At 40.4% G+C, this 205,800-nt stretch overlaps 7 protein-coding genes and 1 non-coding gene across 20 annotated transcripts; 4 read left to right on the top strand and 4 right to left on the bottom strand.

Moving 5' to 3' along the window:
- The first annotated feature begins 12,918 nt into the window (after positions 1-12,918).
- On the top strand, positions 12,919-14,741 carry ANKRD9 (ankyrin repeat domain 9). The gene is made up of 2 exons (XM_049828732.1): positions 12,919-13,142; positions 13,527-14,741. Exons 1-2 carry the CDS (start codon positions 12,919-12,921, stop codon positions 14,464-14,466), a joined length of 1,164 nt encoding a protein of 387 aa, XP_049684689.1. The 3' UTR covers positions 14,467-14,741.
- Positions 14,742-30,598: 15,857 nt separating this feature from the next.
- On the bottom strand, positions 30,599-76,112 carry TECPR2 (tectonin beta-propeller repeat containing 2). 4 transcript variants are annotated; one of them, XM_049829044.1, is made up of 20 exons: positions 75,998-76,112; positions 71,102-71,386; positions 70,860-70,988; positions 70,306-70,437; positions 69,206-69,363; positions 67,786-68,098; positions 66,861-66,993; positions 65,067-65,537; positions 63,419-64,407; positions 61,779-61,962; positions 59,646-59,819; positions 57,234-57,414; positions 55,623-55,764; positions 54,059-54,299; positions 53,160-53,249; positions 52,094-52,327; positions 48,445-48,593; positions 34,482-34,623; positions 33,097-33,246; positions 30,599-32,826 (listed from the first exon to the last, which is right to left on the bottom strand). In XM_049829044.1, exons 2-20 carry the CDS (start codon positions 71,333-71,335, stop codon positions 32,669-32,671), a joined length of 4,404 nt encoding a protein of 1,467 aa, XP_049685001.1. In that variant the 5' UTR covers positions 71,336-71,386; positions 75,998-76,112; the 3' UTR covers positions 30,599-32,668. The 4 variants fall into 4 exon arrangements, with proteins under 4 accessions (XP_049685001.1, XP_049684998.1, XP_049684999.1 ...); XM_049829041.1 differs by having other exon boundaries at positions 65,067-65,531; positions 75,998-76,082; XM_049829042.1 differs by having other exon boundaries at positions 65,067-65,366; positions 75,998-76,082.
- CINP (cyclin dependent kinase 2 interacting protein) lies at positions 76,104-82,782 on the top strand. Of its 3 annotated transcripts, XR_007509642.1 has the most exons (6): positions 76,104-76,177; positions 77,270-77,438; positions 78,553-78,679; positions 80,267-80,396; positions 81,898-82,173; positions 82,263-82,781. XR_007509642.1 is itself a non-coding variant. In XM_049829071.1 (5 exons), exons 1-5 carry the CDS (start codon positions 76,171-76,173, stop codon positions 82,098-82,100), a joined length of 636 nt encoding a protein of 211 aa, XP_049685028.1. In that variant the 5' UTR covers positions 76,104-76,170; the 3' UTR covers positions 82,101-82,782. The 3 variants fall into 3 exon arrangements, 2 of the variants coding, with proteins under 2 accessions (XP_049685028.1, XP_049685029.1); XM_049829071.1 differs by having other exon boundaries at positions 81,898-82,782; XM_049829072.1 differs by lacking the exon at positions 76,104-76,177 and adding an exon at positions 76,505-76,588 and having other exon boundaries at positions 81,898-82,782.
- Positions 82,783-84,398: 1,616 nt separating this feature from the next.
- Positions 84,399-98,088, bottom strand: ZNF839 (zinc finger protein 839). Its single transcript, XM_049829045.1, is given in 10 exon segments — positions 84,399-87,010; positions 88,818-88,956; positions 89,982-90,122; positions 91,749-91,901; positions 92,220-92,312; positions 93,106-93,357; positions 95,345-95,794; positions 95,796-96,278; positions 97,231-97,953; positions 97,955-98,088. Coding segments are annotated over 10 exon segments (3,462 nt in total). The 5' UTR covers positions 97,991-98,088; the 3' UTR covers positions 84,399-86,018.
- Positions 98,089-98,715: 627 nt separating this feature from the next.
- Positions 98,716-98,789, bottom strand: TRNAI-AAU (transfer RNA isoleucine (anticodon AAU)). The gene has a single exon. It is a non-coding gene; the product is annotated as a tRNA-Ile (tRNA).
- A 1,074-nt stretch (positions 98,790-99,863) lies between these two features.
- On the top strand, positions 99,864-143,729 carry MOK (MOK protein kinase). Its single transcript, XM_049829069.1, has 12 exons — positions 99,864-101,366; positions 105,988-106,102; positions 107,880-107,969; positions 109,549-109,619; positions 113,311-113,389; positions 113,882-113,930; positions 114,844-115,022; positions 117,416-117,517; positions 117,943-118,116; positions 118,349-118,460; positions 119,728-122,673; positions 143,650-143,729. The coding sequence occupies exons 1-11, from the start codon at positions 101,360-101,362 to the stop codon at positions 119,806-119,808; spliced, it is 1,059 nt and encodes a 352-aa protein (XP_049685026.1). The 5' UTR covers positions 99,864-101,359; the 3' UTR covers positions 119,809-122,673; positions 143,650-143,729.
- Positions 125,185-173,097, bottom strand: WDR20 (WD repeat domain 20). 8 transcript variants are annotated; one of them, XR_007509639.1, is made up of 5 exons: positions 172,748-173,097; positions 143,612-143,794; positions 137,342-138,619; positions 127,062-127,219; positions 125,185-126,074 (listed from the first exon to the last, which is right to left on the bottom strand). XR_007509639.1 is itself a non-coding variant. In XM_049829051.1 (4 exons), the coding sequence occupies exons 1-4, from the start codon at positions 173,009-173,011 to the stop codon at positions 132,551-132,553; spliced, it is 1,812 nt and encodes a 603-aa protein (XP_049685008.1). In that variant the 5' UTR covers positions 173,012-173,097; the 3' UTR covers positions 125,185-132,550. The 8 variants fall into 8 exon arrangements, 5 of the variants coding, with proteins under 5 accessions (XP_049685008.1, XP_049685009.1, XP_049685010.1 ...); XR_007509638.1 differs by lacking the exon at positions 125,185-126,074 and adding an exon at positions 132,256-132,637 and having other exon boundaries at positions 127,171-127,219; XM_049829051.1 differs by having other exon boundaries at positions 125,185-132,637.
- Positions 173,098-193,733: 20,636 nt separating this feature from the next.
- HSP90AA1 (heat shock protein 90 alpha family class A member 1) lies at positions 193,734-202,017 on the top strand. Its single transcript, XM_049829050.1, has 11 exons — positions 193,734-193,824; positions 195,701-195,859; positions 195,955-196,321; positions 196,848-196,981; positions 197,463-197,771; positions 198,429-198,594; positions 198,879-199,069; positions 199,214-199,361; positions 200,122-200,390; positions 200,739-201,072; positions 201,274-202,017. The coding sequence occupies exons 2-11, from the start codon at positions 195,701-195,703 to the stop codon at positions 201,381-201,383; spliced, it is 2,187 nt and encodes a 728-aa protein (XP_049685007.1). The 5' UTR covers positions 193,734-193,824; the 3' UTR covers positions 201,384-202,017.
- Positions 202,018-205,800: the final 3,783 nt, after the last annotated feature.

The following is a 205,800-nucleotide window of genomic DNA, read 5'->3' as shown; positions in this document are numbered from 1 at the left end:
GCCTATGAGAGAACAAGAGCCGTGGGGCTGGACCATTCGAAGGTCTGTCAGTCCCAGGTTTCCCCAGAGGAGGGGGTACTACAAGAACAGAGAATCAACAAAAGTGTTTCCCAAAAAAAAAAGCCCACTACCTCCAACAGTTTGATTTTTAGGCAGTTCAAATGGCTGCGGTGTAGCCTTAGTGTCCCTCAGCGTGTTTCCCCACGAATTTTTTCAGTTGTCCCTTGAACCACATAAACTTTTAGCCCCTTTTTTGTTCATGCCTGGTCAAAACTACATGTGGAGCTGACCTGTGGATATAGTCGTTATACCATGATCCTTGGCCTAACGTATCTCCCAGGGAAACTCCCAGTTGGGTGCCAATAATTGCCAATTCCTTCATGCCATTGACAACCCCATCCACTTTTACTGAGGTCGGTAGAATTGACTCTGGATTTTAGAGGAACAAGCTGCGGTTTTTTCTACTTCCTTTTTTTTTTTTTTCCCCCAACATGAAAATCGACACCAATAAATGAGATCCAGCTTGTGTTATACCTGCAGTAGCTGTAGATGTACTGCAGGGGGTAACCTTTGGCTGCTGATCCACTCGCTGCTGCAGCAAGGCAGGTTGGAAGAAGCACCACAGGTCCGCTTCGGTCAGGTGGCAGGAGCCCTGATCATTTGTTCCGTGGTCCCAATTTAATGACAACAAGCTTCTGGTTTTCCTAGTGTTAAGCAGCTTAGGAAAAAGAGCCCTAAAAATAAAAATAAAATCATTAAAAGAAAATCGAAGACAGAAAGAGTCTGACATTTGAGGTAAGGTAGCTAAAATTATTATTTTGCTTCTCTTGGATCGCATGGTTTTTGTGCCTGACCAATGTCACTGGAGATACCCAAATTGAACACTTGAATCTGCCTCATGGACACAGAGCCAGGCCCTTGCTGCAGAGGGGGAAGTCCAGCAGAAAATGTTATTTTCTAGCTCCTACCGAAGTACAGTAAATCAGAGGGAACCTAAAAGGCTTATGTAGCAGAGCAACACACTCTTCACACCAGCAGTCAAATAGGTGTCCCAGTTGAGAGACCACCTGGCACGCGCTGAGCTTTGAAGGGAACCCCAGCCCCTTCAGTGGGAGTTAAGCTAAATGCCGAGCCAGGTCCCGAGCTGCTGCTCTGGGCAGCCCTCAGAGGTCCCGCATCCCTCAGGGCCGGCCTGAGGATGCAGCACACACCTCCCGGGATGAGGAGCTAAGGCAGGACAGCGTGACACTGAGCATCTATTCACTGATGGAGATCTCAGAGTGAAACTCAGCCCCGCAGCTCTCAGCTCTGCCTGCCTCAGGCTTGCAGCCTCCGCCGCTCATGAGACAGCATTTAGGTCAATAATTAAGTTGGGCTCTTTTTTAATGAGTCAAGAATAAAGCTCTTAACTAAAGTGGCCAATATGCTGTTAAAATTTGATTTAAACATTTCCCACTGCTTTTTGAATACTTGGTGCTCTCTGAGATTGTTTTGGTGAAGCAATTTTCCCCTTTAAGCCCTACAAACTTTTTCTTCCGAGGGGCTCTTTGAGGAAGGGGCTGGCTGATCGTTTGCAAGAGTGCTGTTCCCCGGGGCCACTTCCAGCACTGCTCCGTAATGCTCCAGGAGAGCTGGCAATAACTCACCCCCAAGCCGTGTGTGCCCTCAGTCACATCGGATTTTCGAGAAGCATGTCAGCGTGGAACCGCGCACCAGGCGCCCGATGCCCTGCCCAGGTTAGCAGGAGGAATGCGTGAGCCCACACCTACGGGCAGGTCACACAAGTAGAAAGGAAGGTTAAAAAAGTGCCGAAGCCAGAGAGCAGTTAAACATGGGTGAGAAGATTCCTCCTTTGCAAGGATTGATTTGAATTGTTTGCCTTTAGTTTGCAGGAACAACCATGCCTCAGACCCCCATCGCCCTACCAATGCAAGTGTCCTCAGAGAAACCCAGGGAGACCTCTGGATGTAAGGAAGAAGGAAAGGTCTCAAGACAGCATGGGATCATCAGCAGAAAAGCAGTGAGACAAACCCAGGCCTCACTGCAAAAGAAAGGGGAAGAATAAATTTCTTAAAAAAATATGAAAAGATAAAAAGAAAAGATTTTTTTTTTAATTGTAAAAAAAAAAAATAATTAAAGAACCTCAGAACAAAGCCAACTCATCTACAACACTTTTAAAGTGGAAGTCTAACTGAAGATTGAAAAACCAGCCCACACAAGAAGCACGTTTTCCTGTTCCCGGTAGAATGAGCAGAGGGTGGTTTCAACTCGTCAGTGGCTGAGCTGTTGCACAATAAAACTCACTGATGAATGAGCTACTTTAAAAGCAACAGAGCTTTGTCCTGTTGGTGGCTCAGCTTCTCCAGTGCCTCTGAAATGTTTGTTTAGAAGTGGGAAATGACTAACAGGCCTTTGCAAAAACGAAAGCAGTTGAGGCTCCAGCTTTGGGAAGTTACCCACGGCGTCAGGCAGACGGAGCTGCGGAAGCCCCGTGAGAGCAGGGGCTGGTAGGCAGCAGAGCGGAGTGGATGCAGCTCCATCCTCCCACTGCAGGTGACCTGAGTTCAGCTCCTGGCATCTGGTTCAGCCCAGTGGAGCCCAGACAGCAAGCCTGAATGTCGCATCTCGCTGCTCTGAACTTGCCTCACAACTCCCCACACTACCATCCTTACGCTCCTCCTAAAAAATCCAGTCCTCAGACACACTTAGTCTTTGAGAGCACAAACCAAGCACCAGAGAACCAGTCTCATCTTCCCAAGGTGACAAAAAGCTGGAAGTAGCAGCACCAGGAAGGCTTGCCTTGCCTTTACCTCTCCCTAGGCTGTCAACTCTGAAACCTAGTGATGGTTCTAAACCAGCAGCCATCCCTGGCTTGCTTCCAGGGACCACTGTAGCCAGCTACCAGCTGCAGCAGGCTTGTGCCACCATCCCACTTTCCTTCCATGAAGCCCCAGCCCCTCAGAGGGAGCATCCATCTCACCCAAATGCTTGCCATGGCATAGGCACTGCAGCATGCAGGAGACTGAAAACCTGGAAGCTCATCTCTGATGTAGGACAAATTACAACCCACACAGCACAACCTTGTCTTACTCACCAAGAACAGCCCAGACACCGGGAACAACAAACCAGCACCCTCGGGGAGCTCAGGGATGCCAGCAGCAACTTAAGAAAAGCTGCTTTTATTCTATACGAGCAAGGAAAGACCTTGAACTCTTATCAGGCACTTATCACCAGGACAACAGAGAAAAGTGCCTGAACCCTCGCCAAAATGTTTTTCTTTCTGCTTCACAGAACACATGAATTGCAAGAGCAGCCTGTCTCCAGGAGTACTTGTGGCTCAAAGACAGCAGCAAGGTTTCCAAGGTAAACTGAAATGAAATTTCATGTTTCTTGTGGTCTAAACCCAATCACAGGTATAAGGGATCTCAAATGCTGACACCATTTTAAAAAACCCAACAGCATTACTTCCCCCAAGCACAGCTGTTACTCCAAGATCTACATCCCTTTACCACACTACACTGATGTATTAGTCCAGACCCACTTTCCTCATTAGTTTAAGCTGAAACACCTGGCTGCAAACTGGGACACAGGCAATTCTTATTCTGTCATCCCTGGTTTGGGGGGGGGTAGGGGTAGGGGGTAGAAGAGTGGGGCTAAAGGCTGGCAGCAACAAAGCAGAGATGTGAAGAGAGGAGCCTGAGTATTTTGTCTGTCTCCTGCAATACTTCTTAGCATGAGCTATAAAGCTCTGGAAAGTTTCATTATTCACATTTCCAGCCCCTGGAGCTGTAACTCACTATGCATAGACCGTTCCTCCTGCTTGTGTTACCTGCCTTCCTACTGGATTTAGTAAGAATTCCCATTTTATTGAAGTGAAATTCCCACCCGCATTGTCAGGCGCTCCAGGAGATGCTGCCGTACCCAGCTCCGGGTGAGCAAGAGCCCATCAAACAACCCTCGGCTGTGACGGACCACGTTGGCGTGTGCGGGGTACGCAGACGGGCTGCGTGGCCGGCGTGGGCACCGGCCCTGCCCAGCCTCCGTGGCATGCCATGCTCCGCGGCCCCAGCAGCACTGGGAAAATGTCTGAAGGAGCCCCAGGCCTTGTCCAAGTGTGCTTCACCCCTTTCTGCAATAAAAAAAGTGCGTGTGCTCCAAACATGCTCTTCATGTCAACGGCGGCTGCTGCTCCAGCCCCACTGCCGAGATGGAAGGTGATAGCGAGCCCATCCCTGTGCCAGTATCCGAGCAGGGCTACGGGAGAGGTCCGGGGAGCAGAGCCAAAGGGAAGCAGACTGCCAGAGCCCCTGCACGGCTCAGGGAGCAAGCCGACCTTTCTGCCATGCTTAGCAGCTGGGCTCGGGTGTTTCTCAGGCTCACTATTTATACCAGCCTCACTATTTATACCTGGCTTGTTTTTGTCAAGCATGTCATCTCCCCGTTACTTTACATGACCTTTTTAGCCCTTTATAATTTCTGTTTTCTGGGCTGGAGGCATCACAAAATACCAGCAACACCTTGGAAACATCGGCCCTCCCATTTTCCTAAATTGCATGTGCAGGAGGAGAGGGAAATCCTGGCAAGGGGAGCTGCACCCTAATCCCTCAGCCACTTAATAAGCCTTGAAGAGACATACTAATGGACAAATCTGATCAGGTAGTCACAATAATTTCAATGCAAAAGCAATGCTTCCAAATGGAGAATTGCATAAACTGATGCCAGTGCCAAATCTGGCAGGTAAAAAGCATTGCCACCCTGATTTTAGGCGCCTTTCTATGCACAAAATTATCTTACTGCCTCTACATAAAGGATAGCTACTGTTTTAGAAAAAGAAAAAGCAAACTGAAAAACTCTACTGCGAGCTTGCTATGGTCTAACTTCCTGATTGAACTTGTACTTGAAAATTTCATTAGAAAATAATTACAGAGAAACCAGAAATATTACAGAGGCCTCATCGCCAGACCTGGGAGGTTTTCTTGGCAGCAGAGCAGCTTTAGGCAGCACTGGAAGACTTCTGACTATTTTTTACAAAGCGAAAGAGAAAGACAGCCTCTTTCTAAACACCGCTTTGCAGCAAAAAGGTTTTTGCCTGATAATACAATCTTTTTCAGAAAATAAACCAGGTTTCCTATTGGGATGTATGTGACAGATGAACAGCTGCCTATTGAGGCTGCAGTTGCCGTTGGAGTTAACTGCTGTAACGCAGCCGCTTCCCTCCGAAGGAAGCTCATGACAGAGCTGCCCTCTTTCCTCATCCCTGTTTGTTATTTCAACAGACCCAGCAGCAGCCAAGAGCAGAGAGAACGAACAAATGGGAATAAAAATAAGTCCTCAAAGACATGCAAAGCATTAGCCAATTTTATTTTTTTTTAATCTCACTGCTCGGCCTTATATCTATCGTGTTTGACGATTCAAATGGCAGAGGGATTTATTACAGCAAAACCAGATCAAATACAACCCTTGGGTAAGCATTATACTATATGCACCTCCTTCTAAAGAAAAGTGAGGTGGCTGCTTTGCTTTGTCTTAGCTAGGAGGAGTTTGTCCTGCAATGAGCTATGAGGTCAGAACAGTTCCGCTCTGAACAGCGGGGTGTGAACAGCCACACACGCCACCAAAATTCAATATACGCTAATCACAGGTGAACTCAAATTGTTGAGGCCCGATGGTTGAATAGGTCATTTCTGAGTTGCAAAGTCCAGCTCACATCCCAGCTATAAATGCCTTGAGGGGGAAAACCGGGATGATTAGGGTAACGCTCCCTGCGGCAACCTGAGCATCTCCACGGTGATGCTGCTGCAGCGGGAAGATGTCTCTCTGCCTTGCTCCGAAGAGGTCCTGTCCCCCCAACCTCATTCAGAGAAGGGGATCTACACAGCCCTGACAAGTACAGCCTGCTCCAGAAACCAAGAGCCTGTGAACATACGGCTCACACAAGGTACCTACGCATCCCTCGGCTTTATGCAGAGCATCTCAGCATCCCCAGGAGCATTCCTGGGAATTAGGGTGCTGCTGCACCAGCAGTCCTGGAGCCCTAAAGCCAGAGAGCCACAGGTTTCATTCAAGCCAATTATAGCACATTATAAATAGAGGATCCTGCTTGGTTTGGAACAGGCAAATAGCGAGCGGCAAGTTCTGCTTCCACAAATAGCCGGGGGAGCTGGTAAGGCCAGGCTCATGTCAGCTGGCCTGAGAAGTGCTGGGGTTAAAATGACACCGCTGGGGAGCAAGGAGGTGCCCCCACCCTGGCCAGAAACTGGAGTGGACAAGCCTAGGTGCCAATCATCAGCGCAGTCAGACTCTGCTTTAGCAATGCCTTTATCCTACTTATCTGCAGGAAAATGGGTCTTTCATCCTACATATTCCTCGAGTCTTTTAAGTCCACAAACTTTAATAATCACAGATACACTTTTATAGACAAGCAGGTGCTTTTGTAATGATTTTAGGCACATTCACAATATACAATACAAAAAGCAGACAACTCATTGGCTCATTACCTATTCTTAGAGAGCCAGAGGGCAACCAATTCACACTGAATTAAATCAGGCGCCTGCTCAGAGCAATTCCCAACAGGGAAGGCATCCCATTCTCTAATTGTAAAACACTGCATCATTTTTCTAACCTTTGAATGTTATTGATTTATCTTTTTTCTTTCAGGTGTGGAGACAGAAATGCCAAGCGTGATGTCAGCAGGCAGCAGTACATGGCACAATTGCTCTTTCCAAAAGCGGAGCACTGAATGCCAACCAAAGCACCGGCTAGATATTACATGATAAGAGACAAGCTACGCTGTGCATATCTGGGGCAAGGGAGGCGAGGGTTTGACCCCTCAAGCCCCTGAGGTTTGCTCTGCCAAGGCCAGGTTGCTATATCATCGTGATAAGGGTAATCCTGTTAGGCAAACACATCAAACAAATAGTCATTCCCAATTGCAGATCTTGTCTAGGCAAATCTAACCCCGGGTTAAAAATGTGCTGAGTGCGCAGTCCTGTGGCACAGCACGCTAGGAGCTGAGTGAGGGATACGTGGGGTCTTCTGTGCCCCAGGACACCGGTGCAGGCACTCTCTGAGGCTCAGGCTAATGCCTGGGAGTGCCTAAAAATTGCAGCAAAGTTCCCTCTCTTTCCCCTTCACTTCTTGTGCAGAAGAGGACAGATGACTCTTATGTCAGGCTGTTTTGCTTCTATATTTATGTCCTGCCTTAGGCTCACAATGTTCAGCTCAGATGCAATCCAGTCTGGTTGTATTAATACATCTGGGAAAATATTTTTAACAACCAACATCAAGCTGAAGGCCAAAATCATCCACAGGCGCCAGGATCTCTCTGACCCCTCTCATCCGCTTGCTTATGAAACAGAAAGGCTCACCCAAAGGTACTTTTAAGGGACAAGTACACTTTTTAGCTTCCCCCTTTAATATACTAGATCAAATTTACTCCCTGCTGCAGCTCTGGGAGTTTCCCTAGATTTCCAAAAGGCTGAACGAGGCTCATTTATTACAGGTGCCAAAATCAAGGCTTAATGAGGGGTGGCCCACAAACCTAGCCAGGACACTGATGGTAGCCTGTGATCATCTCTGAGGGCTTGTGAGATGCCTACAGCTGAAGGACCTTATCACCTCACTGCCCACCTCACTTCTGCCAAAACACTTTTCTGCACTTTCTGTCGAGGAACCAGGCTAAAAGAATAAGATTCAAAGCCTAAAAATTGGGTTATCCCACCAGTGGACACTGACAACCTCAACAGATCCATGACACCAGCTGAGCCATTTATTCAGCCTCCCACCAGCCGGCACTGATGTTCGGCAGCAGTCAACCCTCACGTTACGTACTTCCTCCACAGCCAGCAGAGGGATTTCCTTTCTAAAACGAAGCATTTCAGAGCTTCACTTGGGTCCCCAAGCATTATTTGGGATGCAGAGTTTTGGACGGGTGTCACATTGGCTCAGCAGCAGCCAGGAAACAAGAGTAACAAGAGAAGGCTTGTTCGTTTTGCTGTTTCCAAAGCAGCTTTTCTTTCACACTGTGGGTCAGGATGGAGCTGACCCTGTAACGTAGCGGAGGAAGCAAAGCAGCCAGGGTTATGGGCAGCTCAGGCTCCATGTAAAATCATGACTCATGCGAAGTCAGGCAAGTAGAGAGTGACTGTAATACAAAGGAAGACTGAGGAGGAAGAAGAGGTGGGTGCTGAGCGCGGCAGAGCGGGGGTGAGCGGTGAGAACAGGGTGCAAGGCCACAACTCCTCCCCTGGATGGAGTGATGCTGTCCGATGGTCTCAGCAAGGGAGCCAGGAGCAATGCTCCAAGCCAGATCACCGCTGACTCTCTGGGGCATCTTCAGCGGTCTTGTTTCTGAAATGAACATATTTTCCCACTTCCCAGGAAAATTTCTGTGCCTTTTTTCCAAAGCGATTTGAGATTCTGAAATGAAAGGACAGGGTGATTTGTAACAGCCACTTGCCAATATGCCCCCCTGAAAAATGGAGATGGGCAAAACGGGCACACGAAAGGCATGGACGCGATGGACGTTACAGACTCAGAGGCGGGTTTAGGAGGGGGGTGCTGTCCCCTCCGCATCTGATGTGCAACAGGCATCCGCGGTGAGTTGCCCTCACCACGAGGCAGGCAGATGTGTCCTCCTCCTCCTCGGGGAGGGAAAGGACAGTCCCCGGGCAGCCTTCCTCGGCTGCCCTCCCATCCCTGGTCCTGCAGGCAGCCAAGGGCTCTGCTGCCTGCTTCCCGGCTGGGTAGTCCGGAGATAATAGAAATAAAGGGTGACCTCCTCAAGTGAGGAACCAGCACCAGCAGAGGAAAGGAAACAGAAAGGTTTCTGGAGAAAAATGTTTATCTAAGGCTTCCACGAGGTGTCAGCAACAGCTACTATTCATCACAGCTAAACGGAGGTGCCTGGGACCGCCATCCGCCTCTTCGCCTGGCAAGTCCTCGCCAAAGGAGATAAGTCCCATCGAGTGACTGCCAGCAGCTCTGCCTTCTTGTCTCCACACAGCCCAGCACCGCATGACCAGCCTCTGTCCCCTGCCTAGCACCACAGAGCAGAGGGGTCCCCACACAGAGCCAGGACCCCAAGGACCAAACCAATATACTTGCGTATTACCCCTGACCTAAAGCTCACCGGCTAAAACAAGATGGTCGAAGCGGCGTCACTGCACCCCTTCTGCAGATGGGATGCGGGTGGCACAGCGAGATTAAACTGGAGGTCAGTGATGTACCCGCGGTGGGAGGGCGACATGCAGCATCTGTATTCCAGCCCAGCACCCCTACTGCAAACCCCTGACTCTCCTCGCTCATCACTTCTCTCTGAAGACGTTTAATTTTAGCTAAATGGGACATCAGGCATTTCTATCCGACCCACTGACAAGGACCCCAGAGCCAGAGGCTCAAAGCAAAGCGGCAGCTCTGCTGCTCCAGCCCACCACGGGTCTGGGGCTGTTGTCCAAACTCTGCTGACCTTTGGTCCTGAGCCTGCTTTCGAGAGAGGAGACTGGTAAATGTTCAGAGTCAAACCCGCGCCCAAAATCCTTGCAAGGGCTGGAGTAAAACCCCCTATCTTTCAGCCTTTTCAAAAATGAGGGATGCACTCTTTGCCCATCTTCCATCTCATGCTCAAAACCAGCACTAAACATTAACTATGTTCAGTGTGCTCACTGATACTGCCTCCTTTCAGATTGCTTTTAATTACACCCACGATCGTGTCCATTAAGTCAATATGATCCTGCCCTCAATTTAAGGAAAACCTCAGGAAACAAATTATGCCTGCCACAAGAAATGGCAGAGCTTTTCCCTTTGTCCCATTACGTGTCTGGGTTTCGGTAGCGTTAAGCGGGTTTTACGTGGTCACTGGCTGGAGAAACCAAAGGATCAACGTCCTGGAGGAGAGTGAAGAAAAAAATAGCTCTGAGAGGACACGTCACATTACTCAGACATGGTCGCACCAACGGCTTAATCTTCGTCATGTGCCAAGGAACCTGTGATAAGCCCTCTCATAGTCGGATCAGTAATAAGATCAGTTACTTAATTCAAAGTGATTAAAAGCAGTCTGGACTGCAAACAAACAAGTCATGTTGATGGGTCTGCACGTAAAATAGGTGTCACAAAATTAAAACCTTTCTGGGCTGTTGTGTTTTGTCACTAGTGCTGGGCACGCTATAAACAATTTTGGGGGCAAATGCAATACTTTTTCTCCAGTGCAACCCACAAACAGGCTGCCTTTCCTACAGGCAGGCTCCTGCTTTGAATGTATGTGACAGATACATTTTGCAGACAGGGGCCAGCCTCTGGGTTACCCACCGGCTGCGAGGCCGCGAGCACTCAGCACACTCTGGCCTATTTTTAATCCAGTGCTGGGTACCGAAGCACCCTATGGTGGTAGCTGGTCCCCCCACCTCCACAGGAGAGCTTGGCCTCAGAAAAACAGTCCTGCTTCCACGCCAAAGACATGAATTTCCTACACAAAATCCAATTTGGCTTTGTGACTACACTAATCGCCTGCCTTTGGGCTCTGACACCACTTGCCTTGCCCGGGCATGTGTGGAAGATGAGTAGAAAGGGCTGGGCAACCTGGCTCATCACCATGCTGGACATCCAAATTGATGGCAATGTCCTGGCGACGGCAGGGAAAGAATTTGGGATTTGTAGTCAGGCAGGGACATCTCCCGGAGCAGGTGGCACGCAGAGATGCGGCAGGTACCGCTGCCATCAGCGACAGGCACCGAGGCACGGGCGGGTGAGGCTGCGCCGGACACAAAGGAAGGGCTATAGAATTAGCTATTTTTAAACCTTTTCTTTTGATCCTGCGCTTTGGTACAAATTATCCCATGCCTGCAGTAATAGGATGCGGCTGACAGGCGAGTGCCCCAGTGATAGCAGGGAGTGGTGGAAGTGGCTGCCTTTAATGAGTTTTCATCTGGAATCGGACACAAGGGATGAAAGAGGATTTTCCGTGCCGCGGCTGACATCCGAGACGCCAGGAACTGTGGTGGATCCGCGGGGATCCTCAGATGACGAATTGCACTGACAAATGCTGGACGTAATTCTCACCGGCAGTGCAGCTCAGCACATGTTACCCTGATTTCTCTTCCCTCAGATGTGGTCACCAAGAGTTTCTGAGTGTGACAGTGGCGTGCAGCGTCCTGCCCGGCTCACCCACCTGCCCACATACGCTCGCACGGACCCCCGGGTTTTGGTGGGAGCATCGCGTGGCAGGGAAGAAGTTAGAAAGCGAACCGAGCACAGCTTAAGCATTGTTTCCCTGGCTGAATGGCGGTTCAGAAGAGGCGTGACAAAGGCAGCGGTTGTTCCTCGCCAGCTTCGTTCTCATCGGGGTCAAGGGGAGGGCTGGCAGCATGCTGCCGGCTCCCTCCCTGCCGCCCGGGCAGCTTCACAGAGAGGGCTGCAAGGAAGGGGGGCATTTCAGCAGACACCTGGCGAGCCCCCCCGGTGCGTGCTGTCCCCCACGTCGTGCTGGGACGTGGGGAAAGCGTCGCCTGTTCCAGCAGCGGTCAACAGCAGCTGTGCTCCCGCACTGGCGAGGAGAATGCTGGGGAACCGCAAGGACAGAGAAACCAGAGGTGTTCGCCATGAACCTGACAGCGACCGGCATCGCCCGCCTGCGGAGAGTTTGATTGCGCCTTCCTGATTGAGAGAGCGATGGCTGCAAGAGGGGGAGATGCTGGGGGGCAAACACACAGTGTGAAAGAGGGAAAGGCTCTGAACCCGCCTTGGGGGGGGTGGGGGGGGATAAGGATGGAGCAGGTCCCAGGCTTTGCTGTCAGTAAGGAGGCCTTACGAGAGAGCAGATCTCAATAACGACAGCACTTGCTTTACCAGCGCGTGGCCGTTACCTGTACAGGCGCATTTGAGGGCCAAGGGACTGCAGGCACCCCGGCGGTGGAGCCCCTGGTGCAGGGCTGCCCGCAATGCGGGGCTCACCCCACGCCACGACCCTCTCCTTCCTCCTCCGTAGCCGAAACCTGTTTCTTGGGTGACTGTCAGCGGGAAGGGCTGCAGGCAAATGTCACTATCTGGGAGACAAGCGAGAGCCACGAGTTTTGCAGCGAGCACGTGTGCGCACACATGTGGGAGCCCACAGCCGGCGCCGGCTGAAGGCCAGCGCCAGCCTCCGGCCAGAGCCGCCGCCGCCGGCCGCGGGCAGGGGGTGAGCGGAGAACTGGCGTGGGTCCGGCTGGGCCCTGCCAGGGCGGGCAGGGAGGGGTGACACGGCGTGCGCAGGGCACTGCGCGTCTGCCCCCTCCGACGCCCAGGAGCCTGGGTGTCCCAAAGCCCCTGAGCACAGGTCTCCCTGTGGCCCAGCCGCCATGCCCCCATGTGTCCGGGGTCCCTGTGTGCCCTGGACCCCATAGACTCAGGACCCTGTATCCCCACGGACCCCGTGCTGTCTGCACCCCATATCCCCCAGACCCCCATATCCCCAGGGACCCCGTGCTGTCTGCACCCCACACCCCCAGACCCTCATATCCCCACGGACCCCGTGCTGTCTGCACCCCATATCCCCCAGACCTCCATATCCCCACGGACCCCGTGCTGTCTGCACCCCATATCCCCCAGACCTCCATATCCCCACGGACCCCGTGCTGTCTGCACCCCACACCCCCAGAGGCCCATATACCCACGGACCCCGTGCTGCCTGCACCCCACACCCCAGACCCCCATATCTCCAGGGCCCCGTGCCCCCCGGACCCCGTGCCCCTCTAGCCGCTGGATCCCATGCTCCCAGGCCCCCCCTCACCCCCGGGACCCCATACCCCCCCCCTCCCCCCCCCCCCGCCCCGTCAGTCCCCGCCCCGCCCCCGCCGGGACTCCGAGCCGGCAGTCAAGTTTCTTGGAACTTTGCCTCCCGTGACGCACGCGATGGTGCAGGGCCCCGTCCTCCCGGCGCAGCCAATGGGCGCCCGGGGGAGCCGGGGCGGCCGCCAATCGGCGGCGGCTGGACAGTTCCCCGGTCCTGACCGACCTTCACCGCCCGGGGCGGGGGGTGGGGATAAAAGGGCCCCGCGGCGGCGCGCCGCGCTCCCGCTCCCGCCCCCCCGCCCCCCCCCCCCCCCCCCTCCGCTGCGGCTGCGGCGGCCACGGGCAGCGGCCGGCGGCACCGCGGGGACGGCGGAGAGGTGAGCGCCGGGCGGGGGGCGGCGGCGGCGACCCGGGAGCGGGGCAGCCGGGCGGCACGGGAGGCGTTCCCGTGCCCCGGGATACGGACGTCCTGCGCACCGAGCGGAGGCCGTTCCCGGGCACCGGCGATATGGGCGTCCCGGGCACCGGGGTGGGGGCAGAGGGGGTCCCCTGCGCCGGGGACGTGGGCGTCCCGTGCACCAGGGGGAGGCGGTTCCCGCGCACCGGCGTAGGGGTGCCCGCTGCACCGGGGGTGTTGTCCGGTGCGGCGGGGCCGCCGCGGCTCCCCGCCCCGGGCCGGCGGCCGGAGGGTCTGGCAGGCCGGCGGGCGCAGCCCGGGGAGCGCCGGCCGCACGGTACTGACCGCCCTTCCGCTCCCGCAGGTCCGGGCCCGATGCGGCCTCTGTGCACCGAAGTGGGAGGCAGCCCCCGGCGGAGCCCGCCATGCCCTGGAGCGTCCGGTGGGTCGGCGGCCGCGGGGCCCAGTCCCAGAAGCAGTGCAAGAAATCCTCCTTCGCCTTCTACCAGGCGGTGAGGGACCTGCTGCCCGTCTGGTTCCTGGAGGACATGCGGACCATGGAGGTCTTCCACTGGGAGGACGGGGGCAAGGTGAGCGTGTACTCGCCCTCAGAGGCCCTGCTCTACGCCCTGGTGCACGACCACCAGCCCTACGCCCGGCACCTGCTGACTAAGTTCCCCCAGAGCGCCCTGGCCGTGCCCAGCCAAAGCTTCAGCTGCTGCCAGTCCTCGGCCCCGCACCTGGCCATGGCCGTCCGCTACGACCGGGTCCGCATCCTCTTCCGAATCCTCAAGGCCCTCCAAGCCTTCCCGCCGAGCGACAGAGCCGGCCACCTGGACCGCCGGGGCTGCAGCCGCGTGGAGGGCGGCAAGACGGCCTTGCACGTGGCCTGCGAGCTGGTGCGACCCGAGTGCTTGCTCCTGCTGCTCGGGCACGGCGCGTCGCCCTGCTTGCAGGACAGCGCCGGGAATACCCCTCTCGACACCTTGCTGCAGCAGATTTCCCACGCGCCGGCAGCTAACATGCGTGCCAAGCTCCTCTGCCTCGACTGCCTCTTCTTCTTCGTGCCTCAGGACCTCCAGTTCGCAATGAAACAGCAACTGTTGGACAACCGGCAGCGGTGGCAGGACCTCTTGGGGGAGAACAGGTTCCTGTGGCTGGTGGGCTTGGCTCCCCCGTCGCTGTTTGTCAGAGCCATGCGCGTCTTGATCAGGACCATTTCACCTGAGCATTTCGCAGAGGCTCTGGATGATCTGCCTCTGCCTCATTTTCTAAAGCCTTTGGACCTGAAACTGGAGAGCTAGAGGGGTGGTGTGAGAGCCTCCCGCTCACCTGACAGAAATAGACTGTTATGCTAAAAATGTATCAGTATACGAAGCTGCTAAGGCAGCGGCCAAGCATCTGTTTTAATTAGAACTGTGTTTTTTAAAAGAATTGTATCTGGCACTTTACAATGTATTTTATTTAAAGATCCTTGTGGTGAGGTGAGGTCCGCACTGCATTTTATAAAAACATTCTATGGCATGTACAAATGAGGGTATGTGGGAGAACGTATTTGTAAATACATATGAATAAACCAGTGGCAGATGTGATCAAAATACAAATCGAGCGACTGAAAGCCCTGAAGCGGCATGTGCCTTGGAAAAGTGTGCGTGGGATGGGGGTGTATCTTTTTGTTAGGATTTCCCTGTTACATAAGCCCCGTGGTCCTGGAACAGGAGATGACTCCTTTTTTACAGCTCTCCTAATACATCTTGGCAGGGATGTGAGGTTTTTTTAAAGGCACAGATGAAAACTTCCTCATCTTGTACACAAGGGCAAAGAGAAGCCAGATACTATTGAAACTTCCCTAAACAAAGCTGGCAGGGATGTGTAGCTGAACAAAATGTATTTTTTAAATGTGCATAAATAACAGTTGGTTTCCTTGCAAAGTTCTCTCTGTTCTCCTTGGAGAGTCAAGGTGCTTGTTGTCAGGCAGAGAGCAGGAGTACGCACACTGCTCTGACCAAAAACGTTTCTGCCTAGGCAGGAATGCACTCTGCAGCCCTTCTGTGCGATTGCTGAGGTGTGAGGAGGGTAGCGTGGAGCCGGAGGGCTGGCCTCCTTGTGCCGGCCCTCTGCTATGCCCAGAGGGATTTGTGTAGGTATGGTAATAGCCCAGGACCCTAGAATAGCTTTTTTTTGGTGGATTCCGGCCCCTCTACTGCCAGTCCCCAGCAAGATGTGATGGCTTAGGTTCAGCTGAGGCAGTCTTGGTGTCCACTTTGGGTACCAGAGGAGCAGCTTAGATATCCAGCCTTCCCCCACCTATCCCTTCTGAGATGCTCCAAGGTACATAAAACATCCTCACAGCTGCTCCAGATCAAAAAGCCCTTTAGGGGTACTGTCCTGCCTCCAACACTTGCATTTAGACACATCGAAGTCCTGAGCAAAGGATACAGCTTCAGTTCTTTGCTCTGCAACCTTTACAGCATTCTGGGCAGTCATGCTGCTTACTTCCCTGTAAAACTGGCACTGCCCCTGCCTGCTCTGCAGGGAGCACGCTTTGCCAGCTCTACCAGCATTGCAACGATAGAAATCGCCTAGGCCACAGCACTGTAGCTTTCCCTCTGTTCTTGGAAGCCGCCAGTGAAACTGTAGGGGTTTGTTTCAGTGCTTAAATTTGTAGCCAGGGAGTTGTTTGCCACTTGAACTATTCCAGCACTGTTGTTCCCTTTGGGGTCATCAAGGAACTGCTGCGCTCAGAGAGCAGAGGCTGTGTTCACGGCACAAATTTCTTTATTCGTGAATTAATTTTGGTTAGGAAAAAAAAAAAGAAAACCACAGAATGAGGCACTATAAGATGTTCATGCTTCAGCAGAACAGAGTGGTATTTCATCTAAAATAACCTCCATACTGCACACACAATAAAAGATAAGCCATACATCTGAAATTTGAGATGCAACAGAAAGAAGATTGCTATTCTTAGACTGATGGCACGGAAACGTTTCCTAGAAGAGCAAATGTTCCTTTTTCCCAAGAAACCAAGCTGATACATGCTCAAACTAATTACCACGGGAAATTTAGGTCCCTTGCTGGAAAGCATAGAACAACCCTTAACTGTTCTCTTCAGCTACCTTGTTGATAATAAAAATATAGAAATCCAAAGAACTAATCCCTCGCTTAGCCACTTAAAACAACATCTAAAAAAATCTGTGTTGCTAAATTCTTTATTTGGGTACATGTTCCCCATTGCTTCTGTAATAATGGTGTGGAAACATCTTCCAAAACAGACAAGAAGTAAAGCAGTCAGGTCTAACTTGCACGTGGGAAAGTGTCTTGAGGTGGGGGAAGAGACACAGCTGGGGGCGGGAAGAAAGGTTTATCAGCCTTGCTGACAAAGACATAATGAGATTCAGCAGTGGGGAGTTGGTCTGTGGAACTGAGCACTGGAAGACGCTCCAGCTCCCAAGCTGTGAGGGTAATTACACATTGGAACAGCATGACAGGCTGGGCAGGACATCCTACACCTTAAAATGAGCCCGTTAACAAAACAAGAATTCAAGGCCAAAGCTGCCCCTGTGATTCCCTACAGCCCTCCCACCAGCTCACGGGTAATTCACTTTAACAAACAGAAAGGGTCCCCTCAATATGTAGTGATGCGTCCAAAGTCAGCTAACTGCTGTGCCCCTCCTGTTATTCTAGGACAGAAGTCAAGCCGATTGCCGAGCCCATGCTGGGATCGCTCTGCTGAAGGTCACTGACAGACCTCACTACGTGTGGCTTGTTGATGTGTCTGGGATGCTTAATCTGGAGAGGCTGAGAGTAACTGTGGGCAAACTACACTGGTGACTGCACAGATCACTCACCCAACTGGGTCCAGGCTTGTTTTTCAAACAGAGTCACAGCTTGGAAAAAGGCTGGGGCTTCTCAGCTTTGGAAACAGAAGTCCTTTGTTTATAGACCAAGCAACAGTGGCATCAGCTTTCCTCAGACTGACTTGCCTGCATCTCTCTGTCCTCTGCCACCTTTGGAGCACAGTGGAGTGCAGGCTCCGCAGCCCATTCAGTTCTCTGTCTCTTGGCGAAGGCTGCCAGCAAAAATGCCAATTAGTGCCAGTTGCAACACCATTGCCAAGCTTAATAAAGCAAACATGGACAGTCATGATGTCTCTGCAGAAGAGGACTGACAGTGCTGGAATCAGGGAGCTGGCCACAAAGGTGTGGGAAAGAAGATTCACCAAGTCCTAACACCACGAGAGCACAGGGGTAAGGATATATACTTAAAAGCTTCCGTCATACCTGCACAGGTTAATCTAGTCACACGAGGCAAATTACTCATCTGTAGGAAGTGCTTTCAAAAGCATAAAAGGCAGTATATAGAGCCAGCATTCCTGAAAAGCTTAGTTACAGCCAGTTCCTCTAAAAAACTACTTTCTATCATGGAATAGTGATAAATATAATAAATATTTCCTATGTGTTGCTCAAGAACTTTCAAAACAAAATATCATATACTACCCACCTTTTAGTACAAAGGGTTTTATCTGCTGTGACAGGTAAAAAAGGCCTGAAACACTTTCATTCAGAAAGCAAGGGGAGGGAGGAAGTACTGAGTTACTTTTATTTTTGACTCTTTGCAATTGACTCTCTGCAGCTCTCATTTCAGGAGTTAAAAAGTTTAGCCTGTCTAGAGTCTGCTGAAGGAGCTGAAGACTACTGTAATTTTGAGTAACTTGTTTAAAAGATGGATTTGGGATCTTTAACAGTTTTCTTTTACTCAAAATATTAAGTAATTAAAGAATTTAAATTGACATGAACACAAACCAAGGTGGTTTAAACAGTCTAAAAGATCCCTTACTGTACCATTTGTCTCAGTCTTGCTCTCTGACGTATTGTCCTGCCATAAAAGCTACATCCTTATTCTTGCCACAGTCACAGCTTCATATTGAGCTTTACCAGAGGCGAGCACCTTAAATTTGGCAGAAGATGCAGATATTAAGCACATCTGAAAATTACTCGCTTCATGAATATGCATAGATATAGAATATCAAGCCTAACATCAGCTTAACGCTCAGCACCACACAAAGAGTATCTGCTGCAAACAGGTAAGGGTTTCATCCAGTTTCAGCGGCAGAGAAACAGAGCTGTTACTGAACAGGCTCCTCCGTGTGGACAAACCAGTCTTGCAAACCAAGGCAGGCATTAAGTAAAGGAGAAAAGGAAGCAGGAAACCACCGAGAGCACGACCTGCCGGGAGAGGAGGCCTTGGCTATAGGCAGGGCTGCAATTACAGGCTGGTTTGAAAATGAAGTTGAAAATAGCAAGGACAGAGATCCAGCACAGAGGCATGGAAAGACAGAAACTAGAAACAAGCCAGGGTGCCAGGTTTGTTTCCTAATCCCTATTTGTCTTATGTCTGGTGTTGAAGTCGTATGGGCTTCTGCCTTGCAATATAACCAATCTATTGACATCAGCAGATCATTGTGCATTGCATCACCCCATCTTCAGATCAATGCTCCCAACTAGGCAAACAAGGCACCGATGCCACGTGCTTAATATTTAAACAGCACTGTAAATCCTTGCAAACCAACTTTCATAACACCTATGTTAATAACAGTATTTCCATCACTGGTTGGTGTCAGCAGCTGTCTGAGGTTAGATCACCATTAATTCCTAGCCTGGCTTCAGTGGTCTCTCCTCTACCTACCACGTGTGAAAAAGAAATTCTGCCTATTACTTGCTCAGACCACATCAAACTGTCCTCTATTATCACGCACAAGAATCACATCTATGGCATTGCAAGGCTGCTGCTTGCACTGACTTACACCTGCTCTTTCCACCAAGCAGGTACACGTGCACGTGTAGCACAAGAACAGAAGGAGCAGAGCTCTCTTGCAAAACATAACTCGGCAATCAGAGCAGAAACCAGAAATACAGTTTGCAAAAACATCAGAGATCCCTCACTGCAGCTAAAAGAAATGGATCCAAGTTCAGCTGGGATAAAAAAGTTCCACCCGCTTGCCCTGATGACCTCTGCGAGGGCAGTTATCTCTTTGCCCAGTGGTTTAGTTGGTAAGTGGAAGGACCACATAAATCAACAAAGTAAATCTTCAGAAGCCTCAAATGATGAGAAACTCATCACATTTAGGAATTATTGCTAAAATCAGAAGAGTTTAGTCATCTAGTCTAAATTGCATATCGCATAGGCCAGCAATTCCCATGCTCAGCGTATCACATCTGATTGATTTGCAGCATCTGCTTCAAGTCCAACCTTATTTTATAGATTTTTAAACAGTGGAGCATCCAAGGCTCTCTAAAGAACTTGTGGCTGAGCCAGGCAAAAGGTCCCATCCACATCACCTCAATCTCTTGTCTGTCCCTAAACCACAAAGCATCCCCTGCCATCAACCCTGCCTCTTTCTTCTGTAGGAAAAATGAATCGCTTCCTAATGAAAACGCAAGAATTAACCAGAATGGATCTGAGTCAGCAAGGAGGGAGGCAGAGACCCACTTCAGAGAAGCAGGGAAGGCAGAAGGAGACTTTGATCTGTCTCAAGCTTGGGCTTCAGCTCTGTGCGCAAGGTTTCAGCAAGAGTCTGAGCTAGTAAGTCAGGACCCTTGTTCCTTCAGTCACACCAGCCATTGTAAGGTTATGTTCCCTGTGCTAGAAATCTAATGGGAAACACAATGCAAATCAACCCTTCTCCTTCAGGAAAGCATATTAGGCCCCAAAAGTTCAGTTCCCCAACTCAGGCCTGATGCAACTCATTCCAAGACATGGCAAGACACCTGCATGCCTGGGATATGAGGGGAGACCATGCGCCTGTCTCCCCTTCCCTGCACTTCCCACCTAAGGCAAACAGGAGGGCAGGAAGCTCCATGGATCTCAACAGGGAGATGAGCAAGGCGTCAGGGCGAGCCAAGCCCTTCCCTTAGGGCCCTCTGTGGAAAGCAATGGAACCAGGCCAAGGGGAGAGAGAGGCTTCCAGGCAGAAAGCATTTGGCTGTACGCCTCAGCCAAAGGACAGGGAGCAGCTTCCAGCTCCAAGGAGGACGGCATCCTCCCTGCTGCTTGGCTCCCCGATTCCTGCACCATTTGCCACTAGTGCCACGGCTCCTCTCCCACAGCCTCATGGCTTTGAGGGCAAATTGTCTGTCTTCCCACCAGTCCTCCCACCTCACACACCAGTGATCAGGCAGTATCCACAGACCCCGACTCTGTTTGGAATACTGGGCAGCCCCATCTTCTCTCTCAGCCAGCAAAGCTCCCCTGACCAAAATTGTCCCTCTGCTCCTTTGTTCCAGCCCCAGTGGTAATTACTGTTTTGATGTAAGGGTGGTTTTTTGGCATCATGCTCTTAATATTCAGGCTTTATTTTGTAATCATTAGGGTTCTTCTTTTTAATGGTGCAAGTAAATTATAATAAACACATTATACTACATCACATTCATATTTTTAATGCGGTGTCATTTCCCTGACAATGTCTGAGGCAGCGTTTTAAAGCAAAGCCTGAAAGGATAAGTAATTTCTAACTCACAGTAAGAGAGAGAATGAAGTCCCTTGAGGAGCTGTTTTTGAACGTCCTTTCCTCCAAAACCATCTGCTAGTGCTCTCCTGCTCTCTCCCACTCCTGCAATAAGGAAAGCTATTGATGGTTAGTGACTTAAAGTGACAAGACAGAAGGATGCAGACTATCAAGCTGATTTCAGTCCTTCAGGAATGACATGTACAGACAGGGCTATGGCCACGGGCAGGCTGGACAAAAGTCCTGAACTAGTAATGGAGGTGACCCGAGTGACTGCTTGTCCACTGCTTCTGTGAAAAGAGGGGCACATTGCTTCTTTCGCTTTCAACACATTTGCAGGCTTGCCCAGCAGGAGGGATGCTGGGACCTTAGGGACCACAGAGCTTAGGAAAACTACGGAGAGCACTGTAGGGCCACAGCCATCTGACAGAGAGCCATTGCAGAGCTCTCAGTGCCAGCAAAGGGAAACACTCACATGCGAGCAAGAAGAGCGTGGCACTCCCTCAGGTTTGCCTCCTCCTTCAGATGCCCAAGGTTTGACTCAGCTTTGCTGCCACCTCATCTCCCCTGCCAGTAGCAGCACCAGGGCTGTGGCTAGACTGAGAACGCCCAGGCAGAAAAACACCTTCTGAGACAGCCTTGAGGTAAAGCTGCTGGGAGGGCAGACCAGGTGAGTCACTCACCAAGTAGAATATTTTGAAGGATAAAACCAGATCATTTCCTTCAAAGTGAAATGCCAGCTGCACAGCTAAGGTAGCGTACCTATCACTCAGGTTGCCTTCACTATGGAGAACATCGGCTGTGGTATTGGAGCTCTGTACAAGCTGCTGGCCAGAGACAGCCAGTTCACATCCACATCATCCCAACCTTCGTGACAGGTCAGCAAGCTATCACCCCATCAGCCAGGGCCATGGTATCGAGCTCTAGGTGAAAGACTCAAGGTATATCTCCTTATAACCCTTTGCTCCAGTCAGTCTGATCTCCTGGGAGACTACGGCTTCTCCTGAGGGTCGTCACCCCAGACTGACTGTGCAGTGGGAGACACTCCACCCTTCACTCCCTCTCTCACAAATAAAGCATTCTCCCCCAGCACAGCCTGTCCTGAGACTTTTGTCTGCCACTGGCCTCTTCCAGCACTCCTTATACCCCTGCTTTTAGGGTGCAGGGGAAGCACACTACCAGCATGGTGGTGGGTGAAGAGCATGGCCAGCATCCAAGCTATCCTTCACTGTGGAAGAGACTCGGTAAATCCTGGCTCCCCAGTGAGATCAGGCCCCTGGGGAAGCACAGAGTAGGAGGCAGCTGGGGGTTGGGGAGGACAGCATGGCCAGGCACTACAACACTTGTCTCATGAATGCTGTGAGAACTTGAAGTCCTAATTCTTTGGTACCACATGGTATCAGCTACACTTACATACATACTTAGATATGCCTAGCAACGATATGCCTGTGGTACTGATGCATTGCCCACACGATGAACAGCCAACTCACATCAGATCTCCTCCTCTTACCAGTTTAGAGAGACATAAGCCAGTTAAATATTGGCTTCTGAGCTTGAGCTTTTTCTCAAATAATATCAGCAAATATTCTTATCACCAGAGGTCTCTGGCTCAATATTGCCCTGTGGTGGCCACAGCAGTGACCTTTAACTGCTCAAGTCTCAGAGGCACTCACTCAACACAAGCCAGCTAACAGCAGACCTTGTCCTGCAATAGCCCATGCTGCACCTGCAAACAGCATTTTTGCTTGTACAAGCCAGGGAGTTACCAGGCATGTCTCTCTCTACTGTGCAGCTAAGCCCACTGGGGCCAAAAAGAGAACCACAATCCTCTACGCTCTGCTCAAACAGCAGGACTCTGATGCGTTCCCATCCTCTTTCCACTTTTTTTTCTGAACGAGGGGAAGAGAAAAAAAGGGGGAGCGAATTGCCTTGCTGCCCCTGATGGTGAGGGAGTAACTTTCCAAGCTAGAGCCAGGCAGAAGAGGGGAGGAGTAACACAGAGCTTGGCTCTGCCCACCTCCAATTTAAAAAGGAAAAGCTCTGTTTAGCAAATGCTATGCCTTTCAGGGGGTGCTAAGCAGCACTGAGCACTCACTTTGGGAGGTGACAAGTTCCAGCTGGTAGTCTGATCTGCATCTATTCACCTTTTCAGCATTTTCAGTTCATGCATGCAGAAGTGGCACTGTACTGTACCACACCAAGGATACAGAGCTGGGAGGGTATTTGGAAGTCTTTTGTTCCAGAATCAAAAAAGCCTTTCCTGCCTCCTGCTTGGGATTTGATGCTTTAGAACTGGTTGCTCAGATACCAAACAAATCTTGTGTAGACTCCCTGTTAAAACAAAAGCATAGAAATTTATGCAACCAAATCCCTGCTTTGGACTGTGACCTTAGCAGACCCTATTCATTAATTAGGCTACACTGAAGCTTTACTCAGATCCAAACCTGACACTGATGCAGCTGACTCTGTAGGAGACACCCTTCCTGACGGGACACATACCGAACATGCTGTTTTAATGCAATGTTGACCACAAGTGGCCTTGATGACCTAGGCATTAAATATAGTGTGGCAGAAAGATATGTGTCCCACCTCTCTCTGTTAGCTGGTGTCTGTGAAGAAAAAAGCCAGTTTGACTATCTGAGCCGATGACTTTTAGCTCAGCTGGGAAAAGGGCTGCATGCACTGTGACAGCAAGTCTTGAGCTCAGAGCCTACAGAGAACCTGTACTCTTCATGATATCAAAACATGAAACTCTAGCACAACGATCATGGCATTTTAGCCTGCCTTCCTAGTTCTCCAGCCTCTGCAATGGGAAAACACAATTCTTCATTGGTTTGTTTCTCACTTTTCTATTACTGTGGGATGGACTTGCCCTGACCATCACGCTACTCTCAAGTCCACACCCTCACTGTAAACTCCAAGCTTGACACCCCACTGAACTTCTGGTTAGCAAGGGTCACCCCATCCTGCTCACTGCTTAGGTTTACTCCTTTCTGAGCAGTGTTTGGAAACTGCTCCCAAGCACAGTAAGTCTGTCACAGCAGCAAACCTTCAACTCCTGTTTCTTGTTTGCCTGCCCTCCTTCTTCATCTGCCTATAGGTAAAGACAAGTTTACTGCTGATCATCCCTTTGGAAAGTGCTGCTACCACAAGAATACACGGAGAAATACCCGAGATGGCTGGCTTTGGTGCAAATTACTGGGTAATAAATAAAAAGGTTACAGCACACAGTGCAGGCCTGTTGAAGACGAAGGCTGATACTAAATGTGAGCATCTACTTGTGGAGGGATCACCTCTGGGGAGAAAGATTACTGAAACCAGCACCTAACGCTTGACAAAAATGGATTTACTACGTAAGTCTAACCATTTTCCGTTTATAAATTTGCCACATTGTTGTAATGTCAAAACATCAGTGATCAAATGAATCCTTCTCATCTTAGCTCTTGACATACTGATTCTGAACATAAAAACAACCAAACAAAAACCTACTTACGTTACAGCTATTTCAGGTGATGTTACTAGCTGGCTGGTTGCTTTCGTGGCTTCTCTACAATGAAGAGCACTGTTTTCACACAGGCCATCAATAAGCCCTGAATGTGCTCACGTACAAACCAAAATAGCCAGAGGACTGATCTGCAGAAATGCTGAGTGTCCACAGCACCAAATGACATCAATGGAAGATGCACGTTTCACACCTTCAAAAGGCCTGGCTTTCTGCTAATGCCATTCAGATCTACCATTATCTCTGCTCAGTTCATTATTAATACTGGTTTTCTCAGAACCTCTTTTCTGAAATTCAGGTGCTTCCAGCTGTTTGCAGTAATCTAGATACGAACACATCAATATCAGAGGGAAACAAAACTACATTAGCACTATGCAATGCAAAAGACCTTCACCCCAAACTAGGACCAAAACTGCAAATATTACATAAAACCTACTACACAGTTCCCCCTGTGACTTGACTATCTCTTGAAAGACATGCTCCTGTTTTCCAACCAATGGCAGAAAATGACTTCCAAAGATACTCCTTACTTAACTGGACTACAGCAGAGACGCTGGGATAAAGAGAAGAAAAAAAGATGTTTCCTTCCCCAAGCGTCATCCATGTTAGTACTTTATGAGTCACTGCCAAGAAGAAACACACTCAGTACCTGGCTATCACTTCATACAAAGCAGATGCATTTATTTTGCAAAATCACTTGCCTGGGATGGCTTCCAAAAACATCCCTTACTTGGCTGAACAGAAGCAGAGTTGCCTCTAGAGATGTTGTATGGTGAAGCCTTAGATCCTACTAATATTATTCCTGAAGCCATATCCAGATCCATTGCAGTGAAAGCTTTGCCATGGATTTATACAGGACTAAATACGAAAGACAAGCGTTCCAATATTCTCTACTTGCCTGGTTGTGTTTTCACAAAATAATTTTTCAAAATAATAAAAAAATATTTTTTTTTTGTTGCTAGTCACCACAGTGTGGTTAGAATTGTTACCAGTGTTTCTTGAGCTTAACATGACAACCGAATTCAGATACCGTAAATCTGCTATTGGGAAAACAGCTAAATATAAGCCAAGAGATCAATGATACTAATGTTAATAAACAAAAACAAACTAATTTTCAATTGTTGTCAGATTATTTATTCTTTTTGCGAAAGCAAGAATATGTACACATTTCTACTGCAGCGGTGATTCTCAAACGATGCTCCATCAGGCACTGACAAGTGGACCTTATTTGATTTACAGAAGTATACAACTTTTGCAGTGCTTTTTAAAAGCTTGATAGAAAAAGCGCAGGAAAATCTGCAAAGCAGTTTTAGTGGTGACCCAGGTCAACCCACTCAAGAATTTGGGGAATCACTATTTTATATTTACTCACTCTGTACAAGTTGGTATTTGTAAAACTAACAGAGATCAATAATGAATGATGAGAATCTTGAATGCAGAAAGCAAATAGGATAATGATATGCAAATCATCTGGGTACACAGAGATAGGTCTAATTGTTGGATCCATTAGACATTGGATTTCAAAAACACCCAGCTCAAGCTGAAAGTCACTGAGACCCATTAAGGTCCTCAAAAAACTGTAGATACTAGATACAAGAAGAGGTGTGCTACTCCCCACAACACTAACTTTCTAAATGAAAAACTGCATGAAATTTGGTGAAATTCAGTATGAAAGAGCATGAAGTAAGTTTCATTGTAACAATTGATCGAGGATGTGATTTATGTCTGTGTTATGCCAACGTGTTCCACCTTGGCTGACTTTGGGAACCGTAGCAGGGAACCTTAGACCTAAAGCAAGAATCCTTAGAGACAGACCTAAGAAACCAGATGTTTGCCAAGATCTGCAGAGGATTCCTATTATCCACCAGGGAAGCTGGCAAAACTCGCAAGGTAGGGAATAGTATCTAGGCTATGAGCCTGTCCGTGCTGCCCAGAACAAATGTGCTATGGGAGACACTGAAGTCTAGCTCTTAGCAGTACAGTTCTGCAGAGATAATATGCTTCCTTAGGTCTCTGAACTTGACAGTAAGATAGATGCCAACCTGCTCCTAAAACTGGCTTTGAGAAATCACTGGATGTATGATACGCGAAACTTAGGGATTGAATGAAGCATGGCCTTTTAAGTGAAAGCTGAGCCCACCTTGCTCAGTATGCTTTGAAAACTCAGCTGGCAAGATATGGCATCTCTTGCCTATTAAAAAAAACAACCCCAAAACCAAAAACAACCAACCATCTGTCACCTTCCATCTTGAAAGTCTTCTATTAAAATCAGGTTTAAGAAGTTACCATATTGCAAGCAGCCAGCAATGGTGAAAAACATGCTGCAAAGGACTACGGACAAGGTTAAAGGTAAGGCAAAAACATGCTGGCTTTAACTTTAGTTTTAATAAAATACCAAAGCTTAAGTAGAAGGAGCTGCTTCGCTATCCCCCTGGACCTCAACTCCTGTCCTACAGCAATTAGAAGTGGCAAGATGGGGAGGAAGGAAAGAAGGTGACATACAAAACACTCAGAACTGCCTCTACACAGTCCTGTTTTCCTCCCAGGAATGCTCTCTATGGGTGCCATGTAATCATGTAGTCGTGGATGGAAGGACAGGAGAAAGATCTCTCCATGAAGCAAAGAACAGTATGAAAAGAAGTCAGCAGGCCTTACAAGCAACAGGATCCAGCTCTCCAATGTATCTGTTCTCAGTACAAACACGTATCAGATCTTTTTGTTGTTTTAAACACAGACCCCATGCTGATAGTATTTTAAGTAACCAGCTAATTAGACCTGAAGCTCGATAGATCTCCTACACAAGTACCTATGGCATCAATGTTAATATTTAACAAGGTCAGCATTATTATTCCAGTAATTATAAAGTGAATTAACAGTGCCAAACCTGTTATTTTCAAGTGTTACACTGATTATTTACCATGTTCTCCTTAACTTAAAAGGACGGACTTTCACCACAGCACCATGGAACGAAGTGCAGATCCACTGCTTCACATGTTTGTTATTCCCAATTTGGAGCACTGGGTGTGGCTCACGGAGGGAACAGACTATAGCCCATCTGGTGAGGCAGAGAACGGATTTAGCAAGACAAGTGTGGGACCTGAGCAAGTAAAATCTCAGTCATCCTAGCAATTACCCTACTTACTTTGCACTTCCCATGATCAGCTGGCTGCTCTGTCCCCTGTAACAACCAGGGATTGTGGGGTTTCTTGCTGGCAGTTGCATTTCTCCCCCTGCAGCTCAAGTAAATTCATTCTTTTTTTATACATCCCCCTGCTGCGTAGCCAGGCACATGTGCCAGGCAGTCTGCTGGGGGCTTCCCTGGAACTTTCCTCCCAGTCTTTTATTTTTTCTGGGAGAGGTCTAATTAGCTCCATCTTTCACCTGACCCAGGAGAGCTTTGCTAAACTCATTCACCCCATGGTTATGCAAAACATAGCAGTGCAACAACTTCAGCAAGGGGTCATCTACTGAGTATTCTCATTTCATGCTTTAACAGACATAACATCTACACCACTTCTCCTTTCTGAATACAAGATACCTATGCACGCTCATAACAACAGAGAGCTCTGGGCAAAGTCTTGCTATACTGCTTAGACTACAGGTCCCCTGAATATAAATAAAGCATGCAGTCAACTTGTGCAAATTCAAGATGTATTAACATCCTGTACTTACCAATTCTGTACACGTCTTTAGGTATATTTTCTCTGGATATGAGATTCAAAACTCAAGCATAAATTGAAGTCTCCCTCCTTTATCTGCTGTAAGTGAATCTCAGCTGAGGTTATAAGAAAGGTATATTAAAAAGGAAAAATAAGTCTTCTTATTTCTTCTGGTTTCTTCTATATTGGACAGAAATAGTGGATAATGTTTGAAAGATTAATTCATAACTACAGCTCCACTCAGTGCTATTCAGTTGTGTACTATTCAGTGTCTCTATCAGAAAATCACAAGCTATAAAAATCAGTATATTTTAGCCATTTCTGGGGCCAAGATAGAAAGAGCATTTTTCAGTTTGGAGGATTCAGTATTTTTTGGTATTTTGTTGCTACTGTATTAGCTTTTAGAGAACAGAAATCGAAGCTTTTATGTATGTGTATATATATGTATATAAAAAGTCCACATTCCATAAGAACATAAAGTTTCTCAAACAGATCTTTACTTTTTCTACGGCAGGGTTTTTTCCCCACTAGCATCAAGCAGATTTTTAACTTTATGGCTAATATAACAACTTTAATAGGCCTATTCAAATAGATTTCAAGTCAGATAAACTCGAACACCAAAGGAATCATAATGGTAATTTTGCCTAGCTTTCAGTATGATACCAGCTACAGTATTATCTACAATGTTTCCTGCACTGAACCCAAAACCTCACTTCCTATCTTGATTTCAAGTGATGAGAAATCCATAGCTATTTATGTGATAACCCTAGATATCGCCATTCAGCAGACTAGAGAGATAATTTCATTTATCCAGATATTTTAATCTTTATCCATGGAGCTCTGGCTGTAATAACTCACAAAAGATAGTGACTGCAACTCAACTTTCACTTGCCAGTAATTAAAATCTAGTCTTCTATACCACAAGTTCTCTACTGTTCTGCTGATGTGAGAGTGGTTATTTTTAACTGCAGTAACTCATTATCAAACAACAAGAGTGATCTACTTTGGCAAGGGATACATCAGCTTTCTTTGCTGGCCATAATACTATTTCCAACATGCAACTTTCACCTTCAGGAAGGCTACAAGAGGAATAAAGCCTGCATCTCACAGTTTACAGCTAGAAATCCTCAATCCACATCTTATCTCTCTTATCCTGATGGTAGTGATGGGATGTGGACAGGGCTGGTTAATGTAAAAACTGAAGACCAGAGATTTTTCACCATGGTAATGAGGGGATCTCCATATCTTCATATATGATTTATGCTTTTCTAATTGCTAATTAATGGGCAAAGCCATAGAAAAACAGGCACTTGAATTTCAAGCCTTTACACTCATAACAGCATTTACTGAAAAGTTGTCTCAAGGTTGTTGCTTGACATCTATCCAGAACTCTAGCAGAAACAACTAGCAACAGCTTGCTCATTAATGGGAGTTTTAAGAGAAGCAAAAAGATAAGCCAGAATGCCACACTAGTCTGAAATAACCCAGAAGTGCCTTTGAGATACTTGACAGGACTCATCTATTGAGACATAATGTAGAGGAGTTATGGGGTTCAGACCTTCTGATGTTCACATGTGTGTGGGGAAGAAGGGGGGATTCTTGTCCATCACATCAAAGACCCTCTTTGCACAGGTACAGAGAGTTTGGAATAAATGTGATTCTCTGTCCCTGTATACATAAAGCTATGTTTAGACAATGACCCAAGTCTGTAATTAAGTGTTCCTCATTATAATTTTCTTAGTGGTAGCAGTGTTTCCTAACAACATTTCTACTGTCTTACTTAAGCAATTAATGTATTTTCTTTGATACTTGTTTGTGACAGATTTTTGTTGGTACCATTTAACATGATCCTATGCCTTTTTATTGCTGCATGACAAAGAAAACCAAGAGTTATTTACATATCTAAGATGGCTGTTTCACACCAACTCATCACAGTCATCTGAACTTCCTTAAGCTGTGACATAAGGATTACTCCTGCATAATAGCAACGGGGTGCTGTAAGGAGACTACTATTTCCCTGCAGGAGCCAGCAGAAGCAGCTGAACCAGTTTGTCAAGATAAAAGCTATGCTAACTGGCAAGGACATTACCATGTGAATCTGAACAGGATTCCTTTGGCTGGAAGTGGGCTGAAGTGTCAGAAGCATCATTAATCATTGCTGTGCCTTCTTGTGTGAAGTTACCCAGGTCACAACTCTGTCAGGAAACAGTTCTCCCCTCTGGGAAGTGAAGCTCTCCTGAAGCCCCAGCTGTAGTTCCAGTTAAAGGCCAGAAACGCAGAGGTCTTCAGATGAGCTCAGACATTTTAAAATGCAAGGAAGGGTGCAGTTACAGCATGTGGTACAATCACCTATTTTCTGCTTAAACATTTTCTAGCTGTGACTACACATGCTTATTCTTCACTGAAAGCTAAAATCTTTAACATGCAAGTGCAATTTTTGTTTAGCACGGAAAGAAACTTGTTTACTTCTTCTACAGCAAGACCACCTTAATATAGAGGCAATAGGCTTAATATTCAAATATGAGAAGTGTTTAATTGTCTGTGCTTGGAAGATAACCATTTTGCTGGTTTGACACACCTGTCACAATGAAAAAAATATATGAAATAAACTTTATAATATCCAGATCCTTACATTGTCATTATATTGTCTGGGGTAATAGTAAGGGAGGGGTTTCATAAGCATGTCTGTCTTCCACATCAAGACAATTTCCAGACACAGAGAACTCTCTTGTGAATCATACAACAGATGAGTCTTACCACAGTAATTTATTTCTTAAAAATCTAGTTTATTGCACTTGTCTCAAAGCACAAACAAAACCAAAAACCTAAATACAGAAATAAAAGTAAAAACCCATCCTAATTTCATTAAAACTATGCTAAAAAGTAGTCTGATAAGAGCTCTTGACACCAATTTAATATTAACGACCATAGTACAGTATTATACAGTAAACAAACAACTAGCAAGCTCTAGCCATTATTAAGATGACTTTGAAAAATGTAATACAAAAGTGTCACTATTAAAGAATGCCGTTGTACTTGAGCATCTGCTGCTTGGCAGGGCACAGAGAAGTACTTGTGTCCCTTCTCCAAAGGGATTGACTCAGGAGCTGCCACAAGATACTTTTAAGCTGAATTTCAGCTTCTTTGGGGTCCTCAAGATACCAAACTATGCTTGCATAAAACAGACTAGGTTACTTCACAAGCTGATTCCATTACGATCCACTGCCAGACAGGCTAAAAAAACCCACTGGGGTATCTCCATATACGGATGAGATAGCTATGAAGCAAACATATCATCTGTAAAAGGGAAACAAATCTGTCCTCCCTATAACACAGAGATCAGACTGAGAACTGACAGCCAATATCACAAGTGCTACTAAAAAAAGTGACATAACTGGGTTCTCTCTCCACTGATTTACATTCTCACCTTGCACCATGTTTGTTCCAAGTTTAGTGCAGTACACACATGAATTATTCTGAAAGAGAACAGAGGTTAAAAAGAAAACACATCTTTTTTCATATGTATTAAGTTCTCAAAACAGAAACATCCCCACTTTTCAACTCCTGGCCTTTTCTGAAGCTGGCTCTTTTACAGTACTGGTTAGCAGCTGCTTAAAACATTCTGATGATTTATAAGCTTAGAACAAACATAAAATAACTCCTCCACCTACATACCGAACTCAGGTTCTCTCATCTATAGTTCTATTGCTTAAAAAAGATGAGGTATCTTTCAAAGAAGATTTAGTGTAAAGAAAAATAAACTGCAATGATTAACTTAGGTTACTTCCCAGTTCATCACATACCTCTGCTGTAACATCTGTTAAGACACTTCAAAATTTAGCTAACATAGCTAAAAATCAGAATATTGTTAAGTATTTTCTCACAATATCACAATTTTTAACGGGATACATAGGTAATTCTATCAATTACCATTTTTCCTTTTAATACATCTAAGTTTGGTACTCAAAACAATTTGAGTCCAAATATTAAAGCACTGGCTGGAGGCACAAATACAGCACAACAGGAATTATGAAAGCTGCCTTGTACATTCCTGCTTTGTACTACAAACCCAACATGCAACTTCTTCCTACTCCAAAGTGGGACTTACCCCCCAAAATCTGCCAGCTTCCTGATGGCTGTGTGAAATGGGCAGATGTCCCCCTGAATTTTAGGTGTAATCCAAATGTCTCCCTTGTGAATGAAGCCAAATTATGAACCAAATTTCTAGAAATGGAAGGTTAGTATAGCCTTGCAGATATTTACATGGAAATGGATCAAACCAAGTTCATTTCAACACCAATGCTGTATAATTATGATGTTCTGAGATCTTACTAAGAAATACTTTGCTTTATTTTCTTCCATGCTGCAAGGGAAAATAATTATAAATATATGTACAACAGTCGGAGAGCGTTCCCATCAGTTTGAAGTTCCAAGTACAAGAAGAAACTGAGAAATGCTTAATGTTTCTGCTGTAGAGAAATATTTAATGCAACAGAATTCCTTCTCAAAATAAGTATACATGTATTAGTGTGCATGCTGTTGTGAAGTAGTCACTTTCATTGCTAGTAAGATTAACTTAAGAGTTATATTTCCAAAGGAGCTTCTACAGTAGTACGGTATAACAATTGCAGTATGCCACACCTAAAGAGTCTCCCAAGACATAATGGAACAAACATCAGAACTCACAGCTTGGGGGCTATTTAACAGGTCAGTTTTTCAATACAAAAGTGCTAATATTACAGGTCCGATAAGTGGCTTTTAGATCCAACATTCTGTACATACATTACAGAAATTCCGTATGACCTTCTGTTTTTTTCACTGCTTCACAAGCTTGAGAGACTTCATATCACTTCCCATTCATCTTCAAAATCATCAGGGTGAAGCAGAACAGAATTGTCATTATTTTTCTGCAAACTATGGGAATGGCTAAAGGTCTTAGTGAGGCGCTGAAGAAGGGATCCTGAAGCACTGATCGCCCACAGTTCATCTAGAGGGGTCACTGCAAAGCATAAATTATCCATCTTTTAATTAAGGTAGCAGGTTCCAATTATAAACATTAAATAAATAATATTTGGATCCATTTTCCTAATTATACCCGGACAAGGTTTTTACTAATGTGATAAAGGCACCCCTGGTGAAACTCTGTGTCACAGTCAACAAGGCATTTAGAGTATGCAGCTCTCCTTGCGTATGGTCAGCTTTAGCACCATCAGGCAGAAGTCAAAGCAGGTATCCCAATGTTTTGGACTATCATGCTGAACCAACTTGCCTGTTAAACGTGAGACATTTCCAGGAATCTTCTTCCAGTAGTCTCCTGCTGGATTCTTGTCAGTAATGCCATATCGACGAGCTACATCTCCATTTGGACAGCGTGCCCAAACAGTTCTTGTACTTATAGCCAATTGACAAGCCTGCAAACCTAAAGATAATTGGACATGAATAGGGAATAATCACAGGCTTTCTTACACACTAAATACACTTGCAGAAAAGTTTATTAAGAGAAGATGGCAAGACTATAGCAGTTTTTATATTTTTTTATATTAATAGTAGAGAAGAACTCTCCATTATAAAACGCACAAAGAAACACCTAGTTTTCCAGGAGGCTTTCTAAGAAAGGATTAAGAAGACAATTTAGGACTACGTATTTACTTACACTGACTTTAGGGGAGTTAAACAGAGTAGATGGTATTCAAATCTGAGCTTCTGGCCCTGAGTAAGCAGAATATCACAAAGTAGGCCACTTGCAGCACATGAAGCACTGGTGAACAAAAAAGCTTTTTAATTGCTGACTTTGTACTCACTACATCTATTGACCATAAGGATATCACACTGTGGATACATTTTGTTATGTGGCCACAGCCACAAGCAACAACCAATTAGAGGATCTTCAAAACATACTTTTGGAGCCTCTGCTGTATTTTATTACCATATGGGGAATAATCCAACAGTTATAACTTTAGTTTGTCTAAAAATGGTTAACATTATAGACGTTGTGGAATTTTTGTTTCTTCTTCCTCACAAGAAAGCAAGTACTCTGCAACTAAGTGCCATGCGTTTATGCAGTGAAAAAATCGTTAAAAAGCAGACAGCATCAATACGGTTATTTAGAAAGGAACAACTGAAATTTAGTTTTATTTACAGACAATGCAAAAACGTAATTACCTAATCTAGACTGCGTCCAGCACGCAGGATTAATAGAAAGATGTGCAAAATAGCATTAGGTTTTTGTTATCCACATCTAGATAGGAACCCCATGTTGTATCACGTTTAAATACAAAACTTCCCACAGCACAGTAGTCTCCTATTGCTTAGGAACACTGCCTTAGTTCTAACTGAAAGGGAACTATACCATTTATTAATTCAGTGGCAGCAGCCTGAAATAACACACAATGGAAATTCATCAAAATAATCAGATTTCTCTTCAATAACTACTGAAGTGTTTTTAAGTAAAACCAAGGTCCTCTTTAAAAGATAACCCTTATCAAATACTTTACTATGTTCCTATAAATAAGCACACTTGATTGCTGAGAAAAATATTGGATTTAAGCATTGCTATCCAATTTAAAAAGCAACAGGGGAAAAAACCAAACAAACATAAAACCCAACACTGAAAAAACGGCAGAAAGAACACAGAACTGATGTATTAATTTTTACCTGGTACATGTTCCCAGTCAGTGCCTACAGGCATCTCATCTGTAATTCCAACTCGTACATGGACATTCCATTTGCTATCAATTGCCCACAACATCTGATCATTTGGACTTGAATGAATGCTGACCAAGTTGATTCCTACCGGCTATAAAAATTAAGCACAGTATTTAAACTTTGTACTACTGTATCTTTGTACTACTGTATCACTTGTTCTTCACAGAAGTACTCAAGAGAAGTAAAATATTTACAAGATACTAAAGACAGGAAGAAATTTGACTGACATTTTATTTGTAATTGTACAAAATTACCTATTTTGCAAGAAGTCAATCCCTTCCTAAATAGAAAAGGAACATGAATGAATGTCACCCAAAGTTGCTGATAAAGATATACATATTTAATGTTCAGCATCTGAGTCTAATAATACTAGTATTTGTTTAACCACTGTTATTCCACTCAGGTACAGTTTCAATTGCAAGTTGAAGAGAGAACTCTTCCACTGAAATGCACAAAGTACAATATTTTCCTCTTGCCTTCCTGAAAGTTTTCCTAACATAACTAAATCTGCACTTCTAAACATATACAAGCAGTACATTTTTACAGTCTGAATGTCTCCTTTTTGCAATGAAATGGTGATCTGCCTTCTTCCCTGTACTCCATTCTACAGGATTATGACTGTGGAACTCCTTGCAGACCACTGCAGTACCAGTGCAGCCACACCTGCAGGAGAGCATCCACAACACTACCTATTGGCACACCCAAGTGAGATACGCTTCCCATTCTGCTCCCAGGCAAGTCCTTATTCTATCTGCTTCTATGGAGATTTGCCTTAACTACAGTTCCAAATCAGCGTTACTGACCAAGTTTTATGGACATCATAAAGATGATGGTTTTGTAGCAAAATATATCAGCCAACACGTTTAGCAAATACAAATATCCTGCAAAACATGTACTTTAAATAAAACGCAGATAAGAATTAGAAAAAAAGCTTTTCTCCACATCAGCCTAATAAAGCCACTGAAGAAGAAGGTAAGGTGCCCTGAAATACATCACCACCTGACAAAGAAGCACTGCATTTCTTGCTTTAGCTTCATAGGCATAAGCTGACTTCCCAGTGTAATAAATAGAAGACCAAGCAGCTCTTTGCAAATATAAACCTAGGAATACAGAAGCATAATCTGCATGTGTATATAAGCACACAACCCAGTCCCAGATGGGCCTTCTGTGTACATAACAGTTACTTGCTTTGGTTTTGCTTTTAAAATTCTGGTGCTAACATATGTCTGACCCAGCTATAAGCAAGTTTGACTTGCATCACCAAATTAATCCTGTCTCTTCAGGTTGCAATGCCTTTGACAGACTATCTTCTCATGTTTGTGCTCTCATTAGGTACTTGCCCTCTGTTAGAAGCTTGAGGCTGGTAGAGGCTAGATGAAGTGTTTAGCTCTGGTCGCAGTAAATTCACAATGGCTGCTGTTTAAACACTGTAAAGACACTAATTGCCTTGTTGACTACATGGAATATATAGAATCACAGCATCGTTTATGTTGGAAAAGACCTTTAAGATCATCAAGTCCGACCGTCAACCCACCACCACTATATAACTGCCTAGTTACTTTCAAACTGGTATTCTGCTGTATTACAAATAAATTGAAGTACCATATTGAGGAAAAAAACCAAAACAAAACCAAAAACAAACCAAAACAAAAAAAAACCTCACCAACCAACCAAAAAAACCCCAAACCACAACAAAACACACCCTAAACCCCCATACAACTCTCCTCTCTGGTTTTGCTGCCTCTTCACTGAAAGTTATCTTCACTCCTGGCCCTGTTCCTGTTTCTCCCCTCCACTTTGATTCATTTATTTCTATGGCTACTTTGGCTCTGACTCCTTCCTACCTTACCCTGCTCACCTTCCCACAGCACTGTCATGCTGTGTGCCTTGCTACTGTGCTGCTTCCAGCTTCACCACAACCCTCTCCATGTTTCTGCTCTTGTAGTCCATGTTTTCAAGTAAGGGAGCTGTGCAGTTAGTAGCTTGTGCAGACTGACTTACTGCATGTAACAGATCTTTATGGTTTTTCTTTCTTTCTTTTTTTTTTTTTTTTAAATCCACTTATCTCACCCTCCCCGCAATGTTCTTCTACCACAGTTACCTCTTCCTCTGATTTAGGACTTTCTGCCACTCTTCCCCCATCTCCTTCCCACCACAAATTGCCAGTGTGTCTGTCTATGCTCCACCTCTGCAATACACTTCCATGTCCCAACTGTGCCAAACAGCTTGGTGCGACCCTTGTTACTGAACTGTTGGGATTTGTATACCTTGCCCTCCATTCTTCCATGTCAGGATTCCATTCCTCTCTTCCTGTCATTTGTCTAGAAAAGAATTCCCTGAAAATGAACTGGAGGAATATATTTCTATCCAGAAAGATGTACTGAGTGCTTACAGCCAGTATTTAAGCCTGTTCATTACGACAGATTTATAGGTAGTGGAAGCTAATAATAGCAGACAAAACACCCCGCAAGAGGTAGCATGAAAGGAGTTGCATGATGCTCAGCTAGATTGCTTCTGATACCACTGCAGGTTCAAGTATAATCAAAGGAATTACCTCTACCCTATTCTGCAGCACCAACGTATCTAAGAAACAAATGGAAATTATCAAGTTCAAAGTAACAACTCTACAGTCTTGGCCAAAAATTCTTCTCATTCTTTGTTTTTCTAAGTGAGCTCCTGTTTCCTCCTTAAGTTTCCCTACCTCTCTGGGTATTTGACTTCCAGCTTCTCTTCCTCTTTCAGGCTACTTAGCTCTTCCTGATAAACTCGCATCAATAAAACATCCTCCTACTCACTCTCATTATAAAGGATCCAGGCAATACACTGATGGCAGCATCCAATGCTCTTAACAGAAAACACCGCCCACCACTGCATCTTTCTGCTGTGAAACAGACAGCAAAGGACAACTGATGGGACAGATAGCTATATGATTATATACGGCAGCTTTTGGCACAAAACAGTGATGAGATTGGGAAACAAGTACAGGCAATTCTTAGAGCCTGTTGCAGACGTTCTACCTCTGGGGTTTTTTTACTCAGAAAGCAGCTGTCTACAACAAAAAGGTGATCTCATGGCTACCACAGTAGGGTAGATAAAATTAATTTAACATTTTCTTGACATAACGTACTATTTTTTGTAACAATCATACTGACAGCATCTCAGATATCCCTCATTTTCACTAACTTTTAATTACCATAAGCATGCTTTAAGTATTTTATAATCTATATAACAAGAAACAGAACTCTATAGCTGCAGTTAAAGATTAGAGTTCTCTCATGGCAGTAGAGAGAGATATCTGTTCAAATTCATAAATCTGCTGATAACATTTCAGAGACTGATAACCATGAAAATTAATAAATTATTTCAGCAGAGGACTTTTCTCAGTTGTTTTAACTTCCAATAGCATTCATGCGATTTATAAACCTTGACTGCAAAATGTGTCATATTTGTAATTTACTGAAGAGTTTGGAATTCTAAAGAGTTTCTCAGCCCTTCTCTTCAGATGCTGACACACCAAACTGTTTATAGGTTTATCCACAATACTCATCACTGTGAAAGATCGACTTCTTATACAGCATTAATGGATTCAGTGTTATCTGATAACAAATGGTGGAATATTGTTTTCCTTTTACTTGTGGTTGCAAAAATTTCTAAACTCAAAAAATCTCAGGACGCTGACGGTTTTAGCCAAGAACAGAACGCAGATCCTCCTGTCCTCTGGTCTTGTACTTCAGCTACAGAAACCCAAGTCACTCTGTCTTTTGAAGATTTCCCACTACAACCACTGACTGCAACACATGCTAACTATGTACTGTGCAACATTTAAAACTACATACTAAGCTGTGAATACCTTTGTTGTCTGCTACAAATAAAACCAATGAAAAATAGTTTGCTAGCACCCATATGTCTGATGAGAAAACAGTGCTGATAAAATGAAGTAAACTTGAAGGAAGCACTTAACCGACAATTTGTTAAATGGTATCAAGTAGTAGTGTCTGTGCTAAACATATATAAGTTACAAAGTTGTCCGTTAGCTTTATAATTCTGGGGAAGCAATTTCCTTTTTTTCTGCAAACCAGAGAAACACGCTTCAGTGTAAGAATTTCATTTAAACAACAGTATCAAACAAAATCCAAAGTAAAAACTAATGTAGTTCTACCCTCTCCCCCGACCTACTACTCAAAAGTTTTGTCTTATTTTAATTCAGGCATGGCTGAACCCAAAACACAGTGGTTCAACTTCCTTGTCAAGGTGGAAAGGACAAACACACATACGCCCACAAAAAAGGCATCAGAACATCTTCCATGTCACTTTTCAGGAGCACAGATTCCACGTAGCAGCAGACCTCCACTATCTCTGTTCTGCTGCAAATATCCAGGACGAGGAAGACTAAACATAACATTCTCAGCCTGTCCAAGACGAGTCCTTTTAATAACAGGTTGGTGGCTACAGGCAGCACAAATATTCTCCTCACCTTCAAAAGACAAATCAGAAACACCATCAGCAGGTCCAGGCCAGGCTATAAGAAGGTCAGATTACAGATACTTCTCACACTGTTGAGCATTATCTGTATATCAGACTAATCTGACTATTTTCATGGCTAACAGACATCCAGACCCTATTAACTATAATAACAAAGAATGCAACTTAGAGAGACCCTCCTTTAATACAGGCCTAACTATTTGCATATTATTTTCTAAGTTCCATTTGAATGAAGGCTGTAAAGCACTTTCAGCATTACAGATATCAAGAAAGCACGAGCAACGTTAAGAGAGGTATTGACCAGAATGTTTTGCATTCAGACCTTGAGGAGAACAGCTTACTAAATTAAGTGTCCCTTTTTTCTCTGCAGAGAAGTTCAAGGCAATATACACAAACAGAAAGATGAATCTATGTTTAGTCTTCCTGGAAGCCATGTGTTCTTCAGTAATGCTGCCATTGTATTGTCAGAAAAAGATTATTATTTATTGACTGAAAAACTGGAGCGCTATTTTCCTCAGAAGCCTTAGAACAACAACATGACCCTTTCCCCCACTTTCTGCCTTTAGTGAATAAACAGATGAGGGCCTTAGCTGGATATCTCCAGTCTCCAGGAAGAAAAGGCAAAGCCAAGGAGTCAATTCCTTGACTTCTCCTTTGTTGACTCTAAATTTTTTAGTCCAATGCTTTTTCTTGCAGAAACATGGAAAAGACTACAACATATGGCATCAAATGCTAGAAAAGGTCATACCAAACCCATGCAACTATTCAACTGATAAAGCTCAACAGAACCATAAAATACTTTCAAAATATTAAGTACAACTGTTCTTTACATGCAATTAAAAAAAACCACAGAAACTTTAATGCAATCACTAAGACCATACAAACTACAAGCCTACTCAGGTTTGCCCAACTGTCTTCTGGTTATAACTGTCTCATACCCAAGATTATAAACTGTAGTGTAGGAGATGATAAGCTGTCTGTAATTACCACTACAGACATTTTTAATAACATACTGAAAAATTGAACTGTTAAGACAAGAACAACTAAGTTTTTACAGAAATGTATGTTAAGTGCCTTTTTTTTTTTTTTTTTTAAAACACACCTTTAATGGGCATCAGTAAAACATGCTCTCACACTGGTTATGCCAGTAAAGTGCACCTCTCTAGTTTTTGAAACTTAAATACCTTACCAAAGAAAGTAAAGCATTTTTGTAAGGTAAAAACACCCATGCATTTTTACCTTTAGCCTCAGCTCTGCTTTGCTCTGACAAACATAAACAGTTATTAAACTGTTGCTTTTTAATGTTTGTCCATGTTATTTAACACATTTGTGATGAAAACACCACACACCTTTGACAGTAACAGAAATTCACATTTCATTACTGCACTGCTTTATGAACAAATGCATATAACCGTTATGTTACAATTCATTTACATCACCACAGGGGTGAAAAAAATGCCAACACACCCGTAAAAGAAAACCCCATGAACTCAAGGAGGAGGTAAAAAATTAATAATTAAAAAAAAAAATTTAAAAAATCAACATTGACCAATTCTGAAAAAGTTACAATCTGTCAGGATGCAAAATACATCCTGTAAGCCACTGAATGCTAGAAATGCACTCAAGATACAACAATGAATACTCATATCTAGTAGTACTTAGCCATTGAATCAAAGAATAGTTTGGGTTGGAAGGGACCTTAAAGACCATCTAGTTCCAACCCCCTGCCATGGGCAGGGACACCTTCCACTAGACCAGGTTTCTCAAAGCCCCATCCGACCTGGCCTTGAACACTTCCAGGGATGGGGCATCCACAGCTTCTCTGGGCAACCTGTTCCAGTGACTCACCACCCTCACAGTGAAGAATTTCTTCCTTACACCTAATCTAAAGCTCTGGACGAAGTACTGTCCCAGGTAAAGTGTGGAGCCCAAATACAAGGCTATGCAATGTGTTAAACTACTGGATGAAAAGAATAGTACTCCAGGAGTCAGGGATCAAAAATGAAGCCACTGCCTCCCAGATAGATGATCCCTTTACTAGACTATATATAGTCCAATCTCCTCTGCCTTGCTTACTTCTTAGCTTCATTAGATTTGGGTTCAGTGGACAGGATCTTCCTACAGACCAGACTATTTGGCAGTTCTGTAGAAGGGCCTTCCGAGCAGGAGAGAATCCACAACCCAGCCCTCCAGCTCCCTGGGAAGACAACTGATCACCAGGCTGGTCTGCAAAGAGAGGTCTTCAGCCCTTTGTCTACTAACATCAGCATAAAATAGGGAGACAGTAATACACTATGGGGAGAGGCCTCCAAGCTCCTAATTCAAGGTCAAAGGGTCTGATGTGCCCAGCAGTTATCCCAGGGTGTCTCCTTACTCTGTGTGGACTTGTTGGCTGACTGAAGTTCTCTTCACTGACCACATGCTCTGAGCTTAGCACCCACCTTTGCTGCCCCAATTTACTTCACAACAGCTAAGCTCCCAATTACAAACTTGTCAACTGGATCCAGCCCCCCAGAGCTTTTAAAATCAAGCAAGGTGAAGTTTAGTCACACAAAAAGCAATAAAAACTGCTCTAACCAGAATTGAGAAAACGCAGATTTAGCTTTAATGAAGATGAAAGAGAACAAAAAAAAAAATCCCCCAAACTCTTAGTTTATACTAGCACAAGCAATTTTTTATGACTGCCTCTCAAAACCACTGTTCAAGGACTCCTATTTATTAAATAGTTCAGGCTATCACTACCTACAAGCACATGAACAGTTCCACTGAAACCAAGGCACATGCTTACTAAATCAAGACATGTACCTTTTACCCATGAATTTTTACACCATTATGGTTTTATTTTTAAATAAAATAACTCTGAAAAACTCTCAAAACTCAACAATGATAATTGTAGTAAGTTTATTTACCCAACTGAATGTTAAATATATTTCTTAATCTGTCTGAAAAATAATTAAATACATTATTCTGTGTTAGCTAACCAAAATACGGGCACATTGGAAAAGTGCAGATGTGAGGATGTTTCTAGTACTGAATAAGTGAAAGTATGAAAGCAGAAGGTTCTCCTTCCCACAATTTTTGTTTTCAGTGTAAGCTAGTCTTGTCAATAAGCAAGCATGCCACCTTGAGATCGTATTTCAAAAGGATACAGAAGGATCGTCTACTCAGTTTTCTGGGTGTATCATTTTGTGCATTTTTTGTGATCTGAAGCTTCTGGTGCTGATAATAATTGCTATCTAATGTGACAGGCTACATGCACACTTTTCTGAACAGGGTGATAGCAATGCCTTAAAACAAGTATCAGAAAGCTAAAACTCCACAGCAGAAAAATACAGTGAAATATACTGACAGTTTTCTTAACTAGCAACAAAAAGGAAGATAATAAGCACTGAACTGAGCAATGGAAATGGCATGAGGCAACTTTAGTAAAAATGCTGGAATTGCTTTTTTTTCCCACTAGCTAAAGCATCTTTTATGTAACTTACAATTTCTTAAGACAGGCATGCCTGTGACGAATAGTACACAGTTGAACTTATACGTTATGGCATTCTAAATCAGCTAAACAAAATACACTGCTGCAGGAGCCTCGATCTCTTATACTTATTTGCAACCCATGTTGATATAGCTACTCTTACTACTGCCAAACAGTTTTTCTCCATATCATCTTGACAAGTGTGGTCCTCCAGGAAAATCCTTTCCCTGTTAATGTCTTCAGGAAGCTTCACGTAAGTAAAGATATATGGAACAATACACTAGCTAGTCTGGTCTATAGATAACCAGAAGGTTTAATGAGCATTACACCCCTCCAACCTAAGCAGAATTGGTCTAATAAGAGAAAATTCCTCTGCATTTCGTCTTAGGCACTCCAAAGTGGAACTCACAGCAACTCAGAAAGATATCTGTGCAACAGCTAGTTAATCCAAGCTAGTCTGTGCTTTTCTGATTGAAAACAATCAGACTTGAAAAGAACAGTCATATGGATTATGCATTAGAAAGAACCATTTTCCAGGGCAAGTAGAATCATAGAATCATTTAGGTTGGAATAGACCTTTAAGATCATCAAGTCCAACCGTTAACCCCAACACTACCAAGTCCACCACTCAACCATGTTCCTAAGCACCACATCTACACGTCTTTTAAAAGCTCCAGTGACGGTGACTCCACCGCTTCCCTGGGCAGCCTGTTCCAATGCTTGACAACCCTTTCAGTGAAGAAATTTTTCCTGATACCCAATCTAAACCTCCCCTGGCACAACTTGAGGCTGTTTCCTCTCGTCCTATCACTTGTTACTTGGGAGAAGAGACCAACACCCACCTCACTACAACCTCTTTGCAGGCAGTTGTAGAGAGCGATAAGGTCCCCCCCTCAGCCTCCTCTTCTCCAGGCTAAACAACCCCAGTTCCCTCAGCCGCTCCTCATAAGACTTGTGCTCTAGACCCTTCACCAGCATTGCTGCCCTTGAACACACTGTTCAAGGTATGGCGTCACGAATGCCAAGTACAGGGGCTCGATCACTCCCACAGTCCTGCTGGCCACACTATTCCTGATACAAGCCAGGACACTATCGCCCTTCTTGGCCACCTGGGCACACTGCTGGCTCATATTCAGCCGGCTGTCAACCAGCACCCCCAAGTCTTTTTCTGCCGGGCAGCTTTCCAGCAACTCTTCCCCAAGCCTGTAGCGCTGCGTAGGGGTGTTGTGACCCAAGTGCAGGAGAGTACTTTCAAAAGTAGCATGGATTGATTCTGAAGTGAAAATTATGAAGCATTTTCAACAGAAAAATCTCTCTGCCTCCACATATCCAATCCTTGAAGATTATTTCAAACAAACCCTTCCTACATTTCAGCTTTGATTTTGGCACCTACCGAAAAAGATGTAATGGCAAAATCTGATCTTGAGGAGTGCTCACCACTTCCTTCTCTAAGTACCACTTAACACAAAACTTAATAATAACAGAAACCTCACTGAAAAATGCAAAGGCAAGGCAGATGGCAGGGGAAGAAAGTCTCCAGATTTGCATTAAGTGTTCCGTACGGTAAGCAGAACTTTATTTAGAGAGAAAAAAGGAAACAAAGATCATGACAACCATTTCTAACAAGTCACCACACATCCGTAAGGCACAGCTAACCTCCTTATACTAAATGTAAATTAAGAGAAAGGAAGGTATTGAAAAGAAATTAAATCTAGCATGTATTAATTTTGTAGAATTACAGAGAAATTTCCTAAATTTCAAATTATATTTTTAACTACCATTTGCTTTGTAGTTTTAATAATGTTTGAATGACAGTGAAAGTGTGAACAGCCTTAGTATTTTGTGTGTGTGTGTGAGGAAAAAAAAAAGCTCCTCCTAGATCAGTAAGAATTTTGACTCTCTTCTCTTACCTATGATATCAAGCTTAAAATATAAAGAGACAATTACTAGGTTGTTTATGGGAAGAGCAGTAAATCAGAAGTTTCTCTAACTTGAAATGCACACACTGCAAGAGATCATTTTATGCCCAACTAAGTTTAAGTTAAGCAGTACTCTTCTGCTGAGACCCTAGGAACTACAAAGGATCAACAAAAGCTTTATACCAGTAGCCAAATAGCAAACATCTCCTTAAATAAACCCCTTTTACTCCTCAGTTTGGTCAAGCTATACAGATATTTAAATAAACCGCTCAATTTAATAAAATTGCTTATTCAATCCTATTCTCCATGAAATTTGGTTACAAAAGAACAAAGAGTAACAATTAAGGAAACAGCAATTAATAAAATGTTTAATCTATTTTCAGAGTAAGACTGATTGTTTACAAGCAATAAATGATTGGTCACTCATTACGAATACTTGTCCTGATCTTTGTTTCCCTTAATCCTTTTAAAGTTCTGCTTATCTGATAGATCCCTTAATGTAAACCTAAGAAGGTGGTTCTTAAGGCCAGTTTTTACATTAAGTAGTACTTGTACAAGTGAGCATTTCTCAAAATCAGATTGTGTCTCTGCATGATTTTCAGAAAGTGCCAAAAATCAAAGTTGAAAAGTTGAAAAAATTCTTTCCAAACAAGCATTCAACTTCTAGGGACATTTTAAAGCAATCGGATGATTTTTAACTATTGATCAACTTCTACTCCATAATCACCCAAATCAGTCTTATTAACTATATTAATTTTATATTTGATTTTTAATTATTATTTCTTTAGGCCAGAAATCTGCAAAGCATTAAATCTTCATAAATATACATGCCCACACATGTAGAAACATACTCTATAGTATCTAAATACATAATATTTATATTTCCTGTTCATTTTTTTAATTAAATTTAACATATATTGAGGCATGCTACAGCAGATAATAGTTTTATCCTGTATATTAATGGTAGAATGAAAAACATGTTCCACCTCCTGGACTAAAATAATTTCATGAAAGAATTTTGATCAGCTTTGTCAATGTCCTTAAAGCAGCTTCCAAAAAGCTGCTAACTACATAATTATTTGACTTCTAAGACTGCAGAACAGAATGGACGAAGCATAGAAAACAACTACATATAAACTACTACTGCTCAAGATACTGTAACGATGTTACCAACTACTTCTGAAGTGTTGGATAAAATAAAGAAGGAGGGCAGAGAACATAAAATGTTATTTTTCACCTTAATAGATACTGCAGTAGGGACTTACAAAGAGAAGAGTAACAAATAATAATGGTTTTAGTCTAGATTAAAAAACAACCACACAGCATCACAAAGCAAAGACTGAACTTAAGTTATATCCACTGATTTTAGCATGAGTAAAATCTCATCAAAACTACTGTCTCTCTGAATAGTTTGTGAAGTTGTGCAAAGATGGATGCTGTGCAATTGTAGCACTCCTTTAACAAAAAGTGACACCATAAAAGCAGAGTCTGTAGCTGCTCATGAGTCATGAGATCTGGGATATGGCAAGTCATATTGGCTCTGACATTTACTAGGGAATGAAATATCCATAGTTGGTTTTAAATTACGTTATTTGAGAATGCTCCTGTACTTAGAGCAAGCAAAAGGCAATATTGATTTCCTTCTTCAAACAAAAAAATGACGGAATCATTCACAAATACTTCTTACAATATTTCTGTTGTTCTGAAGATAAAGTGATGCAGCATGAACTGCGTTAAAGTCAATTAAGGGACAGATGACGGTAAGGTGCTGCTAATAAGCAAACACTGTTCACTGAATAGTCCACTTTTCAGCCATTGTCCGTTACATTTGTTATCCAAACACTAAGCTAGCATTTGGAAATAATTTTAAAGTTCACATCTTTTCTTATTTTGCATTAAGCCTTTGTAAAAGCATGAATGGTTGCTCCTTCTGTACTTTAACATGCTGGAATTGTCTCAAAACAAGCATGTAACCCACCAATTTTCACCTTCTCTGCAAGCAATGTTTGAATTTTTGCCCTTTCATATGACTCATTAAATTTGCAACGTCAGCTGTTGGCAAGATAACAGAAGAGAGAATGACACTGCTCTGGGTATCAGAAGGTTATCATTTTGGAAGGCAACATCATCCAGCTTCCTCAAAAAGCTAATAGGAAATAATTTGATTTTCAACCTTGTCTACTTAAAGACTTTCTACATAGGGAAGTCACTGCTAAATAATGAGACATGGCAAATTCCCATTTCTTGTAAACACCTTTGTATTTAGTAGTTTAATCTACTTCAGTGGAAGAGTAGAGACTGCACTTAGTACAGACAAAATAGTATCAGTGTAGAGAAACAGCTTTTCGGGCTATTTTCCTGGATAGACAGATCTTTGTTTTGTTAAGAAGATACTACACAAGACTAATTCTCTGTCTCTTGGCAAACTCAGTTTAAGGGGAACACATCCTGGAATGTGTTTTTCCTCCATTTTAAGAATACTACTCTTGTGGAAGACATCATCACTGATATCCTCAGTCTCCTATTCCGGCTGCCCTGCCCTCTGTCAGCAGAAAAAAATTGTCTCTTATAGATTACATCAGAAAGACTCACTTCCAGCACATGAAGAATGAGCAGCGCAATCTAGCCCTTGTTGCAAGTGATATTGGTACTTGCAATATCAGTCTGTTCTGCTATTCTGCAAAATAAGGTGCCATTTCTCCAGGACTGACTGAGCACATTCCCAGTACAGAAGAATAAGCATAACCAGTGCTGTGCTAACTGAACGGATGCAAATCTGCAGTTTCATGTCCCTGTTTCCCTGCCCTTCTTTGCTGTTACACTGTGAGATTCACAAAAAAGAGCTAATAATTGGCTGATGAAAGATAAGCAGAACTAAAAGTGAACGATGTAAAAAGCAAATAAACTATGGCAACTCTACTGCCACAGATTTACTTCTATTTCTTAATATGTCCTTCCAAAAGTACCACACGTTTCCAAATCTTCAAGAGAAATCCTGTAACAGTATAAAATGTAAATCAAGTATGCAAACACATTCAGTGCTACTATGCTAGATCAGTAGCCAGTTCAAGTGATTTCATGCCAAGGAGCAAAGAATGAAATCAGTAGTCAGAGGTCAGCTCCATTACAGCAGTCCCAACCCACGACACAGAAATTACTCCCATTTTATAGCTTAACTTGCAAAGTATTAGAGCAGCAACAAAAGCAAGCACTGAGGTTTAAGGAGAGATTAAAAAAGAAACCAGACACTGGAGAAACATATTTTGTCCATTCTCTATATTCAGAAGAAACGCTCCCAGCGTACTTTATGAGGCTTCTTTCAACTCTGATCCTCCCAGCTGGCAGGTATAAAGGATATAAAATTTGCCCATCCCAGGACTACAGAAGAAGAGCTGCAATTGTACTGCACGCTTACTAACCACTGGATGATAAGCAAAGTCCCTAAATCCAGGCCCAGCACCCTGGCAAGCATCCCAGACTCACAAGGGTGAGGATAAAGGAAGAGGGAGGCAGGCACTTCAGTGCCATGGGACTTGAGCAGAGCCTTCCCACACCCTCTGCTTTGTGCTGTTTGCCAGTCCAGCTTCTTGGCTAACATGCAGCAAGTGTTCAGTGTATGGTTCAAGGCTGCATTCTACTATGTGCCCATGAAGTTGCTGTGTTACAAGAATAGTAAAGTTTCGTTAAGGATAGAAAGGAAAAAAAAAGTCTTCCACAAGTTATTTGTAACAGTTAGATGAATTTGGGATGACTTACAGTAATAAGGCAGCATATTCAGAGTACATTATACAGACTTGGGGGGGGTTGGGGTTTTTTTTTGTTGGTGGGTTTTTTTGTTTGTTTTGTTTTGTGGGTTTTTTTTGAGGGGGTGGGGTGGGTGGGGACAGAAATCCTGTAGAAGTAAAGCATGTGGGACAAAGTTTTAAGCTACACATTTAAAATCTGGCCCTATTGTTTTCCATGAGTGTTAAAAATTACTCTTTTTCAAATGCATAGAGCTAAACCACTGGGTTACAAAGAATTGTAATCAACATTTTACCTGTATAGGTGGCTCGATCATTATCCACGCAGGAAGCATCAAACTGGGGTTAAGAGGTTGAGTTCCTACACGGAAATAAATGCCACCACTGGTGTCACAGGCCCAAACATGCTGATTTCCACAGGTCAAGCTGATCAGCTTTACAGCACCTAATAACAAAGAGACTGTTAGCAACCTGGCATTTTCCTTTCAAATTCAGCTAATAATGAGAACTCTTATTTAGACTTGATTATATTAAACTAGCTTTCAACACAGTCACATAAAAATGATTAAAAGTTAATACAACTTGTGAGAGAAAAAAAAAAATCACTGGATACAATGAATAGAAAAAAACAGTGTATGTGAGGTATTTCTCTTTTAAATCTAAAAGTAAATGTTTTAGTCATAGAATACTGCCATTTCTAAAGCACGCTAAAAATATGCTATTAAAATAACCGAATTCAAGCAGGGAAACATTCTGTGACAAATGTTATCAGTGCCTAGACAAACTTTCACATGACCTAATGTGAACTTTTCTCTGTAGCTGGCTGTGCTTGTAGGCTTTTAAAGGTGTTGATCTTCTAATACATTCAGCAAAGAACATTCCTAATGCTACTAGCACTTTAAAAATATGAGCATATGGATTATGCATTTCAGTGTTAACATACCAGTTTCACATCTGTAAAATAAAGGAGCTGATTTTCAAATGGATTTATATTCAACAGTGTACATATTTATTACACCTATCTCAAAAGTGCAGCAGTATTTTAACCCTATGTAAGTCAGCACAATGAAAAAAAAGCCCCCAAATAAGTATGTTCTAGAATTTTGGGGTGGGGTAGGTTGGGTGTTTTTTTTTTTTGCATACCCAATCACACCTATCAATCTTGCTATTAAAAGTTTGCAAAGATAGTAGAGAAGCATACCTGATATTTTAGACTAAAAAGCACTGCTAGTTAACTGTCAACTGAAACTCTTAACTTTCACATTCATTTGAAAATAGCCATGTGATGTAATACATGTAACATTTGATTTTTTTTTTCTCCCAGTGTTGGGACAACACAATGCTAAGTAATGGAAAACATGTTCTACTGAAAGAGGGACCCAATAAGTACAGATATACAACAGAAGGAATGCTCTGGTCAGACTCCAAACTAAAGACTCTAAAAATAGGCCTTGCTGGTTGGTTGAACATGCCAGTGCTTCTTGGGATATCCCATTCTTGGTAACAGTTCTCTCTTCAGTGATGTGAAATCTGGCAACAAATGCTTGTAAAGTGCATCAAATACAGCACTCCTCAAAGAGGGGGGGGTGCAGTTTCATCCCACAGAGTGCAAGCTGAAAGAATTTATTTCTGCAGCAGGCAATATTCCCTGTCGTTAAGGCTTGCTGGAGGAAAGAACAGTGAACAGGACTACATAGCTTTATCTTTTAATTATCTGTAATAGTAAAGAGATCTTCTCATTAACCAAAAACTATTTTAACTTTCTGAATCATGGGAATTCGAATTAATTCATCTCACCCCAAAATTTCCTTTAACCATACAGCTTCATATTAAAAACAAATGACAAAACTATACACAAAAACTTGCACCGCTTGGGATAAGAACATCTAGAATAACTTTCTTTTGCAGGTAGGGGCTTGACATTCAGCTACACAGTAAAAATCTTACTTAAAACCTCATTATTCCTTCTAACATAAAGTATGACTCAAAGTAATGGCTTTGTCACATGACATATCAGCTGCTGAAATGTTCTGATCCAAACAAGCATCAGAGCACTCAAACATGGAATCACATATCACCTACTCGGCATAGCTGGTATTATTTACGTCTACAGTACAATTTGATATTGAAAAATGCAGCCCTTACGTTAATGTTTTGGGGTTTCTCCTTCCTCTCACTTACTGTTTTTATCTTAGGAGAAGGTCCCACATTCATCTACTGTTTAGAGAAAGTAGCATGATTCAGAGGCATTGTTTATTGTTGAAACCTAAAGGTCATTCTACTGTGTTTAGAAACCTTGATAGCAATAGTGGAACTCTAATCAAAATAATTTACTAGATACTACTCCCAGTACATAGTGTAAAGGCAAGAGGAAGATACTACCAACATACTATGAATATTTCAACATTAATGCTGACAACCACATCACTTCCATACAAAATTCTGAACTGCATTTTACAGCTACTTGCTTCCTCCCCCTCCCCCTAATTACAGTCCTAATGTTTCAGAAGTAAACTTAAACATACACTTGAACAATAACAATAGTTCTCCAATTTCTTCAGCCTCATTATCACAAATAAAGGCTTTTATATTATAACCATGGATATGCACTATCTTGTCAGCAGTGATCTGCCATATGCATTTAATTGAAGGAAAAATGCCTGAAACATTTTCACACTTTAGTATTAACCCAGAGTGACAGGTAAAGTGGAGTGTTTGAAGTATTTCCTGACCCCAGATTTCCGCAATACCACCACCATGTGCTGTGAAGCTAACAGGACAGCTGAATGTAAAGATCAAACTTCTGAACTGCTGAAGTTCACAAGCCAGATATTACAGTCAGCTAGCACCAATTACACCGATTTCCTTTATGAGTGCTTTGAGATTTTCAGAAATAGCAAGAAGTTATTTATTATTTCAGTTAGTTATTATCTAAACTGCTGGAAAGCAATGGTATCATGAAAAAAATTTCAAACTATACTAAGCAACACAAGAAGGAGAGTGTGGACAAATGCATCAGTGAAGGTAAAAGGCATCAAGCAGTGCTTAAACTATGGTACAATTAGTAATTTGGAACCAATTCATCAAGTCTGCAAAACCTGGTGTATAACTGGCAAACAAATCACTTTTGAAAGACACATTTTAAAAAGTTTCCCATGAACTATTACAAATTGTACATGAGGCTTAAAGTCTGCCAGCTGCGTCTGCCTTTCAGCTGTGTCATGAACATTGCCACTAAAAATGGAAAAATTGCAAAACAGTTGAATTATGTTTTAAATGGTGCAAGAATGGTGCATACTCTGTTTCTTTTATCTTCACTTATAACAGGGATGCAGGTTAGCATGAAGATAAGAACGTTCTAACAGTCAGACTACCAAAGGAATAAATCTAACTGGAATATTACTGATGAAGCTGACAAGTAGCCTGATTACCCCAGAGCCAAACTGGAAGGATATTTTAATGATCAAAATATGGTCAACAATCTTGGTCTTATGCCTAACCAAATGAAAAGAGCAGTTAACCAGCAGCACATTCTTAACATTATGCTGAATCACGACATGGGTATAAACCCGAGCATAAGAGTGTTACTAGCTGCATCACTCATGGAACATAATTTTTCCTTCATGGGATCCTAAAGAAGCTTTGATCACTCTGTTAAGAATGTGTTTAACCACAAAATTCAGGGCTTTGTGTATGGAATAGATAAAGTACCCTGCAAACAGTAAACATGCTGTCTCCAGCAAAAGGCTAAATGAAACATTGTTTGAAAGCCATAGTTGTTCCTGATGTTTTACAGTCCTCTGCTGTGAGGCCCATTATTGTAGTACTATTTAATCCAGTAAATGTAATATTCTGTATCAGTAAACCAAAAGATATTTCTGAAGGAGAATACTGACTGTCTGCTAAGTGAGTTAAGAGATAGTCTACTGAATAAAAACGTCATACCTAATTGAGAGAGATCCAGTTTTGTCCAATGCATCCCTGTTGGACAGCTGGATGAAAGTGTTCTGATAAATATCTGCCCAAGACTATCCAAACCCCAAATGGCGTCCTGGCAGGCAGAGTAGTGCACCATTTCAGCCTCCGGTGGCAACTGCACCGTAGAAGGACGAAACTGAGGATTCTGATCACTGACACAAAACAGATCCTTGTTGCTTTGGCACAGCCACAGAAAGCTTCCTATGGAAAGGACATTTCTGTTATTATAATAATTTCTAACCGCACCGAGAAAGCTTACACATCTACTTCCTCTTAAAAATGATCCGTACATTTGAAGACAAAACTAAAGCTTCTGGGCTCTGTTCATAGGCTAAGATTTTGAAGTACAAGTATGCATCCTAAGCCCTTATTTAGGCACCTAAATACTCCCTTCCTCAAATGAAGTTAAGTAGTAAGTGATCTCATTTGAGGAAACTAATAGAGAGAATACATACACAACAGTGCGCTATCACTCCCCTTCATTCTTTTGCTCTTTATCCTTGATAATTGCCTTTGAAAAACAACTTTTTTTTCAGCTCTAAATCACACATTTTTTCCAATAAAGCCAGTGTACTTCGATAACGCAATTGCTAACTATTTAAACTAGCAGTTGAATTTTCTAGCATGGTCGCACTTTTACAATAAAATGTGCAATTTTGCTGCAATAACTGCACTGACAGAAATACTGGGTTAGTATGGGCATTCCAGCAAATCATGCTCCAAGATTCCATAGCACAAATTCCAGCAATTCATGTTACTGTTACAATGGAAGTTACTGCTCCTAAAGGACTACCCATTTCTCTCTTGGACGCCACTCCACACCAAAGGTGGCAGAGGGGGTGATATGCTTTTTTTTTACCTCTGTAGTTTTACAGACATATTTCCACCTTACTTCAAATATTTTAGATCCCTGCATACAGAAAAAAAAGGCACCCAAAATATGAATTAATTCAGGGTATTTAATTACTTACATCATCAATTCCACTCTATTTTAAAATCAAATATTATACGACTGCATTGTTGATTCACTAACCTTCTTTAGATGAAGCTGTGGAAGCTAACACAAAAATCCATTTTGTGGCAGAAGCAGTACCACGAGGCACAATATTATTCCAGTAAGTGCCTAGAAAGAAAGAACAGAGTGGTATTAGTACAAAACTTAATTTTCTATTAAAATTTGTTATTATTTAAAATGTTACCATTTAAAAGAAATTCTGTTGCAATCAATTATTAAATACCATCTAGACAAGATTTTCTACATACATCTTTCAAGAAACTATTGGGGGAGGTGGGGGAGAGAAAACCTCATCCTGACACATATGTATACATACACTCACACACCCACAGAGAAAAAATTGGGAATGCAGAAAAGGAGGATAAGGGAGAAGATTAACGGTTTTCAACAGGAGACCAATTTGGCAATGAGGTTAAACAGACAATGTTCTAGGTCTATTCTTAGTGTTCACCTGATTAAAAAAATGTACTAAATCAAAATTCTATTTTAAGAAATATAGCCAGAAAGATAAATAAAGCAATTCCTCTATTATCATTGTAAAACCTTAACATTACTGTTTTGCATAGTCACACCAATCACGAAGCATAGTCCATTGTGCTAGATATTAACAGGTACAATAGCTTGAGATTGCCTTCTCACCCCAAAGAAGAGACAAGTGCAGGTACTATAAGGAGTAACTTGGGCACAGTTCACTTGTGGACAATGAGTTTTCCATGAAAAATATTTCCCTTTAAATGGGAAAGTATTTAAGACCAAATGATAAGGAATAATTTCATTTAATTTTTAAACATGGAATTGTTTGTTAAAGCTGCCCTGACTCACCATGGATATTTTTTGTTGTGACAGAACAGTAGTTAGTTACTTTCTCCTATTTATTTGTCTTAACTTAGAAATATTAGACATAAAAGCACACCAACCTATTAAGTTTCCCTTTGCCACATGGAATTCATTTTTGCCTGAAGAGATCCAGACTCCGCTGCTGTTAACTCCAAGGAGGCTGGGTTGACACTGAAGCTGCTGTGACCAAAATGCCATTCGAAGTTTATCGGCCACCTTCTCCACAGGTGCCTGAGCTGCTGTTGCCACTGTATGAGTTGCCTGGATTATTGTCTGGAACAGGCTGCACTGGTCAAACACTACATAATCAGTGATGCTTACCTGGAAAAAAAAAGTGTTCTTGATAATTAATTAAGCTTTTGGGTGAACTGCAGAACCTTTCATCAGAAGCTTTTCTTTTTTTGTGCGTGCTTTATGTACAGGAAATCTACCAAGAGTTTAGAAACCTTCTAAGTGTAGGAAGGGAAAAATAGAAATGGTACATTTTGAATGAGTCTTGATAAAAAAGAACCAATATTAAACATCAGCTTACAGCTCCCTCCTACGCAACAATCCAATTTGAATTCTGCATTTTAAGAAAGCCCTTTGTTTTGGGATGACGTCTCTCCTCTCTCCCTAAAAACATGTTGAACTCCACAAACTAAGAGGTGAATTTTCAGTTTCCCAAAGGAAGAGAGAAACTTGCATAGTGTAGCAATTTAAACCACATTGCAAAAACTTGTATATAATACGCCTTGACAACAACCTCATGGGCATTTTAATTCATAAGGCAGGAGGAGGTTTAAATAAGCAATTACGCAAGTTATGTCATGGACAACCAGGATGGCAACACTCTGGGATACTCCTAGAAAGTAAGGAAATGCTTAAGAGCACAAAAAGAAGAGCAGTTTGCTAATAACCTCAAAGCCAAGCTATTCATGATGCCCACATGCAAGAAGAGATTACATATGTCCATAAAATGAAATTCTTTTAACTTAGGTAGACACGTAGACAAACAAATTTTCTCTGTAACTGTTTTTGTACCACCTTCTCCCCCACCCCTATCTCTGGGGAAAGTAAGAAAAGCTGGGGAAAACAAAGAGTTGGGAATTCTAAATCAATACCAGGGAGTACTTGCAGTAACTAAGTTGTTTTTACCCACATGATCTGCGACTGAAGCAAGCAGCCCCACATGGTTCGAAGAAACCTCAACTGAATGGAAAAATGCATAATAAATTTTTGCAAGGTTACTTATTATTTATTTCATCTAGCTAAGGAAAATGATGGGTACTGGAAAACAAGAGAAGAGACTGTATTCAGCAGCCAGACTTGAATGCTTTGCCTAAACATCATGTCCTATTGCCACTGTTGAGATATGAAGCTACATGCACCATTGATATCACCTGGTAGAGCATTTCTTGTGTTCCTGAAAACTTGCGATGCTGCTCCGGATGACCATGAGATGGTTTTTTCCCCCTTTTTTATAGCAGACATGAAGAGGGATTTCAGCCATAGCCACACTGTGGTTTTAATATACTGAATAAAGAGTGCTATAATGTATCAAACAATTCATTGAATTTTATCTTAGAATCTCATGGGAAAACAATACAAATAATAAACCCAAGGTAAAAGACCAAACTGAAAGCAAAATAAAAAAATGCCTACTTGCCACCAATGGTTATCATCTCCTTGCGGTTTCTTTGAAACTACACCAGTTCTGAACCACAGATTTCCATGGATATCCAAAGCCCATAATGTCTGCTGATCTCCAAGGGTTATGCACACTGGTTCCAAAGCTTGCATTTCACTGGAAATGCAAACAAGTAAAAAAATTAAAAACCTTACTTCAAATTTATGCTTACGGTATTTTAAGGAAGCTGTTACAATGCTAACAGCAGGTCAAAATGATCAAACTCAGTGTGGCCAAGCTCAAAAATACATTTGATTGCAAATTTTCACAGTTATTCAGTAATTCAAATTTTATTAGTTTGCATAAGTAAAAACCATTCAAAACCAAAAAACTGAGTCCTTCAAAGATCACCTGAGATTTGAAACTTGGATACATGACAATGAAACTAAACAAAAACTATTTTCTTCAGTAAATAAGAAATAAAGAGCTGTATTCTTTAAGTTTTTGATAAAGCAGCTTCATAACTATCTCCTCCAACTTCCTTGACCTATTCTGAGAACAATACTAGCAGTTCAGGATCCATAAATAGAAAACTCAACCTAACTATATGGCAAAGATAAATGTTGGATTTAGGACGATAAGTTTCCTGTACAAGTAAACAATTTTCAAGCTCAGAAAATCAACAGGATCAGGTGATCATATCAGACATTTAAAAGGTAGCCAACAATGCTATTTCTTTCAGAGAACATTTCTCAACAATTTAAGAATAAATAGGGATTGCTTTCTGCAATTTTAATACAAAGCCCAAGAACGTTAACTGTACCTAAGGTGTAGGTCAAACAGATATTTTCATTAAATAAACTAATTAAAGTACATGCAAATTTCAGATCTGAACAAGACACTGAATATTTCCTTAGACTTTTCAAGAGCCAAATATCAGGCTGGGAGGTAACACAAGTTAAAGCTTCATAATAGGGTATTCAGTAGAAGATAAAATCATATGACAACAAGAACTGGAATTTCTTCCTACACCCGCTTCAGGCTGATGTCACAAGAGAGTATATTCTAGAGTTTCAAAGCCAGCAGTAAAGACTCACTGCTTTTAACTTTATCACAAACTACCTCAAGCACAGGATCAACTACAAAGCTAAATACCAATTACCCAGAATATTTATAAAAATCTGTGACTGGCAAGTGGAAAAGTATTATCCAGTTGCATGGATGACCAAGAAAATACTGAGATTTAATCTCAGAAAAAAGTCACTCGTATCTGGAGAGCTCATTAAAGCCGTTATGGCACAAATTAAATAAACAATATTCAGTCAAAAAAGTCATATTGAAAGACATTATAGACATCTTTTAAAAATTGTTCTTACTTTCTTAAACTCAGTTTAACTGTGTTACCACTTCTGTTTATGGCAATTTCTTTCATTACATAGCAGTCATTCATCAGACAGAAAACCACCAGTTACTCTGAGTATGTCTGGAGAAAGACTAAAGGACATACACACACATACACACACACATATATAAGTACATATACACACAAGTTCAGGTAACGCTTTTTCAAACATCAAGGAGTACCAGCACTGAAAACAATGATTTGTGTCATTCAGGTTATGACGCTGTCCCACCAGTGTCATTACCTGACAATATCACTCTTCCATTGTTCTCCTTCAGGACAAAAGCTGCGTACTCCCTCCCGGTACAGCAGGGCCCGCTGCTCACTCAATGCCCACACAACATTATTTCTGGATGTAACCTGTGACAGTGGATAAGGGCAGTCAACCTTTACTGCTCGGGCACAAGGACGATCCACACTCAGACCTAGAAATCAAAAAATGAGGATTGCTTTACAAACTTTGGCTTTTTGCAACTAAAAGAAAATAGACAAAGCTACCCAACAAATGAAAATGAGGAGGGGCATATCCTTGACACGCTAACATTTTGCATTTGATCACTATTACCTTGATTGACTATTCTTTCTATAAACTATTAGTCATTTCCTCTAATATAGCTGAATTTGTATTTTAAGAAATAAAACACTGTATATCCTTCAACATCCTGCAGAGTGCACAAGTCCTGTCTTGTCATTTCTGTTCTTTTTCTCCCTCTAGCGTCAGTATCAGGAACCTCCGTTTATAAAACCTGTATTAGACTTGGCAGAAGCATCAGAGAAGGTGGCACTAACAGAAGAACTTTTGCCCAAAACATGCCAGGGAGAGAAGCAACCTGATCTGAATAGTGGCAGCAGAGCAATTACAAAAGAGCATGCCACAGCATGTAATACTGAAAGAAGGAGAGAGGTTCTGGTAGATTTACAGGTAGTTTGCACACATTTATACATATAATCTAGAGGAACATGTCTTCTTCACAGTTACACTGAAGCTCGATTTACACAGCTGCATGTGAAACACCTCAAGAGACATAGATTTTGCTGAATTTTCTCATGCTGCCAAAGCAGCAGACTCATCTGTATGATACTGTAAAATAACAAGAAGAATGCTCATTTCCAAACCTCTGAGCACACACTTTTTTTTTTTTTTACAGAAGTTAGGGAGGACAGTGGTGGGAATTAAAAAATCCTAGAGAAACAACTATCCACCGGTTACCTCACATTTACAAGACAGATACGCTAAGAATGTATTTTTGGCATCAAACACAAATTTATAAGCCTAAGAACAGCAGAATGTAAGCTGATATAATCAAACCAATCTCTCACAGGGAAGAAAAAAAAATATTTACAAACTTCCACAGAGCCCTGTGCAATTGGCATCAAAAGTTCACTCTTTATCACCACTATCCATGTTTGTTGGCAATATGCACATGACCTTGAGCAGGCCACTTGATTTCTCTGTAACTACTCCACTTAATGAAAAGAAAGCAATTTAAGAGTAGAGAATCTTTGAAACAATGCTGTGTATTTAAACAATTTTCTTAATCACGAAGAATTTCTATATTGTGCTACAGCAATTAAATCTACAATAGAAATTAGGAAAGTACCAGAATTAAATGGAAGACAAATAACAATTTTGATAGCCACTTGTAATGTTGTTGTGCTTTAATGCGTCTGTTTCCCCCTTATCCACTCCTCCCCTTCTTCTTTCATCATGTTATTTGTAATTTTTCCTTACCAGCTCAGCTCTCTGTGCAAAACCCACATGACCAAAAGCCCTTGATATTCTTCTCCCTTAACTCTAAAACTTGGACCTCTATCCTTCATTCTACCTCTTTGTATTTAGCCTGAATATTTTTTGCATATCATCTTCCAAATGCATCCTCTTCTGTTCACTGAAGCAGATAAAACTAAGGCCATGACTTCAAAGTTGCCACTACACTATCCATTTTTCTGATTCTTGCCTCATTCTTACCCAGTGAGAAGGCAGCTGTAAAGACTGCTGCTCCACAGCCCATTCCATTCATCCACTGGCTTTTGCTTTCTCTATCACATAAAATACATACCACTTGTCTATACTTCTAAAGCACTTTATGATCTTCTCAGAATACCTTCCTTTCATTATCAAGTGGTAACTCTTACCTCCAACCGATCTGTGCTTTTCAAAACACACAGCTTCTACTTTCCCCTACTCTGTCCCCCGTACCTGAATTTCTTCTGAACAGCCACACACTATCTCATCACCTTTCAAAGTCCTTCTTAAAACTTTGTTAAAATCCTTAAAGCAAGAAAAGAAAAACCACTTAAGGCTCAGTAGTTTCAGTGCACCATACCATTTTCAAGGCAAGAATATTATTTCAATATTTTCTGCAATCCTTTTCTATTTATCTGCATCCATCCCATATCCTTCCCATGTCATAAATTCTCTATACTGTATGTAATCCACTTGGCAGAAAAAAATAAGTGGCCATGAACTGGCTTTTCCAGTCTGCTAATTACACAGAATCTCACAACAGTTTCCAACTGTTTCTCAAAATAAAAAGGTTTCCTTATGTCCTGGCTGTGGATAAAAGTTTAAAACAAATTGTGATCATTCCATAGACTTGAACTCTAATAATCTTAGCCCACAAAAATTCAAAGAGCCCACAATTAATTCAGGTACCTGTTTGCAGATACAGATCTCCATTTGTTCTGATAATCCAGGCAGTGTCATCACTTAACGCTACAAATACAGCCTGGGGTAAAGCCTCATACCAGTGGCGTTTTCCTTTTATAGTTACTTTTCCACAAGCAAATGCTTTGTTAGTCTTCTGTTCAATCTTCCAGAGAAGAGCCCCTGTATGAGGAGTTAAGACAGAACTTAATATCACTTAGCAATTACTGTAACAGAAGCAGCTGACTTGTCCTACCTACACCTAAACTAATGTGAGGGGAAAGGCAAACGAGCAGCACTAAACAAAAATGCGAGATTTAAAAACGCTTATAATCTTTTTTAAAAAGAAAGACCAGAACAGTGGCCAACTTCTCCAGGAATTGCTGAAATGCATTTACCATTAGAGTATGTGCGATTTTTAAATGTTCAAATGCAAGTCACTTCTTAGTTGTGCACTGAACACTAACAAATAAAACAAGTTCCGTGTCAGGGCCAAACAAGTCTACTATTAAGAGACTGAAGTTCATCGCTTGCTTCTGTACTAGTTTGGTACATCCTCTGTACATAAAGGAAAAGGGGTTAATTGTAGTACTTCCACCTTTTACAAATACTAGTCCTTTTACAAAAACTAGTAAATCATTACTTTTGCAGACCAGTCATGAGTGACAAAGACCTGAACAGCTGTGCACATCATGAGCAGACAAAACTCAGAACTGCAACTTCACAAATCCATCCTGAGAACTTCTTCCCCTCACTTGAATTAGCAAGGATAACAAAATAGAATTCCAAACCTAACTGCTGATTGGCATCCATGCTGGTTCCTACCAGAGCAGTACACTGTCACATTAACTTGCTTTGAATAATTCCACAAAGTAGCATCTGATTCCATTTTGATGTTTCTGGTTAACATGCTCTTGTGTTAATACATCCATGGGAAACTTTGGATGCTAGAAATTTGTATGGATTCAGTGAAAAACTGGATGAGTTCCTGGAACTGAAGGCTAACAAACACAGAGAAACAACCTTTTGCCCAGGAGATCTCTGAGCTACCAACAATTGCAGTCTGAAACTACCAAGGGCAAATGTCATACATGCCAGCCCATTCCTTTTACTTTTCTGCAAGCATCTGCTTTTGACCACTGTTAAGGGCAAGATACTGAGCTGGATGAGCCTATGACCTCACCTAGTACAGCCACTCATAAATTTTTTTTTGTCCATAACAAAGCTCAGCTACAGATCAAATAGAACACACTTCTTAAAACAGATAGCAAATCTTCCCCTACAGAGAGAAGGAAAGATTGACATGTGCTTTTAGAGATGACGGGGGAAGAAAAGCAGTGGCAAGACAGGAGACTAAGTAAAGAAAATGTCTGAAACTTGTATTTTCACACCAATCCTGAAACAATCTGGAAGGCCAAAAGCGACGCAAGTTTATAATCAAAACCTGTTTAATTTTAATCCAACATAATCCCCATTCCCAACCATCCAGAAAAAAACCTCATATACAAATGCACCAAAAATTAAAAGCTTTTTTCTTCAGTATTAAAAAAAAAAATCCACAAACAAGCCCATACACAAAACCAATCCTACATTTACAACAAAAATAATTTTAAATTTGGGAATCATAAGCAGTTCTGTATCAAAACCCAAGGTTTTGTATAGACAAGGACCTCTTCATTCATCTCTGACTACCACACAACTGCTGCTTCTGAAGTTCACTTTACTCGGGTAGCTGCATGTTGAAAACTTCCCAAAATGCAATGTGAACCTGTTAGAAAGACAGCCACGTAAACTAGAACATGGTATGCAGAGGTAGTGAAGATGCAGTTGTATCACCTGATATGACTTTAAAAAAAAAAAAACAACAAAAAAACCCCAAAAAACAAAATCACAACAAACAGACCCACACTACTTTTACATGAAACAAGTCCCAACCAACCAAGTTTCTAGAAGTACTGTATTAAAAAATAATAATAATAAACTGCCTACGTGGAAATTACATAGTCACAGAACTGGATCTGTAATCTCAGAAAAATGGCAAGTTTCATCTAATTAAATAACTGCTGTTGTTAAAACAATAGGAAAGCAAAGAAAACGCACGAGTCCACACAAGTTTTGCATTTAGGAGAGAAGCCAACCAACCTGAGGGGGAAACTGCCACCTGCTGGACACCGTCTTCAAACTTCTGCCAGCGCAGGCCGGCGGCGGGCAGCGCGCTGCAGTACAGGCTGCCTCTGTAGTCCAGGCACCAGATATACTTCTCTGAGACAACCAGGCTCAGGATGCCATAACCAGGGCCAGAGTATCCCATCCAGCTCTCTGCAAACTAAAAACTGTAGAGTCAGAACACTGTCAGGTGTCTTCAAACTGCACGAGAAAATGGCTATACAAGCACAGCGGTTCCCATTTTTTATTTAAAAAAAGCTAAACTTAAGGTTCTTAAGTACCCTAATCAATGAATACGTTTGCCTTGTGTAAAATAAAACTACATCTGTCAGTGTTCTCCAAGGTAGCATGTACTGCGAAGTATGACTACTGGAACAAAAGTTTTAGCAAAAAACAAAACCCTCCACGGTCATCTACCTCTGAAAAGTGGAAAATCTTCTGTTATTAATTAAAGAACACATACTTAAAGTAAATAGCAGAGGCAAAAAGGAATACATAAAAATGTACAGTCTGTCCCTAGTCCAGGAAATTACTTGTTGTCTGTGAAGTGATGAGCAAAGGGAACAAGATAGCCGGAGCACAGACACAGCTATACATGCAACTCCGATACTCTGTATGGTACAGGAGCCATGTATTGCAGAAATTTGGATTAGAGACTGCTATCTTAAATTTTGATAGCTTGCATGAGGTGAACCCAAGCACTGTCAACATGACCTATAATGTAAGCATCTTTGGAGCTTTTCTAAACTTTCCAGAGTGCAAGACTATCATAACCTGAAACTAGAAGTCTTCTACACTTTGGGCTGCAGTTGTTACCAGATAGGACACCATCAACTTATAACTCAATGTTCATCAACAAATACTTGGTTGATCTCAATACAAGGCTGTTAGATTTACAAAGAAACAAAACCCCCAACCTAGAAAAACTGTATTTCCTTCTTAAGACTTCTGCTAAAACTCCCAGTGATTTTGGCAATTTTGCAGATTTTACAATTAAATTTTAGTACTTGTTTTCTATGGTCCATATGAGAATTGCTATTTCTGGAAATGTTCACCCACAAAATAACAATGAAGGAAAGAGGCTAACAGAACAAGGAAAAATGTCAACAATTTAAATAGTACTAATTGCTGTCTAGGGCACAAAGAAAGACTAATCCTTATTCTGAGTATTTACAGGTAAAATGATCCTTAAGCAGCGGCCAGCCATGTGAGATAATCAGCATTAATTCCCCATAAGGTCAGCTGAGGTTGGGAACAGCATCGTGCAGAATTTGGGCTAATGGAGACCCTAACAAGGAGCAGCCTTTGAGCATGACTTGGTTTTACTGTTCACTCTTTAATGGATGGGTTTACGACAGCATTTTTGTTGAGCTGGGAATAATACTGCCAGTGCAGCTTCTTCACATTGTTAAGTACGCATCAACCATTCTGAACTCGGATACGTCACATTTCATAAGAGTTACAACACATATTGCTGTTTGGCTTTATGCTTTACTTGTTTACTCAAATCAAGTAAGAAAAAAATTGCTTTCCTAAATAAGTAAAGGATAATAATTACATGAATGTTTCTTTTGAAATGCTGCAATTATGTATTTTAACTAAATTGAAACATATACCTGATCAGATTTTAACAGCACCATTTCATCTAGGCTTATCTTGGCCACATCCTGGGAACCAGGCCCAGCACCAGCTTCAGGCATGCTAGTCTCCGAGGATGAATACGGTAAGCTATGTCCATAAATATCCTCTTCATCACTTGAGGCAGATTTCTCAGTCTTACTTTCACGAGCGTCTGCTACCCATTCAGCAGCGCTAGTACTAGATTTAGCTTTGATTGCACTTTCAAAATTCCACCCAGAAATGGAAGTGTTATCTGAATAAACATTGTTAGAGATGTCAAAGTGGAGAACAGAAGGATCAGACAGAGCACTGTGTATCAGAGAGAGTTGCTGTTGGTCTTCCCTACCAGTTTCATCACTTTCCTTTGGCGTCAGTGATGTCTGAACACCAAGTACACTGTCACCTTCCAAAAACTCTTGGTCTGTAAGGTCTGGCTCTTCAAAAGATTTTTCAGTATCCTGCAGCTTCATTTTATCTAAATTTTCATCTATTTCACACAATGTAGGAAAATCTGGCTCCTCCTCTTGGCTCAGCTTTCCAAGACAGCATTCGTTGCTTGCAGAAACCACAGTACCATCATATTCACCATCAACACTGCTTGTCAAGTCTTCTGTGAGGATTAGAGGAGAGACAGATGTCAAAGTATCTATAATAGTTGAAGTACCCATGCCACTGTCACTGTTTGGAAGTTTCTGTAAATCAATCATATCTCCATTTTCTTCATTAATTAGTACAGTCGCAGACTCAGGAGACTGTAGGACACTGAAAGTTTCCGAACCATTATCTTCTTGCAAGACGGTATGGGACTCCACACTGAAGATGCTTTCTGGAGATCCAGTACTCAAATGATCAATGCTGCCACTCATTAGGCTGGAAGTCATGGAAAATGAGTCTGCATTCAATGAATGTGGACTATCACCCGAAAGCTGACGCTCATAAATTGGTGTACCTTCCAGAGAGCTGTGGTTTTTCCTGGTCCCACTTTCTGTTCTCACAAAACAAAAAAAAAAAAAGGGGTGGGGGGGGGGAATAATATTAATAAAGTCTATTAAGTTTTGATGCAAAGTAAGAAATTAAAATATTTTTCTCACTGGAGGAAGAACACAGTTAAACCTAAATTTTAACATACTGATTTATTTCAACTTCAACACTAAATGATACATATAAAGCCAGAAAAGTATTTTAAAATAGCAAAACATTTTAAAGTTGTAACACCAATATAGTAAACAATTAAAGTAATCAAGTACTCGTACTATTTTAACAAACTAAAAACCATGACTAAGAAAGACACTGTCAAATATTCTAAATAGGATGAATAGATATTACACAATTCCAACATAAAACTGGAAGCAGAGTGTTGCTTTGTTTGCTACCATTACCCCATACAATAGAACCTTAAGCGTGTTTACATAAAGCAAAACAAAGTTAAACTAATAAAATAAACAGATCTAAAAAGACTTAATCAATTTATCACTTTCAAAACAGGCTTTCATCTTGAACATAAATGGCCCACCACAAACACTCAAATATCTCAAGAGCATGACAATACAATATAACCTTGTCAAACACACACTCTTGTGTGAAACATCAAAAGTGACATTTTCTAATAATGAGCAGTGGCAGGGAAAGTTCTGCTGGAATTACCTTGTTTCTTCTTTTTTTTCTTTTTCACTTTAATTGGCTTTACAATGAGTTCTTGATCAAAATCTTCAGAGCTGATTGTGCTGAACCGTTGTGAAGAAAGTTGACCTTCTCTCTGAGCTTCCGAAAGTTGGTCTGCACATATCATAAAGCTAGAGCCACTGTCCACAGAATTTACTGAACTGCTCCTGCTTCTTGATTCACTTACTACAGAGCAGCCCCTTTTTCTTGTTTCATTGCTCAAGTCTCTCACTCTATCAGAACTTTTCTCCGATAGCGTTGGAGTTTCCAGATCATCTTTCACTAAAGAATAAGAGTCATTTTTATCACCAACAACTGAAGGGGAAGTAACCATTTTTTTATCTGTTTCCACTGAAGGGCCAGATGATACAGATGCAACTACTGATAATGGGGTCAGCAATTTATGACTCGTATCTGTTAAAGGATTCGGTAATTTTGAACTCATATCTGAAACTGACCAAAAGAAAAACAGAAGTATAAATACTAGTGCATGAAGTGAGTAGGGGCATAGTTCTTAGAAAGTACTGAAAGAAAAGAAGCTTTATGCACTGGAAAAAAATTCTAAGTTTGCAACATTTCAAATATATATATGCACACACACAATGTAAACTTCATGTGAGTAAATCTACATGAAATCATTTTAGTAAAATCAATCCCCCAAAGCCTGTATCAAACTTCTATCAGCAAAATTCTGAATTTATGTTTATGTATGAAGAACGGTACAGGTCTTCAGCTTGGAAGACCCAACCGTATCACACACTGAAGTGCCACCCTGTTATCTTCAAATTCTTCATTCAAACACTCAGGATCTTGAAAGAATCAAGGAAAATTTACCAGATAAACCACTGTGGTAATTAGAAGAAAATATACTTCAAGAAGGCTCCTTTCAAACTGTACTTGGAAGTTAAGATTAAAAAAATAATAAACACTCCCTACAAGTTTGTGAGTAAAGAACTGCTTAAATGACTACAGCTATCACTAATATGCAATGAAAAGAAAGTTAAGTTCTCTAGCATTCAGTGAGACTTCATAGCATATTTACTAGCATTTTGCTAATGCAAAGCTAAGATGAAGTATTTTAAATGCATAAGTAGTCCTGTGAGTGTAATATGCTGGATAATGGTGTTTACCATCTTTATGATTGAGAAATCAGCCAGCACCATCATTAAGGAAGTGTTATTAATCCCTTTTACAGAGTTCTAGTAACATGATGCTGAACTCAGAGGGCAACAAATAAGAAAATAAACTCTCAAATTCTTTTCGGAATTTTAGTGAGTATTCTTTGCCAGTTCTTCCTTTTTTATTGCTGGAAAGGCTGAGATTTTCTCTGGAATGTAGGTGGTGACAGGTGGCATAGAATCAACATGTTCAGGTATCTCCACCCCAGATGATTGAGACTGACCAGTAAAGAGACAACAATGATCAGGAATCCAAATTGCTTCACCATCATGGTTGAGAATAAGGTCTCAGATGCACAGATTAGAGATGTCTGGCTGGGATAATGCTGATCCACTCTCAAAAAAAGGGAATGATAATTAGTTTCTTAATGCCCCCATTCTCACTGCAGCCAAACCAGAAGCTCAGATGAGCAGATAAATCAGATCTCTAAATAATCTGTAGAAACAGATAAGTAACTCTACAGAACTAGTAGGTTTTTGCAATAACTTGGAAGGGGTTTTTCTGGGGTTTGGTTTGGTTTTTTTTTAATATTAAAAAAAGTATGATAGGCACCATGTTCCACAAGGTACACACTAAAGTTTTCTAATCTATACAAACCTATTGATGACAGTCCTTCAGGTCTGCTTGAAATTCTTATTATGTCTCTATCTCCCTTTAAGAGAAAAATCTCATTGTTGGTACAGGATACAGACACAATATCACCATATCCTTCCAAGCCACCAATCAAAGCCTATAAAGAGGCAACACAGAAAGAAATAACTGGTATCAGATTAAGACACTGTTTGTACAAGATGGTGTTCTTAACAAAAGTGTTCACTGGAATTTAATCAACATATATAGTTACAAAATAAAGATTTTACCTTATCACAAAGAAAGAAAATAGAAAAAACAAACAGCGAAGCACCCTTTAATCATGATGTAGCTCATTTTTATACTAAATTTAATTCCACTGATCTATTAATTTCCTCTGTCCAAACTAGCAGCAACAATATAACAACAACTTAAACAATTATAATTTGGTGACAGAAAAGAGCCACAGTACAAATGTTTAAAACAAGCTTGCATTCACTTTCATATGCACTTTTAAGAAGACAAAATAGATAACAGCTCACTCTATACCAAATAAAATGTAATACTCGCTTTTTTGCTGACACCAACAGTACTAGAAGGGAAAGAATAAATAGTTCCAGGCACATTGTATAGGCCTAAAATTTTTTTTTGCAGTAATTACTACATTTTAGATTTAGGTATGCTTTGCTAAGTATCAGAATTAATTATGATGTTAACACCTGGACTGAAAGTTTAAACATATTTAATTTTCATATATATAATATACCAAGCTAGTTTCTGAGTATATCATTGCAATGACAACTTGAAGAGGGAGACAAGAAAGTCATCTTTGTTATGTTTAAATATGGATTTAAACCATGGAAGTGTAATGGATAACCCAAAGAGAGTCTCATGGCATAGCATGAACAAATACAAGTAAGAAACAAAATAGGCACCCACAAGACTTATCTACCTGGTTCACAGTGTCTAGTAAGTAGATGCTGTATTCATTCCAGGTCAGCACCCATCCTTCTCGGAAAAAGCATGAAACAAGCCCAAGGTGTTTCTCTGGAGAGCTGTAACTTCCTCTGTCAGGTGGTTCCAAACGAGGATACAGTTCAAAAGTTTTTATTCCTCCAGCAAATACATCTTTCAATATGAACGTGGCCTGAACAGTTCCATGAACATCAGACTTCCAGAGACGAAGCCCAGGTCTGGCAGCAAATAGTGTCAGGTCACTCTGTTTACATAGGCCAGGTATAAAACATGCTCCAAATTTGCCAGTGCTAAAATGCAAAAGAAAAATTTATTTTAAAAGCTATATACTCAACTTGGAAAGAATTTTTAAAACTGATGGCACAAATTTACGACTGCAAATTATTGAAAATAAAAATCTTTGATTAAGGTACTCAGTCAAATGTCTGAAGTACAAATTTGGTTACAGTAAGACAAGAACAGTGCTTCCAAGTAAGAACAGTTTTCCCTCAGCTTTAGATGTCAGACACTACATCTATTAGGCAACTTAAACGATGACTCCTTAATGGTACTCTCTGTCCATCTCAGAAGGATCCTACTGTGCAGTCATACTTCTCCCAGGATTAATAAAAAACAGGCAAAACACTACAAACTAATGCTAAGAAACTGACAACCTCTACTTGCAAGAAGCACGGAACAGACTTCAACTGTTAAAATCTTCATCTCTCACGCATAAAAACACCATTACTATGACTGAAGAAAACCCCTCACACATAAGCTGGTCCTTGGTATTCCTCTTAGTATTCATATCCCTGAAAGATACATTATAAATCTTCTTTCAAGAGTCAGGTTCCTCTACTTCTAGATATAGTCAGTGATGCTGTTCTAAGACTGGGTTCCCTCCTCCTTCATATCCAAGAGATATTACGCAATAGAAGATGCCATAAAGTTACAGAAGTTCCTAGCCTTCACATCAACTTTAAGTGCTTGCTATACATTTTCCCTTTTAATTCACTTCAGTGTGTAAGAAAATTTGGGATGCTGACTTGCTTTTTGCATCAGATATTATATCAGCCATTAGATGGACCTGATTACAATGCTCACACCAAGTCACAGTAAACCAAGAGGGACTGCAAAGGAAGTTTGGCGGCAATTTCAAGTTAAGCAATGAGAAAAGATCTTAAATATTTTTGCATAATAGTGCCCTGAAAATATGATTGTAACATTTGCAACCATGCATTTTTTAAGTAGGTAGAATTGTCATTTCATGTTTGAGCACACATAGCTACTGTAACTAACTTTTTATGAGTGGACTGCTGTGTTGTGTTAATTTCACTGCTTAGATCACTCTTTCTGTAATCCACTCTGAAAAGCTAGAATTAATAGATGTGCCTGCATCAAGATTTTATGAGGGTTACTTTTTTCTGGGCTGTGTTCCAACTTGCTTGACAGACTTCTCTTCTGTGTAAAAAAGTAGAGTCCGTTGTAAAGTAGAGACAAGCAGCACCTTCTGGTTGTATTCCAACTGGACAATTGAAGATGGCTCTTCCAATACAAGGCTGGAGTTGCAAATACCCTTTTAAAGATACATGCAATTAACAAGAGTCAACCTTTCTAAAAATGTAAGGTAGTAACCAACACTTCAAAAAAATTAATAAGCCCAAGAAAGAGAAAACAAATAAACAAACAAAAGCTTTTGAACTACTGTTGCACAAAGTTCACTTAATGAACGTGGAGCTCCTTTATGCAGACAAGAGGAGAGTTAGATTTTGAGTACCACAGTGGCACACTATGAAATTCAATTTCTCTTAAAATATTAGCCAACACATTTCACTTGAAATCAACAGAAATGCTAGGACAAATTTTCTTCCTTTTCCACTGCCAGGTCATACAATGCTGAGATCATTACTACATTTGGAGATGTTAATCCTTTTTGTCAAATCAAATGAGGGACAGTCATAGGTAAATCAGGATGGCTGTTGTTTTAACTTTTCTCCCATATAGAAATTCAAGTTAGCACTTTGTTGACATCCCAGGTCTGTATTAACTAACAAGATATTAGAAAATTTCCATTTACTGGAAACATGCTGGTCACCCAGTAGAACCCAAATATTACTTTCATTCCAAACTCTAGACCGAGATGATGAACAATTCTGAAAAGAGTACTTGATCAATATAGTGAATCAGCAATGTACCCTTTCCAAACAAAAGAGAAAGTACTGGCTGAAAGCTGAAGGAAGATATGATAGTTATTTTAGACAGAAACATAACAAAATGAGAAGGATCACCACTTTTTTATATATTATTTTTTTAAAAAAGGTAAGACAGCTGCAAAGGACACCCAATGGTAGTCTTGCTGGGTGTGTGCACACTTGGCCAAGTGCACGCACAGCAATAAAGCAGTCAAACTAAATACACAATACTAAGCAATTAACTAATTGCTAAATATTTAAAAACACACAAGCATTCTTTCAGAAAATTGTAAATGGCAATTAAGGTCTCTATAATAAATGCTCACCTGGTCTAGGTCTAGGGCAGAGTAGACAATCTTCCCTTTGTCATCTCCAGAGAATAATTTCATTCCATTGGGACTCCAAGCTAAAGCTGTAATGCTACTTTTGTGGATACCAGCAACATCAAATCTCCGAAGCTATGAAACAATACCAAAGCAATACAAGAATGAGGGGGGAAGAAAATGCAGACAAAGCCTATTCAGTGACTTGGACTGATAAACTGGAGGTTAAGTACAAAACCACAGGTAATTCTAATTTTTATTTAGCACAAAAAACCCTAAACAAACAATCAAAAAACCCACCACCAAATAGCTCAGCCAGTTATTACAAATTGGGAATTTCTCAAAGGCATTTTTGATTAAATATATCTTTTGTAATTAAAAGCATGCTTTACGATTATTGCTTTTATAAGCTTAAAATACGAAGCCTAAAACACATTCACAGATATTTCATCAGGCAAAATTCGCTGGTTTTCACTATTATAAAGAATCATGATAACACTCTACTAGGATACGCCATACTAAACCTCACAGAAGTTTAGCCAAATGCAAAGATTTACCTGTTTGTTTCTTCCAGGTAATGAAGACACAAGCTGAAAAACTGCAACCCGACCTGAGGCTGTACCAAGAGCAACTAGATCATCGAAACAACTCAACAGCTTTACAAAAGTAATAGATTCACACTTTCCCTGTTGAAACAAACCATACATAAAACTTGCAAAGTTAATGAGTAACAAACAGCAGCTCAATTCTGAGCAACTCAGCTTCATTAGAAGAGACAAGAGTAAAAGTTAGTATTTACCTCAAAATTGTATTTTTTCATCTGGTTTAAATGTCTGCAGTAGAGATAAAGCATTCCAATGCTGCTCCCCACAGCAATGTAGTCTCCATTGGTATCGAGTGCTGTGAGGTATACCACAATAGAGCGAAAGCCTTTTTGGATCTTTGTAGGAATGGCATTGAGAAGATAATATAATGGACAAAACTCCTTAAATATAACCGGTGAAGCCACAGATGCCATAGCAAGCATTGGCATCAGCAATTTTAAGGCTGAAATAAACACATCTACTTGACTGTGTAGGAAAATCTGAAAGACAAAAGCAAAACACGTGTCATTAACTTGTTTGAAAAGAGTAAATGGTTAACAGAAAGGCACCATTTAGCAAGTAGGGATGCAGAAATTCTCTGGTTCTTCTGTATAAAGAAAAAGCAAGTTAAACTCTTCTAGTGAATTTAAGTTATTCTTAGAAGAACCCTTTTCTTAAGAATAAGCTTATTTCTTAGGTTCAGCCAATATCTTAAGGATGTATGGTAACCACTAAATACGGGGTAATCACTTTTTCTTGCAGCTGTGAGCTCATCAAAGTTAAGTTCAAACACAGTATTTCTCCTCCAGCTAGTGAAAGAACCGTAAGGGCTCTGATACTGAACAACCAATGTGGTATATATTTCTTCACCTATCTGCAAATTCTACCCTCAATACTTCCAGTGCTCAGAGCATGGGATATTCACTGCATTAGTACTATAAGATCAACGTATCAAACTAGTATTTATGCTCAACTCCTTAATGCCCCGCACCCCAAGAAAAACATGGTTGAGAAACAATTCAGTCAGAGCTACATCTGCTATATAATCAAATAACAACCAAAAACCAAGAGTACTGGGGGAAAAAGAGGGCAATGCAAACATGAAAAAAAATCCCAGTTTGACAGACACAGGAAATATCCATATAGCAACTGAATTTAGAAAGATAAGGAGCAAACAGAAAAAAGTACCATATGCCCATGTTTCCCTTTATGGTTAAGCAAATAATTTCATGCTGATGCATGAAATACACTTAGGGGACAATTCTGGTATCTTTCTAAGAATAACGGAAACAAAGATTCTGTTTGCCTTCTTCAAGAAAAAAAATGTAGTCAGAGCTCATCACAGTAATAACGTACTGGGATCTTCAGAAAAAGTTGGTATGACCATGCCATACCTAAAAATGTTTTAAAAATTTAATTAAACCCAGTAATTTTTCTCATCATGGGGTGACAGCCTTGACAAGAACATTTTGCAGCAGTAGCTATTCTCTTCATGGATGACTCTGGAACACAGAAAAAGAAAGAAACCTTCACTTCTTGAATTTTATTTTGCCACAAGCAAGTCTGATTAATGGTTGTTTAAGCCTGTAAAACTGAAGATTTTCTTAAGCTTCAGCAAAGTTCTAACTTCCTTAGAGAAATGAAAAACAGAAATATGTCAATTCTAGTTAGAAACACTTCTAAATGTTCAAAATTATTCTGTAAAGTATTCCTACTGCAATTTGTGTGATATGCCCTACTATGCCTAGTTTTTATTTCTCTGAGGATGGAAAATGGTATTTGTTTGGCAGCTTCACACATTGCTTACAGTGTATATCAACTAAATTAGGAAAAAATATACCTGCTCTAGTTTAATATCTCCATTACTGTGAAAAGCTCCGAGTCTCAATTTTCAAACTATTTCAGTTATTGTGCAAGAGGATTCAGCACAGTGGCTTTAGGCCCTGCAACACTTGTTGTCAACATACAATTCCACTAAATCCAAAGGGATTACTCGCATGACATTACCCATTTAAGCCCATGTTAGACAAGACCACAGGAATAAAGATTGGTTACTGAACCCATATTTTACCTGTGTTACAAAACCTGCCAGTAAGTGAGCTAGCAGCAGTTATTAGATGTTCTTAATTGTGATAAATTCTACTGCTTGCTAGAGCTTAGAAATTAATTCCACTCTCCTCCAGTATTTACTACCAGTCATGACATCCATTTCATAAAATATCACAAAGGTTAGCTGATTAATGTGTCCAAACTATTTCTGAATGAAGAGTTGCTTTCCAAGTTAACAGATAACCTCAGTGCATCACCACTCTTTTACAATATTTTCACACACCACCTCTTTCCTATCCTGTATTTTAGGTCTTCTGCCCTTTCCTTCAGCATTTACTACTTTCTATCTACTCTCAACTAAATAAAAAGAGAACCCACCGCTAAAGTCTCTTGTTTGCTGTTCTAAACGTGCTGCTTTGCCAGTTTAGTAATTTTACTAGCTGCTGGTCTGGTTTGGGGGTTGTTTGGGTTTTTTTTCTTTCTTTCTTTTTTCTAATAGAATAAAATCCAGTCTTTGTCCTGAGTCTCACACGTACAACTCTTCCTCTGTCTAATCTCAACTTCTACCACTCCCCAGCTACTGCCTCATGAATTTTCACATATTTTGCTTTTTAAGTCCCCTTTGTCACTCCTACAATTCACATCTGTCACCATCCAAAGCTGCTCTTGTAGCTGGAACCATCTCGCACTCCCCAGTTGCCAAAGGACGTTGCAAGTCCTCAAAATTCATTTTCTCTCTTAGTTACCATCACTTATCCTTCCAGCTCAACTAAACTGCTAAAAACATATTAATTCATTACAAACTATGGAATTATGGAAATTTGTATTATCCAGAAAAAGACTATTACTCTTTCCTCTACAACTACCCTATCTGCAACCTGATGTACGTTTTGTAAGTTTACACTTAATTTAAAAAGAGGAAAGAAAAGGGAGAGTTTGATAGGGTTCCCCCCACTCCCCCCCTGCAAAAAGAAACCCAACCACACTGGGAGGAATTATTTCTTGTCATATACTAAGTTAAATTAAAAAAAAACTGCTGTCAGGTTAGGGTTCTCACTCTTCATAAAATTTATATACAATCTTATTTCAATCTTCTCTGATGGCAAAGTTTTAAAAAAATGAAATTAAGTTTTATTCTCTGTAACCCATTCACCCTGTACAATAAAAAAGTATATTAATAAACTACAATTTCTTGCCATCATACACAAATTAGTTTTCATCTGGAATGGTTTACAGACTAACAAAACACTTGCACTGCTTGTGTGGAAACATAACGAAGTTCAAATCATTACTTTACTAAAAATACTGCCAATTAAGTAATTTTATCTACACAAACCAAATGTATAAAGGACTAGAGAATTGCAATGTGGCCTATATATTCAAAAACCGCACAAACACCACAATTTTCTGCTTTTGAGCCTAAAGTCTTCAACATCCCCCTAATCACAGTGGTGTATCACATGTAGTCTCTTTCTCTTTATTAACAGCTTTAGGATTATTTTCTATCTGTTCTTCTTACTTCATTAATCAAAGGCAAACAGTGGATACAATCTATTTTCTCAGACAGATTTTGGAATTGGATGCACATGTTCACACTGCATCAGCCACAGTTACTCTGAAGTACATAACAGCCGTATAGGGCAAATCAGCTTGTGCTAAGCTGCCATCCTGCAGCAGAGATAAAGTAGAGAAAAACACCTTACACCTTATGTTGCACATCAAAAACAATCACCAGATGAAGAGAGTCCTTCCTTCTCAACTCGCAAAGTTCAAAACAAGTTTTTAAATATTGCATTCAAGGCCATGTTTTGAAAAGCAAACTTTTTTCCATTTTCTCTGGTCTCAGAAACAGGAATAAGGCTCAATGCTGCCTAACAGAGGCAACTGAAGCAAGAGATAATCCCATGGTTAAACAAATAGGCAGTGGTTAAAGGTTCAGTGCCAGGGTATGCCACAGATTGACTGCAGAAGGCTAAACTTGTCACTACGTTTCTCTGAGCCCGAGTGTCCTATCTGTACAAGAGGGAAAACAGCTCTGTGTTTTTGATTCTTTGATGCAAAAACTTAAATTTAAGTTCATCAGAGTATGGACAAATTCGTATAGATGACCACAGCTAAACACAACAATCTACTATCTCAGGTAGATCCTGCCAACTAAAAAGAAAAGCGATTTTATTTTCTAACACTTCTTGCATTTTTAGCCTACGGAGCAGGATACTCGACTGCCACATCTCCAGAGCTTTTCCCAGCAAACAGCTGCCAAGCAGAGGGGAGAACACAAATTCACAGCCCACTGAAGGGAACGCTGAGGAACCCAATTAACATGCCTGACGCTCTACACAACTCATGAAACGCTGCATTTTTGCTCAAGAGTTTCTTTTGAAAGAAGAAAAAAACCACAACCAAACAATCCAACGTAGGTGTCAGAGATGGAAAGGACAGAAAAAGGAGGACCTGGGGTCACTGCCCCTGCAGGTACGCTGAGGGGGGCAGCAGAAACCGGGCTTTGCTCACTCTGATGGTCTTGGGACACCCAGTTTCTCTAGGAAACCTTCCTTCCCTAAATGTGTTTCTATATTCTGGCAGTTGTTTCAAACCAGTCCTCCCTAACACGCTGCGTTCTAGCACTTGAGGGGTTTCCAGCTCCTGACAGGGGAGGAAGAACACAGCCCGGGGGGGACTCCCGGACGGACAGCCAGCAGCGCCGCCTCGCTTTCCCGCTGGCTTTACCTCAGCTTATACCGGATTTACCACCCAGACAAGACCCAGAGCCCCAGCCGGGTCGGGGGGGAGGAAAAGGGAGGGGGGGTGCCGGCGAAGCGCCTCCAGCCGCTCCGCGGGCGCGTAACGGCCGCCTCGCCCCCCGCCCTCCCCAAACGCCACAGCGCACTCTCACGCCAGCGCTCTCCCAAGGCGAGCCTCCGGGAGAGGGGCGGGAGAGCCCGGCCGCAACAGGCGGCTGCGGCAGGCCCCGCTTGCGGCGACCGGGGAGGGGGAGCGAGAGCCGGGGCAGACCCTCAGGCGGCTCCCACCCGCCTCCGCGGAGACGCGGCTCCACTCACCTCCTCGGGAGCGCGGGGCGGCCGTAGTCTGCCGGCGGGGACGGGGAGGGGAGCAGAGAGCGCAGCGTCGCCCAGGCCCCGAGGCAGCGGCGGCGGCCCCGGCTGCCTGCGCCGCTCGGCGGGGCCGGGCCTGGGCGGGGCCGGACGTGAGCGCACTTCCGCGGGGCGCCGCCATGGCGGGTGAGTGAGTGAGTGCGGGCGGCTGCGGGGCGGGGGGTAAGGGGGGGGGGGCTGCTCCCCTCACCCCACCGAGCAGCGGTCGCGGCCGGGCTCCAGGGCCGGCTGCTCCCTCTGGGTGGGAGCGAGGGGCCGCGGGGAGCCAGGCCCGGGCCTGGGGCAGCGGGGAGCAGCCAGAGGCCGGGTCCTGGCGCTTCCCGACTAAATTAGTGAGGTGTGGGTGTCCGTTGCGCCCTGCCAGCCCGGCGGCGTGTTACCGCCACGCGTGGGTGTGGGTGCGGGCGAGGAAGGCGCCCGGGCGCTCGCTCATGCCCCCGGGAGAAGCGGGTGACACCCGTGCCTCGCCACGTGCGTGGGCTTCGCGTCTGTGACCGCTTTTCAAGCGCCTCCGAATAAAAGTTAAAACCAGCCGCGGTGCGGGCGGAGCGGCGGGCCTTATGGCTTGGCTTCGGGCCGGCCTGGCAGCCCCCTTGCTGCCTGGGGTGGGGCGGGACCTGAGGCGTGAAGGTGGGGGCAGAAAGGGCCGCTGGCAGCTCCCCCGGCGCCCTGAGGGGACGCTCACCCCTGAAGGGAGTTGCCCTGTGCAGCAGGTTCCCCTTGCTGTGTGTTCCTCTGAGGACACGTCGTGAAATGCGGGGTGACGGCCGGGGGTGAAGCACCCGCCGTCTTCGGTGGGATGCAGCTTTCTCCCAAACGCGTCACGCTCGCGTGTAGGCGCGAATTAAGTGAGACGTTCAGGGCGTGAGCGCTGCGCGCATGCGGTAATTGTGGCTGTGATTTCTTACTGTTATCGTACGTTGGCGGAAGGCGGCTAGATTGGTCAGTCCTGCAAAGCCACTACAGGCCATGTAACAGCATCACATCTCAGAACGTGCTTTTTTTTTTTAACAGCACGGTTTTCTTCTAAGTAGTAATAAGGCTGATAGATGAGGAATTAGATTTCATGACTGAAGACAATTAATGTAAATTCCATTTTACTTTAATCAGTATTAGGCAGTAAAGCGAGGAAATCGTTTGCACAGACAGCTGCCGGACAGCACACTGATTTGTTTCTGTATGCTTAAATGGCTTGAATATCTTTATTTTGTCATGCAGCAAAAAGTCCTGCTGATGGTACTCCAAGAAGACCTGTTTTACCTGTCAGCGCAAGAAAAATTAAAGATAATGCAGCAGACTGGCATAATTTAATGATCAAATGGGAGAGACTGAATGATAATGGATTTACTGTCGCAAACAAAATAGTCAACATGAAGATCAGTGAGCAGTAAGTATGCTAATACGTACAAGTAAAGACAGCGTAAAGATTGCTTTTCTTGAGAAATTAATCTGTTTTCTTCACTAAAAAGTTCTTTTTGGAGGTGGGGGAAAAAATATGTCAACTCAGATCAAACTCAGCACTTGCACTTTTTTTTTTACTTAAACTATTTACATTCAGATAATAAACGTCTCATAAAGATTAAAATAGTCTCATAAAGTAATGATATTTGCAAGAAATGGAAAATGTTTTTTATACGTAGTCAAGCATAACAGATATTTAAAATACTTATATAATGTACAGAGTTAGAATCTAATCCTATAGATCTCAGCCCACGTGAGTTCCCTTACTCTCTTGCGTATTTATACTGAGGCCAGTATTACGAAATTTCTCTCAAGTCAAAAGTTCAGCAGATTTTAAGAAAGAATCAGTGATTTATATAGATAAAAAAGTTGTAACAGTGATAACTTAAAAAAAAAAAAAGAAAACTAAACAGAAGACCAACCACTTTGGTAGAGCTATTATCTTCATGCTGTAAAGAAAAACCTCTAACAGGGTTTTGAGAAGAAAATTCTCCAGAGTCCTGACAGCTGAACAGGATTTGTCTGACAGGGTTCTGACAGGTACAAGCTCAGGAATATTTTGCTGTAATAGTGTCAGATGTTGCTTTCACTCTAGCAAGTCCCTCTCCTCTGTCTAAGTTGACAGCTTCTGTGGGAAAGTCAGCAAGAGAGGGTAGGTGTCCGCACATTAGCTGCTCTGGGTTCACAGTTAAATGTCTTGGCTTAAATTGTGCATGAAGCCTGGGCATACCTTGTCCGTTATGAGAGAATAACCTCCAACACAGGGGCAAGGTAAAGTGGGAAGAAGCGTTATCTTAACACGTGCAACTGTTTTTTCAAGCACATGCTCTAAGGTAAATTCTGTGTTCCTCTGAAGATTATGGTACCAGCCCCAATTGCTCCCATGGCTAGCTATGTATCTTACTATTTTTATGTAGGAATTCTCATGAACAGCCTGTGAGAGAGAGATTTTGTAGGATCAGACCACATGGATTTTAAATCTGCACAGCTTGAGTAAACCTGTATGCAGTTGTTTACTCTCCCTTATGTTTCTATTTTAGATTTCCAGACAACAAATGGGAGATAGCATGTGATAACGGTGCCACAGAATCTGAAAAGCCAACTCCAAAATACAATGAAGAACTGGACAATTGCTGTGCGGAATTACTTGAGACCTTAAAGCATATGGTAACGCTCATTTTTCAATCTTAGTCAATATGAATCCATTCCAAATATGTTCAAGTATGACATAAGGAAATGTCCTCAAGTATTGGTTGTAAACAGAAGATTGGGATTTTTATTCATAGTTCTTTGGCTTCAAATCCAAATGATGATAAATCTGGTGTGTACCATTTCTTTGCTTGATTGGTAAATTTGAAAGTTGGTTTTACATCTGCTTTCTGCTTATAATTCTAGTCATCCCTTTATAAAGTGATCTTCTGAAAATGAGTCATACAAAAAATGTATTCTAAAACTGCACCTGTTTTCTCATCCTGAATATTCCCCCTGTTTAGAACAAAACAAACAACAAAGCATAAAGGAGTGCTTTACCTGCCATCATATCCTTGCAGCTAACTGATGAGACATAATGCAGTTACATTTTTAGTCTGCCTACCTGCTTTTTCTGTACAGAACTCCTTCTCTAGAGAGTAGAGTAAGATAATTATTGTGTAACCCATCTTTTTTACTGGATACATTGCTAGGAATTAATGTCACCTGTCAGTTTGAGAGGAAACAAAAATAGTGGGGTTTTGCCTAATACTGTAACTTAAATTTTTTATTAAAAATAACTTTTACAGCCTTCTGCCATAGTGGAAGCCCATTAAAAAGACAATAGATTTATTTTTCATATAGACAGGATACCAGCCCAGTATTTACAATAAGAAGAAAAGCAGCTAGATTTTCCTCAAATTTTGTTCTGTGGGGAAAAGTAACAGTAATTTGGGAATTTTTTTTCTTTTTTTTTTTTTTCCTTGAGGTAGTTTTGTATTCAGACTACCAAGTGTGTTGATGCAATTTTTTACTACTCCTGAGCAATAGGAGTCTAAGCAGCCAGTGTTAGATTGGATACTAAACATAGCTGCTACAGACATACTTTATTTTTCGTTCCTCATGAGTCTGCACCAGCTTACGAGTCTATAGAAATATCTGTATTTTATCTTCTTGACTTAAAGATATGGCCTGCAAGCTCCCTTTTCTTGTAAATATTAGTCCCCATCAGTAGTGCACAAAGTCAGGTGAACATGAAGGAAGTGGATGGAATGACCTGTTTTTTGAAGCAAGCTGTTAAATCAGCCTAGATGTATTGTCAGTCATAGCTTGAGCTGCTTTTCTCACCTGCCACTGATCTTTTGAAATAAAATTTAAGTCATCTTGACATGGTAATGTAAGAAAGCACGTGTTTATAAGGCTCGTACCACACTTGTTCATAGACAGCCTGATGGTTTTCCCTAGTACTAAATTGCTATGGGAGAAACCCAGAGACAGGTGAAAAAATGAGAGGGTGCTTTAATATATTTCTACATGGAGGAAATAAAAGAATTATGCAAAATCAGAGTCAGTAAGTCATATCTGCAGTGTTCAAAATTTTAGGGTATCGTATTAAATCTGTGTATAAATTCCATCTTTGATTCCTGTCTGGAGTTAAAAAAAGTGAGTTAGAAATGTTAAGAATAAATAGTCTTCAGAAATAGTGTATTTAAAAAAAATATTTAAGATTATAGTAGCCTAATGTTCCCGAGATGTTTGTTAACATTACATTTTCATCATTTTCAGACAAAAATACAACTGAAAATGGAAAAGCTTACTTCGACTACTAAAGCAATCTGTGACTTGGAAACATTCCACCGTGGAGCTGGGAGTTGCACAGCACCTTTCTTTCATACATGGCCCACACCATACTTCTGTAAGTAAAATATTGATTATCTTAGCTAATTGTGTTGTGTCATTGATGTCATCTAATTTAGGACTGAAAAATAAACCCTTTTATGTGAATGTCTTGCCTTAGAGAGAGAGTGTATCCGTCTCCTTTATAATTGACTAATCAATAAACACATGAAAGCGCTACTTGGCTTAGGATTACTGCTGATGACTGCTTGCATGAATTGCCAAGCATTGTCTGACATGCAACAATTACAGCATAAAACTAAGCTTGTCAGCAGCTTACAGTGTCCAAGCTGCAACAGCCACATCCTTTGTAGAGAGATGTATTTGCAACTTGTTAGTGTTAAGCTGTAGGCTTAACTGACTTGACTTGTTATTTGACACTGAAATGAAGTTCTTTAATGTGAAGAACAAGCTATACCTCAGTTATTTCTCAGGCAGTCAAAGAAAAATTCCTCTGATCTCAATGTCAGTCAAGACAAGTAAAGAAATGTTTGGTTACTGTCTACTGTTAACATCAATCCTTTTAGCATTCACTTGATGGCAGAAGGTACTGCCTCCCAACTGGTATTACTGCAGTTTTAAAACTGAATTCAAAAGAAGCCTGATTGCATGCAAACCAACTGCCTTCTTTGTGAAGTGAAAGTCATACCTTTGTGAAGCCCTGCTTCTTACTTCACTACCACAAGTTAGCGAGCATCTTATGTATTAGTTTCTGCCAGCTTAAAAGGGTAAGAATGACAAAGACAGACACCTGCTGTCAAAGCACTTGTTGTGACTGAATTATTTAATGATGCTCTCTACTCCATGAAAGACTAAATCTTCCTGAAGGTAGTGATAGTTCAGGCTAAGTTAGAAACACAAGATCAGTCTCTCTTTAAATATAATTTATGTGGCTATTTTTTAGAAAGTAAACCAATTAAAGATTATTTCATAAATACATTTTAACCCCCCCATACCAGTATTACTAACATAACTACTAAGAATATTAGTTTTTACATTACACACTTCAATTTTGGTCTGTTTTTTTGTTTTACTGTTATTTTTCACTATTGGTATCACTTATTGGTGATTGTGCATTGCTAAAGTGCCTGACGGCATGTGAGGACATCCTTTAGATTAGCTAAAATCGACTGTGACTCTAAAATGTGAAGCTTGTATTTCAAGATAGCATTACTGAATTTTAAAATCAAATTTCAGTTATTTGAAAGAATAGCTATAATTGCTAATTTTACAGTTGATCCTGAGAATCAATACCATGGCTTATTCTAGAATTAAAAGGGGATTCATGTCAAAATCACAAGTGTATCAAATATATCCAAAAGCTGAGGAAATTGTTTAGCATTTTATATTCTAGTGCACAAACATTATTAATGCTGTAAAAAACAAGATGTCTCAATATGGGGAATAGCTTATGTAAGGTAGCGGGTTTTTAATGATCAACATATTACAAGTATAATTTAACTTACAGAGGATTGCTGAAATGTTCTGGTCAACGTGCTTGGTTTTTCAATCCATTTCAGATGAGGTTTCTTTGAAGCTCTCTGAAATGTACAAGAAGGAACTACAACTCAAGCAAACAATTGTACAAGAAATTGCTCATTCTGCTGACCAGGATCTGATGATGGTCTATTTATCATCATGGTTATATCAGCCTTACATTGAGAACAGCAGCAAACTACTACTTGAAGCCATGCTGCTGGAAACAGGACATAGACAGTGCTAGAAGTTCAAATGTTACATGGCTTGCTTCTAATGATGCTTACATGAAACTGAAATGACAAATTGCAACTTACCAAGTGAGTTGAATTTTTGTAAAACATTAAAAATATTTTTCTCTATTTGTATTTATTATTTTGTATCAGACAATACTCCTTTTTTTTCCAAGGGACAATCTGGTTTTGGTTGCTTTATCCATTTTAAGTGCAATACAGAGGCTACAGGTAGGAGGCCAAGTCCTCTATAATTAGAAAGAGGTAAGCACTACTTGGTGGTCTGGGGGGATTCAATGCACATAGGCACCTACAGCAAAGAATTTTACTACTTTCCAAGTCTTGACAGTCTAAAATAGTTACATTGTCCCTTTCACCATAGAAATTCAGCACTTCCTGATCTTCCATGGGCATGGCTTAACAGCGCTAGTGCTTTTGTACTTGCTTTATAAATGGTGAAAAGGAAAGGAAAGCACAAAAGGCAGGATCCAAAAGGATCCACATAGTTTGGTATGTGGTTCTGAAATGCTGTCATAGACACTAGTGTAAATTCTGGTTTGGTTTTGATTATAGCGTGGTTAGGTACGTCACCCTTGAAGAGTGATCCAAGCCTGAACTAGCACACTGGGAAGATTGAGTACAACTCACCATTCCACAGTCATACAATGAAAAGGTCTTGTCTCTTTTAATTCATTGTAACTTTTTCTTTTAGAGATGTTTCATGAAAGCAACTATTGAATAAAAACAAGACCTGCTTCAGTCATGGCCTTATCCTGTATTGTTTGCTTCCTGTCATAGGGCTCAGTGAGTTTTTCCTTGGATTACTGTTTCTGATGTCAAATGGTTTTGGTTTAAAGGTGTGCCTCCTCTGTATTTTTGGTTAGCAGTTTACATGACAGGAATTGGTGGCTCAAATTCTTGCTTTTCTTTTTCAAGCTGATTTTTTGGAGATTAGAGAGTGTGTTCAGGAGAAACAGTTAATGCAAAACCTAAATGCTGAAGTAAAATTCAGTACCCTTATTTGCTTTCACTCCTAAAGACGTAATAATCACTGTAACGTGGAGAAGCTGCTCCACTTACCCAGCCTTTAGTAACTGTTAGCTGCTATTGCAAATTATCACTTTTCAGAGGAGTGTACTACAGTGTGGAAACTACACAGCTGTGTCATTAAACTTTTAGTTAAATCCCTAACGTGTAGTGAATGTAGGCCTTCTGCTTACTTCATTATGATTAATAATCAAAATTCCTTCCACTTACTGATTGCCTGTATGACCTGGTCCTATATAAACTGTTGATTTAGATTTCCTATTTCACACAATTATGTGGTGTTTCTAAGTGTTTCATTGTTGTGCCCTTACAGATGTTTACCCTTGATTCTCCTTGAAACAACTATTTGAACTGAAAGACAGTAACACAAAATGCACACTGCTATGAAATGACCATGATGGCTGTGGCTTGACACCAGAAAAATCTAATTAAAACCGTGAGAGATTCTGAAACAGATTTCTGATAGGAAAAGTAGGGTCACTTAATTAACTAGTTTCAGGCTGAAACCCCATAAGCTTGGTAAGGGAAATACATGAGTTTTCTGCAATAACAGAACAGACAGACATGAATTGGAAAAGATTTCTCAACATGTTGTTCTGTTCAACAACGAGGTTGTTGACAGCTTAATAGTGTTCTATTCTTACCCCAGATTTCTAGCATCTAAAAAGAAATTCTGCTGTCGCTCAAGGAGAACACAATCAGCTATGAGTAGCTTTGTTGGGTTTTATTTTTCTGTGCAACCATTCCACCTAGTTTAACAGCCACCTTAATTTTTCTGAGTAGGGCCAGACCCTTGTCACTATGGAAACACCTTCATACTTGGGAAATATTTTTCAAGGAGAAAAGGTTGGTTCACTTATAGAATTGTTCTTTTAAGATGAGAGTAGGTGTACTGTATTTCCCAGCATGTGCAAATCAATAGGGAAGGCAGAATTGAAGCAAATTTTCATTTTCTGCACAGGTGGAAAGTGTGGTTTGTTCTTGTTTCTTAGAGGAAATAAGCTCTTCAGGAAGGAGTCTTCATATTCACAGACCCCCCCCTTGCTCATTGAGTGCTATCAGACACAAGAAGATTACTGCAAAATCATTGCAGAGATATTTTGCCATTATAGCTCTAAGCAGTTGATTGTTGTATTTGAAGCCCTCAGATGTAGCTGTTAGACATTGGTACAAAAGAGTGTAATAAAGAATTGCTCACTGCAATTGAAGACTGTGAAAGACCAGCAGAACCTTGCTTTGTATGGTATCTTCACTTGTAAGGTAGGCCTGTATCCTCTGACCACTACCACCTCCTAAAAAAAGGAGGAGGAAAAAAAAACAAAACAAAAACTACACCATAAACCCAACCACCAGACAGGAGCTCACTAACATATGATGACATCTTTCACATGCACACACAAAATGCAGTGTTTTGGCTAATGACATTAACCTTCTACTTAGGCAACCAAGAAAAAAAACCACACACAGCAAAAACCAAACAAAACCAAACCCAACTATGTTAAAGAGATACAGTAGAGCAGACTGTTTCATCTCCAAATTGTCCTTGCTCTTGTTTAGATTAAATTTTGGTGGTTTTCCTCAGTAACAAGACCATGAAAAAAAAATCAATGTTCATAGTTAAGAACAGTTCTCCTGCATATTACAGGTCCATTTAGCTGATTTATCCTGTTATCTCAGTAGTCTCATGTATTTAGCAAGGAGGCAACACAGCAGTTTTAAAAGGTATGTTACCAGTTTTCAGTAACGTCTACAATAGCTCATGAACAAAATAAAGATATGGGTCATTTAAGGCTGTTCTTTTTCATGTGCTAAGCTTCTTGAAGGAAAAGACAGTGCCTTAGACAAGAAGCTGCTAGGAGGTCTCCACAAAAATATTATCATGCAAGCAACAAACTGAAAGTATGACAAAAATACAAGATAGCAGTAGATAAGTAGTTTTGTAAGTTTTCTGTCTGCATAGAGGAACAGGCATTATAGTCAAGGGTATCTTTTTATGATTAAGTAGTACAGGGCAGGGTGGAGTAACTAGGAAGGTCAAAGCTTAGAACTGATGAAGGATGCATCATCTGAACAAAAAAGTATAATAAAAGTCTAACAAAACCAGATCATCACAGACTAAGTAAAAAAAAGAATTTGGTATCTCATTAAGGAAAATCAGATCACTACAAGCACCTTCCCATTTCTGACTTAAGTAACAGCAGTTTTTAAAGGTGTGGCAGAACTTTAGACAAGCATACTTAAATACATTTCTAACAGTTCAGTACCAGTCAGATCTTGTTTGAGGGTATTTTTGTCTCTCAGTGGATGCTTATTTAAGTAAGGATCAGCTAGGCTGTCACATTGTTCCCGGAATGCACAAGTGTGGATTATATTTAAGACTGCCCGTTTTTCTAGGCAGATTTATGCACATCAAGTCTAAATGCTAATGAATATTCAAGCTAGCTTTAAGAAAGTGCAGTAACAACATGTTTTGTAATCTCAATGCCACAGAACACACACATTTTTAATGTAGTTTTTATTTTACCCATATACAGCTTGCCAGTACACAGCACATCACTGCTGAACAGCAGTACAACTTACTGCATTTTCAGATGGCTAGAGAGAAAAGGAATTATGTAACAAAAGGGAATAGTGCAACAGTTTTAGGGTTGACAGATTTCCACTTCCCCCCACCCCCAACATATAAAGCAAATAGAATGATGTTAATTCTAGAATTTTTGGTTGCAATGCTGCTAGAATTATATAAACATAAGTTATAAAAAGTACAGGGCATAGAAACAGTTTACAAATAAGTTAAATTTCAATTATTTCAGTATTCACATTAGAAAAATATACATTTTATAGAGTCCATCTTTTCCAGAAGAAAGCATATACAGTTTTCTAATTTATGGCTCCAATTCACTTTGCGAGAGCAAAATATCTTCACTTTGGCCATCTGCTTCCATTGCCAGTAGTGCTTCCACAGTTTCTAAAGGTATCCCCTCAGGTGTGCGAATGTGCATTGTAGTACCATTGGAATCAGTTACAATAACAATACCTTCTGCCTGAGACAAAACAGCAGTGTCTGGATGAGGCAGGATAAGCCCATCTGAAGTCTGAATAAAAATCTGTTCATGTCCCTGAGACAAAAAATCATGGCTCTCATCAGTAATCTCAAAGGCCACAGTTTCATCTACAGTAACTGTATTCTCCAGCACATGTTGTTCCTCTGTGCTACAAGAAAATTCATTGGGGTTTTTAAAAGAGTTTTCATGGTTCACATGAGCAGACAAGGAGGCTTCCTGGACAGGGTTCTGGTGCGACTCTGTCCGAACACTGTGTGGGTAGCTTATTGGCACAGTGTTTGTTGAAAACACTTTTTCAAGTTCCTGCATCTCATCAGTCATACCAGCATTACTAAGTTGTTCAGAATGTTCTTTAATTGCAAAATTATGGTTTTCTTCTTGCAGTTTCTGGTATTTTTGATTGTGACCATTTTCTTCACTTGTTGGTAAGTTAGTGCTCTGACTGCCCACTGCATTCTCTGACACAGAGCTGCAGAGTTCAGGAGCTGACAGTCCACCTGCTGTATTCTCGCTCACAAAGTGCGCTTGAACTAACTGAGGTGAGCCATCTGCTTCAACAGGCAATACAACTTCAGTATGTAGCAGAGATGCATCACCTGCCATGTCTGGTCCCTGTACATTCACAGGTTGGGAATACTCTATCCTCATTTTCACAGTCTGGGAGAAGGTACCTGAATTTTCAGCATCGATTCTAACTCCTGAATCAGCAAGTGAATTATGTTCCTCTGCTGTCGGTAATGTACTTCCAATTGCACAGCAAGTGATATGCCTGTCTTCTGAAAGCAGGATTTCTCCATTTAATGGATTAAAACCTGAAAAGGTGAAAGAAATATCATTTTGTTGGGCAATCTAGTGTTGCATGTGCAAAAAAAAATATTTTTTCAGCAATAATTTTGGAGGAAAAGCTAGACTACTTCCCTACTTTCTTCCCCCAAATTAGCAAACCTGAAGCACCTTGCCAGAGTTTCACATCACTTCCCGATGAGAAAGCCAGTATAAAAATACTTGAGGAATTTTTGGACAGTGAAATATCATTGAATATTTCCATACCAAGAGACCTTACAGTTGAAGCAGCATTTTCCTGTTAATCCTGAAAACAACCTGGGCTGAAAGTCAAACTCAATTTTTTTCCATCTGGCATACAGGTGGTCACATTAAAAGATAAAGAATGTACCAGGCACAAAGTTGTCAGCTGCTCATCCCCATTACCATTACTACATTGACAGAAGCATTTAAACTTGATAAAACTTCTGTTGATAATCAAGCTCATCCTGGACTCAGACATGTCATCAAGTTACTACGTATCTTATTAGCTGTGCTAACAGCCCCAGGAGCACTTTCATCTTGTGACAGAAGAGAAACACTAGAAATTTAGTGCATTTTATACCACAGTTGTTTGACCTGGACCACCAAGAGCCAGGTCACAAACCCAGTAGGTAGTTGAACAATAATCAATAAGCTGCAGTAGCATGAGCTGTCAGTTTTTATTATTGAAGACCAAAAGGAACAAGTAGGTTGTGTGGGGGGGGTTTATTATGAAAGATATCACTGCACAACAAAGGGGGCCTAACACTGCACAAGGGACCACTTTTAACTTTGCACTGTAGACTAGCAAAAGCCCTACTAGCAGGTTCAAGTGGAACAAAATTTTAAAAACTCATAGCCCAGAAGAAAATCATAATACAACAAGAAATAAGGACGGTAATGCAGAGAACCTTTCAGAGAAAAATAAACTAAGGGGGAAAACAAAAACACAGCCATTGACAGAAACACATGCAAAGGGCAAAAGCAAAGCAGCTTAGAGCAACACCAAAAAAAGATATTTACAAAGCAAGAGGACAGTATTGATATACTCATTTTACTAAAGATGGCTAAGGGCTGAAATCTTTCACGACAGTGATCGTAATGCCTCTAAATTACAGCAACACTTTTGCATAAAAGACCAGTGGAGTTTTGGGAGATTACAGGTGGGGGACCCATCTCACTCTCTAATCTACTGTTACCCTGCCAATCTTAGGGGCAGGGGGAATAAAGACAAAGAAGGGATAAAAAGAAAGGCAACCATCCAAAGACTGCGGTGTAAAACAGTGCAATTCTAATCTTCAGGTCCCGCATCTCCCCTGGGATACAAGACAGACTAAACCAGCTCTCCTCCTCCCCCAGGATCCACAAAGCTCTGATGATATTGCTATTGCAGCCTGCTGGAGCAAAGAGGAAGGACACGCACACTGCCTTCCTCTTCCTCTGCTCTCCCACTGCTGACACAAAGGTCGTGCACCACCTCCACTATAAGGGATAGGGCGGAGAGGAAGCATTCAGGAAGTACACAGTATAGGACAGTACTATTCTCATAGTACTGCAGTAGTATCAATATCTGGATTATCATGCATTCAGAATTGAGCTACTGCTGTGATCTGCATCATCCCTAACTTTTTTGCGCTCCCCCCCCCCCCCCACCCCACCCCGTGAGGCCTTTCCAGTTAAACAACTGCTTCTGAATGACCTGGGAAGCAAGTTAAGAAATGAAATCTTAAGACAAAAAACACAGAAGCTTGCAGAACAGAGATTTGTTCAGCTCCTCCACAAACAGAACAGAATCGGAAAATGTGAAAAAGTTACCATCTTTTTCAAACAGTGTACACAAATTCCCACTCTTTTCTTTCACTTCATCTTGACTGGCATAAGCGTTATTCACATTCTCCATTACGTCTTCTAACTTGGTCCTTTTGGCTGATGGCAACAGTTCTTCCCCTGAGCTCTGTCAATACAAGAGATAATTAACTGGCTGCCACCGTTAACAGCTGACAATATTGGAAAAGATCACAAACTAACTGTGGGCACTTCATGGCAGTGAACTGATACTCTCCTTGAAAACAGGATTTTACACTAAAGTTCTTCCTAAAAGGTAAGGATTTAAACACAGCCCTCAGAATTCACCAAAAATGCCACTGATTACTTTTGATATTTGGTTGAAACAATCTGCCTTTGCTTCAACATCAAAGCTTCTCTCCAAGCCTTTGTGATTAGCTGTGCGGCATGAAATCTGCTATAAGCTCTCTCTCCAAGTTCAGTGAAGAGCTATGAACAGCCTGCCCAGCACTATTTGGTTAATGAAGAAAGACTGATCAGCTCTTTAAATTTAACCACAGGCAGAAAATGGAAAAGCACTAGTCTTATTTGCCCACCACCAGAAACAACTCTGGATTAAATAAAAAGTAGAACAGTTAAGAGGACAGACCATAGAGATGTATGTGACTTTCAAGAAGAGGAAACATGGCTCCCTGCTACAGCTGTAAACAGACTAAATGTGGTCAACTGACTTGTTAGAAAGAAAGGAACTGTTTTAATGCACCTCTACCAACCACCAATTAGCAGAGCAACCACTTCTGCAACGTCTGAGCCTGCTGTAAGTTAGCCCGTTTACTCCAACACAAAGTATTAGAATCTAGGGATCCTTCTCGCTGTGGGGCCTCCATTTACTAGCGCCTCAACAAAATCCTTTCTTTCCTGTGTCATGAGATTACCTGTAAGCCTTTGAGATTCCGTCCTGAATGCTACCAAGTGTCTTCCCAAAGTACACCTTTAGCATGCTAATTCATATGCTCTGCTATGATACCACAGTAGAGAGTACTTTAAGTATTTCCAAACTCCAAACACCATGAAAGCCTTACTTTAACATGAGTCAGATAATACTAGTATGATGTTGTACGGAATAATTATCTGTTTTAACAAGTTTTAATTTGTCTTAGTTTCATTTTTAATTTTCACAAAGGTATTCCATACCTCAGCTAACCGTTTTTGTCCCAGTATCTCCACAGGCACTTGCTCACTAACCATTTTAGTTATACATTGTGAACAAGAGTCTACACCTCGCATCTTTCGTTCTCCAGTGAGTATTTCTGTAATTCCTAGTGATGCAGCAACCTTTAAAAACAGTTATAGGAAAAAAAGTAAAAGTTAGCCTCTCCAGTCTGAATGCTGAAATACTGATTCATTTTCTTAAAACTGAACTAGAACTACATGGGGTCTAATCTGACAATCAATCATCACAGCTCAATGAAGTATTTAGACTGCCATGTTTTCTACTAGCCTCCATATTAATAGAACACGACCTTCACTTGAAGGTGAATATTAACAGGCGAACTTGAAAGAATTAGGAGTACAATGGTTATATATAGAATCCAGAGACAGTTACTAAGAGCAGAGTCTAATAAAGAACACTGTCAAGGCTCTCCATTATTTAAAAAACGTTTAAGTCTTCCTGTTTAAGAGTACCTCTTAATATCTCTCAAGATTTCCCCCACCCCATTCCATTCCTGTGCTTCATCCTTACATAGGTGTGCTACTATACAACTTCTCAAGGGTGGGTTGGATTTTTTGTTTGTTTGGGTTTTTTTAAGAGCATAATTCTATATTAAGAATGCACATTAACACTGAAGAGAAGCAAGAAAGAGGTTCTATTTTGAGACTGCCAGCATCAATAGCATCCCTTTACTTGGTGCAACAGTCCTTTCTCCAAAGGGAAACATCAGTGTTAGTTACAAAATAGCCAGATAAGCATGCAGTAATTCTAGAAAGTTTTTTAGTTTGTACAGTGAACATCATGATTTATTCTGAAAAAATAAATATTAACCACTGCTAACAGTCAATACAGGACTTTATTTTTTTAAACCAGGATTATTATAAGAACCAAAATCTTATCTCCACTGTCCCTACTGAGTTTCCAGTGTGCTCCCCTCTCATAGTAGTTGGAAGTTCAGTGCTGATGTACCTTAATGACCACATCATTTAGAAATTTTGTTGGAGGTAGTATACAAAATAGTGTTTTCACTAGTGGAAACAGAGAAGGGAAAACAAAAATATGTTATGTACAAAGAGCTGTTTTATTCTAAGCAAGGGGAACACAGATCAAAGGAACCATAAGGCTGAACAGACCCACGTTAAAAAAAAACCACCAAAAAACAACCACCAGAAAAGCAAACCTACATTGTCTTTCTAGATACAGCTGCATAAACAATGAATCTGAACTCACTGAAATAATACTTTGCAGTTTTATTAATGTATTCTCTACCTTTCATATTGATTAGTATGCCTGAACTGCATAGATGCATTCAGTTTGTCCTCATTTTGCAATGAAACCACTTATCCCTTTAAATCAAGGCCACTCATTTTAAATATAGACCCCTCCTGCCTAATCAAACATCAAGAGGTACTTTGATGCTAAATACACCTTGCAGTAACATGCAGCTTCATACTACCCTAAATATGCAAGACGGGTATCAGTACTCCTAGAATGTTTTAAAAAATATTTCTAGTTTTATCTACTGCCATAAACTAGAATTGTAGTTTTATTATGGATCTGTTTTTCTCTTTGGTTAGTTGTTGGACTTTTTACAATTATGACTATTTGTGTTCATCAAAAAACATGTTTTTTCTTCAAATAACTTTACCAGCATGACAAAGCTTATCAGAGAAAAAAATATCAAAGCACTTAAAATAAATAAATAAAAAACCAAAAAAAATCACAGTTCCTAATAGAGTGTTTATTACCTTAGCATCTTTTATTTCAACAGGCTGCTGGCAACTCAGCAAATCAGAATTACTGAGGTGATCAAAAGCCATTTTCTTTACCATATTATGCAAGTCTTCAAATTCCCTATACACATCTGGGAAGTAAGCTTTGGCTGGATACCCTTTTTCAACCTAGAAATAAGAGGGGAAAAAAAGGGTTTGTTTTCCCCCCCCTATATTTTAAAAAAGAAGATTAAATTAAAGTCTGTCAGTTTGTTTTGTTCAACATTATTTTAAAATAGAAACATTCAAGTCAAAAGATTATGGAATATTCAAAAATGCCACTAAACCAGGCAGCAAAAAGTAAGGCTTTCAATCAAGAGACCTACCAGAGTTTTGCCTGCACAATTCTAACTTAGGAAATTCAGATACATTTCTAAAGGAATCCTTTTATGTATACTAACAGAAGTCTCCCGACAATAATTTAACATTTTTACGTAAAAAACTCACCTTCATCAACAGAAATTCATATACTGTAACAAGCTTTGTAAGACGTGGGAGAGCCAGCTCCATTAAGTCTTCATTATCACACTGTTGTATTAGCTGTCAAAAGCCAGAATGATTTTGTTAGAGCAAAGCAGCCTACAGAAGTTATGCATCCCACATTCAGAACATAAAATATTGCTACTTTTTTTGAAAGATACACTATATGTTTAAGCAGCTTTGACAATAGATCCAAACATAACACCAAAAGAGGAGATAAATTAGAAAACCTCAAAACAGTTATTACCCATATACAGACAAAACTCAATCCCACAAATGTTGCCAATTCATAGAAAGAAGAGCAACATCAGTAGGTTTAGTAGGCATAAAGGATCTTCCAAAACACACTGGAAGCAACCAAAAGATTGTGTTAGTTGCATGGATTTTAATCCCCATTCTATCCTCCCCCAGAGCTTCTTTGTGGTTTTGGTTTGTTTTTCTTTTCCCTTTTTGATGTTGCCCAACTTCAGTTGGGTTTATTTCTTTTTACTGTGTTGGAGGAGATACACAATAGTAGCTAGTAACTTTCCTTCTCCAGAAAAAGGATAGTGAGAGTATATATCTACATGTCATAAGTCCCTTTCCAGACTGAGTTCCCATTTTGCCTTTGTCCAGTGTTCTGCTACAAGTATTTTTTCTTTAAAAGACAACTTAATGTTTTCTTCTTGGAAGACGTCTTAGGCTTTCATCTTGTCAGTACGTAAGGATGTTAAAAAAAATAATAATAATAAAAAAATCAATCTTTTTGAAAATGATTCCTTGAAAATAAGCGATCCAAAAAAAAAAAAAACCCAACAAAAATAGGGCGGGGGGGGGGAGATACTTGTGAAGTAATTGCAGAAGAGAACCATACCTCTTTTAACCTAGCTTTTCTTCTGAATACATTGTGTTCTGCTGACACACTACTAAGTGACTTTGAAGGGGACTGACCAGGTCTGCTAAGCCTTCCAGAACACCTAGATCTTCCACCCATCCTTGGTCGACCACGTCTCTTTGGTCGTCTGGGTCTTCCAGGTCCTTTAGCTGTTATGGGTCCCCGGTGTCCTGAACTGGTTTCATTTTGTTGTTCTGCCAACATCTGTCTGCTTTCTGCAGACTTAGAAGTCTTAATTAAAAGAAAGAGATAAGTATTTACTCACCATTTTAAACAGTGTTTTGAGGAAGACAATTTCATAATTAAGTTCATCTATTCAAACAATAAATAGCATATTAAATAAATGCAAAGCTGGATACAAGCATAACTGCAAAGAAAGTTGTGGAATAAATCTAACACTTTAGTAAGACTGCCACTTCTGCAACACATATGCCATAATTTGCGAAGTTTGCATTTTTGATCCACAAAATGTCATACAAAATGCAAAGATTAAGGGAATGTAATTAAAAAGCTATTTTATGTCAGTTAAATATGTTTAATGTTTTTGAAGTAAAATATGTCCTCTTCAAATAAAGAGGTTGTAGAAATAACTAGCAGTAGAACATACCCAAAGAAAAATTTGGGTTTCACGGTAACTATGTCAAAGCACGAAGACTTCATATGAAAGACAAAAACTCTGAACAGCCATGAATAGTGACAAGCGTGGTAACTAAAAATCAAAATACATCGCCCAGTTTCCACATTTCAAAATCCTTAGTATTCCCTAAGGACACAGCTAAGAGGTTGCTTCTGTTATAAAACCACATGGCAAACTCAAAGTACATTTTCTATGGTTGTCATTGTGATTTCAGTGCAAAATTTTTTTACTGATCAAAGCAGTGATTTCTTCTTGAACACATCTTGTCTTCCCTTCAAAGCTAGAATTTCTAAGAATGTCCTAGTATTTTTTTAAGAGAGTTTACAATAGTACTGAGTTATATCACGCTTCTTTTCATAATCAGTACATTTTCATTCCAACGTTCAGTAGCTCCCTACTGTTCTAGTGATTAGGAAAGCTCTAAAAAGGCCAAATTTATGTCAGTTCTACCCAGGGATTAAATTACTAAATTAGTTCTAAATATGATGTAAGACTAGGTTGAGCATGGGGAATCTTGATTGCCTTCCTGTCTGTATTAATGTACCAGTTTTAATAATCCTGCTATTCTTTCTAGAAAGCATTTACCTGGCCAAAAACTGTAACAAATCTATGAGTTAAAGTGCAAATTTGTAGAATTCATATTTGCTAGTTAAAAGTAGCAGGTATAATAGAACTCTAGTAATCAGTAGGAGTATTGCATACGAGACTGACTGAAATTTTTCTAAATTCCCATCATCCTGGGTAAAATAAGTGCTGCACAGAGAAGTAACAGCTACATAATAATACAGAGAACAGACTTCACTATTCTGCAATTCTCTCTTTCCACAGATGAGAGAAGAATGTAGAGGACAGTTGAGGTTTGTTTGCTGCATTGGCATCTTAAGCTGTAAATGTTCACGTTTCTGAGAATAAGTACACATTTACAAATAAAAGTAAAAAATGTGACACTGCTACATCTAAATGAGTATTTTTTCCTAGACAGCAGCTGTATCAGCTCTTGCTGCAAGAAGTTAGAGTCATGTGAATATTAAAAGAGAAACTTTACTTTGAAGTGACCAGAACAGAAAACATCACAGAAAAAAAATTTGCAGCTAAAGTAGCTTCTAACCTAGAGACTCAAGTTTCACCAAAGTGTTTCATTTGCAGTGGTAGCAAAGCCACACTTTCAAAACCTACTCTAGGAAAAGCTGTGGTCCAGTGTCGGATTCCAAACAAGTGTCATCACAGAAAAATCTCAATTTCTCTAACAGAAATTGATAAAGCAGATGATGTCTTGCTGTCTATCATGCCAAAGGTTGTAACTGAACAATGCCATTTACGCAAAGTTTTTTCAAGCTGAAAACTGTATGTCAGAAAACCAGTAACAAATGAACACTCAGTGAACGTTTTATGTGCCTGTGCAAGAATACTATTCCTGCAACACTGCAAGAGAAAATAATTTGATTTTTAAAACACTTCAATGGGAAATTTGTTCGATTTAGTGTATCAGTGGATATTCTGAGCAGTACAAGACTATGCAGCTACAAACCTGCCATTCTACTTTCCACAGAACTGACAGCTTTTCTAAGTAACACACTTTACCTGTTCTCCAGCCTTCGAACCAACGGTTTCTTCCAGACTGGTAGCTAGTGCATTTTCATTATTTAAAGTGACAGCAGTGGAATCCAAATGTGCTGGACTCATCATTTCCTCTCTTATTTCACAGGCATTGTCCACAAATACACTTCCATTAGGCTTATTTAAAGGTATTTTTTGAGGTGAAGACTCCAGCTGTCCATGGCCTGGGTTAAGTTTATAATGTCTTGCTAATCCTCCTTTTCCTATATAGGATTTTTCACAAGTCTGACATTTAAACGTTTTGGGTTTCAGATTATAATTTGAAGAACTGAATAATGCATCCTTTCCCTTCACCTTTCCTTCTTCATCATCTTCTATACTCAGCTCAGAGTAGTCATCAGAATCAGACTGATGACCATCAGCCAAATCCTCCATTTTAATGAATTTATAATCTTTAGCTTTGTATTTGGGGGGGGCGTGAAATCCGTCCAGAACGAGTTTTCACTTTCAAGGATTTTTTTAACTTGTCATCTTTTTGGTTTTTTTCAAGGCATGGTATCAGAGTATTTGCTGAACTAGCTGCAACCATGGTAGTATTTGGAGACCTTGTAGCCGATACTGTGGCACGTGTAGCTTTCTGTCCATTTAGCATCTTAGATGTGGGAATCTTGTTCACAGACACTGATCCATGAGATGGTAAAGGTCTCTGCATAAGCAACTGAATTGGAGACTCGGAAGAACTATGCAGGAATAGCTGCTGCTGCTGCTCAGTTCCTGTAACGGGCTGTATCCTAATTATCTGGGGATTAATAATGCCAAGTCCTGGTATGCTAGAATTTCTACCAACCGACTGACTCAGCGTTATAGTTTTGGACTGGATCGGTGCCAATGACGGCATTGGCCTTTCAGTTTCCTTCATCTGTCCTGGCTGAACTTGGACACAAATGGCTTCCAGCTGCTTTTGTGGAAAAAAGGAAGAGTTGAGATCACACACATACAGTATTTCTAAATAAAGACAATACTTATCAAGAGGATATACATGTCCCCTCAAAGCAAAGCACGAAGAAACCAATGCACATCATTAGTTTTCCATTTTAATGCATCAAAGCACAGATTTAACATGAAAGCACGGATTCTCTTCCTTCAAGCTATGGGCTTTCCTGCACATTTACTGATCTGACTGCTGTTCAACTAAAGCACGTGAAGTTTTAGACCATGTCACAGCTTTGTTTCCTGCTAGCAGGCCTGTTCCGGAATAGCAGAGTCAATGCCACTACCTAGGCAATTTCATAACCTTCAGCAAACCAAATGCAGGTGAACTACAGTCTGCTAAACAACACAGGCCAAATACCAGAGCCAGGACATACATGTAGTAAGTGCTCAGTTCAAAAAACACTTTGTGACGATGATTAAGAGGAGGCATGTGTTACCATTCACCTCCCTCACAGTCTCTCCTCCTCATCCAAATTTCTGCCTCAGCTCAAACCAATCACTTGACAAGCCCTGCACCCCAAAACGTGGGCTGAAAGCCCAGGTACTGTCACCTTCTGTAAGAGTGGCACGCATTTTCTACCTGTGCATCACTACCTAGCCGCTACTGAACAGCTCTTCTAAGCTGTTTTAGCTGCATGTGTAGTCAGACCAAAACACTGACCGCAGCAGCTGGTATCTACATTCAAACGCGGATTTGCCTAAACCGTGCTGAAGTTGTGTCTCTCAGCTGCCAGACCGGAGTCTACACCCAAGGGCAGGTGTGACTGAGGAGGAAGACCAAAAAAAAAAAAAAAAAAAAAAAAAAAAAAAAGTTAAAAACCATTAAACCGCCGCCCCGAGACCTGCCCTCGGCCGCGCATTTCACCACCCCCCGGGCGCCGCAGGCTCCCTCCCTCCCCAGCCCCCGCCTGGGTTACCTTCTGCGGGAGGAGCCGGGCGGCCGCCATGGATTTGCCCTGCTGCAGGGCGACCCGCTGGGCCACGCTCTGCAGCTGCTGGGCGGCGTTGTGCATGATGCTGGCCAGCGGCGGGGCGGCCCCGCAGGCCTGCGGCGGCAACGGGCCAGCGTCCCGGGACGGCGGACAGCCCTCGCCGCGGGAGGGCGGCGGCCCCGGGCAGGGCTCCGGCGGGGCGGCTGCCACCGCCGGCGGCTTCTGCTGCTCCTGGGCCTTGCTCACTTGCTCGATGACCCGCTGGAGCTCCGCGGGGGCCAGCGGCGTGGCGGCGTGCCGAGGCGGCGGGGGCGGCGGCTCCGCCGTCACCGGCCCCGGGCCCTCGGCGGCGGCCAGCAGGTGCTCCAGCAGCCGCCGCTGCTCCTCGGCGCTCAGCCCCGCGTCCTCCACCAGGCTCCCGTCCGCCTGCAGGTAGAGGACGGTGCCGGCCGCCGCCGCCCCGCCTTCCAGGGCGGCCAAGCTCTGCGCCAGCTCCTCCGTCACCGCCAGCAGCTCCGGGCCCTCCGCGGGGGGCGGCGGGCCGACGGGCCCTACCCCGCCCGCGCCGCCCCCCTCCCCCTCCTCCTCTGCCGCCGCCGCCGCCGCCGGCCGGGCGGCCCTGCCCGCCGCCACGCTGAGGGGAACCCCGCAGGCGGCGGCCGCCCCTCCGGGGGGCTCGTCTTCAGCGGGAGGAGGGGGGGGGGGGCGGCGGCGCCTCGGTGCCCCCCTCCTCAGGAGCCGCCATCTTGGCAGGCGTCAGCGGGCGGGAGCCGCATCGGCCCCCCCCGGGGAGGTCTCGGAGGCGCCGGGCGAAGCGAGGGGCACCGGCGGCACGCGGGCCAATGGCGCCCCCGGCAGCGGCCCGCCGCGCCCCTGGGGCGGGGCCGCCCGGCACCGACGGCGGCCTCGCGGGGGCAAAAAGCCTTCGGCGGCACGGCGGGACACGGTTCGCGCCCGGAGCGCGTGGCCCCGGCCGGGGTTGGCGGGACGGGACGGGACCCACGGGGGATATAAACCGGCTGGAGGGAATTAACGCGAGTCGGGTTTCCCGCCCTTGAGACAAAGTCTGCACTCGGCACTTGCTCCTGCTGGGTGGGGCTTCGCAGGCCCGCGGGGAGTAAGACCACCGAACAGGTGATGCCACGCGTGAAGCGGAACCCGCACGGAAGAAAACGCGCCCGAAGGGGTGACCCGAGCACGTTGCGGACCAGCCGGAGTGGCGGCCGCCCTCGCAGAAATAGGAATCCTCGCTGTGCCGGGGGCGGCCCGGGCTCTATCAGCCGCGGGAGCACGACGGAGCACGGGCCAGTGGCGCAGCCGGGCTGGGTGAGGCCCCCGCCGCCCCGCGGCAGTGTCCTGTGCAGAGGTAACATCGCGTGTCTCAGCAGAAATGGGTGCGGTGGGTGGGAATGGGTCAAAACGGAGGGCGGCGGGGAAAGAAGAGTAAAAAAAAAAAAAAAAAGTAGTACGTGGCCCGTACGGGGATCGAACCCGCGACCTTGGCGTTATTAGCACCACGCTCTAACCAACTGAGCTAACCGGCCGGCCGACGGCGAGGGCTCCCTCTGGGGGTGGATAACGGCACGCCGGCCCTACCGCCCCCACCCCGCCGCTCCGCAGGGGAGGGCAGGAGAGGCGGCAGGAAGGGCCCGCCTCGGCCCCCGGGAGGGCCGGAGCCGGGCCCGCACGGGTGGGAGCACAGGCTTAACTGATCAGCCCAACCAGAAAGCACCCTGCCGCGCCTATAGAGATGCGGCGCCTGGGAGGTAGCAACCACCACAGGACACGGTCAAGGGGTGACTTCACCCCGAGGTCAGTAGGCTAACACTTCCCCACGTTTTCTAGGGTATGGTTCCAGTTTAATTTAACAAAATACTTATTTGGGGTATTTATTTTAAAGCGTTTACTGTTCAGGCTGTTTAATGCTGTGGTGGGTTGACCCTGGCTGGATGCCAGGTGCCCACCAAAGTCACATCTATCACTCCCCCTCCTAAGCTGGACAGGGGAGAGAAAATATAATGAAAGGCTCATGGGTCGAGATAAGGACAGGGAGAACACTCACCAATTACCATCACCGACAAAACAGACTCAGCTGGGGGAAATCAATTTAATTTATTGCCAATCAACCAGAGTAGGGTAATGAGAAATAAAACCAAATCTCAAAACACCTTCCCTCCACCTCTTCCTTCTTCCCAAGCACAGCTTCACTCCTGGATTCTCTACCTACCCCTCCCCGAGTAGCACACGGGGACAGAGAATGGGGATTATGGTCAGTTCATCACACATTGTCTCTGCCACTTCATCCTCTTCACGGGCAGGACTCCTCACACTCTTTCCCTGCTCCAGTGTGGGGTCTCTCCCACAGGAGACAGTCCTCCACAAAGTTCTCCAACATGGGTCCTTCCCACAGGCTGCAGTACCTCATGAACTGCTCCAGCATGGGTCCCTTCCACAGGGTGCAGTTCTTCAGAAACACACTGCTCCAGCATGGGTCCCCTGCGGGGTCACAAGTCCTGCCAGAAAACCTGCTCCAGCGTGGGCTCCTCTGTCCATGGGGCCACAGGTCCATCCTGCCAGGAGCCTGCTCCAGCGTGGGCTTCCCACGGGGTCACAGCCTCCTTCGGGCACCCACCTGCTCCAGTGTGGGGTCCTCCCCAGGCTGCAGGTGTGTATCTGCTCCACTGTGGACCTCCATGAGCTGCAGGGGGACAGCCTGCCTCACCATGGTCTTCCCCATGGGCTGCAGGGGAATCTCCTCCCCGTCCTTCACTGACCTGGGGGTCTGCAGGGTTGTTTCTCTCACGTGTTCTCACTCCTGTCTCCAGCTGCAGTTTCTGTTCCACAGCAATTTTTCCCCTCCATAAATGTCATCCTAGAGCTGCAACCACCGGCGCTGATGGGCTCGGCCTTGGCCAGTGGTGGGTCCATCTTGGAGCTGGCTGGCATTGGCTCTGTTGGACACAGGGGAAGCTTCTAGCACCTTCTCACAGAAGCCATCCCTGTAGCCCCCCCGCTACCAAACCTTGCTGTGCAAATCCAATACAAATGCACTGTTAAGATCTTAGTTTGCGTGGACAAATGATTCACCTTTTCCTAGTACTTTTTGCTACATAGGCAGCATTGAAAAGCCAACTTCTCTTCTCAGCTTTGAAGCCTACGTTAACATACGTTATATCCATTTAGCAAAAGGCAAACACCATGATGGGGGGATGACACCTCTCCAAAACACAGGGTTTTTTGGAGACCGGCTCACTACGGCTCGGTGAGGAGATGAACACGGTCAGTACTCCACGAGGCCGTCCTCCAGATCCTCGTCTCTCCATTTACTCCTCCTGCAAGCTGGGAACTGGAGACACGCACGGCACTCGCCTAAGCAGCCCAGAAGCGAAGCCCGCGTAACTCGAGCCTGCAGCGGCAGGCGGGAACCACCAGGGATCAGGAGATCACCGAAGATCGACTCCGGCCAGCCGGGGCGCCTCAGTGACCGAGCTCCCGCACCAGCCGGCAGCCTGCAAGTGACTGCCGCAAGCCAGGGCCACCGATGCCGCCACTGGGCTGACGGAGCGCTCGCCGATGCGGAGCGAGGGCTGCACGCATTAACCCCTTACCAACGTAAGGCTTAACGCCACGGTCCCAGGGAAGACCAGCCCGGGGAGCGCGGGGAGAAGAACCGCTCCCCGCAAACCAAGACACGGGCGGAGGCGCGGAACCGAAGGACCGCCGCCACACGCTCCGTGGCCCAAAGGGACGCCGGCGCTCGGCCGGCGCCTCAGCGAGCAGCGGCACGGCAGGGCCCCGCCGGCTGACAGACGCCCAACGCCGCTCCGACGCCAGAGCATGCGCAGCGCTCTTCACGAACGGAGGCCGGGCCATTAAGGCGGCTGCCCCCGCGCCGTGCCCGCTGCGCCTGCGTCACCTCCCTCCCCGCCGGCCGGGCGGCTGCACTGCGCCTGCGCGGCTCCGGCGGGGGCGGGGAGCCGGAGCCTGCGCGGTTGCCGGGGTGACGGGAATACAACATGGCGCGCTGAGGGCCTGGCGGCTGGGAAGTGTTCGGCGGCCGGGAGGGCGCCCGGTCTCTCTCTCGCTCACCCCGAGACCTGCAGGCGAGCGCAGGATGAACAGTAAGGGGGTGTGGGGGAAAGCAGCGGGCCCTGCTCGGTGTGGGGGCCGCGGGCAGAGGGCCCTTCCTGAGGGGCGGCGGTGGGCCCCGGCGCCTCTGAGGAGGCCTGCGATCAGCGGGGACCGGGTTCCCGGGCCGCGCGGGGAGCACCCGGGCTGAGGTGGTCGTAGGTGCTTTTTTACCGCCTGGAAACCGCCGTCACTGCGGCCCGCTGCCCTGCGTAGACCGCACATGTAAACGCTGGTGTCTCTCTGCATGCCAGTCCTCCTCTTCAACAGGGTGCTAATAAGTCTTTCTCCTACTCCTCTGAAGCAGCAGCCTGTCTGTCTTCTGGTAATCTCTAAGTACCTTCTCAGAAATTGCTAAATTTTCTCATTATTTGTTCTGCAAGCCTTTCTTTCCATTACTTAGCATCCTTCTTCAAATCATCCCGTGTCACATCCTACACGTTTGGCAGATATCCGAATGCAATAATTATGTACCATGGCCTTGTGACTGTGGCTGCAGCTGAACTTCTTGTTGCTTTCTTCGGTGTTTTTTGGTTATTTCTCTCTTTCCACATGCATCAATGTCATATTTAAATGTCGTGTTTTTTTCTTCCTCAGCGTCTCAGCACCTTCACAACAAAATATCTGCTTTAGATTTTTATAATACCCTGGTTTGGTTATTGTAGTGCTATCTTTTCTGTCATTTTGCATGGGATTCTTTAATTCCAAATGATGGTTGATTTTCTGTGCTCTCTAGTTACAGTAATACGGGTGTAATCTTTGAATTCCATCACTTGCCCATAATTTTAATTTACATTGTTCGTAGTTTCCTGGGTCCTGTAGACTCTTGCACATTAAATGGCCCTTCTGTTGAATGATTACCTCTCTGCCATTTTCATGGCTGCTTTTTTGGTGTTAGACTAGTTCAGATTGCTACAACTTATTCATCCTAACCTTTATCTGCCTTTCTGCTAAGCATTCTAAGCCTGAGCATCTGTGTGTGCTGAAACAGGGAAGGGAAGGAAGAGGTTAGGCAATATCTAGCTTGTTATAGATGCCATGAAAGAATTGTTAACTGGTAATTAGGTCTTCCTTAATGTTATATGCAAGTGTAATTAAAACACTGTTTATTTAATTTCATCCTCAAAGCTTTCAGTCTTGAAATGGTGATAAAATTTTTAACATTTCTGTCATTCTCCATCTTTGAGTACCACAAATTCAGGTAAACTAACTGGTACTTAGTTTTGTTTTGTAGCTCTAGTAAGTTTCATAACTTAAAATTGACACGCTTTGACCTGACTGTTCTCTTTCAATGTGTGTTTGAAGTCTTGTTTTTGTGGGGGTTTTTTGCAACCTGGTCACTTTCAAAGGATCAGTTATGTGGTGCTGAAGTGGATTTTTAAGAATCTCCAGAAATCTTGGCTTGTGGACGCAAATGCAAAATTTGTATTAAATTGTTAGTACATTTGAAGTCTAACTTTTATATCTTCTTATTCTATATAAATGTTTATTATTCTTACAATGTCCGAGTTCCTTTCAGCTTCTCATTAAATGATAACTAACTTGTCACATGATCATTCTAATTTTCTCCCTAGGAGAAAAGCGCTCTCATCTTCAGTGACCTGTTTTGTTGAGAGTTTACACGTTGATTTTACGCATCAAAGAGACATTTCAAATAATGCGATTTTCATTCCTGATTCTGTGCTTTATTCAATCAATTGAAATTATTCAGGTCTTTGCCGTCATTCTTTTCACTGGATGGCTCTCTCTCAAGTGCAAGGTTAAAGCCTCAGTTTTTTGTTATGTGTGGGGTTTTTATTTTGCATATATAGTACTCTATTGTAAAAAATTAAAATAAAAAACCTTACACGCTTACATGAAGAAAATCTTTAGTGCTGTAAAAATGTTTTAAAGTGTGTAAAGAATTAACTCTTCTCACACTATTAGAACTCTTCAGTTTAAAATTTAAAAAAAAATCAAATTATTCTGAGCCCTCCACTGTCACCTGGACTTCTGTTGTAGGAGCAAAACACATGTACAGAAGAAAACATAGCAAAACCAAATTATATAAATATATACTATCTGACTTCCTTATATATCTAAAAATATTTTCAATAAATTTGTACAATAATGCTTTCCCTGTGTTTCTCTGCCAAAGTACTTTGGTTTATTAACACCTATGGCTGGTATACCGTAGATATTAAGATCCTACTTTCAGATCATATGATTTGAAAATTTTTTTATGCCAGAGAATCAATTACTTACATTTAAGAAAAGAAAAATGTGGGATTGCCATATATTAGAATCAAAGATTAGGTCAACAAATAGCTGCCTTTTTTTTTTTTTTAATCTGCCTCGGGTATTTTTCACCACAAGGGCTGGCTCTGACGTTATATGAACATAAAACATAGTATCTGACTGATTGGTGAGTATCAGTTGCTACTAAAAAAATCCATTGATGCTTTTTCTTTGGAATTCTGTAAGAGTGGGATTTAAGTATTCTGAATTTTAGCCATCTTATATTTAGCTATTTAGATAGCTACAAAATTAAAACTTAAGGTGAGAGGTAGAGAGCACAGTACAAATGTGATTTCTGCTGACAAAGCATGTTACTTGTTCAGTCCTGTTGCTTAGTGAATGCTGAAGGCTAGGGATCACCTTGCTTAAAGGACTAATTGAACAGTTATCAAATAACAGCCACATGAATTAAACAGTCTCATAGTCTCTTCCCTATTTTGGAGTCTCTGTTAGAGATTACCTCCTTTACCCATAATGATTTTCAAATTCTGTTTCTGCTTTTAAAATAGTTCTATATGTGAATTGTGTGTATAGAGTGCATTAGATGGTGTCATTGATTTTAAATTACTCTGCTTTTTCCTATTTTTCAAATTTAGATAGACTAATTAGTTAGTTTCTGATCCCACATGATGGATAATGATCAGAAAACATAAGCAGCAGGTGATAAAAATGACAAGAGCAACTGACAGTTCTCACAGAAGTGCTGCTACTATATTGGAGAAAGAGGGATTTGCAAGGGGAAGGTTTCTACTAATTAAAATATAAGCATTTGGATCACAAGGAAAGGAAAGACTTTTTTTTTTTTTTTCCCACAGGGGTAAGTGTGACAGTTGGGGTGGAGAAAAGAGATGAAAACAATACAAATTGATTGCTAGTTGGAAGACAGCGTTAGAATGTCCCTGCCTCCGTAACTTTTCCCTTTCCCTCTGCAGAATTTCTTGGCAGGCTTTCTCCACTGTGAGTCTGTATTTATACTTGTAAATTAAACATATCTGGAAATCTTCTTGGACACAAAAAGCAGCTGGCATGAAATGGCCCACATCTATGCTAGTAAATTCTCGTTATCTTCCAAAACAAGGCAGTAGGACAGAAACTGCTTGAGAAATGACCTTAGAAGGAGTCCTCACATCAGGTTGGGAAGGTGCCTAGGAGAGTGCAGGTTGTCACAGGCCAAATCCATGCCAGGGACTGTTGTCACAGTAACTAATACAGACAACTACACTTCATTGAATTTACTGCTATCAATGTAGCTTAAGACTCCTACAGTTATTCTGACTCCTAGAAAAGGTTGAACGTGATAAAAGAGGTTTCCTGCTCAGCCTCCCTCAACATGACTGTGTTTGGAGCTTTCTTAAATAATAAGACAATGTCAAAAGCAACAGCAGCATAAAGCTAACCAGATTTGGTTTTGCTCGGATGAAATCACTGGATGAATTATCAAGGATAGAATCTGTAGGTGCTAAAAATAAAGGGAAACAGGAGGACAAAGTGGGTGAAGGGATTGGTAAGGAACAGTTAATCACAAAGCTGAAGGAGAATAAAGGAGGAAAGAAAAGAAATGTCAATTCTGAAGGAAATTAGGAGAAGACTCAAATTGATATAAATAAAGCTTTCTTCATAACCCTTATGTTATCTGCTTCATCTCTTGAAGTTCTGCAGAACTAGAATTGACTGATTTTTCACTTGCTTGTGTTTGGTGCACTTCATTATCAAAGCCAAGCATTATTTTTGGCCTAGTGCAAAACTCGTATCTGAATTTAATATGGGAATAAAGCTTGAAAAGCAGCAACTGCTTTGCTTAAAAAAAAAAAAAAAAAGGTTAAACCAAAACCAAACAAAAAACACCCAACCCAAAACAAACAAACAAAACCCCCAAAGCACCCAAACAACAAAAACCCCCACGTTGGAACAATGACAAGATACGTTTTCTTTTCAAGATAATTTTATGTTTTCAGTACAATGTAAATAAGGCAGGGGGGTAGGAAAGAAGCAAAGAATAAGTTCGGGTATGAGTTGCTAGCGTGCTGCAGCAGAGAAAATGTATGACGTGCTGTGTGCAGAGGCATCATGTCTCTGAGCAAGGAGGTAGTTATTGTCTAAGATAGAATTACTGTATTTTACTTTCAGGAATATAGATTTCTGTAATATGGGCAGCAAAACTTTAGTTGCTGTTATTCATTATGTTTTCTCGCAAATAACTTTTGTGTTAACAAAAAACCCCTTTTATTTAAAGTATTTCCATTAGTCAGAATTTAACAAATTGAGTATGAATTGATATGCAGTGTTCATAACAATTTCTATTTTAAACATACTGAAACAGTTTATTTTTGTTTTTAGAATATCAACCAGTTGGTAAGATAGGAGAGGGAACATTTTCTGATGTTCTGAAGACACTGAGTCTTAGGGATGGAAAGTACTATGCATGTAAACACATGAAGCAACATTTTGAAAGGTATGCATAATTAATCATAGTACTACAGAAAATCTTATTTAAATTCAGTAGGGAAATGTGAAATTAAGACTAAGTGAAGTTTTTTAAATACACATGTATTAAAAAGGTTTGCATGCAGTACAGAAACGGAGCTCTGTTGCTGATTACACAGGGCCTTCCCATTTGGCATTTGGGTTATTTCCTTGAGTACTCTAATTGATGTCATCCACTGTACTAAATGCTGCCCAGCCACTGGGTCGAGGGTGAAACGAGAAGAATGAGGACTGAATAGTTGATTTCTGCCTTTCTGAATGCACTGAATATACTTGTGCTGTTTTTCTTTTTGCTGTAAATAGTAATAGGAGGAGGAAAAGTGTCAGTCCTCCCCCTGGACAATACTTTTTTCAGTCTTACTTTAAGTGCTGTTTTCATGCAAGTTTAAAACATTGTATTTATCCTTAGTCCATGTATAGCATTAGTTCTACTTCATATTTGCATTTGTTTAACTACATCCATCAGCAAGATGCTATATGATCATAAAACAGGTGGTTTTTATCAGTTAGGAAAATAGAGGGGATGGCTGTGTGGACGCAGACATAGACTTGACATTCTCCTCCCAATATATGTCTGCCAAACAATGCCTTTTGGGTCACTGACTTTGTATTCTCAGTTAAAAATATTAAGTTCCTAGTGAAATCAGTGGGAGTGACACATTTGTACATACAAAGTAAAATGGGACATTTTGCTCTTGGGTGAGATTTCACAATGTAACTCAGCTTCAAAGGCTGTAAGTTTAAAAAAAACCAAACCACTCAAATATCTTCAAGTAATGTGGCTTCTGATTCTCTCGTGTTGTTAGAGATCTGTTGGTCCATTTATATGTTACCTACAACTGACAAAATTGTTCAATTTATGATCAAAAGAGTATTTAAATTAAGTGCTTATCTATATCAACAGCAGATGGTATACAATTCAGTGGTAGGGCATAACAATAGGGCACAAGCAGACTTTATTTTTCATGTAGCATGTTTAAAACATCTTTTAGGACTTTAACCCTTTGATAAATTGACTGACAAATTCTTTTGATTAAAAGAACTCTTTTAGCGACAGATAACAGTTTTTTAAACAGAACCTACCCATACAAGTTTCACATTGGAAAATATTGTTTTGGCTTTTAGCTTTAAGTCTGAGTGTGAGAAGGCATGTGTCCTGCTCTGATGCATTACCTAGTGTGCAAAGCTCTTTGTTTCCTGCTTCCTCCCCAGAGTTTCTGTAGCATGTAGTTTTGTTGTTTATTAAAGTCTAGGAAGGCAACATAATAATTAAACAATAGTTGAACAGTGTCTATTTTTCATATAAGAGGTTCGCATCAAAACTTAATTTCAAATGTTAAATTTGGCAAGGCTAGATTGTCACTTTCATCATCATGCTGAGCAATAATAGTTGGAATGTATGCTACATCAGTGCAGAATAAACAGTATCATAGATACTATTATGCAACACAAAATTCCTCCCAGATAGCTCCTTGGCATGGTAACTGATGTCTGGAGCACAATTCATTACTACTTACCTTGCTTAGGTAAGTCCAGATACTCCAGACTGCAAGAAGGAATAAAGCCATTTGCTCTATTGAAGAAACAAAGCAGGCAAACAATTTATCAGGTCCTGTGTGTGAAAATTCAATTACAGGCTGAAGTGGAGTAGATTCTGACAGTCTCATGGCAGGGAAGAAAGACAATTATAATCCAGTCCCTGATTGCAAGTCAGTCTTCCTCTTTTCTTTTTAATTCAACTTTAGTATGGAACAAGTGAATAATCTGAGAGAAATACAAGCACTAAGGAGGCTGAGTCCACATCCTAATATCCTTGTGTTACATGAAGTTGTTTTGTAAGTATGATGCATTCATTTCCTTATTTTTTTTTTATTCCTTTATTTGAATGATATTAAGTAACTTTTGGGTCTAGAGGCAACCTATAGGCACTTAACCAGCTTTTTATTCCAACAGAAAGAAGAAAACAGATTTGTCAAATTCTGAAGTCTCCATGCCTTTTTGGTTAAGAAAATCTAATGTAGCTCTCACTTTTTCTGGCTCTTTTGCAGCAGTATTAAAATTACAGACTAGATGTATTTTAAGCATACCTAAACTTTGTATCACAATATGTAATAACTTGCTGGTGATTGATTTCAACCCATGTCCCATATCCAGTGAGTGCTTTAACTGCACAACATCATGTCTACTGGAAACAGTATTTTGGTAAGGCACATTTGGAGCTGTGTGGAATAGGCTCTGGTAGTTCAAGGATCTTGGTTTGACTTGTCAGTTTGAACTAGGGATCCAAGCAAACTATTTGGCAGTATCATTTTGTGGGCAACTTTACAGACATCCCTTTGCAAGTAATAGAAGTTTAAACTTCTGAATTAGGCAGCAGCTGAGCTATGAATTTGGAAAGAGATCAATCAGTGATGAAGCTGGGTTCCTTAGCCTCATTAGGCACCCAAGGGTCTTCGGGGCACATTTTCTGTCTCACAAAGAGATCAGGTTTTATGACAGCATTTACTCCATTACTGTGCATTACACTTCCTCACTATGGAACAGCAGATATATATCAAATACTTGACACAAAACTTGTTGACTGCTCGAAAATAATTTTTTCTTGCTCTTCAGGCTGTTTTACTCTTCTGCTCAAGGCTCTGGTACTATACTGTTATTGACAGGCCCGTTTTCTACAAATATATGGAAAGCTGGTAATTGTGTCAGCAGCTTAGCTTTCTGGAATTCTCAGCTTCAGCTGCCGCGTTGTTAACGAAGTGTAATCCAGATGGCCAGCCAGCTCGCCTAGCTCTTTCACAGTCTGTCTGCAAACTGAATTGCAGATTGTACCCTCAACCTTTTGCTGTCTGGGTTAATGGAACATTGCACAGGGGATGTACTTTAATGCAATTATCTTACAAGAAAAACTGGAGGCCTGAAGACATCTGCCTCTGCAGGGCAGTGAAATGGAAAATAAAGTGTCAGATGTATTATCATATCGTGATAATACTTAAAACTGCTGTGGTCAGTAAAACACAGATTCCGGTCAGATACCAGTTTCCATACAATAGAACCCTACTGGGGACCTAACTAGAAAGTATTTTCATATATGGCGTAATGGCTTTCCTATCTTTTATTGTAAGATTGTATCAGTTAATTTACTGGAAATTTCTTGATACTGAACAGTGTCATACGCCCAGAAAACATGCCTTCAAATGACTTCATGGTGTAAATCGCTTAACTTTTGTAACGGACACTTTGGATAGCATAAACTAAAGCTATGATACCTCAGACCCTAAGTTGAAATATTTCTATGAGAAAGTATCAATTAAAAATGAAAATGTCCATTTTAATACTGGTTAAACTGAATACTTTTTTCTATGCTGTGTACAGATCAACATTTCTAGCTTAAAATCTCCTTACTTGTTTCTCCAGTGATAAAAAAGCTGGGTCCCTTTCACTGATATGTGAACTTATGGACATGAATATTTATGAGCTGATAAAAGGTATGTAGCATATGCTTAAGAAACACACAAACCCTTCTTGTATAGATCACAAAGTGGAATTAATTATTTTTCACTTGGTTGTCCACTGTTACATATTAAATAATTCATAGGGAAATTTTGTGCTGTACTAAGTTACTCTTTATTTCTTTCCAGTGCAATACATCCACCTGTTAAAGGCATGGATGCATGCAGAAGGTTTCTAATGCGTCAGGTCAATGGCCATCTATTTCTACAGTCAAACTTGACATGAAAACAGGGAAACAACCTTGACTGCAAAACACAAAATAATTGCTTTATGTAACAAAAAGTGCAACTTAAATAGGTTCTTTGTTAGGTCAGGACTGTAGTGATGTAACAAGAAAATTATTCCCATGAAAACTACTGAATCAATGAATAATGATTTTCAGTTTTTCTATCTAGTAAAAATGCCTTTTACCAAGTTTTCTCTATAAATGAACATTGTTCCCTGAAACCTCCTATATTTAAAAATTCTGGAGCTGTTTGTTGAAGCAGATGGGAGATCATAAAGATTAAGGAAGAGTTCCTACAAAAAAGTTTAAAACAAAAGCTGATTTAAAACTAGGTCTCATATAGACACCAAAGGAGTTGGATAGAGGAGATGAAAGGGCACTTATTTACAATTCAATATTAAAAGAGGATTTTTTTCTGACTAATTAAAAATTTGTAATGTCTTAACAGTTGGGAGATTCATTTAACTGCTCAATAACTGAGCATGCAACTGTCATTCAGTGTAATAGAAGAGATAAAAGACTTGCTCCAAAACATTACGTTAGTGACACTGAGTATTCAGATTTCTAACAAAAGAAGTAACCCTCTTCCTGACCTAGATACAAATTTGAGATTAAAATACAGTTGTTTGCTGATCACTGAAGCAGATGTGAATATTTGCTGGTTTAAATAAGACATTTCATTTTTCCAGGATTAATTTGTGAAGTTGTAAATTTAGAGTAATAACATATAGGAAGGAGTCCTCATTGGATAGTAAGTTAGTCCAGTGCATTAAAAACAATCCTGCATCTTCTTCCAGGAAAGATACTGTACTTCAGTTACGAAAAATCAGAATGTTTAGGCATGTTCTTTTACTGCCTTTTTTTTACCTCAGAGTAGTTGCTTTCATTTGGTTACATTTCTCAGTGTTTCTCTCATTCTTTTTGTGTGAAAAAGCCTGCTATATTAAGCATTATATACAGGTGGAAATTAGTCTAATAGTTTCAGTATGTTCTGCTATGGTGTTTTTTTATTTATTTATTTTAAAATACAGTTTTTAGCAAATTCAAGTTTTCCATAACAAGATTGTTTTCCTGCCACTTAGTTTTAAAAGCCTCCTTTTTTATGGCATGGTGAATCAGTTCAAAATGATATCTGTGTTGTAATCTGAAATGCTGTAGTTAAGGGTTATCTAAACATTAATCTGGGTCTACCTGAACTTCTATAAGTTGCTGGTTCTTCTTTATGGTATGGATTTTGTGTCTGGACTGTGTTTCCCATGATACAATGTCTTTTTTTTTTCACCTTGTACAGGGTGGTGGTACATGGGGTGGAGCTTGTCAAATCATAGAATAAAATGGGAACATGAACAACAGATTCCTATGGAGATTATAATAAATTTAAAAAAAGTATTTTGATATTTTGAAGTATTAAAGTATTTCATTTGGGTCAAGTGCTTTGCATTCTTCAGAAATTAATTTTGGAGTTTCAAAGTAGACATGTCAACACCACAATTTCCTATTGGCTTATTGCAAAGTCAAGAAATGTAACGTGGCAGTCATTTCAAACAATAAATATAGCAATAATTCCAAGTACGTAGTTAAACTGGAAAATTAATCTTAGTTCTGAGCCAGAACACTTATTGACTGAGGATATCTAGATAACAATGGCACGTAGAAGGAGCTCCTGGATTTTCAGTGCTGTGATTTGAAGGACTGCGTTACTAATTTGTAGAACAATTAAATTGTGTTCATTAGCAATGCTCTGTCACAAAACAGTTTTCAGAGTGTACAAAAGTAGTTCCATTTCAGATGATTTGTAGTCTTTTGTAAATTTCTGCAGCATATAGTAATGCAAATGCTTGTCATTTTCTGACTATGAATCTTGCAAAATTAAGATTAATACAGGTGCAGAACAACTTAAAAAAGCTTTAAGTTAGAAAAATTTAGAGGCGAGCATGGGTTGTACGAAATTTTGTAATGAAGAAAAACCTGAAGCAGGGGTTGACTGAAAATGAATTTCTAATTTAACAAGGTGTATGGAAACACTTCTGTAATTAGAACAGTTCACTGTAATGCTACTAATGTGGACAATTGATACTTTTGGGTTTTTCCTTAAACTGACAGATTTGTGTCAAGACAAGGCTATTTGTCTTTACACAAAGTCATAATACTCTTGCTATTAATTTATAGTGGTATCACAAGTCATTTAATAACTGAAAAACAGTCTTGCCTTTTGTTTAATCAAGAACAGTTTGGTCATTTAAAGTGATGAAAAAAATATGGCTCTGAGAGACGTGGGAAGATGCCTCAAGCAAAAACAATTATAGCCTCAAGTGCCACCACCTTACAATTTGCTTCATCATTACTTTCAACTAAGGTTTCTCTAATGATAAATTTGGAAGTAGCAGAGCATCTGCTCCAGATTTTACTAGTGACCTGTAATGAAAAAACAATTGAGCAGGACTTTTTTTTTGTGAAGGCCTGATTTTTTTAAATACTGATAATAATGCGAGTTGAATAGCTGCATTTTTATATAATCTTTTCCACTATAAATGTCAAAAATCTTGATGTTGAAAACACCATTTATGTCTACTGGGGTAATAATACTACAATTCCTGATGTAAATGGTACTCTGTTTCAAGTACTTTGTTATCTAATCCTGCTCAGTGGATAATGTGGCTGACTGGAGGAGTGCTGTAATCAGTTAGGAACACAAGTCCTGCTGGCTGCTAGGACTTGCAGCCTCAATGAGTTAGTGTCCTGATAATCTCCCTCCTCCTCCCCAGCCAATTACTCATACTACTGTCATCAGGCAGATCAGTACCTGCTTTGTTTTTAAAAAATGTGATCATTTCTGCCTCCGTTGATGACATTGCAGTGTTACATAAAGGCATTACAGCAAGATTAAAAGACCTTTGGAGCCTATAAAAGAAAAAAGCTGAGTAGTTACTTGAGTGGCTCTGAAAAACAGATAAATTTTATAACTGTCATTATTGTGCAACAGCAATAGCAAGCTAAACTACATAGGCTAACCTTTAATTGGCAAGTCAAATGTGAATCACGGTCATTTAAGTATTGCAGTAATTGGAGGTGATTGATATGAATCTTGAACCTTAAGGACAGTAACTTTGTTTAGAGAGGAAATTAGATGTCTAGTGAAATATTGCAGTTCTGTTAGAACTTAGGGAAACAAATACTGCAAGAAGAAACATGCAGTAAAAGCTAAGGCAGATTACAGACTGTTAAATTGACAGTTGTTAGCTGAGCTATTCTGGTGCATAGTAAAATCTCAATTATGTCTGAAATTGAGTGGAAAATGGATTACAAAGCTAGCTATAAATGACAAGAATTGTATAATTGAAAAAGGTAATATCAATACACTATAGGAAGCTGAAGAGTAATTTTTTTTGTATTCCTTGGTTTGCTAAAAAGGACTTGTACAACTTGAAATTTAATTCTAGGAAGGAGAAAGCCATTACCTGAAAAAAAAATTAAGAACTACATGTACCAGTTATGCAAATCTCTTGATTACATACATAGGTAAGAGACCTGGTTCAGCAACAGCTTTACAGAAAATGTATCATACATTTATTTCAGGGTCATCTCTAAGCAGAGACATGCAATTGTCTGGGGCAGCAGGCTGCTGCAGGGGGGAAAAGGTTCATCTTTGCCTATAGCAGAGCCCTGGAAGGCAGCAAGCAGGCAGCCCAGGCTGCTGCCAGCACCCCAAAGGAGCTGTAGTGCCTGCTGCAGGGAACCCTCCTGGGAGGGGGTGGCCCTTGCAATCCTGTGGTAACCCTGGTGAGAGCAAAAGCAGAAAGCCTGGCCTCCCCTTCCTGGACTTGCCATTTCCCCATTCCCGTACCCATAGGTGTTGTCTCAACATGGTGGCAAAATTCAGGTTTTTTACTATGCTGTTGATAAGTTTGAAGAAAGTTAGTTTCTTTAAGTATTTTTCTACAAATAATTGGAAGCACTGATAATGTTTATCTTTTTACTGAACTCTTCTCTCTGGTGTTTATATTGGTACAGAAATGGGATATTTCACAGAGATGTGAAACCAGAAAACATATTAATAAAGGTAATTAATTTTATGTGAGACTATTTAACTGAAAGTGAAGTGTACCAGTATTTTTCTCTTTACTCTGAGAAGGTAATGTTTCTTCATGAATAAAACTACAGTTTTTAAAAAAATATATAGGAAGTTACCTCTAATACCATATTCCTGATGAACAAGAAAGTTTATTATTGGCTAAAATGTGAACTTAATCAGATGCATTACAGCCTGAATGTGTTCAACCTAAAAACCTGTTCTTTATCCTCTATTACATATTTTCCTTTCTGTCTTAACCTAGAAACAAGCGATAGGGTTCCGTTCTGCAGCTCACACTTGCTACATTCAATTCCTATGTTTAGTGGAAGTTATCCATACAAAAGAGAGCAGAAGGTATTAGCTTTCAGAAGATTTATTCACTGAAATCTGTTCTCCTCACAGTTTCAGAATGTTACTTTGCTAATGTCTGAAAAGCAAGGATTTCAAAATTCAGTTTATGAAATTTTATTTTCTGGAGCTAAATTTTTCTTTTAAATCTTAGAAGTGTACAGGAGAAGCTCTTACAAAGAGAAGCCAAAGCCACCTGTTACATCAATGCTAAACACAAGAACTCTAAGAAAATAACTTAATCCAGATGTCCTATTTCACAGACTTCTATTCAGTAATAGTCCATATGCTTTTCAATTAACTCTTAGGTCTTTCTTTTAATGATGTACAGAACGGTATTTGAACATATTAAGGGACACAGATATCTTCAAGCCTGGAGCTACTTGCTATTTAAATGCAGTTTTACTGTTATAATACTACCCCTGGGATTTCTGGAAGTTTATTCTTAAAATAATCTGTGATTTCTTTATGATGACTACTTCACACATTTAAGGAAAATCTTTGCTTGAATATTTCAGCATTTCTAATTTGTCAAAATACTTTATTTTTGCAGCAGAATACCCTGAAGTTAGGAGATTTTGGATCTTGTAGGAGTATCTATTCTAAGCAGCCACATACGGAATATATCTCCACACGCTGGTATCGAGCACCTGAATGCTTACTTACAAATGGCTACTATAGTTACAAAATTGATATGTGGAGTGCTGGCTGTGTTTTCTATGAAATCACAAGGTACAGTGGAGGATTTTGGTTATTATTAATAAAGAAAATCAAAGGTAAATAATTCAAATAAGGAGCACATGTAAGGGTAATATGATCTTTGTTTCCATGGTTTTGTGGAAGCTTCTTCTGTGATTAGTCTGCAGGGTTCATGAGGCAGTAATCCTGTTTTGTCTGGCACTCTCTTCACTCTATGGCAGGTTAGTAATAAAGCAGTGGGATGTTCAAAAGAACATAGTACCAACAAAAAATTATTTACAAGGAAAATGACATTTTTGAACAGTTGGTTGTTTTGTTGTTTGGTTGGGGTTTTTTCCCCCATTGGCTTCATATTTGATTTGGTAAAAATGTATTTTCTCTGCTTTATCTCTGAATAGAGTATGGCTCATTTCCTCCCATAAGCATCACTAACTATCCTCAATCTTGTTAATGCACCTGATGGTAAAATTTTTCCCTCTTTTTTAACTTATTATTCTGCAAACCAGAGGAGATTAGAGAAGACACTCCCTCTGATTTACTACTTCGATTTATAATATAGTGTGTTTAAGACCCTTGTGCTGGGACCTTATGTCCTGGAATATTTTGAAGTTGGACTCTGATGAAGGAAGAGTTCAGGAAAACCTGGATTAAAGTTCTTTAAGCTTTTCAATGACACTGAAACTATAACTAAAAAAAATTGTCACTGGTCTTCAAGAAAAAAGGAAAAATAACCACCATGAGTACATCTCCAGTATCTTTGTGCCCTAGCAACGGCAGCAGTTCTTCTTCATTCTCCTCCCACACTGCTGTCTCTGATATGCAACCAGGAGTGATAACATTTTCTTTGCTACTTTCCTCCTCCTCCACATGGCAAGTACAGCTGCTGCCATCACCATCACATTAAATGACAACCCTTATGCTTTGCCTGCTAACTTGTAGAAACAGTTCTACTTCGGTCAGAAAACTGTTAACAGAAAAATCTCAAATGTGGCAGTTCTCTTGCAAAGTAATTTGGACCAAAAGCTTTAAAAATGCTGTGGTTTTCCATTTCAGTTTGAATCAGGTGGGCTTTGAAGTTTGGCAAGAAAATTACATGCTGCAAACTTAAGTTTTCTTAAGGCAAAAAACCTTAAAGATGTTTCCTCGTAATTTTAGCTTAATGTAACGAATTTCATTCTTTGCAACCACTGCACATTTTCAGAGACCTGATAGATGTGTTCAGAGAGAAATGAGGGATGTTTATTGGAAATTACAGAATTAAAAAAAGATACAGGCTTGCCAAACTAAAGGAAGTTATGGACAGGGTTTTTTCTTTTTAAGTGCATCTTGCAGGTTTTGCTGTTGAGCGTTTGTGTAAGCCTTCATGCTTACATCACACTGTCTAAGAATTTTTAGTCTTTTACTCAGCCATGCTTACCTTTCAAATTTTGGTCTCCCTCCTTCTGTTCCTTACAAGCATGGTTCCTGGATTACATTTTTTTTGTGGATTGCACAGTTGTTATTCACTATGTTACAGTTTTACATTTAGAGGCAACACAGTTTTGTAGTTCACACAAAGCTACTCCCAACTGCTTGTCTTGATAAAGCTGCACAACATGAATCAGATCTCTTTTCTTTCCTTCCTCTACTCAAAGCTTTATGAAGATGTTCAGAGAAGTGTGCAGCCAGCTGTTTGATTGAATCTGCATTCAGTTAAAAGAAGTTTTCCCCCATCAACAAAGCGGGCTGAGTATTTTGCTTTCAAGAATCATGTGGTGCTACTGAAGTGTTTCTTGCATTATAAGCCCAAGGAAATGTTCTGCTAATATGGAAAAAAGCAACGTGTGCAAGAAACAAATGTTAGTGGACCTAACTTGTTAAGTCAGATTGCTCTATTGTGATAACAATGTTTTCAAGAACTCTATTCTTACATTAACTGAGGATCAAGCTCAGGAACACAGTTCAAATTACCATCTTTCCAGTATTGCTGCTTGCAAAGAACCTGTGTGTTAGGAATGGAATGTTTCTTATATATTTCTATGTGCATACACAGCAGGAGGAACTGCTTGACTCTGCTGTCTTAAAATGAGGAAAACACATTGTCTTCTGGGATCTGCCACTTTACTAGAAGAAAACAATCCCATATCCATTGCCTTTCACCAGGAGGGATGTTGTCTTTGTATATTTTACCCCAAACCTGTGAGGAGAGGGCAATTACAGGTTTCTTTTTAATAACCCAAACTACCCTTTCCATCCAAACATGCAATTGTATTGATCTGCTGCTCACATGCTATCCTTCAGTTACTGGTTGGTATTAAACTGTCCACAAATGAATAATTCTAAAATGTATCTTCCTTGTAAATGAAAATTTTTTAAGTGGCAGCTATGCCACTTAAACTAGTTTAATTGTGTCTTCTCTAGTGCTAATACCATCTCTTACCTTGCAGTTTTCAGCCTCTCTTCCCTGGATCTAATGAGCTGGACCAACTTTCAAAAATCCATGACATTATAGGCACTCCTGCTAACAAAACTCTCAAGAAGTTCAAGCAGTAAGTATGCACTCCCATAGTCATTAATCTCACTGTTGAAATATCCACAATGTAACTGTAAAACCATGTGCAATTTCTGCTTGGGGAACCACCACAAAAATCTAATTCTGTTGTAATGGCTGCTGACCAAAGAGCAGTGTCTTCTATCCCCACCCAGAGATAGATAGTCACACATTCGTGATCCTTGTAGGCAGAGCAGAGGGAATCTGAGCCTGTATCAATATTATTTGGCCTTTTATTTCCACGGTATCTTTAAGGCCAATGACATAACTTGTTAGGAAAGAAAACTTTTTTTCCCCAAGTATTACTTACTTGTCCCTAAAAAATGATTACCTAAATCAGATGAGAATAATTTTTTTTCAGTAAATGGTAATTCTTTCTTAATATGCATGAATAACTGTTTGTTCTCAACTTGCTTAACACAGGTCAAGAATTGCGACTTTTGATTTCCCTTTTAAAAGAGGAAAAGGAATACCTCCTCTTGTGCACAATTTGTCTCCCAAAGGCTTCTCTCTCCTGTATGCAATGATAAAATATGATCCTGATGAGAGAATTGCTGCCCATCAAGCATTACAGCACCCTTATTTTCAAGAACTCTGGCAAGTGACTTCAAATCACTTCAATCTTGAAGACTAAAATTAAAAAGTGGGGGGAGCGCTGTGTGCTTATTATTTAAAGTGGACTGAAATGAAGTTTGCTTACAGTGCTAGTACTTAGCTTGCAATATAATGAACGTAATTCAGTCAACATAATTCCTTGCATTAAGTCCAAACTTCACCTAAAGCACAATTGATGTTTTTATCTTTTTTTTTTTTTTCCCAAACTTTTTAGGGCAGCTGATACACAAGCTTTGGCCATGCACAAAAAATTAAGATTACTAGGAAATACATCAGGGCAAGTACCTCTGCATTTGTGGCAAATATCAAAGGAAGGTCAAAGACAGGTAATGTTTAAGTGGAAGAATTGTCAGCCCATTTAGAGAAAGTAATTTGTGGCACTGAGCTTGTTAGCTAGAAACAAATGTTTTACTTAAGCTGATTACTTGGTTTTATTCAGTCTGCCTAAACACTGATCTTTATTTGGTCTGATGCAGTGTCCCCCTCCCCCCAAAGCCCTGAAACACATGACTTAGAGTTTAGAAGCTGTGATACCACATAATCCCTTCAGTAGACTCTTGTCATAGTTGCTATTACTTAAAAGGTCAGTTCCACTTTTTTTTTTTTAAATATCATCATCCTCTTTTTGCTGTCTGCCTTTGAGTTAAAGACTTTTACAGATGAAGTTGTAGCAGACAGAAAGTGTGCTTTTGCCTTTTCAGGCCATCAGTCTACGTTTTGAGCAAATATTTTTTTTAAACTTAATTAACCTGTATTTAGATGATATCTGGGAAAATCCTAAACTTGTGTTTGATACTGGAAATCAAAGAATTGAAATCTGATTAAAAATCCTGGCAAAGTAAAACTTTGTTTATAGTCAAGCTATGTGAAAAATACTCAACGTATTCACTCTTAAGGTTTTGCTAGATCTGCAAGGTGAGATAGAAGTTAGTACTACATGGAAAAACTCTCAAATATAGGTTTTTCTCAGAAAAACAAATTACAGTAGCAAAAAAAATTATAAATTATTTTCTGCTGTGCATTTAACCTTAAAAGTATGAACTCCCCTTCCACATGAGCAGCCACTTTTTCCACCAGTTTAGTTCTGGGGTTCATCAATGTAGGCTTTGTCCGAAGTTCCTTCAGGAAAAATTGCAAGAAACATCAAGCAAGGCAGTAATTTTTGAAAAAGAATTAGCTGAAGTAGTGTATAGTGTATGGCTGAGGTTTTTTTCTGATTATTTGGATTTTCTCTTTTAATTTTATTCCTTAAGATGTTCTGAAAAAGAAATTGTATCTTGTTTAGTTATTTTAAAGGCATTCTCTTAGGAAAGTCCAGAAAAAAAAAACAAAACGGCAATATGGACCTCCTCGTGGAGAATTACCAAAATTAAATCTTTCTGGAGTAGCCAGAAAGTCAATTACTTCTTGTCCTACTCCTGCATTGCATTCAGTTTTCCAGGTACCTAAGGAAAGTGGTGAAACCCCTGTGATACTATCTGTTAGATTTATTGGATCAAATATTGAGGTATAGACTCTAACTTGCTCATTAAAGTGTAATAGCAAAATGTATTTTACAGAGCGTATTTCAAACTTCTGTTGTTCCCTCAACAGTCTGAGAAACAGAAGGCACTTAAGTCTTCCCCGAAACATTTCTACTTACCTGCTATAGAACGAAGAGGAGGAGGTTACTGACCGCCTTGTAAAGTATTTGGAGTGTGAGGAAAAGCACAACTATGCAGTGAGAGAGACCCAGTCATGCTTCCATTGCTAGAGATCTAACAAGAGCAGCAGTGCCTTATTTTGTGTTTCTCTGACAATTTGTAGGAAAACCCCACAAGGTTATGAGGGCTGCTTACCTACCATTTTGGTATTCTGTTCCTGAAGGGTATCAATATTTAATTAAAGCATTGTTCTGGCAGAGCTCAGAGAGCACTCTGTATTGAACTTTCTAAGTATTTTCTCCTTTTAGAACCTGATGGAGGAGGAGGTTGGTTAAAAATAACATGAAAAGATTCTTTGAGCTTCAGTATTAAGACTGGAGTGTTATCTACAAAATATGAGTTTTCATATTATATTACAAATGACAGCTAATTTTTGTATATATTTTAGATGTAAAATACTTTTATTTTTCAGTCAACTCTGGAAAGTATTCACCTCCTGTATTCAATAAGTTAAATCTCAAGTTTTATTGAGAATGTGCAGATTATGCAATCATATGAGTTACCTGATTTTGATGCAGTTTCTGTAACTGCTGAGTATTTTTATATACCTATAATCTAAAGCAACTTTTTATCTGATTCAAAAGCAAATAAAATTTAGTCATAGTTTTCCTCAAGTCAAGGTTGATCTTAATATTAATGAAAAGTTTTAACACTGACTGATATTGCAGCTACTTGCTTAAAAGAGCAGTAAAGGCATGTATCTTATCATGTTTCAGAAATTTTGGGCACAGATCATCAGTAACTATTTAATATAATGTTACTGTTTCCTAGTGCTATAAAAGGTAAGTTAAGAGGCAGCGTTTTTATCTTACTTGGAAAGAGTAGTTATTGCAATCTGATATCACTGATTTTAAAATTCCTGAGATCTCCTAAAAATTTGCAATAATAATTTGCAATACTTAAATTTGGTGATGTGTTACAAAACAGTTTTGCTATTTAAAAAACAAATTTGTTTGTGCAAGTCATACTTACCTGGGGGCTTAAAAATCTTCTGTGTACCAAGTATGCATGCAAGACAGGTTTTGCAAATAACTTTTTTGTCTTTTTAATAGTTCTAAAAGTTACTCTGCTCATAATTGGGAAGTGATCAGCTTTTTTTTCCAGTAACGAAATACCTCTGGGACTGCTGCTGCTGTTCAAAAGTTTCTGTGCAACAAAAAAGTGAAAATGAAGCAATTGGAAGGCAGGCAAGGGCCATGTTGTATTAGAAGTCACTGCTGCCCATGAGGCATTATGAAAAAATGAACTGGGTAGCAGACCACGTTAAAGTTACTAAGCCAACAATTAAGCATCAATTTGAGATTGATGGTCTAAATCCAGACAAACTATTTATTCTAATCAGTTAAGATGCAGCTCAAACAATGCAGTTAAATTCATATGAAAATTTTATAAAAATACTACTCATCTAGAATAAAAGTTATGTCCATTATGCTCTCAGCTCTCCATCTGAGTTTTTATTAGGCTGTGCATTTGTGAAAATAACAATTGTTCTCACTCAGTTGAGAGGTTTTCCAGTAGGTGGCTTCTTTGTTGTAGGGTTTTTTGATTGGTTGGTGGGGTTTTTTAAGAATTGGCGTCTCAACACTTTTAGGATTCTGTTGTGCCTGCATTAGATCCTATTCCTTGTTCTGCCATTCACCTTCTGGGTAACTTTGAGCATGCCCAAATTCCATGTTGTAGCTTTTCTATGTGGGGAAGCTCATGAGACTCAAGTTCTTTATGAATCCTTTTGAGATCTACTGCTTAAAAGCACCTGTCTATCTTATATTTACCTTTTGAAGAAGGTATTATTTTCACATACTGTACCGAGGATCAACATGACATTCACTAGCAGATTTTTTAAAATGCAAAAATAGCAGGCTAAATGTTTGCGGTGCATACTGTGGGAGTAATTTTTTGATACTGATGCAAATGCGACTGTCCAAGTTGTCCTGTCTTGTGCCTGCATCATACAGCCCTACAGTACCTTTGCTCGTTTTATTCCATTTCTTTGTAGCAAACTTTCAGAATCTCAAGAGCGAGAATGGAGAAACATCCCAGCCCTGGCAACAATTCTTGTAAAATAAGGCTGTAGCCCACGAACAAGGCACTGCAGGGAAACCTGTGTTGATGCTGCTCATCCTAGGTGTGCCAGAGGAATAGCAGATTCTCTTACTAGGATTGAACAAATACATAAGCAGAGTTTTATTGGAGGAAGTGTTCTACACCAGTAGAGTGAGAACATCATAATAAAGGGAGAATTAAACAGCAGAACATAACAGTATAGCTAACTGCTTTTTCTCATTTTATTGAAACTCATACAGGATGGATGCTGTCTTTCCTCCAGTCCTAAGCAGAAAATATGCTCCTGACCATGGTATCTCAAAGTGCAGTGTGGGCTACATAAAGACATAGTAACTGGCTGAGTTTTACTGCTCTGTTACAGTTATTCATCTCCCCTCTTCATCATGCTTTTATGTTTGCAGCTCATACTGACAGAACAGATAGAGAACTTCAACAATAAGGCAATCCAGTATTTGTATGAATACCTAGCACAGGTGTACGTATATATAAATATATATAAAATAAATTTATATGAACCTAGTATAGAACCTAGTATAAACCACACAAAGAAAGGTGTGATGCTAAGCTTAGGAAATGGAATTAAGGACTGCAGCTCTACAGGCAACACAGTGTAACAGTAACCTCTGACTTCTTGCCTTTGGAACTCCGAGCAAAAGGTACTAGGAGCTTATCCAGTGTTTTTTTCCAGAGAGGAAGATGGTGAATTGCTTGGTGCTAATATATTTGGAGTTGAGCATGGTGTCCAGCAGTAAAAATGATGGTCTAAAAATAGGTAACTTTTATTGTATATGAGGGATATTGCTCTCCACAGTTATTGTCTTACAAAAAAAAAAAAAAAAGGATAAATTCTACTACCCGTATTTGACTGATCATTCCTACTCAGAGCTCTCCTACCTAGCATTCTACAGTAGACCAAAGCTCATATCATCAAGAGAACGTTCCTGATGAAGATAACATTAATTGCACTGGTAGCTTCCCCTAATCTTTTTCTGGAAACCTCAAAACACAGATGCTGAAGTATTTCAACTAAAAAGGAAAAAAAAATTCACTCAGATCATGTATGCACAAGATACTTTACTATTTTCAAAAGTGTTACTGCAAAATTGTTTGCTTCTGTAATTAATATACCAGGTAGGTAATTATTCATACATCAGGAAAGTGGTTGGGTTTTTTTGAAAAAGGTGAAGTCAGAATTTTTGGTAAGTTTCTACTTGGAGAGAATAGGCTATCAGAGTAATATCTGGTATGCTACCAGCAATTCTCTCTCACGTACTCTGTATCTGGGGCTGTTATAATGAAAAAGGCAATTTCACATTCAGCAGATTGTTTTTGCTATGAAAATTGGAAATTTGAAGTGAAGAACTACATGGGAATGTTTTCTTCATTTATTTTACACTTTCAGGTGGATCTTACACAATTTGGAACATACAGTGCTTCACGGGTATTTATTTCATAACAAGTGCTTTGCCATTATACCTTTGGAGATAACTTACACTTCTCTGGCTGTTGGATTAGTAGGCACACTTGAGTTTCCCCACCTGCTTTATAGTTAAAATACACTCAACTTTAAACTACAAAGAGGCAAGTGTTGTTTCTGCCCTCATTCTTCCAGCTAAAATTCCATATTGAGATCATCTGTGTTCCACTCACTTTAAAATTTTTTTTTAACACAGTAGGAGAAAGTTATTTATTAAGAGCTGTATCTATAGTAGAACTCAAGTTCCTTCCAGGTAAGTAACGAGTATCCTTTTTCTTCCCATATGGAATGAAGGGTGGGATGGGCAGTTCAAGCTTTTAGATGATTGCCTAATAGTAAAGAAGAGGCTGAAAAAAGAAAAAGCACATACGTTCTTTGTATGCTGTTGAAGTATCATTTGCAGCAGGGCCGTACTCTGTAAATGTACATGCAAGTAGCTGCTATTGTTACCCTGATGTTGTATACTACAGTCCTTTCCATACTGGTTTCGTATTTTTCCAGCTGAAGGAAAAAAGTCTTTTAAAGTTATTACATATTTTCTCAGCTGTTTGATTTTGACTCAGACTGTATGAAGTGCTTATATAAAAGAAGTCTACAGTCAGATAACTACACTAATTTTTAGTGATGAGGTTTATCTGTGTTTTAACAGTTAAACCCACAACATTAATAAAACAAAACTTCTGAACAATAATCCTGCTGTTTCAGTATTTTCCCCATTCCTTATATTTTAGAAGAACATAAGTAGAGAAGAAATGTAAAGTACAGCTCCATCTTTACTGAAGTAGACAATCTAATTGCCAGCTTATAAATGAATGTGGCAGTTTTCTACATGCTAGCTGCATTACAAGAATAAGACTTAGTTACAAGTAGCTACTGCAGTTGTTTCTCCCAAATTTTCATTCAGTTCCTGAAAAAAGTTAACTTCCCCTGCCAGAAAATAGCTAAAGTTTACTTGCAATTTAAAAAATTCTACCCAGCTTCATTGTTGGGAAAGCAGGAAGGGCACTAATGTGTGACCTCGGATTCAGCATGTGCGTACCTGGGCAAGTTCCACATTCCCAGGCTAGCAGCCTCCATTCTGCTCTGCCTGCCTGATGTCCAGCTGCAAGATTCAGCAAAAGCCTATTTGCAAATATTGCTACATAGGATAAAGGGAAAGATATGGCAGATACTTCTGTCATTCTGGGGCTTGGCACAGAGCAACATCTCTTGGGGGTTTTTTTAATCTTTGCAAGAACTACTGAAAACAATTTAAGTGTTCTATTGCTGGCTGATTAAAAAGAATGTCTTCAGACAAGCAGTATTAAACTATAAAAATACATGGATATGTCTATCTCCAGAATACTTATCAGTTTAAGAGCGTTGAATTATAAATGAGGTGCCTGATGTAAGACAAACAAGTTGTCTCAGAAACGCATCTACTCCAGTGTGTTGACCTAATTTTAGATTGCCTAGTCAGGAAGAGTGTATATCTACTGCTGCTGGATATTTCACTTCAACTCCCAAGACAAATATAGAGGACTATATGATTACAAAATCCTTATCCCACAAAGTTTGTCTGTCTGCAAGATTTCCACTGTATGATGTATTTAGAGATAAACCATTAAGAATGAGAACAGAACAATGTTATTTTACTCTCCTAATTGTAATTCAACTATATTAAATATGAAGCAATATTTGAGATTTTTGAAAGGAATTTTTTCTACAAAGTTTAGAGGGTATTTCTGTACCAAACGTTTAATTCAACAAAGGATTGATTACATCAAAAATGATCGAATCTGAACAGAAAGTAAACAAAAATGCATATTCAAGATAGTTTAATATGTATTTTCTGAATTAGAAATATCACTTTTGTAAATGAATGAGAATTTCTAGTGTTACTCAGTTACTCCCCTCCCCCATCACTGAATTACAGTATTTATACATATAATACAGAGCTGATTGCAGTTGGAAACAACAATATTAAAATAAATGTTTAATAGATACAAAGGATCTTTTCTCCACAACATAGTTTTTCTGGTGTCTGAACACCAATTGTAAAGTAATTCTCTATTAGCATTAAACTATTTAAGTGCAAAACAATTTTGTTTTAAAAATCTATGATTGCAGCATCCATCTTCCTGAATAACGTTTTGAAGCCAGAAAGTAATGACTTTCATTTTCCATGAGTGCATTCCAGGCTGTCTTCTAGCCATCTCTAGTTAAAAAAATCAGTGCAAAATAAACAATGGTGAAGTACTAGTTTTAACCATTGAACTTAGTTGAATTTAAGAAACATACTTTATTTTACACTATATGTATATATCTTTTATTTATATATTTATATAGAGAGATTAAATTACACTGGACTTGAAAAGTGTAAAGAAAACCAAAAACGTTACTATTTTTTCCTGCAGCACCAAAGGAAGCTTTTTTTTTTTTTAAATGAAAACCCTTCCTTGGGTGAGCAGCCTAGCAGTATTAGCTGTAATAAGAACTCATTACATTACTCCTTTGCAAAGTACTATGTGATTCACATAATTCCATGTTTACACTCTGCCACATTATAATTTGTGATGCTCTTTGCCTGAAGAACAGCTCCTGGTTCCACTGTCATTACTTCTTGTCCTGCGTTCAGAGATTTGCTAGCAGTAGTGTGATGGCTATACTACAGTTCCACTTGGAGAATTGGCCTGGTTTTGGGATGACAATAAACCCTGCAAACAAAGCAGTTTACATTAATCCAGCAAGAGAACCTGACATTATTCTTATAAAGTTCTTAGCCTGAAGCTAAAATGAGTACAACTTATTTTTACCACCACTTGCTTACTTTAGACGTCAGCACCTTCCTTCCCACAACAGAATCTAAGCCACTCTGGTGTCAGTCAAGCAGCACACAAAAGAACTTTCAGTCAGTAAGAAAGTGTGTGCGTTTATGACATGATGAATCTGATCCCAGCATTTGATTTAATCTACCTTGCGTTTTGAGTCATCGTGAACTGTGAAACTTTAAAAATCATACACCAAAAAAGCGATCAGCATTTTATTAGGGTAACAACAAACCTATTCCAATATCAACAAGTTTGACACCTAACCTGATACAGGGAAATGCTCAATCTCTTAGATGCTACTGAATATTACAAGCTTTGAATAGAAAAATAGATTATCTAACCAAATATTTATTTTGGTAATTTTAAAAGAGAATGAAACGCTGAGCAAGAGTTCAGTAAAGATTTCCCATTACAATTTAAGCTTGCATTCGGGAAAACTTTTTACCAGCTCATTTAAACTACATCACCATTCAAATAAAATGAGACTTACTTCATTTCAGACATAATCCTGCAACTGTGCAGCACCCCTTGCTAGAGAGGGGCTACTGTTCTGGATTAAGGCAACTATACCTTATGGGTAGATATCAACAGACAGATTCCATTTCAGATTTACGTACAGTAGCCCCTTCTTAATCATTCACATAAAAGTAACTGTATGTCAGACTTATTTAGGAAAAATTTAATATCAAAATACAATTCAGTCTTCTTGCAAGGTCATTATTTAGTTACAACAAGTGCCAGCAGGCTGAGGAGCACAATGGCAGCTAAGCTGGAAGCACACCAATGAGTATCACTATGCAACTCCTTACTACGTAGGCGTGATAAATGCACTTTTAGCAATTCCTCTAAACTGCTACCAGCTTAGGTTCTTACCTCAAAATTAAGATCCTGTGACTCAGATCCATCAAACTAGACAAGCTCAGGCAGCAATTAGCACACAATGTAGAATTAGGTCACATCCTCAGAATCTACAGGAGCTCTTTCTTGCTTGGATCCAAGAACTGAAAAGTCACGACTGATGGAAGAAAACCCTGACCATAGACAGAAGAGGTGGAAGGAGGACTTCAGGGTGGATTCAAGTAATCAAGTTTCTACTAAAACCAGAGCCCGTCCTTTTAAAAAACATCTAATCTACCAGCTCAGGCACATTATGACTCTGGATACATTTGTAGAACTTATAGCAGACTCTGTGTGTGCGCATGCACGTGTGTGTATATGCACATGCACACGTTTTAGATCACATTTATATATAACGAAGTATGTGGCTCTTGATTTGGTGCCCTCTATAGATCACACCTGCAGGAATGAGAACACTTTAAATTTTTACTCGTTTATGTAGTGGATATCTGATTCAAACACTGTTGAGGTAGACTGAAGTGGGTTGGTCTTTAAACTTGCTTAACATTCATGATGTGCAAAGATACTGCGTATTTCACAAGAAGAGAACAAAAAGTTTCTTAGTTATTAGTTAAGGAATAGATGGCGAAAAAAGAATTTTAGAGCCAACAAGCTACTGACGCACTTCTGAAAATTTTTACCAAGAAAGTTGTGTTCAAAAGTGATGAAGATGAATCAGAACTCCATAGTTCATTACCAAAGCATTCTTTAGAAGTCTATTAAGTGCAGCAGCAACTGGAAGGTCTTTCTTGCCAGAAGATTACATCCACTAAGCGACTTTCAAGTACCCTGGAAAAAGACGTCCAAAGGTATTATTTTCAGTCTTTAATAAATCGGTTGTCCAAACTGTTCATATGCAAATATGTGCTTTATAAGCACACAGGACGTACTAGGGATGACATAATGTGAAGTCTTTTTCAACAGGCTTGTAACCATGCTATACAGATGAAGAGAAATAAGCACTGTTCTAGTATCAGATTTACGCTGTAATGCAACCAATTGTTGGAAAACAAAAGGAAGAGTCATTAATTTTCCTACGACTCCTCTAGAAACAGGCGGTACATACTGAAATTCACTGTGGTGCCTTGTTCCTCGTGAACTACCAGACACTCTGGAATTCAAGTTCCAAGACTAGGAACAAGGAGTCACTCAGTCCTGGTTTCATCTCCCAGGCTGTGAGTGCTCCCTGCTTTAAAGAGCAGAAGTGCAGTGCAGGTGGCTCCGAGTAAGTGAATACTAGGAACTCCTTATATTTCAATCCTCACTCTGAATTAATTCTGCAACTCTGAGCAGGCAAGCCAGAGGAACACCAAAGTGGAAAAAAATCTCAAGATCAATATCCTTGTGCTACTGCAGACAGACATTTCAAAAACTTTGCAAGTACTGCCTTAAAACTTCCAGAACTTCACTTCTGTGGGAGAGATGAGAAATGCTGAGTTCTTCCAAGTACTTAATTTCAGAAGACATCTTAGATCTTAGATGTCCAAACAAGAAAAGCAAGAGTAGGAGTTTTTTAGGCATGTAAGTTTTACCAAAGTGGCAAGCGTTCTCCATGGTCCCAAGTAACAAAAAAGATTCTGTAGAATTTTGCTGTTATATCAGAACCTTTCAAGCAAGGCCATTTAAGAAGTTACCTTACTTGTAACATAGGAAACTTTAGAAAGCCACATTAGAAAAACAAGTGAGGGCTCAAAAAAAAAAAAAGTTACAGTTTTGATACAAAAGTTACCCTGTAAGAGTCTGATCTGTAATACAAAGGATGTGGGACTAGAATATTTGTAATTGCGTTCTCTGGGAATAATACCATGGATAAGGTTATGGAAAAAATATAGAAAGCTCTTGCCTGTAAGAAAGAATAACAAATTAGACTCCAGTGCCTTCTGTGATCAAACCACCCGGTCTACTCAACGAGATGGAAAAAAATGGAACAAAAGCTGCAGCAACTTATTAGCGCAACAGCAAGGCCACACAGTTTAATAGCCGTGACGGAAAACAAAAGAATTGAGATGCGACAACTGCCGTGCAGTACAGGGCATCAGCTTAAAGTTTAAGAACAAACAGATCCTACTGAGCAAGCAGCAGAAACAAATTAAGAGACTGTTCAAAGAAAGTTTTGAAAAAATATACGCAGCCTTTTGTTAGTAGCACTGTCAGCATGCGGGTCTAGCAGGGGGTGGGAAATGGAACAGTTATGAGACCCAAGTCAGGAATTTGATACAACAATCTTCATCACAACCTCAGGGAGGGTCCTCCAAGTAGGTGCTGCACCATCTGCCATCTTAATGGAATACTCTACAGCTGAAATGTCCTTCTTTCACAGAGCACAGTGTCATTTTTCTTTCATCAATTCGCAGTATGAGAGTACTGAACACAGACTATTTCAGCACTAGTTGCTAGGGCTGTTTCTACGTTTATCTATGTATTCTCTGACTTCCCAAAACACACAGGGCTTTGCATATTCGGTAAAAATAGGCTTGCATGGTGAGAATGAAAAGCAATAACAAATACGATCAGTAAGGTTCATTTCCACCCAAGGTTCATGGCACTCACAGCTGTGGTCTGTTCAGAAAGACCTGCAGCAGTGTTAAGACTAACCCTCTTCATAATTCATGAGATTGCAGGGGGGGTATTTTTCTTCTAAAGATATGAAACACAAGGCTTCACAACAGAAACTAATTCTATGAAAGATCAGCACGTAATTGCTGTATTAAAAAAAAAAAAATCAATCAGGAAGGTACTACTAAGTAGAAAGAAAGCCATCAGTAACTACTGAGTTAATATTTTCTTCATGTAAATTAGAACGGGATTAATTGGAGCCAAAGATGCAATCAAATGTAGTTTCACTAATCTAGATAATAAACTGCAAGTTGTCTATGTGCTACTTCACAAGGCTCCTGGCACACGCTCAGCCTTCACCCCAAGAAGAGCGCGCTCCTTCTGTAAAACAGCTCAGCTGACTCTCAGTAACTGGCTGGATGTCTGAACTCTGCACATCTTTCCTACTTTCCGTTTTGAAATTGAAAGGTAGAAAAAACAAAGCAAAGGGTCCAATGTAACAACGAACAAAAAAAAAGTCTCAGTACACTTCACTAATGCAATTAAACCAGTTAAAAAAAGGTTGAATTAACTAATGCCCATACAAAAATGGCACTCATTTGGTTAAACCGTTTCTGCTACTGCCAGTACATGAAATAACAGGAATTTATTATGTGAAGAATATTCCATGGGTAGTTTATTCTTGTCTGAACAGTGATATTCCTGGAGTAATTTGAAAAAGTAATCTAGATGAGACCTTTGCTTGACAAAAGAGCCCACGGTCCGATCCAGTATTTGAGCAAGAATATGCCAAAACAGAATGAGATTTTTCACATTTGTTTAAAATTCTGTAGTCAAATCAGCTGAATTGGTCTTAAGATTTGCATGAACAAAATCTCCAACAGTTTCTTATCCAAATGAATCAGCATTTATTAGCATAAGTCTCTGAACTGCATATACTCACTAAATCAGATATTAATCCTAATGGAGTCATAAAATTAACAGAATGTTCAAGGAAGAACATGCTGAACATTCACATAACATACTACAGAGAAGTATTTTGTATGGGATTTAAAGGGATACAGCAAAGCTAACACCTATCTTTACACAGTCTATGTGTTCACTAAATGGAGTTTTAAATGTATTATTTGTCTTTTGTTTGCTGCTTCTTTTTTTTTTTTTTCCTTTGTTCTAGTAGTGTTACAGGAAAGTATAAATGCTTAAACCACTTGACACCAGATCTTGTAAAAGCATGTAGTAGCATCAAGGAGGTTTCACTTGCAACTTCTCTGCTGTGTACATAAAGGAGTTTTTCTCCTACTAGAGGTATATCACCATTTTACTCATTGTCAACAAAAAGTCAAGAAAAACCGCTGCTAGAAAACCAGCAGACTAACTAAAAATCTGTCTAGTGGTATTAGGCAAGATTACTTCAAGACTAGTATATGGTTGGCAAATGGAAGATACACATGTTCAAGACAAAAAAAAATAGTTTAAGATGCAACTACTTGTGTGCTGGGAAAAGCAAAAAAGGCTTTTGCCAGCAAAAACCTGATCTGGCTCGAGCAATAGGACCTTAGGTTTCATTTAGGTAGTAAGGGCTCACATGCTTAGGAATGGTTTCTGGTTTCTCTACCTTCCTCAAACTACAAAAGTCAGTAAGGTTTAAAATTTTCAGATTAGGAAATAATGAATTTGAGATAAACCAGGGAAAACCTCAGGGAAAAGCATATGACTTAAAGCAACCCCATTTGTGTTAGCTGCAAAATAAGTGTGGTCTTAGCAGGAGAAGAAATGAGCTAAGTGAATTTGATGAGGCTGATCAGCACCTACCCAAAATCCAACTTCAAAACCCAGAAAATAATGTGATCATACAAGTTATTTCCTTAAGAATTTTGTGCAACATTATTAAAGACAAACAAGATGACACTTTCATGTTGTGAGACATCTTTTGCCAAAGTATCTTCTATGACCACAGAACTTGTGGAAGTTAGTTTTGTTTCATGCTCACACCGACTGTTGAGAATCTGGTTTGGCCAACCAGTTCTTGCATCATTTGATGTAACTGGCTGTTCCCAGAAGCTTTCAGGACCGATTTAATTTTGTTGCTCCACTGGCACCGTTCTTAAATATATGTATGTATATAGACCATCATGGGGGTCAAACAATACCTTCTAAAGTACCAGAAAGTTCTCAAGTTCACATAAGAAAGATGATTTCCTCAGCTTTAGTCTGCAGAGTATTTTTGCCTAGGAGACAGAGTCCTACCTCAGACTGGGCCCAAAGTAACTATCTTTGTCACTGAAACTTCCCTTTGAAAGACTTTGGTAAATATCATTTGTTTGGCTCCTTCATCGGTTAACATCGAACCGCTGCTGCAAGGGTGGCACAATTCCTAGTCCACTCAGACGGAAGGGCAACGTCTTAAGTCTTCACCTAAATTGGTTCCAAGAAATATTGCAGCCAGAGTTTTAGAGTAGTTTAGGTTTAGTTCAGATTAATTTAGTTCTATACTAGCCACAGTTTTTCTAGACACAAGATGATTCAAGCATCAGAGTGAGCCATATCCTCAGGGCTGTAAATTCAGTATTCATTAAGTAAATGTCAAGATCTAAAGCTGGAATAAAGAACATACCCTGCACCAGAATCCATAGAGGAAAGAGCTCCTGTAGAGTCCTAGAAGGAAGGACAATGCTCTACCCCAGCTCCTATTTGACAGGTAGGCAGAGAGAATCTGGATACATCCATGTCCATGTTTTACTGAATCTGAGTTTAAACAAGTTTGGTAAGTATTCGATTTCATATTACTCTAGTCCTAAAAAAATAAATATCATGAGACATGACCTTATCAGCAAGATTTAAATATCAAAATGTATGCACTGTCTTGAGATGAAGTGAAACATTTACTCAGAGCAGGTTACAGGATGCGATCAACTTCTTACTTTAAAATATGGCAAGTTAACAGCTTTCATTGTGGCCATTTGTTCAGCACAGTATAGCATAAGACCACCTAAGGACTGCAAGATAAATTAAAACTCAAATGTGGAAAGGACTATTGAAAGTTATCTACATTTACAGTTCAATCACACATTTTTATTTAACATCAGTATACAGAGGACAACCCCAGCAAGTTATTTTGTAATGTCAAGTATTTAGTAAAGTTCTTCAGCTGTAACAGTGACAATAGAACAGCTAAAAATAAGCAGTATGAAACAAACATGATCTTCTTAAAATTATAAATATACCAACAATACTTCTTAAAGCTTAATTATTGCAACAGTTAAATTAACAATAGTTCATGTTAGAAAGGCTCTATGAAATTTATTCAAGTTGTCAAGAAATTAGATGGAAGTGTAAAAAGGAAATACATATGAATTTTACTTTTGATTTTCACTAAAGTCAATACAATTTTGTACAGTATCACCTAACATGTCAATCTTTAACAAACTCCAGTATACAGAACTCATAAAATGCAGAAAAAATATTGTTTAATCTTTACACGTAAATTGACAGTAAATTAACTGACACAAATTTTATTATTGTAACATAAGCAGGCCAGCATTTTAAATATTAATTTAGTAGCTTTATGTTGTTAAAGGGGCAGACATATACAGTCATTCCAAGTACATAATCAAATTTTAAGAGGTGATAATTCAGAACATGGGTTTTCTAAAAAGTGTTTAGTAAAAGTCATGTTATTTCCTAATCCAGACATCCTCATCATAAAGCCTTTACAGGGTTATGATCTCTCCTGACTTTACTGGAGCCACTAGTCACACCTCCTCACACACGCACACGCGCAAACACACATACCTTGCTATAAATATCACACCAGTGTACTAGGTTTAAATTCACCCTGATAATGCGGGTATGCTATGTGCAACTTTGCTATTATGCACATTACAGAAAGCTTCAAATTTTAGCATGGTAACCTGAAGTCATATAGCTGTGTTTCAGTTTTACTATAATCATCCCTGAAGTTTATACAGATACCGTATCACGTTGAAAGAAATCTATTTGATAGTACTTAAATACCAGCAATTGAACTTCAATTGTAATGATGAAATGCTCCTTTCCATTGAGGAAGAATTAGTATGTATAGCTGCTCATCTCACTCAAATATAATACATGAATGTTTAAGTACTTTCACTAAAACAGAAGTCATACTAAAACATGATACTGTACTACAATTGTAGTTAACTAGAAAATTCAAGGATGTTATAATTTAAGTCTAAGTTTTCCTGTACAATAAGTCAAATAAATAAATTCCATGTGCACTTGTTTTACAAAATGGTAGCATGTTTATCTTGCTAGGTTATACACTGCCATTTCACCTGTCCATACTCCTGGCAAATCTTACCTTGAGCTTTCTTACAAAGGAAACAACTAATCAGCAACTTTCACTTAGATAAAACGGAGTCACTGTACAAGATGGTGAATTCAGAATTAGCTTCTGAAGTCAAACACAGAAATCGCATAGATAGTTCCTCTGACCACAAAGTTCAGAGAAAACTTGTTTTGCATATCCAGATACCACTTTGGTTTTTTGGGGGTTTTGTGGGTTGGTTTTGTTTTTTATTTTTAATTGCTTCTGCAGGTCCTGAAATTCAGTTTGAAGTAGCCATAAAGATAGCACACGAAGTTTACCTTGGCTCCTTTAAAATTATTTTTCTATGTTTTCAGATTAATACAACAGCTCTATAATCCCATTTAGGTTTCCCATCAAGGCCTGGGAAAGACAGGGGGGAGAAGCGACAGCTAATTGTCACCATGTTGAGAAGAAAGTTAATACTCTTGTTAAGGCAACCTATTTTGCTCACCACCCTGAACCTTCTTCCACAAAAACAGGCTAACAAAAAATGACAGTAAAAAAATTGAAATTAATGAACCCTGACCCTCATTCAATTTGTTTCTAATTGAATTTTGCCATTTACTTCACCTCACTCTGACTGAGAGTTAGTACAACAGTTCTGGAAGTGCAATGCAAGAACGGTATATCCAGTGAGGAAGCTCAAGGTATGATAATGTATACACTGAAGTAGTAATTTGGAAAGTTTATAAACAGTCAGGATACTCTAAGTACTGTGCAGCCTATCAACTATCATAAGGATCATGGCTGAAGAGACATTTCTGAATTTTTTTTTCCACTAAGGGCAGCACTAGCCCAACCAGAAAAATGAAGAGAACTTGTCATACACTGTCCAATTATCCAGCACGTTCTTTCAATGGCTATTAAAAATGACAGGGAAAGGTAGCACTGGCGCAACAGAAATTACATTAAACACTGCAAGCCTGCTTCAGTTTTCCATCCAATTTTTTCTTTAGGCTGGCAGTGGCATGAATTTAATGAAGGCCTTTTGAGGCAATGATAGAAGAAGCAGCAAGATTCAGAGGCTCTCACTCTAGAGTTGGCAGACAAAAAAGTGGCGGAGTTTTAAGATCACTTGGGGACCCATATTTCAAAAGGAAGACTAGAAATAGCAGCTTTAAATCCCAAAGTAATGGGATAGCCTAGGATAAAACAGCTGGCGAAACAGAAATGAATGGTATATAACCCAGTAAGAAAGACATTACCATGAGTGTTTTATACTTTGACAATTTTCATTAAATAAAATTAAGTGCTTTCCTATAAACAAAAAGGATGGTCATAATGTCCTTCTGGCACAAATATTTTCCTATCAAAGCCCTGTAAACATGCCACCAAAATTTAGTTTTTACCAGCAGAGTGAGCTCACTAGAAATGCAAGTAAAATCAGAAAAACAAATTAATTTGAAAAATTTTAAGTAAATACTTCCTAAACAATATGGCATTTACATCACTGTGCAATATATTAATTTTGAAAGTGATAACTTCAGCATGAAAATTACTTACCTGTAATTAAAGTTTTCCATATTGGCCAATACATAAATCCTGATTTTTGGTACTGCATACTTTATGTCTGAAATATTTGAAATGTCATATTCCAAATCAAAGTCAATACACAAAAATATTTAAGTTATACCCAGTCTAACAAAACCCACCTCAGCCACTGAAAATAAATTTAAGTGTAGTGTTTAGTAGTACACAAAGGAGTTTTAGAACAAAAAGAAAATACAGGTTACAATAGAAATCTGAGGCACTGCTGTATGTGTATAAAGTTAATTCATAAGATGTGAATTGCACTGAGTCACAGAAGTGATAACTGCTTTAGTATTTTCATTTAGGACAAAAATTTTAAGTAGTTTAGTGTTTTTGGGGGGGTGCTCTTTTTTTTTTTTTTTTTTTTTTAATTAATGCTGGATCTGTAGGTGCTAGGCAAAAAATACTTTTAGGGAGCACCCTCCTCCCTTCTGCCCAGAAAAGGATTTACAGTTTTTAGTTTTAGATTCAACCTTTAAATATGCATTAAGATGCAGAGCGGACATAGCTCTCTATGCATACCTATGTTGTGACAAATTTGATAACATCTCAAAAGAAACTTACATTATACAAACAGTTTTAAGGAAAATTACTGAGTTTTACTTAAAAGTTTGTAGCAATGAAGATGTGGTATATAAATATATACAGTACCTCCACTTCAAAAGTCAGATTTATGAACCAAATAGTTAAAACCTAATGAACATCAGATTTTTCATTTAGGTTGCCCAATGTGGCAATATTCAGGTATTACCAGATTATTTCTTTCTCTTCAGATAACCTACATGCCCTTTCAGAAATTTTCACAAAACTAATGGTCTTTTTTGCTAGATCAACTCTGGTAATGTTTTCATAGCTGTATTACTTTAAAATGTTGCTGGCAAACAAAGCTATCGTAGCACAAAGTACTTTTTAATAAAATAATCACCACATTTAGCTTCATTCAAAATTTAGCTTGCTATGCATTGGACAGAAGAAAAATAAAGTTTTATCTGTGTTCAAGTGCATTAACAACAAGAGTTAAAACTAGTAATATATTTTAATGAAGGTTCAAATGATAGAACAGGTGCCATCAAAAAGCACGAGCTTGTCAATGATCAAATTGCCTAACAAAACTGACAGTAACATAACACTGAAACTACTTAGAGAAAGCTTGCATGATTTTCCCTAACTCAACAAATACATAAATCAAGACCTGGCTAAAATTAGAGTTCCTTGATAGTACTGATTCACAATTTCAAGAGCATAAACTACAGTCAGTAAAGGGCTCACAAATCTGTGCATAAAATGGCTGACGTTTTAATAAGAACTGGCTTTACATTAATGGCAGGCCACCACAGAAAAGTATAGAGGAATAAAACACTTTGGTTTTAATTTTTTCAGAGGCTCACATTTCTCACTAGACTTATAAGCAGCAGCTTTTCATAAGCTACTCTCCTTGGGAGTGCTGTATTTTTTAGAAAACATTAGAAGGATTATAGTTATTTTAGTGATTGACAGGTTTTACTTCAATTTTTACATAAATAGCTTTTACCATATTGTGGTTATGCTTAAGTATAAGAACACTGATCAATAGTTTAGATGCACAGTATTTATTTCGTCTGCTGGAAGGCAACTATACTTAATAATTGTATCCAAGACACTTCAAATCATTCAGAAATATGGCATGCAGTATCCAAAAGTATGGCTCTGAGGATTTTTTTTTATTTTTTTTTTTTTACATTAAGCATAAAGAAATTTTATATTCAACATTCATTTATATTTCAAGAAAACTACCTATTCAGAGTTCTAGTTCTTTGATGCAGCATTAAGGATTAAAACTTACCACTTTACCAGGCCTTGCCCATGTGCAAATAAATCCCTCCTGACAAGCAGTGACTATACAGTCTTCAAGAAAAATTAACACAGTCAGTCTTTCATGTGCTATCTTTTTACAGATAAGAGGCTCTAACAAGGGAACATCTTCCATTCGGGGACAGAGAGGTGTTCCCAAAGTTTTAGCTGGGTCCGTTTTGGTTTTAGTAACTAGGTTCAGTTTGTCACTGCTCTTGCTAGATATATGTCCCATGCTATGATTTCTCTTGTGATCTTTTTCATGGTGTCTTTCCTTCCGATCGTGTAGCGATAAGGTTGCAAATTTACTAACACCAGAAGCAATGGCACCATCCATGACACTGCTTTTACTGCCAGCATTTGAGACTGCAGAGTGTGGAAGGCTGTTTGACCGTGGAAGAGGAGGGGGTACAGAGTTTCCAGGTGTTGTGATACTGTTTCCATTACTTCCTGGGTTAGTTCCACCACTTCCAGCAGGTGGACTTGTGGCGTTCATGACATTTGTATGTGTCCTTGCTCTTGAGAGAGGTTGGTGAGGGAAGAGGATATCTTCTGTAAGATCCCACAAACAGAGCTGCGTGTCCTGGCCTACTGAACCAAATCTATACGTAACGCTTACTGGACGACTGTCTGTAGAGTTCCTTTTGGATAGCCTAGATTGCGTACTATTTGCTCGATCTCTGCCAAAATGAAGGTCTTGGAAATCCTCATCACTTCCGCTAAATTCCATCGGGTCACTCTCTTCTACACTAGTGGTATATGGATCAAACGCAACAACACTGACCCATGATTTATGTCCATGGCCTCTCGCTATTACTCGACAGTCCACGAAAGACCAAACTGTTACCAAGTCATCCTCTCCACCTGTCACTATGTATTTCCCATCGGGACTCCAACACACACAGAGCAGTCCTCCAAAGTAGCTTTTCATTGTACCATGCAATTCCACTGAATCAAAGTTAAACACACGAAGAAAACCATCCTGGCTCACACATGCCAAGAACTTCCCATCTGGGGAAAAGGCAAATTCATTCAGGGCACCCTCACCTACTGTCCATTTAAGCAGAGGGTTTCTTGTGGATTTACTCTTGCAAGTGTGAACTGCAAAACTTTCTCCTTGTTTAAGTAGCTGGTAGTGCGGGGCTGTGGTACCACAAGTGTGCTCCACGTTATACAAGTACATATTGCCACTGGAATGAGCTACTAGGAAAAGGCTTTCCGAGCCTGGTACCCATTTTACACAGGTTACTCTGGATTTGTCTATTAGTCTCTGTGAAAAACAAAGAAGATACACATCAGAAAGTCTGAAAATTGAAGTTTTAATAATTAACTGTAAATCTGAGCTTTCTGGGGAATGGGGAACAATACTTGAGCAAAGTGAACTCAGCGTTCTATAAAGGAGCTATGTTATTGTACCTTCAAAAACTTATAATCTTATCAGGCAGTAAAGAGGAAATTATTTTTAGACAAAGTGCTACCAAAGGTTATTATTGTGGTCCAGTCACATTCCACAAAGAACATACTTCAATCAAGCCAATCTGTTGTTATGAATCTAAAGGTAGTGTTCTTAGGTTTATTTTTTGCTGTGTAGGCTGAAGAATATGAGAAGAAAACAATCAATAAAACACAGAATGAGCTAAAGGGAAAAAAGACAGTTACTCATCTGTACTACATAACAAACGGGTTATAAATCAACAACAGTACATTTAGACTCTGGTTTTATCTGAAACCACAAATAAAACCCATGGGGGGGGTGGGGGGTGGGGGGGCTTTAGGACCCTTTACCAGATTTTACTGATTCAGGGAACAAAAGCTACGTACACAGTGATCCTGTTACTATGTGGCTGGAAAGTTAGTAGTTAAATGCACGTGCTTCAGTGAATTCAGAAGGCACCAAATACTCTTCACCTTGTAATCCCCACCCACCCTCCAATTACTTATCATTCATTAGCCAAAGACCTCAATACTCTCAGTTACCACTGATTAAGAAGCTTCCTTTAAAGAAAAACATTTTAATAGAATCCATCATTGCAAAAGAATGAACACACACATTAAACAAACACTGCTGATCATAATGTCTTCAATGCTGTAAGAACTGAGAGATAAAGTTTGACTCCTTGAGTTTGCTAGTGTAGTTCTGGTAGACTTCTAAAACTTACCAACTCAGTCATGGCATCACTCAACTGCAACTTGGAGGCAAGTAATTCTTTACATGCACATTCAAGATTTGTATTTGGCATAGATTGATTATAGGCTGAAAGAAGAGCTCAGCTACACAAAAGGCAAGAATGCAAATACAAAGAGCCTAACGATATCAGAACAAGTTACAAAAGTGTTAAAAAAACAAAGAACAAAAAAAAATCCCCCCCAAACCTTGCTATGCTGTTCATCACAAACAAAACCCCCAAACTAATAGATAATTCATTAATTGTTATCAATTCTGGGCCTGTAACTATCACTGGAAAGCAGCATCTGGTCATTTTAGATTCTATTTACATGTATACTTTTGCTGCTGTCAACCTCAGTGTAAGACCAGGAAGCCTCTCTTCTGTAATTTCTCATTGGTTACATTAGCCATTTTGTACTGGAGAGCTGAGATGTCACTTAATCTGGGAACTTCTCCTCAAATGTGGTAGCTTTAAACTAACATATTCTTAGCTTCTGTAGTGACATTTTAAATAGTTTGTCATGTGTTCAATGATACCTACCATTCATGTCTCGGTAATGATGAGATCAGAAACATTAGACAGAAACTTACCTGGTACATACCAAGAGAATATGGACAGGGAACATCAGCCCAGCCCATTTGCTATAGGCAATAGTCTTCTCATTACAAAACTACTGCTAATACAGCAACAAAGTGAAATTTCTTGCTCTACTCTAGTAGAGTAGCTTAACATGACGTACAACCCCTACTCACAAGAGCAGTTGCTCAAATTTTATGCTAGAAATGGCATTTTAAGTCCACAATCTTGTTGGGTTACATGATCTTAAATACTGTACAGAAATCCTGCAAACCTAATCTTTACTCCAAGGAGGCTAGGAACAAAACAGAAGATTGCAATCTGCAATGAGAGCAGATTAGCTCAAAGAGACAAGATGCAGAGAGACTTTAAGCTGATATGTAGCAAGTGACTACAACTCATCCCCTTCTCAACCAGCAGAGCTTTAAATTCAGCAGGAACATAAAAACTCTGATGTTATGACTTCCTGAAGACTTTCAACTGGGCTTACACACTTCTGCAGCACAACAAAACAAGACTTGAAGTCAGTATGACTGGCAGATTCATTACAAGAATGGACTGAATGCAGTATCAAGTAAATCAGTGGAGTAGCTGGGATAAGGAATTTATGATCAGTTTGGTGAAAGAATAGTAAGTGAAGGAACTTCAGTCACCAGTCAGGAAGGCAAGCCAAGATTATCTTAGTAGCCATGTTTGGAACAAGCTTAAAGGGACAAAATTATAGGCATAGGCCACAAAGGAGTGAAAAAACTGAGGCAATCAAGGAATATGCATTAAGGTCTGACAAAGAGCTTTGGCAACACAGGTATATGAAAAGTTTATTAGGAAAAAATGCAGCTTAAGGCTTTAGTTTAAATAAAAAAAGAATTTAAAAATGATGAAAGAAACATAACTGAACTGGCTAGGTGTTGGCCAGCTTGAGAATAACCAACTACCACATGGAAACAACTGAATCTGTGAGGTATACTTGCTTGTTTTGGGGAATAAGAAAATATCACTAATTTAATTGACACAGAAGGAATACCACTGTTGATACAGATTGATTTAGGTAGGCAGCCACAAACTGCACAGTATCACCCACCTCAGCTTTTCAAGTCCCTATTGTCTTCTACATGAATAGAACTTTAAAAAAAAAAAAAGGGGGGGGGGGGGGGAGAATAACAAGTTAAAATGCAATAGCCTTACTGCAGTCTAAGTTCAACATAAACTTCTGTGTCATAACAGGTTAAGTTATTTCACATATCACATACGATTAAGTGCTATCCTGATTGCTTTATCACAGGTGATAGTCAAAACAGAGATTTGGGCTACCTGAACCACCAAATTACTAACAGGACAGGTGGTGAATTCTATTACCTCTAGCCCTAGTGCTAAATCCATTGAAAGGTGTTAACACTCATTTAGATGACCTTCTGCCTATGAAGACAGATTTATTCTCACTATCTAAACTCTAAATAGATTCAAAACCCAATAGGCACCTTCATCTTGAAGCAAACAAACTGGCTCAAACATCAATGCTGACTAATGTTTCTCTGAAATGGCTTTTCAATACAAGCCAGAACTTTCAAACACATCCAGGGCAAACTTCAATACTGAAACTGACAGATTAAAAATATATAAAAATTTTAGAATTGGTTGTAAATGCAAATAAGATCAGCGTAGGAAACAGGAATTTGTCATTTAACTCTCACGTACTGTGCATGTAGTTTTGGTAACACTGAGCAAATCCTTAGGTTAGCTGTGTAGAAAATAGATCACCTCATTTAACTTCCACCAAACTGTCAAAGGATGCATTACCACCAAAGTGAAGTAATACTGGTTATAGCACAGAGAAAAGACAACACAGTCTAATGGAAAGTGGCTTCAGTGCTTCCATCATTTGTAGACTACCACAAGAACTATTCAGCCTGCAACACAGGTTTACACTGCAGGCTCTAGACAGTTAAACAACATCAAGGCATGTAAGCATGCATTGGACCTTTATGTAAGTATTTCAGCAGGAGTTTTCCTCAAAGCAACTATAGTTCAGCTACAAGAGTGGGAACTGCTCTGTGATATGAAACTCTAGTTGTTTATAGTATTTCTACTGCCATTTGTAATACTTACACTATTATCATACAAGATTAAATCAGAGCTGTACTTACACAAGCAATTTGTTCACAACCAGACCAGCACTCCCAGTGATGAATTTGCACCAATGACAAAGTCTGGGTTTTTTTGGTTTGGAGTTGTGGGTTTTTGCAGGGAAAGGTGTTAGGACAATGCTAAAATGAACATTTCGACTATTTATACAGAGGTTTCTACCAGAGTACTCCATGCAACATTAAGATTCTCCAGCACCATTTCCCACTCAGCACAAGCAGAGAGACAGAGCAGGTGGGAAAAGGCTAAGTAAGAAGAAAAACACCCCTCTTCTGATCTAGATGTAGCTAATTTTAGAAAGCTGAGGAGGAATTAGACAGTTCTAATTATAAAACATCCCCATTGAGAACAATACTTCAATCTTCTTTGCACAAAGACAGAGCAAGGCAACACATCTCTCAGAGGTGGGAAGGATATGCTTGCTCAGTTTAAAAGCTGCACAAGGCTTAACTTCATCTGCAAAGCTCTTATCCATATTTGAAATTTATTAAAAAAACAACACAAAAATATCTGCAAAGCTCTTTGCTATTCCCCCCCCCCGAAGTCACCTGCAGCTGGATTAAAAACACAAAAAGGAGCAAAAGACACCCCCCAAAAAACAACCAACACCCCCTAAACCACCCAAATTCCTGTAGCTTGCCCTCTGCAGAAAATGCTGTCAAAAATTTCTTTCCTTGTTAGCATCTAGACACTTACTCTTCTAAGAATGCCAATACTACCAGATAATCAAAGCCAGTGGTCCTGTAACTTGGCATTAATCATCCCCCTCAATACTCCCTTCTATCTTTTCTTATTGCACAGCAGCAAAAAAAGCAGATGGAGAGTTTCAGGAACATCACATAGCCAAGACCTCATAAGCCTTCAGCTTTTTCTATGCAGCATTCAGCTTGATATCCTTGTCTTCCCCAAGCAAGCCTTTAAGAATCCTTGATACAGTTTCTGCTGTAACATCCTGACAATAAGAATTGGTATTTTTACCTTATTTAATATTTAGACCATAATATATTAGTTAAATAGAGGCTTAAATGTTTTCTTCTTCATTCAGAACCAGAAGCGTCAGAAACAACGGACTGCAGAGCACATGCAGCAACATTTACATCTGTAGACCTTTTTTCCATCAGTTAACTGTCATTAACTCTAGTTACAGTATTACCCAAACTAGAAAGTCCTAATTTTTAATCTTAAAGTGCAAAATACTCCTTCATGAATAACATTTTTGTGTGCGTATTCCCAGCCAATGAAACAGCTGAAAAACAAAGGCAGTGACTGAATGATAAGCTGTGTAGGCAAATGGAGCCATCTACAGAACTCTGAAAATCTAGGATCTTTAATATCACAAATACATTGCATGCAACAATGTTAAGATTTCTACTTACTTCCTCATTAAATAATTTGCTTGTTTCTTTTTTAATAGGGTCTATAAGTTGGACCTGGCCTGCAGAGAAGCCCACTAGAAGAGACACACTTTCTGCTGTGGCCGTTAAGTGATTGAAGTCATGGCATGTAGGTTGTGTTCCTTTGTATATCCTTTTGTCTATTGGTTTACTCAAGTCCGCAGCCTGCAAAGACAGTAAACAGAATTAAGACAGTTTATCACAATGTGTGTATATAACCAGTTCTATTTGCAACAATTTATGCAGTCACAAAACCCTACTTTAGAAAGCAGCTTTACATTTATCAAGACATCCAGGATGTCATCAAAAGGTTTATCTTTTCCTATAATGCAATACTTGTGTTTTTCAATTTTGCTAAACACTATACCTACCTAGCCTTTGCAACTACATCACATGACAAACCAGTGAAAACCATTCAGTAACACAAAGGCTCCAGTGAGTCCTCAATATCAACCCATTCCCCGAAGGCTTATCCTGCCAGAAGAGGCATTCCATCACACAGAGACAAGTTATCTTCTACTTTCCTAGTAGCAGCTTTCTCAATATTGAGTACAATCCAATTTTGGATTAAAAATAGCATATTCTCAATCACCTGATTCTTGTACTCTAAGCCTATCCTTTTATAACAGGCAAACATACAATATTGGTCTCAATAATTTATAAAATGATCAACTAGATCCTAGGAGAGCATCTTCTAGGAACACTGACTCCACATGCTGATACTGTGATCATAAAACATATTTTAAGCCATTAAGCTACAGAGTAATTGTGGTGCTGACACTGAACACAGAATTCAAATATAGCTCAGACAAAGTAAGTGCTAACAAAACTGAGGAACCTCAATATAAACAACTGAAGATCTGGCACTAAAGTGTCAGAAGAATCAAAAGGAACTGAAAAGCAATCTAAAATGCGCTCTCAGTTGTGTAACCCGTGTTTATCCCCATATCACTTCTGGACAACCTAATCTTTCATCATCCAGTGATTAAACCCCATATATTTAATATGCAAAATCATACATCAGGTTCAACTTTGTTTGTTTGTTTTTTAAACTCCCCATTTACTAGGTTCAGAGTCTGTAATTAGAAAGCTACAGATACTCAACAATATTACAGACCTGAGATGTAGCTGTGATTTGGGACTCTAATTTTGATACATACTTTTTCAGTATTTTTAATCAGAGGGAAGTGGGCCAGCAATATAAGAAATAAAACTTCTTTGAGGAAGAGGACAAGCTTCACATAAAAGAAAATTGCTCCAGTGTATTAAACCTTCGAGGATGAGGTCTAAAGAGCAGCAAATCCTTGGTGTGAATGGAGCTACACAGCCAGAAACTAGACCTGTCAGTAGGGAAAAATCATAACTAGCTACACAGTGATTCATGTCAGGTGAGCCATTTCCAAGGCAAATTTAACTACAGTATATGCATGATAAGCATATATATGCAACAGTATTAAAGTTGCACTTGTGTTTTGCAGCATGTATTATAAACCAGTTTAATCAGGTGTATGGCCTCCTGGTTGAAAACTCAAAAATGAGATGATGTATTCCAACTTCTAAAGTCAGCAGATTAAAAAGTTATTCTCTAGAGCCCAGAGATCCATTATAAGCTAAAGAAGAATATTAGCAATACATCTTCAAGGAGAACTTAAATAGAATACTAGCTCTACTGGGAAATCATAGGATTAGGTGCATGCCTACCAAGGAGCATTCAGAGACACATGTAAATCTGTAATTTGAAGCTGAAAGATCAAATCCTAGAGGCCATGCAGTTATCTCTTTTATTGTGCAAGATTCCCTTGTCCTGTGTCACTACAAAAATAAGTGATATCAAGGGATAACTCTCAAAATTGAGGTAGCATTTCTATCTGGAAAACCATCCTATAGAAACACATAGATGCATCCCTCCATACCTCAAAGAAACACAGAGTTAACAAGGTACCACATCTCTCTCCTCTCACCCATGAGACTTGATGTTGTGTCCTCTGGACTAAAGTTCCAGCAGGACACAATGCCTAAGAAAGAAGACCCCTTTTAAAGTAAATAGAACTCAGCCTGAATCATGCAGAATGATCAGAGAACCACAGACTCTCCCAGCCAGCAGAAAACACGGGTATTCCCAGGTTGTTCTTCTGAATCTTCACTATCGTTTTAAGCAGCAAAGCATCAAGAGGTGGCTATTTTCAGATTGGAACTATACCTTGCTCTTTTGTCTGGCTGAGGTTTTATATCACTAGCTTTTGGTTTTGTTGTCTGACAAATTTGGTGTGACTGAAGTTCCCCATCTTCTGAAATTATGTGATAACTGATCTAGCAAGACATGAAATTCTGATATATTAAATCTAAGCACAGACTTCACTGTGCTTGTTCTAGCTGTTCTCTGGGAACCAGATGGCAGTGACAATCTGTCTAAACTTAAATGGAGAATAAACAAACTAATTCAACCCAGAATTACCAGGCTTCTACTGACAGGGATGCCCCGCCTTTTATTTACATGCAGCTAGTGTTTTCAGTTATAATATAGTTGTCTTGTGGAGATAAGTCAAATCTACAAGCACAAAAGTACTCTGAGTCTTGATCTCTCTTAATTGAAATACAGGGTAGAATCAATGAGCATAAGAAGTAGGAGACTTTTTTATTTCTGCACAGTTGAAGGATTGCTGTTGGATTTTGCTAAGAACAAGAAAAGAGCTTATTCATAAAATTCAGTTGTGCCTGGGACTCAGCATTTCATTAGCTCACCACTAAGTCCATTCGCTATAGCTATTTTGTGGAAGATTTGATTCTCAGAAAAGAGATCTGAGTCTACAACTGTCAAATCCTAGGATATGACATTATTGACTGAACAAAGTGATGTAAACTGCCCCCCTCAGAAGAATGCTGATATATTTTGAAAGAGAATAGTAACTGGGGCATCAACAGCTTCCAAGTCCTGCCTTTGAACAGATTGAAACTCTCTAGAGAACTTTAAAGAAGAAAAATTGATCAACTTTGCCATTTAGTTCTTTGTGATGAACTCATACTCTAGAAGTAAAACATGAACCATGTAACTGTTTTGGAGACTTCCTAGTCCCATTTAGTTAACTCTCACAACACACTATTTTAGCAAAATTACCCCCCCTCTGCTAGGGTAGGGAGGTAAAAAAAATAATAATAAAAAAAATAATAACAGTCTAGCAGTTGCCCATTCACCCTGAATCATGACTTCCAGCAGAAAGGCAGTCAAGTGGAACATCTTAACCACAGCTTTAAGTACCTAAACACTAGGAATTTGGGGGGGGGTGGGGGGGGGGTGTGGAATCAGTCACCTCAGTCTGAAGCAAATATTTAAAGCCAGATTACTATCTGTCCAAGATTCATTCTTTTCATATACTACTGATCTGAGTCTTAGAGCTTTCATACTAAGATTTCCCATACAGTGAATCACATTATTTCAAGTCAGCATTTAATCATACTCCTTGACAGGTGCAATTTCTTCCTGTACCTTTTCTTTTCCTAACTTACATATGCAGCTTTCTGCAAATTTTAGTTGAATTAAAAGTATCATAGATGCTATATTTCCTTCTGTGCTGGATTGACCCTGGCTGGATGCCAGGTGCCCATCAAAGTCACATCTATCACTCCCCCCTCCTAAGCTGGAGAGGGGAGAGAAAATAAAACAAAAGGTTCATGGGTTGAGATAAGGACACGGAGAGATCACTCCCCAATTTTCATCACAGGCAATACAGACTCAACTGGGGGAAACTAGTTTAATTTGTTACTAATCCAATCAGAGCAGGGTAATAAATAAAAAATAAATCTTAGAACAACTTCCCCCACGCCTCCCTCTTTCCTAGACTTAACTGTACTCCCAATTTTCTCCACCTTCTCTCCCCCCAAGCAACGCAGGGAGATGGGAAATGGGGGTCACGGTCAGTTCATGGTCAGTTCATCACGCATTGTCTCTGCCACTCCTTCCTCCTCAGAAGGATGACTCCTCTACACTGTTCCCCGCTCCAGTGTAGGGTCCCTCCCCACAGGAGACAGTTCTCCATGAAATTCTGCAACATGAATCCTTCCCACAGGCTGCAGTTCACACACTGCTCCAGCATGGGTCCCTTCCACAGGGTGCAGTCCTTCAGGAGCACACTGCTCCAGCGTGGGTCCCCTGCAGGGTCACAAGTCCTGCCAGAAAACCTGCTCTACCATGGGCTTCTCTCTCCACAGGGCCACAGGTCCATCCTGCCAGGAGCCTGCTCCAGCACGGGCTTCCCACGGGGTCACAGCCTCCTTCGGGCATCCAGCTGCTCCAGCGTGGGGTCCTCCCCAGGCTGCAGGTGTGTGTCTGCTCCACTGTGGACCTCCCTGGGCTGCAGGGGGACAGCCTGCCTCACCACAGTCTTCCCCATGGGCTGTAGGGGAGTCTCTGCTCCAGCACCTGAAGCACCTCCTTCCCGTCCTTCTTCACTGACCTGGGGGTCTGCAGGATTGTTTCTCTCACATGTTCTCACTCCTCTCTCTGGCTGCAGTTTCTGTTAGGCAGGTTTTTTTCCCTTCTTAAATCTGTTATCACAAAGGCGCTACCACCATCACTGATGGGCTCAGCCTTGGCCAGCAGTGGGTCCATCTTGGAGCCGGCTGGCATTGGCTCTGTTGGGAAGCTTCTAGCAGCTTCTAACAGAAGCCACCCCTGTAGCCCCCCTGCTACCAAAATCTTGCCACGCAAACCCAATACACCTTCCAAGCCAAAAAACATCTCCATGATCAGAATGAAAAGAAGTTATTTATTAATTTATCTCCGATAATTTCAACTGCAATCATCAAAATGCTTCCTTTATATACTTAATAGTATTTAATATCACATTTGCCAGGAGACTGGCTTTCAACGGGTCATAGCTATAAGTGAGATCAAGACAGAATATTAGGTCTTTAAGCCTGGAAGCAAGGGGAAACATTTAATAAAAATTTTACTTCCAAAAATCCTCTTAAATTCTCTCTTGTCCAGACAATTAATTGATCACAAATGGCAGATTACAGATTAGCTATGTATGTTGAGCTCCAGCACAAAATAAAAGAGAAGACACAAAGAACCAAGATACATTTTTGAAAACAATTTCCTCAGCATTTCTGGAGCTTGGATTCACAACTTATTGCCTGCAGCTTGATATCTCTTCAATACCTTGCTGTCCAGGGATGTAATGGTCCCTGGTCTGTAAACAGAACAATTTGAGAAAGCTGTGCTTGTTATAATGCTCTACAAGTAACATGAGAAAACAACTCTTAGGATTATTACTAAGTGAACTTCATTGAACTTCACAGATGGTCTTTAAACCCTAGCTGAAAAAAAAGAGGCAAGGTAACCCTTACTGCAGCACTTTGCCTTACAGTATCCCCTAGTGAACAGCACAGGGTCTTCCAGGACAGACTTGCTAACTCTATTAGCAAGGACAGGGAAAACTAAACCAGGAGGCCCCTTAACAGCTTGTTTATTCTTTGTCCATGTCAGTTCTGGTCTTGCTCTCCTTCCTGCAGAGCTAGCTGAAGGACAGAGAAAGTTGAGGAACATGGCAAGAAAGCTGAGTTACCCTGGAGACATTTGCAGAATTTTCTGGCAAACTGTTCATTGTTTCTGCCAGAAATACTAGCTTCAATACTTCACACTGGAAATCCCTCTGATTACTTTATTATCAAAGGACTAGATTTCCAGATCCCTTTTGTAGAGCCCAAATACAGCTCACTTAATATTAGCAATAGAATCATTTGTAGTTGCTTCACTGTTGCTTCGAGCTGGCCTGATCTTATAGCTGACCCTGTTTTAGGCAGGAGGTTAGACTAGAGACTCTCAGAGGCCCCTTCCAACCTGAATTGACCCCGAGATCCTAAGCTGAGGATCAACCAAAGCAGCAGCAACATGGCCACTCCCAGTTTACTTAACAGGTCTGGTTTACATCTTAAAGGAATTTCACACAGGCAGAAAACAACAGCAACAAGTTAGTTGTCTTTCCCTATAAAGAACACTGATGCAGAGCAAAAGTTCTGCTTGATGTATACGAGATACATAACAGAAAGTCCAGGCAACACTTCCTGCAACTATAAAGCCCTAATAAAACACTCTTCAGTGCAGCTGACAGTGCCATAGCCAATCAGTAATAAACTGGCTTCTACAATTATAACTGCATGTAAGCTGACAGACTGCTGACTGTAATGACCTTAGCTTTCTCAGTAGAAAGTTTAAGGTATGGCAAGAACACACATCAGTTCCAGGCTCTCTTCAGATTCAACAGCATGAAATTTTCAGGTAGGACCACTTCAGAAGCCCCCAAAAAACTTAAATTAGTTTGAAAGTGGTAACACTTGTAAACTAAAAAAAAGTATAAATTCTCTTTAGGATTCTGTAAAAAGCCATCATACAATCATTTGTAAAGTTGCCTTATTTATACATAGCTGCAATAGGTTTCTTAAATGTAAGGACAGCTTCTGAAATAAGTAAGAGCGGCTTTTTCCGTACCCAAGTGATGTGCTTAGCTTTAAGGGTTGCATAATAGGTGTTTTGTGTGTACACACAGGACTAGTTTTAAGTGTCTCCTAAGCCTTGCAAAGCTATTAACACTAGGGAAATAGTAGGTCTTTATTTTGCAACATTGCATTCAATGTACCTGCTTTACATTAAAGTCACATTTGTAAACCTCAAGAAAACTATTTTCGTTTTGCTTTTAAAATTTGGCTGATCTTTCAGCTCTGTGAATTGAAGCACAAATAGCTTAATACTCACAACAGCACAACCCATGCTGGATTTGCTGCCAATTTATAAAAGGGCAAGTATGAACTACCACTAAAAACAAGCACATGCATTCACTTTCCCTTATTCCTCTCTAATTGAAGACAAGAGAACCTATGAGAAAGGGATGAAAGTTGCACTGGACAACATGGATTCTGAAAATTAAAAACTAAGAAATTGGGACAAAAAAAATTAGCAGGCAGGAAAAAGAATCTGGTATTTTTAACATACTGCCTCAAAGACTTTCCATTAAGTTATCTCTATAGCTTTCTTTCTCTAGAAAGTCTCCAGAAAGTGTAGCTGCCACTTGGTGCCATTTTAACTTCCCTAAATATTAAGATCTTGATCTTCAAGACATGATCATTACTAATTTGGCTTCAGTGACATATCTTCTGATGTATCTTTTCTAATACATAAATATTTTGAATGAGCTCACTTAAAGTTTAAAATAATTTGCATTTATACCTGCTCCCAACAAAAGTGTTTCAAGATTTATTTCCACTCAGCCGAACATTTACTCTCCTGAACAACACTGTTTCTCATAAATGGGTTCCTGTATCATTGCAGAAGGTTTTTTATAAGTTACAAAGCACTTGATTAAATGCTGAACAGGAACACTTAAGGCATGTGACAAGAGTTTCTAGGATACTGTGTAAGAACAGCTCTGTTAGTAAAACAGGGACACCAAGTAATTTTATTTAACCTAATTTTTTCTAGTGTTCCACACAATTCATCCATAACAAAGTCTTTAAGATCAATTTTGTACAAAGCCGTTTCCAAATTCGGGAAGCTACTTGATATTCTTCTCCCTTCTAGATTTAACTAGCACTTGGGGCCATACAAGACATACATGACTTTTGAAAGGAGAAAAGCATTAGTTAACAAGATTTCAGCGTTTATGCATACAGACAACTATGACCACATACATTAAGATAAAAGCTCTAGTCCAGACAACTGGACATAAATCCATATTTAGTCAAAGATCAGTTTAGTTTTCTGAAGCATCCAATAAAATAATCATATTCTGTTTCCAGAAGAATTATTCTAAGCACTCAGAGCAAAGAGCATGCACTGGTTTGAAATAAATCTATGTGATATTAACTGGACCAATGGATATATAATTGCCAAGATCGAGAAAGTAGATGTGAACACCATAGAGAACACACATAAAGGACTGTTTGATTTACAACTTGCCATATCAATGTTAACTCCATTTTAGTAAGGCTATAAACCAAAATATTTATCTGGTTACAGTATAGATCAGCACATCCTATTGGAACTTATCTAAGGTGAAAACACCAGTCTACCAATAACCCCAGAAAAAGTAGACTTCTTATTTAAAAAGAGTTCCAAGAACCCAGAACAGCAGCGTCCCAAAAAAAGAAAAATCATTTTTTGTTACAAATCCCCATTCACTTTAGAGGTACATATAGAATCAATTTACCCTTTGTTTGTGAGACCAGGCAAAGGGCATTAAGGTAGGACAGGCATGTCAACACATTTGAACTACTGAAGGCCAGGGAGGTTGAGGGAAATTGAAACAATGTTAAGAGTGTCTCCACACAAAAAATACCTCCTCTGCCTTCTGAGCAGAGACCACTGCTGCAGCCTCCAACCTGTCACAACCCAACAGAAGTCTAAAGTCACTGAAATTGTTCCTTTAGAAACCTGAAGCATTTTCAGTTCAACACATTACTCGTTTGGTGAAATTTAGACCCATGCTGACACTGCTCCTTTTGGCTGGAAGACCAAACCATACAACTTGTGACAGTGCTGTTTGAAGAGCTGGGTCAGACCCAAAGTGTTCTAATGAACTAACCACAACCCTCAGCGCAGCTCTCCAGAGCAAGTCCTGGTCAGTCCTGAAAAGGTCTGTGAGCTTAGCGTTTCCAAGAGAAACCAAACAGCCTGGAAGTAGACTGGAAACTTGAGCAATCTTTAGCTAAACTATAATCCAATCACTAAAACTTCAGGGAAATGACATGACATTTTAACTTTTCAAAAGGTGTTTGTTTCTACATATTTAACAAAGTTAATTTTCATTATACCTGCAGAAGAAAACCTGTCCCTTTCGTCCCTAGAAGCGCTCCAACCCTTTACATCATACTTTGCACAATACTGCTTTACTATGATACAGAAAGACCATAAGAGCTAATTTAACTTGTTCTTGAGCATCTAAATAATCACCCAGAAACCCACACTGAAGAACAGCTAACAAAAGCAGAATTTCACAGTTCCTTTTGCAAAGTTCACCTTAGTGTGGGCATCAGTTAATGGCATGATCAATTCAGATAAAAATTGAGGCTTTGACTTAAGTGTTATGCATTTGGCCACACTAAATCTGTAAACAGGCTGGTTAAACTCAAACAACTCTGAATATACTCATTGTATCACACACTCCCAAAAGACATGAACTGAATTAGATATTCTATTTTGGTTTAAGCAATTACTTGCCTTTTTTTTTAACAGGAAGAAGGGAAAAGAAGGCGTGATATCAGTATTATTGTCTCTTCCCAATGGCTAGTCTACAGAATTTTGGCTCAACTGTAGCTCAGCCTGCTGGATAAAAACCTCTCCAACAGAAACCTAATTCAGAATCACGTATGTTCTGCATGCAATGCAGACACCTTCCTCCTCTTCTCCCCCTACTCAGCTCTTTTTAAGGACATATGTAAGAAGGAGATCTCACTGTGCAGTTTTAAGTTCAAAATAATGATCTCTCAGGGCTATTAATAAACCATTGGTGACAGGTCACATTTTTATACTGGTCTCTCCCTAACTGGCTTAAAAATTAAGACACAGATTTAACAAGTCATGGCACATACATACTTCATAATCATAGACTGCAGAACTGGACCACAATCCGACTTTTTACTCCAATACCATTTCTTCAACAGTGGGCAGATACACGTTCCAGAAGTAAGTTCAGGAAGTTAGCTGCATTAATGGATTAGTGTCCATCCTATATTTCTTTCAGGAAGCTATTTAAATTGTAAATATGGAAGTTTAATAACCCTTTACAGGATTTTTTTGCATTAACTACTACAAGGAATTGCAAATATTGTCAGATTTTAACAACCACTTTCTGTTCATTATTTACTTAGATGACTGAAGCAACATATCCTGATAAAGTTAAATATGTGAAAAAAAGCATCAGTTCCGAATTTTGTTCCCCTTTGATTTTACTGAATACCTTCTTGTTCCCAATAAGAGACAATGATGTCCAACATTCCTTAAATATACAGCACTTATACTGCTTACTAGAATAAGCAGTCCCATCCTTATCAGTATTTCTACAGAAGTTTTCAGCTATCACAATTTTCACCATTTCTCTGAATCTTTGTAATACCCCCCTTTTTTTTAGACCTGTATGAAGACATATAGATGGATCTACTGATTTATACAGTGCAATAAGATTTACTCCATTGTTTCTAATATTCTTTCCCATTCCATTTCTTACAATATAGAAAAATTAGGATTCAAGTATTGATGAATTAAGGCAGTCATCTATAGCAATCCCCTCTTCTTTTTATGCAGTGGTTCCAAACTGACTCAAGTTTTTTCTTGCAGTGTGTGCCACCAAAAGATTAGTGGAAACAAACACTCCTGCTCATTCACCTAGCATAGCTGCATCTCCCAAGTTTCTTATAACTGCCTCTTGTCAGTTAGTTAGTCCACCTTCAATTTCTGCTGCTCTTCTCTTTTGTTTTCCTGAAGTCATGGATCTACCACAGAACTATAAAATTACCACATGGTAAACTTAGTGGGATGAAAGCTATTTAAAGTTTTATTTACTGTGGCTAATCAATGGCACAGTTCATCTCTTTCTGTGGCCTCCAAGTTTTTACTTTCCTTTGAGTTAAAGCCAAGTATAATCTTCCAGATGTTTTCACATTCTACTTTTGTTTTAATTATGAAGTGATCAGTAAGTCCTTTTTAAAAGATGTCAGCAAAAAGCACATACTAACCTGTAATTCAATTTAACAGTTACTACTTGTAACACGGCTGCCCAGGGAAGTAGTTGAGTCACCATCCCTGAAGATATTTAGAAGACGTGTAGATGTGGTGCTTAGGGACATGGTTTAGTCGTGGACTTGGCAGTATTAGGTTTATGGTTGGACTTGATGATCTTAAAGGTCTTTTCCAACCTAAACAACTGTATGATTCCAAGTCTGCAGCTCACCCTCTTTATACTTAAAACTCATGAGAACTCCTGAACACCATTTCAACCTAATACTACACTGTTTGTTCCATCACCTCCAACATTTCATGTTCTAATAACACCACTTCATAGTTATCATGACATCAAGCCTTCCTTCCCAATACATCATATGCTATAAAGGCAGAAGCAAGTAAATCAGTTTCTCAATAATAACCTAAACTGCTTTCCCTTAGCCTCCAACTATCTAACATAATCTCCAATCCAGATTATGCAATGCATAAAGTGATAAACTTGAGTCACGTGTTAGGGGAGGTGCACACAATCTCAATGTCCAACTCCAACTCTAGCCTCAATCTTCAGGAAGTTTTTAGAAGTAGTCTCTCTCAAGCCACGGATTTGCCTTTCTATATAACAGCTTCCCCTTTGGAGGATGAGGAAAAAGTGCATGTAGATACACATACTAGTTTACATTCAGAAAGAGGAAAATAACTGCTTGATTTGCATGTGACCACACCTATGGAAAAAACTGTACAGCAAGTCACATGTAATAATATCGGATTTTGCCACAATATACTGACATGACTGCAATACGAAATACTGTGTTCACAGACAGTTCAAAGGCAGCTTACTAAACAGGGAACCTATCAAACTGAAAATCACCTTATTAAAATACCAACATATAGATCTTTGTTACAGTTAGCAAGCCTTAAGACAAACAACTGCAGGACAGTGAATTAAATACTGCAAGATCTTTAACATACACAAGTCATTAAAAAAATATATATAATATACACAATGATGAACACAGACAAATAATTATAGAGAGACCATATATATATATATATATATATGATCTAACATACATACAATCATTAACATCATATATATACACACACATACAGACTAGCCTGGTCATGTCTGTTAAACAAGACATTGCACACTGAAAATATGTCAACCTTGATTACAGTACTTAAGTAATTTCTCTGTCTCCAAGAGGCTATTCTATTCACTCAATGCCATTACAGTTAGAGGGCAAGCCAACAAAGAATGTCACTCTTCCCTGCTTGTGAATATTGCCTGCTTTGTGCAAAACTCTGAACCGACAATTAAGATTTGCTTGATAAAACAGGATTTTAAAACAGTATTCTTTGGAAAACAGGCTCTAATAAAATTATAAACAACTACACTTGCTCTCCAAAGAGATTATTTCAGTTACAAGTTTTCTTTTGTGTATCTTAGTTTCCAAACTTTGGCATGAGTTTCCTACTGTGTTTGCCACGGTAACTAAGCAGCCTGAGCCTCTACTTGAAATTCTGTTTAACTGTTTAGTGTTGCATATTGATCAAGATACATTAACATTGTATTGTGTTCCAAAGAGCGAAGCAAGTAATTCTCATACTGGAGGAATCGCCTTATTAACTGTTACAAACTTCAAAGGATTTTTGTTGTTAAGATGGGAGGGTAATGGGGAAACTTCATTGCCAAAGATGTGCATAAATAGCTACCAAATAAAGAGAATGCACTCAGATGCGAGGAATGGGGTATATCCAATATATAAGGAGCAACATTAGAACAGCAAAGAGTTTCTACTTGACACTATCTTCTCTCCTGTGAATCAAGACTTTGCACTCCTGTCAGAAAGGAAAATTTGTTCCAAGAGGACACTTGAATGAGAAAGACAATTTCCATACATTAAAGTTTGTACCCTGGTAGAAAACTGTTCTGTTCTGGTGCAAGAGGGGCCAGGTAACTGGTTAACTTACTTGAAGTTCTAGGATTAACATTAGCAAAGCCAAGCCACAGTTGCTAGCTTCTCTTAGTTTCCATTTTGAAGAAAGATCTTTCTTCAAACATTTATCTCAAACACAGAATCATGAATAAGAAAACATCTGTTTTAAGCACATGGAATCTTTCCTAATTCCCAGAAAACATACCAAATACCTCAGCATACTAAAGTTTTATATAAAAGTAAGTAGAAAACAGATTAGGAAAACCTGAAACAAAAAAAGGCTTGCTGCTTAGTTTTTTTCAGCCTCACTACCCTATATGATACAAAAAGAAGGGGTGGCTGGTCTCCTCTTTTTATAATAAATTAATGTATCCACTATTACCTGATGTTACTATTCAAGAAAGTCTCATCCTTTACTCTGCTTATGGTTAAAGATAGGATGAAATAGTTCTGATCTTCAATGCCTTCCATATAAATGCAGACTTACAATACAGAGAACTGTCTCCAAGAATACCTAAACCACAAAATGACCCCCCTGAAGCTTCCCTACAAAACTACTGAGACACTGTTACCGTAAAACATAACATGCTCTTTCCATGATATCTGCAAAGTCAGCTGTACATCTTTTCTTTCATTGGACTTTACTGTCTCCAGCTCCTCAGTATTTTATACTTCATTTCCTCTCCTGTATCTACAAGCCAGTAAGGTAGCCTCTCTGGATACCACACAGATAGTTGGATTTGTATCACTACACATCTTCTTCATTCCATTCATCTGGCTCAGCTCAAAGAAGCTTCTGGATGAAACACTCTCTGCCTCTTAATCTATTCTATACTTCCCATAGAGTCTCTAGCCTATCACCACCACAGTATTTTCATTATGCAGTTCAACTGTAAGCAATAGCTTAGAGCAGGGCTGGTCAAAGAGCAGGATCCTTCTGAATTAATAGTAAATTTTGCACAATTGGGATTCGTGGGAGATCTGGCAATGTCTCTCATACATCTAGGGAAGGTTTTGTACTATTTATTCTCTCCTTTCTTCTCTTCTTCCTTTCACAGTTTTAAGAAATAGTGATTGCTTTGCTCAGCTAATTAAAATCACACTCTTCTTTCTCCAGTTTTACATTAGATACCATCTTCTCCTAGTAGCAGGAGTTGAAATTCACCTTCATCAACACAAGCAACCAGAATTTCATACAATATTAAAGCCATCTTTTCAATGCCTTGTACAATGGCACTAAAGACACTTCCTTATTTCTATTGGTAATACTCATTTGATACGTCTTTGAATTGCATTTATCTCCTATTGCCTTCAACAGCTGTATCACAAGCTGGCTCAGCTTATAATCAACATTACACTCTGGTTATCATCTTTTCAAAGTTTTCTGGCTGAAGCAAAAATTCCCTAACTATGTATTTTTCCAATTAATTTTCACTTCAGTTACTGTTGTAATATCAGCTTGTTTCTCCATATAAAACACTCTGATTATGAACAATGATGCCTCCCAACTTTATTATGAGAATTTTGCCATCATGTACATGCTCTTACTTCTTTGTCCCAACATCACCAATGAAAATAGTTTCCAAAACCACTCCTAGAAGACCTCAACTTGAAGCTCTATTCTCAACAGTTGTCACAGTCCCTGTAGTCATTAAAATATGTAAAAAGTTTCCGAGAACTAAGCATTTTCATTCTCTCCCCATTTCAGAACAAAATGAGTTTAAGGTTCTATAACTCCCTTAGTTAAAATATCTATTATATCAACTTAAAATTGACAGTTCGTACAAGGACACAAACTTAAGTTACTACCAGAGTGTTACACTAGAAAGGCTGAGCACCTGAATTTCAAATAAAGCTGCCTATATAATACATGTTATCCATTAATGTTTTCCCACTGCAGGGAAACAATGTTTTACTTTAAGCAAAACAAACAAAAAAACTCCCTAGCACAGAAGTCTACTACCTCAAAATTTCACAAGCTTAAACTGAAAGTAAATTGAAGCAGATGAGAATTCTCAGGTTTGGGAGGGGTGGGAGGGGTGTTGTTGGGGTGAGGTGTGTGTTGAGTAGCACTCCTGCACGTTTTTTCTCTATCTAAACACAATCAAGGATAAGCCTTAAGAAAATACCTGCCTGTCACTGGAGTCACAGGCAGTCAAAGGGGTTTTAGCAGAAGTTCTCACTGTTAGGAATACCGTGAATTAAAAAGCAACTGATTTCAGAATAGTAGAGAGTGTACCAAATATTCGCAGACACTGAATAAAGTTCATGCTGCACTACTACTTATGGACTGTCAGATGCTATGTAAAGAATGTATCACCTTCTGTAAAGGCTGGAATGCGCTGAAGCACACACTTAGTCTCTTCACTTTTGAGGAACTGAGAAAATTAAGTGTACTGTAACAATTACCTCTTAACTACACTTCATCATTAAGTTCAGCAAGGTTCACTTAAGATTTATGCTTAGTTAACTGTAACTCCTTTCTCAATAGTTACAATCTAGTAAGCTGTAACAGATTCATAGCCCTAAAGTAAAAAAGTAATAGTTATCTTTCTGATCTCCTTGTTCCTTATCCTCTAGTGGATCCTTTAATTTCCTCCTACAGTCTAGTCACACTGTTGCCTACACTTACAATCAGTCCTTTCTCACCTGTTTTTAATGCTGAATGAGGCGTGATGCAGATGAGCTGAACAAAGATACATATACTAGATGTAAGAAACAAATTAAATTAAGGAAAATAGGTATGTAAATATCAAATGGATTCCAAGTAAAAAACACACATTCTGGCACAATTCAGCAACTATTTTCATTCAGGTCACAGACTCAGTTGCAATACTTATTAAACAGTAAGTTACTTTCAGTGGGAAATTGAATTGGCTCAGCTCTGTAAACAAAACTGGTTAGAAAATTATACTTGCTAAAGGTGACTCTCATTGAAATTAGAGCTGGCAGACTGCTTTTAGATGGCCCCCAAAACACGGAACAAACTGGAAACATTGCATGACTTAATGACATTGCCATCTCCCAGTTGTTCATCTCCTCCCCATGCACACGTAAAAAAAGTTACCTGACCTGTAGGACTAGTGTTCTAGTCGGTCACACCTTCAAAGGCATTACTTCCACTTTAGTTTTGAATCTTACTTTTTTCTTCTCCGAAACATTGGTATTGGTTTTGTTACAATATCAGAAAAATGCACTTTAACAATACATGCACACCTATCAACAGCATTCTTTGAGGTTGACTGCATATACAGCTTGCCAGAGACAGAACTGCTGCTTTTGTTTCTTCTTTCAATTGATTAGACATCCAAGTACCCTTAAAATACATCACACAAAATTAAATTCCCTGTTGAAACACTAAGGCTGCTGTAGCTTCATCACTGAAGTTGTTCAAATTTCATTTCTTCTAACTTTAAAAAAAGATCAAAATACAGTAACACTCAAAAGTTGGTTTTACAAGTGTGTTTTATGGCAAAAAAACCCCAACATCTGCAGTTCCTTGACAATACCCTAATCTTTTCTTCCAATTTTAACACTGAAGCTTAAAGTAAAACATTCCTCTCTTTAAGGGTATTCGTAAGTATTGAAACAAAGAAAATATACAGAGACTTTAAACATACAAAGAACAAAAAACCTAAACCCGGACTGATTCAGGGAATCAGCATTAAAACTACTGATTTACTTGAAATTTGCAAGCTACTATATGATCATTATTATTAAATTAGAGCAAGTTCAGTTTCATGTAGACTTGTCAACAGGTAGAAGTGAACTACAAATTCATACTGCATAACAACATATCTAGTGTAGCTCTATTGTACTAAGTAACACACAGTCAAGAAGTAGTAGGTTGAGTTTCCACCAGTCTACCACCCTGGTATTTATCTTTGAAAATTTCCCCCATCCCCTTTTCAGCACGTAAGAGGAAAAGTTATTTCTTCAGGAGGGGAAAATAAATAAATAAATAAATAAATAAAAAGCAGCAGCAAGAGAGCTCAGGATCATCTGTTGCTATAATAAAACAATGTTTCAGTCCAACAGTGTAAATTCACTGCTTGTAAGAAAAAAATTATCTGTTACAGAAAAGCAGTCTGAGTAATTGGAGTAGTTGTACCCTGCATTGCCTTGTTGCTATAGAAACTTATTTCACTGTAGCAGTTAATTGTTAATTTTATTTTTTTTTTATTACAAAGCTCAATAAAAGTCAAATACACCACAGTAATATCTGTCCAGCAAGTCAGAATTATGTCTTTTCTGGCTACTGTTGGATTTTGCAAGCCCTACAGCAATGCCAGACATTTTTGATACAGTGTTTTTATTAAGCCCATAACTCCATCAGGTTGCAGCACATTAACAAGATATTACTAGAACAAAGCCCTAATTACTTTTGTAGTAAAAATAAGATGTAACTGGCTGTTATCCTAAGAGCCCCAGAACAGTCCTACAGAAGTTATGTGAATAAATTATCAACTAAATGTATAACCTATGCTCCAAAACCAGAATGATGCCCACTGGTTTATGCTTTTTGTGGTCATATTTAGTGACAGACAGATGACATATTTGCCTTAACTCTTGTCCTGAAGTTGTTAATTTGCAATGCATCTTCCTTTTGGGGCTGAAGACATTTCATAACAAGCCAACCCAACCAGACAAAAAGTGTTACGCAACAAGAATAGGAGCACAGGCTACTAGAAGACAAATATCCAGGACCAAATCCCTAACACAGACACACTGCAGTGAACTCAGACTTCCCACAATCCCATACATACAAGTTCGAGGATAACACCTAGTCTGCAAACCAGAATCCTGCTTCAGAAGTTCTAGAGCAAAAGGCAGCATGTTCCCAATTTCAGCACTAGTTTTCCCAATAGCCTTATTTTAAAGTAAGCAAAGTATTAAGATACTTTAAGTAATAGTAAGTGCTGCCAGTACACTGGTACAGGTACTATGTGGGGGAAAAAAAAACCCTTTTGCCTGTTATTAATGACTTTCTTCAAAAATTACCACTACAAAGCTAAAAGTGTTTAATGTACCAAAATGGTCATGTAACATTGTCTTCTTCCTCAGGCTGATTTTTGTCTCAAGAGTAGGAGGCAGTGACCAGACTTCGCTATTGTCACCTACTGATCTTCTTGCAGACAGTAGTGCTGACCACTGAGTAACTGCCCACATCTCAAGCATTTTGCTAAAGGTCCTAACAGAAGCCTGTATGAGGGTGCAGAACTGAACACAGGCTACTGACAGAACACAGCCCAGCTATTAAATCATTCCTCCCATTGATGTGGGCATACTAATACTATGCGTGCTAGGGATTTCTGCTGTCAAAAATAATCATACCTTTAACCAGCACTGACATCAGCAGACTGTCCAAATCTAAATTCTCCTTTATATCAACTTGTGCTGGAAGTGCCACAGCTGCAGGACATCTACTGATCAGAGGTGCTACAAATGAAGAAATGGATCCCAAATGACTGAAGAGAAAGCACAGGTAAAGCATTTTCTAGCATCATAAGACTGGACTTCTCTGAGCACTGATCTTACTAGCTTTCCTCTTTGGCTCTCTTACATACAAGCAAAGCCTCTATCAATTTAGGACTAACAAAAAACAATACACAGATCCACTAGATCAATGCCAGCCCAATACTTTTTTGCAAAAGGTGTTACCTATTGCCCAGAAGGAACAGACATGCAGGCTGCTACAACGCAAGAGTTAGAGCGCTAAGCAAGCTGCCTCTAGACTGCTGCAGTAACTTAATTGACAACAAGCACCTTGTTACTCTTAGCAATGAGGAAAAGTATGAGTCATCTTGAGCATCACTAAAGGCAGCTTCATCTGGGCATCTATTTGAGTTGTTCAGAGCAGTTGTTTGCCCCATCTCTCCGATTCAAAAGTGCTAACGTGTGCCCACACTTAACCATCCCAGTTCAGTCTAGTGCATTTATAGAGGCTGCACTGTGGCTAAAACACAGAACTACACTTGAACAGTCACTTCACTAGCACAGAGTCTATTCTGCCAACACTGTTAGAAGGTTGGAAACTTCCACCTAGGACAGCATCTTAAAACTTTGCAGGTGTTTGCTGACTACATGACACAAAGCCCTAAGTTATTCTGTACAAGGGACAATAGTTTCACTGCTGAAGGCGAGAAAGGCAGGCCATTCCCATGTTTTAAACCAATGTGAACATAACTGGACAGTTTTCCTTTAGAGGGGACAGAGCGTAAATTCACATTCTGAAGTAATGGCAACATTTTGCTAGAAGTCACCTGTTGAGATATATAGCTAATGCTATTAAACAGCAATTATTCCCTAGTCAACCCATGCATCTTTCTTTTACAAGCCCCGCTCTGTATTTCTGAACGTCTTATTTGACAAAAAATTCCTCTTGAATCAATACATCACATTGAATAGGCACACTTAAAATTATTTGGTTATTTATAAGCAATAGAGTAGTAATTTGAACTGATACATACTGACACATGCACGATGGGCTATAAAACAGGTTAAGAAATACTGCATTTGGCAGTATACGTGGTATCAAACTTCAAAAGTGGTATTGCTTAACCATGCTACTATTCCTGCCTTCATAAATTATTTTTTAAAGACAGATCCTCTTGACACTGTAAGTGCAAGCAGGTAGCTACTGAAGGTCTCTGGCCCACTCGCCTCTTAAAAAGGGAAAAAAAAAAAAAAAAAAAGAAAACAACAAAAAACACCAAACCAAAAAAACCCAAACCACAAACCAAATAAATAAACAAACAAAAAAGCTCTATAAATACTTTTGTTTAAAAAGGAAGTCTGAAAAATAAATCAAACTGTTTGCTATATAGATCCTAGTAGGAAAGGTGGAAATCTGAAGCAAAATGCAGACTAAGCCTCTACCTATGGCTTCACAATACAGTATTAAAGTTGATTTTAGAGGTAGTATTTCAGACCAATAAATTATGCAAATCCAAACATCTAAACTATAATTTAAAATCTTATGAACATGATACAAAAGAGAAATCATTGCATAATTCTTTTTCTATAATACTGAGGACAGTAACTAATAGAAAACCAGAAAAGTCAAGAAAACAAGAAAAATACAACTGCCAAAATTTCATATTAATGATAGCTTCAAACTTGTATCAGGGTCATGCTCCAATATCCACCTCAAATCTAAAGAAAACCTGCACAACTTCTGTAAAAGTCTTAGTTACAAGAACTGTGACCGAAAAAAAAAAAAATCCTCAGAAATAAATTGCCATAGTTAAAATATGACAGGACTATGACTTGTAGGATTACATATTTGTTACGGTTACATTTGTAACTCAGTAAGAGAAGACATTTATGTTACCCAGATTTACTGAGTTATCCTTGTGACTGTGCACGCTCAAGTGTCCTTAAGGCATAGTTCCAATAGTTAAGCTCACCAGACTTGTGGATTTTTAACAGATAGTTTCAATATGTATTGGCATCCATTCAGTCTCCTGTTGTCACTGATCCCTTTTTTAGTTGAAAGGAAGCATTAAAGTCATAAACTGGTGTCCTCTCAAAGTTTTATATAGTATCACTTTCCTGACAAAATGTATGTAAGATAAGAAGAATTACTTTTTTTTTTATTCCTAGGAGCCTTGGGATAATGAAGTTTGTTCATAACATCTAATGTTTTCTCACTACTCCAGGGCATTTTTAAGTTAAAGTTTTTGCTTAGACTAGCATTTAGACTAATACAGCACTTCACATTCTCTAGGTGTACAAAAGTTAGGCATTATTAAACAAAGCACTGCTTAATACAGCCACCTTCCAAACCCACACAGAGTTAAAAATAAAAAATAATTTTTAAAAATTATAAGCATTATTTCTTTGAACATTACAGCCACATGAGAACCTTATGATTTAACTCATGAAATTAAAGACGAATTATACTTGGTAAACCGAACCTAAAATCAATTTGCAGAAAGTATCTATCAGAGATCTATCATTCCATCATGAACAGCTTTACTGAATAATGCAAGAGAAAAATCCCAATGCAAGTTATGACACTGCCACTGGAAAGACTTCAATTGTAGCGTCTGGTGGTCCTGCCCACAAAACTACAGGGCTACATCTAGTTTACCAACAGTCTGCTGAACAGAAGCCGGAACAAGCAAAAGCAGCTGCTTTAAGTTACAAAGGGCAAGAAACAGGAGGGATATAGATGCTAGAAGATGGGCCGCATATACATTTGGACTTAAAAGTGGTGTGAGGTAATGAAAGAAAAATACTCAATTTCTGAGAAGGACCCAACAGAATATTATTAATTTAACTTACAGTATGGCACATTTAACATTACTGTTTAGCTTCCTTAAGCTTTCTAAGAGGACAATGGCATTATTAGGCACTACTGGCGCTAAATGGCACTGTTTCCAAATAGTAATTTGTCCAAGTGTGTCAACTCATAGTCATGACAACTGGACAGCAAGTGGCCTTTGGATACAAGTCCTTCAAAAGATAGTATTTCAGATGGTTCCCTTTAGCCAGAGAACTACAATAATACTTTAAATTAGGGTCTTAAATTTGATTCTAGAGTGTCAAACAAGACAATTATGGCTTGCAGTCCTGTCAGAGATGGGTCTAGACAACATTTAATTATTTTTGAGGCATCTTCAATGTACATTTAACCATTGACAGTTAACTAAACTGTTTTGCAGACTGTCAGATGTCAAAGCATGCTGCAAACTCCTTGTAATTTAATCACATAGCACAACATTTTTGTAAATATTCTGACAAAGCTGGCCCACAAAACTCACTACAGACACAGAAGTGTTTGTTACACGACCATTATTCACATCTGTGAAGCATTATGACTAAAATTTTGTCAGTCTGCAAAACAGTAAGTACCACAATTAATGGTTTTACAGTAATTTAAATTCCCCCAACTGAATTCATGTAAGTGCAATATTACTACAATTAAACTTCAATATGAAACAAAAAAACCCACCAAATTATACCTGCAGTGGCAAAAAAACAAAAACACCCACCCACCAAACAAGCAAACAACAACACGCACAAAAATTTACTGTCTATGAAATACTGCATATCAATTTGGGGATTTGGCCAGCATAGCCTAGTATTCACTCTCAAACATGCCAGCCAAACAGGCAGCTACAGATAAATGAACTATTACCTCTGAGAGCAATCCTTCAGAGGATATACTGCAATGGCTTACTGAAGTCAAACAGTTGTGATATAGGCTTGAAGCACAGACTAGGAGAAGTAAAAGCACTACAGACTAATGCCACTATCTACAACTCAGAAGTAGCCCCCAGATAATAGTCATCTTGCAAGCTCCATCAAGTGCAGATATTTCATTCTCTTCCACAGCAAGAAACATTTAAGAGTGTAACAGTGACATTTTAAAGCAGCCATTTAGTCTTTAAAGCAGCTTTTTAGTCTTTCCTCTTACTCAAGCCAGTCCTAGTTGCTCTATATAAGCCTCACAACAAAGTTAAACACTTAAATCTACCTATACTTCTGTAATCTACACTAGCTCTTCACTATTTCCTTCAGAAGCATCATTGAAAGAAAGGGATTACCAAAAAAACCCACCCTGCAGAAAACTCTACAGGAACGTTTGGTAACATGTCCTGTTGGTCCTTAGTACAGCCCAGCTAGAATTAAGAAAGGAAACATCTATCTCCATCATAAAACTCAAGGTGGCAAGTATATCCATCCATTAAACACCTGAAACAAATTCCCAAGAGACTTTCAAATACCTCCACAAGCAGAGATCAACAGATAAAGTACTACTGATCTAGCCACAAGACCTCCCTCCACAGGACTGGCGAATACAGTCCCAACAAAACAACTACCACCTACAAGACAGAGAAGAAAAAACTCAGCAGGAAATTAACAGAATTCTTGAAAAAAAGAAATCTACAACACCCTTTTGAAGAGAAACTAAATAGATTTAGTGTCACATACAGCACACCCAAGAAATGTGGACTACACAGATTCCTCCAGCACAGAAAAAGGGTATCTTCCCAGTTGCAGGATGGCACCAGATAACTTTGAGAAAAGATCTGCTGTCTATACTGTGGTACACCAGCAATCTGTCATCTCTTCGACAACAAAAGTGATGTTTCATTCTGGTATAAATAAAATTTTAAATGCAGAACATTTTGTAGTAGAATTCGACAGTCATAGTAGTAATATAATATGTGTATTACCAGTAATATACCATACTTTCCTTGGTATCAAAACCACAAACAAATCACACTGTAAGCACCTAGACAAAGTGGGGAAAAAAGCACACAAAGTAAAGTTGCCAAAAGCAAGCACCAAACGAATCTCATTGTCTTCTGAAAAAATAACTGGACTAGAGAAAAAGGTCAGCAGCAAATGCAACACAGTAAGTTCTATGAGATACTCTCCTTAATGGAAGAGAGTACACATCAAATTTGTGAATGACAAGATTGCAAAGATTTTTTTGCAGTATACAGCACAGAATTGGAAATAAAAACACTCTCTAATAAACTTAATAGAACAAAATTCAATGAAAACACTACGTGGCATTTATAAACAACAAGAAAATCAAAACATGGAGAAAAATGGAGAAAAACAGCAATATGGTAAGAAACAATCCAAGTCAGTCAACACTGAGAATGATTCAAAAATGTCAATATTATTCAATATGTTAGTGAGAATATTAGAAGACAGACACAGCAGGCAATAATTCTCACTTACTCTGCACTGAAGGCACAGTGGAAGTACTATATCTAGTCTAGGTACCACAAATGCAAGCTAACAGAAGCCAATACAGAGGAGAGCAATCAAACATTTGGAAGTCATGATCTGAGAAGAAAGGTTAAAAGAACTACATTTATTTACCTTAGGAAAAATGAGAGGAAAAATTAACAAGTTTTCAAATATGTAAATGCTAAAGGTAACAGTCAACAGTTCTCTATGTCCACAGTAAATAACAGCATTCAGCCTGGGATTTGGGTTGTTTGGGTTTTGTTTTTTTCATTGAACAAGAAGTTTAGCTAGATATTGGGACAGGGGGGAGGAAAAAAGCCTGAGCACCAAAACAAGTTATTTAGGAATAACTTTTTTTTTTTTGTGGAATTCTTGTTACTGCAAGTTTAAGAATTGGTCACAAAGATGTAGGTATACTTCCCTTTGCTTCAGAGCAAGTGTATCTTCAAAGATCCTTACAAATCTCAGCATTTTTACAGCTCATATATGCTATTAAAACACACACCTTTTTCGAAGGCCTGACACAGCTTAGTGATCTCTAAGTATACAGTAATATAAACTCATCTTCCCACCACTTCCTGAGAAGATTTGATCTTTTTCTCTACAGATTCCAGGTTCCAACCCAGAACTCTCTCATACTACTCTTCCCAGAGCAATTTATTAAGCACAGTGACAAATGCCACCCATTGTAATTCTGTTGTTTTAACAAGATCCTAGAGGAACAGTCTATAGAATGAAAGTCACCACCAAGAATAACACTTCTCAACTGGACAACAAAGACTCCAGTATCAAGCCAGACATAAAAAAGGTAATTTAGAGAACTGCAAAGGAAGGAATCCTACACATCGTCAGTATTTTTACTGATAACCAGGGACTGCCAGTACGCTAACTCTTAATAAAAGAAGTTGAGATACGAAATCACTTCTATCTTAGTACAAATATAATTACTTCTAAGCCACTTGCTCAACATAAGGTTAAAAAGACAGTCAAGAAATTCTGCCCTCCATGCCTCTGTCACCTACATATGTTTCTACTCCAACAGCATTACAACATACTATAATATTCCAGTTATTGACAGACTGCTGCTTCAGGTAGCTGCAGGTAAAAAGTAGAACTAAAGACAAAGCCTCTTTTTCTGAGAAAGAAGTTCCAAAAAAAGAAACAACCAACATTAGGAAAGTCTGTCATATGTTAACAAAGACAGTAGATAGCCAGGATTTAAATACAATGCAAAAAGTTTAACATAAGGTAATAAGCTAAACTACACATTCAAATTTCGTAACCTCCCAATATGTTACATAAAAACTAAGACTGTGCACCATGCAACACTATGGCTAATACGTACCTGTATATGACTGTATTGCAGTGACAGTTGCAGACTAACTTGCCCAGAAACCTTTACAACATACAGAGAATAATACATTATCATACACACAATTTCTTAAAGGAAAATACACTAGCTTCCTAGTAAAAAGGAAAACAGATTTGATAGTTAATGTCAGCAGCAATCTAGAAAGCCTTGTTTTGTCAATCGTTCCTAAGGCAAGGAAGAAGAGATACCTCTCTCCTTTTCTAGCCTAATGAATCAACTAATAAGTCATTTTGCAAAGCTAGCCACAAACCATATTTAAGTACCCCAAGACTGTCTACATCACTGTTTGAGCAATAATTTTTGAACTATTACCTTATAAGCCTACTCCATGAAGAAGCAAATGCCTAAAATAATAGAAATGGCTTCCTTTAACACCTTTAACTCTCTTAATCAAAATTAAGTCAACAATCCCCCAAGAACAGATCACTCTGAATCTGACTTAAGGCTAAAGTAAAGGCTTTATTCAGGAGAGGTCTCGTAAGGCAGTGGATCTGATCTGACAGCCCAGGCCATTGAAGCGGGTAGCTTTGTTCCTTCCCCACTCAGCACCACCACCCCTTTCTTTGCTCTCACTGTGCCTGCTAATATCCGACCCCAAGATGAGACAGTTCAACTCACCAAATCAAGAGAAAATCTGCCCAGAGAAACAGCAAGTACTTTGCTGCTGGTTTAGCAAGCTGAACTAGCTCAACCAGAGGTTGAGCACTGCCAAAGACAGCAAGGAGATAGGAGTGCACTGCCAAGAGGATACTAATACTGCTAGACCATCATTTTCAGCTGTCACTAGATCAGTTGAGTTCATGAAAATTTACCCCTTCTATTTAACCAGAGATCACTGTACACATCTAACCTTAAAGCCAAAGTTATGGAAGACTGAAAGGGAAAGCCCACTGACACTCAGTGCAGTTGAGAATAATTATATACTTACATAAGTAAAGCAACCACATCTCATTCCATCACAGTTTTATTTCTCCTTACTAAACTATAGGTTCATTTCTTTTTTCAGTGGATCCAAATCAGAAAGCAGCAGTTTTCTGGAAGCCTGCGTTGCCTTATTAACACAAAGAGAGCTGCATAAGTTTCATTATAAAAACAACAATGCACTGGCTCATAATTAATGTGCTTTCTATGACACAGAAAACATGAAAATATGGTAACATGTTTCATGGTAATGGTAAAGTTTAATGGTAACATGGAAACATAAAACAGTAAAAACTCAGCTTCCTTTTTAAAGTTGTGAAGAACAAAGTTGGGAGAAAATACCTTTTTCCTTCAAAAAGTCTCTAAAGGCAGCTTGAAATGCTGTCCAAAACTCTCTCTTGTCTCTCTACCAAACTATTATCATTGTCTATTAATACTCCAATCTCCACATCACTGTCCTGGACACTAGACGTAACTTTTCAACCAAGTTTCTTGGAAGAAGGATCAAGGTTAAAGAAACATCCCCGGAAACATTTTTTTCTTTATATAGGTTAAATATCCTAAGCAGAACACATAGATTAGCAGCCTACTTAAAAGATGACTTACAAACTAGATATAGCAGATGCAATGTATTTAGGATTTAAGGGAAACTAAAAGAAGAAAGCATCATTGATTTCAAGAAATATCCTTTCAAGTTGTATCTTTGACTCAATATCACATTATTTACTCTTAAGTGTCATTCATGGCTTAAGTACGACTCTTACTTGATGTGTACTGATCTGCAATGGATTACCAATGCAAGAATTATCTCAGTATCTAACAGACAGGGTTACTTAAAATAAAGTCCTGGTGGCTCTTTCACTCATTTTAGCAAAAATATAGCATTTTCCTAGCAAGAAAAGAAGCAGACCTTAAAAAAAGACAAAATCATAGCTACCTGATATATACATATAGCAAAGCTTCAATAAATTCAACTCATATTCTAATATTACTTAGCTAAAATGAAAATTAGAGTCTTAGGTAATTTTTTTAAAGGGATACTTGGAGAATTATGAAATAACAGTTAAAAAAAATGAAGTTATAAGCATCTGTAATATGCAGAGGATCACAAATAGTTTGGTCAACAGATAAAGTCCCTCTCCCGCCCTCCTGCTCCCAAGAACAGGAAGGCAGGCAGTTTGATAGTTTGTTCAGTTAAGGCAGAATTACATAGTGTCAGTTTAGGTAACAACAGCGCTCTCACTTTTATGATAGCCACAAGATATAACTGTTGATTCTGAAAAGCTCAAATAATCAGTTGAAAGACTGTCAGCCTGTTCTTATGTCAACTTTGTACATAGACAAAACAATGACTTCCAATTGAATAGTTTCAAAATAAATTCCAAAGCAGCAAGTATTACAAGTTCAAGACAGACTATCTTCCCTATTCTCATGTAAAGCATTTTAAGTGTGTTTCAATCTATTTCAGCTCTTTCTCTAGATTCACTTTACTGAAGTTAATGTATTATACGTACAGAATATATAGTGTATTCTAAATTGCTAACACTGTTACAGGTCATTGAAATTAACTCTGTTCTAACAATGCGTATGTTTTACACAGAGAAAAAAGTATTTAACACTGTAACAGGTACGTCTCAAAGCTCACAATTTAACAATCTGAGAAACTAAAATTTTCTCATTACTGTGTATCACACCAGCAGCTTTTAGCATCTAAAAAAAAATGTAAAGTACTCAGCTCAAAGTGATTTTTATAATTTGAAAAAGTTATTCGGTTCCCTATTTTCAATGAAGTTCCAGGCTTTACATTTTTATTTTTCAGAAGTGTGGCAAGAGATGACTAAGACAACTTGCAAGAATCACATGTGCCATTACTAAACTACATAAAGGCCTGCTCTGTAATCTATGTGAAAAAAATCTGCAGTTACTTTGTATGGAAAAAACAAACATAAGATATCAGAATCCAAACATGGTAATAATTTACAACACAGATTTTCAGAGATATTGCCGCCCGCAATAGCTTGTAAATAGTAAAGCCAGCAACTGCTTATAAATAGCAAATACTGTTTGATACAAAATACTCATCACATACTTAAAGAAACTATTGTCCAAGTATTATTTAAAACATAACTAGATCATTAAAATTCATTAAAGTGTGAAACTAAAATCCATAAGCACACTTTTCCATGTAATTATAGAGGACATATCAGATCTGTTAAGTCACAGTCAACAGATAACCACACAGGCTTTATTCTCCTGTTGGTGCTTACATTTTATACAGAGGAGGAATGATATGGGCACTAGCTTAGGACATAGTAGATTCAGGTATAATTCGTTGCTCATCTACAAGCTTCCTGCACAGCCTTACATATGTCACTAGTTCTCTGTGCCTTCATCCCATGCTGAATGGTAGACTCAGAGCAGGAAGATTTCAAGGTACACACGTTATGGCAGCTGAGTCCCAAGTATGTAAGATAGTGAACACCCACTTTTTGAAACATAAAATAGAAAGCTGACAAGCATTATATCTGTGTTTACATATATTAGGGGTGACGCACGTTCACTTTGCATGACAAATTCTGAATGCTTCTCTAAATCCCATAAAATCAAGGGCCTTAAAAAGCAAGCAGAAAGGGTTTGTTCATAAATACGGTGACCCAAGAGATCAAACGCATGAACTGTTAGTCCTGCATCAAATAATGACAGGTAAAGAGTCTCTCTCAAGTGCATCAATGGTTCTTTCCTGTAAAAGCAACTTTCTCTGTGTTAATTATCTGACATTTAAACCTCAGCTCACTGCATTGCTCCCATTTAGAAACAATCCTAAAATCAGTCCACACTTCAAAGTCACAATAAAGGCCTAAAATTACAGTGAATACTGTAGCCATTCAATCAAAGCTAGAAAGATCCTGGAAGGAGGGATTTGACACCACCATAATCACGGCAGGCATTAGTGCCCAGGAAAACTCGGACCTGAAGCAGCAGGTGAAGAAGGCCCAGGGTTGCCTTGCCAATGGAAAGCCAACCCTCGTTCCTGCACGCCAAGCAGGGCCAAGCAATCGCCTCCCTCCACAGGGCCAACCCCCAGCCACCTACCGTCGGCGACACCGTATTTGACGTAGCCCACTAGTACTGAGCCAGCGCCGGTCCCCTCACACAGCCCTCCAGCCCAGGCCTACGCTCCCCCTCCCCTAACCGCTACCCCACAGGCCAGTTAATCGGGAGAGCGGCTGAAGTCCCAGCCACGACCGGGCCGCAACCGAGAAGCTGCCAGACCCAAGGCCGCCGGTGGGGGGCCGAAGGAGAGGCGGCCCGGCGGGGCGGCCTCTGCCCCCCGCCCACGGCGCAGCCCCCCGCGGCGGGGCTCCCACACTCCACCGGCAGCCGGCGGACCCTCGGCGGGCGGGCGGGCGGCGCGGAGCCCTCGCCACTCCCCCCCCAGCCCAGCGGCCGAGCCCCGGTACCTTGCGGACCCCCTTGTAGATGTAGAAGTAGAGCTCCCGGCCCACATTGAAGCAGAGCCGGTCCCCGTTGCCGCTCTGGTCGTTGACGTTGACGAAGGAAACGCGGACCGGGTTGGAGCCCTGCGAGTTGAAGGGCACCCGGTTAGGCCGGCTGTACTCCGAGTGGCTCAGCAGCTTGTACAGCCCCTCCCGGGTGGTGAACTGGGTCTTAATCTCGTTCATCTCCTTCCCTCCTCCCTCCGCCGCCATCTTGGAAAGGAGCATTCATCCTGCCCCAGTGCCCGGATGTAGCGCCACTGCGCAACCGCCGCCGCCGCCGGCGCTCGCGCGGCCCTGCGCGGAGGCGGCCACGCAAACGGCGTAAGGGGGAGGAGCGGCGGCGCCTGTTTACTGCGCGTCTGCGCACGCGCCGGACTGCCCGCTCTTGGGTGGGCCCTCGCGGGGAAGAGGCGGGGCCTGCGGGGGGGGCGGGGCGCCGGGGTGGGGGGCGGTGGCCGCCCGCCGCGGGGCGAGGGGGGAGGTGGGGGGGGTCGCTCAAGATGGCGGCGGCGCTGGGCGGCGAGTGTTGTGGGGGATGGGGGGAGAGTTGGGGTCGTGCTCCCGCTGGTGGGTGTGAGGAGAGGCTTTTCGGGCCCGCAGGGACCCGTCGCCTCAGGACGTTGGGCGCCTGCCCCTGGCAGCGCGTGGGGCGCGATGGTAACCTCCACCGCCTGAGGTGCCGAACTGGGGTCGGAGGGGTGTCAGTCAGTGCGCGCTGGGGCAGCGCCGTTTTGTAGGGGTGATGGCTCCCGGGTGAGAGCCTCCGCCACAGGGCAGCCAGAAAGGGGCGCCGCCACCCTGGCTGCGTTCCTGGGCTCGTTTGCCTTGGCCCCGGCCAGCGTTGTCCCCGGGTTGCTGCCAGCGCGCCGGTCAGCTCCTGAAAGCCTGGTCGGATGGGGTTGCTGAACCCTGCTGGGGGAGTCCCGTGGGTAAGTCAGGTCAGAGACAGCAAATACAGGTGCGCAGCTCTACTTTGAGGCTTCATGTCAAGGCCACGCTGCCCCTGAAGGAGACGGTGCCACCATCCCTCCCGCTCTGCGGCAGCCTCTGAACTGCCAGCCGCAGGCAGAGCCAGGCTGGGGAGTTGACCTGAAACGTTAACCTGAAAAACTGGTTGTCAGATAACTCACTTCATTGTTCTGATCGTCGTGTAACTATACAACCAGCTGTGTTGCACAGTGAACCAGATCAATGTCAGAAGGAAGTGGCATAGGGTTGGAAAGGATTTTCACTGGGCAGGGAGGCAGGACTGTTTCTTTTGGCAGAGGTTTCAGCTTAAAGAGTTTGTCTAACTACAGCCTTATGATTGACTTAAGCTAATCTAAGACTGATCTCCAACTGTAAAAAAGGGGTTTGACCTCTCCTCTATCTTCAGGTACATATTTCCATTACCTCCCTTGCATCAGTTCTAGTAATCATGCAACCAAAGGGTGAGTCAGATCCACTTGAAAACTAACACACACAAAGAAATGGTGGGTTCTCAGGTAAGTAAACTGTTAATCAGCAACCAGGCTGATCCAACTCATCGCAGAATTCCTAGAGCCAAAATAAGGAAGGAGTTGGGAACGTGCAACTGTGGGAAGATAAGCAGCGCAGAGTTAGATCATCTTATATTAACAGTAAAACCCACGCTTTCAAGGTATGGTTTCATGCTGTAGCTGTGTCGCTCTAATGTGGCTGCTACCAAAGGGGTTGTCCTGCTCTCTTCTTTCTTGACTGTGACTATCTGCTGCTGCTGCTTCCTTTACCAGCACCAGTGCTCATCTGGCCTCACGATGAGTCATTTCTGAAAGATAAATGGATAGAGAATTAAACTTCCTGCAAAGGCGAAATGAATGGGGGGTTAAATGAAAAACACTGACTACATAAGGGAGGGGACAGGAATGCACAGCAGAGCTGGGGGGAAGCGGGACTTCCCTTTCTTTCCACTAGATCACCTCAACCACAGAAGTCCACTCAAACTCCAAGGGGTTAAAGGGATTTAGTTTCCAATCAATTTAGTTCAAAGAGATTTAGTTTGCAGCTAAATACTATCTTGCTGCTGACCACCAAAATATTACTACAAGGTAGCTGAGAGACAGGAAACAGCCACAGACCTCCAGGTTAACTCATGCAGAATAGACTATGTATCTGAGTGTATGTCTCAACAAGTACAGATAATCAAACTTCCAGAAGGCCAGGTATTGAAGCCTTGTTTGAAATTCTTAAGATAAAGCCAATCAATAATGACCAATAGATCTTGTTAGCTTCTTAGCCAGCCCTGCCAAATGGTATTGATGACCTCCTAAAAGCACATAAAGTAGGTGAGCAGACTTGCAATTTTTTTAAGAATCGTCTCAAGAGTGGTTCTTTTATGCGGAAATTTTGTGAATGGACTTCCAGAGAGAAGATCTGAATGTTTTCAGTCACTAAAAAGAGAACAGGAAATGCAAGGATCTCTAAGTAATAATATTCAAAACAGACAAGGATTTAACAAAAAAAAATAAATTTTAAAAAGTGTTGCTCCAAGCAGGAATACTCAGTATGTCTTATTTATTACACACGGACAACGTTGGATAGATCACTTTGAAGAACAAAGCAGGCAACTTTGGTAGAGGGACCATGTAGAATGCAAATCATACTGGAACCACAGCAGGCCATCTGTCACTGATGGAATGAGTGTGATCCAAAGAATAAACAAAGTTAACAAGTACCTGGTTATCAGCAGTACATGATGGTGCAAAAAGTCAAAAGAATTGATGTAGTGTTTAACATTTACCAAGAAACATCAATAAAAGCTGCTGAGAGATTCCACAGAGAATCCAAGACAAATATTCATTTGAAAAACACAGCTGCAAGTCACAAGAACACTATTGTACAGCTCCATCAACAATACTCATCAAATACTTGGTTAAAGAATGGGAAAAAAGAGATTACAGAGATAAGCCCTATGAAAAAATTCTCTGTACCACTTGTAAATTCTTCTGTTTCAAGCGAACCAAAGATGATAGTTCTGAAATGATCCCATGGGTACACCTGTAGATGTGTTGTTTTGTATGCACCGCACAACCGATAAATAGAAGTCAGTCAGTATCGTGCCTTTACTTCTCACAAATGTTTTGGCAAATTGGAAAACAGATATAAGCAAAATTCACTAACATTAATAAAATAGTGTGGTCCTTTGAGATTGATTTATGCAGAGCATAAATTGGTCCTGCAACTTTTCAGGATGTAGTATTAATAGAGCTTTTGCTGGCCATGAGGAAATCGCAGCTTTAAAACTTATGCAATACAAGTACAGTTAACAATAAAACTTTTCTCTGCTTGAATTTGAAGGCCATCTGTTACTTCTCTAAAATGCAACAACTGATATTAGTGATGCTTTTACCAGCTCTTCTGAGAAAAAAAAAAAAAAAAGAGGATGGTGACTACACCCATGTTCCATCATGCAAATAGTATGTATTCTAGTGTGCAGTGCCTGCTGATTATGATGCAGGAATCAGGAGACCATCTCTGCAGTGTCTGTTAACTATAGTAGGTCTGTCAAGTCTTGCTTCGACTTCTGATGCCAGAACTAATTTAGGCATTTAGTGTGTGACTGGCTTAAGAGTCAAAAGACTCAAAAGCTCTGCAATGTGTCGAATTTTAACAAATTATGAATGTGTGTGAATTAGTAACAGAGGCATACAGAGATACATAAGTGACACATCTGAACTCATCAAAAGGTTGACGCTAGTGAGAAGAATGGCATGCAAGTTCCATTTAATGTGGAGAGAAGAAAAAGAATTACAGTGTTGGAAATATGTTTCCAATTACTTACATGGACTTTAAAGTACATCTAACTTGCTTTCATCCTGAGAAAATATCATTTATGGCATAGTTTCATAGCTTCTTATTTGCATTAAGAATGTCTTCTCAACCACTACATACATTTAACACTAAATACATGACATCATGCATTATGATATGTATTACAAAGTGAAAGGGTGTTATCAAGTAAGTTTCTGCTATGGTAGAATACATTGCATGTTGTTTGTATTCTCATCCCTTCTCCAGAGTAAGAGCATGTGAAACATTTTGTTTTCATAGTTGTGGAAGGTTATTACTTTAAAATAAATAGATATTTCTAAAAACAAACATTTGGATTGAAGAAGGCATGGTAAAAGAAATCTCCTTTGTAGTTGGGATTGGATGACAGTGAACTCTGTTGTGTCTTTGGAAGATTTCATTTTTCTGTTTGCAGTCAGGTCTCTCTAAGTTGTCTCCTGAACAGATTACCTTACCTCCATAGTGAAGAGCACTGGTCTTGTCAGTGACAGTTCTTATCTTGAGGCTGTAGCTGTCCTGGAAATTATGTTCTCTGAAGATAAGACTGAGATAATGAATTTAATTTAAATTTTATGGAAAACCAGAGAGATTAGTTTGATATGCCTACAAATAGCTTGTATTTCTAAGATGTGCTACAGCATTATGTGCTTCTCAAAACTCCCTAAATATGGGAGACATCTTATCCATACGTACAGTTTTGCTGTAATGCAGCTGAGGAACGACAAACCTATGAATAAGTAGGGTCTGATTGTTGGCCAGCAGCAACAACTGCGTTTCTTACAAAACTGGAATTTCTAGACAGTGATGCTTGTCAGTGCTGCGGTGTGAGAATGTACTGCCATCAAGAAGTCCAAGACCACTCCTGCAAGTCTGCAGTAGACTCTTCTGTGTTTGTAACTTAAACAACAAAAGATTCAGTATGTAAATGCTTCAAAATTATTTTCTCTTCCATCAAAATCAGCTATTTCATTCAACTGGTTTTCACTGGGAGGCTTGTGGGTATTGTGTTATAATACATGGTTACTGACAGGTGTTGCAGGTCAGCCAAGCAACCTGTAGTTGGTGTGAGCAACAGTTCGTTCAGTCACCCATGCAAGAAAAGTGGCTGCCATTGTGTGATTTAAGACTTCCTAAGCAGAACAGGAAATAAGGAAAGCCGAGAAAGGTGTCCTTGGAAAGAATGGGCTTTAACAGCCAAGGAAAAGGAAGCATTACCAGCCTAAAACAAAGAAGTAAGTTGTAAAAGGTGACCAGAATCAAGAGCCTCTGAACATTTTGCATGTATATGCATGGATGTCTTAAATTTATCCCAAGTTCCTCAGTCTCCACCAGGTCATCTACCTAGCTGATGGTGAGATCTTTCTCTGTTGCTTTGGTGTATTTCTCAAAGAGGGACTGAAAACTTGCCAGTACATTTTGCATTCCCTTATCACCTTTCTCATATGAGGCAATATTATCTCAAGCATGTTGCAGAGAGCTTCAGAAGAAGAATGGCTATCTGCTTTCTCTCCAGTCATAGGAGGAGATTCTCCATCAGTGTCATAAGTGTAATTTCAGTTCCATGGCCTGAATGACTGTCTCCAATTTGTTTTAGATGAAGCATTGAAGTTTTAGATAGATGATTTTCTAATGGGACTTTTTATGAGTTTTTCTGTGAGCTCACTGAAACACAGGAGCTTTGGATACTGCATAGCACAGGCTGTTCGTTCTGTGCTAGCTGAATCATTGCACATTTAAAGAAAGGAGAGCTTATTTCTCTGAATTATGTGCTGGCTTCATTATGGTTATTATTATGGTCATGCTCATGACTTTCGTTTGCAAGTCAAGAAGGGCAATAAGTTAAATTCACAAGTCTTCACTATCCATCTGGTGTCCAGAACTTACTGATATCTAGGAACTGGAAGATTGGTGAGTGGAACCGTGTAACTGTTTAGATAAAACTTCCCAATACAATTTTTCCATCAAAGTGGGATCATTTTTCTTATAATGGGGATTTTGTCATCTACAAGACAAAGAGAGGTTAGCTGAGGAGAATGGGGATTTATTGCTATGATGCATACAGTCTTACATCATTATCATATCTACCTTACAATTTCATCACACAAAAAATTTAATTAATCATAAAAAATTATCAGCTCTCAGGCTTTCAGCAGTCTAAGTGCCTGTCCAGCTGAAAGTCTGTCTTCCTCCATGCCTAATGAGCCTCGTTCAGTTTCTCTCTACTCTCTTTCTCCTGCTGCATATATAAAGCAAGTGATGGGATTACTAAAGAAAAGAGCGGTTTGAAGATTACCTATGTAGAGTAGGCTCTTCGGTCCCTGCTTTTCTGGTTTACCTGAAACTATCAGACTTATCCGGCTCATACAATATTACATTCTTATGCAACATATACTTATCAGTAATCATTTAATCAAGTGTGCACATTAGTGTGACATTCCTGGTCTTCTGCCTCCATCTTTCTGTGACTAAGTGCTAGGTATAACACTATGTCATTTCCCAATAGCAGTTCAGTCGGTTGAGTTAAATGCCATCTGATGTCTATTTGTTCACTGTGATTTTTATTTTCATAAGTAGGTGTAACGTGCTAAAATCAAATATAGGGTGGATACATACTAAATCTTAATGTATTTTCATCCCCTTTGATAGTAATAATGATAGAATTGCTTATTAAAGGCATGGTAGAATTTAGAGAGTGTCAGTCTGACATCTTTCACAGGCAATTGCTTCCAATTTTCAAATACTAACTTCCCTATTCAGTGATTTGACACAGATGAGGACACTTGATGGATATACTGGCATGCAGGGATTTCTTTTTTTTTTTGAATCAGCTAACTAAAACTTTACTGTGACGTCTAAATATTTTCAGATTCTCTACATGAAACTAAATCTGGGAGATGGACTTAGTATCAATCTCTGTATCAGTGTACCATATGAAAAGGGAAAGCTGTACACATTTGTAAGCTTAAACTGATTTTTACAACTTTTATTTTTATTTTTAGTTAAACATAGCAAAAAGCATAATATCTAGGGATTGAAGATAACACATACCCTTCCATTTTTATATATGTGGGTTTATAGTTTTTTAGAGATTTAAAAAAAATTAAAATAAGGAAGCCTGATGTAACCTACAGATTTCCTGAGACAGCTATTTGTTTCTGAGGTGGTAGTGAATGCTTGAATAGTTAAACGTATAATTCATAGAAAATCATTGAAACAAAGTATCTATTATAAATAATGGACTCACTGAGGGAGTAAAAAAAAAAAAAAAGACTTTCAGAAGGTTAAAACTCCTGTGCCATGTATACAAATATATATTGCTCTATACCTATCTATATATATTTGTTCAGTATGACTTCTATAGAGAATATTTATATTTGCTGTATTAGCCCCATCTGGTGAATTCTAACAGCATTGCAAACTAAACAGACTTCATGCTGAACTCTCATGTCCCAGCTCTTAGATGGGCAGTAGGGCATACACAGAGACCCATAGTCCTCCCTTTGCCCACTGCAGCGACAGCACAAGCACCAAGGAGGAATCCTCATTAGTATATTATTAACATAGTTTCTAAGATTGTCTTTTGCTTTAATGGATTAATCTTACAAGTTAGGCTGCTACTATCTTCATTTGTATTCAGAAACATGACCCGTCCATTAATGCACTTTAGCTACCCCCCCATTCACAAATAGAGGTACCTTCCATTTCTGTTCTTCAGTGCTCTTTAAGCTGAGGCCAAGTGTGATGGGGCAGAATCAGCTGCTCCTGTAGAAAGTTTAGGTTTAAGATTCTTTCTGAAAGAGGGCTGTGGTCCACTTTGTGTAACTGCAAAAGGATGTCACTCATCAATGAGTTCGTTTTAGAGCAGCTGTTAGTGGACATGGTCATGGGCAACCTGCTGTAGGTGACCCTGCTTGAGCAGAGTGGTTGGATGAGATGACCTCCAGAGGTTCCTTCCAGCCTCACTCTGTGAGTCTGTAAGTTTACCCTTAACATTCTCATTTATATTTGTGTAATATCAATATAAATCAACACTATTTTGAGTAGGTAGCATTTTACTTACCTTCTGTAAGAATAAATGATGATAAAGCTCTTTTGAAGTGCAGGATAAGGATCAGAGTTTCCAAACAGATGAGGAGGCTGCTTGCCTGTAATATATGGGTTAGCAAACCCAGTCAGCCTTTGATAAATGGTATGTCAGAATAATGCACTCTCAGCGCCTGTCTTGACTTGCTCCATGCCTAAGGAGTCTTGTTCAGTTTCTCTCAACTCTCCTTCTCCTGCTGCATGTCTAAACCAAGTGATGGGCTAATTTTTTAAAAAAGTGTGGTTTGCAGGTTACTTAGAGTAAATTCTGCAGAAAGATGACTGATGACTGGTTCTTTTACTGCCAGACTTAGCTGATGAAGATTAGTTGCTCTGATAAGGTAAGCTGAAATGTGGCTACAATATGTTTCTGTCCATCACTTCCCTTTTGAAAATTCAAACATAATCTTGTCATAATCTTTATAGTCAGTCTAAATTATAATTTATTCTGTTTCTTGTCTTCTTTTCTTCCCACAGCTGTGACAGGAAAGAACTTTGAGCAAAATAAAACCAGCTAGTAGCAAGACTCGAGGCTCTCATGGTCTTTATTCAAAACAGGTGAATAAAGGGGACTGTTTAAGCATAACTTAAACAGGAACATTAAATAGGAGCGTATCTTAAACAGGAACTCTACATCTTTAGATGGTTTCAGGTTTGATTACTGTTAAATGATCAACAGGAGGGACTTTACACTATAACATGTCCCTTCAATAAAATGTGTTTCCTTGCAGTATTATTCTGACTTGAATGGATTATGAGCAAGCCCATATTAGTTTCATCATTGTACCAACTAAGCCAACATCTCTCATTCTCCCAGAGAAATTTCAAGCTTATTCTTAAAATTAAATAATTACCTCAGAGCATTCCTATGCAGGGAGAATGAGAATCTCCAGTCTCTTGTTATTTTGTTATAACTGTAAAATTTAAACTCTGGGATGTTCCAGAATGTAAACGGGAAATTAATTAGTGATAATAAATCAAATCTTGTGATGACTTTTCTTGTTTTATAATACAATCTAAGATGACTACATTAAAAAGCCTACTAAATTCCTATCGATTAAACAATTATTCACCCTATGCTATCTTCATCTTAAGCAAGAAATTAGAAATCGGAGAGAAGTGAAAATCCAAAATATACACTGGACTATTAACGATACATGTGAAACAATAATTATATTTCTCTGTCCTTCGCTCTCAAGACATATATCCAAAATTATTTGTATTTTTTCACTCAGTTTAAAAAGACATATGCCACAGTCAAGTGTGTGTGTATAAATGTAAGTGCAGTAAGGTTTCAGCTCTATTTATCCTTATTAACACTGAATCTGTGCAAAATTAAGATCAGCCCATGGATGAAGAGGAGAATATTCTTACCATCCAGGCTGAAATAGTTGCTCATCAATACTTTCTGTTCCAGCAAGAAAACCTTTCTGAGGGAGCCAGTGTGCAATTCACTGGTGGCAAGTAATCTAGCTATTAATGTCATTCAGCCAGTAAAACACTGCCTAAATTCTTAAGTATATCCTGAGAATGCTCAAGCCTTCTGTTGTGGTCTCTGGACAAAATCAGACTAGAGGCTATGACTGAGCCAAACAAGCTGAATCCTGGGAATGACTGACCCGACAAGCACAACTGCACTCTGACCATCATGGATTCAGGCACAGGATGGCCAAAGCTGACCCCATTACTACTGTGAGGTCCAGTAGCAGAGCTTTAATAGAAACATTGCTCGTGCTGGTGTCTCCAGGTTTGGTCAGTTTGGAGTCGACTTTTTGTCTGTCTACCTGACTGCAAATGTGACCGTGCTCACAAAGCAAGGCAGTATATATGTCACCTTCAGTTCAAGGCTCTCTTGCTGTCGTTGATAAGGATAAATGTTCATGAATGGAATTTACTGCTCTCTGTCTTGTGGCTGGCTAACGTCAAGTGAACATACTGCAGAGCAGCAGCAGGAGCATTGGTGCACAGTCTGATATAATAGTATCTTTAGCAGCAAATTTGCCCTGGCTGGATAAGAACCATTGACTGAACTTTGTATAGCAAGAGAATGAAGATGGTATCACACAATACAGCACCTCTGCTGCATTTCCTTTTTAGTATGTATAACATTTAAAGGAAAAGGTCAAACAATGAATTTCTGTGTTATAAACTCCTCATTGCAGTTCATATGTTGCTGTGTACTGCTGTGCTTCATCAGGGTTTTGAAAGTTGGGGGAAATTTACATTGAAATGGTATAATTGCTGTAGTTGTTGCATTTGTTGGAGCACAGAATGGGTATAAAGCACCAGTTCATCGTTATCAGGTAGTCAATGATGATTAAGAATTTCTTATTACAATTATATTACTCATAATTTCAGAAAAAGCTTGCTATTTTGCCATTTGTACTGCCATTAAAACTCTCAGATTTCATTCAAGGGAAACCCCATGGCTGTAGAACAAAGATTATCCTAAATCCAAAGGAAGACCAAAGAGAATATTTGGAAGAAAGGCAAATCAAAGAAATTGTGAAGAGGCATTCTCAATTCATCAGCTATCCAATTACATTCTTTGTAAGTGCCTTGTTTGAGATGCTAATAGTACATGCCCTGAAACACTAGCTGCATACCTAATGTCTTTGCATCATTCCCAGATGCTACTAGTACAACATTAACTAAGCTGTCCTTGTAATGCTAGCATTAACATTTACAAGAAGGACTCTGCATTACATTGTGTGGTAATTTCTCATTTTGTTTTCCTAATGATCTCTTTAAGAGTACTATCTATGTAGGATAGAGTTATACCACATATCAGGCAAATCTCGATGCTGAGTGTCTCATGCACCAACCCAGAGAATGTCTTATAAAGCCAACATTTACATTAGTGAATATAGTAAGACACAGTTCATGCTTTTGTTAAAGTCTGGACTACTTGACAATGAAAATACGTGTTTGTAGCTGAAGATCCTAATTATGCAGGTGAAGCCATAAACTATGAATGTGTATTTTATACTGATATATCCTGAAGTTGTACATTTGGGGCCAAAGAAATCTCCTGACATATTTAGATATGCTTCTGAAAGAGGTCTGGTTTGCACTGACTGGTTAGTAATTCTGGCTTTTAAGTGCTAGGTGTTATGGCTCTAGTTCCAAAACTGAAAACAGATGAGCAGAAGGCAGTTTAGAAAGGTACTTTGAATGCCAGATGTATCAGTATTATTTCATGAATGAATTCTACAAAACTACAAAGCAGAATTAGAAATACTTCTCATGTGACCTATAATGACCTTTACACTTAAAAAAGCAGTGACATGCAGGCAAGTCAATCAAGATGGAAATTACATGCAAATTAAAGAATATAATAGGAATGTGAATGCAGAGGCTTCTAGAGAAAAGAATGGCCCACTGTAATTTTCTGTCTCGGATAACTAAGGAGAAAGAAGCTAAGTCATCATGGTTATATTTACTATAAATTCAGAACTGTATTTCTGTCAAATAAAACAAACTTGGAACAGTTCTACAGAACTACAGGTAAGAGGGATATTTTATTTTGAACAAATGGACTGAGAAAATACAATTTTAGATAAGTCATTAGAAAGAGCAACTATGCCCTGAGGAAGAAAAGATGAAAAATTCCTTCTTTTCCTATCCCAATCCTTTACTGCCCCTTCCTGCAACTTAGTTTTGTAGATTACTGTGAAGGACAGCAAGAACAAGACACAGAAAATGCATTCTGTCATCAGGTTTTTGTAGTTTTATTTTCAAATAAAGAACTTTTCTGGTTAGAGTGAAGTTGCTGTTTTTATTTTAAACACTAGACATTTTAAAAGTAACTTGAATTTGACAAAGGTACTTTCACTATTCCAGGCATATCTAATCCAAATAAAGTGGAGATGCAGATATCCTGGGCTGTCAGCGTCTGAAACAGTTTTGTCAATCATGGGAGTCAATGTGACTCCCACCCAGCTGAAAGAGCCATTCTGGAGGGTTTTTCCTCTCTCTTGTTTTGTTTTGTCAATGACAACAGAAAAAAGGCAGAAATATCTTGTGGCAAGTATTAACCAGCACCACTCTGATTATGAAACAACCTGTTGACTTCTAGTAACTCTAGTCTGTCCTACTTTCATAATGTAGAGCAGCTGCATTATACTGACATGCATATTAATTGGCTAAGAATGCCCTCAGCTCAGCTGACTGCAAAGCAGGATTTCAGTATGAACAGCCAAGTTACTTCAGGAGATTTGCCTCAATACGGCAGTAAGCATCTCTTTGAAAGAAATGAAAACTGACTTTCCCTCTAATTCACTATGCCTGGTTACTGTAGCCTACAGATAATTTGTATATGATTAATCAAGTACTTCTACAGCTCTTGACAAAATTTCTCCAAGTACCTACTCATAGTCAGCTTTAATCAGAATCATCCTACAGCTACTATTCTTTTTTCAGCATTCTTTTGTGGAGAGGAAGCTGGGATTCAGAGCCCTCCTGTTTTTTCACAAGAAATAGATCTTTTGATCTGTCTGACACAGCAGGAAAAGAACATTAAACTGTGCCTAAGCAGAGTGTTCATCATGGATAGCTGTGAAGCCTTAATCTGTGATTACCTGAAAGTACTCTATCATTTTAGTACCTTGTTTTTTCCTTAACAGTATCTCTCTCATAAAATGAAAGCACTGTCTGAAATATGAAAAAAAAAAAATTAATATCTATCAACCATGTATTAAAGGGTCTACCCAGAACATATGGACAGACTTAAACTAATTTCCTGCCTTTTTCTTACAAGTATAGAGTGCCAAAGTAAAGACTATATCCTATGTTTTGATTACTAGGAAGAATCAACTTCATGGACATCTGTTTTAAATGCTAATAATCTCCTGTCCTGAAAAATGTGGACCCTGAATTTGCAGATTTTTTAAATTCCTATGACTTCTAAAACCTTTGTGGAAACATGCTTCATGATGAAATTTGAAACTTCTAGGCATGTAGCAGACTCATAGTATAGTCCAGTGTGTATTGAATCCTGAACAGCTGACTTTAAATATTTCTTCACAGATATTGCGGCAGAGCAGAATTACAAAGGTGACAAGAAAAAGTATAATAATAAAATTCTTCAAAGTTTTCCTTGACCATCAGAAGGAAAGAAGACTTACAAGTTTTGTAAGCAATTTTCCAGAATATGAGGTGTTCTACCTGGACACTTCTTTCAAGGAGGGACCAGACTGTTGGAGTGTAAAAGAGCAAGTTGCTCCACAAGGGAGGGTGAGCCAGGAGCCAAGGGTGAAAACAAGGCAGGCAGGGGCAGAGAGCATACTGGCAAGGGCCATAATCCCACGGTACCTGAACAAGAAGAGGAGAGTTGGTCCAGTAATGTTTCAGCCAACAGCTCGGTGATTGCCACACAAATCTGTAATAATGAGGAAGGTCCACAGACAAGCCACGAAGTCAGATCAGCATGGCAAAGCTGGGATCAGCAAAGTACAAGGCTGAACTCAGGCACAGCTACAGCACAGCTCAGGCAAGGATCAAAGCCAAGGGCCTAGGCTAAAGGCAGCTCCTAAGCTAAGATGGCAAACCCTCGGCCAAGGCTTCTTACAGCTCCTTCTCACACTGCTCCTTTCATACTGGTCAGATCCAAGGTAACTTGGCTGTGTGGTATATGAGCTAGTTTTGAGCCATAATTCAAACTTAATAATTAACTAAAAGTCCTCACTGCAAATTCTTTCTAGATCCAGGTTTATCACATTCTTTTCTGCACCCATTTAAGCAGAAGTTCTGCAAGATTCTTCAGTTCTTCCCATTTCTGTGCCCTTAAAAGTGGGATGGTTCAGCTTATTACATGCTCAGTATCCTCAATAGAAATGTTTAATGATTTGGTTTTTTAACCTAGTTTACCCTGATTCCAGCCCTCGCTGCTCAGTAAACCTACTTTCTCAACGCCTTAAACAACTAAAATTCCATTTATAACTAAATCTGAAAGTCTAAGTGATCTCCGCATCATATGGCTCTCACTCTTCCTGAATCCCCTGATTTCTAAGGTAAACCTTTATTTGGAGGTTTCTTCCTCTCTAGGAACTGTACTTAGTAAGAAGTAGCTGCTTCGGAAGTGTTCCTGAAGTATGAAGACCTTTCCAACATTTCTTCTTGCCTTTACTACATCAGTGTGATCCCAAAGCTGTCTTCTTTATATAAAATATAAAATATGTGTTTCTTATATAAAAGTCTTCTTTATATAAAAATATGTGATCTTTCCAGTACAGGTGACTGCAGGAACTACTTCCCTCAGCACCTGCTTACCTGCTTAAAATCCAGGACTAGAACTTGTCTTCTGTGTGTCTATTTAAAATGAATCCAAAATTTATTTCCTACTATCAACTTTTCTGTCATGTCCTAATTATCTAACTCAACTCCGAAATAGAATCTGTGTTCAGTAATTTGAAAAATAAATACTGTTGCATCAAGAATGAGTTAGTGAAATACATGCTTTGTGATATAATTTCCAATAGTATATAGCTTCCTAGTTTTAATTAATTTAGATTTAATTTAAGATTTTAGAGACTTTAGTTGTACTATTTTGAAGGTGGCTTGGAGGACAGTTTTGTCACCAAACCAACCACGCACACAAAACACAGTATGTAAGTGCTCCATACATACCCATACCTACTAGTAAATATGCAACAGTGTTTAGCTGTTACATGTACTAAACCCACAACCTTTACTGTTATACTGAATCCAATTCTTAGAACTTGAATATATACAGGGAAAAAAGTATCAGGTTTATTTCCACACTTCTTGATGCTGAGGCTCTATTAAGTTATTTTTCTAGAGATGTAACTTTACCATCACTATAAATTTTTAACATCTTCATGGGAAGTCTAGGGTTTTGTTTGTCTGGGGGCTTTTTAGTCAAACCTCCTGCTCTCTGGAAGATCTTTTTCTCCAAGTTTCTTCTTCTGAATTAGGATCTATTGAAACTTATGCATATGAATGGAAAAAAGCTCTTAGCTATAGATAATAAAATTTATAGCTGCCACCATATCTATTATTCTTCCTCTAAAGCTAACATTTTAATGTAACTGTTCCTGATTTAAGGGGGTTCTGATGGGCATGACATTCTACTGTCATTCTCCAAACCAAATAACCATGTGTACTGTTTTTTCGGTCCTGTGCTAGAAAAAGACGGCACACATTTCAGCAAACAGGTACTGCAGTCATCTTGCAGTGTTCTTAAAGCAAAGAGCAGAACCAGATACTGGAAAGAAACACTTGTAACTCTGTGGAAGACGAAATGTCCTGTGTCACTAAATTTGCATAGGTGTAATTCTTGTTTTGTACATATAATCTCAGCTAAAAAGTGCATAATTATGCATTTATTCTGGGAAAGTGTAAATCATGATTTAAGGTACAAAATATAAAGACAGTGTCCCTTGTTCCAGTCACGAGGGAGTATTAAGATGAGGACCAGTTTAAAATATCAAATTGTAGTGGTTATAAACTTAACCTACTAATTTTGTAACAAACAGCATATAAAATAATTTATGATAAGGTTAAACAATTATTCTGGGGCCTTGTAAACATTCCATGAATCCAGGCTTTCCCATGCTCATTCTCTCAGCCTTCCTATGCAGCTGAGCTTTTACTATAAATTATAATTGACGTGTTAGTAGTGGAATTGTTGACTTTTGCTATAACAAATATATTCTTGTTCAACAGTTTAAGTCCCTTCAGAATTCCTTCTGACAGCAATGACTCTGACAGTTACCACACTCCCTAATACATACTTCAAGAACCATAAACTTTTAGAAAAAAAGAGGCGTACCTATTGTCTTTGGTCCATACAATTATTGCTGCCACCTACAGTTCAAAAGTACCACTACATTTTATGAGATCGATATTGTTCTCTGCCTCTTAAGTACCTTTCCACCACAAAAATATTCCTTCTAAGTAACAATCGATCCTATTTCTAGTATGAATCACTTTTTTTTAATGACCTAAAGATCTTGTGATCACTTCGCCCTCCAGTAAGACATAAGAAAGTAGGAAACAAGACAGCCTGAGGAACAGTTTTAAGAAAGCATGAAGCTTTGCACAGTCAGACATCCCTAGCTGGCTTTACATTTCATTATGATAACATAGATTTTACATGCATAATTCCATATGTTAAAGAAAACTAGACACATATTACCACATCTTTCTACTTATGTCAGTCTTCTGAGATCTACTGTTTAGGTAGTTTCAGTTGCTGCTGTTTTGTCTTCCTTAAGTAAACCCTGAAGCACTGAGATAACAACATGACAAATCTGTCAGAACTCAAACAGAATTAATTTTAAAGCCATGTTATAAAAGCATTAAGGTTACAACACCAAGCACTCAAAAGTTGGTTGAATGCTGAAATTAGAAGTCTCTACGCAAATATCATTTAATTTCTTTGTGGCTTATAAAAATAAAAAAAGTCTTTTTCAGCAACACAGAAGCAGCCTTTGATGGAATCAAGAATAAAACCCAGTTTTTCTGGGTGTTATTTTAATGCTTTGAACATCAAATAACTTTCTTCCGCCCATCTTTTACTTTGTTCTTTTTTAATTTTGTAACTTTCATATAGCAAGGAGTTCTATGAAATTGTGTAATTAAAGAATCTATTACGATGCAAATGTATATGGCGAAAAAGTATGGGACTAATCCTTAGGAAAACAGCAAATGCAAGATTGAGGCCCATGCAGTTAGTGCAGCACTGTATCTAACTTCCTAGCACGTGTTGTTGGCATGGAACAGTTTCTGGTTAAAGAATACCTGACTCTTCAACATTTGATCCAAATCTGAATTTTCTGAAAGCAAAAGTTGCTCAGATTCTGACAAGAAAATGGCAAATCAGCTACCTGCCTCAGCTTTGATTTTTGAATCAGAATTGAATATTGTGGCTGTTGGGGTTTTTTACTTTTGCATTTACAGTAATGTTTGAAGTAGTAAATCTTAATGAATAAATGGCAGTTGCCTCATATTATTCATTTTAATACTGTATAATCGGAAAAAATGAAATCCCATGTAACCATCCCTCAGACATTAGCTACAACTGTTGTTACAAAAAAAAGGAAGAATATTTTAGTCTATTTTCCTAAGGAAATTAAACACATGCGATAACATGGTTGTTGTCCATCAGTCCCTCCCTAAAAATTTTGACCTATTTAACCAATTCAATCAAAGTTAACAGAAGAACAGAGATCACAGAGATATTAAGGTCTGCAAAAATCAATAGGAGGGCAGCAGAGACGTGTGCTCTTGTTGCTTCTTTTGAAGGAAGGGGCAGGGAGAATTCAGCTTTATCCTCCTTGTTTGGCTGGCCTAACAGCTAGGAGGCAACGACTAGCTCTTGGCTGAGCACACGTCTGCAGCAGCCATAGTACGTACGGCTTCTCACCCAGACGGAACATTAAAGGAAGGCACATGAAGGATAGATGGGTTTGGGACAATGAGGAGAGGGGTCAGGGGCGTCTAGGGGATATGGGAGGGAAGAAATGTGTGTGAAGGTAGGCCTTGAAAATACCAGGCTTCAGCATTTCCGCTGTTAATAGAACTATTTATTAAAATATGAAAGTATATTAATCTCTTGGTTGAAAAAATGGAACTATGTTGCTCAGATTTTCCCCCAAAATTAACTCTGACAGAAATCAAGTCTGGAACCAGTCTTTTTAGCGTAACAATGAAGCAATACAAAACTGCAGTCAGTTAAAATAGAGTAACCATAGGAACAAAGTGCCTATCTTCACTAGCTCTCCCTGCATAACAGAACAAAAAGAATATAGATTATTCACAAGTCATGAAGAAAATACACAGGCACACAGGAACTTGGGTTAAGCACAGCTGGGAAAACTTAGATGGTTTGGTATGAGATGACTTTCTCCTAGTGCACTTGTCAAACAATTTCTACAAAAGAAATCAGTCTGCTTTTGAAGACTGTTTTTGAAAGCTGAATAGCATGATCACAAAAGAGAAATGGAATGATAGACTGCTGCATTAGACAGTATAGAGATGTGGGATTCTGCAGACATATGCAAAACCTTCCACAGGTCTTCACATGCTTGAAATTACATATATCCCTAAGTCTCAATGACTGAATCCATATTTATCAAGAGATTAGAAAGGAAAAGATTTTCTTAAAACAATATCTTGAATATTTTGATAAAAGTGGCAGTCTTAAAATTCTGGACATCTCAAAAGGAGAGCACGCAAGTAATTTTAGTAGAATATTACTGGAAAAAAATGCTTGGACAGATTTCCGTAAGTTGTAGTAGCTTAGCAGTTCTCTAAAATACAGAACTTATTGTGACCCAAATAAACATTAGGAAACATTTCAGTTAATGGAATCTGAATGTAACAGGGTTTCAGCCTAAAAGGCAAGTCCTACAGAATTTGCACTGTACCAGGTCTATTTTTAATCAAAGAAAAACATGGAAGTTACATCATTATGCTTGGGTATAACTGCCACACTTTATTAGGATAGCAGTAAAAAGACATTAAGCTGCTTTATGGAAGCAGACAGCCAAAGCAGCTGTAGGACTATTGAAATCATAGTCACTACGCAAAGAAAGGAACACGTCATACTCAAGAAAGGATTTTGGTGCATATTATTTTGTAGAAGCGTAAGTGTTTGAGAGAAAGGAAAAGAAATGCATTGAGAAGCACCACAAAGTCAGACTCAGAGAAGGTACAGAAAACAACCAGCCAGAGTAAGCACCAAAAAGGTGACCCAGACATAAGCGCAGAACTTTCTAGGATGAGCGTTGGCTGAAATCCAGCCTTTTCAGTGGCTTAGAACTGTGAGCAAGTAACTTCAATCTTACAGTTCGATTTCTTCTGTGTGCTGAGCAGCAGCTCATCTATACACCCTCTTACGTTACTGTTGACACCACAATTAATTTTTACTTCTAATTAAAATAGCCTGCAGGACCCTGTATTTTGGCCAACTGCTTGGGTGAGAGCTGTTAACACCACTATTTAGAAGGGCAGAGTCCTGCACCTGCATCATTGCACCAATGCAGATACAGATCCAGATACGGCAGAAACTGCAATGAAACAAGCTGTAATTTTAATTCCCTGATAGGTCCTACGTGATGTCTTACACACATACTTAAAGTGTCTTCTTGTCAGATAACGAGAATCACTGAAAACTCCCTGAAAGACATGATGCTGCAACAAAATCAAGCCTGTAGGCCCCAATTCAATCAGATTTGCTTGTCTAGGTCAAACTGCAGGGTAATGGATGCTAAGGATGTTAAATTCAGCATAAGGATCTTTGGTTAAATGCATTAATGGACCTAAGTATTGTAGTACCTAATTCATAGGGCACGCTACCCAGTGTAATTTAGGATACTTAACAGGGAGAAGGGCTGATTAGGCATATAAAAATTGGATTCCTAAAAGCCAGTCAGATGTTAAACTAGATAGCTGTCTAGGGTACACCTAAGAGCCAACAGAAAATGCCAAGAAGTTGCATCTGGGACAAATTTTTGCTACAGAAACAAAATCCTTATTCCTCAAGTAAATAAGTAGCTATTCTTTAGAGCAGGGAGATTGTCTCGATTGATGCTTACATCAGTGTACAGTTGTAACGTGCAGATTCCCTTGGTATTTATATCCCAAAAAGTGGATCAGCTCCAAGAAGAAAGTTTTAGAAGCCTGCTCTGGAACACATGTGATGCAGATCATTCTCCTGAGACATGGAAGTCCTGCATTTAACTCCCTGCTCCCAATCAGGTCGTTCAGGATGTAAAAATAACCCCCTGCTAAACGCCGTAATCACAGAGCTACTGGGTGTAATGAGATGTGTACTTATTCAAGCCTTTATGCAAGATGTATGAACATATGTTTAAAGATGTCTGTAGCTGTGCCCTTTGAACATCAGCTGAGATTTCCCACAGACTAGATGGCAAAAGCCAGGTCCAGCCTGAGAATCCCAGCGGGTTTCAGGCTATGGGCTGTTAACAAACTGAACGGCATTGGCATCTGTCTCATGTCTACTACTAGCATTTAAACCCTTAAGTAACTGTATAGCTATGCAGGTCTTCCGAGCTTCTTGGATGTGATCACTTGACTTTTTTTTATACTGAAGAAACACAGACTAAGAGACACGGTTTTGTGGAACTTGCAGACTGATACTTGCCATGTGAGAAGCGACTTTTGTTTTCCCTGATTAGGCTAAACGCTTTACCACAGCATCCCTAAGCCGTGATTCATCCAGCTACGCCTGGCAGAGCAGACGGGTCCTGCCCGGCGGGCAAGGCAGGGCAGGCCCGCTGTGCCCGGCCCTCCCGCAGCCTCCCCATCCCGCCCCGCAGCCCCGACCCGGGGCAGAGGGCGGGGGGGAAGCAGAGCCGCAGCCGCCTGCACAACCGGCCTGCGGGGAGCCGCCCGGCGCGACTAACCCGCCCGGGGCCGGGCGGGCACGGAGCGGCAGACAGGGCTCTGAGGGGAGACAGGGCGGCTCCAGCCCCGCGCCCCGATTGTGGGCCCTTCTCCCGGTGGGAGATGGCGGCGGGGCGGGGAGACCCCCCCCACACACTTTCTAGGCCCTTCTCAAGAGCGCAGCGGGCCGCTTCTAGGACGTTCTGAGAGGCGTAGGGCAGCGAATGACGTCACCCGCCGCTTGCGCAAATCCCCCCACGGACCCCTCCCCCTCGGCGCCGCGCGCGCCCAACCGCCACCCCGGGCGGCCACCGCGCATGCGCTCGCCCGCCGCTGACCCTCCCCCCCCCTCTGCCCACCCCCCCCGGCCGAGCCGACGGTTGGACAAATGGGGAGCGCGCGCGCGCTCATTCAGCCGCCGGCCCATGCGCAGAACCCACCCTCGCCCTGACCGCGGAGACCACGGAAGACGCCTGCGCGAGACTCGCGCTCTGACGGACGGCTGTCGCGGAGGGCTACTATTGGCTGCGAGCGGATCGACTCCACCCCCTCGCGGCGTGGCCGGGGGTCTCCGCCCCCTTCCCCCCCAGCGCCGAGCCGCCCCCTCCCCCGTGCCTGTCAGTGAAGGTTCCCGATGGTTCTGGAAGGAGGCGGCGCCGGGCGTATATAAGTGAAGCGGGCGGCGGGGAGCGCGCATTAGTGGATGCACAGCGGAGCCGGTAGAGCGTATTTGCAGCTTCACTGAGGAGACTAGCAGCCCATCCCCCCCTGTAAAGGTGAGCGGCGGAGGCGGCTGTAGCAGTAGCCGGTTTTACACAGGGAATGGCTTTTCTGTGGGAGCGTTTTCCTTTCAAACACCAGCGGTTGGTGCATGTCTGGGCGCTGTGCTGGTACTGGGGGCGGGAGGGGGGGGCGAATACAGGGAGCCGCGTGGTGCAGGATATGCTTTTTTTTTTCTTTTTTTTTTAATTCCTTCTTTAGTCCTTGTTAAAGCTGAAGTGGGTTCGGAGGGGTATTGGGTCTCGCAGTCTGTGTATGGTTGAAAGGCAATGAGGTGCTGATGGCTCTAAAGTCATCATATTGAACGTTTTTTTGTTTGTTTCTGAAGTAAGAAGGTGGAGAGAGAGAAAAACCGGCGGGCAGCTCCGAGGGGGGGGGGGGTGGTTTTTCCGCTGGCAGAGGTGGGGGAGGGAGGCGTAGGTGGCGGGTGGAGGAGGCTGTTTATTGTTCGGGGTGTACCTGTAGGACTAGCTCCCCTTTTGCAGGGCTGCAAGGGGGGGCGACCCGACTCAGCTTCGCTGCGGAGGGGCAGTCGCGGAGCGGGGGGGGGGGGCAGGGAGCGAGCCTTGCTCTCAATGAATGGGCTTTCGACCATGAGGGCGTAAGACGGAGGGACTGCGGCAGGCCGTTCTGAGGGGAAAAGCGGCTAAGGCAAGCGTGGGGAGGGAGCGGGGGCCGGGGACCGTTCGGCAACGTTCCGTGCTGGCGGCGGGGGCGGGCGGCAATGCTCCTTGCTGGCCGGGGAGGAGGGGGGGGGGGGGGCGGCAGCGCTCCTTGTTAGCGGCACGGTGGGGATGGGGGGGGTGGGGGCGGCAATGCTCCCTGCTGGCCCGGGCAGGGGAGCCCGGCAATGCTCCCTGCTGGCGGCGTGGAGGGGGCAATGCTCCCTGCTGGCGGCGGGGGGTGCTGCGGGCTGCGCGGGGCTGGGGCGGGCGGGGGAGTGGGGGGGGGCGGGCGGGGAAGGCTCTGGCAGTTTCTAGAATCTTTGATGGTTCCGAGCAGAGCCTGCAGGGGGCGCTGCGCGGCGGCGCGCGAGGAGGCTGCTCGCGCCCGGCGGCTCTCCCGAACCGCCTCACGGGCGGCGGCCACGGCTGGGGCGTTTGGAGCCGGGTCCCGTAGCTGATGGGCTGGCTATTTCTTAACCTCGTTAGCGTTGTAGTTAAGGATTACGGTATTGCGCTTGGTATCCATTCTGTAGCCACTTAAGTGGGGGCGGGGGGGTGGTTGTTCCTTATTGAGTTGGATCTGTCGTTCCTGAACTTTGACGCGTGTAGAAAATAGCCTAGGTAGCAGGTGGGTGGTGAAGTTAGGATAATCTGTGTAGGACAGAGTAACGAGTTCGGTTGGGCTATATTGGTACATAAGTTGGAGTTGTGGACAGCGTCTGCTGCTGAAGATAGTAGTTGTGCGAGCAAAATATGTGGTGGATGTGAGAAAAGGAAAGCATAGAGACTTCAGCGTGAGAATCGACTACAGAGTACTGCGACTAACCTCTCAAATGTGGGGCAAAGTTGTCAGTTGCATTTTTTTTTGGTAATGTGTATTTCGTCTGTGACACGGAAGTAAGGATTGCATTTTAATTCATAAATTAATGGGGAAGAGAGGAAAAGTTCTCTGTTACTCTAAGTGGTCCAAATCAAAGTGAAGGTAAAGCAAGTCGACGAGTTAAAATCTTGCATCTAGTTTCCACATTCCTCAATTCTGGAGTTGCTACGGGTAGGAAAATAAGATTGGGGGGGGGTGTCCTACGGGGTGCTGTATTTGAAACCACGTTGTTAAATACTTCTTGCCTTAGAATGCCATTGTCACTGCCTGCAAAAAGATGTGTGCACAAGTCGTTGAGGATGAGATTTCAACTCTCTCTCTTTACAGATGCCAGAAGCTGTGCAAACTCACGACCAACCCATGGAGGAGGAGGTGGAGACCTTTGCCTTCCAGGCAGAGATTGCTCAGTTGATGTCTCTGATCATCAACACTTTCTACTCCAATAAGGAAATATTTCTGAGGGAGCTGATTTCCAATTCATCAGATGTAAGTATCTTAATTCTTAGTCTGGATCATGTTAATAAGACAGCATATTCTTGGGAATAGTCAGGGAACTTTAAAGCCTGCCTTTTCTCTCACAGGCTCTGGACAAGATAAGATACGAGAGCTTGACTGACCCAAGCAAGCTGGATTCTGGGAAAGATCTGAAAATTAACCTGATTCCGAACAAGCATGATCGCACTCTGACCATTGTGGATACAGGCATAGGGATGACCAAAGCTGACCTGGTCAACAACCTTGGTACTATTGCCAAGTCTGGTACCAAGGCTTTCATGGAAGCACTGCAGGCAGGGGCTGATATATCCATGATTGGGCAGTTTGGTGTTGGCTTCTACTCTGCCTACCTGGTTGCAGAAAAAGTGACAGTGATCACCAAGCACAATGATGATGAGCAGTATGCTTGGGAGTCATCAGCTGGAGGATCTTTCACTGTGAGACTTGATAATGGTGAGTATGAATGTTTCTGCTCAAGTGTGCTTTCTAAAGATTTCTGGCATTCAGGTATCTACTCCATGCATTGAGAAAGGCAAAAACAACAGATAAAAGGGGTAGTACTAGTCTTGTGTCAGAACAAGCTCAGGCACAGCTGTTCTCACCATTCCAGTTTGAGTAACTGTTGATACATGGTAAGGGAATGCCTAAGTAAATGGTGCATTATAATGAAGACTAATATTTTAAAGCTTATACATGGAAATACTTCTGTAGACTCCTACAGCTACTCTGTATACAGAAACTTGGAAGGTAACAAATGAACACACTAATGAGTGAAAATATCTATAAGTGTACTTGAAAATACGTGCTGGGTACAGTAAACTTGAGGAAGTGTCTGTAAGGCTGCTTCTGGAGACAGAAGCTTATGTTTTCACAGTGGTGAAGACGTAACAGCAGTGGGTTTTTTAAAGAAGGCACATTTTAGAACTAGTCGAAGTCTAGTCTGCTGCTGCCCAAGTAAAACCTGTGAACTCCATTCTAGGTGAACCATTGGGGCGTGGAACAAAAGTCATCCTGCATCTTAAAGAAGATCAAACTGAATACCTGGAAGAACGGCGAATCAAGGAAATAGTGAAAAAGCATTCTCAGTTCATCGGCTATCCTATTACACTCTTTGTACGTACCTTGGTTGAAATACTAAATAATTAAGTATTGCCACCCTAAAACAAGTGAATTTTTGAAACATAAGAAAGACTAGTGCATGTGTATTTTGTTAATTAATATTGTTATGTGGAGGCGGCTCTTAAGAAATGTCATTCTGTTAATTACAAATTCATTTTACAAGATGAAGTAAAAAATGTGTTTACCAAGCTAGCAGTATCACAGTCTCCAAACTATTGAGAAAATCAACTACATCTTGATGCATTGTTAGTGGTAGTTCAGTGTAATAAAACTGGCATAGTCTACCACATAAGCACATGAAAACAATACTACTTGTCTCTGCACCCAGAATGCAAGTCCTTAGTTGAGTCAAGGAGGAAAACTTGATCACATGTTCATGTAGTTTCTAGCTTTGTGAGACTACCAGGGGATACCTTAGACCTGTTAGTGATAAAACTAACAGGTTTCTCAATTCAACTAATGATCTCTCCTGTAGGTGGAGAAGGAACGTGATAAGGAGGTAAGTGATGATGAGGCTGAGGAAAAGGAAGAGGAAAAAGAGGAGAAGGAGGAAAAGACTGAAGATAAACCGGAAATTGAGGATGTTGGTTCTGATGAAGAAGAAGAAAAGAAGGATGGAGATAAGAAGAAGAAAAAGAAGATTAAGGAGAAGTACATTGATCAGGAAGAGCTCAACAAGACCAAGCCAATTTGGACCAGGAATCCAGATGACATAACCAATGAGGAATACGGGGAATTCTACAAGAGTCTGACTAATGACTGGGAAGACCACTTGGCTGTCAAAGTAAGTTCTTGGCTTCATTCAGGCACAATTACACTTTCCATTAAAGCTGGAAGCTTGCTAAACATGCTGCTGAACTCTCATCCATTGTCCCAGATCATACTGTGATTCAAACCCTTCACTATGTGAGGGTAACACTTTGTGCTACAATTATTCTGGTTACTGCTAAGGCTGTGTTTATAATCTTAATCAAATCTGCAGTAAATAAAAATAAGTGCAGATGCCTTACCAGTTTGTAGCTTAGTTGTTGCCAAGTCTAATTGAAAAATTTAAAAATAGAGTTCGGATAAATGTAAATTGAGTTGCTTGAATTTGTAGCTTATTTTTGAAAAGACGTACAGCTAAAGGTGAAGGGTGAGATGTAAATTGTCCTTTTTCTGTGTCTATAGTGGGAAGTACTGTAAGAATACACATGCTTCCTGAAGCCTAGTATATAGTATATGGAACCAAAATTGGTCTGCTTGCCTGGTAGGGACTGACCAGAACTTGGATATGTCTGTCTGGAGAAAGTGCTTGTTCCTGACCAGTGTCTTGCCTACTGAGTTTTTTCTGAAATCTCAGATGGTTACTGTGTGCCTTCTGCGTTTGAAGAGTTGTTAAACAGTTACTGAAGTGAGAGCCATGCATACTGACTAAAACTATTATCTTGCTTTCTCACAGCACTTCTCTGTGGAAGGGCAGTTGGAATTCAGAGCTCTCCTGTTTGTCCCACGACGTGCACCCTTTGATCTGTTTGAAAACAGGAAGAAGAAGAACAACATCAAGCTGTATGTACGCAGAGTTTTTATCATGGACAACTGTGAGGAACTGATCCCTGAATATCTGAGTGAGTATATTTTTGAGGAAAAGGTTTCCCAAGACAGAGATAAACTTCTTAACAATTTTGTAGTTTCCCTTCATATTTAAAGAAATTTGAGGGGAGGAAAGACTTGAGTCCTAAACAGCTGATCAGGAAGTACCCAAGCAGTTGAAAGTACAGCTTAGTTCATGTTGTCTAGAATCCTGTAGAAACCAATCCATTGTTTTAAAAGGGCAAAGCCAATTAGGTGGTAATTGGTAATCTTGTTTTCTTTGAGACCTGCAATGCTAATTCTCACTGTCCTCTTCCAGATTTCATGAGAGGTGTGGTAGACTCTGAGGATTTACCTCTGAATATTTCTCGTGAAATGCTGCAGCAAAGCAAGATCCTGAAAGTGATCCGGAAGAACTTGGTGAAGAAGTGCTTAGAACTTTTCACTGAGTTGGCTGAAGACAAGGAGAACTACAAAAAGTTCTATGAGCAGTTCTCCAAGAACATCAAGGTTTGTAGTCTTTCTGCTTAATAATACTCATTGTAGAAGCTACAGATTTTTGTTCTGCCTGAAATACTAGACTACCACAGTTTAGTATTTGTCTAAAGGAATTTTAAGACTTCAGTAGCTTCCATTTTTTTTCTACTTTTGTAGCTTGGTATACATGAAGACTCCCAGAACCGTAAGAAGCTATCAGAATTACTGAGGTATTACACATCTGCATCTGGCGATGAAATGGTTTCTCTGAAGGACTACTGCACTCGGATGAAGGAAAACCAGAAACACGTCTACTACATTACTGGTGAGTCAGTAACAAATTTTCTAAGTGCAGGTACCTACATAGGGTTATCTTTTGGGGTCAGAAAATGGAGAATAACCATGGCAGTTCTCTTGGTAAATTTAAAAAGAAAGATAAGGGGCACCACATTGTGCAGGACACGTTTGTCATACTTGTTAATAGTGGTTACAGTTCCTTAATATGGTACCGTGTCCATGAGGACATCAGGAAATAACTACAGATAAAAGTGCCCCTTGCACAGCTAGCTTCAGCAACATTTCCTCCCCTGCCCCCGTTAGCCCAGAAAGCATGTTTTGGAGTCTCTGAGGTGCCTTTAAGATAGCTTTGTGTTCAGGCTTTAGCTAATATCTGGCCAGGAGTATCTGAATTTTTAAGACCTAATGCTCAAACCAGTTTAACTCTTTGGGCTTCAGTTACTAAGGCTTTTTTCAAAATGCAAATGCTGTTTACAGGGCTTCTCAGTTTACTTCCTTGGCAGGGATGGGAAACATTTCTCTACCTGGTTTCCCAGGAAATACAAATCTACTTTCAAACCAGTGAAGTGTTACAAGCTATGGCGTCAGTTTTAAAGGCTTGAGTCTCTTCAGGCCAGCCTCATCTTTGCAGTAGCTTGTCATATACCTGCTTTGTGTCCCTTGTTTTTCCCTGGTATTGACATCCAAGTAACACTGGAAATGCTGCATAGGCTCTTCAGAAGACATGTTTGTCTGCCATGTTGCAGTGCTGAGGCTTGAACTACAACTGGTGTCCTTGTTTCTTGCAGGTGAAACAAAAGATCAGGTGGCCAACTCCGCTTTTGTGGAGCGTCTTCGCAAACATGGCCTGGAAGTGATCTACATGATTGAGCCTATTGATGAATACTGTGTGCAGCAGCTGAAGGAATTTGAAGGCAAGACCCTGGTTTCTGTAACAAAAGAGGGTTTGGAGCTTCCAGAAGATGAGGAAGAGAAAAAGAAACAGGAGGAGAAGAAAGCCAAGTTTGAAAACCTTTGCAAAATAATGAAAGATATCCTTGAAAAGAAAGTAGAAAAGGTAATTAGTAGTACTCAGTTTGTATACAAGTTTAATGATCTGAAATGAAGTTGCTGCAGAGAAGGCTCAGGTGATGGTGTGTTACAATTGACTTTTCTGAAAGAGATGGCAGTCTCTCTGTAAGATACAGCTTTATAGATAGAAGGTGGCTATGGTTTTCAGTGAAGCTGAGTGGTTCTATTGAGTTGGTGTTGCAAATTCTTAAGCTCAATCTCTTGAGCCTTGGGTCTTGGTGACATGCAGGAGCATTTCAATGTTGAACTTTGCTTAAATCAGTGGGGATAGTAAATCGGGTATATGTGTTGAAATGTTAAATTACAAACTTTTGCTTTGTGTTCATTTTTCTAGGTGGTTGTCTCTAATCGTTTAGTTACTTCTCCATGCTGTATTGTAACAAGTACATATGGCTGGACTGCCAATATGGAGAGGATCATGAAAGCGCAGGCACTAAGAGACAACTCCACAATGGGATACATGGCAGCAAAGAAACATCTGGAGATTAATCCTGATCATTCCATCATTGAAACACTGAGGCAGAAGGCAGAGGCTGATAAGAATGACAAGTCTGTGAAGGATCTTGTCATTTTGCTGTACGAGACAGCACTTCTGTCCTCTGGCTTCAGTTTAGAAGATCCTCAGACACATGCCAACCGCATTTATAGAATGATCAAACTTGGCCTGGGTAAGTTAGCAATCTGTCCTGTCTCTAGTAAACTCTGGGTGTGGTTATGTGCCCTTGCAGGTTACAGAGTGTCTAGAGATCGCCTTGGTGGGTACTTTGTACCTGTGGAAAAGGGGGGATCTTGCATGGGTTGAAGTGTTAAGGAGAATACAACTTTGAGTTCTGATACCAGCATTGATGATACATATGTCTTCTGAACAGGCATTGATGAAGATGATACTGCTGCAGAAGAAGCTAGTCCAGCAGTTACTGAGGAGATGCCACCTCTTGAAGGAGATGATGATACATCACGCATGGAGGAGGTGGATTAAAACAGTTTATGGGAACTCATGAATGTTTCCTTGGCTAATACGAATAAGTTATATTTTGTATATTATGAATGTTACCTGCCAAAAAAAAAATCTTTGACACTTTGTCTGCATTCCCTCTTTATATTTATTTTCAAAGATGTTATACCTTTATTTTTGTTACATTGCTTTTTCAGCTGATGTGAGATACAAATGCCATTGAGGGAATATTTTCTTTAACACTGTACAACCCTAAACAGGCAAGTAAGGAGTAGTTATTTTTGTCTGTATTTAGCTGGTTGCAGGTGGCAGGGTTTTTGACTTATTCTTAATTGCCAGAAATATGGGAAAGAAGTAACAAAGATGGTATGACATCAGGATGTTCAAGTTTGTTTAGTGTTATACAGCTCTTCAACTCTAATCTAACATACAGTACCTAGTAACTAGGTATCTAGGAGAGCTGAAATACTTGGGGAAGCTTTAACCCTTTTGCTCCTAACAAGGTCTTGATGTTTAAAGTTGTTTTTTATACTGTTTAAGGATTCTGGATTGCACTCTACCATAGAATAGAATCCACTGTAAATCTCTATCGTGACTTATGCAACTCTGCATGTACAGTTCAAACCTAGAACTGTGAGAATAAAAGTGTTAAGAATGAGTTGTGTCGCTGACTTTTCTATTAACACTGGGAACAAAACCTGCTGTTCTTGGCATTCAGATTCTGCTTTGGATCTTGAGTGCTAGATGCTGTCTTAAGTCTATAATACTGCATGCTCTGCAATGCCACTACAGACTAGTACCACATGAAAGCAGAAAAGTCAGGCAGTTGTCCAAGATGTCAAGACAACTTTAATTTCTGAAAAAGTGATTATTTGCCTCAAGCTAACCTAACTTTTTGATAATCCAGGAATTTTTTTGAAAACTTTGCCAGTGGAGCTAGGCTCCTAAAACTGCAAGCCCAATTAATCATGCCACACTGAGGTGATGAGTTTTCCATGTGAAATGAGGTAGTCAGCACTACATCATACATACAGACTTTCAAGAAATGAGCATGTTGTGCTGCATTCTGTATTCCTTGACCTTCCTATTTGAAGGAGAGTAGTAAAAGGAAAGGGGAGTTAATAGCCAGATCCAGTGGCTTCCCCTGCCTGCCAAGCATTTAATGCAGATCAGATACCCTTCACTGACTTCAGACAGATGAGGTACTTGTAAGAAGCTGGAGTTTTAATGAACTCCTTGGGGGGGTGACCATCTTGCCCCTGTTCTCTGAGTAGTCTTCAGTTTCCTAGGTTTGCATCTCACCTGCTTCATAACCGATATTTGGGAAGCGGAGCTCAATGTAAAAAAAATACACATATGATGGTGTGTTTGGGCTTGCTTGTAATCCAGTGAGAGGACAGTTGGCTTTGGTTGTAGTGGTAACTTGAAGATACTGAATCAATTTCTGGCAAGCTACTGCAAAGTAGTTTGTTGCACAAGTTCTGGGTTCCTAAGGATACTATGAGTTTGTCAAAGCAGTACTCTCGTGGGGGTGAGGCAAGTCCCAATTTATGCTTCACTTGTAGGAAAGAGTGGTGGATATGTGAAGGCAGTGCAGCGCTGTGCTCTGAGGTAAGTGGCCTTAAGCAATCACATCAAACTGACATTTTGTCTGTCAGTTTATGAGACTGATGTGCTCACGTTCTTGCAAATCATTCTGAATTCCCTCCAAAATGAAACTAAGGGATTGGGTATGAAAATAAGCCTGCTTTAGTACTGCTTACCCAATTGCTGAAGGGCTAATGTGCTTGAAGGCTTCTGTTTTCTACACCAACTGCTGCACTGACACACCCTGTATGCTTCAGACCCCACTTGCATTAGACCAAGTTACTCCAAGAGGGAGATCGAGTAGTAACTTGGTGGAAATGGATGCTGCTTGCCTTTGATAGTTAAGAATCGAAGCTTAGGAAGGGAAACATGCCTTCAAAAACATTTTTCCTCCCACAGGTCCCAGTGCTTTACATCCCGTCATGTCCAAAGTTTGTCACAAAGCTTGTTGCAGCTCATGGTGACTAGAGTTCTTGTGTTGCCTACAAAATAGTTTGAAGTCGCAGGTCACACTACATGTGGGGTGTTTGTCCTCCCCACCTGTCACTATGTGTCATGACATGTCCAAAATTGCTTCAAATTATGGGTATTTCCAAAAGACTGGAGGTCGGTGTTACCATTTAGTGAAAGTTAGAAGCAAGGTGAAGGTGTAAGCAATGTCAGAAGAAGTAATTCTCTTGGGCAGTGAGGCAAGAGATCAGTTCCCCCCACCAGCCTGGGGGTGAGGTGAGATCTAATTAAATTTCAGTGTCACTGTTCCTAGTCAATAGGTTTTTGTTCTGTAAGCCACCTGACTAGGATGAGGTGTCTCATGCGTTCCATGACCACCTTATGCCATAGCAGTGAATATGCTGTTGCTATAGTAATGAGTATGACATCAAAATGTGGTCTTCCAGCTTGTAAGAGGGGTTGCACAGTTAGGAGTGTGTACATCAGTACTGACTTGCAGTTTGGTGCATGGATGATAGAAGTAATGATCAGAAGGTAAACGCCTCCACCTTGGTGCTGCTTAAATGTTGAAAACTATGAGAATGACATTTTGGTCTGCTTTGGGTAATTTCTTATAAGGTCTCCCTGGCAAAAAATTGACTAGCATTGTACCAAAATTAAGAACTTAAAATCAGGTGGATTTTAAGGTACGTGTGTCTTGTGACTAAAATCTGTTTTACAAGATCTCTTGCAATGTGTAAAAAAATTGTGAAAATATCTTCTAGTTAGTATGTTGACATCTAGAATTTACAGTGACAAAAAATGCTAGAGGTAGGCTTTTCCAGTTTGTCACTGAAGCGATGGCTCAAGTCTTCGGCTCAAGTCTTTACTTCCCTTGAAAACTAATTCATCTGTTTGTTAAGAGAAGAAACTTGTGGGTTTTCTCCAGTATTTCTTGCCGTGAGAACGCATTGGTGTTTTGAGTCGTTTCCTGCCACTGCGCTGAGGAGCCAGACCATAGATCTTGCACAAAGGACACAACGGCAGTGGGTTATACTTTGGCACAGTGCGGAGCTCCCCTCATTAGCCACCTTTTTGCTGAAATACATTTTAGGAAATAAGGATGCTGTTACCGAAAGTTCTCTTGCTAAGCTGCCTGTAGCAGCAGTCCACGGTCTTTGTTTTCTCACATTTTGTACTGTTTTTAACAGTAAATAAAAGTGTTGCAGAGCACCACAGTGGAGTTTAGGAATGGCCGGGTGCCCTAATAATAACTTCACTTTTTTTCAGGGCCCTTTGACCCTACGGTGAGGCTCATGGTACAGTACTGGTTGGGGCTTACAAGTTCATTTCTTCTAAGCAGAAATACATGACAAAGTTCAGCGAAGAGTTGGGTACTGATATTAAAACATGTTCTTCCGTATTGGAGCTGCAGAGCAGTGGAGCAAACAGCTCTGAATAAGTGGTTACAATAAAACTTGGCACAGCTTGGTGTTGTGCTTCTCACGTCCTGGTTGAGGGCTTACACTGCTGACGATCGGAGGTTTCATTGAAGTTCATGAGAACATTTTTCTATCGACAGTAGTCTTTTTGGAATCATGCCAGGGCTAAGGCATTGGGATACCAAATTCAGAAGTACTTGATTCTGCTGCTCTCTCTGGAAGGAAACTACTCTGTATGTGGAGAGCACATGTACTCTGTCTCTGGATTTTTGAACCTTGGGAGATGGAAGTGCTGGTGCCTCTGTTGCTCTAGTGAAAGGCATGTTATACAGTCTTAATTTTGGATGGCAGCAGAGAAGAAAAATGGCTTTCATTATTGTAGAAATTGTAACAATTGAACTTGGTGGATTTCCAAATGTAACAAGGAAAGGAGCAGAAAAATACATGGGTGGTGATGAATGAGGGGAAACTGGATTCATTTTTGAAATAAAAAATCCATCTAAAATGTGCTATTGATAGCCCACATACATAGAACAGTTACTATAGCATTCGTGGCCAATGATGTGTCTTGCCAATGAAGAGTTTTTTCCAGTATTTTGCATTAATTTACAGCCAACTATGAAATGTTCTTTTTTTCACATTCCTAATTTGTATTTGGAGGTCTTGACAGTAGAAACTTTGGCAAATGGATCATTTCAGATGGTCTTCTGCCTGACCTGCCTATTTGCTTAATAGTGAGAGCACCCTAAACAAAGAGCGATGTGAATTGCTCTTGTTTAAATGTTCTTTATCTTCAACAAAGCAAACCTTACCTAGAAAAGTTCTGAAAAAGTCATATTGGACAATGAAAAGTGATTACAGACAAAGATTTGGTTTTGTGCTAGCAAATTGTATAAAACATTGTATTTTTTTAAATTAAGGCTAAAAATAAAGAACTCTTGAATAAAACTCCAAAGTATGGCTGGTCCAAGGAGGAGCAGATG

The sequence above is a fragment of the Accipiter gentilis genome, chromosome 25, assembly GCF_929443795.1.
Source record: "Accipiter gentilis chromosome 25, bAccGen1.1, whole genome shotgun sequence".
Classification (NCBI taxonomy): Eukaryota; Metazoa; Chordata; class Aves; order Accipitriformes; family Accipitridae; genus Astur; species Astur gentilis.
Note: the sequence above shows the minus strand (reverse complement) of the source record. Positions and strands in the feature narration are given on the sequence as shown.

Coding starts and splice junctions, on each gene's coding strand:
- ANKRD9 (XM_049828732.1), top strand. CDS start 12,919: ATGGGCGCCCGGGGGAGCCGGGGCGGCCGCCAATCGGCGGCGGCTGGA. Junction 13,143..13,526: donor ACCGCGGGGACGGCGGAGAG/GTGAGCGCCGGG, acceptor CCGCTCCCGCAG/GTCCGGGCCCGATGCGGCCT.
- CINP (XM_049829071.1), top strand. Junction 77,439..78,552: donor AACATGAAGATCAGTGAGCA/GTAAGTATGCTA, acceptor TTTCTATTTTAG/ATTTCCAGACAACAAATGGG. Junction 78,680..80,266: donor TTGAGACCTTAAAGCATATG/GTAACGCTCATT, acceptor CATCATTTTCAG/ACAAAAATACAACTGAAAAT.
- MOK (XM_049829069.1), top strand. Junction 113,931..114,843: donor CAGAAAACATATTAATAAAG/GTAATTAATTTT, acceptor TTATTTTTGCAG/CAGAATACCCTGAAGTTAGG. Junction 117,518..117,942: donor ACTCTCAAGAAGTTCAAGCA/GTAAGTATGCAC, acceptor TGCTTAACACAG/GTCAAGAATTGCGACTTTTG.
- HSP90AA1 (XM_049829050.1), top strand. CDS start 195,701: ATGCCAGAAGCTGTGCAAACTCACGACCAACCCATGGAGGAGGAGGTG. Junction 196,982..197,462: donor GCTATCCTATTACACTCTTT/GTACGTACCTTG, acceptor TCTCTCCTGTAG/GTGGAGAAGGAACGTGATAA. Junction 199,362..200,121: donor ACACGTCTACTACATTACTG/GTGAGTCAGTAA, acceptor TGTTTCTTGCAG/GTGAAACAAAAGATCAGGTG.
- TECPR2 (XM_049829044.1), bottom strand. CDS start 71,335: ATGCCAATGCTTGCTATGGCATCTGTGGCTTCACCGGTTATATTTAAG. Junction 70,989..71,101: donor TGAAAAAATACAATTTTGAG/GTAAATACTAAC, acceptor TTGTTTCAACAG/GGAAAGTGTGAATCTATTAC. Junction 64,408..65,066: donor GAAAAAAAAGAAGAAACAAG/GTAATTCCAGCA, acceptor TTGTGAGAACAG/AAAGTGGGACCAGGAAAAAC.
- WDR20 (XM_049829051.1), bottom strand. CDS start 173,011: ATGCTCCTTTCCAAGATGGCGGCGGAGGGAGGAGGGAAGGAGATGAAC. Junction 143,795..172,747: donor TCTACAAGGGGGTCCGCAAG/GTACCGGGGCTC, acceptor CTGTCTTTGCAG/GCTGCGGACTTGAGTAAACC. Junction 138,620..143,611: donor GCAAATTATTTAATGAGGAA/GTAAGTAGAAAT, acceptor TGTTTTTCACAG/AGACTAATAGACAAATCCAG.